The sequence below is a fragment of the Pelmatolapia mariae genome, linkage group LG10_11 (genome assembly GCF_036321145.2).
Source record: "Pelmatolapia mariae isolate MD_Pm_ZW linkage group LG10_11, Pm_UMD_F_2, whole genome shotgun sequence".
NCBI lineage: Eukaryota > Metazoa > Chordata > Actinopteri > Cichliformes > Cichlidae > Pelmatolapia > Pelmatolapia mariae.
This window is the reverse complement of record NC_086236.1, coordinates 20,593,987-20,865,314: the sequence shown is the minus strand read 5'-3', so window position 1 is coordinate 20,865,314 and position 271,328 is coordinate 20,593,987. Positions and strand designations below refer to the sequence as shown.

Genomic DNA, 271,328 nt, shown 5'->3' with positions numbered 1-271,328 from the left:
GCCATGCAACAGAGAAAAATTACTAATTAAGCTCCAAATAAATATTTTAAGAGTCTAATTCCATCAGACACAAGAACACTTGAATATAACCTCTGGCAAATGTGCATGTTCAGTGACAGAGTTTTTGTCAAGGGGAGGATTTTCTCAGAAACAGAGTTATTTCTCTCATATTTTAGCGATCCTCTTCTAGGCTGCCAGTCTTTCCGGTAGAGCTGACTATTATTCCACAGAGCAGCAGGGAGCAAAGTGGCAGTGTGATGGAGTTAAATGTCAAATGCCTCATTAACATTTGTTTCCCTTTAGTAATTGGTCTTGCTTCATGGACGATATAAGCCTTTATAGCAAAAAGAGCTTCTGGTTCACTTAACCCTCCTCTGTCATTTAAAAAGTCTGTACAGTAATGTGTGAAAGTCTTGAGTCACCACTCAATTCTTTATTTTTGTTACAAAAATGGAAAATAGGTACAGCTATTTATCAAAATGTGAAAACATACGGTACATGTAAATACAGACTATAAGGCTAAAACTGAGTTTGTTCCATTCTGATGAGCCCGAAAGTGAATGATTTGAAATGACCACCTTTATTCTTGAACCAAACATTTCACATTTGGATTCATCACTCAATAAGACCTGTAAGCCTTTTCTCCCTGTTTCCCTTCCTTAAGAATGGCTTCTTGACAGCCACCCTCCCACTGAGATCATTTCTGATGAGGCTTCAATGAAAAGTAGTTGAATCAACTGAAGGTCCAGATGCATTTCTTGGGTCCTGTGTTAGGTCTTTGCTGGACTTTTTGCTATTACTTAAGGACATGACTTTTAGATATTGTTCATCTGCTGTAGTTAGATTTTTTTTTAGGCCTGACAATTCTTCTTCTGTCCTTCACTTGTCCAGTTTCCTCAGTTTTTTAAGGGCACACTGAACACCATGCTCAATGATGCCAAGGTTATGGAATCACCCACCCTGGTGGAAAAATACAGTTTTAATTTTAACATAACTGTGTTATCTTTGGTATTTTTAAGATTCAGCTACAAAATTTGAATGTTTTTCAGAATGGAATAACATGAGAACTATCGTTTAAGACCACTTTAAAAAAAAATGATAAAAATTTGACTCTTTGTTGGCCAAATATAAATAAATGAGACGCCCAAGATGTTTGCATAGTACTGTAGTTTTGAAATGTAATCAGATTCTGTTGGGCAGCTAATCAGTGTTTGCTGGGCAGCAAGGTGGAGCAGTGGTTAGCAATGTTGCATCACAGAAAGAAGGTCCTGACTCCCTCACCTGGCCGTGGCCTTTCTGAGTGGAGCTTGCATGCTTTCTTGTTTGCGTGGGTTCTCTCTGGGCACTCCAGCTTCCTCCCACAGTCTAAACACATGCTGTAAATAGAGTTAGGTTCACTGGTGAATCTCAATTGCCCATAGGTGTGTTAGTCTCTGTGTTAGCCCTGCATCAGGCTGGATGCCACCAGCCCCCCCCCCCCCCCCCCCCCCAATATAGCAGCTGGGATAGGCTCCAGCCTCCCCTGCAACCCCGATAAGAACAAGTGGAAGAGAATGGATGGATGGACAGATTCTGTTGTCCTTCTTATGAATTCAGTGACAACATTTGTAAACTCAATCCATCTGTCCAGTCAACAAAACAACGTGTCTCTTCTGACATTCTGTTCATTCATAATAGATGCTACACCATAGGATGAATGAAACTAGAGAGGAGATCTATACACAGCTTCAACTAAGATGTTTTTAAACTCATCTAGAGTTAATGTTTATAATGTGTTTTGCCATAGAAATAAGAGCATGCATTGCCAGCTAACCAAACATAGCGAGTGTGCCATTTACTATACAAACAGTAATGAGTTTGGGCGTAGCTGCTGTTTTCTCCATATAAATTGTCTAAATTGTTGTCATAATGTCTGCTTGATTCTTGTAATCTCTGCTGATTGTCCACAGAGGTCCTCACGGTGACTTACGGTGCGCTGTAAACATAAACAGTTCTGTTACACATTCTCATTTTCTTTTGTAACCTTCATTAAGGTCAGTGTGGCTAGGAAACAAGACTGTAAAACATAGTCTTTACTAAGGCAAGAAGAAGATCCAGAAATGACCTATTTAGAAAATATGAGTACCTTGAATTCATGATGGTGGCTGTTGTAAACATATCTAAGCCAGACCAATTTATAAAAAGAGACCCAGTCCTCCTGGATGTCATGCACGATGTATTTTTTTGCCATATCATGCTGAAAACAAAACCGGTTTTTCAAGTTTGTGGCGCCGGTTGCATGTGTGACACACTCAACTGTAATGCAGGTAAAGGGCTACAAAAGATTCATAAACATCATTTTCAGGTTTGGAAATATTTGGAAACCAAATAGATTTTTCTTTTGTTCTCGTGTACTTGTTTTTATTATTATTTTCACAGAAAAAAGTTTAATTAAATAACAATAATAGAAAAAGGAACAACAGAAATTAATAAAATTGTGTGTGTGCGTGTGTGTGTGTGTGTGTGTGTGTGTGCGTGGGCGCTGGTCATTCACAATCCCTCCGTTTGTAGCATGTTGACATATATATGGCAGGTAGTCATGCCCCGTCTCCTGAGATGTTCAGCTTATAGAAATTTGGAATTACAGAACTGAAGTGGCTAAAGTAAGTGTTCCTTACTTCACTGAATGATTTACATTTTACGAGGCAATGTCTCACTTTCAACCTCACCTCTCAAACAGTGATCACATGTTCTTCTAATCTCTCGGTTGCCACAACCTTGTGTGTCTTCCTTGTTCAATTGCCAGTTTGTGGTCCTACATTTGGTTAGGATTTGACTCTGTTTTTCTGTTTCTGACACCTAAGAGACATTCTGCTAATTCATACCTGTTTTTAGGGCCAGATAAACTCTTCTTCCCAGAGATAGATTTCTTTTTATTTTGTTAGAATTTGGTTTACACTGATAGGTGTTTGGAAAGAAGTGTTGTGAGACATGTCAGATTATGATTGGCAGAATATCTCTTAGAGACAGACAGTCTCACTACCAACTGACATAGGTTGCTTGTTTCTGGCCTTATCTGTTAGGCTGGGAGAGCCTTGAATTAGAGGGATTCTTGGGGGCTGGATGCAAGATTATAAAAAATGTCCCAATTCTGTTCAGCAGGGGTTTGTTAGGATTTTCCTGTGTACATGTAAACTGTATCTGTAGACAGTCTGTTGGGCGTTTATCCCAACAGGTGTGGCTCTGATGACTCACTGCACCCCTTACTTCTCTACTCGCACAGTGGATAGGATGACACTATCAGATATTTTAAGCCAGATTTTAATTATAATTTAGAAGTTATCTTAATTGCATTTGGGGCTCTTAGGGCTTTTTGTTTTAGTTTTCTTTCACTTCCATGAAATTTCCTAATCTTGTTATGGTGCAGCTCATCTGTAAATTATTGTGAATAACTCACCCACCTAAGTGAAAAGTGAAAGTGAAGTAAAAAAGAAAAGGAAAAAGTGAAGTGCCGTATACTGCCAACCACAACCTAAATGGCAAAAATAAAGAGGACAAAGTAAGTCCACCAGAAATGAGGAGAAATTCTAAATGTCTTCACAGGATCTCCACAAATTCCTCTTGAATATACTGAAAAGGTATCTGTATGAGGGTTAAAGTTGAACCAGAAAATAAACTTTGGGGTAATTATGATTCTCATCACACTAAAAACATCTAACAAGATTTTTTTTTAGTGTGATGGCCACTTTTAATTTCATTACCAAACTCTCTCTCTCTCTCTCTCTCTCTCTCTATATATATATATATATATATATATATGTATGTATGTATGTATTACTTTTTATTAATTTTATGCAAACTTAATCTGATGGACCAAATGCCGCTCATCAGTGGACCCAGGTTTTGGGGAAACAATACTATATGGAAAGTGAGGGACACTTTCTTAAGCTTAAGCTAAAAACTATGGATTGGGGTGGTTTTCAATGTGCTTAACGCTTGTTTATACACTGACTGGTACAGCTTGGTAGTGCCGAGTTGAACACCATTTTGCCTTCCAAGCTGTCATACTTTGTGGCATAGATTCAACAGGGTGCTGGAAACATTCCTCATAGAGTATAGCTCATACTGTAATCAATGATTTCATTATTTAGGGGGAACTAGTATTTGGTTTCCTCATATCTAGGGCATTTTTGGGGAAAATAGTGATTTTATTATTATTATTGTTTAGTACAAGTGTCAAGTTCTGATATTATTTTCTACTGTATCTAGCTGTTAATGTAGTCCTTATTCAATAGGAGACAGCATAAAAGGCGTAAATTTCAACATTTTAACTCAGAGAGCTTTTTGGAAATCAGAGTTTACCATTATTTTTATTGACTGTGCGTGTTTGTTCATTAAAGTACACTCAAAAAATGATTCTTGGCAAGTCTGAGTATAATGAAACTGAGATATATCAAATTAAAATGTATTTGTTCAAATAATTAATAATATAGGAAAACATGCTTGGAAAGGACTGAATGTATACAAAACAAATACATTTTATTTGACTGGATTCCATTAAATTTAATTTTTGGCACAAATATTTTTGAAGTCTAATGTTATTTTAAGGTACATGAAACTGATAACAAATTAATAGAGAATTTAATATTATTATTTTTAGTATTAGTAGTAGTAGTAGCACATCTGCGCAGCATGCTACATATGAACCTAGCTAGTTGTGTGGCAAACAACTTGTGTACTAAACTTGTTGTTTGTGCTTAGTGCTTTTACCCAGTTATGTGGAAAAAAGAAGTGCTGGACTGACATTTATACATATAATTTTCTTTCTACTGACACAAGTTAAGTTCCATCTTTACATAAAAAACAAGCTATCCTGCTTAATTATGAAAACTCAGCCGCCTGCAGGGTGGTACATTATTATTACTGTGGTGGGCGTGTACAAACACTTCGCTGCTAGCTAGAATGAGAAATAAGGTTTATGGCTACAGTAAGCTAAATTTTTTTTCTTCGTCTGGCTGCCTGTCGCTTGGTAGCATAAACTCTTTCTAACGTAATTAGACCGGTTTGTGACTCTTTTACAGACGCAGTCTTTGCGTTCTAGCAAGCTGGTTAATCCTTAAATTACCAAAAGCTTTGGCATACCAGACTGAGACTAACGGGCAACAGCGGTGATTCAGCGTGCTAGCTAGTGAGAAAAATCTTGAGAGCCTCCACATCCAGCCTAACATCCATTGATGTTAGCCTATGAGTATCGCCTTCGCATATCGCCAGCGTTGTTAATCGCCGGGTTTCTATCTACCAAGATGTACGGGATGTTGGGATGACAGGAAGATGGCAAACGGGGCTGGAAGTGAGTAACGTTAGAAAATAGCAAATGTCATGACATGCTACCCGTTAGCGTGTGTGTGTGTTTGTGTGTGTCGTACTTGGATCTTATCGCTTCTAACTTCTCTTCGCTCCCTGCGTGGCAGCCTGCACGGATTATTGGTTGTCATCACGAGTTGACGGCTCTATTTACACTGGTGGTGGCTGCCGTTTGCTATCAGTTATATCAAAGACACTCTCTTTGTGTGTGCAGTTGCATGCTTAAAGTGCCGGTACTGGTGGTTAGCTCGATCATAATGGCAAAAAAAGAAAAAGAAGAAGAAGAAAAAAGATCCAGGCCGGAGAAGTCCAGCAGAACACAGTCTGTATTAAAAATATACTGCATAAAGTATATGTTATGTTTCGTCCACGTCTGCAGAACACAAGCTGCTTGTCATTGGACCAACAGAACCATGGTCAGTGAGGGAGAAGCTGTGTTTGGCCACATCTGTCATGAAGAGTGGGGACCAGAACTGGTAATGCATGCCTCTTTCACAGCTGGTTTCAGCGATTCTGTATTATGTGCTCAATAGTGTGAGTCATAATCTGGCACATTATATGTCGTTAGTTACACATGTATCCTTTCGCTTATGATTAGGTTTTAAGATAAGATGTTGTCACTTAGGGTGGTTCTGTTAGTATTCCTGTGCCTGAGTACTTAAAAGGGTTGCTGGTCTGCTTTCCTGTTACAGTACACAGTGACATACAAATAGGATGACTTAACCATGGTTAGCCATGTCGTTCTTTATCTGTTACACTGGCATACATGATGCAGCCCAGTGCTGGCTGGCTTTAATTTAGTACCAGGTTTGCATGAAGTAACAAATAAAAGAGTAATTATAAATGAAAAAAAAATAGATTTAATATAATTTTGTTCCTGAAATATAAAGATAATAAACCATTGCATAAATAGAACATTGTTTAAGTCTAATAATCTTTAGAACTGTATTTATCTTGGGATGTCTTATGCTTTTTTCATCAGGGTATCGGTCAGTCGTGCCATAAAACCATTTGCAGAACCTGGGCGACCACCTGACTGGTTCTCTCAAAAGGTATGACCAAAGCACCTTATCACAGGGTGAAAGGCAGAGAACACCCTGTACAGGTTGTCAGACTATCGCAGGGCTGCTTTCACAACATTAAAAACTTAATCCATGATCTCTGCAGTAGGTTTCACGCACTCTATTTGAGTGAAGTTGTTCTTGATACTCTTTTGGATCTTCACAGCACTGTGCCTCCAAATACTCAGAGCTCCTGGAAGCGACAGAGGCCCCAAAGTGAGCACATAAGTGACTTCAACTTCAAACATGCTTGTGTAGCTTTACCCTGTTTGATGAATGCATCTAGAGGATATGCAGCGTTACGAGCTGATGCCTTTGTTACCTTCAGGCGGAAGCGCGGCGAGAAAGGTGAGGTGGTGGAGACAGTGGAGGATGTGATAGTTCGCAGACTGACAGCTGAGAGGATCGAGGAACTAAAGAAGCTGATCAAAGAAACGCAGGAGAAGCACAGGTAAGCAGCATGAACACATTATTCGTCTAAAAAAGACACACACCTCAAACTGCGTCAGTGAGATGAGCTGACATACTGCTGTTTTCATAGGAAGCTGAAGAGAGAGGCTGAACTGATTCAAGCGGGACATCTGGATTCCAAACTGAAAGAGCTATGGGAGGAAATTCTGCTGTAAGAAGCAACAAATCTATCAACCCTGTTTGTACAATCATGCACGTCTTTTTCTCCTGCAAACCTTAAACATTGGACTCATTGGACTCTCTTTGTAACAACAAAGGAAATGATCTTTTGTTGTGCATCTGTTAGGAAGAAGAAACTGGAGGAGGAGGAAGCAGAGATGAAAAGAAAAAACACAGATGCTGCTTATCAAGGTATTTCTTTCAATTTCAGGGGTCTTTTTTGAGGAACACATCCATAAAGAATTATATTTCAGTAATTACACAGGTCATCCATAAATAATGAAAATAAAAAACAATGAGATTAAGTATAATTTTTCAGTTGCTTTAGACATGATTATTAAACTGAGATAACTTTGTGTAGCTAAGTTGGCCTGCTAGTAAAATACATGAAAAGTAACTTCTTAGATATATTTGTGCTTAGCGCCACTGAAACCAGAAGAGATTCTTCATATAACAGACATTGTGATACAAGTAACATATACTTCTGTGCAAAAGTCATGAGCCAACCCTCATTTCTATATGTTTTGCTAAGAAAATGGGAAAAAGGTGCAGTGATTTATTGAAACATGCAGCAGAGACATGGGAAAAACACGGTTTGTGCACTTCTATCAAGCTTGAAAGTCAATACTTGGAAATACCACCTTTATTCTTCATACCATGCTGAGATATGCAGGCTTTTTTTTAACCAACCAGCTCCCCTGGTTAGTTCAAAAGTACAATTTTATGCCTGTGCCTCAAACTATATTATCTGGTTGCCAGCTTAGCTCCGTGGGTGAGCAGGCGACCGGCCAGAAGGCAGTGGCCGTGTTTCGAATCCGACCTGTGGCCCTGTCTGTCTCCACTATCAAATAAAGGCAAATGACAAAAAAGTATATAAAAAAACTGTACTGTCTTTGTCATTTTTTTAAACTAAAGAAATGGGGATAATTTGGCTTTCATGATTTATTGGTCAGTTTTAAGTGGGTCAACAAACAAACAAAGTAAAAGTTGTCTAAAAATGGTCAGGTACTGAAAATGAGAGAAAAAGCAGGTGATGCCCAAAGAAAAACTTTGAAATTTATTAAACTGATGATATTGCTCAAGAAAACTTTTATAAATTAGAAGAAAGTCTGGATTCTTTTAAGGAAAATATGAAAAACTGAGACGTGTCTGACAATTAAACTGGGTTAAGAATGGTCTTACAGAAAGCTCATCAAGACTTGATTAGGTATTTTAGAAGTATTGCACTCTGCAGGGAACTGTTTGACCAGAAATTTTAAACTGCTGTTGGCACTAGAAAACATGGGAATAAACAAGGCAAATATCCTTCATTTCCAGGTGATCACCTGTCAAAGAGATGTCAGCATTTTTCATACTCAGGTTGAGCCAATTGGACAGCCCGTGTAGAGAGCACTGTTTTGAAAAGAAATTTGATCATCAGCTTTGCTTTTGTATGACTCACAAGAAAAGGCTCTCTATGCTGCCCGTCCCTCTTTCAGCCAGACAGGTGGCAAAGAACACACCCAAGCGGATACCCAGTGTCACCATGCATTCGCCCTCAGGCTGTAGCTCCCCAAGCCAGGAGTTCTCCCCAGGTGACCAACTCGAGTGCTTGACACTGGATCTTACACCTACAAAAAATGTAAGTCTCTGAAGACTCAGAGTTACTTATAACAATGCCTGACATTTCACTTATCCTGCCTCATTTTCAGACATGTAAAAGTGTTTATTAGTATTTAATAATGGTGTAATGATTCTATAAATATATTTTGTTTCTGTCATGTTCTTTTAGGGGGAATAAGAAAAAACATAATTGGTAAATTATTTTTACCCCTGGCATTATCACTTGATCATGATTGGGTTGTAGACTACAAATAAACTTTAGTATTCTATTTTATTTTCAATTCACTCTCCACATATAAAGTCTGTAAAAATTGCAGCTTTCATCAGACTAAAATAAATCTTAAAACCAGGCACTAACATCATAGCCAAAATGAACACATGGCTAGTTAGAATGCAAAATACTGAAGCTCTGTCTTAATCACTAATACCATTGATTGAAGTCGTTTTGCTTCCAGAGAGCTCAGATTCAATAGCCTTGAGTGACAGGCTGTTTAGGTGTCTTTGTGTTATCCTTAATTAGTTTATAACATCCTGAACATTGCAGTAGTAACAGACCCTTTGGCAGACACAGACAGGAAGTGTCAAATATGCTTAATAGAAGGAATGTAATCCACATTCAAGTACCTTTTTCCTTCAGAGGAAATGTCAGAGGCCATCAGCTTAGCATTGCACCTTGTCTGTTAGTGCTAGCGCGGCTGCTCCATCAATCGTTCCAAAGCTGCAGTCCAGGCACCAACAGCGTAGCCAAAATGAACACATGGCTAGTTAGAATGCAAATTACAAAAGCTCTTTCAAGCTTCAGTAATTAGCTGTGATAGCAGCATTAATGAAATTTCAAGTTTTTGTCAAAATTTTCAGGTCGCTCCAGGTTGCTCTCCAGTGCATCCATCGGAGTATAAATGTGTGTGAATGTTAGATAGAAGCAATGATATAGAAACAATAACAAAATTATTTCAGAAAACACAACAATTACCAGATTCAGTATTATTAAACTTTCATATTGAGCCATAGTGCAAACCACTGATGCGTAACAGACTTTGATGTGCTTCAGATTTGTGCTAAAGGTTTGTAAAATCAAGTAAAAACTGAGTGTTATCTTCTAATTAACACACACTATAAAAACTTCAGCAAGGGTTTGAGCTGTTACTGGAGAGAACATCATGCCAAAAAACCCCCAAAACAGTTTAGACTTGAGAAAAAGAATTGTTGTTGCTTCCAAAGCAGATGTATATACAAAGTTATCACAGCCTTTCCAAGTGTCAAGAACTGAAATGAGAGGGATCATCAAGAAATTCAAATAGAGCAACACAGTACCGAACAAGCCTAGCAGAGGTAGAAGCGAAAGATTTCAAAGACTAGGGAAAGAAAACTAGTCAGTGACGTGTCTAAAGACCTTAGAACAACTGCAAAAAGTTGGAAGTTGGAAATTGTAGTCTCAAAGAAGACGACCACCAGAACCTTGCATAGGACTGGACTGTGAGGCTGCAGACTAAGAAAACTTCTGCAAAAGAGACACCTTCAGGCCAGACTGAAGTATGCTAAGGGCAACCTGGAGAACCTGTTTCTTTAGTCAGATGAGATGAAAGTAGAGCTCTTTGGCCACAGAGATGTTGCTTATGTTTGGAAAAAAATGGGAGAAGCATACAAGCCAAAGAACACCGTCCCCACAGTGAAACGCTGTGGGGAGACTTCAGTGCATCTGGAGCTGGAAATCTTGTCAAGGTGGAAGGAATCATGAAGGAAGAAGGATATGTAAAGATTATGAAAGAAAACCTCCACCAGCAAGTCTGGGTCTTCGCTTTGCCTTCCAACACAACCTAAAACAATTCTTCTGAAGAACTACCTCCAGAAGACCAAAGCGAACATGCTGAACAACTGGCATGTCGAAGCCCTGACTTGAATCCTATTGGAAATCTGTGGGGTGAACTGAAGACCAAGGTCCATACCTGGAGAGCATCAAATCTGAAGGATCTTGAGAGATTCACCAAAGAAAATTGGGCTGAGATTGCTCAGGAGACGCATGCGAGACTTGCTGAAAACTACAACAGTTGACTGCAGGCTGTTATCTAGCAAAACGGATACACAATTGACCGTTAGCATCAGGGGAGCTAATAATTTTAACCCTGGTAGTTTCTGTTTTTATGAAATCATTTTGTTTCTGTGTTAAAGTAAAGTAATGTAATAAAACGTGGGTGTTTTATTCTTAAAAAGTCCTAAAAACTCTTTTCCAGGTGTAACAGCAATTGGGAAATACTTATTTACTAGTACTAATATATTTTTATTGGTGGGCTAATAATCCTGTCGATATCTGTAGATTAGAGGGTTACCTAGGCAGCCGGATCTAGGAATGTCTGCAGGCGTCCAGCCGTCAGCTTCAAAATGATGCAAGAGGAGCAAATCATTTCCAATGTAGATGTAGTTTTAGCATCCAGGTCTTCTACAGTAATCACGACTGTAGCACCAGGTTAGCTCCTGCCAGTTAACACTTTGCAAACTTGCTAACTGCGTCTTTTTCCCCCACGGACCGATTTCTCCTCATTAACCACCTAATTGACATTTGATTTGTCATTGTGACTTAATTGGCTAATTTACAAAACATTCCATCTATTTTATCATCATACTAGAATTTTAAAATCCCTTTTAAACAAAGTGTGACAAAGTGTGCTATTAAGAAAAATCACTAAATAGTCACAAATTTAAACGATCTATTTCACCACAACACTCAGCAGATATAATGTCCTTCATTATATGTCCAGTATATACCTAGTAGATGTAATGTAATGTGTTTCTTGTGTGCCACAAATTTAGATTTGGTAAAGTCAGGCTCATAATACCTAAAAAAAATCATTTTAGGTGTTTAGGTGTAACTTACCAGGAGTGCTATATGGGATGTAAGGCATAGAAAATGACTGTTTTTGTTTTGGAAATGAGTCTAATACTTTTGACCGTTCCCTTCAGAGACAAAAAAGAAAACATATTAGAGAACTGACAACAACTACATCTGTAAATCCTAATAAAACGTGATGTTTCCCTCTGTCTGTCTCTAGGCTTCTGGAACAGCCAGGCTAATGACATTTGCTGAGCCTTCTGGTAATGATGACAGCCACGGGTCCCTGCTAGACGACCCCACCCAAAAGAAGTTACTGTGTCAGAAAGCCACGCCACCACCATCTCCCCTCCTGTCAGAGTTACTGAAGAAAGGCAGTATATTGGCCACAAATTCCAGATTGGTTTGTTGAAGGGCTTTAATATATATGCCAATAATTAACTTGTATAAGACTGCAGGACCTTTATATGATCACGTGAAGAATTCCTGTGCTTTAGAGGTTGTCTAATAATTTGGCTATCCATTCTGTCTCCTTACAGTTCTCTGTTATCGTTTAAATTTGGATTCTGTTTAAAATCACTGTATATATAAAATTCACTTCACATATCCTGGACTGTGATGTGTGAAGAAGAAACCATTTTGCCTTCTCTCTTTATTGGCACTGGCATTAAAAATCCAGTATTGATCAGACACCACTGATGGGATAAAAAAAACACCAGCTATGCTGCCCTGCCTGTTAATGAGTAACAGATTTATTATTAAACAGCACTGCTTCATGTTTTAGATGTGTTTGATTTGTGTATGCATCTTTATCTCAGATTGGAGATGGTGACGTGTCCACAGGTAATGTGTCAGGAGCACATGACTTGCAGCTGGCTCCACCTTGTCAGCCTCTCTCTCAGGCAGCAGGTACAGATGCTGTGTTTGATCACTGTTGATCTCTGTTAAAATATCTGAGTTTTGTATGTCTTGTTACAAAAGCAAATCTTACTTTTCGGATTTTGATAAACAGAAATGTCTCACAAAGCAACAGATTACCATACCAGTAAAAAAAGCATTCAGTAGAACCTCCTTTGACACAGGAAAAAGCGTCCCATAGGTCTTCTTATCTTTAGCTCTTTGAACATGTTTTATAATTGTTAGTTTTACTCTTGAACTCTGAATGCATGGGTGCTATCTGGTGATGCCATTGCCACAAATGTTTGCTAATACTCTGACCATCTGATAGCCTGAGGTGCTTTGTCAGAGCTCTGCACTTCATGTGTTAATGCGTGCGTGAATACTTGCATGACAGGTGCCCCGATGTTGTCCCGTCTCCTGGAAGCAGGCCCCGCCCAGTTTTCCCCTCCATTAGGTTTTATGGTCAGTGTAGATTCTGCCTCCAGCGTTCCTCTCTCTGCCACCACTCCTGTTCCTGCTCAATCAAACATCTCAGCAAGTGCAGGTCTGTCCACTTTCTGATCCAACACCCTCACATTCTTAATGTCACAAACTTTGCATTGTATACAGAGGATTTAATTGTGACCTGTTGATCAGATCTGTTCTTGGCCACCTGTAATGTAATGCTATACCAAATAAGAATTTAGATTCATGGTGTTGAAATATTAAACAGATAGTAAATCAGTTGTTGCATTCATGCAGAGGTAAATGTGATGGTGCCATCTGTGGCCCCTGGATGCCAGCCTGTCTCCTCTATGGTAGAAGATAAGGTGTCAGAGCTCAGTGAGGACGATGTGACTGTGTCACTGTGTCATGAGCTGGACCTGAAGACAGTGGGGGACATCATCGCCATCATTGAAGAGAAGGTTCTAAAAGTCAACAAACCTTACTGTTTAGGTTACATTAAATAATTTATGAGACCTGTTTGGATTTTTTTTTTTTTTTATTTATTTTTTTACAATATGAGTATTCGTTGTATACTTCTTTTTGTAGGCTGATGAAGCTGCTGATGCTTTGGATGCAGCTGCAGTTGAGGCTGCTCTGTCCCTTTGTGAAGAAAATGGCCACGCTCTGTCTGCTGCCTGGGATTCTGGGCCTTTCCAGCCTCATGAGCCACACAACCCCACAGTGCCCACTGGGGCTGTACAGTCTTCATCTCTTCACTGTAGCTTGGAGGAGAGGACGGAAGCTTCACTCTCTTCTTTTTGCAACAGTCAAGATAACCATCTTGCAGGATTTCCTGTGGGACTGAGGAGCATTCCTCCCTCTTCCTCATCTGGATGCGACTCAAAGATTTTGGAGCACTACCGCAGTGGAACGCCTCCACAGTCTGCAGCAGTGAGAGAGACCGGAGAGGCGGTGCACTCAAAAACCCAAATGTCATCCATAAAATGTGAACGTGAGAAGTGGGCACAGCAAATCCCTGAAAAAATCCACGGAGGTACGAACATCCATGCTTAAGCATTTGTACTGCCTTGCCACGTAACATGCAGTTTGCGTCAGACTATGCATTTTGCAAACCTTATTATTCATTTCTACTATCTTGACAGACTCGGTATTAGAAGATAACCCACTGACAGAAAGGCATCCAAAGGTATAGCACTGTATGAGGACAAAGCGAGCATGATGCTTGTAATTGCTGTACTAAAATGTGCAGTGTGCTCCAAAGTAACCCGGCACTTTCAGTTTTGTCTGAATCTGTCTGTGCCTTTTTACATTTTTGCAGGAGACGAAGAGGGAGGACGCAATAACTATTGGGGGAGGAGAGAAGGCCTCGGGGACTAACCTGCAAAACAAAGTTAATGGGCCAGAGGTGTGTGGAGAAGAAGTGGGAGATGGAGTGGAAGAATTCCTATCAGAGCCAGACGGCGAAACTGAGCTAGAACCGGCGGCCAGTGAGAGTGAGGATGGATACAGCCTCCATACGGCTTCCTCTTCACTGCAGCTCCACACAACTGCAGACTCCATCCCCAGCAGCCCAGCTTCTTCGCAGTTGTAAGTGAAATGCATTTATACTCTAGATCAGGGGTCTCAAACTTAAATGAGCTGTGGGCCACTGCTGGCACTATCATCTCATTGGAGGACCACTTTAGTGTTCAAGTAGTACAAAACAAACAAACAAGAAAACACCCACAAATATTTCTGAAAATGTGGTGTTTTGTTTGTTTTTTAAAATGTCAAATATTGTATAACAAGAAAAAACTGCAAATGCGAATGAAGTTTTTTCTCACTGAAGCCTTTCGTTGAACTACCAAATAAACAAATTGGTACTCTCTTTCTGGCCAGACACGTGGCAGCACTTCTGCTATAACTTTGTTTGTATTTAACAAAATAAAAATGCAGACATAAGTGTACACATTAGTCAGTATACAGGCTGCAAGTAGGTAGGGGTGACACAAGTGGGGCAAGTGGCCCCCGGGCTGCGAGTTTGAGACGCCTGATCTAGATGGTGCTGATGGTGTAGGAATACTGACTTTGCAGCAGATCAGTTTCTGCATTCATATGACTTCCTTTTTTGACCTTCAACATGCAGTTCTGTGTGCAGTGAGGATCTGGAAGCTCTACAGGCTCACAAAATCTGGAAGAAAGCCATTATGCTTGTGTGGCGAGCAGCAGCCAATCACAGGTTAGAATCTGATTCATCACTTTAACACTAAAGGCACAGTCTCCGATATTTTTCTGTAACGCGTCGTGTAAACCTGTTGTAGGTATGCAAATGTCTTCCTTCAGCCAGTAACAGAAGAGATTGCGCCTGGATACCACAGTATTGTGCACAGGTAAGCAAAGAATATTTTTGTATCACTTTACTGGAGCTTTAGAAGAAAAACATCTCAGACAGAACTGTCTTCGCTTCTTGTTCTCCAGGCCCATGGACCTGGCAACCATAAAGAAGAACATCGAGAACGGTCTGATACGGACCACTGCCGAGTTCCAGAGGGACATCATGCTGATGTTTCAGAACGCAGTCATGTACAACAGCCTGGACCACGATGTGTACCACATGGCTCTGGAGATGCAGCGTGACGTCCTGGAGCAGATCCAACAGTTTCTAGCTACCCAGCTCATCATGGAGACGTCAGAATCTGGTATCAGCGCCAAGAGCCTGAGAGGCCGTGAGAGCACGCGCAAACAGGACTCCACTGACAAGGTGCTTCACTAGAGTTTTGACAAAAGCAGAGTACAGAAGAAGAGAAAAGGGTGAGACAACAAAGGTAGAAGAAAGTGATGCCAAACTATTTGATGGCCATTTTCCAAAGCATGACGTTTGATTTTAAATCAGTTCTTCTCAGGTAGCCATTGGCTTCGTATGCTATGAAAATCAGGTTGTTCTCCTTCAAACATTCGTTTCGGTGTCTCACTATGGGCGACGCTCTCTCAGCGTTGTCCTCAGAAGCCTCTATGTCATTACTCCAGCCAGCATTGGCTGGCAGTCGTGACGCTTGCGTCAGGGAGGGGCCACCCTCCTCCCTATCCAGTCTTTAAGTGATGACGTGATGAACCCTGCGTCCAGGCCCAAACTACTCTGCGTTTAATAAGGCTGCGGTGTTTTTAACATGTTTTAATGCTTTGTATCTTGTTCTATTTAATCTCAACAAGCCCCTAAAAACAGTCAGTGATCACTGTCGGCCTCTCTCGGTTTTTATTACCACTAATCATTTTAAAGCTCAGTTTTTAAAACCTTACATGTAACTACAGCTCAGCCCATGCAGTAGTATTTTAATGACTAATCTTGTATTGTGGATGGATTATCTCAGTTTTTCTCCTGACTGAAGTTTGGTCCGTTTACAGGATCCTGCCATGCAACTGCATTTGCCCCTAACCTTCAGGAACCCTCATGTTAACTTTTATCGAATGGAAAAAAGTCACCAGCTATGCTGCCCTGCCTGTTAATGAGTAACAGTAACATCCTCCAGCTTCACTGTTTATATTATGCTAACATAGCTGTGTCGCTAGCGATCACGCAGCACATCATTATATACCAGCAAGCCAAACTTCGGTAACTCTACAAACATCACTGCTGTTTACTTTCCTGTCTTCATTTATGTCAGAAGTGATAGCAGAGCTGTACATCTTAATTTGTTTCAGAAATCCCTCAGTCAGAACATGGTATGTTATATTTAGATGGAAACTAGTGAGCTAACTTCCTGCTAACTTCTAACTCCGTTAAATTTCATAAATTCTGTTTTCATGGATGCCTGGATGTTAAACTTAATTGTTACGCCTGGTATAGTATCCATACTAATCATTTTATTACAGATGAAAGAATTTAGACAGTTTTTCAACTCTCAGTAATGCTGGAGTGATCGTTTGACTTAGGGACCTGCAGCAGAGTTTGGGCCCAGGCACGGCTAATGACGTCAGACTTAAAGACCGGATAAAAGGGTGTGACACAGCGTCACCCGTCATTCAATTTCCTCTTCTCGCTTCTTCAGAATTTGCCCCTGCGGTTGCAAAATCTCAGGCTCAGATACACATGACGCTTCTGTGATGTGCCCCGGGCTGCAACACGCCCAAGCGGCTATTTCCACACCGGGTTCATGCGAACACTGTGCTCGCTTTACTCTGAAAAGCCTTCGTCAAAGGCTAGCCTGCCAGGCTAGCCTGTCGAAGAAGGACCCAATGCTGTCTCCAATTGGCGCACTGATGGAGCACACTGAGTCAGCCACACCAGGCGCCAGCTGGGGCGACGAGATGGATATCATCCTCCCGCTGGTGGACGATGCCGAGGTCAGCTGCGAAGCTATGTTGTCTGATTCCCTTGAGGCTAATGACGAGCTACTCAGCAAATCCTCTGAGGGACCGTCGGAACATCTCGTCTCGGGTGAGGATGATGACGTTTTCTTTGCCCCCTCTGGTCGGAATTCTGCGACTCAAGGGGCCGATTGTGATAACACCGGCACACAGTCCCGCGTCATGGAGCTATTTGACGTTGCAAAACGGGCAGCTGAAAAGCTGGCAGTCCCATGGCCCAACGTGACAACGGAGACCTCCACCTCACGATACGAGGGTAAAAGGCTCCCCAGAGCAAAGCGCACTACTAAGCAGGTATTGCCGCTTTTCCCCGATTGCGTGGACGAGGTCACATGCTGCTGGGCAAAGCCATTTTCGTCACCCAACCCTGTGCAGGGAGCGGCGGCATATGACTGCGCTGGAATGAAGGAGAAGGGCATCTACCAAATCCCCACAGTGGAGAATCTAGTGACTTCTCATCTCCACCCAAACCAGAAACTTTCCATGTCATCTGGTCCATCCCTGCCCTTCAAGGCCGAACGCCTGCAGCCCTCCCTGGCTGACAAAGCGTATAAATCAGTTGCCACCACTGTGAGGGCATTGAACGCCTCATCGCTCCTGCTAGCCTACTCGACGGAGCTCCAGGACCAGACTGCTGCGAAGCCTGATGCTAGCGAGCTGTGGGAAGAGCTGGGCATCGTTAAAGACCAGTGTCTCCACATCACTAGAGCAGCAGTACAAGCGGCGGGCAGAGCTCTCAGCATCATTGTCCTGCAGGAGAGGGCAAGATGGCTGAACTTGTCGGGGCTTTTGGACAGAGAAAAATGTGACATTCTGGATGAAAGCATCGACCCCGCTGGCCTTTTCGGGACTGCCGTTGCCACCATACAAAGACGGTGCGAGGAGAAAAAGAAAGAGGGAGAGGCCCTGCAGCTGTGTCTCACTAGGAAGACCCAGGCTGCGCCCCCGTCTCCACCCAGTTGCTGCAGGTTTGCTCAGATCACCAGCCGTCCACCCGGCGTGCCGACGTTTAAAATCCCTCGCCACCCAGCCCCGCAGGTCGCGGCCCAGGATCCCCTAGGATCGCAGAACCCTAAGACCCACTGGCCCAGGAAACATGTTCCGCCTGCTGCTGCTCAGGGTGCCCCACCACCAGCCAAGCAGTCGGACCGCAAGAAGAAGGACTGTCTAACATCCCCCACGCGGAGATCTGAGTGGGACCAGCCCGGCCTCCAAGTTCACTTCAGGGCTCAGTTCCGGAGCCCGTTCGGAGAAGTGTTCTGCCGCCATCTTTCAGCGCTTGGGACTCGAGTTGGATCCCACAGAGCGCATTCCAACAAAGAGACGACGAGACACTGTTCAGCTGAGTCAAACAGATATGTTGAGAAACATAATGCCCTCACAACCCTAGACACCACCGGGGCCGATTTCCTCAGTGGTGTCCGGCCCCATGAACGCTGGTCAAGCGCAGGTCCGCCCGCGCATGCGCAGTCGGGTCTGGCCCGCAGGACCAGTTTCCACCATAAGAGAGAGCCAAAGCCCCGTCTACTGTGGAGTGCCTGACTGGGGCCGCTGTCAGCAAGAATAGAGAGATGGCGAACTCTCGTTACGCCAGAATGGATTGTGAGGACATTAGTGCAAGGCTACCATTTGCAACCACCCCTCCCTGATTTCACAGAGTGATTTTCTCTCTTGCAAAAGGCGAATCAGCCAGGATTCTGCAAGAAGAAATATCTACCTTGCTATCAAAGGGAGCAGTATGAGAAATACCGCAGGAGCAGAGCCGATGCGACTTTTACTCAAAGTATTTTCTCGTGTCCAAGAATGGAGGGGGACTGCATCCGATACTGGACCTAAGGGCTCTAAATCAGCATCTGAGGTCATACAAATTCAGGATGTTGACAACCACCACTCTGCTGCATGTAGTTCGCCCAGGCGACTGGTTTACATCAATAGACCTGAAGGACGCATATTTTCACATCCCTATTTACCCGCCTCACAGAAACTTTCTGTGATTTGCGTTTCAGGGCAGAATGTACCAGTACCAGGTCCTGCCGTTTGGTCTCTCACTGAGCCCTCGGGTATTTGAAATACACAGAGGCAGCCATAGCCCCACTGAAGAGGCGGGGCATCCGCATAGCAACATACATAGACGATTGGCTGCTGCTATCAGAGTCAGAAATAATGGGAAGAGAGCACGCTAGGTTGACAGTGGATCACCTGATGGCTCTGGGTTTCACCATAAACTATGAAAAGAGTGTCCTGCAGCCAGCTCAGGCCATCTCTTTCATAGGAATAGCTCCAAACTCCACCTCGCACAGAGCGTGTCTCTCGGTGAATAGAGTCAAAAAATTCCAGTAGGCAGACTGCATATGAGGGAGTTTGAGCAATGGGTTGCATCACGGAGACTAAATCGAAAGCACCATACCCACCACCATATCATAGTGACAGCAGATTGCGTTGCGGCACTCCACTGTTGGAGAAATCCCACATTTCTCACTTTGGGGGTGTCACTGGGGCTTTCACAGCCAGAAAGGTGGTGACCACGGACGCGAGTCTCATGGGCTGGTGTGCCACTCATGAGGGCAGAGCAGTGAGCGGCAACTGGGACTCACGACAGAGGGGTGTTCACATAAACTGGCTACAATTGCTAGCAGCATTTCTAGCACTGAGACACTTCCTTCCACTGTTAAGAAACCACCATGTTCTGATCAGAACAGACAACACCACTGTTGTGGCGTACATCAACAGAGGGAAGGTTACAGTCCCGTCCTTTGCACATGCTGGCTCGCAAACTGATCATGTGGAGCAGCATCAATCTGTTGTCACTGAGAGCTGCTCACATTCCAGGAGCTCTTAACTTGGGAGCAGATTTAATGTCCAGGGGGACGATGGTCCCATTGGTTAGCGGAGATTATGCCCCTCTTGTGGAGCGAACCTTGGCCTCTCCTCTGCGACGAGACCTAGTCTCCCAGGCCAGGGGGGAGATTTTTTTTCACCCTCACCCTGAGCGCCTCGCCCTGTGGGCTTGGCCTGTGAGAGGTTGAATCTGAGTATGGCAGGACTCCCCCAGGGTGTTATAGCCACTATTCAGATTGCTAGAGCCCCCTCCACAAGATCATTGTAGGAGAACAAGTGGAGGGTATTTGAGGAGTGGTGTGGAAAGTCTCACACTCTCTACTTTCAGTGCTCTGTGACAACAATTCTCTCCTTTCTCCAGGAACTGTTAGATAAAGGAAAGGCCTTTTCCACAATTAAAGTATATCTAGCAGCCATTTCAGCCTGTCATGTGGGCTTCGTGGATGGCCCAGTGAGCCATCACCCGCTAGTCCGCTGTTTTATGAAAGGGGCACAACGACTCCACCCGGTTTCTAAACCTCTCGTCCCCACATGGGATTTATCCCTGGTGCTGGGGGCAGTTTCACAGCCACCATTTGAGCCACTAAGCCAGGTGGAAATAAAAATCCTGTCTTTGAAGACTGCATTGCTCCTGGCTCTTGCATCTGCGAAGCTTATCAGCGATATTCATGCACTGTCAATACACAAACAGTGCACCCGATTCACGCGGGATAACTCTAGAGTCACACTCAGGCCAAATCCGGCCTTTGTGCCCCAAAATCCTTATCTCCAATGCACCCCATTGGAGCTGGAAGCTTTTTGCCCTCCTCCTTTCTCCTCCCCTGAACAGGAGTGCCTAGATGCTGTCTGTCCAGTTAGGGTTTTATTATACCTATACGCATTTCCCACTGGATTGCTGAGGCAATCCAATTGGCTTATTCCAGCATAGCAACCTCTTGGGCCCTTTTTAGGGGTGTCTCTATAGAGGAGATATGTGCAGCAGCGAGCTGGGCTTCACCTTTGACCTTTGCAAGGTTTTACAGGTTGGATGTCACTGCACCATCTCTAGCCCACACTGTGTTAAGTGTGGGCTAGAGATGACCCCACGAGACCTCCTAAGTTGGCAGTCAGTCGTTCAGATGGGCTTATCTGGCAATATGGGAGTCTGCATATCTTTGATAACATGAGTGAGGTGTCTCACCAGATCACCCTCCTTGCACGAAGCGAGGAAGAGGTGAGCTTATCTTACCTCACTCATGTTATCAGAGAACAGAGGTTACAGAATAGAGTAACCTCAAGTTATTGTCTGAAGCCTTTATGTACTTATAGTTTATCCAAAGCATTCAATGAGTGTTTACTAAGAAAGCAGACTGCTGGATATTAGGTCTAATGAATTGAAGCTACTGTTCAATCAGCTTTAGTTTGATTTATAAAAGATGTTTCCGTGACAAAAGCACTGCATAAAGAACTGCTAAACTAACAATGATTTTAAAACACTTATGCTACAGACCATACTATATAAAATACATATTTTTTCATTTTTAACATTGGCTTTCAATATTACTTACACCCAAAGTATTTGGTGAAATAAAGTATTTTTCCTCCCGGTCATCTAGTCTGGCAGAATGTCTTTTTCTGTTTCTTTAGATATTCTGATTACAGATAACCCATTTGAACATAGGAAAGTTTAAAGAGTTAAATAATGATGGGTCATAGCATACTGATGTTAATGGGAACCTCTAAATCACTGAAAGGTAGGAGATGACTAAAATGTCCTGCAGTACCTTGAAAAGTGGCTTGACAACAGTATTCTGTATATCTGTAGCTTACATGATATAAAGATCCTGAGCTAAACATGTGGCATCGTCCTGTAACGTAATGGCAGGTCAGCAACAAAACATAGTAAATGTAGTACTAGTGTTATAGCAGTTAATGTGTGTTTTTAAAGCTTGTCTCCAGTTTTCCTCTATCTGAATGTACTGTGTTGTCTCTCTCTTTGTATTATTTTGCTCCTGTTTGAGATTTTCAGCACACTACTGAGTTGCAGCTCTTATCTGTCATGTTCCTCTTACAGGACACTGTGTCCATGTCTTCCCCTGCCTTCCTTCTTTCTCTTTTTGTAAGTACCCTCCTTACTACCTTTAAAACTGCAGTTACATATATTCAAACAAAGAAGACAAACAAACAAAGAAGGTTTTATTAAAATACTTCATTTAGTCTCTAAAGCTCAGACTAAATGTTTTTTTCCCCACTTCCACTGCAGGATGGAGGCACCAGAGGGCGCCGTAGTGCCATAGAAGCTGACCTCAAAATGAAGAAATGAAACCATCAGTATGATATTGTATCAGTATGGTGTCCCTGAGATAAAGTGAAAAGACTGATCTCATTGTCTCTCAGTTGCACAGATTGTGGCTCTGCGTATGGTGCAGTGTAACCTTTGCTTGCACTCTAGATTAAAAGGATAGACTGCAGTGTGGAGATGCTAATTTGTTCTGAGACAGCCATACAGTCGTGGATTACATAAAGTATAATCCCAGATTAGAGTGGGAGCATTCTGAAAGACCATGTCAGACCTTTCATAGATATAGCTGCACATCACTCAGACGTAACCTGCTCTGAAGTTCATGGGGATGTAGAGAGGTTTTAAAAAAAATGCTCCTATTATACAGTTGGGCTGAATATTGAATTAACTGGGCGTGAAGTTGATCCCCAGATTAGCGTCCAGAAGGCAAAAAGTCTGGCCAGAGGGGCAAGTTGATTTCAAACAGAAGCGTCTTCACTGCAGGTGTAAAACAAATTTTAAAGATCTAATTTTAAGACTTTGATATCCTTTTACTGTAATGTTTGTGTTGGATTTATTTTATCAATGTGACACTTTGGTGAAACAGTACCTACATGCTTATTCTACTACATACTCAGTGCTTTTGATTAAGTGTTACATTTCTAAACTGTTGTTTACTTTAAAGTCTGTAAAAAAAAAAAAAAAAAAAAAAAGCTGTTACGTTATACTTGAATTTGCACAAAACGTTTCCACTGTGCCAACCCAAAACTGATCACAGCGGTCACTGTTCGAGCCAATCACAAACTCTCATGCAAGCTATGTGCGCACAAATCAATGAGAACAGTTGGCTTTTTTTTGTTTTTGTTTTTGTCAGTGTGAAATTCCCCTTTTTTGTTGCGAGGCTGATGTTTCATGCACCGTAATTGATTTTGGAAGCTTTTAGTATTTTTCAGGACTGGCTTTAAGGAACACTCTAATACTAAACCCTGTGTGCACACCGAAGGAGATGCAACGTTTTTCGCAGCGTTCCCACTTGCTTTTCTTCAATCATGTTCAATATTAATGACCCAATGAATAAAGCTTGTAACTTTTATAAAACCCGAGCCAAGATATTTCCAGGTTAAGTAGCTTCATGATGCCTCTCTGTCCTCGCTCTTCCCTGTAAATATGCAAAAGCAAACAAATGTTTGTTTTTTATGTAATTCAAAGTACGAGACGTTCTCAGTTTGTACATTTGGTCTACTTAACAAACAAGTTGTCTTAGATAAGCGTTTACAGTTCTTTGAGAAGATTTTAAGACCCTGTCATTTTTTCCACACTTTTTAATTTTCAAGATTAAAAAAACAAAAACCCATCAATATACAATAAATCCAACCAAGCAAAAGCATGCCAGATTTTTTCCCCCCAAATTTGTCTAAAAGTCTAAATCACAAGTATTTGATTTACAAAAGCCTTTAGATCTTTTACTCAGTGCTCTGCAGAAGTTTTGTTGATAGCTTTAAAAGCTTTTTATCTGGTTGGCTAAGTCTACAGACTTTGCACACCTGGATAAAGGCAGGTTATCCCATTTTTCCAGGCAAATCCTTTCAGGCTTTATCAGATTGGATTACTGCCATCTCTAGCTCTCTCTACCAGTGTCATGAGCATCACATCTGGGTTCTGGCTCAGCCGCTCAAGGACAGTCAGTGGACTGAAGCCACTCTGGCTTTCCCATCTGTGAAGATTACGTCTGAAACTGTTGACCATTGGGCGCTTGGTCACGACCTGGATGAAGGCCCTTCTTGCTGGGCTTCTCTGTTTGGCTGTGGGGCGAACTCCAGGAAGAATCTTAGAGTTTCTACAATCTTTCTATTTCACAAGCGACAGCTCGAGAAACAGTTCTATACCTTTGTCACTATTTAAGCCTCGCCACAATTTTATCTAAAAAAATATAGAGTTCTTTGAATCCACTGGCTTGGTTTTCAGTCCTGACATGGAGTGAACTGTGGGACCTTTTCCTGTTTATGCTTCTGTATAAGGGTTAGAGTGAAGAATGATGGAGGAAAAATACAGAAATTCAAAGTTAAATTACAATGAAATAATTTGAAAAAAGTGAAAACATCTGAAGACTTTGGGTCCAGTTTGAACAGTTTGCATCACGGCTACAATGCAAATTCGGTTCAGACCCAGTAAACAGTGAAGCTGAAGCTCACTGTTTGATATTTTTTGTGTGATATAGTTTTTAAATCCATGATTATTAGTTAGAAATTAAGAGCTGGTTCTTAAATGGCAGCTTAACCTGAGCTTGAAATAAATTTAGGATGCGTTGTTGGCCTCGTCTATAGATATTATTCCCCTCTATCATTTTCTAGTTTAACAAGGTGACCAAACTAATTCATTCATTCATTCAAAGAGCCACCGTGAAAAAGAAACCAGACAGACCAAGAAGATTTTCTGATTATTCTTTAATTTTGTGGTATTTTTGGCTGAAAGCTTAACTTTGCAGTTCTAACTCAAGGGGTATGTCCGCACTGATTAATACCAAACCCTGACTCGTGTGTATCACAGTAAATATAATGTCATTTACATGTTTGTGACTTCCAGTGTGGATCTAAATATATTTTGACAGTTTACATTTATAATTTCAGCAGTCATGAAGATGTATTAGCCGAAAAAATTCATTTGCAACTAATTGAAAAAAAAAAAAAAAAAATCACAAAGATGCATGCAACAGTAACAATATGGAGTTAACATGAACTTAAAAAGTGCTTGAGGTGAACCTGAATATTTCACAAGTATGACAACAGCTAAGGCAGTCTGGCAGTCCTAGTGCGCAGCAACAAGTATTAATGTCTGTATAGGGTTTGTGTGAGCTGAGCTTTTTTATTTAAAAAAAATATATATATATTGAAGAAAAAAAAAAAAAAAAAGGGCTCCATAAGTTAGAATCCCATTAATGATGACGTGATCTGACCAGAACATGGGAAGTAAAAGTCCCAATTTTGGTTTCTGTCTGGATAAAATGATCATACCCACAAGTTAGTTGTGGAAAACAAAGTCTCCAAGGAGTTTAACAGTCTCCGTTATTTACAAAATGACACCGGGAGGCAGCAGTGCATCGGAGGACTACGACTGCTAGCACAAAGAGACATGCTTGTTTCTTTGAAAAACTCCCAGCCACTACTGACTGAAGTTACCACTATCGGATTAGGCTATCTAATCATAGCCATTCAATTCTTATATATTAAGTTTTTCAAAAACATTTTCCTGTTTTGTTTTGTTTTTTTTACATTTATTTTTAAATGATCATTATTGTTATAAAAGATCAGAAGAAATTACGGGTATCGGATTTATAAAATATCTAGATTTGAGCTGAAAACCCATTTTTCTGGAAGCATCTGAGCTTATGTAACTGTATTGCAAGCCAATTAAACTATACAAACTGCTTATAGTGAAGATTCCCCATATACAGCAGGAAACACTGTGAACTGCCTTTTCTTTCGGCTGAACTGCCATTCCTAAATGACCAACACAATAAACACCTATGCAAGCGCTGACGCAGGGAGCCTGAAGCTCTGCTGTAGGAAGCAGCTCCTTTTTTTGGCAGCACAAACAGAAAACAGCATATTCTGTAAAATGTTACTGTGCCTCCTATTGCTCGAGGTCCAAATGAGTGATTTGTCTATGTTTCAATCATAAATAAAATGTTGCAGACTAAAAATAAAAGACTACAGTACACTGTACTTCATTTCTAACAGGAAAGAAAAATGAATGTTTCCTCTATCATCTACTAAATAAATACACCTAAAATTTGAGCAAGGACACAGAAACATCCAAAATAAATACAGGTGAACTACAAAACCCAACCAGATAAAACATGTATGTGTGAACATACAACTGCCTTTGTAACCCCAAAGGGAGCCCCCTTATGTCATGCCATTTCTATAAGAAAGTTTAAAGGCTCTGAGACATCGTACACGCTTCCACAGTGACTGCGCACCTGTCACCGCTACCACCACAGCTAGGGCCGGCAGCTAACATGCAACTTCACTTTCTACCATCGACACGAGGAGAGAAGGCACATCGTTCCCAGCGGCATAATCTCCCACTGGCTGTGCTGTACCCAAAGAGATTTCTTCACAAAGTGGCCAGATTGGATAAATTACACACTTAGGTAAAATACATTATTGTAAAGTCTGTAAAGAAACACTTTCTCCTCTCCGACAGTCCTCATTTTCCTCTCTGACGCCCAACCAATCGATGCAGTTTCTCACAGTTTTCCAGCCTCATCGTCTCCGCCTTCTGCTTTAAGCGGTCGTCTCGGTACAGCTGTCCGAGGTTTGCCAAGTCTGATTCTGCAAAGGAAACAGAATGACAAATATGAAGCTGCAGCAGACTGGTAATGTAGCTTACTATAAACGGAGAAATAGATGGAAACAGTTGGTTTTATCCTGCAGTCAGAAACAGTACTAAAGATCGAGAGCAGGACCCCAAAACCCCCCCTAAAAAACTACAGTTCCTCAAATGGTCACTTGAGGCTGGCTACAAAAACGTTCTTTATTACAACTGTAAAGGAGATTCATTCCTATACCACCTGCTAAAGGCTTTCAGTTATGAATGTTGAGGGGTGTGGCTGCTTTAGTGACAGGGAAGTACAGACACAAGCAGCTAAATATGACTGATCAGCATCACCTAAGCTAATCTGATTCACTGCCCTGAACCCTCTTGACCATGTTTTTGCTGTTGGATCATTTTAATAGTCATCTGACAAAAAAAAACCAAAACATGGATTTGAATGTGGTTAAGCCTGCTCTCAATTTTTGTCTCTGTGAAATTTATCTTACATGTCAGCACTAATTAGCAGGACCCTATGTCTCTGTGAGGGATCCGCACCGTCTATAGATGCACCAAGCTAGCTAGCATTAGCTACGTCAATCTTTTATCTACAGCATGGGAGTGTGGCAGAAACTCTGGGAAGCAGGTACAATCCTCTACCAGCAAAAATCTCTGCAGCTGTTGAATCATCACACAGATATGAAAATTTAGTCCCATTTTCAATTTGACTTATATAGTTTCAAATCACAACAACAGTCGCCTCAAGGTGCTTTATATTGTAAGTTAAGACCCTACAATAATAGAGAAATAAAATGACACCCTTTGATTAAGCACTTGGCAACAGTGGGAAGGGAAAATTTCATTTTAACAGGAAGAAACCTCTAGCAGAACCAGGCTTAGAGAGGGGCAGCCATAAAAGACAAACTCTCCATTTACCTGGGCTTCAGATTGTTTTTACAGTTGAAACTGAATGCAATGTTGCACTGTTGAGGATGTTAAGGATCTGAACTTTAACAAATTAGCAGTAATGAACACTGCCCCTCCCTTACAAAAAAAGTAAGGGGGCCTTCCAGATAATTACTGCAGTGATTTGTATATTTGAGCTTGCAGTAGATTATTAAACAAACTATTGCACTGAGTATTTTCTTATTTCTTAAATAACAGCTTTGGAAGACATATCTTGAGGTAGTGGAGAAGATGATACTTAGTTTCAGAAGAGTCAAATTATGGCCCTGCATACTAATTTTATTTATTTATTTATTTATTTTAAAAAAACAACAACAACAACAATCTAAAATTGGGTCAAGAATTGTCCAAGACTACTAAACCCTGTAAGGATAGTGGTGAATCATCATCTTTAAGAAAGGAATGGGGTCAAAATAAAAAATAAATAAAATAAATGAATCTAATCAGAGATTACTTAAGTGTTAGGTGAAGTTATTAATAAAAAAAAATAACAACTCACTGCTCAAATAATTATTTAGCTGTGTAGCCTTATGAAAAACACTTATCCCCAATCAATAGACTTTTTTCCCCCCCATTTGCTGATGGCACAGGTATACTCCAAAATGGTAATACCAATGTTAGGCTCAAGGTTTGAAAGCATGGCTCAAGAAAGCCCACATAGTTGTCTGACTCTACCATCATCAATCCAAGATTTTGGGGAAAAAAAATTAATGCAACTCTGGATGGAAATAAATGTCTTAACACTGTAAAAGCTTATTGAAATTTATGCCACAGCAAATGTGGGCCATCACCAAAGCTAAAGGCAGTCTAATTAAATATTAAGAGAGTGGGGATTTTTTTTTTTGGCCCAGCAGTTTATACTCCCCATCCAAACAAAGAACCTGCTTGCTTACTTTGCTGTTTTTCTTTCCAGCAGCTGCTCTGCAGGTGTTCAATATAGTCGTTCTCGATGGTTTTCTCGAGCTCCTCCAGTGCAGCGCCACGGTATTCCTTCTCAAAACCCTTGTCTACATAGTATGGTACACCCATGTGCTGCGTTTCCCTGGACACCACTAGCCCCATGGCTCTGAAACCAAAACCAAACCAAATTAATTCAGTGGATTTACAGCGTCAAGCATGTCAGAACCCTTAGGATGGCTAAAAATCACAGTAGTGACACCCATATGTTGTCGAACAGACTCACGGCTTATAGAAGAGACTGTAGGGTGGGTTAGTGGCCATCATCTGAGTAAACACTGATATGAGGATTAGCACCAACACGGGGAGAAGCTGCAGAAGAGCTGTGAAGGTGTTCTGTGGGAAGATAGAAATCAGCGCAGTTTACAAAGCATGCAATACTGTATGTAGGCTGCAATGATTACGCCGCACTCATGCCAGCGCGGTATTTCTACGTCTTTGGAATATGAGCAGAAACAATCACTTAAGGGATACAGTCATGTTAAAAAGGAATTCCAGAACCTTTCAGTGCTTTTCTGTAGACTCATGATCAAAGAATTAAAGACGACAACAACATAATATTGAGGCTGTTTAACAGGGATTTCTCCTCATGCTTAGTGAGTCACTGACCTGACTCTGATTTTCCTCCACCACCTCCTCGCGCCTTTCATGAGCACGTCGACGACGAGGCTGATAAAACTGAGAGTAGGAGGCTCCCTGGTTGGTGTACACATGGATATTTCCTGTAGAGAAAAACAGTGCTATGGAATCTGCACTTAAACATAAAAAAGCATGTAATATACCTAAAATATAGCAGTCAAAATTAACCATAAATACTAATACTGCTGCTCACTGTGCTTTCATTTGTTGGAAGCTCTATTGGAAATATTTAAATTGCAAATTTATTACAAATTGCCCACTAAAAGCCACCTGGAATAGTGACCTTTTCAGTAACCTTCCTCCCGTCATACCTGTGGGAAACCTTCCTCCGAAGAACATGTTGAAGAGCTCCTCGGGGGAAATGTCAGCCTCGAAGTCCCTGTGGAAGCTGCGGTAGTGTCCGTGCCGACTGTGGGTGGATTGCTGGGGTGCGTTCATACTTGCAGACTGATCTCCATACTGATCATACTGCCGCCTCTTCTCTGGATTGCTCAGCACTGCATATGCATTACCTATTGCTGTAGGGAGAGAGGGGAAAAATTTGCGATGCATGAAGTCCAAAGCAAAAAAAAATAAGCAGCAACAGAGCTGGGAAAAGAGCAAAACAGTGGATTCAAATGAGCAGCTACTTATGTACTTATGGCCATACAGGCTGTTGTGACAGCCAGATTTAATAGTGAACAAAATCTGTGCTGATTCTCATGCAAAGAGTTACAAGAAACATTTTCTTGGATTTCCAAACAGATTTGACTGGACTTTAATGTTCATCTTTGGATCAATATCTGCAGTGTGTCTCATGTCTCTTCCTCTGCACCTCACAGTCATAAATGAATACAAACTGCCTAAAAAAATACCAAAAAACATTTAAAAGCTGCAAAAACTTAAAGCCCTGATAAAATCCATTTTAAATGAGACACTACCCGCACGAGGTTTCAGCTGCTGAGCGGACCACAGCCTCTAACTTTGGTGAGCCTTTATAAATTTCTGCATTTGGTAGAATACAATGAACTGGGCAATAAAAGCTCATTTTACTTTTTTATCGCCAAAACTCGTACCTTTGAAAGCATCTGTGGCTCCCGGAGCAAAGTTCTTGTCAGGGTGAAATTTCAGGGCCAACTTCCTGTAGGCCTTCTTCAAATCTTCATCGCTGGCACTTTTGTGCACACCGAGAATCTCATAAAAGTCCTTACAATTCTTTATCCTGCAAAGGGAGGGAAAAAATTGGAATGCATATCAAATATCTCCAGGCTTCTTATGACCTCTTCTTTCTGTTACTGCATATCTGTTCCGCTTTGAGTAAAACAGAATACTTAGTCAAGTGGCAAGTTCTGCTAACAGAGCATTGTTTTGTAGGATGGAGACCAATCAATAGCGCATGGTTAAGCTTTGATGAGGAGCATATAACCAAGAGCTCTGTTACTGGGAATCTCCGTAGAGTTTTAGAAGGAAAATACACTACATTGCCAAAAGTATTTGCTTCTCTGCCTTCACACGCTTATGAACTAGAGTGAAAAACCATTCTTAGTCCATAAAACTTAATATGTTGTAGGCACACCCCTTGCAATAGCTTCAACTCTTCTGGGAAGGCGTTCCACAAGGTTTATGAGTGTTTAAGGGAATTTTTGACCATTCTTCTAGAAGCACATTTGTTAGGTCAGACACTGATGTTGGACGAGAAGGCCTGGCTCAAAGTCTCCACTCTAATTCATCCCAGAGGTGTTCTAATGGGTTGAGGCCAGCACTCTCTCCAGGCCAGTCAAGTTCTTCCAAAACAAACTTGTTCATCCACGTCTTTATGGATCTTGCTTTTTTCGCACTGGTGCACAGTCATGGCGGAACAGGGAGGGATCATGCCCAAACTGTTCCCACAAAGCTGGGAGCATGAAATTGTCCAGAATGTGATGGAATACTGAAGTGTTAACAGTTCCTTTCACTGAAACTAAGGAGCCAAGCCCAACTCGTGAAAAGCAGTCCCTCACCATAATCCCCCCTTCAGCAAACTTTACACTTGGCACAATGTGTTTAGTCAAGTACTGTTGTCCTGGCAACCCCCAAACCCAGACTTGTCTTTTGGATTGCCAAAAGAAGAAGTGCAATTTGTCACTCCAGAGAACGCATCTCCACTGCTCTAGAGTCCAGTGGCAGCATGCTTTATGTCACTGCATCTGACGCTATGCATTGAGCTTAGTGATGTAATGCCTAGATGCAGCTGTTTCCATGGAAACTCATTCCATGAAGCTCTCCACACATTGTTATTGAGCTAATCTCAAGGCCACATGAAGTTTGGAGGTCTTTAGTGATCGACTCAGCAGATAGTTGTTGACCTTTGAGGACTCTTCGCCTCACGTTACATGGTCCCTATGTGGCCTTCCACTTCGTAGCTGATTAGCTGTCATTCCCAGTCACACAGTTGACTACTGAATATATAGTAAGGAGGAAATTTCATGACTGGGGTTGTTGCACAGGTGGCATCCTATCATGGTATCATGATAGGATTCACCGAGAAAAACCCATTTTTTCATAAATGTTTGGAGTAGTGAGTCTTTGATTTTATACACTTATGGCCATGGAAGTAACTGGAACACCTGAATTCAATGAGTGGAATGGGTGACTGAATCCATCCATCCATTCTCTTCTGCTTTTTCAATACAGGGTCGCTGGGAGGCTGGAACCTATCCCAGCCGCCATGGTTGTCCGTCTCTCTTTAGCTCTGCAGGAGACTAGTGACCTGTCCAGGGTGTACAGTGCCTCTCACCCTATGGCAGGCAGAATGGTGGTACAGTGGTTAGACTGTTGCTTCACAGTAAGAAAGTCATGGGTTTAAATCCAACATCTGGCTGGGGCCTTTCTGCATGTCTGCATGTACTCCCCGAGTTTGCGTAGGTTTTCTCCGAGTATTCCGGCTTCCTCACACAGCCCAAAGACATGCAGTTAGAGGGGTTAGGTTAACTGGTGATTCTAAATTGCCCATAGGTATGAATAGCTGAGTGAACACTTTTGGTAATCTAGTGTATAAACAAGAGCTCTGTTACCAGGAATCTCTATAGATTTCAAAATTAAAATATGCAGGATCTCGCTGCAAAGGGACAAGATTTTTGGTATTGGAAATGTTCTGTTTTCTGACTGACTAATCATACTTGAGAACACTTCACCTGCCTACAGGTAAACAATTTGAGTTGTAAGCCAAGGAGGATTTTATTTTCCAGAAATGCAACAATTTACTTAAATTCACGTGCGTTTGCAAATAAGACCAATTGATGGCAATTGAAATGAATATAGAAGTTTAAAATAGTAAACAGTCACCTGAGAACCCCTTGGCGCTGCTCCTCGGTGTAGCTCTTCTTCTCGTCACCACTTGCATTATTTGTTTCACTGGTTCCAATGTCCTCATCTCGCCATCCTGTCGGTGGGGGCACATGGTTTGTTTCTGAAGCGGCACCGCCTCCATTTCTCAGTATGGCATCTATCAGCACTACAAAACAGCAGCAACAGTTGACAATCAGCTGAAAATCCAGATAAAGGGAAAAAAAGGGAAGAAAGAAGATGACACATGTAATTAAGAGGTACATGTAAGGTAATTTATCTCTAAGACTCCAGGGGGAAGGAAGACCATCTTTCCTGTTGAAATTGATGCTTTAAAAATGAAGGTGCTGTTAGTGGAATCCCTTCAAAACCTGCCACAGGGTTTTAATTGGAGAACTTGAAGGTCATAGTGTTTGATTTACAGTGTTCCTTACCTTGTTGATCTTGGTCTTTTCTTTCGTCTGTATGTGAGTAGGGTGACATTACCTGCCTGCGCATCGTGCATAATGATGCAAGATGGGCTGTCGTACACGTTATGTTCAATGAGCTTAAAGTAATCTATGACAGCATAATCATTATATATATATATATATATATATATATATATATTCAGAGATTTTTTTTCCAAACACAACGCTGTCCCATAGTTTGAAGCCCCAAATCAGCATGTATCAATATATAAATAATATCAAAGCTAGGTGGCGAATCCTAATCTAAAATAGCCGTTCTGTGCATCCACCCATGCATCTTAATATAAATTTACTACAGTTTATTGGCTGGAATAAGTAAAGTATTGGGACGACGTTAGCAAATAATCTGGCCATGACTGCAGTATGCGCGTCAGCTAATTTTACCTCTGGCCCGGGTGCTGGGGTAAATGTTCTGCGCCTCATATAGCAGCTGCAACGCCCGATCTTTCCGTCCTGACCGTAAACACAGCTTGGCCTTCTCTATCAGCCGGTCTGCTTCTTCTTTGTCCATGTCAGCGGTATTGGGCTATTTAGCGGAGCAAGTCGCTGTCTGCCCAGGTTTGTCCCTGTACACTGAGCGTCAATATCATATGGCAAAGCGGAGCCGCTTCAGCTAACGTTAGATAGCCGACTAGCTTTGGTTACAGACAGCAGCTGCGTAACGTTAGCAAGGCGCAATCCTGCAGTCACTCAAAGTCCTTCTCTATCCGATTAGCAGACGGTGGCGGTGGTTGTGAGACTGCAAACAGGCCTGCAGCTTCGCCATCATTTAAGCTGAGAGTCTTGAAATTGACTGTTTTTCTGTTTTATTGGCGTTTAAAGAGCCACCTTATCAAATTAAAGGGATCTCTCCGTCCAGTGATGGACAAGCGACGGGGGCGAGACCGTGGTGGCGTCATATCCGGTGTAATAAGGTTTAAAATGTGCCTTTAAAAAAACATGTAAGTGTGTATATATACACACACAAGGAAAAGCATCTGAACAAATAACTTCTGGTAGTCGAGCTTTTTGATTAATCTGCATTCTGAGTAAAATCCCATCTCCCTCCCTTAGGCATGGTTAACAAATGGGACTTACTAAGTCCTGCTGTAAGTGTTAAAATTAGTGTACAATGAACTGTACGTTGTACTGAACAAAAAAAGGCTCAACACACAAAATTACATATAATTGTCTATATGTCTGTGACAATGGCTCAGTATCATGATTGCTTTTGTCTATGGCATAAAATAAGGCACATTTAATTAAATGTCAAGAAGCGTAATCAAATACTTTACTGTACATACAGTACATTTTTTTAATCTAGTTCATAAAGATAAATAAATTGACTTCAGCATTCTGGAGCATTGACATAAAAAGGCATACTGAGAATCTGCCTAACATTTGGAACAGCTTTACAGTACTTTAACACATTTTACAGTAATGAGCTGTTTTTGGCAATAGCAATGTCATGGCAACCAAATATTTGATATTATTATATAGTTTCTATAGTTTATATTATTCTACACTAGAGTAATGTAATATTTGTTCAGTAAAAACATGTTGCAGATAACAGTGGGCAAACTGTAAAATAACAGTCTTATATTGGAAAATTAAAGTTTTTACAGAAAGTCTTGATGGTAAATTACTGTTATGGTGATAAAGTATGCCTTCCTAATACAAGATTGGACCTCTGCTTGCTTTCATAACTGCTTTAATTCTATGTTGTACAGATTTCAACAAGGCGCTTGAAATATTCCTCAGAGATTTTGGTCCATGTTGACATGATACGATCACACAGTTCCTGCTGATTTGTCGGCTGCACATCTATGATGTGAATACATTACGGTTATCAAGGTATGGACATGGTCAGTAACAATTCTCAGGTAGGCTAGTGTATAAATGATGCTCAGTTGATATTTAGGGGCCCAGTGTGTGCAAAGAAAATATCCCCCACAACACTGCATCACCAGCAGGATTGAGCCTTGTTTTCATGATCATGCCAAATTCTGACCCTATCATCTGCATTTTGCAGCAGAAATTGAGATTCATCTGACAACATTTTGAACAGCAACATTTTTCCACTCTTCTGTTGTTCACTTTTGGGGAGTCTGCATGAATTGTATCTTCCAGATATACCTAATGAAACTTTTAAAAGATTTCACAGGTTAAAATGTACTTCCATGGGTGAGATGTAAAAAAAAAAAATGACATCACACATTTTGTTCATGCATATTTTATTCAAGAGTAAAAAAATGTGATTTGTCCCATAGGGCATGCTTACAATGTGTGTATTATTTAGGAGGTCAAATGCCCAAACATATTTTGATAGATAATAATAAAAAAATGCTGCAAGATAAAATCCATTATATTTGTTTGTTGAAATATGCATGTAGACCATACAAGACCCAGAAACGGAGGAAGGAAAGTAACCATAAGCTAAATTGTAACAATAATAATATCTGCAGTAAATATAACCAGAGTACAATGTTTCCTGTTAAATGTAAGTGTGACACATGATTTTCTTTGTGTCCAGTTCATTTACATCTGAAAACCATGCTATCATGCTTTGGCAGCCTGAAAGTTGCTTTTCACTGAGATTATATTCATTCACACTACTGAACATGTTCTGTGCATCAGTACAACAGAAAAAATTTAAAACACAATGCGTAACACCTTAGAAGGGCATCTCTGCATACAATAAAACTAATATAAAATTAAAAGCAGTGGTAATTAATAACAGAATGAAAAAAAAAATGGACCAAATCAACTAAAGGAAGCCTATTTATAAAATGTATAAAACAAGACAAATAAAACTAACAATAGAATTTCAAAATAAATAAATTCAAGTTTACTATTTGAAACACAACGATCACAATTATAATCTCACATAACAATTAGGAACTTAACTGCATGCATTGATGCGTTCCATACCATAGATGCTGTGTGTAAAAATCACTTTTTGTTCATCCTTAATTCACATACCTTTATCATTAAATAGAAAGATGGAATATAAAGTAGAAAAAATATTGATGTATGATAGGAATTTGTAGAAATGTATATAGTAGGTGTTGGGCGTGACTCTCCCAGATTTTGAAGTGTTTCTGCTTAAACGTATTTACTTATTTACTTATTGTTGGCCATGGGAATCCATTTCATTGAGATCACATTAAAGATTTTCTCAGCCTGCTTCCCTACTCTACTTAAATTAGAAAAAACGATTCAAAAATAAGGATTAACAGATTCATGTATATAATGTCCAACAATTTAATATCCGTTAACTAAATTCTGGTCAGGATTCGTCATCAAAGCAAATCATGTCAATATGTTTCAGTTTAGCTCCAAGCCTGCTTGTTTTAAGTGACACAATGGTGTGGCTTTTAGAGAAGCTTTCAACAACGCATTTGCAGAATTTCTTCATCGTATACAGTTCAGTGTGTGGCATGAAATCTCACTGAATTTGCACTCAAAGGGCACTGGTTTCATATTTGACTGCACCAACTATTTTATCTTTAGCAATAAGCAGGTGAGAAATGTCGGGTGGTGTCTGATAGCAGGGTATGTCCCACAATTTAAAAACCTTTCTTCTGAGGTCCAGAAATTAGTGTTAATTCCACAATGTTGGCAGTCATAGCGATGGAGAAGAGATGAAATACCCGTGACACTAAGCATCCTTCAGCAGAGGATGCTCAGGTGTAAAATGTCCCAAAAATTAACTGTATAATTTTTTGCCCTTTTCTCATGTGAAATGTGTAAACAGACAGTGAAGAGGAAGTAAATAACTCTGATATAAGCACATAAAATAAAACTCTCTGAGATTCACCTACAAATGTTGCACTTTCTGAACTTCTGGGGTAGTGTGACATTTTCGGACTGTATGTAATTTTTGATACTGGGATATCTACAGTAAGAGGTGGAATAAAAATTTCACAATGCTCTTTTCATCCCCCTCCCTTTTCTTCCCACATCCCCTCCAAGTTATACCTTGCTAGGAGACGGCTGACAATAAGGAAGGTGAGGAAAGGAGCAGTGCTGGAGATTACGGAGACATACGCAAAGTGGAGTTTGATCTTTGGTGGCCGGGCCAAAGCACCCTGTCCTCTTCCCCATGCAGGATAACAGCTTCTTACCACAAGGTAAATCAATAAATTAAAGTTCAACAGTAAGATTGCACTGCAGGTTTGAAGAGGTACGCATTTTGCTTTTTTATTCTTTCTTTCTTTCTGATGAAGTGGTGTGACCTAATACTAGCAAAACATGTAGGTAAACAAGATCGTTTCCTCATCAAGTGTATTTGTGAGTGATTCATAATAAACACCTTATAAAACAGTTAAAATGATTTGTGAGGCATGGATACTGCAATTATGTCTGCTGTTAGGCCCTGTGATGAAGGAGCAGACACGTGTCAGCGCTCAAAAAAAAACAATCCCCAACAATTCAGTCTGTAATTGAATTGAGAAAGGGAACAACAGGCAGACACAACTTTCAATCACTTGACTTTTTTTTTCAGTCGAGCTGAAGCCTGCTCATCTCTCCTTATGCCTGCCCTTTGCCGTGAACCCAACTCCCCCCTCCCCCAACCGTGCAATGACATAGTGTCATGAAAGAAATGACCTTTTTGCCATTTTAGATTTGCTGCAGATTTCATTTTCTATCTGAGGGCCTGTTTTATTTTATGTTCAGACGCCTGAATTCAGGATTTAGCAAAGTTCTTGCTGCGCAGCCACCGGCAGTTCTAAGGCTCAGACAGCACATCACTGGATGTTGCTGTTGTCTTCTGTGCCGTTTGCCTCTGACATATTCATCTTTCCGATGGAGTGACCCACATGGTTCACCCCATCTTTGCGAGGAGGCATACGCTCATTGATGCGGTCCAAGCCCTTAGCCTCCTCAAAGCTGGTGATCTTGTGCTGGGGGGAGAACCCACGGATAGCTGAAAAACACAAATAAAGGGATCAGGATCTTCACGTAACTCCGCAATTCCAGAGTGTTTTTAATATGATACGTACCCTCCCAAGACATGAAATGCTGCTGTGATTTCCCAGTGATTATAACTAATGAAGATGTGTAAATTCAGAATGTGAGTCGTATTAGGAATCAGTGAGCTTATTTCATTAAATGGCCTGTATTTGTATAGCGCTTTACTTAGTCCCTATGGACCCCAAAGTGCTTTACACTACATTCAGTCATTCACACACTGGTGATGGCAAGCTACATTGTAGCCACAGCTGCCCTGGGGCACACTGACAGAGGCGAGGCTGCTGGACACTGGCGCCACCGGGCCCTCTGACCACCACCAGTAGGCAACGGGTGAAGTGTCTTGCCCAAGGACACAACGACCGAGACTGTCCGAGCCAGGGCTCGAACCGGCAACCTTCCGATTACAAGACGAACTGCCAACTCTTGAGCCACAATCGCCCCTAATTAATGGATTAGTATACTCTTTTTTATTAATGTGCACATGGTCACATGGTGTTGATATAAACGAATCACTCATCTCTGCAACTAACAATAGTGACATGGCAAGCATTCCTCGTGACAGCCGCTTTCTTGTAGTTAAACTGCCCTTCCCTCAACTGATGTTCCTTAGACCTCAGTCACACAGGCTTAGAGACTGGTCAGCAACCCCCTGACAACCTCTGGTTACTAGGGAAAATCATGACTGGTGAGTGGGTGCCACTAGATGAAATCAGTCACAAAGATGGTCTCTGCACGAAAAACCATCTCACAATTGCTTTGGTTGCTATCAGATTGCCAGGGTTGTGTGTAGTTTGTATGGAAGGTGGCCACTTGCATGCAAACACTTGCTAACTAACCACCAAGCAGTAGTGAAAAGAAAAAGTGTAATGCAAACCAGAAAGTGTTTGCCTTAAAAGTGTGCCTTGCTGCTGAACCCAACATGTTTCCAAAGGTAAATTTTCACTTTGAAAGCAAACGGCCTACGTTTCCTGTTTGCATTACAGCAGTAAGTGAGTCTTTGCAGACAATTTAGCATCTTCCATGCAAAGTACATGTAACCGCAGCAGTCAGCTCGCAGCAAAATCAGTATAATACAAAGAAGGTTTTCTATGCAGCACTGTATACACCTTGGCAACCAATGTCACCTAGCGACAGCAAGTAGCTTCCTGCAACTACTTGTCAGCCATTCAGGGAATAGACATTTTTCACTAGCAACCAGTGGTTACCGTTGAGTCAGCTACTGGTCCTTAGGAAACCACCAGCAAACACTCACTGGTAGTTGTCAGGCAGTTTCCACCCAGTTTCGAGGCCTACAGACCTAGAGGATTAAAAAAAGGTCTACAAAGTCTACAAGTCTGCATGTTTGTTACTTCAAGCTGTGGTATACCTCTTTTTTTAAATAATCCAGTCATAAACTGCATGGTAGAGAAAGTGACATCAGTCAATGGTTTGTAATCTTGCCCTTTTTTCTCAATAAAATGAACACCACTTGCTACAATGTCCCTTGGCAGTCATCCTGCTACTTTAGTTTTGTTTAAAGTGCACAAATAATGTGTCGGATAAACAAAGCTGTAAATCTCTTACTCTTCGTTCATGAGTTAAGATTACCTCAGGAACTCAGACACAGGGATGCATATTTCATGTTGATGCGCTGGTCCGTTTCTTGTTTTTCTGCATGCAACACTTTTTAGTACCAGATGGAGGCCATTTACAAGCCAAACCCAAAATAATGGGCTTTAGTCATGCATCTCTTAGCAGCACTTGACTTTGCAGTGTTTTAATTTATCATGAATATATATCCCTTATATACCTTAAAAAGCAATTCCTCTCTTTTAAGTAGTGTTTTTCCCTTTCTTGCCCACTTTCTAATTACTAAATGCAAATGTATGCTGCAGTCACTGTGGATGCTTATCAGCGTCTTTTCATCTGTCCACAAGGAACAGGAATACTGCATTAGGTGTGAAACAGTTCCTTCCAACCTTAGTGCACTGACTCAAGAGTTACATGAACATGATACCACACCAGCCCCCCACCCAGCAAACACTGCCAGTATTTCCCTGCGATAAAAGAGTCTACATTACACACAACTGTGTTAAAATCCAGCTCACGGTCCTTTATAAAGTTCCATCTCTTCTAAAAGTTTAAATCTAATCATCTAGTTGGTTTTTCTGTTTAATCTAATCTCTGCAAAGTAAAGTGCCAGCCATACCAGATTAAAGAGTTATAAGAGTGGAGGAATTATTTTGCGGGCTGTTGTGCACATGAACGTGTTAGTGGCAGGTGGCCCCTACTCCAGGAGAACCTGATGATATACTGAGAGGGGTGGGAGATGGGTGGGGGTTTACCTTCTCCGTCCTCATCATGCGTCTCGATGGCTTCAATGGCTTCAATGGTGGCTGAGGGGGGAGGAGGGGATCGGGTTACTCCTGATTAAGCCATGCAAATGTAAAATGCAGCCCCAGCGAAAAAGGCAGCTCGTGTTAGGCCGGATGAGATATTGGCAATGCAGCCAAACTCAGAGGAGCGCCATGCATTAGTACTGAGAGAAATACTGTCAATCTGGGGTTAGAAAAATTGTATGAAAAATTATTAAGACAGAGGCATGAAGAAAGAAAATGTGAGGGACAATTAGATGGCAGAAGTAGTAGGCTGAGAAAAAAAAAAAAATATATATATACATATATTACATAAGATGACGGAAATAACTTGTAGTTGCTTAGCACTATATTCAATTCCTTTGTTTTTCCTGATTTAAAAAATGAATTTTAAAGTTTAAATCTTTATAATCTTATACAAAAAAAAGACCAGTAGGGTCATTTGTAATCGTACACCGTGAAATAAAAAAAAATTCAGAGACTGTGCCAGTTGTTAGTTTGGGAGTGACTTCAAAAAGTGAGACATTTGTTTCTGGAACTAATACCTTTGCTGTAACAGCTTGGCTGTGCCATATGACAATCTGAGCTCAAACACCACCTTTAGAAAGCCAAACTTTCAAAATAATGGATAAAAAGCCTGTTAGGTGGCATCATTGTCATATTTCTAAAAAATTATAATACTTAGTTTTGAGAGTTTCATCTCTGTTTTCTTAAATTAATAGTTAAATGTATAAACAGTCTGGCCCCAAAGTGTATTCCTACCAGGGGCGCAATTTCCAGGTGGGTTAGGGGGGTTATGACCCCCCCCCCCCCCCCCCCCACCCCACCCCCAATAATCAGACCCAACCAATATAACCCCCCCAATAAAATTATGAATTATCTTGCATAAATAGGCTACATTTAAAGGAAGGAAAGTAATTGCATTTCTAGGACTGATTATACTATAATTTCATAATTATTTATATTTTTGGAATTTATGTATTCATATATTTAAATTATTTATCTGTCTTACACTATATTTTTCTAGTACTGTACTGCCATTTAATTTAATTGCACGCTGTAAATCTTTTCAGTGCTTCATGGGCATAAAAGCCCAAAGAGGGACATTGTTTTGGAAATAAGCAATGTCTATAAACAGGGGTGCACCAGCGTTTGCGTACATAAGATTTTCTGGAGGAGGACAGACATTTGTTTAGAACTCTTAAAGATGTCGAAGAAGCAAGCTCCTTTAAGCAATAACTTTGGTGTTCCCCCACCTCCAAAGAAATGTCAGAAGGAGTCCGAACCGCAAAAGAAGCGTGTATTCTCGGAAAAGTGGTTGCAGGAGGTGAGCTGGCTTCAAACAAATGATGAACGCACAGTCTGTCTATAAACTTTATTTGCATCACATCAGTTTTGAACAAAATAAATAAATAAATAAAATAAAAGTGGTGTGCTGCTGTGAATTAGTTTTTCTGCCACCTATAAATAAGTCTCAAAAAAGCACAGCAGCTTAAATGTTAGGTCTGAACTTTGAATTCAAGACAACTTGTTCTGAGCACTGATGCAGTTGTCTTGCATATTTGTATGACTGTCATCATGTGAAACTATTAAAAAAAACTGGAAGACTGGACCTTTACGTTAACTTAGGCTCTTCAGTTAAGAACGTCAGTAAGAGGCTAAAAAAAAGCTAACTTAATTTAAGGTAGAGAAGAAAAAAAGACAGAAGAGAGACAGTTTGAGAGATAAGAGTCATGGAGGGGACTGATGTTGGTCATGAAGAAAATGATGGCGAACAGGCTTAGGCCCAGCCTTGTACTCACCACTCTGCAGTGTCTGTCTGCCTCCAGAAAGAACCCCGCTTGGCAGCATGCCAGTGGGCGTCAGGCCCTTAAGCGTCAACACATTTTCACTCTCCTCTCTGCAGGACCGACAGAGGCCAGCAAACAGATTAGAAAATGCAGCTGAACGATTTTACTGGATGCCCCCACTCTCATAACAGTAGATATACATACAGAGTGCACTCTAGATTGAAAAAAAAATCATACCTTTACACACGTGTAAATAATGTACCTGAGAACAGAGAACATTTTGGCCATCTTCCCGATAGCGCGGATCTTGTTTCTGATCACCTCCTTGCGTTGTGCAGCTGCGTTGGCTGCAAAGGAACATGTATACGGTCATTAAAGACTTTCTGAAGAAGATACGGTGTCATAAAGCTTTACAGTGCATGAAAAACCTGTTTGAAGCCTTTAGACTTAAAGAATGTTCTGTTAATTATCTGTCAACTGATAATAATGTGTGATATTATAATAGGTTCTAGGTCACTGTCATGCTTTACAGCGAGCTTTCTCAAGTTTTCAAAACAGAAAAAAATACACACTTTTTAGCGAGTGTTCATATAATTATGCTCAAACCATTTGAGTACATGTGATGGGTTCTTTTGCTGGCTAATAACTTTTAGCTGTGAATTTAAACAGCATAATGATGAGCTGTAAAGGAATGAAATATCCAGTAAATTCATTCCTTGCTAGAGTCGTGGGCTGCATAAAATGTCACTAAAGGCCAGCATTGACCGCCACTGTCCACATTTCACTGGGAGATTTACAAAAGGGCGACAAATCAAAGAAAGGCCTCAATCCTCGACCCCTACAACGAGAGGTTTTATTATGCTGTGAAGGTGCATTTTGCTGGCATGGTTTGGGTTCACTTGTCGCCTTCTAGAGAAGGGTTGCTGTAAATCAATACGCAGCTGCTCAGAGTCATTACCTTCATCGTATTGACAAGTTTAAAAATAGTGTAAAACTGCAATGGCCTTAACAGTCTCCACATCTTCAACCCTTTTCTGGAGATTTAAGATTGACGCATTACAGCATTTTCACACCTGGAATTTGTTTACTGTGGTCTAAATCAGTCGAAGAGTTTGTAAACTTGTAGCCCTTAACCTGCGCTTTGGTTTCTTTTAACACAGAGGAAACTAAAAGCGAACTGAATTACCTCAATACAAACCACGTGAGGACATTCAGTCCACTTATTGGCCAGATGTGTCTAGGGTGGGACTACGAAAAGTAAAAGCAGGAAAAAGCTGCTGTGTTCTGGACTTGTGGGTAACTCTGAGAATTTACCTTCGTTTCAAGGCTTGTTAATACACTTTGTGTGCACTGCACCTCTATGGCATTCTGCTGAAACACAGAACGCAAAGTTTACCTGGCTATAGGAAGTCTTTTGGCTCAGCACTCACCCGCTACAAGCAAGTATGTTTGAAATCAGACATACACTACCTCCTCCCCAGCGTCTCTGTGTGGTTGTTTTTGTCCACAAATCTGTGATTACTGTGTTCATCAATCAATGTTAATATTACCATAATGAGATACAATATGTTAGCCTTTCCTTCAATATTTCACACATCTGTAGTTTAGTGTATGAAAAGTTTAAATGAACAATAATAAATACTAAAAAATGAAAAATGGCATGTTTATTTACAAAACATCTTACCATCAAAAATCTCATCTTCATCATTCATGAGTTCATCATCAGAGCAAATGCTCAGCACATTCACCAGCATTTCTGTGACTGGGATAAAAAATAGAGAGTGCAACAAAGGTAAAGTCACTGAGCAATGAGCCGTGGAGAAAACTGACCCCCCCAAATAAACCCAGACAAATACAAATACCTTTTTCTCCAACAAACGGCAGAGACCAGGTGAAGACATCCATGAAGTTGGGCAGCCAGTAGGGATGGGGTGAGCAGTTGAACTGTCGGATGTTCATCACATTATTTTCATATTTCAGTACAGCAGCTGTTGGGGCAGGTGAGACACAGAAGAGGAAAACTTTCCATAAAGTCTCATAACATTTTATGGCATTAATATGTAGTTATAGATCTGATGAAGGCAACATAAAATTCCTTTTACATAGATCCATAGAGCAGATATGAAGTATTCATATAAAAGTGAATAGAGTTCATTAAATGATCTAATGAATAATTTGATAAAATTCCGTTCAAGTGTATTTATATGACATCAGATCACGTAAATGGTCGCCTCAAGGAGCTCAAGGAGTGCAAGGTAGGGAGAAAACCCCAATAATCAGATGAACCTCTGTGAGCACGCAGTGATTTAATGGCATGCTGCAGTGGTATATAAATGTGAGAAGAGGTGAGTAGATATGAAATGCTTAGTGTATCATAGGAAGTCCTGCAGCAGTCTGAACCTATAGCAGCATTACTAAGGGAGGGTTCAGGGTCACCTGATCCACCCTAACTGTAAGCTTGATCTAAAAGGAAAGTTTTAAGCCTAATGGGAAAATTAGAGAGTGCATCTGTCTCCCGAATCCAAACTGGGAGCTGGTTCCACTGAAGAAGGGACTAGAAGTTAAAGGCTCTGCCTCTCATTCTACTTTTAACTATCCTAGTACCACAAGTAAGCCAGAAGGCAAAGGGGGAAAGTGCTCTATTAGGATAGTGTAGTGATACGGGGTCTTTAAGGTATGAAAGGGCCTGATTATTTATAATCTTGAATGTGAGGATAAGGATTTCTAGATTAGGATAGCAAATTTATCCAGATTTCAGATTCAATAGTGCCACTGCTGCCCTGTGAAAGCATGATGTAGCGAGTAGAAAGCCAATATTTAACATATGGTATGTTAAAACTCTAGTGAGTGAGGTAATCATTTGTAAACATTCCAGCTACATACAAGCGAGTTAGAGTTAAGACACTACTTGGCACTCTGCCTCTGTCTGTTCAGCTGTGATACACTCTGCTACATGTGTTGCTCACAGCCCTGACAGTACTGTAAACAATGGAGTCGGAGCAGTTCTGCTGGACAGGGAAGTAACTTTATTTCTCTGCATCTCCGTTGATGCATAGCAACTACGGCATATCACAGTTGTGATTAAAATCGTTTAATGATAATAACTGTGACACATCTTCACCACGACTCAAGCAGTCATAGAATAGTTTTAATCTTGAGTATTATTTGATTTAAATAAGCCTATTGGAGATAAATTTACATACTTTTTTTGTGTTAAAATCCTGCTCCAGAATTATTAAGATTCAGTGTGAGATTCATTCTGACGTGTCCTCAGAGGAACCATAACATGTTTATACTCAGTGATGTTAAAGAGAGGGGAGAAAAATAAAAGAAAGTCAGCCACTAGATGGCCTAGTAGAGGCAGGGGACTGCTGACACTGTTATATCAGGAGGAATAAAGCCACATGGAGATAGTCAGCAATGCCGACAGTCCCTCCCACGTTCCCCATCTAACATAGCCTATGGCAACCAAGACACAGATCTGAGAACACAAACAAACGGGGCCTCCCTGATGCATTTTTATGCCTGCACACAGCTACATGCAGTTGCACTAACTCGTGCACTGCACTTTGTATTGTTAAAAACATTTTAATACATAAGTCTGAGGAGCCTATTGGCAATCTTTTTAATCAGATGTAGGGCCACTTTTTAAGGTTTATAAAATGCCAAAATGTGCTTCTGATGATCTACAAATCTGTTATTTTTCATCAGTTAGTTACAATCTAGATTCAGCTAAAATGCCGGGGGTGCAGGTGTTCCACTGGAGGAATCTCTCTCCTTTCCAGCAGCATACTTTACTATTCTCTGTTGCAACATTTAATAAACGAATGTGTTCATTCTACATAACGTAATATAATTCGGACCCATATTTGTCATTCTAAATAAAAACAGCAGCAAGAAAGCAACACAATATCGCACACAGGGAAAAAAAACCCCAACAGAACTGCACATGATGATGAAAAATGGGGCCGAAACAGATGAAGAGATATTCTGACCTTTGTTATTGTAAACATCCAGGTAGTTTGGCGCTGAGAAGATGGTAATGAGGGATGGGAATCCAGTTGTCTGACTTTTACGGTACATCCGGTAGCTTCAAGGCCATTACGTGGAGGTGAAGACAGAAGAAAAGCAGAGCATTGCTCTTAAATAGGTAAACATTCATTTATTTTTGTTTGTGTGCATAGGTGTGTCTTTCCGTGCTTTTTGTAGCGATTACATACCCAGCATCTTGTGCTTCGTGCGCTCGGATTATGGATAATAAGTTATTGCTCTGTAGGAACTCACATACAGCTGGATAACTGAAAGATAGTCAATGAAAACTGTTAAAAGGTGACAACACGAGGTAAAAATAACAGAGTGGTGCTAGCAACAGAGAATGGGAATGACTTGGTATAACTTTATTTAAGGTGTGACCTACTAATTTCATATCTGGTTTCACTCACCAGGTCTGTCACTTTCAGATTTCTAAGAATTTTGCACGGGTGATGCAAGTGTGTGAAAAAGCATCTGATATCTACCTGGTGTGATAAAATAAATATATAAAACCCAGTAAGCGGCAGTCAGACCTTCCTGCCTCTCAGCTCCGTCCTGACAGGAAATGTGCTGCTAAAGACTGTGGCTGCTTTGTTTGTCTATGTAGTGCTTCGCAAAAAAGGGCTGCTCCACCTCCGTATCTTTGTGTGCACTGTTCTGTATATCAAAGTTCAATTCTTTATAATCATCTCACTTTATTGAACTGGAAGTGTTTGAGGTGTTTCTGTCAACTAGAGTTGATATTTTCACTCTGCCATTACTCCAAACATCTCAGAAATGATAACAAATGAGGGGTCTCCCAGGCAGTGTTGGTGAGGGAAAAACTATAAATGGACTTAGAGCATCTGCTTCAAACATTTTGGTGCTGGGTAAGGTGTCCTCAGAGGTCTTGAAAGCAGGCCAGAGCACAAAAAAGACCGACAGCATATTAGGCAGGAGTGCTCATAATGTTCAGCCTATTAGTGTATGTGTTTCAGCTACAGCTATAAAAACAACAACAACAACAACAACAACAACAACAACAACAACAACAACAACAACAACAACAACAAAACATGTTAAATGAGTATAATCTGAAATGGAACCTACTTGATCCAATTCTTGATTTTACTGTCACACAACCTCTCTAGTTCTGCTTCAGACATGTTCATTTCCAAAAAACAAATTAAAATGTGGCTGTATGCCATTCCTTATTTGTTTATGTATTTTTTTCTAGCCAGATGGACAAGGATATGTCCCATGGAGACTAACAATGCTAACCAGTGTTACAGTTCAGGCCAGAGTTTCATAGCCATGAATCATGGAGCAATGCATCAGGCCTCCCTAACACAGGAGGGAGAAATAATGAGAAGTGGATCACCTTCAGCTACCAACCACAGTAGGGTACATTTAGCAGCTATCACCTGAGATTTGTAACATCTGAAAGGTTGTCATTCAAAAATCACATTATCTCTTCAAACTGAGTCTTGTAGATTTAAAAAAAAAAGAAAAAAGAAAAGAGGATTTTAGAGAACAGTTTAATTAGCCCTTTTAAATGCAGCAATTACTGTCCTCAATTCAACATCACCTCAATCTGTCACTTCTCTAAAAAGTTTTTTTAAAGTCCTTTGTGATCTCTTTATTTCAGCTGCTGCTTTCAAGAAGTTACAAGAATGATATATTTTAGTCCCTCAGTTCCAGCTACACACCTCGCACACATCGCCAACTGGGCTGTTTCCAGTTTAATTGATTGGCATACACTCTCTCTTACCCTGATGTTCTTCCACTGACCTATCACAGACAACAGCTGTAGATACCGAAGGGCCTAACATTGCAAAACAGCTCCAATATATGGACCCCAGATGTTGGTGATTTCAGCTTTTCACACACGAATGTTCACCAAATGCAGTTCTTTTTAACAACTACTAGGGGATGAGGGGTCTAGCTGAAAACGACATCCTGACCTATTGAGGTTTTGTAGACATGTGACCACTAACTTGTTGGCCATTTTGAACATGACAATCATGGCGACAATGTAGGCTGAATTGAATAAGGCATGTCTACAAACACAGCAGTTAAACTACGAGCTGAGCTGTATTAAAACTTGAATAAGTGTAACATTAAATGGAAACAATTTGCCTTTAAAGTAAAAGCTGTGCTTTTTAAAACGTTCACAAGCTCTGAAGCACAAATTTTACTTTGAAGGTTATCCTTCTCCACTTCCTTGCACTTTTTCAAGTTTTACTACTGCTCGGCTGATAGATAAAGTGTTTGCAGACAAACATGCAGGCAACCATGGCAATCTGCTGGGAGGTTTTTGGTTCACCGCCTTCTTTGCAACTGATTTCACCCAGTGAGAGCCAACAACCTCCGGGAACTACTGCAAACCAATTGGGGAATGTTTCCCTAGCAACCAGTGGTTGTACTGCATCTAATCTGGTGAACAAATCTCAAACAATGTGCACATAAAGTCATGGTATGAAACCTCAATAGAAGTCTAAACAGATTTCGACCTTAACTTATGAAAAAACTTTACTGGTGATTTTATGGTCTCAGTCACTCATTTTGGGGCCTGTTGAATAAAACATGAAGTCCAATATATAAAATCTCCTTACTCTAAATGTCAGAACAGGTGTGTTTATTGGCTAACAACTTGTGATCAACAAGTCATTAGCCAATGAACAGTAAGATCAAGCTCTCGCTCATCACATCCAGTTTCAGAACACAGAGACAGCGAAAAACGCTCATCTCAGGGACTTAAAATGGGACTTCATTTAATGTGACGTTGGCTACGTCCTTGTTGTACTGTGTAATATTTATATTGTTAGTTAATCTCTCCACTATGCTTTTATATATAACTAGTTAGCTAGTTTTGTCTAAAATAGAAATATTTTCACTTTACACTGACAATCGTCAGAAAAGTAGCTGCTTTGAAAAGCTTGATTGAAATTATTCAAAAAATGTAAACATAATCGCTTCAGCGCTTTCATCTTTCTCTGAATCTCTACAACATAACCCTCCCCAGCAACAATCCTCTCCTCCTGCACTTCCCTAAAGTCGCTGCCATCCTTGGACCCATCAAACTTTCAGAAGTGTTTAAAATATTTAAGCGCTCAAAGGTTTGTGCCGGAAGAAACAACAAGGAGACTGCTGTGCCCTGAGCACCTGGCGAAACTATGCCATCCACCATATGTAAGTAGGCCGCACGGGCAACCCTCCTTTAGTGGCCAATATACAAACCACAGGATTAGCTTGAATGTGTTGAAACCCTTTCCCTTATTGCTGCACCGTTACCAATCTGCAAAACGCTGTTCTCAAAAAATGTTATATAACAGATTCTATTAAAAAACACATCCACAATGCATTTCTGCAGTTTTGCATCACACATACTGAAGATTAAGCCTGTTACAGCTGCAAACAGCATTTTTCTATTTTGTTTTCTTTCCATGTCGTGTAACAAGATAAAAATGAAGAACTCATCATGCACTGATGTACTTTTTTTTCCTTTTCTTTTGTCCGCTCTGTCTATTGATTACTGCAAAGGAAAAGAATACCCACACAATGCCTGCCTGCAGCTCACATTCTTTTTCTTGCCTTTGTGAAAACACACAATAATGTGTCGGTGAGCCTGTGAGTGAGAGAGCGCGAGGAATCTGACAAGTGAGTATGAGCGAAAGAGACCGAGAGAGAGATGGAAGTGGCGTGTTGTGAGTGTGAAACAGAGTTTTTTTTCCTTTCACCTTAGAAAATCCATCTGCCAGGCTGGTGGTCATTAATCTCATTTCCCCCCACTATAAAAGCTATGAAATCATATAAACATATCCATAATCACTTAGCTGACTCACACTTTTCTGATTGCACCTTGGCGCATGAGAAATGTTTAGTTAGTGCTTTGATATCATAATAATAAGACTGACAAGAATAAAAGGCCAAGGTAAACAAACATATGATGTGATGTAGTGCCTATACTTTATGAGACAACAGATTTAATGCAGAACCTTAAATCATATGCAGCATTACTACATCACATTACTGAACAAGATAAGCCTGCACTTATGCATTTCATCCAAGGCTGAAAAATGAAGTCAATGTACAAGTGCCAAGAACTGCAATTCATCAAAGGTCACTTGAGGAACAAAAAAGGATCTGCCTGCAACAACAACAAAAACAACAGAAGAAAAAAAAGAAGCAAATCTCCCTGTATGTGATAACTGTATCACAGAAAAGCCAAAGGCAGGCATGCTGTTCCAAACTATGGGAAAAAACAATTTAATTGCTAACTGCATTCATGGAAGACACATTGGGGAAGTCTAATAATTATATGTGCAAAATTATTTGATCCCCCATGAAATTGAAAGATTTTGTCTACATTTTTAAGTATTTCTTTAAACAGAGAAATATATTTTTCTTGTTTTTTCTTACTAATTTTCTTTAGAAAGCATACATTATTTCTATTTGCAAAGAATAACAGAATGATTTCAGAAAAACAAAAATTACCTGGGTTAATCTTATTAGCCTCCCTGAAAAAACTGACCTTTTTATTGAGTAACTGCACAAACCACTGCTGTGCAATGATGTGCTTTAACTTTGTGATGCTCAAAAGCTTGTGAAATAAAACTGAGGGGTTATCTTCCAATTTATACAGAGTATAAAAACTTCAGCGAATGTTTGAGCTGTCACTTGAGAAAGCATCGTGCCACAAGTAAAATAAATCAGTTTTTACTTGAGAAAAAGAATTGTTGATGCTCACAAAGCAGGAGATGGTATCACAGATAACATCATCAAGAAATTCAGAGAGAGCAGGCCAAAAGAGCTCTTTGGTCACATCAACACTGCTTATGTTTAGAGAAAGAAGGGAGAGGTCAAAAGAAGACCGGCCCCACAGTGAAGCACGGTGGTGGGTGTATTATGCTGTGGGAATGCTTTAATGTGTCTAGAATACAAATTCTCATCAAAGCAGAAGTGATCTCGAAATAAGGAGGACATGTGAAGATTTTGAAAGAAAACATCAATCAGTCAGCAACAAAACTGGCTCTGGGTTATCGCTTTGTCTCCCAACATGACAATGCCCCAAAACAAATGTTGCTGTTGTTCAGAAGACCAAAGTCGATGTTAATGACGTGGTGATTCAAGCCCTCATTTGAATCCCATTGAACTGGCATGAACTGAAGACTAAGGTCCATGCCAGATAACCATCAAATATGGAGGAGCATGAAACAGGGATTGCTAAGGAGACATGTGTGGCAAATGATTGCAGGCTGTTATCCAGCAAAAAGGATACACAATTAACTGTCAGCATCAGGGGAGATAATAATTTTGAACCCTGGCAGTTTAAAAAAAATTTTTTTGTGTATGCAAAGTAACATAATGTAAAAAATGTGGGCTGATAATTCTCTGTCATCTGTACCCGACTACATCTTCGATACACTGCTTTTCTTAACCTGCTCGATTTCTATTACATTTTTTGTCATTTGTCAATAATACAGAATGAGGTTCTCTGTGTAGCATGCATCCTGTATGCTTAGCAAGAGTCATAATGATGGAGAGGTATGTTTGAGAGTGAAGGCAGGAACTAAGCCACGGGGAGATAGATGACTATTATAGCAGCAGCCTCCACACATCCACAGAATAATCCTCACTGAGCTCCCATCTCCTGGTGAACAGCTATCAGTGACCATTTAACAGGAGTGAAAGGAGAAGTTAAAACACTTTATTGGCTTCTGTTTGTTCATCTTCACTATTCTCAAGCACCTGCGTTGTGTTTTACTCTTTGTGGGGGGGGGGGGGGGGGGGTCTAAACTGCTATCCATTTTCCAAAGAATAATATATTGAAGTTCACCTCAGTTTTGTAATATAATCAACACCTTCAGACATCTGAAACTTGCTTTATAAGAGAATTCAACCACAGTAAACAAGTTTATCTTATTGCTGCAAAGAGATCTCATATGTTTAATTGGAGTTTGGTTTTATCCTGCAGGGAAACATTAATACAAAAATCTGAAAACCTCTGCTCCTGCAGCAAAGTGATCTCCGAAACAGAAATCAGTGTTCTTGAAGCTCAAACAAAAATAAAAATGAAAATGCTTTGGGAATGTTGTAAATGCTATGCAAATTGGACTCTAACACACTAATATACACAAAACTGTCAGAACGGTTTTAAGTTAGGCCTCAGAAGCAGATAACACTTCTTTAAAACTGTTACAACTGCACAAAAAAGGACACTTTCTTAGATATCAGTGTCGGTGCCTGAAAATACACAGGAATGAAATTAAAGATGGGTTATAATGGGAACTACAATTATCCTACACACCCTGTCCAGAATGCCATTTACTCTTTGGTAGAAGAGCAAGTCTTCATGACTTTCTGTGATTTGAGCAGATCTGCAGCTCCCACGCATGGCTCTGTGCTGTTCTGAACCTTCATTAAGAAAACTCTCACCATAACTGCCACCTAATCTCTTCTCCTCACCACCACCTACTTCCACGGCTCTCCTCCATCTCACAACAACATTCGGACAGCGCTCACTCTTCCTCTGCCTTCCTATCATCTTGTTACTAGGGCATCTTTTCTGCCTCAGTTTTTATTTGACATATTTACCACCCCTTTATCACCACGTTAACCTCAGGACAGGGGGCCCCCTCACTGATAGACACTGTAAGGGTCAGGGATACACTTATCTGTCTGAATCCTTCTGTGTTCATATTAGCTGTGTCCACATTTGATTTGTGCTCAGGTATAAAAAAAATGTTTGATATCTATTAATAGTTTATAATCCTAACATCTATTTTTGATATTAAGAGCTCATTTGCATGGGTTCTGTGCAACAGTCAAATTTCACCCAACATTATCCTCGAAAGATTAAATGAGATCATCAACACTGATAACTAAGGGTGTTAACTTTAAATGCATGTCATCCCTGTCCTCCCATCTTCTTCCATCTCTTAACTGTACTCCAAGTAGAAAGAGTGTGACATACACACAATTGATGAATAGCCACCTACTTCAAGATCAAAGCACATGTGTTTCTATCTTTCTTTTTTTTAAGCTTGCCCTATTTATATCAGCCTGGATTTATTGTAGACAGCTTCACAGTGTGAGCTGCAGTCTTTCCTTTAAAACTTACAATTAGAGACCGGGGAGTCATGTTCAACATACCAAGGATATATTTTTTATTATCTAATTTTGCTAAACCTCAACTGTGATCACGACTCTGTAAGCGGTTAAGAGACTTCTCCAAATAGGGAGATGGTGGCAGCAGATAACCAATCTAGAGCAATATAGATATATCCTGTTCTTCTAAGAACAATCTGTGACCCCAGTTTCAAAAATCTTGGGATGCTGTATAAAAAATAGTCTCATAGACCCACATTTTATTCACAATACAACACAGAAAACATCAAATGCTTAAGCAGAGGAAATGTAACATTTTAAAAAAAAATGTGTCATTTTGAATTTGATGGCAGCAGAATATCTCAAAAAACAAAGTTGGGGCAGGGGCATTTTTAGTACTGTTTAGCACCCTCCCCTCTTTAACAGTAAGCAAACATATGGGAACTGAGCTGCTGCATTTTGAGGAAGAGTGTATTCTCATTCTTGTCTGATAAAGCTTCAAATGTTTTCAGTTGGTGAAAGGTCTGGACTGCAGGCAGACCAGTTCAGCACCTGGATTCTTCTAATATGAAGCCATGCTGTTGTAATAGTTGCAGTATGTGGCTCAAATATCCACAGTCCTGTTTTTAACACAGTGCCACCTGAGGGCCCAAACATCACAGTATTCACAATTTCACATTGACAAATATTGACATAAAGTTGTTCCACAATTTGTAGACACAATTTTGTATAGATTGGTCCTCTTTCCATCTTTATATCTGAGAATCGTTGCCTCACTAAGATGCTCTAAATATTCCTTCACCTCTTTCTTTTTAGTAAAACTGTCCCAGCTTTCGAGATGAGAGTCACAATTTTGGAATTGCGGTTGTACAAGCCGAAACTAAGATTTAAGGAATGTAAAATATGTAAAAGAGATTAAGTGATACATTTGGTGCAGCCACAGTCAGTAAAGGCAAAAATACAGATGCTGTGCTAAGAGACTTATCATTATAACTGTCTCCACATTAAGACACAAGTAGATGTGACTATAATTACAACTACATATTCTCCTACATATTTATATGACTTAAATATTTTTCTATGGCATTTATGACCATTTTACTACAACTTTTTCAGCTTCAACCTTAACTGTATTAAAAGGTCTTCGGTGCAAGTAATGAACATGTATTAAATTGTATTAAACATTATTCAAACCAGCAGGCTGCTGGCAAATCTTGCATAAGGTCATTAAGTAGGCCATAAAGCTGAAGCGCTCTCTGTTTTAAGATTATGTTGCTTCACTGAGACCTAGAATAAAATAAAAATATTGCAGCAAGCGAGGAATAAAGTTCCCTCCACTATGAAACATGATCTGAAGTTGCTGCAGGTAGCAAAAGAAAAAGCTCACCTGTAGAAGTAAGAGCAGCCCCGCACTGTGTTGTGGCTGAAATATTCCTGGGTTTTCTCATTGCCAAAGTCTTCGAGAGGGTCGGACCACAGCAGGTCACACATGGGCCCAAAAGCCGGTGGCTCCTTGAACCGATCCAACTTTACACACGGATTCAGAAATTGATGTCAGGCACACACAAAGAAAGCAGAGTGGGATATGGTAGTGGTGAGGCCTGACTGGACTGTTACCTTTTTAATGTCATCTAAGGTGTGTATTTCAGGTGAGAGTCCACCGTGAACACACAGAAACTGTTGGTTCATGAGCGCAGCCAGGGGAAGGCAGTCAAACGCGTCCATACACGAGTCATACACCTGCTCTGAGTACTTGATTTTACCTGGCACAACACAAAAAGTAATGGTTTGGTTCAATGAGTCACCTTTTGAACACTGAAATGTTAGCAAGTGGTAATTATTTGGGTTTAACTTTGGCTGGTAGGCATGCTTTTAGTTCTTTCAGTTTTAATTTGTTTAACTTGTTGCATTTGTAGCTCTTCATTTTCGGCTTCTCACAGGCAATTCCAATTCAATTTTATTTATATAGCACCTAATCACAACAACAGTCACCTCAAGGTGCTTTATATTGTAAGGTAGCCTTACAGCAATACTGTGAAACCTCCAACAATGAGCGAGCACTCAGCAATAGTGGAAAGAAAAACTCCCTTTCAACAGGAAGAAACCGTCTGCCATGACCAGTTTGGGGTGAGGTGAATGCCATTCCCTTATATACCTTGATATAGCATTAACATTAGCTCCAGGCTACACAGGACCGTAGCAAGACAGAGAAAGAAGAACTGAGAGGTACTCACATTCTTGTTTGAAGGTGAAATATTCTGTCAAATGTCTACATTCATGATTTCCACGAAGTAAAAATAGTGTCTTTGGATAGAGGATTTTCAGCGACCAAAGGTATAAAACACACTGTTGAAACAAGCACAAGAAAATGTTACTTGTGATGTTTTTTTTTCCTATTTGGATTCCTGTGTGGCGTTCTTAATAATATTCTTTTGGATTTACCTCAATACTGAAGTAGCCACGGTCAACATAGTCACCAAGGAACAGGTACCGTGTTGTAGCTGGTGATCCTCCCACTTCAAACAGCTTCATAAGATCAAAGAATTGCCCATGGATGTCTCCACAGACTGAAAAACACCCCAAAAAGGCAGATGTTATGAAACCGAAAAGAAAAAAAACCCCCACTGAAAATCCTTTTCTCTTCTTTGCCAACATGTGCACGCATCTTTTTCCTGTCTGCTAGGATAAAAAAATGCAGTAAATTATCATTTCGGTCATACCTACTGTAGCCTGTAAAACCATTTGCAGCCATTGCAGTGCTTTCACGAAACAAAACATTCAAGATTCGACCGATACTTCTGACTTCATCACTGATGTCTTTTCACACGACAGTGATGAGTTGTGAGTTTCTATATGTATCGCCTGGATTTCCAGGCTTGATATTTATTGTTTTTGAAGGTTTAGAAGAACAGAAGATGAGAGACAGACAGTAGAGACCACTGTGACAGGAGCTCATGGCGTTACAGAATAGTACACTTTGTACCAGAGGTGTGTGTCTTCATTTTCTGCGTGCAGGTTAGCTGCATAAATAGACAGCCAGGCTGTGCAGCTGCATGGAGATGCTGCTGTTTGTATCGTGACTCTATTGATTATTTGCATCTGATAAAAATGTCTCGCGTTCGTTGTGTTGTGTAATACCTTTTGCAACAGTTAAGAATGTAGCTGTAGAACGGGCTCTCGTTAATAATGCAGTATTGCGTACAGGGAAATATGGATGTAATGTAACTATAAACAAAGGCATGAATAAAAATAACTACTTATGCCATAAGCATAAAGATCTGAGCATATTCTGTGCAAGGTGAAAAATATGGTTTCACTGAATGGGCATTTACACATTTCTTTATCAGCTCTCTGGATTACTCCATCTACTATGTGCACTTTTCTTCTCTCCTTCCATGGAGAACTCGGAGCACTTAATTATTCACATTGTCACTGGAAGTGTTCTTCATTCTTTTAACTCTTTAGTGCTCACATATAGAGAAAGCACGGCCTGTCAGCAGAGCGGCATGTTATGAGAATAATATTCTTGCGTGTGCATCTGGATCTGATGGATGCCATGTTAGAAAGTCTCCCCTCTTTAGGTGTCGCTGTATTGAGATATTTCTAAGGTCTCTAGCTGAAAGGCTTCTGTCCTCTGCTTCTGAGAAATGAGACGCTCACGCCTCCCAGAGTTAGAAAAATCTCGAGCCCCCGGGGAGATATATACTTTTTTGTAGTGAACACTGTGGCACTGGAGTGCAAACCTACATCTCATTTCCTCGCTGCCTTCAATTTTTCATTATCATCTTTCTCTGTCTCCTTCTCTCCTACTCACCCTCCATCTCCTCTCGCTTTTCCGTCTCCCCTATCAGCTCCACAGTGGCCTTCGCCCACTCAAAGCTTAGAGCAATGTGAGTGGGAGACTTCTTGTGTGACTAAAGCAATCAAAAGCACACATGCGCACATACATGCAAGCTCATGCGCAAACACCCGTAAAACATGCGTGCAAGTAAGGATTCACATGCATAATCGGCTGCAGAGACATTCAAACACTGCTCGCGCTCACACAGATATAAACAAATGTGCAGACATAATACTTAGTTTGTCATACATATTTCATACTTAATACATAAAGCCTTCATTTTGCTGATGCAGGTCAAGCTGAGGCCTTCTCCTGAAGTGCATTTGTCATCTTTGATGACATTAAGCTGATAGGAAGCTAGGTAAATGCATAATTACATGTGCATTCACATTTATGTTTAATATACACTCACCAACCACTTTATTAGGTACACCCTGCCCTCCTAGTACCAGGTTGGGCCCTGTTTTGCCTTCAGAACTGCCTCAATTATACCATAGCCATCGATTCAACAAGGTGCTGGACACATTCCTCAGAGATTTTGGTCCATATCGGCACGATAACATCACACAGTTGCTGCAGATTTGTCAGCTGCACATCCATAATGTCAATCTCCTGTTACACCACATCCCAAAGGTGCTATTGGGCTGAAATCATGTGACTGTGAAGGCCATTTGAGTACAGTGAACTTATTGTCATTTTCAAGAAACCAGTTTTGGCGATTTGAGCTTTGTGACATGGTAAGTTATCCTGCTGGAAGCAGCCAGAGGATGGGTACAACGTGCTCACAAATGGACATGAACACGGTCAGCATCAATACTCAGCTAGGTTGCTATGTTTAAACGATGTTCAGCTGTTACTAAGGGGCCCAAAGTAATCACTTAGACTATTAGATGAATCTGACAGAAGGTAGGACGTATGCATGCCCTACCATCTGAATATAGAAAACTGAGACTCATCAATCCAGCCAGTCTTTTCAGTCTTCTCTGTCCAATTTTGGTGTGCCAATGTGAATGTTAGCCTCAGTTTCCTGTTCTTAGCTGACAGGAGTGGTTTTCTGATGCTGTAGCTCACCTGATTCTGCAAATCTTGGTTGTCATGGCTGGTTTTTTGAGATACCTTCTTATTAGACCCCAATATTGCTGCTATTCTGGGCAAAATGAGCTATTTGTCAACATATCTGTCTCTGTATTTATAAAGGTTGGTAAATGAAAATTTAAAAAGGAAGAAAAAGATGAGAGAAACACCTTTTAACAATGCTATGAATGTTCATGCTATGCTTCCAGAGCTTTGAACGCCACGAACACAACAACCAGCTGATGTAAGCTGAATCAGCCAGAGCGTAAACGAGTACTCTGTGACTCGTTGTGGCAATAAAACAAGATTCTCTTAAAACTGCACTGTCACATTAGCTCAGTACGAACTAACAAATGACCACACATAACAAATGTGTTTGTGTCTTGTATGCCTGGGAAAAAAAGAATGACTATATTAGATTTTTTAAAATAACCAAACATGTGAATCAGTGTTAAAAATCCTATATAGGTTGGACTATGCTTCCTACCAACTCAAAGCAGTACGGCCATTCTCCTTTGACCTCCAGCATCAACAATGCATTTTCACTCAGACAACTCTTTCACTTTTTTGGACCATTTTCTGTTAACCCTATAAATGGCTTTTTCGAAAAACAGTGTTTGTTTGTTTTTAAACTAAAAAGTAAGAAAGCAACAGACAGAAAATAGGGAAAGTTAGAGAAATTACTTGCAACAAAGGTTGAAAGCTGAAGAGGTGGGTGTTGTAATTATACAGTATGTGTGGTAAGCAGTAGACCAGTGAGATCCCCAAATAACCCCTTTATCATATTGGCGACAGAATCATGTTAAATTTAGCTGAAACACAACCGGCTACAACAGAGTCTGACATTTCACTAGTACAAGAAACAATATTGAGTTTTAATTTGAAATGCATTTATATTCACAACTTTAGTATGATAAAATTGGATAAATAGATGATTCAAAAGAAAAAAAACAACTAAGTCTCTTAATTAAATTTTCTTGATGGGAAGCCACGGTTGAGTACACAGGATACTTTTTGTGTCGGGCTGAGGCATGTTAATATTTTAGAGCATAACTAGGACACACTGCAGGGTGTTCAGCAGAAAAAAGATTTTATCTGTTTATACATGAGAGATACTTCAGGCTTTTAGAAACTCAGCATTTGTTTTAACTTTTATACTATCTACTTACATCTAAAGTAAATATAGGTTTAAAGCTTTGACTTATATATTTTTATATATTTCAAACTAGTGTTTTCCAACCCGATTAACTGGCTGCGTGGCATTATGTAGACAAAGAAGGAAACATTACGGGATTAACATCTTCCTAACAGACTAGAAATTTGCGCAGAGATACAGTGCTTCTGAGATACCGCTGAACTACTTTACATCAACTTATTTAACAAGATAATGATGATTCTGCCTGGTAGTGACAGCTTCCTGCTGTATTCACACGAATTCTCCTTTATCTATTTTTAAAAATCACTTGTGCTCTCTGTTCTCTTTAAAAAATACTGATCATAAAGGAGCAGAAATTTGATCTAAGATCCCCCTTACAATTTATTAAAATGTCTTAACTTACCTGACAAATAAGGGTAATAGCATCAGCTGTCTTTTATGCTAACTAGCAAATGTTAGCATGTAACACGGTAGACGTACTTGGTTAAGCTAGCTCAAGTTTACTGTAACAGAGCTGCTGATGACTTTATCATCAGTTTAGGAAATTAAAGTTAGGAGCTGCATTTTTTTTTGTCAGCTCTCACTGTGTCTCACTGACAGTTACTTGTAGACAACTTTTAATTCAAAAAGCTTAAAGGTTTTTTTTAACATAATAATGTGGTACTACTATACAGAGTCAAGACAGTTTTAACTTAAACAGGACTCATTTTTATACGCTTCATTTGAACAGTTTCCCTGGCAAATATAGTCCAGATCAAAAATAGCCTGAGAAATGGAAAAAATAAAACAACAACAAGACGTTATATCCCTTGGTTTTGCTTTATTACTTCTGACTGCTTTCTTTAAATATTTTATGAATTAATTAAAAATGTAAAACTTTTGTCAATCACTAAATGATGGATGAACTGTGATGATGAAAGTTAAAAAGACATATTCAATTCTATTTATCTAACACTTGCTTCCGGTTCTTCTCTAATATCAGCTGTCCAATAAAATCAAGACAGAGCAGATCCTCTAACTTCCTAATATAAAGGATATTAAAACTAGAAAATTTCATATGCAAGCTCAAATGCCAGCCCCATGTCATATTATATCTAAGCAAACATTTTAGCTTGGCATCAAACTAAAGTAAACTAAATTAGCAATGACTGTGCTCTAGTCAAGTGAGCTTGCTCCTGGCTATTGTGCAGGCTGCCTCATTGTCATGGTTTACTGCAACACTCAGCAGAAATGAGCCAACATTAAAAACACCTGTTTCTTTTCCTAATCTACATCCAAACAGATCTACATCTTTAATCTGAACACTCAGTCGTTTCAAGTTCCAGGCTCGCCATGCTGCAGTTTGACTTTAAGTCTCAGGTAAGTGTCTGTGAAAGGTTTCATACCTGTGACCGGTGCCTCGATGTCTAAAATAGTTTTCTCCTGACGCAGGATAGCTGCTCCCTCATTGATGATTCGGAGCGCCACGGCCTCCTCCACACGACCTTCCTTGGTGAGATGGGCCTTCAGGAGATCCACGCGAGGTTTCCCTTCACAGTCAAACACTTCCTTCATCGTAAGGCGGTGGCTCAAGGGGAAGGGGACAGCTGAGGACAGAGCACAGGAACGCAGCGACATTTAAGCACAGGGACATCACGGTCACTATGGCTACTCTTAAAGAAATCGACACAATTCCCGACTGTTTTGTTGCCACTGTGCTGCATTATTATAGTAAACAGCACTCAGGAATGATACTGACAACATTTTATCAAGGAACTCATGCAGCAATCATAAAAGAGAAAACCCCGACCATGTTTTGCCTGCAAGCAATACTGCACAGCTGCTTCATTCCATCTTTGTTGATGGTGTGTGCACTTTGGCATGAAAAGCATTCTTAAGAGCACAGTTTTCCTTAAAACAGAAAGAATCTCCCATGAAAATGCCAGGACTTCTCTATATATCTATCTTAGCATACTGACAAACTGTCCTTTATGTGGTTACTTGTATTTTCTGAGTGCCAGATAAAATATCTAAGCCATCTACTCATCCAACACTCTCCCTGGATCGCTAAAGCCTTTGGCCATTAAAATGCATCAGTCACCTACCAACAGACAGCCTGTGAAACTGTGAAATCCAACCACAGATCATTACTTCAGTGGCAGCAAAGGTTATTTATTAGATCTGGTGCCGAGCTCTGTGTACTCTTAATGCAAGCTATCAGGACCTGTGTATTTACGTTAATCTACACCTCATCTAGCTTAACAAAAATCATATGAGGTCCAGTGGCAGAATTCATTTGAAAAGCTAGACACAAACAAACACGCAAACAGGTACACACAACATAAGCAGTCAGCCGTAGTACATGTACTAGTAAAGGTAAGCCTGCCAGATTTGTGCAGAGAATAGCAAACAGAGCCACTCAGCAGTGCCAAATAAAAAAAAGACAAAGGAAGAGTCTCAAATCTCAGGCTTAAACTGAACATGACCAACATGCTCTTCAATAATGAATGCTTGACTAGAGGAATCTCAAAGTCGCCGCTCGTGGTATAATGAGGCAAGCCCCAGCGAGTGTTTTTAATGGGACTCAAATTTTTCACAGTGTGCAGCGTGTATCTGTGACGGCAATGTGTACTTTGACACTTTACCAGCAAGTACAAACTCAGCACAGTCAGCACGGAGAGGAAGTGAAGAGAGCCTGTGGGGTATGTGGACAGTGCTCGCAAAGTATCTTTAAACACCCTACCTGTTTATCCACAGGCTTTCGAAATGTCTGCATCTCCTGAATGTACTGGAACTAAGTAGCACTTGTCTTGTGGTGAAAAACTCAGCAACAATGTCTCCTTCCAAAAGATAATGTCCCAGTTACTTAAAAAAAGAAAAATCCACAAACCTCAGCGTGAACAATTTCAAATACCAACTATTTACTTTTATACTGAGGTACACTGCATCACTGCAGTGATGCAGTGTACCTCTACCCATGATGAGGGGCTTGCGCTCGTGGCAGTATTTAAAAATTAACAGCCTGATATGCTACAAGTCAGTGCATGGGTCGACTGTGTAATAAGTTGCAACGATATTCTGAAGTCTTGGTCTGCAGTTTTCACAGACTGCACTTGGGTGAATCGGAATGCCGCAAGCTATGGCTGTGTGCACATGAAGTCAACCCAAACACCAGAAACCAACCAAAACAGACTTGTAATGTGTTAGTATGAAAGTACTATCTACTGCTGTCCCATCCACTGCCCCTTCAGAGGACCAGTTGATGGTTAGAAGTGCTTTGAGAATCACCAGTTGAGTTACATCCACTGCCTTATAAACAAGAAAAGGCAGACATTGCTACAGGCAGGCCAGATGAAAATATGTCATTTTGATTTAAAGCTGATAATCACCATAAGTCAGTGTAGCATATCTGACAGATGGAAAAGATTGAAAACATAACCTGTGTTGAAATACATTGGCGTAGGTGCTATTATGTACCTTACATAACCGTAAAAGGTAAATGTGATGCAGGAGCCCAGATCACTCAGGAACCGTTCTTATTTCATTTTAAACTTCAAACTAGCAGAGCAATTTGACTGTAAAATGAGCTGAAACGAGCCTCATGTGGATACTTTAAAAGGAACATTACGCTTTGTTTTTTTCTGTTTTGTTTCTTTTTTTTCTTTCTTTTTTGTGTTTTTTTTTAGCCGACTATCAGAAAAACCCAACAGAGATTATTTCGAGGTAATCCTCAACGGCACATTTTAAAGAAACACACATATGTTGACACAGACATGTGAGCGGTCTCCTGATATAGATGTATGGTGGAGAGATGAAAAGCTGACTTCTGCTCAGCACCCGAGCAGAGTTGAACTATGAAATACTGTACGTTGCCGGGCAACAGCAGCAGCAGCAGCTAACTGTTGGAGTACAGCCAGTAGCTGTGCTCCGCAGAAAACTGGGATTTGCATTGGGGGTTCACGTAGATACAGTGATGCAAATGCTCACACAGTGGTCAAACCTTAAGCTCACAGTTAAGAAGCCTCTGTGTGGAGTTAAAAGACATTCAGCTAAAGGCGGCTAAGAAGAGCTGCCTCTCTGCACTGTTCAATTAATAATAAATGTATGGTGGGTTTATGTGTTTGTTAACCATAGTTTGTCTTGTGAAGTGCAGGATGGTTTCACAAAAGTAAACAGTGCAATTAAAAGATCCATAAAATAAAATAAAACAATGACATAAGTATTCTGGTTTACTGCCCATATTCTCTGCTATAGCTTGCTTTGTATGATATTCAGTGTCTTACTGTATGTACCACCTGACTGATGTTTTTATTTAGATGCTATCAGAGCAGGTCTGTTCTGTCAAACCTAACTACTGCCGCATCATGGCCATTAATAAATTACTAATGCCAATACAAGTATTTGTATGGTGTTACCAAAGGCTGACATGAATGTGACAAAGTTTTACACTGACATATTATACCTCGGGGTGAAATATAAGAGTGCACCTGCACTAAACGGCCTGTGGTGACGGTACTGTAGCAAGCAAACTGCACAGCCCAGCAGTTACTGTTACTGTACCACTTTAAATATGCTCTGTCAGATTAAGACATGTAAGACTAAAAGAGAACCAGCGAGAAACTGGCTGTGGTTTAAGTTGAAGCTATGTACACAGCAGGGATAAAAATAGCTTCGAGTAGCTTGTAGTGTCAGTGCTCGGTAGTTCACTACAAGCAGCGCACACAAAAACAGCAGGAAATGTCAGTCTTCTGGCTCAACATTTTCACTACCTCAATAGCTTCCTTTGATCACCTGATGGATGCATGATTCAGTTTCTTCTTTGTATTTTTTTCTTCCAATTTTCAGTCTTTTGGGGATTGTAAAAATGGCTTTTACTTCTTTTTCAAAGTGGTGTGCAAGAATAGGAGAGCAGATACAAGTGACAAAAGACACATTCAGTGTCGGCCAAGCAATAACAAACCTTTATAGCACCTTGACAATTCAGAGCATGGAAAAAAAAGAGGATTTTGAAAAATTATAATTCTTTCTCTATGATCAGCCAAATTAATCTTTATTAGAAATCATAGGTGAGGCTATTTAACAAGTATCCAGGGCACACAGCCTGAAAATGAAAGAAAATACACAATACTTATCAACTCCTAAATCCTAAAGTGTTACATGACCATGTTACAAAAGCAGAAAACTGAGTCAGAATTCTTGGCTGTGTTACGTTCGCTGATATAAACCTTCTGTTTGACATATTTTTGAATTCCTGGGTGTCAGTGAAGCTGCGCCAGGAAATAACCACAATGGTTTTGTCACTGCTTTAAATTCGTGTTCAAATGTGCAGAAAACAGCACGGCAAATCAAAACCAACTTCTCCCTTTTATGATGGACGGCACGGAAACAGAATTCTGTTTGAAACCGAATATCCTGTGAAAAAGATGAAAGTACAGTAAAAGTATAATGAAACGAAAGTGTCCGCAGCATGAGACGGAAGCTATTCAGATGGCCTGTTAGATAAAGCTCCACTTAAAATAAAAACAATATTGTTCAGGCAGCTCAGGAAGAGTGTCTTTTTCCTTTTTTAAATTTTCTTCACGTGACACAGTTCACGTTCTGTAATCAATGACAATTTAAGGCTTGTTTGTAACTGCTAGTGCACGCAGTTCCTTTGTGCGCCTGCAGTCACTGTCATGTAAGTGCATCTCACAGTGCAGATTACTGTTTCTAAAACTCCGGAGGCTAAAGGACAAAGTTGTTAATGGTGACTGAGCTGCTCGGCCATTATGATAATATATGGAATGTGGATATATATATGTATATGTATATATATACATGTATTCAGGCAGAGTGCTGACTGTTGGCAGATCCACTGTAAAGAAGAGAGAGGGGGGACAAATGAGCAGGGCTAAGTGAGTTATGACAACCGTGGGCACTTTATCATCCTCCATTGATCCATCTACTGATTCAGCTTTTGGAATCCCCCCACACACCACCACCCTTTTTTTCCTAATCAAATTAAACCCTGACTTGAGCCCGGTAAAATAAACCCCCCAATAAATGTCCATTTCATGCCCTCTCCCTCTTTTTGCTGGCCCCCGTCTAAGCCCCTGAAATCCTGCTGCATCACTGCTCCAGCTTCTACCACAAGCTCGGCAATTCAGCTGTTTTTTCCTCCTTCTTCCTCCTCCTCCTCCTTCTCCCCCCCACACTCCCCCTCTCCTCCCGTCGTGAGCGAAAGCCAGCGTACAGTCAAATCATGACAGATACGATTAAACATAAATCAGCGGGCACAATTAAAAATGTATTACACTTCATATTTCCTGGTGCTGCCCGTGTGCTCTGCTCGCTCTCCGCGGGGGCTGTGCAGCAGAGGAACCCGGATTGTTTATCAACATCAAAGCTTCACTTGCCCACTACCAACACCAACACCACCACGAACACAACTTGATGGCCGCATATGCACCATTAATGCGCGACACGTTCATAAAGTCCGCGTCCTGCCGATCCGCAGAGAGCTAAACACCGGAGGTGTTATGTAATACAGCCATAAGCACGCAGAAAATATAGGCTAACTTACATTTCACCACACGATCCGTGGCGTTTAAGACGATGTCAGCGTTAGACATCTTCATGGGCAGTTGCTGTCTTCGAGGCTGAAGCTTTTTTATTTTATTTTATTTTATTTTATCTTCTGTTTCCTCCTCCTCCCTCTCCTTTAGGATGTACTCTCAGTATTTGTTGTCGAAATGCGGCTGATGCTGTGGCATCACTTAGATGATGCGCCCCCTCCGTGCGTCGGTGCTGCGCCGGGTAGGACTGCTGCTCCCCAGGCAGGGATGGATGCTGGGTGCTGGATGCTGTAGGAGCTGCTTCTGCTGTCCTAAGCTGTTAATGTGGGGGAGGATGCGCGGAGAAAGAGGGAGTGAGAGAGTGAGAGTGAGAGAGAGACGTGCACTATCCCGACATGGCGGTGAAGGGAACTCCCACGCAAATGTTTCACGGGACTGCCTGATGCTGCCATCAGATGGAGGCTGAGACGGGGTTGCCCCCACGCACGCACGACGCGCCATGTTTCGGTATTCTCGAAATTTATACGCCTGATAATGACAGCGCGTGGATCTCGGCTTAAACGTGTTAGACGTTCATCACAATCAGACGGGTTCGGTTTGATTCCTGCAGCGCGCACACGTGTGCGCCAAAAGCAGCAGTCGGGTGCATATGTTGGCGGAGACTTTTCACTTGGTGGCGACAAACCATCAGGTTTTATGCAAAGTAAGCAATCAAAGTAGCAACTTAGTCCACGGATCTTTCAAGGAAAATGTTTAATATGGTTAACTGTGGATCCTAATGATGAGATAATCACGTTTGGACACAGGAAAGGTAAATTAACGCGTTGTATGGTGATTACAATTTGCGCACTTTAAAATGAATGATATTTAATACTAGTCGTCTGATGCTCAGACTCATTTCCTTATTACGAATTGTAGTTCAGTTTTTAAGAAAAAAAAACATCAATCTATAAATATGAACTCTTCACATGAAAACTGTAAGGTCAAGTGTGTTGTTGCTCTCCCCACATCACCACACTCTTCATACTGTCAACCATGACACATATAATGGTTCTGTATTTTCATCTAATCTCGCAATTTAGTCTAGTTTCACATTTAACTCTGCACAAATTGTAGCCAGAACAGTTAGAGTTTAAAAAAAAAAAAAATCGAGTTAAAATTATTTTCTAGTTTGGTAACACTTAACACGGGTATTAGTAAGTGCATCATTTATGGCGCACATTAGCATGTACATTAGCATGCATGTAATTTATAAATATAGATATTTTTGTTCTTGATTGAGCAACTAATTGTTTGTGAGTGAGTTAATAAAGGTTTTATAAATACTTATTTCACATTTTAATTTATGGTTAATTCAGGCAGTTACTAGTTGTTAAGTGTTTTTGTGTGACCTCATTTAAAGTGAGGAGTATTTTTGCCTTTTAAAGTATTTAAAAATGAAAATTAAAGTACCCCAAGACTCGAGCAAGTCTCAGCTATCTTCACAACAGAAAAACGACTCACCCAAAGCACAGAGAGATACACAACACTCAAACATTTATTGCCACCGGAGGTTTGCACAATACTTAAATCTAGGTAGGACCAGAGTCCAAGTTTATAAGAGAGGTTTAAGAGAAAGAGATGCACTGAGCTTACAAACAAATCTCATATCTTAATCATTATATGTATATAAATGTAGATCTAAATAGTTTGTTAATCACTTACTCAGACTTTCGAAATGTTACCATGAGCACATTATATACAAGCTTATTAATCAAGAATAAACATTTATAAATGCATTTATAAATTACATACTAAATTGTATCACAATGAATCTGATAACATAGCAAAAAGAAAAAAAAACAACAACCCCCAAACAAACAAAAAGCAAATCAAAGATGGAAAGGGGCATCATTTTTACTTTACTTGTCAGCAAGCAATCTGATAGGGAATGTACAAACAAGCATACATACGCTATACGATCACTATAGTGTGATTAAAAATAAATGTTACTTATTTTCTTTATAGGAAATCAATTTAAAGGATTTCACTTGAGTGAATGAGGATTATTCCTTTAGTTGAATCCATTGTGTTAGGTCTCTGCTTTCTGAAACACAAGAGCAATTCAGTGTTTTATTTCATTGTTGATGTTGAAGTTCATGCTGTTTCTTCCTGGTTCACCTTAGTTTCTCGTTATGTGCCTTCTCTGTCTTTCTACTACATCTCTGATAGTTTCCACCTGTATTATGGTTTCTCCTGTGTGAGTTGTTTGCCCTGTCTTAAATATTTACCCCCTGTGCCCTCTTCCAGCCCGTGCCTCACTGGGCCATCAGCCCTCTGTGTGCATATAATCTTATCTGTGTCTTTGTCAGAGTGTCTGTTTGCACTTCACGTGTCTCCCAGTGTTCTTTTTGCTCCTGTTTTAGTTTCCTGTTTTGTTTCACCTTTTTCTTTTTTGGACTTTGTACTTCTCTGGATTTTTGCAACAGTCAGATACTTACTCTTCAGTTCACCTGATCTGGAATTTTGTCCTCTCTTGTGAATCTGTGACAAAGTGAGGGTCGTCTCTTTAGATTTTGAGTTATGGTTTCTTCCCATAATAATGTTACTATTTAATAGACTGTTGTTAGTCCTAGCTTATCCAGCTTATCCAGCTCACAGTCCACAATTCACAGATTATTATAATGTGTGAGGTCCGCAAAGAAAGTGATACGTTTTCATGTTATTGTTTGGCTACACTGCACAAACTAATTAGAACTAAAATCCAAACACTCCAATGAGTCAAAAAGGCTTGTGAACAATTTTGGCAGAAATTAGATGGTTTCATGTCAGGATTTCTATGATTCAGAGTTATTCTAGTTTTGTTTTTTCTAATCAGTTTTACTTTTGACTTTTAGTTTTCAGTTTAATTTTTATTTAGTTCCAGTTCCAGTTTTAGCCTTTTTAAGTGTTAGTGTATTTAGAAAAATCAGTACAAGTAAAAAAGAAAGAAAGAAAGAAAAAGAAAGAAAGAAAGAAAGGAAAACAGATTTTTTTCAAAGCAGCTGACTCACAATCTTGTAAGCATTTAAAGTGTCAATATACACGGAGATCTACGCCTCTTCAGGCAAGTTCTGATTTGATTAGTTTTAATAAATTAAAAAATACTAAACCTAAGGATGTTTCCTCTACATTTTTTGCTTTATTACCTCCAAGATGGATTATGTTTTTGGTGGCGTTTGCATGTGTGCCTGTCACTCTGTCTGTAAACATGAAATGTATGCATCCACCGAGGTCTTCAAGGTCTACTTAATGATTTAGTGGTTGAAAAGTGACAAAAAGCCTTATGACTTAGAAAAAAAGGGTAAATATATTAGTATAAAGATTTAAAATAACATGTCACATTTGACCTCTCTTTCAAGGTCAGTAGATTGAGCTGAAGGTCAAAGGGATAATGCTATACGGAGCTATTTAAACCTTTGTTTCTTACTGCCATTGTTTGAATTAACAACATATAGGCATATAATCAATGTAATAATGATGCATTATTTTGGACCTCTGACCTTTTCTTCAAGGTCAAATAAGGTCAAACTTTCCTAAAATATCTTTTATCTTTAAAATTATGGTTAAAATTCTACTACCTTTGTTTGTATTGGCAACATTTAGTGATACTGGGATATCTGCTTTTTAAATATCACATTGCCACATATCATATATCATGTCAGCTTTGACCTCTGACCTGACTTTTACATTTTATTTCTGACAGTTATGTCAGGCATATTAAAATAAGTTTCAAAAGGGCAAATAAGAAAAACCCACACTTTGCATTTGTTTCTAATGCACTACAAACATCTCAAAGTTCATTTAAAAAGAACAAAGAAAACAAAATACAATAGTATTCCGTTAAATGTAAACACTACCCAGGCAGCAGTACATGGCACTCTTGAAGTGGTTCTTGTTTTATTAGTTGTAGTATACTTTATTTTAGGTAGTTTTCCAAGTTTACAAAATCGTTTCAGGTAGTTTAAAGTAATTTCAAAAGTCTCGTTTTTTTTATTATAGTTAACTAAAATGTTTTTTTTTCAACTAGTTTTGGTTAACTGCAACCTGTAACTAACCTTGTTATGACAACATATAGCCTTAAAAAGCATGAAAATATGTGGTGCATTTCATAGCATTTCTTTGCAGTTATTTATTTGTAAAAAATGTTTGGAATCATGTATGATTTTCGTTCCACTTCTCACGTGTACACCACTTTGTATTGGTCTTTCACGTGGAATTCCAATAAAATTGATTCATGTTTGTGGCTGTAATGTGACAAAATGTGGAAAAGTTCAAGGGGGCCAAATACTTTTGCAAGCCACTGTATAATCTGTTGGTCCCATGATTCATGGTGACAGTGTCAGCATTATGTATCTTCTGCTATGTTAAGTGTATATTTTATATTATTGTGTACTTATTTTTTTTATTATTGTTTATATTTGTAAGTATTTTGCTGAACTTTTATCTGTAAAGGCTGAGGGTGAACTTGAAAGATTCACATCATATGGAACAAACAAACTGGAAGAAAGTCATGGGACACGAGAGGTAAAGAAATCTCAAGTGAAACAGAAACAGAGTTCACAGATGTCATTTTGTTTCATTACATTTTGAGCTGGATAGATGCCGATGCCAATCTCTGTCCAAGACAAGTTTTAATTGGTTTAGACGTGAAACTTTATGGTTGCTTATACAGTCGTCACTTTGAAGACTTACCACTAGATGGAGCTCTAACCTTTATTTTAACTGCAGCAGCAGCAGCAACAGCTGGTTCTCTGGTACTGTTACATGAGGGGCAGCATTTGCTGCTTTGCATTATGAGACGTGATAATTTGAGAAGGCAGTGACACCGCTTATTTAGTGGCACAAGCTAAACAGTTGTTGATGTGATTTTGTCATGCTTTTTTGTCCTAAAACTGTCAGTCAAGACAACAGAGGCACTTCCTCTCTGACAGATGAGGCAGAACATGTGATGAGTGGCAGGATGAGTAATAAATCTCTAGAAATGGAACAAGTGTTGCTCATCAGGCAGAAAGCCTTTGCAGCTGTCAGGCTCACACAAGGTGTGACTGATTTAGGCCTATTCAGTAGGACAGGAAAACACGGCACACAAAATCCATACCACATTAGAAACTGAATTTTTTTTTTCAAAAGTGGGTCCACTGCATGTTGGATTAGCACATGGTATGTCCTTGGAGTTGTCATTATTACCAGGACAGAAAAAAACAGAGTGGAGATGGTTTTCTGCCAATGTTCCTGTTTTTGCTTCACTTAAACACAAAAAACTAACAAATAAAAAAACACCAAAATGAAAAATATTTTTTCAGAAACTTAATGCCAATCCCGATTTACTGCCTAAAAACATTACATGGTCTTGTAATGACATATCCTTGGACGTGCAGAACCTAAATATTATTTTTACTGGCGTGCTGTCCTGGCACAACAGTAGGAGAAAACGGTACTGTGAAAGGAACTGCATTATGTCCTGGAGTTTATCCAGCTGTAAGCTCCCACATAACTTGCTCTAAGTCATTTTCTCACAATCACATCACTAGGACTTTCTGGCACTACTATCAAAATGCAGGGAGGAGAAGGGGAAATTACCAAAAGGGGGTCTATTTATCAATATCTCAGACATTATATATTCTAAAAGTACAATAAAGTTTTCAGTGTACTACAAATGTTGCTGGAGTTTAAGCATCTTTGGTCATGTCACCACACAGACAGTTCATCGAATCACAAGCCATGCTGCATGTGACTCATACAGATCATAAACTTGCCTTGCTTCATAAATACTATTGATTCCCAAGTTTAATAAAATGCTGATTATCCTGTCTCTGTCTCTCTCAGTGTCATCCCAAATAGTTTAAAGAAATACTTATGTAAATATATACATACATATACATATTGTTTTATTTCTGATAGAAAAGCTGTGTCATCCATATGTAATGCTCCAAAAACTGGCCTTTAATTTGGCTAAACTTCCTCACTTCCATTTTCTAAAACCACAGTACCACTATAAATACACCAAAAAATGTTTAATTATGCCTTAGGAGTACCTTAAAAAATCTCTGACCAATAGTCACTAGGGTTTTTTTTTTTTTTTTTTACCATGAATTACATGAGTATGTTGACACCACAGGCTCTGAGAGTTGTTTTGTGCGTCAGCTCTTGAGCCAGAGCCCGAAGGCACTTAGTTTAGTTCAACACAACGATCAGGAGCAAGAAGAAAGAGGGAAACCACCAACCTGTCTTTCTCCGAGCCCCCAAAATATGCCAACCTGCATCTGCGCGACTCACTAATTAAACATTTGTAACTGAAAAACAACAAGAAGAGTTGGCAGCGAGATCTGCTTCTCAACATGGCTGTAGTGACTTCTTGGAGTCTGTGATAGGACTCCAGGCCTGTTGAAGCTAGTGCATAGAGATAAGGGGCAGACTACAATTGACACATAGGAGTTTTTACTAAATAGATAAAGTAGTCTGTGACATTTTATAGCTGCTTGCATGTGTGAGAAAAACCAAACAACTGGAAAAAAACAACAATAATTCAAAGCATTTCCACTTCCTGGCAAGGGAAAAGAAAGAGCTATTGGAACACTCCGCTCTAACAACTGGTTAGTTCTGGTGACAGATGATCTGTGGTATTTTAAGTGACGTCACCTGGCACCAAAGACCAGCCAGTATGAGAGAGCTTTGTTTCCAGTGGGTCCCATGGAGACATAAAAGTGTGCTTTTACGACTAATGTGAATTGCGATTATTAGGTGGCATGATTACATGTATTGATGTGGATATAGGTGAGAGGTTAAAGAATCCATATCTGAGAGAAAAAAGAAAAACTTGTATATGGTAACATGGGAGAGACACTCGACACGAAGCCAGTCTTTCAGAAATACCGTAGGTGGCATGTGTGAAGTGTGTTACAATGATTATTTAGGCAGTTTACAGGGCTTGTAATTGGAAAAAGCTGATGTTCATGCTTTGCTTGCTCCCGTCATCACTTACGTACCTCTTTCTGGGCCATCACTGGGGGCTTTCCTACAGCGCTGGTCATGTGTGCAGCTGGAGATGGAGACCATGCAACGCTAATCCTCCACCCCAGCTCAGGAAAGTACCCGGCCTCCCTGTGCAGAGTGAAAACAACAAAGGGCTGAGTGTGGCTGCAGCCTCCGGGGTTCAGTGCACCCACCAGAACATGTCCAAGAGTCACAGCTTGCTGCTCACTCCTACCCATCTATCCATGCATGACTCTCCTAACCCATACTTTCTCTCTTTGATCCTCTTTTCAACCCGGGAAAAGCACGTATGATTGCGGGCTGCCGTGTAACGTTCCAGCTTTTTCCGGACACAAATAGAGGACTTTAGAAGGTTAAAAGGGAAGGACGTCTGCTACAAAAGAGTCAAAGAACATGGTCGCTTCATTTTATCCTACGTGAATGTAGAATAGCAGTGACATAGTCTGAAACCCTGAATGCAGAAAATGTAGAAAAGTGAAGGTCTAATCAATTGTTTTAAAATGGAACTGTAAATGTGGACATTAATGAACCATATCTGAGCCATCATAGCTAAGTTATCTGGAAAGTTAATTAGCCACACATTCATGTGGTCACATGTATATTCATCTAACATTTATATCTGCATTACATATTGTTAGTCATAAAAAAACACATGTCTGAGTAAGGAGTCATTAATGCTGTATACATAAACACTATAATTTATGAAGAGAGCAACGGCCTCTCTTTAATTTAATGTCTACTCCTCGAGTGTAGCTACAGTATAACTATCACGTGTTTAATCAAAGTGTAAGCAGGTTTATTGAAGCCAACTTTCATTCACTGTGAGTGCAATCATGATCATGTGGAACAGTGGATATTCAGTTCATTTTTGGGCAGCCTCAGAGAAGATAGACACCCAGATCTGGATTTTTTTTTTTTGCCACCATAGCTACAGCCTTGAGTTCTTGATCTGAACCATGTTGCTTGCTTTGATGAATTGTTCATACTCAAAAGAGGGGATAATCTTTCAATGACTAAACTCAAAAGCAATAAGAGGAGTAAAAAGGCAGAACATAAACAATATAGTGTAAATATATATTTTTATAATTTTATATATATTTGAATCCCCATGTCACCAGAAAACGTGTGTTGAAATTAAATTTGGTGAGTACTGGGCAAAATGATTACATGTGGCGTTTAAGTGCCGCTTCCAGGTGTCCACAGTAGATCCATTGTAGTTTTGAAAGTGACTAAAAGCGGAATGTATTAAAGATGCCTTTAATTATATTAATCCCAAGTCATCATTAGGGTGAATCCCCGCTGCATTAACATTTCTTTGCTGAAGTGGAGAAGCTGTTAATGTCAAAATAACACAGACACGCACACTTCACCCAACACTTCTTGAAGGGGATTTAATTTAATCTATGAGGAGTTAGAATGCAAAGTGAGACGCTCTTTTAAACAGATTTTCTTTTTTTAAAGGAGCCAATCAATTCCTGGCATTTTATTTCAAATGTTTCCTGCTCGGAGAAATGTGTTTCGGAAGTATTCACGTCAGAGTCATTTCATCACGAGGCAAGTACTGTGGAAAGAAGCGCAAAAACTTCAACAAAGTCCTTATTGTCAATGTTTTCGCACGCACAGAATATGGACTAGCCTGTGGGTGGACACCTTTATTGTGACCGAGTTTAGAGCACAAATACCGTGCGTAATTACGCATGTGTCGGCTTTTTGACTTCAGTGTTTACGAAGTGAGTGTCATGTTTATGAAAGCCGTAGCGTTATTTGTTTGCAGGGAGGTTGGCTGGCTACGGGCAGAGTTAGTCGAATACCCCCTCCTCTCCTCTCCCTCCCTCCCTCCCTCTCCCTCTCTTCAGCTGCCGCGATATTTTCCAGCTCTGGAGCCTCAACCGCAAAGCTCGATCGATTCGCATTGATTGTCCCTGACGAGCTGCTCCACTTTCTAGCCAATGTCAGCCAGTCTGCGATCGGGAAGGAGAGAAATGAAGGAAAATCTCTGCCGCCCTGGCGGTGTCATTTCCACACACTTGGGTTGGCCGCCTGCCAGCAGACAGGACAGTCGAAAAAGGCGGACTGGACTCTGGAGCTGAGGGAAAGGAAGAGCAACCGGGGATGAGACTGATTTATGTCAGCGTCATTTCTGCACAACCTCTGTGCTCCAAATAAACACACTGGTGAACTGAGGTTAACCCCGTTTATTTTCAGCTACCTGTTATCCTTCGTGATAACAGAGCTCACTCTTTAAATCACACAATTAAGCCCACGTGTCTCTGCTGTTTGGGCAAAAAGCAAATAATAATTGTTATAATGTCGGAATACTACTGTCATAGCCAATACCGAGTATCTGAAGACAGGATAAACACAAGTAATCAGTCGCGTAGATTGGTGCTGTCAGCTGTGATTATTTATTTTTGACACAGCTCTCTCTCCACAGTTGTCCTGAAATCACACCAAACCCTCGCTTTCGTTTTGTTGTTGCTTCGGCTGAAGTGCGCGCACCGCCGAAAAGTCCAGGTCGGTTTTTCCGCGAAGCTCCAAAAATCTATGAAATGTGTTTGCATGTTCCTCTCCGCAAGCGGGGATGTAGAGGTGGGATTGCAAGGACCGAGAAAGCTCTGGGAACCCACGCGTTCAGCCTCTGAGAAAGTACGCTTTTCCGAAATAACTGACGGTGAATATTTTTTTTTCTTTTCACATTTACCATTAACAGAGAGGCACTCTGTAGGATTGTGTTCTCGGAGAAGAAGCTTTTTTTCCTCCCCCTGCCCTCTTCTTTTTTTTTGTCACCATTCTGCACGGCAGGCTGAGAGACGGACCGCTCGGACTGTGGGAGCCCTCCCCTCTGCTCGGATCTGCTTTGGTAGGTGCGAATAAAATGGGCCCGTGTTTGCAAATATGCAGATACATAGAAAAGGAGGGAGGAGGGGTTGGATGGAGGGGGGAATCACACTTTGTTGAAGTGTGCTGAAAGTTGGGATGTCATCTTTGTATAGGATCAAGTTATAGCAGGGTGAACCTGGGAGCTTCTGTGTGACTGCAGAGCATATGCTGGTACCGCAGATAGGCTACTGTGCTCAAACAGAGTCCGGGAAGAAGCCAGTTATTTGGATCTGTTTAGTGATTAAATGATGAAGGGAAAAAAGCTGATGAGTTTAATGTGATAGGTTGAAGGAAATGTTTTACAAGCTTCTCCCAGAAGCCAGTGTCAACAGGATTCATCATTTGTCTTTATTTAACAAGTCGCCCTCAGCGCCGATACGGATCGCCACACCACCGGAGCAAAAAGTCCGCTGGTTTATTGTGAATCAGCTGTTAATGATGCGCGCCAAACTTGACGCTTACACTTAATGAAAGAAATGCCTGGAGTCAGGTCACGCTTATATTTGACATCAGACTGTCTGTTTATAACTGAAACTTTTATTCAGCAGTCACCTCAAACCATTAGCCGCAAAACGAATATCACAGTTTCTCACTGAGACCTGAAGAGACTATTGTTTCTTTTTAAACATATACTATTCTTATATCTCTTAACCCCCCCCCCCCCCCCCCCTTCTTCTCCGGGCATCATTAGAAAGTTCCCCGGCAGCGTTTCTCGAGCTACCTGCAGGTTTTACAGTCAACCCCCCTCCTCCTCTCTTCCTCACCGCCTGCAATCCGCCACCGATGATATCGCAGCTCCAAGTCCTCCATATGCTGGCGAATAATTTGAAGTCACAGTGTGCGCGGCGTGGTTGTTTTTCTCCTCTAACTTTTGTGTGCATTGCCTAATTAGGGAGAATAGAAACGCAGCAGGTTGTGGACAATGGATGAAGCCTTGAGTCTAATTATTGTCACCAGGCTTTTCTAACTCCCCCTGCCTTTTTGTGCGTGTGCGCCCGTGTGCGCGCGTCAGTCGATAGGAGGTAGGAGAAATAGAGTGTGTAGCTCACCGTGGACAAATAAAGAGTCCGCAGACAGCGCGTCTGAAAGGGGAGGTAAGGGAGGGAGGGAGTGCATTTGCGTCGCGCATCGCTTGAACGCATTAAGCATTCTCTCTGGAGGTCTGGAGGTGTAGTCAGCGGCTCCGGAGTTCGTGGGGGGACCAAATGATTCATAACCATGCAGGAAATCACACAATATCCCCCCACCTCTGTCAAAAAGCTCACCGCGATTACCTGACACGTGCGCAAGCAGTGACGTCAGTGACGGAAACTTACCTAGGAGTTAGCCCACTTCAGATCCCGTGATTTACACACGGACGTGTGCACCTGAATGTGTCACACAGCTTCGTTTTGTCATCTTTTTGTGATTTTTTTTTCCAGGTTAGTTGTTTTTTTACTTCAGTTTTTAAATGTGTAAATCAGGGATGATCACTGGATGACGCAAAGTGCCGTAGAGATTCACACCTGGATAATTTCACGGCGCAGCTCCAGAAATAGTGGAAAAGAGAGACGCACACTGGCCCTAAATGCTCTCTTCCTTTCCCCCATCACCTATTGATCCAACTGGTCAATGACTGAACCAGCCAACCATTCATCCATCAGTCAGCTGGCTGTCACTGTTTTGTGGGCTGGCTTTCATTTATATACACGGATCTCTTGGTATCCTCTCGCAACAGCTGGTGTGTAATCGGAGAAGAAAAAACAGTTTAAAATTGTGTCTTTGAGGTGACAAGCCAGTCAGGTTTTAAGCTGTAACAAGCTGAGAGCAGCATCTGAATGTTAAATGAGCTGTTTATGTTCATACAGCAGTGCTGACAACTAGTCTTCCCTTTTTTTTATGGCGCTGTTAAAGTGCTACTTCATTCACAAATGATTTTCAAGCCTGAAAGTTTTTTTTTTGAGGTTCCAAAAAAACCTGAAAAACTCCACTTGGTTTGTGTGCACCAGATTTCTGCTGATCAGTCATACACCTGACATCATGTGGGCTTTTGAATGGTTTTTACAACGCTTTGACACAGTGTTATGGGCAGCTGTGCCTCAGGTAAGATTGGATTGTACTGACCATGTGTGGCCTAGAAGAAAAAAAAAGTTTGACATTTCCAGAAATGTACTTGTTTGCTTTCTTGCCAAGAGTTATGGGAAGACTGATATCATTCACACACACACACACACACACACACACACACACACACACACACACACACACACACACACACACACACACACACACACACATGTCTGGTTTGCTATCCTCGTGGGGACATCCCATTGACATAATGCTTTCCCTAGCCCCTTACCCTAACCCTAACCATTAAAAATGAATGCCTAACCCTAACCCTTACCCTAAACCTAACCATAACCTAATTGTAACCCTGACAGTAAAACCGCATTTTGAGTGTGAAAATTGCTTTCAACCCCAAGGGGACCTGGATTTTGGTCCCCACGGTGCAGAAAGTCCCCACCAGGATAGTAAAAGTCAGATTTTGGTCCCCACCAGGATAGTACGAACCCGTACACACACACACACACACACACACACACACACACACACACACACACACACACACACACATTCCTAAATATGAAGCTACCTCTAGCAAAAAGTCACTTTGCCACTTACTGGTGAGAAGGAACCTGTGTTATTGATCTTTATTATTTCTTGGCTAGAAAATCATCCCGGTAGATAACATCCACTTTTTTTTGAAAAGAAGTAATGTTTTAAGTCATCAGCTTAAGGTGCAAGTAGGTCACTTTTTGAACCTTTGGACTAAGTTGCCCACTGTTTCCAGTCATTATGCTAAGCTAATAATTTCCTTGCCCTAGGTTCATAATTACCCAACCATGAGGGATATTTTTAGCTATTTCTCAGCAAGAAATACAGTTGATCTGGAACATGTTTAGTTTGACTGTGAATCTAAGGTCACTGATACTGAGCTGTGAATTTAATGAAGATTGTTAGATCAGGAATATCTGGATTAAGAAAAAAAATCATCTTTACATGACGCCCTGTGTGACAGTCCACAACAGCTTCTCAATGTATCACACTGTCATGTTTATTACAGTATAAAAGTATAGAGTTCAAATCAGTAGACTGGATCGGCCGCTGATGACGAAGCGTGCACATGGCTCTAATTAATGTCCAGATTTTTGCCGTCTTTTCTGATTAAACAGCAACCTTTATAATCACATTAAGCGCCCCGTGTCGTACCTTTACAGGCTAGTAAATATTTTGTCAGCTGCACTAAATGATTTACCGACCACTGAAACCAAAATTTATTCTACACTCATGTATGCTTCCCCAGTTGTGCAAGAAGAGCTTAAAAAGGTGATTCGGTTTTGACTATAACAGTGAGGGTGTATCAAAACCAGCTCAAAAACACACTGATGTACAGTGACGCTTGTCCTGTTGAAGTCTGAATGTATTTAAACACGGCCACCAATTATTTTTGTGGATGGTTTAAATGCAACTTCTCAGTATAAACATGTGCTCTAAAATCTCAAATCACCGGTTAATCTGAAAGGGGCGACACAGGTAGTTGTCGGACCTTATTGATCATTTTTATTCACACCTTTATCCGTAAATCCTGTGCAGAATGTCGCGTGAAGATAGATTAACAAAAAAAAAGGAGAAAGAGAGCGACTCGAGAAGACGACTAGCCACATTTTACTCCTCTTTTTTATTTTGAAGGAGCTGGAAAGGAAGAATCTGGCTCATGCTGGCGTTAATATGTCACTACCAGTTACAGTGTAGGGGTCATGCCAAGTCACAGAAACTTGTGGTGTAAAGTTTTAATTCATTCCCCCTTAAAGATAACATTTGACCTTAGTATATATCAATAAATCTGTGGTTTGATTTTCATTAGAGTGGGTTATCCCTACTAAGCTGTATAGTCAGAGATCAGCTTTACTAACTTCTGACACACACCCGGTCATTTTGTTCTGGAAACAGGCTTGAAACGTGCCAGAAACGTGTTCGCTTAGAAAAGAAAAACAGGGGCTATTCCTACTAGCCGTCCATAATGTAAATCACAGCAACAGGCCAATAAAATCACAGGAAGTTGAGCAGTATCATAGTTACTCAGTAGAAGATGCAGCTGTGGCTCAGCAGACAGTTCACATGAGGACATAAACCTTTTCTGTAAATGATGCGGTGAGGGGATCTGAAGAGCCATGATGCTGGAAGTGGAGGAGGATGATTAGCCAAAGACTATATGCCATGCTCAGGGTTTATGGTGATGGAAAGAGTGTGACTGATAGGGCAGTGAGATGGAAGGCAGATGTGTACACATATATACACACACATACACACGCACACACAGCAGAGGAGAATGAGTGTGAGTCTTTAGATAGGTGCCCTTGCTGTCATTTCTTAGACAATGTGGTTGACCAAAGTAATAAATGTGCCTTGGTGGGCAACACACATCCTTTAAACATGTGAAATATAAATCTACATACATGTGTTTGTCATTCTGGGTTGGTTTCCTTAACGTCATTGATTTTTTTCTCTTTTTTTTGCCATTGCACGCCATCATATCCGAATCGGTTAAAAATTAGTTGAATAATTGATTCCTGTGTTGCAAATCTTAGGACAGCTGTTGTCCATTATAATAATTTAACTCATATTTTACTGATTATTCTTCCATAGACATACCAAAAGTTTGCATCACCCAGAGCTAGAATTGTGGTTTTAACCATGCTTCATCGAGGGAGACGATTTAGCTCAAAGCCACGCTTGTCAAAGTGATGTTGAGCTAGAGTACGAAAAGAACTTATGCTTACCTACGAATCTCTCTTATTAAATATCATTAGCTGTTTCCTGAAAGGCGGCTCTGTAGTGTAGTGGTCTACACATTCACATAAAAAGTAAAAGATCCCTGGAGGAGACACAAATCCCTTGGAGGTTGAATCGGGAAGGGCGTCCAGCATAAAAAATTTGGCAAATCAAATATGTAGAGCGACACCTTGTGATAAAGGAGGATCTGAAAGTAGCTTATTGAGACTCTAGTATCAACATACTGTATGTAGGTGTTGGGGGATAAGCAAAGCAAGTCAGAAGTACTCGTGAAAGGTATTGTGGTATATCTAATACGACTGAGCTCCTGTTTGAAACAGCCAATGTGTTATCTGAAAAGACTTCCCTTTTCTTAAAAAACAAACAAACTAATGGTATCATTGACAGGCCAGTTACTGGAGCTGGTGTTCTGGTTGGGTTGCATCACGAGTGATCAGAAGCCATTTTCATGCGTAATGATTTTCAGCTTGAGGACTCATTTATTCCAGCAATTGAAAATGAGCCAGTTCATTAATTATGTGGGATACTCAAGTCGTTTAGCATATTTACTGTATTTAGAGCACTGTTGAAACAGATCAGCCCCGATTAACCAGGAAACTCTTCAGTTTTACAATAAGCTGTTCATATTTAATTCGGGATCATGCGTTTAAATTCTCGCTGAAGAGTCACAACTGACCTCTATCATAACTCTTCAGTGCCAGTATTTCATGCACTACTCTGATGAGTTCACGTGCTGTTCGCACACAGCTGAGCAGAGATAGCGGCGGTGAGGGGATGCTTCTGGGAAACTGGACCCCGGTCAGTGCTGTAGTGGGAGAAACTGAAACTATGGGGCTGAGGGGCTGCGGCGCTGGCTCTGGTTCGCTGGCGCCACATCCCCCTGAGCTGGTGAGAATGTGGGGGCTGTGCTCTTGCCTTTGAAGCTTTACCTCCCACTAATTCTGGCCTTCCAGTTTCCACACACTGCACAGACACCCCCCCCCCCCCCCCCCCCCCCCCCCCCAATCCTCTTCCCCTCCCTTTCCCTTTGTTTCCCTTATAAGGACTTGCCCGGCCATTTCCTCAGCTTTTCTGTGGGAGGTGGTGTACTTGTTTGTGAACACGGACAGGTCAGGAGAACAGCGGCATAGTTTTTTTTCTCTTTTTATAGCAGTCACAGGAGTCTTGCACTAAAAGCTTCTAGATGCATGTGTACTCATCCACTTTGTAGTCTGCTCTGAGTGACCCTTCTCATATCTCTTACCTGCCCATTTGATAATAACACTTTGCCAAATTTTACTGCTCCACAGTTTTGGTCTTTAACAACAAAAAAACCCCCAAAAATGAAGGGATGCTCCGATGAAAAGGACAGTCATGACAGAAGCCTGGACTTCTGGCTTATTTTTATCAGCAGAAACACCTGATATTGAGCTGTGTGAGAAAGTCTAATAACACAGATATTTATTTTCTTCCATATTTTGTACCAAATTGCTGTAACTGTCAATAAATCCAGTCTTTTCTTAAATGACTAAACTGCAATTGGGTCAATACATGCTATTTGACTTTCACTGCCAGGTTGGTCATTAAACGCACCTGTACTTACATAACAAAGGTAATGATCAATTCTGGAAAGACAACCATCACCTAGAAGTATAAAATAATTTGACAGAAGTCACAACAGTGTTGCACCCAATGCAGATCAACAAGTCGACTTCACCTGAGCACCGTTCCACTGTAGGCAATTATGACAACATGATGATGCTGAGTATATTTTCATATATTTTCAAAGGTCTTCAGAGTATTTAAGGTGAGAATAAAAAAACAAGAAGGTATAATGAACCTTTGAGTTGCAATTTGTGTTGTTTACCAAAGAAATTTCTGTTCTTAGCACAAGTTAATTGGACAATAATGAGATAACAATAAGATTTGGCTCCCTACCTTGTAATTTCTTTTTGTCGCTAACCAATCAGGGAATCTCCAGGGGAGCCGGTGTTTCTTCACCAGCCCAAAACTGCGAGGTTTGATTTTTGTAGTTTGTTAAGAAAAGAATCAGAATTAAAGCTGATTTACTGAGACGAAATTTTGGTCCCTCTCGATGGGTGCTTTCTTTCTTTTTTTTTCTGCCTCAACTAAAAATGAGTTGGCTCTTGTCATCCGAGTTTTAATCCCTGCAGGTATTCATTTATTTATATATTATTAGAAGTGTTATTTATTGTCTCATAAGCTAATTACTATGTATCAAAGCAGCAGTATTGGAAGACCAACAAAAATAGTTCACATTTCAATACTTAATTCAATTATTTGCACAATATTACACTATACAACATTAATAAAATATTTTTTCCTGTTAAACTTTGTGCATTTTTATCATGTTTTGCGAGGCCTGGAACAGGACGTGAGGTTTGTTAATTTACTAATTTATTGATCTTCACCTGATCTCGTGTGAACCTGATGTCTTTAATGTAACAATAACATTTTTTAATAAAAGCACAAATGATTAAATATAAAATTGTAACGTGAAAAGAGCAGAAGAATCTAAAAGTGTTCATGAGTAAGCCTGAACGAGAAGAGCCACTCAAATCTGTTGTTCTCCTTAAGGAGCTTTATGCTGAGTTTCATCTCATTTCTCTGCTGTGTGGCCTGCAATGTCGCCGTTTTGGTTTCTGTTAACATCATTTCGTCCACACAAGGAAGCTGGGTTTTTTTTTGTCTTTTAAAGCAGAAATTCTCTGTGCACTCCCAGTGCAGTACTGAGAAACACACTTAGCTTCTAGCTGGTGAGCAGTGCAACATCTAGGATTTGAAGAGATGCAAATGGTACAGACAAAAGGAAAAGCGCGCTGACTGAGCGGAGAGTAAACTTCTGTTCATCAAGTGGTCAGAAGCACGATCAAATGAACTGCAGTCTTACAGTGAAAAAGAAACAGTTGATATGAAATGAAGTGTAAGGTGCTGAATGTCAATATTGTTTCCCTCCCAACATACTGGTTCTTTGTACTTTTGAGTTGATTTGTGTTTCAGAGAAGTGATCATCAATGCATAATGTACACATTTCTCTCCCTGTCTAAAGTTTCCAGATGGCTCATGGAAGAGCGTGGATGAGGGCTGAGCTGTAGTGGGGACAGAGGGCTTCGAGGCCTGCCTGTCGTCGCCTGGCTGACTGCTCCATTGAGGTGAGGTACCGCTCTCACTGGGGCACAGAACGGACCGAGGAAAGGTCCCTCCTTACTCACCCCTGCCCCCTTTCCACCCTCACCCCCAACCCAGGCACATACGTTCTGGACCATGTCTAGCGGGCTGTCGGAGGGTGGCCAGACAGAGGACCTGGAGCGGAGTAGCTGCAAACAGGACTCTCCTGTTATAGAGCGTCGAAACCGCAGTGGCATCATCAGTGAGCCCCTCAGTAAGAGCCTTAAGAACTCCCGCACCCTCTCCCAGTATACAGCGGTCTCCTCTGCCACCACCAATGGACACACAGACAATAGTGAGACTAAGAGCCACCCGGCCAAACCTCAGCCCACCCCGCAGCCCCAACCCACTGTCTCTGCACTGACAGCAGCCAAGTTGGACCGAACCCTAGAACAGGTTCTGGAAGGACAGAATGGCCTGCTGCACTTTGCCCAGGCAGCAGCACTGTTAAAGCGAGCCGGTATGGAGCACATGCTCCTGCCTGGGGGAATGGGAGTGGGAGTTGGCAGTGGAGACGCAGGCTCGGGGGCTAGCGATTTGGAGGGTACGTCTGTCACGGACGCCGTAGGTGGTCCTGTTGACTTCCCATATGGAGTAGGGGGTGGCTTCCCCTTCAACCCGGGGCTTTTCATCATGACGCCGGCTGGAGTGTTTCTGGCGGACAGCGCGCTGCACATGGCCGGCCTGGCCGAGTACCCAGTGCAGAGCGAGCTGGCCTCTGCTATCAACTCCGGTAAAAAGAAGCGAAAACGTTGTGGGATGTGCCCACCTTGCCGACGGCGGATTAATTGTGAGCAGTGCAGCAGCTGCCGGAATCGAAAAACGGGCCACCAGATCTGCAAGTTTCGCAAATGTGAGGAACTGAAGAAGAAGCCCTCTGCTGCTCTGGAGGTAAGACAGTGTTTGTTATGACGTGCCATTGCTTTAGGAGACCATTCTGATGCAAAAGGTCTGATGCAAAAGGTCACTAAAAAGCTATTTGGATGCAATTTCCATTCATTATCTGTAAAGGTAAAGAAATATGAGCCACACAGTTGTAATTATTGGCTTTAAGATTTGTAGCTGGGAAGGTAGCAGAGAAACTCCCAAAACCTCTGTAAAAGTTGCCACAAAGGCTTTTAAACTTTACAAACAAATCTGAGAATCACACTGGAAGGCACAAATGAGATTCATACCTGAATGTCCTTGCCCTTTAATGTGGATAGTACAGGGAGGCTTTTTGGTGGGGTGATGGCTCCACAAGCAGGAAAATGACAGGTGGTGAAGAGTGCGGTGGGTAAGTTCATGCCATGGGGTCTCTTTAATCTGTTCACCATAACTAACAAGCGCCGTGTCCACATTTCTTTACTGGAAGACTGATTCACCGGCTAAAAAACAAGCATGTCATTTTAAAATGATGCTACTTAATGTAGTTCCCTTTACTAGAGCACTTTGGATTTGATCCCACATAAAACTGCCTTGTGTGTTCCTCTGTTTAACTGCCAGGAAATGCAAATAAAATGGTGTGTGTGGAGGCAGAGTGGAAGTAATTGTGAATATGTGTACAGTATGCATGTAAGCATACATGTGTGGGTATTTTTGTGTATGTGTACACATGTAACAAGGTCCATCTGGCTACAGAGCTGTCATCTGGAGCACCAGGTGTCAGTGTGGCACATGCACCCCCACCTAACCCCCATCTCCTCCCCCCGGCAGCCTTCGCCGCCACTGTCCTTCTCTCCTGTGACACTCCTGTTCATCTAAATGGCACTCTGAACTTCCTGTCTGTTTCCGCCGTCACACTCAGTGGCCTAACTAACTCTGGCTGCGGTGACAGAATGACCAATCATGAAATCCATCTCAGCAGATGTTCCATCTCAAAGGAAATAAACTTTTGTGATCAATGCCTAATAGTGTCGCTTTGCCGTTACATAATGAATTGACAGATATGTAACCCTGTGAACCAGCGGAGAGGCCGCTGGTGTAATTGACACAAACTGGATCTATGATTCCAACTGCTAATAGCTTTACCACTTTCGCTTTCTGATGTTGATTGAGGGTGACAGCTTGGCCTCATCCTAGCAGGCTAAAGGTGTTCAGTCTCCATGTCCTGACTTTGACCATCCAAAGTCAAACTTGATAGCATGTTCACTGGACACTTTGAGTAATGCAGACATTTTGTAGCTTTTGTGTACACTTTAATGTGACGTTAGAAAGCTTAGTTTAGCCTGATTAATGGAGGTTAATATAGCTCTTTAGCCCTTTAAGATTATGTCTTGTTAAGCAACCAACATTATAATATATAAGTAATATATAAAAAAATATATAAAAAAGTGCATAGAACCAAATTCTATTAACATCATCTTTACATTGTACTACATTTGTAAACTGTAAACTGTAAACTTTAGTATTCTTTAAAAATTTCTTTACTGACAAATAATTTAAAGTCTTGCACTACATTCATTGTTCCTATATGATGGATGTGAATTAAACTTTTGCATACAGTGCATTTATTACCACTTTGGAGAAATAATTGCACGATAGGATAATGTATCTTTTGTCCAGTATCTTGATCATTTCCTGGAAACAGTCGTTACTCACCGTGTTTAGTGGACACACATCTTTGGCCAAAGATAGATATTTGGGGATTTCAGTGCATCTCCGTGAACTGGATACGTTGACACGTCGTTGCGGTTGCCTTTCACAGACATCTGAGCTGATGCCGGACAATTTATGTTAGCAGCAACAATACCTTGTTTTTCTTGGCATTAATTATATGCATTAAACGCTACAGTTTGTGGTGGCTTCTCAGGCGGTTCAATAAGTTTGTTGTGTTTCTTTATGGGGCAGACACACAGAGCTCTGTGCATGTGATTTCTTCCTAGTTAACGTCACTTGTGCTAAACCCAAAAGCATTTCCAGAAAACGGCCTGCTGGACGTTTGAGGTTTTTTCCCTGTTGTTTATCTGTTTTCATGCACTGTTACTCGTCCAGACTAGTCCAGGTAACTTCAAGCGACGTGGTGCAGGGAACATCTGTGATTGGCACGTGTTGAGCGCTGATAATATTGCTCAGTCATGCTCATTGAATGGTGGGAAGCCAAAACTGTGATCAAGATTACAATTGGATTGATTGTATGGCCCTAATTTTGTCTGTCTAAAGCAAAGGATGAACTCAGGAATCTTTTTCTTCTTCATTCTTCCCCCTTAAGTCTGCACAGAGAGGTACTACTACTACTGCTCATTTCCTATTTTAGAGCATCACAGTCAGTAATGCTGTCTCTGTCCAATGATCTCAGTCTTTCCCAACCCTAACCAAGTGCTTTTTATTATAGCCATGATATAGAAATACCTAAAAAAAGAAAAGAAAAGAGATCAGAGTCCATCCATAACAAGGCGGAAACCTCCCCAAATCCTATCCATTGCAATGCTTGTCAGCATGTCAGACTGAAAAAGGGCTTCTACTGTATGTGTAATTTGAAAGAATAGTGACTCAGCATCGATTTGATCTTATTTATCCTTAGAGGACTAACTGATTCTGTCAGAGTGGAGATTGTGCCTGGTTTGACTGACTTGGAGCTGTAATTTGTACTTTGACAGCATCCTTGGCAATAGTTTTTATGCAGCGTGTAAATAAATGTAAAAAAGGAAATAACTGGCAACATTAAAAAGTTTACATAAATGCTAATGGGGTAAAAACCTTTTACAAACACGCCATAACTTATTACTGGCCCTTTCGTGAGCTGAAAGTGTGAAACTAACCTGGTCAGACACGACCATTGTTAGGGGAAAACAGCCAGATGTTCCCTGATGCTGAAAATCAGACTGATCTGTATGAATATTATCATTTTGCTTTTGCCTCTCGCATTGTTCAGATTCAAATTGATGAGAAGATCCATTTGTCTTTGTCGATGATTCACCGAAAATGGTGAAATGTGTCAGCTTGCTATGTAGGTGGTGCAGCTCAATGTCTCTTAGAGAAAAGGATTTAATTTTAATTTATGATTTGCAATTGATGTTGTCATGGCAGTTAGCCTAACACCAGTTGTTCACACCACGGATGCCAAACCCGGGGGGATTGGAATAATCACGGTAGTTGAAGGTAATACGGGTCATCATGTTGTTTGGAAGGGCGCAGCCTGCTGATGTTCCTAGTGACCACCTCATATGAAAGAAACACCAGCAAAAACCTGTCAAAGCTTTAAGTAGAATCGCAGTCTGATTACTGACTTTAGTAATTACTTGCAACTAATTTATTTAATAACCCTGTCAAACTGTTTCCTCTTTTTTTTTCTGACCAGATATGGGAAGGCTAATCTTTTATTGCCGCTTAATTAAATGTGAAAAATAATACAGCAATACAAGAATAATGAATATTGTCAGCGTCTCCTATTACATCATCTCGTGATAGCATCTGCAAAACAGCGTAGTTGACCAGAGCAAGCCGTGTGCTTTCAAAGTCAAGCATTGCCTGACCTAATCCATTAGTAGCTCGAGTAAACATGAAATGTTGTCACTTTTCACTTCACTGAATATGCCACAATAAAGTTGGCCGCTACATCAGATCTTAAATAGAACAACAAGTGCTTTGTTGTTGTGCAACAGATGAAGTCTGACTTCTGTTGAACAATGCTGCAGTGCCACCTTGGATGTGTGAGTATTCCTGCAGATCCACAGATGCAGCAAGGCTACATTTGGGAAAAGGTGGGAAACGTTTATGTTAAGGTGACTGGCAGTCTACCCACACAAGAAACAAACTCACGTTTTTTTTAGGTAATCCCTCTGATGCTGCTTTATAAACCTAGTGGTCTTATTAATTCAAAGAGGTCCGCGAGCTGTTATGCCTTTGCCCTGAATGTTATTTGATATCTTTTCCCTTGGAGCTGAGCTCTGCCAGTACTACAAAAGTTTCATTTTTGTCTGTCTTTGTTCTTAAGCCTGCAGATCTTGTTTAGCAGGTGATGAGATCACAGATTAAAGCCCGAACTGCACTGTCAGAGTGTGATGTCATCAGTACATCACACTCTGAGACTGAGATTCACGAGGGGGAAATCATGTCAGAAGAAAGAGCAGAGACTCAGCGTAATTCACTAATGTCTGTACCGACTAGATGCTGTGAAAATGTGTTTCACGCAGTATTTATTTATTTTTTAAACACGGGCTTTAGAAGAGAACTTCCTACTTTCCATTAATGCATATTCAGGGCAACTTGGGAAGCACCTGCGCCAGAACAGAAGATCCTCCTGGCTTTCACAGTCCACAGTGAGCTGCAGTGAGGCTCAGCTGTAGCTCAGACAGCCCCTAAGTGTCACATTTCCTTCCAATCAAAGATAGTGCAGCACATCCCCGTCTGCTGTGGCTTTAATACTCGGCGCACAGTTTCTAAAGGAGCATTATGTCTTATTTAACACGTTGCGCGGTCAGTTTATCAGATGGTTTTGACTGTTTTCTATGTGTGCGCGCAGCTGCAGCTAGAAAAGACTGGCAGAAATATCCTGGCTTCGCTTCCCTGAATTTGCATTGAAAGGTTTTTCTTCTCGTGTTTGTACCGAGCCTATGAGCGTATACACGTCGGTACACAAGTGCAGTCCAGCAGCAGTGTGCTTATTTTAAGGGTGTTGACGGTTTCCATTGAAAGCTCATGGCAGCTCAAAGAGGAGCGTAAAATTGGCAAGTGAGGGGGAGTCAGTATGCTGAGGCCTTTGCCACCTCATAGCTCACTGGCTGAAGGTGTCTGGATTTATTCTGGGAATGTTACATTTGATAGAAATAAGTGGGAAGGCAGTTCCTTTCTGTGCTATGTCTGAATACCCTCAAGTGATGTAAGTCTCAGCGATGCTGTTTGGCATAAAAAAAAGTAAAAGGAAAGCCGGGGTTAGGAAGTGTACCTTGTTTTTACTTGAATGTCATTGTGTGCTCGGGACGTACTGTACTGGAGTGTCGGGACTACTTAAAAGATAAGACCAGCTGTTTTTTTGTTGTTGTTTTTGTCTACTCATAGAAGAGCGTGTTCTGTTATGAAATTCAGTGGTTGTGTGCTTCAGATGCAGCTAACACCTAAACATACAAGTGTTTTCCATTGGGAGCCACTTTGCCAGTATCAGACGCTGATATGGGAGTAGCATATTCCCTCATGGTCTTTCCTGGCTCCCAGACACTGTACATCAGGCAGTCAGGACAGCAGCGACTCACACAAAGTGACAGGCATGCAGACTGACACAGAGACACATGGATGTGTGGGCAAGTTGCTGGGCGGGCAGAGGGACAAGTTAGAGTGGACAGTCAAGGGAGAGGTAGGTACAACGAGAGAGACGAGGTTTTCAGGCAGCCAAGGTGTCGTACTCACTGCTGCTATAAGCGAAAAGGACCCATGAGGCCCCGGGGGGCAAAAAAAAAAAATCTTGAATTTCACAGAATATCCCAGTTACTGCAACTTTAAGCCACATTTATTTTCCCTGAACTGCAGCATTCTCTTTCACTTTAACTTCACAATACAACTACCTGACTGACTAATGGGCAATAACCCAACCAATAGGCTGGCTTCTTTCATACTTAAAAAAGTATGAAAGAAGACATTTTATTAAGTCAATCTATAATAGTGCTTCTGCTGTAGCATTTCCCACTGAGTATTCTTTTAATATAAGATATAAAAGGTAGAACAGATTTAATCAATGCGGCATAGTATTGTGTGCATCCATTGCTATAATCAGTCTAAAAAAAAAAAATAGAGATGTCTGGTCGGGCTAGAGAGGACTGACGTCTAAATTGATGGTTTTGCAGTCAGATCTCTATAAATATTGTCGAAATTGTACACATCACATACAGAAAAAAATCGGAGACTTTATAACTTGATGTTGGTCTAATATTTTTTAACTCGTGATGAATGATCAGTACGTCTGTGGTTGTAGTCGGCTGTAAATGTGAATTATGCATGGCTGATATTTCTGAAGGGCCTGTAGTAATAGAGGTAATGTCGCCTTGCTTATACAAATGTCCAGCTCAAAAATTTAAATACAGTAGTGTTAAATATTTTTAAAATAAATGCTGGCTGGTTAAAACAATTTTAAGACATATATGTTATACACAACAACACAACAAAATCTTCAGGTGTCTTACAGATGAATATTATTGTTTAGAAACACTGTTGAAAGAGCCACAATACGTAGAGGCCTCTAAAAATCTTTCAGTTTGAACGCAGCTTTAAGATAGATGTCCATGTGTCTTCTGATCTGGGATTAATGGCCGTGGGTCTGAAGGGTTAAAGTTAAGATGATAAAGTGATACGTTAGATGATGAGTAGAAAAGTAATCTGCAACTATTTTGCAACAAAAGGCTATTTAACCACGGTACTTTGGACCGGGTAACATTTACATATCATTTTCAACAAACCACAGGTGTGAACTGCATTAAAGGATTCACGCACAAGATTAAGATATCAGTCGTGGTATCTGCAAATCTCTCCTGCGCCACCTCATGAGCTGTTCGGCTTACTACGAGACATGGTTGTTTTGGAGGATGCCCCAAGCGGCATACCTTCAGCTGGCATACATTACAACTATTTGAAGTTTGCCCCCCAGACGTTGTGCTTTAGTAGTTTCACATCTGTTAAAGTGACATATCTGTAAAACACAACCTTTAGGGTAACATCTTTACCAAAATGAAGACGGGACAGGAGACAGTCAGTTTGCGGGAGTCCCCTGGGCTTTTTTACATACTTGCAGGATCCAAACATGAGAGTAGTGCACATTTTCATATGTAGTACAAACCTGAGAAAATATTTGATAAATTAGTCTACCCCAGACATGGAGGCAGGATGGATGAGGATCTAATAACAAATATGACACTGTGTAGTCACAGAGCACACAGCTGTTAGCTACAGTTAAATTGCAGTCCTCAGTAAAGGTTTGATGTGTTTACTGAACTCTAGTAAAGTGTCTTTGTAGGCATAGCTAATAAAACAAAATTAACTATTAAAATGACAGAATAACAGTTTAACTGAAGTTAGCAACTCCATATTCCATGTCTGAAGAAGACTTTGGTCACATTATACAATTAATAAGTAACTGAGATGATAATCGGCAGACAAATCAATGAAGACAACAATTGATTATGTCAGTGCATGTGTATGGTTTAATAATAAATAATAAATTCAAGGCCTTTGGGTTGATAGATCAGATTGTGTTTGTGTTATTACTCCGGTCCTGGCTGTGAGATGTGTTTAGTGGTCAAGTAAGAGGAATCGTATCAAATGTATTTACAATCAATCACAATCGACTCTTGGAAGAGAGCGCTTGCTTAGGAAAATGCATCATCCCCTCAGCCAGACAAACAGTGAATCTTTATGCCAGCTGGAGGTCATTCGCGGTTTTTGACTCAGTTGTTTTAAAGGTTCTTTTCTTTTCTGGTCGTTGTGAGCTACAGACGCTGCAACATCCCACATGTGCAATTGTGTGCAGAGATGCTTTGTGTTTCATTCCTTTTTTTTGTGGGTGTCTATGAAAAAGTAGTGAAAACTGTTGATGATAAAGCAATGAAAACAATAGCCAGAACATTCACCGGTGCCCTGGGGCCAAAACATGATTTCATGATAGGTTAAACTGGTTTCCGGGGATCAGTAACAGATAACAATAAGCAGCGTAACCTGAGCTCGCTTAAAAAAAACATTAATTTCATTTGACTTTTGTGATATAGTCCACACCGGTAAGACAAATGTGCATGCATTGTTTGAAAAAACACATCCATCGATTTTTAGTGATTGGCCACTTCACACCCACAGATCCCATCTGTTTGAACCTTTGCAATCAGTGTTGGTGAAAAAGGGGGGTTCTATTCCTGAAACGCTGCCATTTTTCCATTGATTGCACATGTTTAATAATGAGGAAAAACGGCGTTTACAGTTCGGCCGAGGGATGTGTTGTTTTTCCCTCCACACACATTACGTCATGGTCAGTCTAGCCCCTACCAGATTTTTGACATCTGCGACAGTGCCAGATGTTGCTGTGTCCTCTGTCTGTCTTCTTAACAGCTGAGTACCACCACAGAAAGGTCATCACAGAGATGGATGAGAGGCTAGCACACTTTAACACACGGATCATCAAATCATCTTAGATGTACATTGGCTGTTAACCTCTGGGTTTGTGGATTGTATTAATATTCATCTGAGCCAAAAAGGATTTGCTGACAGGATCAACTGAAAGCTGTAGGGAAAATTTAGGCTATACTCAATTCAAACCTGCATCCGTAAACATGAGAAGTTGACGTTGAGAGGCAGGCGCGAGCTACGAGCAGCGCTGTGATATTCTGTCAGATTATTCCTGTTTGAGTCAACATCACAAATAAAGCACAGTGTGGGTTATATTTGGCTGAGACCACCAGAATAATTACCTTGTTTGAATTCTTTTTACCCAAGCAAAAGTGTTTTATTTTTGTCAGCGGGAGTTAACTTTCAAAATGAAAGTACACGAAACCTGTGGAGCACGAACCCTGCTGTCATTCAGTTTCATGTCCAGATATGAACAATAGCAGTCAAAAGAACACTGTACTGCTGATTCAAGGGTAGAGGAATGGTTTAAGTGGGCCTGAAAAGTAATTAGAGCTGGCATTGTTTCTGGTTTCAAACAACCTTCTTGAACTAATGGGCCATTTGCTGCCGAGCTGCCTTTGTTGAAAAACTTATAATTTCACTGCAGCTGTGAAAAAGAGCTGCACAACAGTTTACCGAAAAAAAAAAAAAAAAATCAAGTCTGATTATGTTCAGGTTACAAATAATTTTTTCATTTGAATTTCATTAGAATCGAAAAAAAAATGTTCTGAGGGGAACTATAAATATGAGGCCGGTACACACCTTTAGTGCATCTTTTGTTTACTTTTCCGTGTCATCACGAGCACGTGTGTTTTTGTGTTTGCACTCGCAGTATGCATGATTCCTTATGAAACCTTCTGCTGTTGAGTACTGATGAAGAAGTGGAAATGAATCCAGCGTTTATGAGAATTTTAGTTCAACGGTCTCGCTGTTTGGTGCGATTTCGGGGGTGTATTGTGAGTGTCGGTTAACGTGCCGCTGTGTGTGGAGGTGTGTGACTGTACTTGAATACATATTGGTTCGGTGCGAGAGTGTGTGTGGGTGCATAAATGTTTCCCGAGCTCCTCCTGCCTCGCTCCAGGCAGAGCCGGCCTAAAGGAAGAATCCGTGCTGCAGAATCGAGTTGCGCTTTACAGGACGCCAGCCGTGCTGCGGCTCCAGGGACCCGAGCTGCTCTCTATCTCCCGACTGGCAGGCTGCTGCTGAGCCCTGCAGCTGCATGCATGTGTGCCACTCCTGCTCAGTTCAATCAGGCACACAGATAACCACAGCGAGCGAGAGAGAGAGTGAAGGGGTGGGGGAGACGGGAAACGGCACCATCATTGATGATGGTGTGGGAGAGCAACGCGTGTGGTGGCTAAATAATAAATGTGGCATATTGGGTTTTGTGTGAAGCCAGGACTGAAGCCTGTTCCTGTGGTGCTGCCGAGGATAAAGATGTGAAGATTTCAGACCTAGTCATCTAGGGGTGGGGGATGGAAGTGGTGGACGACTGATTAGCTGCTAAACTTAATTTACATTAATCATTCCAGTCGATTGTCAATTGGAAATACTTCACCTTCATCTCAAGGTTTTTGTCCTCATCTTTTGTATGACTGGTGTGAGATTGCTAATTGAATCTCAACAAGTTGTCACACTATGGCCTCTGGTAGCAAACAATTTTACTTCATGCATTAAGCAATCACTGTTTCATTAACTAATCACTGGTTGGTGCCCAAAAATGAGGCAGAGGAACTCTCTGTTAACTGGAGGGAAACATTAGACACGCCTCGATTTTCAAGTTTCGAGAAATGTTTAGCAGTTAAGTGATGGATTTGACATTATCTTTGCAACGCCAAATAGAATGTGCTGCTTTTCATTAACAACTACACCCGCATCTTCTCTCTGCTCTTCCCCTCTCTGCTCCTCTCCTCTCCCATCCCCTTCCCCCCTTTTTCCTCCCTCTTTGTCTTCTGTTTCTCCAAGAAGGTGATGCTTCCTACAGGAGCGGCGTTCCGGTGGTTCCAGTAGGACTCCTCCTCCTCCTCCGCTCCCTACCCAAAGCTCTGCCATGAAGTGCAATGCCAACTCCTGGATTGTCTCCGGAACAGACACTGGCTAATAAACAAGCTAGCAACAAATAAAATTATAGAAAAAAACCCAACAAAAAACAAAAAAACTAAACTAATAAAAGCAGAAAAAAAGAGGAAAAAAATCAGCCGGATAATGGATGCACCTACTTATTCCTTGAACCAAAAATGAAAACGTAAAGAAAAGCATCTATGGCAACTTTCATTCCCTTTTCTATGTTTCCATTTTGGTACCTTTTGTCCTTATCCCAGCAGGTTTTTTCTGTCGCTTAAACATGGAACTGCTCATTGCCAGAAACAGAAATGACAGACTGAGTGTGGACAATCAACTAATTTCTGTGTTTGGTGTTAATGTTGTTCATGTGTGGAAAGATAAAGTACTTGTGTAGAGAATGTAAATTTACAGCTATATTTTAAAAACTAGTGGCTAATGGTAAACATTATTGTAATTCTTCACCATTATGTTACTCAAAGCCCTCGTCTTCTTTATGATTTCATTTTACTTTCCAGAAAGATTTAAGTGGTTGTCCTTTGACAGTCAAGAAAATGTTTCAAATTGTGGTGCTGTCCATTTTGGATTGTAATGAAACTTTAAAAAAAAAGAAAAAAAAGTCATGTTAATGGGCAGATCACCTGAGATTCTTCGCTGGCTTGAAGATGTTGTTCACCAGAGCCGTCACTACTGTAATCTCCTCAATCAGCCCTCCTCTGCATTTCCAAACTGTTCCTTTAGTGAAACTGGCAGCCTTGTTACTGTGGCCCTACTGAGCATGTGCCAATACTGCTCAGGGCAAAAGCACTAAGAGACAGCACTTGCTCTGAGTCTACCCTACTGAAAGCACTGGGACAAGCATTTTTTTAAATTTATTTGTTTATTTGTCATATTTTTATGATTTAGTTATGTTGCTGGGTAGCTACAGCTTTTAAAAATAACCAATCTTTGTATTTGTTTAGAAAATTGGACTGGTTTTGTGAATAAAAAGGAATGCATGTATTCGTGTCAAAATTTACAAATCTGATGTTTGTCTACTTGTCTATTTGCATGTTTTTTTAACAGCTGATTTTAAAAAAATGGTTGGACTGACAAAATAAATATTAAGCATACATTTTCCACAAATTAGAAGGAAAAAAAGTTTCCTTTTCTTTTACAATTGGACGCAGCAGCATAATTTTGACTCAAACACAGCTCATTAAAGTAAATCAGGTGGTGGTATGAATCGCTAAGATGTTCTTGGGTTGACTGAGATCTCTTTTTTACTGCCTATGTAATACACTATATGGACAAAAGTACTGGGAAATCTACACATGAATCCTACAGGAGCAGCTAGGCTGTGAAGGCGCATGCCATGAAGCTCCCGGCACAGTGTTTGTGCTGATGTTAAACCCAGAAGAGCTTTGGAGCTCTGAAGTTATTGAACCAGCAGATCATTGGTGACTTTTACCCACTTTACTTCTTACACTTTATACTTTTTATATCAATATTTTTGCCCATATAGTGTATCTCCCTACAGTGGAACAATGGACCCTTGCTATGCTAAAATGTAACCAAAATGATTTAAATGATGTTTGAATAAGATCTTTTTGTTTGCAGTTTTTCTTCAAATTGCATGAAACCTCTTGAAGCTCCACGTAAATGTTATTTTTTCTTTAATTCTACGAGGATTTTTCTTTCTCAACAAGATCTTTGTGACATTTGCCCAACGTCTTGACATTTATAGTCAGAAAACACAAGCAGAAGTTTTGAAAATTGTTGATATTTGTGGATGGATGATTGCAAGCTCTGTGTCCAGAGCTATTTAGGCTGTGGTGCTTAACGCTGATAGTATCATGTGTACACAGAATTTAAAAGTTTGGATCTCAGCACTTCCATGTAGTTCACTATGTACTCTGCATACATGCAGTATGTGAATTTAAACACACTAGTGTCATCTTAAATTGAATGCAGCAAGTTGTGCACTTTCTGGGAATTGTTGCGCTAGCATTTTCCTGTAATACATAAGTCACTGTCTGTTTGCTTGCCTGCCAACTCCTCTATACACAGTTGGAGTTGAGCAACCGAAATTGGCACACAGGTACATCTTAGGCCCGTGAAGGTTCTTATCTATATCAGATATTATGATGTCATCACATTGCCTAGCAACCACCTACCAATAGGCAAAATTGACCCATTTGTAGCATTTATTTGTAACACCATACAAAACCATCATATGGTTTTAATTTCTCTTCAGTAACATCTATCCACAAAACCTTTATTATGAAGGGTATATCATGATCACATGTTGCCTAGCAACAACCTGTCGCATGGACATAGACTGGAAAATTTACAAGTTGTCAAATATGTGTGTGTGTTTTAAATTAGATTAGAGGGTGTAGTGCTTTGATCAGGTAAGGCTAAAAGTGGTATCCAGAGACTGTCTGTCTGCAATGCACAGCTATCTACTAATTAATGTTAAATAACAATCCAATAAAATCCAAGCAGACTCTCCAAAACTGGAGCACAGATTTCTTGGATGGGCTGTACCTCACAGTGAGCCATATTATTTGGCAGATAATTCCTTTAAAACACCAAAAGTCACCAACACAACAAACCCGTTTGAGAGGTCTGGTTCTGCGACTCAAATTAGTGAAGTAGAAGCCCAGTGGAAAGCTCCCTGTGTCAACACCGGTCCCTCAGTCGACGTGGTCTAACTTTTAGGATAAAATAAGATGTAAACAGCTTACAGAGAATTTGTTTTATATCAGGCTGTGAAGATGGTGAACACAAAAATCTACGGGGATTGACTTGCATTTGGAGTAAGCCTCAAGTGGCCATTCCAGGAACTGCAAGATTATGAAGCTTCCACGCTGGCTTTCGTTTCCAGCCCCAGAGGCTGGCTCTTGGTGTGAACACACTTATGCACTAAAGATAGTGAGAATAACGATGGAAGCATGCGAGACTCTGAGACTCATCTACGGATAAGAGAAGACAGAGTTGATCACATTGGTCTTAGTGTAATTACTGAGTTGATTTCCATTCCCTGCTATGCAATGATTCTGTGATTAATTTAGCTTTACAGCTTCATACTCACTATCTCTTATCCAGGTGGGGAAGTAGATACAGACAGCCAAAGTGCGGAGTGTTTTTAATTAGCAAATATCCGTGGTGGAAGGCCCAGTATGGTGGGCTTGTGTACGAGCTTGTGATCAGCTTGGTGAGCAGAGACTTGGAGAGCATAGCTATATTCCCAGCTTCCCCCCCGGTGACAGTGCTGGGCTAGTGCCATCGCCATGGCGATGGGGGGAGTGTGTGTGTATGTGTGTGTGTGTGTGTGTGTGTGTGTCTGGGGGTGGTGGCTGAGGCCTTTCATTATTAATGTGCACCGCGGCGTCCTTACCTCCTCTGAGCCCGCACAGCTCACTGCCTGACCTGCCATCCAAGGGAGAGGGAGTGGGGAGGGGGGACTGAGAAGGCAGAGATAAAGAAAGAGAAGTGAGCCAGAGAGAAAGAAAGAGACAGCACGACTTGTGTACAGGGTGCAAGCGTCTGAGTGTAACGTAGAAACTGGATTTTACATTTAGCAGATTTCAGATTAACATCTTTTCACTGTGAGTGCTGAGGTTCTGGGTGTGGTTGCAGGTGACAGTGGCTCCTGCCTGCTGAGTTGTAGCAGCCCAAGGGCTGGGGTGAGAGGGTCGTGTGGTGGAGGTTGCGGTTGTCTCCATACAGAGGGGTGTACGGCTGGTGAGCAGGCCTGTCACATTGGGAAAATCCTGGAATCTTATCACCGCCTCACAGACACTGAGCCGCACTGATCTACTCACCCTTGTTGCCAGCAGACATGCCCTTCCCCCATCCAAATGCCCCTGCACAGGCTGGCCCCTTCTCAGCTCAGTCGCCACCTTCTTCGAACGGGGAGATAGCAGTGACTGATGCAGTCCAATTGTTGAGGAGGGGAGGAATGTTGCTTGTAAAATGTGACTAACAGGAAGAAAAACACAAGCTCCTCAAGTAAGTACAAGGCACAACCCTGGTTTTAGTAATTGACCGAATGTAAGTCAAGTCACGGTAAAAAGCAGAATGAGGTACAAGAGGCTATTTAAAGAGACATATGTCCTTAAAGTTTTTTTTTAAGCATAATCTCACCAAACAACATTGTTGTTTTAGAGCTGTGGTGTAAAAAAACAACGTTAGCCTTCATAAAAAAATAGTCAATATGATGCCCCATTAATTGGACTATTTCTATATTCTCTTTAGTAATGTAGGGGGACTGTAAACGGTTTTAATAAAGCGATTCTAACTATCTTAGGCTATTTATCTGTTTCGGTGTATTGCAGGAACGTGGATGAAAAATTGGTCTCATTAGGGTAGACCATTTCTTTGTCTCACTGCATGCTCTGCAGAACAGTTACAGCGGAAACAAAGGTCATTTATGATACAGCTGTGTTAGAACTTGTATCTCCAACCTTACAAAATGTTCAGTGACTTTTTACGTATTAATATTAAATTTGTTCTCTGGAAAAAAATGATCCCAGTGTTAGATGCTCCCAAAACATTTGTTTCCTCTTACTCGAACTGTTGATTGTTATTGAAAAAAATTGAATTAAATTCAGATGTAATTATATAGTGCCAGGTCACAACAACAACAACAACGACACTCCCTCAAGACCCTTTTTAATTGTAAAGGTAAAGAAAAAATAGTCTTCAGAGAGTTTTCTCTGTGATTCTTCTGCTTAGGACATACAATTTAAAGACTGTGCACGCCTTTTTGTAAAATCCTCAAAAAAAACTCCCCTCTGAGTCTTTTACTACACAACCATTTTTACTATAGTCATGATTAGGTTATATTAGTAAATAAACTAACTTACTAAGTTAAATCGATTCTTCACTTGTGTGAAAACAGGTACAATAATAAAAACCTTGTATAAAATACTACCTTTGCATTGATGCACCTGATTCAAGTAGAAAAACACAAGAAGTCTGATGAAGCTTATGTTTTTTTCTCCAGTGCTGCCTCATGAACTTAGTGATAATGCTAACGTATGTATGTGCTAATATATATCCCTACTCAAGGAACAAATTCATGATGAAGGAAGCAATGCATGATTACAGCTTAATCTTGAAACCCTTGGTCATAGATCAGAGCAGCTATAGTGAAATTAATCAAAGTGATATTATGTCAGCCAGCTGAAGCTCCAGTTGTTAAATGTGAGTCTGGATGTTTTCTAATTATCTTTCTCCACTGTCTTTTGCCCTATTATTATTTTTACTAGAGGTCTATTAAAGATATAACATACAGGCTTAATGGTAACACTGAAAGCTATGATATGACTCATAAAGAAACTATTTCAGGTATTTAGATGACATTTGTGTCTTAAGGCCCATCAACCACCATCCCATTTGAGCTGTTGCTCATATTTGTACTGAAGAAGAACAAAAACTGTCAACAAAAGAAGGAAAAGCACAGTTAATACATTTTATACTTAGTTTTTTTCTTCATCATGCTTCTTTTAAAAAAGATTATTATGTCCATGCAGTAGTAAGTAATAATCAAGTCACCAAAGACAATGAAGCAATAACACAGAAAAAACCTTCGTGAACCCCAAACAGTTTAGCAGCTTTCTGATATTTGGTGAAACCGAACTGCCTTAAAAGCGATTAGAAAGGATTTTAAAGTTAGTCCCATTTTTATTTTAATTTTTTTACAGAAAGCTGATGTGACGAAATCAACACTTTGTCACCAATGGAGTGCAGCTGAATCAATCTTTCGCAAACTACCTGTGTGTGTGAAATAATAACTCGCACAAATATACACATAAGATCAGAGAGGATTCATCTCATTTTGGGTATGAATGAGGAAAATAGTCACTTTCTCCTTTGCCACCGCAGCCCTGTCCTCTTGACACCTGTGGATGGAACAAAGTTACTTTGAGCTGCTTCGACAAGTATTGTAAAACTCACTCGCTCACTAAAGGCATTATGGCGCTTCCTGCTGAAGTCTAAGTAAACTAAATAAAAGCCAACAGCTGCGTCTTCATAAATAAAAATGATGCGTTAAGCAGAGTCTCAATTGTTGGAGTCAGACTGAAGATCCGTTGTAACTTTTTAACCTGAAACTCTACACAGATGGAATCAGGGAAAGTCTGTTTGTGGGTGTTTTAGCACAAATGTCGTTAAAATATGAGCTGGTGGCTGAATTTAATGGAGCACTGTGCAGTATTTTTAACTTCTTCTATTCTAAGTGGTGACCAAAAAAAAAAAAAACCCACCACGCTGAGCTCTAAATGAAACCTTTCTATTGAAATTATTACAATAAAAGCTGCTGCTGTAAGAAGCTGTAAGAATACTTCATGCTGCTCTGCTGTAATATATAATCAAACTTCATTCATAAACTACCTTTGAACAAATCACGACATTTCTATATAAGGCTTGAGACTTGTTATATGAGTCTGCGAATCCAATCCAATTTTTAGTAATTACAGAGAATGGATTGGATTATGAAAGTACGGTTCATTGTTATGTGCAATAAATGATCTAAAAGCAATTTTGATCATCAGATTTATGCTTTCATTTATCTAAAACTGGGAAGCAAAAGAACTGACTAACTAAAGTTCATCTGTCAAAATCTCAGCAGCAGTTTCTCGGATTTAAATATATTATTGATAAACAGAGGGCTGACTAAGGGCATGTTCATGACTGGGACAATTACAGAGGATCAGCACAATTTAAAGTGACCTTGCTCAGGGGTACCTCTAAGTCATTTTATACTTAAAAAAAAGAAAGAAGTTAAAACAGTTAAAAACAAAACAATTGAGGCTACAAATGTATGACATTCTTAAGATGACACACAGACCAATGACTCTGTGACACTGGCCAGACTGTGAGATTAAAAAGGTTGGGGGTGAATAGGATGTGAGTTGAACAACACTAGGCCAGATTTTTTACACATAAATGACTGTGAATGAGCACAGTGACACAATCTTGCGCAACCCATTACAATTTCTATCTAACTTTGAAAAAAAAAAAATCCTATTAAACAGGCCCTGAAAACATGTCCATGTCAACTCTGATAGGGACACTGCTCGGGACAAGCATGAGGATAAAGCCATCTCTGTGTAAAGCTTTAAAATGCAGTTTTTTGGTATGCTTGGGCAGATTGGGATGTACTCCTGCAGTGCACGCTGCTAAGATCATGCTCCAGCAATGATACAACAGCCACAGAGTCTGGGTCTGAGCCTCACAGGCCTTTTCTGGTTTTGGTGTTTTATCTGAAGATAGAATTGAATCCTAAATGGCAATAATAAAAATGGACTTGATATGTATTTATGATTTTTTTTATACCAACTTAGTATATTTAAAGATTTTATCTCATAACATGAAACAATTCAGTTCAATATAACAGGCCTATAATATACACCTGATGTATTATATATATATATGTATGTGTGTGTGTGTGTGTGTGTGTGTGTGTATAATTCTTTTGAGTGTGTACAACTACTAATATACAAACAGAAATATACACGTAAAAACACACAGTTTTGAGCAGACACAAAGACAGTCTTTCTTTCTATCTTACACACGCACACACGCGCGCGCGCGCGCGCGAACACGTAGGAACAGATTAAGTCCAAATCAATGGCTGTGGCTGGACTGGGAGAGAGATTTCACCCAGGGTTCTCGTTAAGGTCTGACACATGCGGCAAAGGCTCGAGGGAGTGTTATTACCAGGGTGATGGTTGATAAGACACTCGTTTCTCCACGGTGCGTCCTGCGGGAAAATGCATCGTGCAGCCATGGAAACCATAAGGCTAGGTGTTATGCTATAATTGGGGCAGCGTTTTTAACGGTGCAGCTGCACTGCCAGGTATGCCACTGTCTTCAAATGAGAAATTACAGTGGAGCCACAGCAGAGGAGATGCAACTGATTTTCAAGAACTCTTTGTTTTCTTCCCGTGTGATTTCTTTTTGATTTGTTTGATCAAACGCACTCCCACACAGAGACCGGGACAAAGATAATTCTATCAGACAAGTTGGAACATTTAAATAAAAAGCCTGCGTTAACCATACCTGCCTGCTCCTACGTGTTTTTATTATTTTTTTCCTTGGTGTTTACATTGTGCAACCTGTTTCAATCTGCTGACTAGCAATTATTCTTCAGTCTGGGTAAAACCGGCGTCAGGAACCACAGCATAAGATGGAGGAAGAAGAGGAGAGAAAAGAAAGGAGGAGGAGGGACTGTGGGGAGAAGAGGGGAAAGATGGTCGCCGGCCAATCCCTGCTCAGTCTCTGTAACTTGGTTGATTACAATCAATTTCCTTGGTATCGATGGCCTCCCTGGCCCCGAGCTGCACTCCCTCCTGCACTTTGCATGGTACGTGCTTTGTGTACCATGACATGACTCACACTCAACCACGTCCAACACCCCCACCCACTCCAACCCCGGGCTTTTACCACCTGCAGTCCTCCGATCCTGGCCTTGAGAAATGTCAACAGCTGGGTAACTGTGTTGTGGAGGAGGGGGTATAAGCAAGCATGTGAACGACCCAAATGTTTCCACACCATGCTCTCTTTTAGAGTTGGTTTAAACTCTGGGCTGTGCAGCATTTTTATTAGCTGACGAGCTCGCGAGCGTGATAGATGTGAAGCAAGCTTGGGTGGTGCTCTTGCTGCAGTGAGGAGGAACTCAGGAGAGACGAGGTGGAAATGATGGGATGAAGTTTGGTCGTGACGCGTTGGGCTGAAAGCCCCCCAAATCTGTATTTGTTCTGGGGAATGTGAAACTGTCCTCCCTCCGGCATGTGCGAGGGCGCATCCCGCTCGCTCTATCTCTGCACACTTGGCACGCTCCATCCGAATTAATTGCATCTCTGTGAGGGAGAGAGTGAGATGGATAGAGAGCGAGAGGGAGAGAGGTTTAGTCCTTCTGTTGGGCTAGTCTTGCTACAAGGGGAGTCATTTAAAATTCTGCCTCCCATGTGGCTCCTGGTTTTCACTTTAATGACCCCCCCTCCCCTCCACCTTTTCCCTTTTTTTTTTTTTTTTTTTTTTTACCCCATGACTTTCCTGAGTTTGGAGCCCCGAGCACAGAGTCCTATGCCTGCATGATGCTGATATCATCTTATTCATTCATGTATGCAAATTTAAAAAAAAAAAAAAATGTTGCGTTGACTGACATCACAGCCGACGGTGACAAAATGCACTTTTTCTTTGTCACCACAGGTCTCCACCCTCCTTCACCTCTGGAAGCATACATTGCTGAGATCAACAATGCTATAGCTTATGCTACAGGTTACCATGGGCGGTTTTGCCTGCCTGTTTGAGCACCACATTTTCCCAGTTACTGCTTCAACTGTGGCAAAGATAAGTGTTCTTTAAATTACTTGCATTTATATTTGACTAGAGACATTGCTTTGTTTTGTAACACATTAGAATAAAATCCACTGCCCCCCACCTTCTGTTTACAGTGTGAAAACTGTCTGCTACTAAGTAATGAACCATCAAATCAGGATCATAACAAATACTGTATATTGACCAATTTCAGTGATTTTTCAGAGGTCCAGCTCTACATATGGACACGTCTGGGTGTTTTTGTAGCAGAGGCAGCAGAAGAAGGCCCTTGCGGACTGTTATCTGCTGCAGTGTTTCCCGGCGTTACAGTGAAGATTCTTGAGAGACACGATAGGAAATGGCCTCAGTAAGATAAAGCCAAGCTTTCTGCATGGTTCTCTGCAGGGGCCACTGCCTCTCTCTCTCTCACACACAAACACACACACATGCACACACACATTTTCTGTTTGAGGTGGGGGTAGAGTGGTGTGGGCTGTAGGACAGCGACGGCCCACAAGGTCAGAGTAGGCAGTGTATATGGTTGTTTTTCTCTGTTTTTTTTCCTCTCTCTCTCTCTCTCAGCAGTGGAGCTGTGTGCTGCCTCCCCGGGTCTCTCCTCTATCTGGTCAATACCACCACGCAGCTTCTGACGATCAATGGAGGGTCAATACCTCTCAGACGCCTGCCTCTTTGTGCTCTCACTGATTTAGCAACCACCTACCCTGGCCATCTTTTTTTTTTTTTTTTAACTTTTTCTTTTTCACTCCCAGTTTTTTTTATGACCCCAGCTCTCACTTAAATACATGAACCTCCTAAAACTGGAGACACGCTGCAGTAAATCTGAAGGAAAGCGCGTACGCTTTCTGCCAGATAGCATAAACCTTTTCCCCTCATCACACATGCAGATGAACGTATAGTGGCCGATTGTCTGCGGAAACGTCTTGTCATCTTCACATTGTACAGAGACGCTATGAATCACAGTAGTATGAAGTACAACTAAAGCTAAACACAGTCTTTACTCAGTGATTATTGCATTTAATGGCTCTGGCTCAGGCCACCTACATAATGAACTTCGCTTCGCTTCACGTGTAGGTGGGGCCAGATTGAGTTTAAAAAGTCCACTCTTGAAAGCTCAAAGTCAAGCTTGAAGCAGTTCATATAGGACACTCAGTCATGCATGCTATCAGCTGACCCATGAGCAGCCAAGTTACAATCAGACTGACAATAAGTCGGTCTGTTTAAGCCAACGTGGCTCACACTCATTCCTGAAGCACATTCACGCTGCTGCTGCTCATGATCGGTTTTTGTGACTCTTTCCTGCACCATTCCACAAAAACAGTCTGTTGGTGGTATCTGGTGACTTTTGGACCAGTTTTGTCAATACAATGTATTTCGCATTGTTTGTAATCCTGGAAGGCTTTGAGCCCCTTGCAATTTCTTAAGGGATTGCACAAAAAATACTGCAGTGGGAAGAGGGACTGGGTTTTAGAGGAGGTCCTGGTCTTTAATACTCATTTCCAGCATCATGTTCTTATGCTTGATTGTTACTGGAGTAGCTTTTCTGGTCCAAAATAACTCTAATGTTCCCATTTCAGTCACTAAGATAAGAGATTTTAGCTCCCTTCCTCGTCATTTAAGGTCACTTTCCTTCGATTGGCCGCACTTCACAAGCAAAAAGATTTAAACAGCACATGAGTGGGGCTTCTGTACTCATAGCTAGGGGTTTGTGCCTCAGTTGGCAGTATTCGGAACATCCTAGCAGACATAAGAGAGCTAAGATGCTAAACATGGAGCTGCCAGGCAGGAGGAAACGAGGAAGACCACAAAGACGATTCATGGATGTAGTGTAGGAGGACATGCAGAGGGTGTGACAGAAGAAGATAGGGATAGGGTGAGATGGGGCAGATTGTCCACTGCATTGACCCCTAAAGGGAGCAACTGAGAGGAGAAGTCTGAAACTGAGCATTTAGAGCAGAGTTAAACATTAGCTTTTGCCTCACAGGGATTATTTTCTGCCCATTTTTAATATGAACATCTAACACTGTAAGAATACTTGTATCCATCCATCCATTCATTATCTTTCCAATTGAGGGTCTGTCCCAGCTCTCATAGGATGATACACCAGGATACAACAGTCCATAGATTGCCAATCCATCATGGGGCTAAAACAGAGAGACAGACAACACCTACGGCCAATTTAGAGAACATATAAACTCTACACATAAAGGCACTAGCAGCAAGACCTTGTTGCTGTGAGGCGACAGTGTTAACTACTGCAGTCTGTGCTGGCCAGACTTGTACACGAGTATTTCTATTTGAAATAAAATAAGGAAAAGCAAAATAGGCCCCACTTAAAATCACTTTATGGATCTCTTATTATGCATCATAACGTTGCAAAGAATCCAGGTATAATACACAGCGAAGGACATCTAAATCTCAAGAACGTGTCTTATACATATACTGTACATAAAAGATGTAGCTGCTGGTTTGTGAAGGTCCCACTCTAAAGCCTCACTGTTAGCACTGATATGTGCTGTGTCAGTTTTGTTGGAGCCAGAGGCTACCATATTTGGATGAGCATGTGGAGTGCTAAGTTATTACCCAAGATGGGTGCACAGACACATACACACAGACACAAACACATATGCAAATTCATGCTAAGTAATATTTATTAGATAGTGTGTGAGTAAAAATAACAACTCATCAAACCCTAGTTTTTGGCTGGTAAACTGCATTAAAATGTTGCTAAAGACAACAGCACAACAAATACAGTAGAATGGTCCAGTTTGAGGTTGGCTACAGCTGCCTGTGCTGGCATCCACCTTTCAGGTGATGCAGCCAGAAGCAAAACTTCAAGCCAAGACAAAATTTAAAGGGTGACTTATTGAAAACATCAATGCCTGATTAGCTTTTATTAAGGGGTTAAACATGAGATATTGGTGTTGAAGTGAGTGTAAAAGAGTCATTATAAAAAGGATGCTACCGCTGTTATGCTAACTATAGCTGCTGGATGGACTTGGTCAGCGAGCTAAGATTAAACTTGTGTTACAGTCTTAACTTTGGCCACTCTACTTATAAAAAAATCATATTATTAGCTGTAGCAGTTTTATTCCATTATAAGAGTAACAGTTTTTAGCACAATGCAACTCTTTTTGTAGAGGTAGGAAAAAATCTCAGCAGCAGGCGGCTCACACCTACCCACCAGATGTTAATCATATAGAAAGAAATAAAAGGAACACAAATATTAGAAAACAAAAGTTTATTCTTTGCATTTCTAATTAAAACAAACTGAATCACTGTAATGCACGACAGTACTCATGAGACGGGGAAAAGTAGAAGGAAGATTGATTTTTCAACACTGAACAGCAAACACAAGCCAAACACAGTAGGCTATTAAAAACACCCACAGAGCCATTTGGCATTGTTCTACTGGAAACCCAATATTCTGCAGAGAAAAATCAAGTGGGGATAAACAAACAAACTGTATTAAAACTGTATTTTGACCATATTTTGACCACTCAATGATAACGACACTAAGCGATCTGTGCTCTGTTTTTGTCACAGTCACCTTGCATTTTCAGACATGCAGATTTTCAGTAAGGTCAACAAGTTGTTGGACAATGACACACCTTTTATAATTTTCCCTCTCTGCACGATATATAATTAAAAAACAAAACAAAAAAACAACCAAGATGTGATTGAACTCCAGACTTTAACTTTTACTTCAAGGGACTTAACACAAGTTTTGAATTAAATGTTTAGGAATTACAGCCATTGTTATACACAGACACAAGTTTTCAGAGGCTTAGAAGTAATTGAACAAATTAGCATTGTTTTAAATATAAGAACAGTCAATGACTGAAGTCTCTCTCTGTCTTTATATTTCTCAGTAACTTCAGTAAACACGTTCTGTTGGGCTGAGATCAGGTGAATGGCTTAGCTATTGAAAAATATCTAATTTCTTTACCTCAAGAAACTCTTGGGTTGCTTTTACAGTAAGCTTTGGGTCATTATACATTCGGACTGTGAGCCACCATTTAATCAATTTTACCTCATTTGGCTGAATATGAGCACAGAGTCTTGCGCTGTACAATTCACAGTTCATCCTGCTACTTCTATCAGCAGTCACATCATTAATAAACACTAGTGAACCGGTTCCACTGGCAGCCATATATTCTCATGCCATAACACTGACTCCACCATGTCTGACAGATGAAGTGGTGTGCTTTGGATCATAAGCTGTTTCTCTCCTTCTCCATCCTTTTCTCTTCCCATCATTCTGGTAAAAGTTCAACTTGGTCTTTTTCAGATCTGTGCCGCTTCTTTGAGAAGTTTTCTGGCAAAGTGTAAGTGTGACCTTCTTTTTCTTGAGTGTAACCAGTGATTTGCACCTTGTTATAAATCACCTTTGTACTTCCATTCATGAAGGTGTTTATTGGTTGTAGATTGAGACAATGATACATCCACCTCCTCAAGAGTGTTTGAAACTTGGATAGATTTGTGAAGTTGTTTTCCTTAACCATGAAAATAATTCCATCATCATCCGCTTTAGAGGTCTTCTTTCAGGCCTTTTTGGTGTTACTGAGCTAGCCAGTGCATTCATTCTTTTTAAGAGCGCACTAGATTTTTCCTGTATCGAGAGTTCCAGTGAACAATTACCAACAAGATCAACACTTAGAATCAGCTCCACATGTTTTATCTGCTTAATAGCTTCATTTAATAAGGAGGAAACAGGCCTCACCTGACCATGAAACTGATTATCAATCAACTGTCCAATTGATTTTGAGCCTCTGAAAATGGGAGACTGTGTTTAGAAATTCTCGGTACAGGTCACAAGTCTGCACTTAAATCACACACTGAAACATTTTACATTAACTATGGTTGTGTCCAAAAAAAAAGTACACAAAAAAGTTTCATTGTCAAAAATCATATGGTCCTAACTGTAACTATTGAAGTTAATGCAATGAAAATTTGCAAAGAATACTCTTCAAATTCCAGCCTAATCATCAAAAACACATAAAAAAAAAGAATTTTTAAGTCAGACAAAGGTTTCATAAGGATTCGTACTGGGAAAGTGGATGACGTTTGCGGCCCTTTACCATCTGCGGTTTGGATTGTTTTGTAGGTTTTTGACACCTCCCCAAAGAAATCTCAGTAATAAATGTAGCAATTTCTTTTCTGATGTTTCAAGGTGACTTGTTTGGTAACATAGACCTCTTCAGCAGGGGTTAAAACATGCACCGAGCTTAGCTTATTGACGCATAGAGCATCCGCATGCTCTTAAGAGGTCATGCACGTCAACACTGATTGTTTTAACCCCCTTAACAATTGATCAGTGCTGTCATTTTTCTGATGAGTCTGGGCGATAAATACATATAAAATATAGTATAGTATAGTGTAGTATATAGTAAAATTGGGGTATTTTTCATGTAATAGAAGACGAGTATTTGGCTAGTTTGTGAGTCTTTAAGGTCTTTGAAGTCTCAAAGTCTTTGACATTGAGACAAACCATTTTCACCTCCAGAAAGAAAACAATTAAACAAACAAAGGAGAAGAACACAAACAATGCAGGACAAAAATAATTAGTAATAAGAAAAAATATCGATATCACTGGTGTCCTTCTTTCCCAGAGGCTGCACGTGGAAATGAGTTTGTAGCTAAATGTAGTGCAAGCCATTTATTTTTCTTGCGAGATTAATATATTTTTGGGTTTTTTAAGGCAGCACGCATGTGTGTGCATGGTCGGTATAAAATCTGGTGCACCCTGGTGATTAAGAAACAGGTTTCAGTGCGTGAAGGTATCATAATCAAATACACTGTTGCACCCTTTGAATCTCTGGCAGCAGCTGACTAACATCCCCTCTCCCAAAATGACAGATGATTGGAAGGCCCCCGCAGAGCCTGGTGACATTATGGTAATTGTCATTACTGGGGTTGGAGTGCGTGCGTGACTGACGCCATTAGAGAAAGTGCAATTACAGTAGGCTTTGGTGACCTTGCTGACTAGTGGAGGTCAGGGCTTCTCATTAGAGTGTAGTGGAAGGCAGCCCAGTGTCTCCACTGTGCCAATCAATAACAGCATAGCTTGGTCCGCGCTAATCATAGCATTGACGCAACCTCACGCCCTCCCACCCCCCTCCATCGCCACACATCTCCACCTAACCTTCCTCTGTCACACCTTTTAGCTCCTTAATTCCTTCCGAGCACTAAACACACATATAGAGAGCACATACAAAACATAATAGCATTTTTAAATCAGTTTTTGTGACATCTTAATCTTACACTGCAGTATTTTCTTTGGATTTTTAAAACAAATTTTAGGGCTTTTTATGCAGAATTATGGGTTTGTACCATAACTGTGCATTTTGGATGCATATTTAATCGGTCTGGAGGAGAAAAAAAGGACAAAATTTACCAAAGCTTTGGGTTTTGTAACTTCGCTGGGTCAGTTCAGGTGCAGTCTATCATTTCCTTCTATTCCTCAAGCTTTTATTCACTGGCCTAGACTTCATAACCTGTGGGTGTTTTTGAAAGTTCCTTTCAGATAAGACTGAGTGTGCAATGAATGATGTATGACCAGCAGTTTTGACCACAAGGTGCACTGAAACCAAAACTCTGACAAGGTAAGATTTTTGACGTGCTTCTCTGTTTCAGATGGTGAGGTTATGTAATGTATAGACATCCACGTTTAACCCCCTAAATGCTGACCACTTGTACTGTGGGAAATACCCGGTACATGGAATTTCCTCATTTAGATATAAGCTTTGAAATGTGAGGAAATGTGTGCATTGATTTGGGTTTATTTATATCTCCCCTGGAGCAGTTACCAGCAAATCTATCTATTTTTGACTACAGGGTCTGGTTGGAATTGTAAATGATTCTGTCCTTTTATCAGAGCTTTTAGCATTAGCTGTTCCTCAGTCCAAGGACGCTTCAGCGCGTTGCGGTACTGGGCATCGAACCTGTACCACGTGAGCCACAGCCAGAGGAGGTGGAATACATGTATGAGACCTGTGCAGGTTTGCACGCTCTATCTCTTGATTTACTACATGTATTTAGTTGAACTAAATGCATGTAGTAAATCAAGTAATAATAATCTACTTTTTTCAAGCCTGACATGTAAGGTCTATTTTAATGATGGCATGAATTAATTGAAAAAAATATTGTTTTTTTTCAGCTGGGTTAAATCTGCAACAGTTAGAAGCAATTATTTTGGGGATAATTTGGGGATAACACCCTTAAAATAAATTAATAAGGTGTGACTTCTTTTGTCATCACTTCTAATGCTGAATAGGTGAAAATTGCCCTCCAGCTGCTTATTTTTTTGTGGCCTTTGACTGTGCTAGACCAATGTCTAGCAAGTTGTATGTGATCCGGCAGTACTGTACATCATATGTAAACCTCACTACAGTATGCTCACTCTGTGCATTTGGCTAGCCTAAGGTAGCCCGCTGCAGCTCCATGTGCAGTGAAATCCAGCTTTTGTTACATATCAAGTCCATGATCTTCTATATTCTTCAAGTTAAAAGGTGCTTTGATGGGGAGTGAGCATACAGCTGCAAGTACATGGCCCCATATAGTTCTGCAATAGCTGGTATTATGCTGTAATGTACCTGATGAGGTTTCAGGAAGGAAGTTATATACGCTCCTTCATCTGTGCTGTGCTAAGTCTACTGTAAGGTTAGAGGGTATCACATCCCATTTGTAGACAGATTAAAGGCTGCTCTGTCACACGGTAAGACCACACTAAGGTGTACGCACCTGCTGCTGCTGCTGCACTGATCACATAAAACTTCTGGTCTGTAGTTCTCCCTCTTGTCAATGAAGGGATGAAATCTTAATATGGTGGGGAGCTGATAATGGTGCTGTGTTGTGAATGTGTGTAGCAGTGTGCACCGCACATGGTGGCAGGGTGAGATATGCAGTGTGGCTTGGGTGCAAGCAGTCAGGAAAACAGGCTGTGAGCTAGTTGCTTGGTTGTCTACAGAGACAGGGAGGGGGAGGGGGAGGGGAGGGGAGGGGAGGGGCAGCTGGTCAGGAAACTCCAGATCTGCCACAGCTTTTTCTTCACTGTTTGCACTCCAGTGGTTTAGTCACCAGACCTGCCTATTAAATCAAGGGCCTCCTTTGACAAAGACTGCCAATTATGCCCCGATGAAATGCCCCCTATCCTGTTCTTTTTTGTGTCCCCAACAGGGTTTTATCATTCTCTACTCCGTTTCAACTCGCTTCAATTCCTTTCTCGCTTGCTCTGTCTAACTTATTTTTCCATGTCTCGCTCCAGTGGGAAAACTGTGTGTTGCATCTCTGGCCTTTTCCCCGTGTCTGTGCAACTCTCACTAAGGCCCTGTGAAGAATGAAGAAAGACTTATGGAGGTTTTTAGTTTGGCAAAGGGAGCACTAATTGTACCTGAGGTGTAAAAATAACAGCCAGAGGCTGCTGGGAGGTTCTGCTGTTTTGTTTGCTAACAAACAGGTTCTGTCAATTTCAAGACAAGAATGAGATCAAGATCATGGCGGGGCTTTGGGGAGGGCAGTGTCCTTTCCACTATGCTGTTGAAAAATCTCAGACACATTTTTCATGCCCATAAACTTTAGTACAGACAGTTTGTATGCCTGACAAAATGAATTAGGCTCATATTTGTGTAAAAATACAACAATATACAAGCAAAAAATATAGTTACTACTACTACTATATGGCTAACTGGCCTTTATAGAGGTAGGCACTGATTATAAGAGGTTAGCTGTTTTTCCAGCGTGTGTTTTGCAGAATAGATAAATAATTTTTGAAGATATGATGTATTTATACACTCACAAATTGTGACTGACCAAGAAGAGAAATTACTGAAGCCTTTTCTTTCATGTAAGAGAAACATAAAATACATTTTATTTCTGCTATTATTATAAATATTATATTTTTCTGATGACTCTAACCCTTGGCCCTTTGGCAGACTTGGCCTGGTTCATTCCAGCATCAGGAGGAGAACTCATCATCGAACTATTTTTCATCTCTGTCACAGCAAAACGAATCACATGAGTCAGAAGTTTAAATTAGATAGCACAAAATTAAGTGTCGGCTTACTTTTAAAGTATAAAATCATTGTAAATTGATTTTTTTCAGACATTGTATTTATTATTTCCTCACACTAAAATGGTTTGGATTTTGATGTGGTTTTTGTGGTTGCAAATATATTGTAAAAAACAAAACAATCAGACATTTTATCATCTGTCTGTATCTTTGGACTTCCTACCTTGCCCGCCACACTGAAGCATGACACATATTACAGATAAACAATGGACTTTTCTAGATTGTTCTTTTTTGAGTATTTAAACTTATACTGCTCTAGGACTAGTAGCACTACATGACTTCACAAAAAAGCAATAAAGTGTGCTAAAATAAAAATTGTGAATATAAAGTCTTTTAATATGACAAATAACACACAATGTATCCATTCTAGTTTCTCTTGCGCATGCTGCACTTGTTGCTTTGAAGTGAGACGTGCATGAGTCAAAGTATCTTTTTAAAATAATGATGCAATATTCACAATCAATTTTATTAACAAGAAGAGCCCAGTAGGATTAAATAGTGCAGTGAAGTTCCCAGAGGGGTGAGGTATTATCTTATGATAAAACACTCAGATACAAAACAAACCCAAACGACTCCTTGTTACACTGTAGTAGCAACAATTCATGCCCTAATGATATACTCGCTAATATACTTTTAACTAGCCTGTGATAAATGTAATCTTCATGAACATTTATATGATCTAGTAAGGCTTTATGGGTATAAAATAATACTGTGTATTGAATAAATATCACATTTTACACTTTGTTTCAATCAGTTCCTGTGTGAACATGTAGAATTTTTTTAAAAAGTCCAAATTCATCAAATTTTATGCGCAGGGCTTTGCAGGACTAAACAAGCTTTGGCAATGAAGCAAATGAATGAAGAGCTTCTCAAGCAATCACATAGTACTTGGTGTCACATTGGGAAGTGGAGTACTGCTGAAACAAGATAGGAAATGTGTGATTTTGTGGGGGATCGTCATTCATTTGCTGGAGTATAGGACCTTAAGCAGTTTAAACCTTGTTTACAATACTCACCCAAATGAAGCTGAAAGCTGCAAATCAGATTTTTTTACATAAAAAATTTAACAAAAGGTCAATAATAAAAAAATTAGAGTAATTTTTTTGAGCAACACTACATGTTAAGAGGCCACTGTAGATCTTATGCCTAATGATGTTGTACATAGCAGAGATATAATCACATTTTTGGTGAAACGTAGACTGGCAGACCTCGCTGCTTCCTGTGATGTCGATTTCTGTGCATCACTCAATCCACTGGCTGCCTGTGGTTTGTTCGTAATGGATTGTAAACCCTGGTGCAGGCACATAGTGCTGCCGAGGCAGCCGCACCCCCCATACCTCCAGGCAATGCTCCAACACTGCACACTGCTCGTACTCCACGCTCTGCTTCCCTCTCTTGCCTGGCCCTTCCTTCTCTGGTCAGCACTCCACTGAGCCCTGGCTCTTCTATCCTGCTTCTCAAATGCTCAAATAACCTTCTCTCTACAGTCTGAACAGCAGCCACGACCTACGTTCGGTTCTTAGGGGGGGAAAAAGACATATTACGGAAGCAAGATTTACCCTTAACAGCTTTGATTTGTTCTACAGTATATTTTCTACTTTACACTTCACCATCATTTTTTTTTCTGTTGTTGAATGTCTAACCCTACATATCTCTAAAAATTAAGGAACTATAGATTTTACGCTTTAATCAAAACAAATTTGCACTCGTCTTGATACAAAGATACAATTACCTTGGAAACTATTTTTAAAAATCCATGAGGCAATTTCAAAGATGATAAAATGTGACATTCACCACTTCTTCAACAGCTATTAGCGGGGAACTTAGAAACCTCATGAATATCATGGATCAGGCGCTCAGGAGAGGATATAGTGAGAGCGCCACCATGCCAAAAGCGAGCTCAACAAGGCAATCAGACTGGAGAGTCAGGTTGCCAACAATGACTCATACTACAGGAAAAGACTCAACAGTTCTCCTTACCCGCACTCTCCAACAACCTCAACCCCCGTTACTGTCTTACGGAGCAATAAATCTCTCCTCTGCCTCATTCCAGTCCTTCTCTATGCAAATGCAGACAATGTAATTTGTATCATCGGTGGCAGCATGTTTACATGTGTATCACACGTATGCCTTCTTCATACAAAGTATGCAGGTGTAGCTGAAATGCAAACTCCAGTGCAGTTTACCACCACAGGACGCTGCCGGACATTTGCACTGACAGCACCTGCGCTGTAATATAACATGCTGTTATATACATGCTTTGGTAGCACTCCACAACAAACCAAAATGATTTATGTTGTGATTTAGGGAGTCATTTTCAGTACTTATAAAACCTTACCAGCCATTAAAATACAGTAAAGGCAAACTGTGGAAGAGCAATAAATGCAGCATTAAAGGAAGTCTAGTCTAGTCTTGCCACAGTTTTCACCAGCACTGACAGCATGGCTGATATTGTTTTCACCTCTTGAGTCTGTCTGTGTGCTATCACGGCACAATCGCGCATTAGAAAATGGATTAGTGTTTACTGATATATTCAAGCAAAATGATTTTACTCTGGTTTGACCAGAACCTTCAGAGATTTCCATGTCTCACTCATTAGACAGAGCGAGACCTGCGTGCACTTCTCGAGACTTGTGTTTAAATCTATCAAGTTTAAAGTTTAATAGTGTTCAGGAATATATATTGCTATATATCTTCATAGCGCTCGATGACGGTGACCTTGTGACTGAAGTAGGCGGCACTCAAGCGGTTCATTTTCAGTGGAAGGAGAGTAAAATGACTTGTAAAACACCCCCCTATTTATGTGAGCGTGCACAGAGTCTGAGGAAGAAAGCAGCCGTTAACAAAGAAAGTTTTCTCTGTCTGTAGTTTTAGGTTTTTTCGATAAAGGAAACCTGCTGATGAAGATTTTGATGACTTTGGTTATAAATTTTCACGATTCTTCCCCCCCTCCCTCTGGAGTATAAACACATGTAATTGTCAAAAATGGGTGTGGTCATTAGACCCCATTTAAGAGTAATATAAATATAGTCTGAGTTACTTGTTTTCTGTGGAATAGATGGGAAAAAGTATTAATGTTTGTCTCCTAATATGTTCTTAATTTTTTTTCCTTTTGTTTTATTTTCTTCATGAATTGTTAGGATAAGCTTTAATGCCGAATCTTGTATGTATTGTAGCCACTGCATCGTTGGGTATGTGGGTGGAGGTTTCCCAGCTGAGACAATGTGATTATGGAAATTAGCTTTAGTAAGTTGTCTTCCAAGTCATTCTAGATGCTATCTGGTGCATTGATGATACTGTTCTTTGTACTAATACTACAATGTTCCTAGTAGCTTATGGTTGCTGTTATTTGAGATGTCGGACCACGAGTGAAATAGTGAGAGCAGATTTAATAACCTTGATTTAATACAGAAAATAACATGTTTAAAAAAATCTGAAAGCCCCCATTTTATAGATATACAGATATGGGATTGCATTTTATGGCTATTACCAAAATAAACACTTTTACCTAAGCGTTTGCTGGCTTGTATCCTCTCAACTAATGGTTCCTTCCTTTACATTTAGTGTGTCTCACTGAACTCTAGGTCATGAAATGTTGACTTTACAATAGTCTGCTTTCGCTGTGAGTTTACATTCCTCACTGGTTCTCACTGGCCATAGTTAATATAGGAAGGAGGTTTGAAATCATATTCCAACAAGATAATCAGACTAAATAAGAAGGGAAGCGAACTCTGATACTTTTGAAGGACGGGAACTTTTTACATAGTAGAAACTTGGTACCACTGTACTTCTTGGAAACATTAATTTAGTACTTTCTTAAGCATCAGAGGGAGTTTGAGTTACATATGTGTGCTGTAACTGGTAAAGATATGAAAGTACATTGTTTGGACAAGCACATAAATACAGCACTGGCAATTTCCATTAATTAAATACTCAGACATCAATGTTGCAGTAGCTCATCCAGCTAACGAATCAGAATTCACAGGTTATTCCCTGTAAAACCACAAATGTGACCTTGACAATGAGCTTTGTTTGGGTAAAGAACCATTAGGTGATCACTTTGTGTAAGTTTCACTAAAATCTGACAAGCGCAGTTGGAGGAATAGTGATTCTCTTGAAGTGTGAATGGATAGAAGGAAGGCGGATGCCTCTCTGTGGCGTTAGCTCATCGGTCCTTCAGCCAGATGAGTTAAAAAGTGTAAACATTGGTAAAACATTAGCTGTGTAAGCAGCAGGCCATTAACCTCTGAAGATAAATGTCGGAGCTGGGAGTGACATCACTCCTGATTTGAGCACGGTGAAGAAGTAAAGACAAGAAAAATCAGGACTTATTTTGCTCTTTAGAAAGGTAGAGGCATTCATGTATTACTACCAATACAGTGCACTGCTTGCTTTTGTGCGGTAAAAAAACACAGAAGCGCATTCACGAATAGACCATGGTCAAATTTTTGCATATGGATCATTTTTCCAGTCACAAATACACAACAGTGCCTGATTTTACACTTTTACTAAGCTTTACCTGCTCTAATATTCTGAGCTGAAAGTCCATCTTCCAACAGGGCGTTTAAGTTGTACAATTCTGACTGGAAAATTGGAAAGTCGAACTTCCAGCTTCTAATGAATACACCACAAAAGCTGGTTGGAGTCTTAGCTCAGCTGGGCTTATATGCAGTTCTACCATTTTAACTCATTAGATTACAATATAAAACTCTTTACTAATTTTCCCCCAACTTGCTACAAGGCATCCAGCGCACAGCGATGAGATGAGAAACAAGCTGAAACAAGAAAATAAAGGAACACTAGCAGAGGTGAGATTTCACTTCAAAGTTCCTATTAGTGGTGTAAAAAGAAAATAGGGGAAAAAAGGGCTTGGAAATTATTTAGTTCATGAGGGACCTCCCGTGTGGGTACTTACTCCCAGGTAGTCCCCAGAACTGTTTGTTCCAAAGCACCTAAGAAGTGTATACTCCCTGAAAGCATATTACTCCAGATAAATTAATAACAATGGTAGTTTGTTCCTACTGTCTGAAACATCTTTGTAAGCACCACTAAAAGGACACATAGGAGTGTTTCCACTTTAAAAGGACAAAGCCAGCATCAAGCAGCAGGTAGTGTAGAAGCAGCACACCAACACACCCAACTTTTTACCAGGTTAGCATTTGTAAAAGATTGCTAACCAGGTTAGCAATGTTTGGTTTAAAACACAAATTTGTTATAACCTACACTGAAAAAAAGAAAAAAAAAGAATGTTAGATTTACTTAATTCATTAGTGGACAAATGTTTCGCTTTGGAAGCAATTTAAATAACTGAGTTAAATTAACACAAGTTATTCACATTCATGAACCTGTTCATTTTGTGTTGACATAAAACTTATCATGTGGATCTTTTTTCCCTCTAGAATTCACATAGTTGTCACTCCATCCATCTGCTTGTCACAAAAGCTGTCACAGGGTCAGAGGCAGGGTACACCCTGGACAGGTTGTCAGTTTATCACAGGGCTAACACAGAGAGGCACTCGCATTCATTAACCTAACCACGCTAACCGCATGTCTTTGGACTCTTGGAGGAAGCCAGAGAACCCATGCAAACACAGGGAGAACATGCAAACTCCACAGAGGCCCCGGCTAGTTGGTGGAGTTGAACTCTTGATTTGATCTTTCTTGCTGTGCGGAAGCAGTTCTAATCACTGCGACACTGAGATGTCAATCCATACTTTAAAAAAGTAGGAAAACGATGAATACCAGGGTTGATAGAGAATTCTCTTTATATTTTGTGACGACAGGTTAAATAACAATAACTTAACAGCGTGCACGTTGTGTGTGTGTATGCTTTTCTGCCTCTTATAACCCCAGTAAGTCCCCAGTGGTTTGAAATCTTGTGTGATCTTGTGATGTCGCGAGTCCAGCCAACTAACCACGCTTGCTAGATTGTATCACGTCATCGCAACAAGAATAAATTAAGCTGTTTAATTTTATACAGATCCTACATGATATAATTATGTTCACCATATAAAAATTAAAAATTTTTGTTCAAATTACAAGTTGGACTCTTGTAATTTCACTTTTTTTAAGTGTAAAAACATGGTCTAAGTTTTAAATTGTAACTAGTTCACCTTTACACAGACCTTACAAAATAAAACTGAATGTTTTCTAGATGAGGACAGCATCAGTCCTGTCCAGGCCTCTAAAAATCATCCTGGAAAACTTTACCAATAAACAACCAAAAACCACTAACTAACCAACGACAAATCAGGGGCAACCAATCAGACAGCAGTGCTACATGGCAGAAATGAACTGAATATAATTGAGTACACACAAATTAGATCATTACTGAAAAAAGAACATGCGTGAGTTGATAAATCATCTTAAATATTAGCATTTGTGTAACAGTAAGGAGAGGGGTTTAAATACTACTATGACCTCTCTCATCTCTACATTATAGCCATTATAGCCATAGGCTTATGGGAGATCCTATGTTTTTACTGTCTCCAGTTTGACCATTTGCAGAATCCCAGCTTAAAACTCACAATGAGAAAGAAGGGAAGAACATTGGCCTGGTCTGAGTGAGTTTGCCTTTCAGTGGGCGAGACAGATGCTTGTTTACTGGCCTCATTATGTCAGCAGCTGTCCTGAGCAGGTCACTCTGTGGTCCTCTGTCCACCTACTGAGACACAGAAGTCCAGCACCTGACAATGGACACACTGTAAAAGGTTTCAAATATGAGAAAAGCTTGAGAGGCTCTTATTAAATTTCTGTCACTTGGCATCTGTGTTTATATAATTGAATGTTTGGCTTCCACTATAAATGGAAGACACCTCTTTCAGTGGATTAAGAACTATAATTAAGAAGTTGTACCTATCATTAAAAATTTAATGTTTTCACACTGTGTGCATGCTCAAAAATAAATCCTGTTTTTAACAAAACTTTTTGTTATACAAAAGGTCCCTTGAAATTGATTCATTCGGTGCTGTTTCTAAAACTGTCCACAGATTTTTACATTCATATTGTAACTACAACAGCAGATTGAATGACTGATTCCAGGATCTTATATTGTTTTTTTGATGGCACTTTTAACCCAGATTGTTTTTTAAAATGAGACCATTCTCTATAAGTCTTAAAATTATTAAGCCAAAATGCTTTCTTGTGTGTACACTGCCTATTTGCAGCCATGTTTTTGCCCCAAATGTGTACATGAATGTGTTGTTTTTCCCTCTCTGCAGTCCCCACATCTATAATCCCTTTTATTGAAATCCGTGTCACCTGCCGCCTGCGCAGTCCAGCACCCTGAAGCATTAGACGGCTGGCATAGTGACGGGCACTGCAGTGAGAGGAGAGAAAGGGAGAAACATGCGAATAAAGTCTTTCATTTAGTTTCGTTGATCGGCTTTTAAAAATAATACAAATTACTGGTTCGTTTCATGTCTAAAATTAACCGGGAGGCAACAAGCGGCGCATCAGCAGGGTCTTCAAAACATACGAGGCAGTAAAAGCAAGTAAATTCTCACTGACAGTGCTACCAAAATCCACAGTGAGCTGGATGTGCCCCCGTTGTTATGGCAGCACACTGTCACCCGGACTGCCCACGACTTTGGTCAGAAAGATGGAGTCATGGTGGGCATCTTAGCTGGACGCTTGGTGCCTCTTTCCCCACGAGTGTATTAACATTTCATCTTCCCTTGAGGCACACAGCAACACCAGAGTGAGCATTGTGTTTGGAGAAAGATTGAGATGGAGAGGGTGAGGTAGCCAACGCCACAAGGGAGGTGGAGGAAGAAGACAGAGTGAAGGAGAGAAAGGAAAGCCAGAGGGAGAGAGGAAGAAGGGAGGATTGAGCAGAGGGAGCGTGAGGCAATTTTGCAAACCTGTGACACATTAATTATTAACAAACTCGGGCTAAATGCGTAAACTCTTCCTCCTTGTTCATTCTCTTTTCTCTTTGCTTCACTCTCACCTTCTGCGGAAAACAGTCGCACACTAAGTGTGTGCATACAGACACGCACACACACACAAAACCTAACAAGGTGGCATGTGACACTCATAATATGAAGTGGAGCATGTCAAAGGGCTGGGGAAGGTGTCAAGCATAAGACCCACAAAAGGTGGGAGACAGGAGGGAACATGCCAGTGAGGATGAGGTAGAGAAAAGACCGGGGACACGGATATAATATGAAAAAGAAGTACGAGGCACAATAAAGATAGAGCTGGAAAGTGAAAGTAAGACAAAGATATAAACAGCAGGGTAATGAGAGACTGCGGGGAAGAAGAGTAGAGCATTGTTCTTAAAGTAGGTGTGTGTGTGTGTGTGGAGGGGGGGCTGATAGGACTGATAGTTGTATAAAGCAAAGAATTACAGACAGGAACATGTGGTCTCACTTAAAAAAAGATAAAGGGTGGAAGAATAAGGGTGTTGCATTAAAATGCAAAAAAAAAAATAGAAGAAGAAGTGTGAGCACTCACAGCAGTCAAACTGAAATCACCCTTTGTTTGGAGAGCAGCATATCCTTCACACATATCTCAGTTTGCTGCTAATCATTAATAGGCAGTCAGTCCGTTAGGCATTCATTGTTGTCTAATCAATTGGCTAGGATGTTGCAACGGTCTAACATGAACATGCCTCTGTGTGTGTGTGTGTGTTTGTGTGTGTGCAAGTGTTGAGGCAGGCACTGCTTGAGCGGTCACTCTGCCCCTCAGGCGATGGTGTGTGTTTGGAAGGGAATGGATCCTCCCCCAGGAGTGCAGGGAGGAGATGCGTGTGAATGTCCCTACAATACTTTTGCTGCAGTCTGTCCTTCCTCACAACAGTCAGGCATCCATGAGTCCACAGTCAAACAAAGAATGGCTGGCAGCGAAAATCTCAAGGAATTGCCAAGTGAACAGCAACGCGTAATTATGGATTTGTACTTGATATGTCGGGTCGCCAATGATCACGTGGAATTTCTTGAATGACGCAACGAGACACAATTCAGAATTTGATTGTCTAAAAAGTGTTTCATTCATTTCATGATAGACAAAAAAAGAGCCAAAATCAAAATCATATTGCAGAGTGTCCTACTTAGTCTCTTTCACTTCAAAGACCTAAGGCCTACATTACCCACAATGCAACCTGACCACTGACAACTCAGTTGTTCTGTGATAGAAGCACCTAATGTAGCCTCTGGCCTCAAGCAGATAAGAGGAGCAGGCAACAGAGTTCTGATAAGCTCACACCTTTCTGACTCCTCTCCTTTTTCCATTTTAGACAAACGCTGAGTGAACTTAGTCAGCTGATCAGATTTGTTCAGCTCCTTCTGGAGCAACAACAGACAGAGCAGTACAACAATTTCCCATGTGGATCAATTTCAATTCAATTCAATTCATTTTTATTTATATAGCACCAAATCACAACAGCCGTCGCCTCAAGGTGCTTTGTATTGTAAGGTAATGATCCTATAATAATACAGAGAAAACCTCAACAATCAGTTGACTCCTTATGAATAAGCAGTTGGCAACATCATCCATCTATCTATCTATCATAATAGAAACATAAATACGGGGATAACATCGCCATGAATCATTTAGTGCTACAAATATATTTCTCAAAATCAGATACAGATGAGGCAATTGACTGCTTGATTTTTAATTAATTAATCATTAATTATCAGTGCAAATAAATCTAAATCTAAATATGATATCAAATTTTAAGAGGATATACTTTATACGTTTGCTTTGTTCAGGTCCTGTCCGGCAGCTTTAGCAAGCAGAAGCATGGTCTGTATGCTGCATGTATGTTTGTGCTAAATACATTTGCTTGCAAGAAGAGCTCTATAAAATCTCTATAGGCTCCTCTTGTTAGCCAGTTTGATTTTATTATTTTTATTTTCAGATATTTTTAATGTAACAATTCCAGAGCTGACAAGTGAAAGAAAAGAGAATTAAAAGAAGAACAAGGGGCATAATTAAATCTCACCATGAAGACAGAAAACAAGCAGTAGCAGCTAGCCAGTGAAAGAAATGATACATCAGGGAGTGACGTGTCACCCTCAAATGGCCAAGTTTGTGTTTATTCTACTCACAGATGTAAGAGTAGCATCAATCTTTTAAACTGTCTGCAATTAAACAAAATATAGCAAGTTTAAATGTTGTAAATCATTTTTTAAAGTTTACATGTTGTAAAATTGTATTAATAACCTTGATTTTGGCATGTGTTACGCTTGCATCCATCTGGCAAATTAATTGGAGACTATATATTTCACCCAGCTGTTTAACTCCAGTTCAACTGGTCTTGCTTTTGTTTGTTTTTTTCTTTTGTCATGACGGCCCCATTTCATTCTATCTGAAGACAAAAACAAAGAAATGTACTTGTTCTTGCATATTAATGTATGAGCAAATGGCCATACAAGATTGCATGCACACCTATATCACAATGGATAACTTTACATCACAATGGGCACCATTAAGAAGGTGGCTACTTTGATGCTTGAAGCAGAGTGTTTGACATTTCTGTGATTTCAAGAAAACAAGCACTTTGTTTCCAATTGAGATCAGCATAAAAACGATTTTGTCAGGTTGAATTAGTACTTGGCCTCATGCTGGGCTATGCATATGTTGGATCTCAACATTGCCCAGTTTGTGGAGTCTGCTTTCTGTTTCACTTATAATTTTGATTGTGTAGCCTTTCGACACTATATTAATAGGTTAAGTGGAATTGTATTCAGTATTACTCTGGAAAGTGTCTATGACCTTTGAAACCACTAAAAATACATGAAAAGCAACAGTCAGAACGATGGGACACAGATTTTCTCCACTTGCTTTTGTAAGCTCATGTCAAAGGCTGTTCCACATACAGTGCATCAGTAAAGTATTCACAGCGTTGTTTCACTTGTTCCACATTTTGTCACGTTATAGCTTTATTTAATCCAAAATGGATTAAAAGTTTAATCACAATACCCCATACTGACAAAGTGAAAAAAGACACAGCCATTGCTCAACATGTTTTTCAAGCACTTTTGGCAGCAATTACAGACTCAAGTGTTTTTGAATATGATGCTACAAGCTTGGCACACCATCTAGAGTGCTCCGCAGCAGGTTATCATCAAGGTTACCAGGTTCCTGAAGAGCCTGACTAGTCTTCCAGTTCCTGCTGCCAAAAAACATCCCCACAGCATGATGCTGTCACCACCATGCTTCACTGTTGGGATGGTATTGGTCAGGTGATGAGTGGTGCCTGGTTCCCTCCAGACATTCAGGCCAAAGAGTTTAATCTTTGTGTCATCAAGCCAGAGAACGTTGTTTCTCACAGTTTGGAAGTCCTTCAGGTGCCTTTTGGCAAACACCAGGTGGGCTGTCATGTGATTACTTTTACAGAAATGGTTGTTCTTTTGGGAGGTTCTCTCCACAGAGCAACACTGCAGCTTTGACTAAACCCCTTCTATTCCTTTCGTTCAGATTGGCTCTAGGAAGAGTCCAGGTGGTTGGAAATGTATTTCACTTACGGATGATGGAGGCCATTGTGCTCACTGGGGCCTTCAATACTGAAAACATTTCCTGTATTCTTCTTCAGATCTGTGCCGATATAATCCTGCCTTGGCGGTCTTTAGACAATCTCTTGGACTTCATGACTTGGTTTGAGCTCTGACCTGCACTGTCACCTATCAGACCTTATATAGACAGGTGTGTGCCTTCCCAAATCACAACTGTACAATTTCCACAGGTGGACTCCAATTAAGTTGTAGAAACATTGGACAGATGATCAGCGGAAACCAAATGCCCCTGATCTCATTTTTGAGTGTCAAGGCAAAAGCTGTAAATGATTATATTATATATGTTATATATTTGTTTCATGTTTCAAATAAATTTTCAGCGATTTCAAGTAAGGAATTTCAAGGTGAAACATTTTGGAATAAGGCTGTAACATAACAAAATGTGGAGCAAGGGAAGCACTTTGAATACTTTCTGGATGCACTGTATGCTTACAAAAGGGCTGATGCCTCAGTGAGTCACTGTTAACACTGTAACTTTATCATCACATTCTGTTATATTATGAGTCGTCTTCAAAAAAGCGAGGCTATCAAAAGATCTCTTGGAGTTTATTAAACTTGATTTTATAAAATTGGAAGACATGCCCAATCGTTATAGCTTCTTTTTTTTTCTTATGTGGCAAATAGAGATGATTAGTGAAGAACCTTCAGTCATTACTTGTTCCCAGTCCAGCTGCACTGCACTGCAAGATTTTGCACATGGTAGCAGTTGCCATGTTAATTTTTACGCATCAGAAAGCTTGGGTGGTAGCCAGTTGTTCAGGCACCTCACATCACCTGAGAGCTTCATATCACAGCTCAGCTAAGTGGAAGCAGAGGCAGAACACTTTGGACACTACAGGACACTGGTAACCAAAAACAAAAAGTGTGTGTGTGGGGTGTACAGTATATCAAGATTTTATATGCACTTAAAGGTCTGTGTGAAAGTTAGTAGTCCTACAAATGTCAAGTTTTGCCATATAAATGAATAAAAGGAAGACCACACATGCAAGGTTATGTGTAAGCAGTTATCCTTACAAACGTGTTCCAAAAAGTAAAACAGGAAGTATCTAAAGACCAAACAACAAACGGTGAAACATGGAGACAAACATGAAGAACATGTAGCACAGAAAACAGGAGAAACACAACAAATATAACCAAAAATTTAAAACCCAGGACCATGACAAATTCAGTCTTTATATAATTAATAAAAAAACAATACATTATATCACGGCACTGGCTTTTTTCTCTAACAGAGGCCTTTAGAAGATATTGTGCGACTCCACATTTGTGACAAACATGGCAAAGTGAATAAAAGGACAACGCAAACTTACACTGAGATGTTCTGATTTCTGAGAGGAGTTCTGCAGACACTGGGGCTACACCCTCTGCAGATCATGGCTGAATAAAGAGGCAAGAGGATGAGTCAGCATGAGTCATGTTTTAAAGTCTTGCCAGGACGGACAAATTTCACCTGAAATTGCGATAATGTCATGTACTGAGTTCTCGGCATCTTTGTCATAGCATGTCTAAATCTGACGCACAGGACACTGTGGCTTCTCACCAGTACAAAGAGTCTGATCTGACAAATCTTCATGCTGTTACACGGAAATACTGTGAGAGGGTGCATCAGCAGCAGCAGCTACAGCTTCAGACGCTTTGCACTCAGGCTGTGAAGTCTTAAATAATTTCCACACTAAGTGACAGGCTTTGTCTGATTGACGAGAAACAATGCAGTTCCATAATATCATGACAAGACCGCCAAAAGTTTCTGACTTCTGATTGAAAGCCGGTGAAAGTTTCAGTCTCACTTGCTGTTCATTTTATTTTTCAATCAGAGCCACAATAGTTGGGTGGTATGCGCTTAGCTCTTTTTTCAGAGGAAAGCAGATATGTCTAGAGAAATCTCAATCATCAAACTTCAGCAGAGCACAGCCTGTTCCACTGACCTGGCTACCGAGAGCCAGACTTGATATCTTTTATATATTTTATTTTATCTTCTGCATCTAAGGATTAGGACAGCATTTAAAAAGCAGTGTGCAAGGAAGTGTTTGAAATATTTTTCACCTTGTAACTAACATCAAGTTTGCTGTTCTACAGTAAAGTAAAGTACTTGAAACCTACAATACTGTGCAAAAGTCTTGAGCCCCATTTCATTTTCTTATATAAGCTAGGAAAGGTGCAACAACAAACCACAATTTGTACAATTCTTACAAGCTTGAAAGTCAATTCTTGGTATAACCACATTTATTCTTCGACACAGCCTAAACTCTCTTAGTCAAAAAAAAAAAATCTATTCAGGAAGAGCTCTTCAGACTTCTTGAAGGACATTCAAAGGTCTTCGTTGGATGTTAACACACTTCTTCAATAATTATGAAGTTCGGGCTCTGGGGAGGCTGATCCATAACTGATAGTGCTCCACTGTGTGTTTTTCTATTCAGGTATCCTTTAAATAATACGCTGACAGAACGTTTGTGGTTATTGTCATGTTGAAAAATGCAGCTATAACTAATCAGATGCTTTCTGGATGGTATTGCATGGTGGGTGAAAATTGGACGGTATTTTTCTGTATTCAAATAAGATTCCCAAACCAGTGGCTGAAATGGAGTCCCAAGCCATGACAGAGCCTCCACCGTGTTTTACAGATGGCTGTAGACACTCACTGTTGTACCTCTCTCCTCACCTGCTCTGTCCATATTGAAGACAATTGGGAAATTTGGATTCATCACTCAAATGGATTTTCTTTCTGTTTAAAGCCATGACTTTCAGTTACTGTTTATCTTCTGTAGATAGCCACTTCATCTTTTGTCCTCTACTTGTCCAGTTTCCTCTTTTTTTAACGGCACGCTGCCCATCATGCTGAGATACAGTAGACTAAGTTTTCAGCTAATAGGTCTCTGGGAATCACTTACTGGTGCAAAAATAATATTTTATGCCAATATTTGAGAATATTTTATTCTCAATATTTTTTTATTCCAGCTAAGCAAGAATTTGTCTATCAGCAAGATAATGGATACTGGAGCACTGTTTGTGGGCCTAAGTGGTCAGGGACCACCCGACAGGCCCATCCTGACTGCCCAATAGAAGCATTAGTAGTATTAGTAAGCAAAATACTAAATGTGTTTATCTTTCTAAATAAGTAAACAGCAAACCTATTAGGTTATCACAGGCAAATTCTGACCAATCGCAACAAGCCGTTTCACAGTGACCAACACCTGCTACATCTGAGCAAACACGCCATGGTTCAGAGGTGGCTGAGGATGAAAAGTTCCTTAGCTTAATTTGCACTGTATACAGATGTGATTTTTTTACTCAACCTGTGTGGCTTTCCCCAGTTTACACCATTTGTCATGAGAATTATTACCAAATAGCTCCCCTGTAATTATTATTATAATTTTGTTTTATAGTAGAAATATTCCTTCAGTTTCTGGCTGCACAGAAGGCGGGTAATGGGTTAATCAATGGGGATGAACTCACTGATTGCAGCAAATAGTCTTTTTTTTGTTCAAAGTAGAAGAACCTATACAACAGACAGGAGTCAATGCTGAAAATGTCTGCTTGTTTTACTTTCTCCTTGAAAGCACAGGTGGTTCCTATTGAGATAAGTTAATGAATTTACAGCACAGTGCATCACTCTCTCTCTCTGTGTTGATATGACACAGTGTCGCTCATCTAACAGGCTCTTTGTTTCTCTCATCTATGTGACAGTAATCCTGCGGATAAGATATCTACTTAATTACACGTTGCATTTCAGCATTTAAGTGAACAGATAGCATGTATTGGTCTGCACAATCCACAGCAAAAATGATTTATACATACACTTTTACCAGCAATAACATATAGAAGGTGTAGGATTAAAAGTATTAACGTCTGTAATTACAAGGCCTGGCCCAAATTATTCTGCCCTGTCCATAACATGAATCCTTGTGTGGATCATGCTGAAATTTAAAAAGCTGAATTTCATGAAATCGAGCAGAGACATGCAGCTGGGTGAATGAAAGAACCCATTAGATTTGAGTACAGATTACTTTCTGTAATAAAGGGTATTTATTACGCCTTGGTTAAACTACAAGCTCTGTCCCTCTTTTCTTTCTTTCTTTTCGATTTTTAGTCTTGTTTGTATCTATTTTCCTTTTTTAAAGCAGTGTTGTATTAGTATCCTGTGTAATGAATCTTTATCTTCCAGAAATACAACTTGCAGCCATTAAGTTAAGAGTTCAACATTTTGGCATATATACTTAAATGAAAATTTGTGATACCTCTCTAATGTTTATGTGTAGTAAAAATAAAGTTAGAACCTGCAGCCAAATGTTTTTTTTCTAATGTACAATGATCCGATTTGAGGGAAGAAACTGGCTGGAGAAAGCTGGCCGAAAGACAACACAACAACACCCACCCAACAGCAACAGATTTTCATATTTAACAAATTAGATGTTATTTATTCATTAGTCAGCTGTAAGATACTGCTAGATGAAGTTTGTTACCGTTGGACAAACCAGGCTATCTGGAGTCTTTTGTTATGCTAAGCTAACAGACTGCTAAGTCAAACTGCATAGTTAGCACACAGACATGAGTGGTGTCAATCTTCACATCTAGCTCTTCAGATAAAAGCAAATGAGGATATTCCCCAAATGTCCAACGAATCCTTCAAGTATTTGCTCATATTTGCTCACTACCCTACCTTCTTTGACAGCCCTCAGAGAAACAAACACCTCGTAAGATCCCTCTTCCTTAGCCTGTCACACATGGATGACTTTAGCAGACACATTGTTCTTGGACACTGTCACTGTGGCTCTCCATAGGCTCTGCCTCCACAGCACTGTTCCCAGTGGACATGATCCCTGTGGACGTCTCACTCTGTCAGCTGCTGTGTCTGAAGAAAGGAAAAAGGAGGAAGCACAGTTTGAAGTAGCTATTGGGTTTGAACATTACCGCTACGGCTGTTTCTCTGTTGCAAGGGTTTAAACCTCACTGACACATATTCACTATTTGTGAATATTTGTGTAGAATAATACACTAGCACAGACAGCATGCACACACCATTTGCATTACCAGTAAAGTCAGTTGCACTGACCATGAGGACTGTGTGGATGGTCTCTCTCAGGGCCCGATAACCCAGCTCACCATGGCAACACTTCCCACTGTGCAGGCCCTGCAGCTGCATTAGTCTTCTGCACACAGCATGCAAACCAGGTCTCCAGTATTCCTAAAGAGACCCTAAAGAGTACATACACCCACAAACACATCTTTTTCACAAGTATGCATGCACATACATAATTAGAACAAAAACAGCTGGCTACAGTGACATTTAGTTTTCTCAAAACTCCATACTTATCTCTGCTGTTGGCAGTTATTATGAGCGGGAGTTATTTCTGTGGAATTAATTTCAGAGTGAAGTTTTTTTTAAGCATCAAACAACAGGAATTCTTTTAAAGAGCTTTAGTTTTCAATCTTGTGAATCTCATGAATTTATCTTGTCAAAGATGAAGGATAAAGAGTTGAATCAGTGCTTTGTACTTTGTTCAAAGTGCTTGGGGTCTTTGGTCAGTGACACTGAACAAGCAGCTGCCTACAAGCCATACTACTGCCTCTGCAGTTCAGACCAGAGGGGCCACCTGCTGCTATCTGGCCAGAAAATCATTAAAAATCCGTTATACCTTTTCTCTAAAAATGTAACATTACGAATAAAGTCACCTTTAAGGTATTTGGCCTTGATTCTGCTTATTATTGTGGCATACTATGCTGTGGCAATATCTTAAAAATCTCATTTTTAAGCCTATACCAGCTCAATTATGTGCTATATCTTCTGTGGCTATAGATGTGTGTGCTCAGCAGTTCTTACACTCTTCTTCCATACATGAACTAAAATATGCACTACAGTATCTGCATGCACCAGTCTGGCTTTTTAACAGCAAGCTACTTCACTTTTCTTTCATAGCATTAATCAGTAATGTCATTGCAAGTACATGTTTGTGGCCTTTATAGGTAGAATTACAAAATGAGCACTATCTACTGGGTTTTGTCATATAAATGTATTGTTATAATGGCGCCTAAGCTGTTCAGAATCACACGGAGAACAACCTGGAGAGCAGAGCACATTGCACCGACATGAAGGCTTTGTAACATTTTGTGCAGCAAATGGCTCACAACATGTGTTCCTGACTTAAAGTCTATAATTTGTATCAAAGATATTTGACTTCTTTTTCCAAAGGAGATATTTTAGCAGTGAAAAAAAGGGGGAAAAAATACCAAAAATACATCTTGGGATCAAATTCTGAGTAAAAATGTGCAGTATTGTGCAAAGGTTTTAGGCGATCAAGATGCTTAGACTCTGCCAGTACAATCAGGGAGAAATCTGATTGATCGCAAATGAATTCTGCTGCATGAACGCGCAGCAAGTCACAGAAAACTATCTTCAGCAACAAGAAGAATAAGTTGTCCTCCGAACAGATGGTACGGATCCAAATAGACCCTTTGTCTACTCAGTGGGTGGGTCTAATTATGTGAAGAGGCAGAAGACAGCAAGAAACAGTAAGAAAGCTTACATTAAAAAAAGGACAGTTCTCCAACAAGCTTGGAACAATCTACTCGCTAAGTACAATGAAGAAATGTGCACTTGGAGAACTAATAGTAATGATCATGTAGTTTCTCTTGATTTACTGCACTCTGATTGGAGTTAACTGGTGAATACGTAAATAGGCACCTGATATTGAAACCTAATAAAACTTAGAGTTCTTAAAACCTTAACCTAAAGCACGTACACATCTGCTATGTCTTTATTTGCAAATTTATCTTACTGTTCATGCCTCTTTAACTCTCCTTTAGAGAAGAAAGGGAGTCATCAAGTAGTCATAAATGTCAGGCATGAAATCCAAAATTTTCACACTGAAAGAGTCAAAATGTCAACAGAAATTTTTCAAACAGCACCTTCAAACTAGCCACTCTCCTCCACAAATCTGTATGCTCAGCATGTTCCAGATGGAAAAAATGTGACACATTTATAGGACTGGTGTTTGAGATTTCAACAGAAGCAACACTTTTAGCAGGACAAAGAGTTCAACTTCTCTGCCTATTGATTAAAAGATGATGCTTTCATTCATCTCCCAAAATAATAACGCTGCCAATTCAGAGATGGCTCAGCAAAACAACACTCAGAAATAGTAAAGCGCATCTTACAATAACGCAGGAAGTAACAAATAACCAGCACAAAGAAGACTGTATATAGTGAACACTCCGAGAGCTCATACTACCACTGAAAACTGTATAAAACACATGATTCTGATTAACTACATGTGTGACACAGTGTCAGCTAAACTCAGCCAACCTATTTGTATGAATGCTTCTATAAAGCCTCTTTGAACTTCTTCAGATTCATTTTTTTTCTCTTGAAAACACATTGCTAATATTAGAAGCTATTCAAAGGAGACAGGTAGGGGACAAGGTCATTTTTCCAAATATATTGATCACGAGCCAAAGCTACAGTCTCTGCCAGGTGCACAGGGTTCAACAGTGGTTTGAATTGGTCTGTCTGTTTCATTCTATAACATATACAGTCACTTGAAAAATATGTGAACGTGTGCCTCAGTCAGAGTGGTCTACGCAGTCTTGTGTGTGATCAATTGCAAAAAAAAAAAGTCTGTCAATTTGTATACAGTCTTTATTGAAATACACAAAAAAGTCAAAAGAGATATTCTGTGTTTACTGAATCAAGTGAATACAAAATGCCACAAATACAAATAGTGCAAGGATTACAGAACTAAGAACCACCACCGCTGTCTGATCCAAATAGGCTCATTGTACACAATGACAACTGCAAGGAAAAGGCCCTAAAGGTCACATAAGGGTCAAAGTATAACTTTAAAGTGAAATTTAAATAAAGCTCAAATATATTCTTTTAAATATTCTAATTAATCCAGGCTTAAAGTTTGAAACTAAGTATTGATCGTGCTTTAAAGAGCTTATGAGAGACATTAAAGCATTATAGTACATTTACTGCCATTTCAACTATTTTTAACAAGCGTAAGAAACTGATCCTGGATGATTTTGTAGAACTGCAATACCATCAATAGAATCACGACCGTCAAAAAAAGACAGTCATCTGATCCCAACTTTTTTCTTTTTGAAGTCGACCAACACTCGTGTCCCTCCATTAAAATTAATTGGGCCATTTCCACACCCTGTTGGATTACACCTGAATGATGTGATTTTGTATGTCATCTTGAATTATCGATTCAGCAACATGTCCAGGATACAACATTAAGAAGGAAAGGTGCTTACAATAACAATGTTTAGCATAATAGCACAGTATATAAATGTACTTAATGTACTTTCATTAAGGATTCATTAAGTTGTTTTCAGTTTTAATGTCACGCAGCTGCAAGCTGACTTGCGATCCATTTTTCTTGCAAAGAGCCACAGTGAGCTGGAATAACATGGCTGCAGCATGGAGTGTGTAGCCTGCCTGATTAGTTGGATTTCTGCTCTTATGGTGCATCAGATGTAAATACATACATACATACATGAACAACTGCCAAGGTCCTCTTAAAGTAGCTCAGATACAAACACACGCACACACACACACACACACACACACACACACACTGAGCCCCTGGTTTGTCCCCCTGCCCACTTCCTCTGCAGCCTATGGTGTTTCCGCTGGGGTGAGACAGTGCCAGCTCCCTCCCTCTGCTTCCCAGTGGGGTCCTGCCTCCCGGCATCTGTCAGGGCAGCTGTCTCTCCTCTCCACTCTGCACTGCACCACACTATGCCAGGCCTCCACACAGGATCGTGAGCCACACATGCACGCTAGCATTAAAACACATCAAAACACGATGGGACGTGTCTTCATAGTTTTTAAACCAAAAGGTTTTCACGAATGGTTTAATCAGGTGATGCAGACCACCGAATTGCTCCGATGGCAAAAGACTGCAGTCAAATGAAACACATATGTGAAAGCGAGGGCTCATTAAATCTTTCTCATGTATATTTGGTGTTTCTTAAAAATATAAACAGCCCCCAGTGATAGCAGAGTCCGCTTATACATCCATCTTCGTAAACTGAGTCTGTCCTGTCTGTTCCAAGCCCTCTACAAGCATTTGTTTAACGGACGATTTTTAAAAAATGAATATGAAATCAAGTTGTTTTTTTTGTTTTTTTTTGTGGAAGCCTGCAAACACTGTCTGGCTTTATATTATTTTATTTGTTAGTCATATGAACAAACCTGGAAAGGGATTTGCAACATAACAGCCAAACACAGGGAGAAGAGAAAAAAAACACAGAGAGCAGAGATGAAAGAAGGAGGGGTAGCTCAGGTCCAGGTGTGCCAGAAGCTTCAGGAAATAAACATACAGACACTGAGCTACACAGGTGCTGAAAAATGACCCTTTTCCTTGTGAGGCACAGCAACCCAGGGAAGTGTGCATATGTGTGTGTGTGTGTGTGTGTGTCTGGGTATGCGTTGGGGGGAATGAGTGGGGATATAGCCGAAACTGAAACCGGATAAAGAGGACAGTGGACCGAAGAAGGTTACCCATGACTCTAGTTCTGACTGCAAGGCTAGAAGAAGCCTGGCATCAACAACCTCCTCCCATCTCTGCTGGTAAATACAAAACACACAAAACCCCCTTCGCTCCCATACAACATACACACTGTGCACTCTTACAGGTAGTATACACACACACACACACACACACACACACACGCACACAATGCATGTGCATTTACAGACAAAAATCACCAACGTCTCTGCTCCACCCCCTCCCCTTGGGGTAGAGGTCCATCCAACACAGATGTAGCCCTGATTAATTGGGCGCAACGCAGGGAAGTGGGTCTGGAAACTACCTGGCAATTTCCTGCAGCCTATCCTCCCCCACCACCTTCTCTCCCCAAAACACCCCCCCTCCTCCTCAAATTTGGATCACGTAAGTCAGCAGGTGGGCTGCTGGGAGGAGTGTCTGCCGTGTGGCGTTGATATTCTGCCTGCGTCCAGCTCGCTGGGCGCCCTACATTGCAGGCACTCCCTCTGGCAATGCTTGCCTTGGCTCTGGGCTGAGTGCTGGAAATGCTGAGAGTCTGACAGACTCCATGGGCGCACATACAGGTACACACACACACACACACACACATACACACACAGACATGCAGAGAATGGACCGCTCTCCACTGGCGAGCAAAGCACATCATAGAAAGAGTGAAAAAGGGAGCACCAAAGGGAAAGAAATGGCAAAATAGCGCAGTGGATAGACAAACAGAATTTACCGCACACTTTTTCAGTAAAGCATGTGGATTACCCCAGCGAAACACAGGGAGGCTTTTTAATGAAAGCACAGGAAGGGGGCAGCAGCTGGTGGCATGTGTTTGAGCCGGGAGGATAAGACCCTTGCGCCAGCTCCCCCTTCCTCTCTTGCTTTCCTCATCTCCTAACACCTCCTTCATCCTATAACCCCCCCTCATACACACACACGCACATCCAGTAGAGAATGAAGTCCTTTGTCCGCTTCACCACTGTCTGTCCTGGAGTTGGGCCTGAGCTGTGGGGGCCTGCTGGTCAGCCAGCACCAGAACCAGAGGAGAACCAAGTTGAGCCCCTCACAGTGCTGGCTACAGTCTGTCTCCACAGACCAACACAAGTCCCCAGTTACCCGGTGTTGGGAGAGGAAAATACAGAGAGAGACATCAACAGAATGGTTGGACAATGCCAATAACAGAGATGGACAGCAGAAAAGCATGGTCAAAAGTGTGGCCAAAATGACAAGGAAAACAGGATATTTTTCACAAAGTCACGCAGTGACAAGATGTCTCAGTTCTTTTTTTTTTTCTTCTTTTTTTTTTAAATAAACAGATAAAGTGTCTGAGGATGGGGAAAATAATTAGGAAATTGTTCAAAAATAAAGAGAATTGAAAGTAAACACAAAAACATAGATATTACAAATATTCATATGCTCAAAAATAAGTAGGTAAAGTTGTGCAACTTACTGTATTTCTGTACTGTGATTATTTCCTATTTCTGTAGTGCACGCATTTAGTCAACTTTATGTTAAATCTTGTTTTTTCAGCTCTGTTAAATTACTTTATTTTGTATTAATTCATACCTTTTTTTTTAACATTTTTTTTTAAATATTTTTTTTTTGCCTGTGCTGAGGGGTCTGTTGGCTGAGAAGATGTCCTCTTAAGAGAAGAAGTTGGGCCATTCAACACTACTCAAAACAGGAAGTGTTAATTGGGACATGCCAAATGTTGCTACACGACTGAGGGTAGTGGGGTAACTTATATACCTTAAATTATGTTGCTCATTTTCTTTGACTTTTAAGTTAGATATTTTCTTATTTTCTTGTATTTTATAGCTTTAAGGTTGTAAAGTAAGTATTTAACAGATAAATGTGATTGTTTGTAATTTGTTATCTACTTCAGTCTGATTCAAGCTTCTCTTTGACTATTGTTTGTCTGGTCTGTTGTTAGTTTTGTTTGAGCAGTTTATGATGAAACTTTTGTGTCCTGTGTTGCCATGACAACTTGAGTTTAGGGATGGGAACTGATACGAATTTAGTGATGGATATCAAATTGATATCACTTATCGATTTGATTCAATATCGTTTCTCTTATTGATTTTCATTATGTTCTAACATTATATTCATGCAAATTAACTTCATGCTGTGGGTGAAATGTTTGTCCGTCTTTGAGGTATTTTCCCGCTTTGTTGTGATCAGTGTTGGAGTCGTTACTCAACAAAAAACAATTATTACACATGTCACATTTACTTTCATGCTACTCTGTAAAGTAGCTGAAAGACATCAATATAACCCAAAGCTACTGCCGCACACACCAACATAATTCCCTATCCTAATGAGGACACACAAATAATTTTTCTCTTAGTATTTAGGTATGAACACAAAGCAAAAATGAAAACCAGCACAAAGACATATTAAAGTGATGCCCACAGTGATTCTACTGTAGAAACATGAACAGGTAGAAACAGAGGCAGCAGCCTGTCTGTTCATCAGGCTGGGCTGGGATCAGTATTCACTCATCTTTAACATCATTCTGGGTTCTTAGGTAGCTTAGCATTAGCATGCTGTCTGTGCAGATGCTTACAAGGAGCTGAAGTTGTGTTAGCAGCAGAATGCAGCTGTTTCTGTCTTGTATGCAGTTTCCACTTTACCATCATGCTCTTCTCCTTTTGTGCAATAAAAATAAAGGTTATGCCCATATCCACGCTGTAGACTGAAGACCTCCTCCTTCCACACACAACTGAAATCAGCTGATTGGAGCCCAAGTGCAAGTGGAACTGGTAAGTGGGATCGTTGTACATTTTTTCATGAAAAAAACGTAGTAATCTGTAAAGATATTAGTGTGTACAAGTGTATTAAAACGTGGGGGTATATTGGGGTTTGAGCCTACCTCAACTGGCAGTCTTTGATCCTTGGTTCATGGATTAAATTTAAAGGCCCAAGGTGGTCACTTGCTAAAACATGTTTCAGTGTTTGTAAGTTCAGTACATCGGGCTCTGAATTAACCCTTTTTCTACATTGTAACATTCCTTGCTTGTCTTGGTCTTGGCTTATTTATTTTTTCTCACTTTTACTCTGGTCTTCAGTGCCTGTTATTACCATTATAGAAACTATTGTTCATATTGTATTTTCAGTTTGTTTATGCCTGACAGAGATCCCAGTAATGTCATTATAGTTATATAAGTGCACTATGATGAAAGTCAGGGCTGGACTAGTAATCTGACATACCAGACATTTGCCCGGTGGGCCGGGGCACTTGTGGGCATTTATTTTCTTTGTCAATATATTATATAGCCTACAGGCTGGCTTGTAGGGCCACTATACACTGGCCCTACAAGCACTGACGAAAGCCCATTGGGTTATTGTCATTATTGACAATGGATTGCCCAATCAAATTTCAAATCTCTCCCCTCTCCTACCTTCCCTGTGTGCTCATACACCTTGTGGATGCCAGGACCAATTTTTGTCCCAGTCCAGGCCTAATGACAGTGCTTACAACATGTTAGTGATTATAGTTAGTACTGTCATTGTTCACGAGTGTCACGTTTGCTTCTTTATTCTGGATGCACATCTGCACACATATTTGTGGAAACTACTTCTTCAGATAATATTCCAGTAACAATGCATTTTTCCTGTCTACAATTACAGTCCAAGTTTTCAGTTCTTCAGACACAGCTAGTGTTATTTGCATTAGGCTACTTCTACAGTGTTATGTGCCTTCAGTAAGAGTAGATCATAAAAAATATTAGAAAAGGACTGAGTAGATAAAAGATCTTGTTAGTTTTTCATAAATGGATCTGCATGACCTTGTCACCCCATTGACCCACCAAATCCACGTTTGCCTCCCAACCCCTCTTATTTACCTCCTAGCATTTAATCTGCTAATGCAACACATTCGAGAATCAGTTTGGACAAGCAGGCCACAACTTTTCTCTCACTCATTGTTCCCTCAAAGCTTGCAAGGTTCTTGCCACTCAATGCATTTAAAGAATATCTTATTTGACCCATACTGACATTGTTTTTGTTGTATTGGGGCTGTTGAATCTTACCTTTCTGCAGGTAACCAGTCTGTTCATTTGCTTGCTCAAGGTGTCTATGAGTGTGCATGCTGAGGTCTTGTATTGATTTCAAACAAACAGCTGCTGTTTTTTCTTTTCTGGTAATGTAAGAGTTCTAGTGCAACAGAGAGGATCATTCCCAGAAATAAACATGAACTGTGTACTGGATATTAGTTGTTTGTTCAGAACAGCAAAAGACACAATGGTTAAAGCTTAGCCGAATGGGCTATTGTTGTGTTAAAATAAGCGGCCTTTAAAAACTGAAATGCAAAAATTTACAACAATTAGCCACAACTCTAACCCATCAGGGCTTGGACACAGAAAGCCAGTGGTGGTGTCTGGCACTGGGACTTTAGGAGATTGGGAGATTTCATTGCCGTGTTCCTTTAGCTGTCCCTGAGCAGTGTGGTGGCACACACTAGGGCCCTTGGGATGTTCTTGATTTGCAGCAGTCTTTAAAGTGGCTGGTATGTCAACATCACATTCACATGAATGCCTGAAAGAATTTCTAGATGTAACCTAGTGGTGAGAGGTGTTGAGGTTAGTGGCCTCAGGAGCTCAGCTCTGCTTTTTTGCAGATGATGTGATCCTGTTTGATTGATCATGATGACCTCCAGCTCTTATGCACCTGAGTTTGAAGCAGTGTGAGCTTGAGATGGGGAGAGGAGCTTGGTCATTCAGGAGGGTCTCAGAATAGAGCCTTTGTCCTCAACATCAAAAGGATCCATTTGAGGTAGTTTGGGCATCTGAACCAAATTCCGCTTGGACTCCTCCTAGGTGAGGTGTTTCAGGAATGTCCACCTGGGGAAAGACTGTGGACGAACCAAGAAACACTGGACAAATTGTGTCTCTCAGCTGGCTTGGGGACACCTCTATGTCCATTCATAAGAGCTTGTGGAGATTGTTGAGGAGAGGGAAGTCTGGGTGTCTTCACTTAAACTGGTCACCTAGATGGTGATAGATGGATGCATCCAAGATTTCCCAGAGTATTACTTTATTTAGAAAATGTGCATATTTTTTACATGGGAACTGTATATCAAACCCTTTACTTAAATAAAAAATGGACTGAGAAGTGAAATCCTTGTTGACGTTAAAGTTCGACTACAGGGTTAGCTGCAGTAGGCGGTCTGTTTGACAGCAGAAGGGCTTGAACCTGGCTGCTCTGGTTGAAAGACTTGCTTCACAACCAACTCTGTACACTGACTCTCCTGAAAACCTATTTACAGTAATGTGCAATATAATTTAGTTCCTGTGAGCCTGGGTGAGTGTAAATATCATTACAACCCATGGAATAATTATCTCTTCGGACAAAGAGACACCCCATCGTATCTGCATTGCTACGCTATGGTGCAGTGTTTTAGACTGATTATTATACACTCAGGTTGTTTGCTGCTGTAGAAACAAAGTAAAAGCTTTATATACCTTAAAAAATGATAAGAGCATGATAAACCACAAACCTCCAGAGATGGATGGGGTAAAAACAGACTCACAGCTCATTTTCATTTGACAAAAGCAATACAATCTTGATTAAAATGTAACGGAATTGACAATAACAACAATAAGCATAAGTCTAGTTTATCTTTACTACAGTCAAGTTGTTCACCCAAATGGTTTTTATCGCGTTTATCTGCTCTGTGTGAGGTTTATCCACAGGTACATGTTAAAACATAACGTAGGCTTCTAAATGTTCTAGTATTTGGTAACTTTCTATATTGTTGAGCCAGAACTTTTATACCTTGCTGTGTGTTTTATAACAGTCTAAAGCCAGAGCCAATGACTGGTGATAAACAAGCCCGGCTAGTTTTTCCTCTGTCATTGCCACTAATAGCAGCATAGCCCGTGCCCATTGGGCAATTTTCAAGCGACTTGAATTCATTCTTTCTTTGCACATTGACACCTCATCCTCCATCCATCTAATGAACCATACACTGGTCTAAGGAGGATGGACTGATCACCACCAATGATCATGTGCCTGTGACATCCATTTTTTTTTTTTTTTTGCAGCCACACATATTGGACTGGTCACATTTCCAAGGGGGGAAAAAATCTGGCTGAATTGGTCCTGTGACTCAGGTGGTGAGGGTGCCCCCTAGAGACAGGGGAAGTCAGTACTGCTCTTGGATGATGCCGATGGACCACAGGTTTTGTTTTGGGTTTTTTTCATGGCTCTTAAGGTCTTTTTGAGCATGCTGCCTGAAAGTGCACTGAATCCTTGTTCTCCTGTGCATTTGAATATGGCAGGCAACAGCCTCCACACATGGCAAAACACCAGCCCGAGAGCCATTTCCTAGCAACGTAGGTCTTCTGCCCCAGGAGGAATCTGGAGGCCTCTGCTGTAGTTGTACCATGCATTTCCTGGAGGGCAATCGGCTTTTTCCTCATCTCTTCACTGACTCTCTCACTCCTGGCCTATGTCTTTGTGTTTCTCTTGTGAATATTCTTCATTCTAACAATTTTTTTTGTTAGTTTCTCGTAAATAGCTTTGGAAAAGGGAAATATTAACAAAAAGCAAAGCTAAGAACATAACCAATACAAAGCCCAGGCTTTTCTGACCTAAAATCTCTTATTTTTGATCACAGGTGGCTGTTCTTGTCAACATTGCTTCACTTTTTTAATTTTTTTTAACCTGTACTTATACATTACTTTTGACTAGCACTTAATTAAATCCATTTCAGGTCAAAGGTAAGTAAGAACCTGGGGACAGCATCGACCTCAGAACCAGTGGGTTTTATTTGAAGTCTGTACCAAAAAACACAAACACTAGAGTAGAGCTCAGAACAGCAACCGTAAACGTCCCCCTGTGGCCTGTACACATGGCAAAGGTGTACACTGCATAGGAATATTATAACTATTTATTAAATTGGGTAAAGATGACATTTAGAACAAATCTTAACAAAATAAATAATCTTGCAATACTTTTGGCAATTACCAGAGACTCAGATTTAATGTATAAAACAGTGTTATGTATCCTGCCAAAAGTGAAGTTTCCCATGACCTTGCATGACCTTTTATATTCTGCTCTAAGAAGCAAACCGAAAAAACAGAACAAACTCCGCTGAGCTTTGGTGTGACAGAAGGTACTCAGTGAAAACAGCCTCTGCATGCAACTGCTAACATGCGTGTACTTTTCCTCTCCGTGCTAGTCTCCTTCTTCCCAGCTCCATCACCACAAACCACCGTTCCCACAGTATTCCCATGACTCTCTGCTGCTCCCCCTCTCTTCCCGCGAAGGGCCCAGACTTCACCAAAAGGCAGGAGGACTGCGTTGGCGAGCAGCAAGCTGCTCTAGCCCACCTTCCTCACATCTGAGAACCTCTGTGAAATCCTAATCCCCAGAGCAGGGTGAAGCGCAGGCCCAGCTTGCCTGACCTCTCTGGTTGCCATGGATACAGTGCACTATAAATAAAACAGAGGGGGCTTTTTTTTCAAGCAGTTTGGCAGGGCTGTGTGGCCTGCTCACTGGTGGGGCTTATTTTCTCTCTCCCTCCCGCGTTCTGTCTCTCTTCTCTCTCATTCTACTCCCCCCTTTCACTTACTCTCTCAATCACCGAGCGCCTGTCCTTTCTCTCTGTCTTGCGCTTCCTCCCTCTCTGTGTCTCTGCGGCTCATTCAGCACTTTCATACCTGTATTCAATGAATCCTTTGCAAAACACTTCAGCACTTTGAACGCGTCATTGTTCAAAGTAAAAGCGCAGGCAGGCTACTCATTTGGCTGGTAGCTGTTTACATCTGGCAAGTAAACACATGCACAGACCAAGTTGGCAAAAGGAAGACCTATTTTCTTCGTGGTGGCAGAGAGGCAACAAGAGACAAGGGAGGCTGAGTGTGCTCGCGCACCGATTTAGGACTGCGCTGCAGATTTTTGTCTGGCAAGGCGAATCTCGGGAGGCTGGAAAATAATTTGGTCATGGCTGTGGGAGGCTGTTGGGAGTGGGAGGCATGCGGGTGATGTGGGGGAGAAGGTTTGAGGGGTGACTGGTTGGTGGGAGGAGGAGGGGGTAGGGTTTTGACCGTCTCGCTGTGGTGAAAACATGCTTGACACTTCATTCCTTTCCAGTTAATGTGGAGCGTACTGCAGGATGTTAACCCTCTGCCTGCCTTTTGGTACTTGGTCTCCACTGTTGCACAATACCCGGTCCTCCCCAACACTTCCTGCTTTACAGCAGCCCAGGGCTTGAACATTCCTATGAAAGAAAGTGCTGCGTACCTCGGGAAGGACGGTTACAGTGTCTACATTAGCTGAAAGCGTGGTACTGAGAGACAACACAGACCTGCTGTACTGTCATGAAGAAGCTGTCACGGCTATTTGAAAATTTGACCACTTACACGCCAGATACTCTTAGGGAAAATTTTAAAGAGCAAGCCGCATTTCTTGGACCATCTGCTTCATGTGAATTACACAAAAAGACAAGACAGACACCAGGAAACATCCACAATGTTGCCTGGGAGACAGAGGTCACATGAGACTATGACTCACCGAAACCCAGAACTACCTAGAAACCAATGACCCTTGCATCATGGTGGTCTTTACAGTTTGGCAACATGCAGAAGGTTTAGTGTCGTGTCAGTGCATGAATAACATGTGAGACGCTGCCCCTTGGCCACAGACAAATATACAGTTCAACTTTCAGAATCAGATACCTCAACAGGAATCTGCTTCACTGCCACTCACTATTCTTCACACACACACATGCGTGCACACACACTGCATTGTGTGGTTAGCAACCTGTATCCTGCCATGGTTCTAAAGCTGGTGTGTGAGTTTGTGTGTGTGTGTGTTCGTGCAGACCTGGAGAGTAGGGAGTTAATGCAGGCAGGGCTGTGGCAGTCCTCCTGCCCCTCAGCCAGATTAATCATGCAGGAGAGACACAGCAGGCCCCCGTTCATTCTGCCTGGGGGTGAAGCTGTGCCCACATGCTCTCCATATCACATGGCCCTGGCCCCCCTCTCTTGTCTCACTCTCTCTCTCTCTCTCTCTCTACTAGGGTTGCTGTGGATGGGGCTGGTGCTGGAGGAGAGGGGGAGTTATTGGTGGTGTGGTGGAACGCCACAGCACGCAGTATAGCTTTCTTTCTTTCTTCCACATTGTTCGTTTTTTTTCCCCTCTCTTTCCTCTCCTCTCTTCACTTCCCCTTGTGTGAGCGTGAAACGAGTGAGGCAGAGAAAAAAAAAAGAGAAAGAGAGAGAGAGAGAAACAGGCGTCCATCTCTCCTGCAAGGAGACGACAACAGCTTCTTTTTTATCTCCCATCGGAGGGCCCTGACGACAGCAGTGGCCGCGCTCGGTGGATGAAGAGAAAAGTGTGTGTGCGCGTGTGTGTGTGTGGGGCCAAGGGGGGTGGGGGGCATACCAAGGGACTCGCCACAGATATCTCCTGGAAACTGCTCGACGATGTCTCTGCGCATCAGAGAACAGCCACAGCCATTGTTAGGCTCATTGAGGGACGGAGATCTATAGGCGGCATTGCACAGTTGCGTGCTTCAGCACTTTCACTGTGTTGCACAAGTACCTAGAGCGTGAACAATAGAACCTACTATGTATGCTACATGACGTGTTGTGCTGTAAATCCTAAAAGACGACTTCAGTGATGAGACCTGATTGAGGAGTACATTTGGATGTGGACTCGCAGGTCGTTTGTCAAGTTATAAAGCACTTTCCTGCAGGAGAGAACACTGTTGCCCTCTGTGTGGGCCTACGCAGATACAAGATCCACACCAGTCTAGACAGCAGTGTTTTGTTTGCAATGACTTTGCAGTGCCAGATGGGAATATTAGAGTAGCTCATCATATCATATGAAAATTATCCTACAGTCATAATCAGGAGAAAAAAAATTGTTTGGTTCAAAAGACATCAGGTGAGAACAGATGCATAAGCAAAGGCCTAAGGCTATATTTTATCTGGTTTCACAAAATAGTCACATTCTAATAAATATTAGCCCTTATCTGAATAAATGAGATGAGAGCCACAACTTAAATTTCAGTAGTCATCAGCCATAAAGACTATGTACAGAATGATCATCCGAAGGAAAAATGTGTTTCAGAAGTTTCCTTATTTTGCCCCATAATAAGGATTAAAAGGCAATTTTGTCTTACTACGTATCTGCAAAGAAAAATGAGAAGGAAACTTAGCTACTTCTTCACTACAGAAACAAGCAGATATGCTTGCCACTGCTTAGCTGAAACTGTCATTAACCTCTGCTGTGTGCATGTGTCAGCGCAACAACACAGCAGGCTTGCATGTTTATTGGTTCAGCTGTTGCATGCTTTTTGAGGGGAGGGCCATCTTTGCTGTCGCAGAGTTTTCCAAAAGATTTCCATTCAGGAATTCATGCTCATCTCCTAAAATATCCCAGGCGGATGCAAAAATCATTCTACAAACACAATGACATGAAATGCATTTGCCAATGGCTGACCAAGACTAGGTAAAAATGAACTTTATTATTATATCGTCTTAGCATATAAGTCATCACTCTATAAAATGTGTCTCCCAAGTAAATTTTTTAAAGTATCATCTTTAGTTTCAAATATTCTTTAAATACATATAAAGAATATTTTTTTTACTTTAATATTGTCACTTTTTCATAGACATACTATCTTAATTACCTGTGCTTATCTAATGTAATCATTCTCTACACCAATATTTTCTTATCTTCTGTCGATTACTGCATTGCTGTTCTTAGATTAAGTGATTAAAAGACCAAGCAGTGTTTACGGCAGAGTGAATGAAGTCTTCCTACATTATCCATTTTTGTAACAGTTTTAAATTCAAGTTAATAAAACCCACAGTACACACACACACCTACTATCTGAAGTCATCACAATCATTAAGGCAGAAGCTGGTCTCTCCAAGGTGTTCAGGGATCTGAGGCACATCTGGTTCCAGGTGAAAAACTCTGACGTATTCAGTGTAATTAATACAATAGCTTGTAATGAAACTTGTTAAAATGGTGCCAGTGTGCGCTTGTGTTTGAAAGGAGTCTCGATCAATGAGCAGCGTCATGACACTCTTACACTGTGTCTTTTGTAGAGTATAGAGCGAATGCTGAGTCATGGGCTCTGCTTTGTAGACCTGTGCATGCATGTTGCTGCCTATCCAGACATTACAAAAACATAAATTCTGTCACCCCAAACTAGCGTGCTATTTTACTTCCATTTCATGTGCTCCTGTGACTCCTGCCTTAAAATCCAGTATCAGACTTTGTCTGTGTTTTGTCCAGCAGAATAAAGACCACTTCCTGTCTAAATGTTGTTAATTATGGCACTGTAGGGCATCAGAGGGCAATTTGCAACTCACCATTAATAAGTGAGTGGTGCATTAACTTAAAAGGTGCTGGAGTGTTGCTGTTACTCACCCCCAGTTGGCTGATTTGTTACAGGGGATGTTCTTTAAACAGATTAGCCAGGTGCCAAACATTAGCCAAGGCAACTGCAATCTGCAATGGAAATCACAGGTACAAATGTGAAAATATGCCTCAATTTTTGCAAAGATTTGAATTTCATCTGCAGGCTTGGAGAGCATTACTGGAAATTAAGCAAGAAATGTCTGAGCACAGCGATAACAAGCGTGTGGGTGTATCTGTTGTGCTGCTGAAATTAAAATTTTACACTGACCCTGGTGAAGCATGCAAGTATATTTGCTGAGGCTGGACATCTAAAAAAGGCAGATATTCTCAGTTCACCAGCTGCAACCTACATGTTACAGAATTTTTTTTTAATTTTTTTTTTACAGGTTTTTTTTTTCCTTTTCTTTTTTTTTACAAGTAAATAATCAAATTATTTCAAATGTTTTGCCCTCTGAACGCCACATGAAACTTTTATTTCTTTTTATTGGGATTACAGTGATGAAAGTTAGCTAAACTATAAATTCTATGAACAGAATTATCCAGTATTTCAGAATTAGTAGGAAAGGGACAAGATTATTTGCTTCTTGATCTGACTGGTTACCTGTTGTAGCTAGTTTCTAGTTCAAGTTCAACTGACCAATCACATTGGAGCAGATTTAAAAAGAAAAGCTTACATCAAAAAGAGACTGAACACAAACTTTCATTAAAAGTGGTTGTTTTGTTTTTTTTAATCTTTGCAAACAATGACTAATGGACAGCATTCTTGGCTTGAATATCTGGTGGCTACATCAGAACCCCGAAAAATTGGCTGTTGCTCTCAGAGGCTAAGTCAGCAAATTAGCTGAAGGATTGCCAGACAGAATAAACAGAGACAGAGTGAGAGGGTTTTTTTAAGAGAGTAAACACACACACAAACTTTAAAAGACTCGGGTGTACAAGTTATGCAGCTTTATTGTTTCATTGACTGTACCACACAACCTTGACATCAAAAAAGAGAAAAAAAAATGTCCCTCATTTTATAAGTGAACATTGCTGTAATGTTAAATATCCCATCACAAAATCTCACTCCTCATATAGAAAAATTTAAAAAACAAACCAAAAAAACAATAAGCAAAAAGTACAGTCACACAGCTCAAAAACATGAAACGCTGGATTATTTGGCAGCAACTGTCTAACTTGCCAGGATTTGATCCACTGGGAGTGACAGATGAGTGCATTTGGCACTGTCATTGGTCCACAACAGGTCGCAGTGAGCCTCCTGCCAGGTGGCAGAGGGAGACATACATTGCATTATGACAAATAAACAACTCTACACTATTCCCAGGGAGGAGACAGCAAGATAAAGGAGGCCCCTACTGTGCCTTCTTTCACACCCTCATGCCCCCCATGCCCATTCTTTTGTTCAAGAAGACAGAAATAAGGAGGAAAAACAGAACCAGGCATGCGTGCACACCAGCGAATGTAAACTGTCTTATAAGCAATCAAAAGAAAAGGCAACTTGTCAGTAAATATCGTGTGCGCGGGCTTTGTGAATTAGGGTAAAAACTGTGTTTTAGAAAAATAGCACATTTTTTCATGCTTGTACGGAAGTGAAAAGCATCAGTAACAAGTAAATTCATTTGAAAATATGTGCGCCATCATTTTCCTGGCAAAATGTTTAAAAACTTTCAAATGCAATCCACTTCTTTGGAATTCTTTTGACTTAAAGAGTGTTTACAGTACTGCAGCATCAAAAAAAATAACAACAATAAAAGAAAACCATTACATTCAAGCATTTCCATCACTGTGCATTCAGAGTGACAGCAACAATGCAAACATTACCACTTCTAAACCACCTTTGGAGTCCATCCCATTAAGCCTCTGAATGAGGCATCACAGTAGGTGATCTGAATCACAGGGATGCATGAAGCTTGGGTGGGTGCCTGTTCACCAGTGTACGGATTACCTGACAGTAGGTGTGCTCGTTTGACGCAAGTGGCTAGGTTTTGTGGGAAGGGGTGGCTTAATCCCACGGGAAGGGGTCTGCGCGGGGTTTATATCGACACTGAAGGTTTTCATCAGCTGAGCCACGCGGCCACGCCCTGCGCACATTGGTGCACTCCCTGACGTCCTAGGCTCCTCTGAGCTAGCCTTTTGAAGCTTTTCTGATTCGCCGATATCTGGAAGAAAAAGAAAACAACACACAACAGTTTACGTTTTGCCTTTAAAACCACAGCAACATGATCTCTTTAGTTCCCTAATGCTTACAAAGCTTTGTTAAAGGAGAGGTGATGCAACATGGTGGTAAACATGTCACATGTTCCAGGTATCAAGTTTAGAATGAAAAAATATATCATATATAGAGGGATGTTTGTGTGTGTCTTCACAGTTTTCAATTAGATATAGGGGCTTAAATGCTTTGCAAATCACTTATTTATGATTTTATGTTCAGTAGCTGTTGGACAAGCAGGAATCAACCACTACCCTTCCCGCAATGCCATGTTAGCTCGCTCTTCACCCTTTTCTGCCTTTTTTTCTCCTTTTCATTCGCTTTCCTTTATCCCGCTACGGCTGAGCAGAGGTCATCCTCAGTGGAAGTGTAGTAGGGACACAGCTGGGTGTAGTTTGTGCTTTTGTGTGCGTGCGTGTGTGTTGCCGAGGTACTGTGTTTGGAAGAGGGTGTAATTGAGGGAGGAATGGAGGGAACAGGAGTAACGAACGAAGGGGAGGGAGGGCCGCAGGGACGGGAATGGAGAGCAGACAGACGCTGCTCAGACACCAGAAGGCTTGAGGAGCCACATATTTTTAGCGTCATCCCCGGGGGACAGAGATATGTGAGAGCACCCGTGTGCGTGACTACAGACACACACACACACACACACACACACACAAACGTGCGCACACGCAGAAACACACACAGGCGTGCACAGAGTTTCTAACAGCTGAATTTCAAAAGACACGCACATTCTCACGTTACGTTCAGGTCCGTGCATGCTCTCGCACACATAAACACGGATTCAGACCCCACCCCCCCACCCACCCACTGCACATGGATTCAGTCACGCATGCAGCCATCGCTGACTAACGCCACGGCATAGTGTGCACACACACAGACACACACAAAGAGGTGAGGTACAGCCAAAACCACATGGGCACTCCTGAGGCCAGGAAACCTTTAAAGCTCTTGATGTCTTGCAGGCATGAAAGGGAGAGACCTAAAGTAGCCTTTAAGGTTGTGTTATTGTTTATTGCTGTTTACTCTGCTTTCGCTCCTCTTTCTCATTCTCTCGTGCACCTCTCCCCGTGGCTCCAACACCTCCCCTCTACCTTCCTTTTGCCCTGCCTTCCTCTGCCCCCTGACCCATAGTTCCTGTGTTAATGTCCTCTCGCTGCGTTTCGTGGGCTTGCCTCTGATTGTCTCGTTGTGTTGTGTGGTCACCACGGAAACCTTGGATAGGCTCCAGCAATTGAGGCTGACACACATTCAGGCACGCACCAAACACACACAGATGCACACAAACACAGACGCGGGCACGCACACACACTCATGGCCAGAGAGTTTTTTGAGCTCAGAGCCTTCCTGCAGGTCTGGAGTGGAATGCTTAATAGAGACGGAGAGATAGAAAGGAGCAGGAGAGGGAGGATTGGTGTATGGGCAGGGACTAAATGAAACTCTCCTTAGCAGCTGCACCCTGAGCTCTGTCCGTCCGCCGAAACAAGTCATTAAAGCTACCTGCGAAAACACCTATTTAAATTAAAGAGAACCTCTGCAACGAATTGCTTGTTGAGATTGATTAATCTCCCAATCGAGCATTCAAGATGCCACCCATCACCTCCCGGGGCAGCTCGTAAATGTACAGAGAGGACAAAGAAGAGGGGCGGGAAGGAGTGTCAATGATCAGGCTAGCACAAAAATTAAAGACTAATCTATCTCTTTAAAGACGTCCACATGTCTCGCAGAGAAAGAGGAGGGGTGCGTGGGTGGAGGACTTGGGTGGGAGGTGGGGGGCAGAAGTGGGGCAGAGGGCAGAATTCCCCAGCAGCACGTCTGTGGACTGAAGGGTGGGGAGGAGGAGAGGTGTAGGTGCGCTTGTGTGTGTGTGTGGCGTGTGTGTAAGCGTTGGGGCAAGCTCCTGCATGGGGGCTGGGGCCCCTGTCACTTATCAGCTCTGGCTGAGCGTCGCCCAGGGCTAGAGTCGGAAAGCAGTGCTGGAATGCGTGTCCTTCCCTCTGAAGGTGAAGCCAGAGGAGAGCGGACGGAGACACAGGGAAGAGTTATAAACACAAAAACACGCGTGCATGTATTAGCTGCAGAAGACTTTGATGTTCTTGAAATTATCCTCAAATCATATAGACTGTCATATATAGGTTTATTTCTTGCACCGGCTCTGCCATCCTACCTTCATTATCTGAAGTGTTAACAGTTTTTATAACTTTAACTAAGAAATAAAAATCTCAAGATTCAGGATTTATTTTTGCTGCCAAAATGGGCCTAGCACATAAGAGGAGAAAACCCACGAGATCACAGGGTGAAGCTCCACACAGAAGGACAGGTCCAAACCCAAGGAACCTCTTTCTGTGAGGCAACAGTGCTATCCACTGAGCTCCCACAGGTTTCACTTTTTGTGCAGAGTCCCAGTTAACAGTAAGACTCATTTTCAGATTTACAGGCTTTCCGTGTTCACATTTTCAAGCATGAACTGATTTTTTTTTTTTTCCTCCACGCAGATGTTACACCTGTTTGTTTCCAAAAAAGTCTGAATCCTGCCAAAAGAAACTGAAGAGAAAACTGGTGAGAAATATGGATTTTTCTCACCACCATTAATTACCAGATTATTTGTTATAAATACATCAACACTGTGAAAAATACCAGGGTTTAATTGCCATTTTATTTGTTCACTCGCAATTTCTGCCAAGAAGGTTTAGTGGTTGGTTTGGTTTCATTGTTTCTCTGTTTATTAGCAGGATTACTCAAACATTTTAGCAGAGGTGGGACTTGGCCCAAAATTTCATGCCACATCTTCACAGATAGGTATCTAATTGAAATTTGGGGGGTGGGAAGGGGGGGGGGTTAAAGTCTTATTATTGTTTTCAAGAAAATATCACAAACTGATCTGCATTCATATCCTCCTGGATCCAGGAACTTGATCCATGTATAGCAAGACTTTCTTTTGCTTTTGTCGAGATATACAGACGAGATATACAGACTTGGATACTTGGATGTTCTTACCCAACCTCTTACCTGACTAATGTAAACCCTTTAATCTTTTTAAGCCATTTAAAATTTATCAAACATGGGATAACGGCATCCTGTCAATATCTAGAACCCGAGACTTTTAAATTGGATTTCGTCTTATCCTCCTGGGTTAGCCTAAACCATACTGGCTTGTCGTGACATCCAGTCTACCTGTGTAAAACATTTACAGCATGAATGCTCCAATGTTAGATTTCAGAGTTTTATGTTCCTCGTTGTAGCTGTAAATCCAAATTTACACTGTCACTAATACAAAGTTAGTTATTCTTTGGGAAAATGAGGCGTGAGCCACAGTAACTGCTCAGGATGCATGAACCCTTGTCATTACCCGCATTCAAATGAAAACAGCTGAGGCATGAGCCTCATCTTTGTTGGCCTCCTCCTCCTGTTGGAACAAGCTTCCTGTCATTGTCAAGGACAGACACTGTGTCAGTATTTTTGCTCCGGAGTCAAACACATTTATTCAGCACTGTGTTCAACCCACCTCATCTCCCACCACACCAGCTGTTCTTTTGGGTTTCCTTTCCCTTTCTTCCCTCTACATTTTGCTCTTATTCACTGTCGTGCTAGCGCCCAGTGAGCATAGATGTAGCCACTAATCTAACCACCAAAGTGGGTGAAGACGCACATGCCACCAAACTTACAATACATCTTTGCAGCCAGATCCACATTTAACTAAAAACAAACAAGAAAAAAAAAACAAAAAACAACAACAACACACTTTGTCTTTTTGCGACATTCTCATGAGTTGGTCAACCCATGTGTATGGGTTTGACCGCCAAAAATCTGTAATGAACTTGAATGTTTACAATAATCAGAAAAAAAGGGGCGGGGGGCAGGGGCAAGAAATATTTTCAGGATTTCTCCCCCCCCCCAACCCATTTTTTATGAAATGCTAAAAACATGTGGCTAAACCAATAGACAGTCACACAGCTATGAGGAAGCTCCTGTTAAGGTGCTGGGAACTTGGTTTTGTTGTATAGCTCTCTGAAGGAAACTGACACTGTCGACATCTGCCTGGTATAAACTTAAGTTGACCCAATAAAATTGCTGCAATCACAGTTGAAAGGAAAAACGGTTTCTTTGTTTCTTCCAAATTTAAAAATGGTTCTGGAGGAAGCCAGCCTTCAAGTTCATGTTGCAGTGAGCGTGTGGTGTAGGGAGGGCATTTTTCCAGCAGAGGGACCTTTATGGAGATGAGATTTTCTGCTCAACTGGACTTTTCTTTCCCTACAGTATCACTGATTTCCACTGGATGGTGCTAACTTCACCCTTACAATGACCATTTTTATACTTAACTGGGTCACTGTGTGGTACATGAGCTTCCAACAGGTATATTAGATATTACAACGATAACTCGAGCAAGATTCAAACAAGAAGTTGGTTCATCTCTACAACATAAAAAAACCTCCCCATTTTATTTAACACTGGCACAAAAGGAAAGTTGCACGAGAGGAGCAGACCCATAAAAGACTAAAAGAGAAACAAAAACACTGATACATTACCCTGACAGGAAGACCTCATCTCAGCCCAAATTGAAACAAAATTAATATAATATACAATACTGTGCAAAAGTCTCGTTTCACACCTTATTTCGTTCCATGTTGGTTTCAACAAGCCAGACTTCTCCATGCTTTCTGAAGGTCTTTCAAAGCTTTTATTTGAATGCTGAATTTGAATAATTTGCTGAACCCATTTCCCTTTTTCCTAGAAAAATATTAAGAAAGAGTGACTCAAGACTTTTGCACAGTATTGCAGCTTTGAAGAACAACCTTTGCCAAGATTGACACAGAAGGATAGATAAGGTTTTGTAAATAATGCCCTTTGTTTTAATTTTTTGACTGGTATCCTTTGTTATTACTAAATTACCACTTAACAAAGGCATATTTTTACACTTTTACGCACATTTATGTTGCCTCCATGAAATAACACAGAAGAACACATGGAGTAAAGTGTTTGAGTTTTGAGTAGTCATTCTAGGGAATTAATATTTTAGTTTAACTGCTGGCAGATAATTTGCCTTCACATTTTTCCTTGACCTCATGATATTTTCCATCAAGGTCAAAAAAAAAAAAATCTTTTTTCTTCTTCTTTTTTGTATTTGCTCACAAACTTAGCACGACGCTCTGAAGAAAAGACTGGAGAATAAAGGATCTGGAGAGGAAGGGCTAGGGAGAGGATGGAATGAGAGGCAAAAAAAAAAATGAGAGGAGAGAAGAGCAGAGCAAACACCCCTGCTGGCCACCAATTTCCATCAGGAAATTGGTTTTCACATTTAGATTTTTTTTGGGGGGGGAAAGGGGGAATTGGACCCTCAAATCCAGCAGATTTGGTCCCACCAAATGTCGACTGCATTGCCACGGCTGTTGACAAATTAATTGTTGACAGAAACTGATCACAATAGAGAAGCTATCAAAAGAGCAGGTGTGCACAAGCAACATGGTACAAGGGGACAAATCCCAGTCGCATACGTTTTTTTCCCCCCTTTTTTCCCCTCTAGGCAGGCCTCTTTTACTCTGCCAGTCCATAAAGATTCCAGGGGGCTGAGGCACTATTTGGCGAGCACATTGGGTTTCAGGAAATAAATCCTTCTTCCTTGCTGCAGCACAGAGAAATTTATCTAGTATGAACTTTGTTCAGACTGGTTCTGCTCAGCTCTCCAAAGCTATTATTACTCTTTGAGAAAAAGCTGCAGCTGGCTCAGAGAGCGGTGGTGATTGTCACGTAAGGCAGTAACCATGTTGTGAACTCAATTTTAAACCCATATGTTTAAACCTGGCGTCCAGGCTTTCCGCAACAAATGAAACTTAGCCAGAAATAAGAATCATGGACTTCCCACAAATCTAGATTAGTTTATCCACGGTGACACTGATCATAATCAATATGGCTGCTTTTGCTTATTGGATTACAGGAAAACCGAGAAAATAAAAAAAAACCACACAAAAAAGGTAGAAGGGGTCTAAAGTCCCTCCCACCTGATACTGTGAAAGATGGATGGCACACCATAGTTTTCCCAGTACATCACAGGGGTTAAAACAATACCATGTCATCAATTCACTAAAACATTAGATCTGACATGTACTTTTAACTCTGAGTTAAATTCACTCACCTTTACCACCCAGTGACTCCTGCGGCTTCTGGGGTTCTTTTGACTGCAGGCTCCCTTTGGTTGATGACGTCATGCCAGAGTCTATTTTGACAGCGCTGCCGGGAGAAGAGTATGGCACGGCGGTAGCCAGCCTCAGATTTGTGAGGCCAGGTCTCGTGTTGACATAGTCTGGTGCTGCATTTGCAGAAGCCGGTCTCGTCTTGACAGCGTTAGCTCTCATGGGAGGCCTGGAGCAGATGGAGGGCTGGGGAACTGACTTCTCCTCGGTTGCATTGGCTGACTTCAACTCGAGCTGCAGAGTGAGGAGTGACAAAAGAGAAGCGGGGAGTGCGATCGGTGTTGACAGCTAATTCACATACAGTGGAATTACTGTCATGTTTGATTAAATCATTGGATAAATGATTCACTAAATTAGAATCCTCCAGTGACAACATGGTGCCGTAATGAAACACGCAGAACTATGACCACTGATTAAGAGTTTAAGGATGTTTGGAGAGAAAATTATAAGGTGACTTGAAAATCAAGCAGCCTTGCTAATCTTGCCTCCTGATCTTACGCCTTCTTAATCAACAATCTCACTCTCTCCTCCTCCCTCACGACGACTCCTTCGCTCTCTAAATCAACTGGAGAAAAGCTGCAGCGGCGTTAGCAACAGCCACAGCCACAGCTACATCACCAAAGCGCCCCCGTTTCCTTTCTCCTCCAGGAACAAATCATTCAATCTATAAACAAGGCATTCAACCAAATTATGAATCCTATAAAGAAAGGCTTATGCTGTGAATTCTTGGCTGTCACACTTGCCAAACCTCCTAAGGTGTGAATGCTTTCTTGCCACATGCACATGGGGTGGGCCAAAGATGTGCTGGGGCCTGTAATGGAGAGAGGCTGGTATGGATATAAGATGTGAGGGAGAGAAATTTCTGTCTGTGGCAAAGAGGAGGGGAAAAAAGAAGAAGAGGAAAAAAAACGGAACAGAGGAGAGCTCACGCGCCCAAACCTCAGGAGACTATCCCACAATCCCATCCATCTGCGACTGACGCATTCTCTATCTCTGGCGTTTTAATTCCCTGATCAAGTTCATCAACCATCTGTTCTAGGGCAGTCCAGAAATCCTGCCTTGCCTCTGTGATTCAGCTGTTCTTGCAAAGCGTGTCACCTGCATACACACACACACACGCACGCACGCACGCACGCACATAAACGCAGAAGAAGAAAGCAAGGGGATATAGCAAGCCTACTCCCCAGACGACACAAGGCTGGAGCGGCGATGGAGCTAGTGGGAGGACAGGACAGTTCAGCTGTTCCCCGGAGAGAGAACTGTGAGGGGTGCGGCAGCTTAGACAAGCGGGAGCACAGAGAAGGAGAATGCTGGGAGAAAGATGATCTGCAGAGGGGCTGGGAGCAAGGGGACAGCTGGCCCCAACCACCATTTCCTGTGACTCAGAGGGTGGGACTGCCACAAAAAGTCATATAGGCACTCTGTGGTGGTTGTGCTTCAAAGAGCTAGAGATTTTACTGCACGTCGTATACAGCACCTCGCTGAAACATGTCTTTTAAAAAGTGTTTTTCTGCACAGGTATGCAAACATTTCTTTTCTTAAAAATATTTCAAAAAGCTAGAATGAGCTCAAAACACCTGCAATGACTTTAATTCACAGATACCTTTGCAGTTGCTGTAGGCGGTGAATGCTCGCTCACTGACACCTGTGGGTTTAACAAAGACATTACATGAGTGATCTGGGCCATGATGCAGTGTGAGAGCACACAGCTCTGTTAGTGCAGGCAGTTACTCCAACTCACCGGCAGAGGGAGTAAAGTGCTCGCCTCCTCACATTTCCCCTGCTGGGAGAGAAAGAGACATGGTAGTTAGTACTGATGGCAACACGTCATCTTCCTCAACTTTTAGAGTTCAGTGCTTGGAATAAGCTCTTAAATCTATACTTAAAGGAGTTTAAGAAATAGAGATGAGATAAATCGTGTGAATATATTTCAAATTAAAAGTTGCTTCTAAGAAAAAAACATATCTGTGCAGTGGTTTTGTTTCTGCGGGAAAAACAATGATGGGCTCTTATTTCCACTGAATGAGCAGCAAGCAGCTTTAGCTTTAGAGAAACATCATGGTCAGGCCAGATGAGACCATGTACGCTGGCTCGCTGTGGCTCAGTGTGTGCATGGTTGCCATGACAACACAGCAAATCTCTTTTTGAGATAGCATGAGAAAAAAAAAAAAAAAAAAAAGGAGGCACCCACCAGCACCCCCAAGACACACTCGTACACACACACACACACACACACACACACCAAAACTAATACACTGCTGTGCACATACACACACACACACCTAAAATATCACCAGGCCAGAAATCATCAGCACATTATTTTGACACAGAAACAGGGCAGCGATTGATTTTCACCAGCTATGCTCAAGAACCTAATGGAAAGTTTCCACAAACTGCTCGGCGGGTATGAGAAGTGAAAATGACTCCACCAGCGTTGAGATTGAGATGGAAATATTGAGTTGAATGGATAAGAGATAAAGAGCACCGTGAAACTTTATTTTATGTCGATCTGAAAGGCCACTCCATTTCAGTCATTTTTATTATACACGATGTTTTAATCAACTTTAACATATTTATTAGGTGTATGTTTTTATTTAAATCAAGAGGCGATAGCAGTGTTTAACATTAAAAAAAAAAAAAAAAAATTATGACTTTTTTTTTCTCCAACCAAAATGATTTGATTTTTAAGGATCACAGACAGCTACACACACCTTTAGATTCAGTGAGACGTCGGGTTGCGTTTTAGAAAGGAGGTTCTCTCTCTCAGTCTTGACAGGTTCCGTGTTTTTTCTGTCCTTCAGTATAGTTTGATGGCTGGAAAACATAAACAGAATGTGTCACGTATAAAACCCAACCAAATCTCCTTAAATGACAATCTGTTAGCAACACATGCACACAAAAAAAGAAAAACAAAACAAAACTGAAACACTGATTCTTCTGTTACACGTTGTTCTCTGACTTTAATCTTAGTTATTTAAAAAAAACAAACAAACCATCACTGTCTGTTTTGTATTACAAATGTGTATTACCTTGTGTTGTTCTGCAGGCTTGGAGTCTTCTTCTCTCCAAATCCTGAGCAGATGAATTTGGAGCTCAGCTCATCCACCTCCCCAATCACAACAACCGCCACGTCCCCATCCCGGCCGAGCTGCCAGCTGACACTTTTATTGTTGGCTGTTAAAAACACAAACACACTTAAACATTACAAGTCAACTAGCTACTGAAACAAAACTGAAAGTGCTTTTGAATTTCCCTCAGTGAACCTGTTACAAAAAAAATTATATTTAAAAAAAGGTGGGATATGCCTACAAATCTTATAAGGCTATATCAAAATAACACAACAGAATAAATGATAAAATATTGAATAGACTATTTAGAAGGCCCACCCCTGATTTTTCAAACGATTACTCTGAAATGTTTTATTAACACTGATAACTAGTGATCGACATAAGCATACTTTGACCCTCACATAACAACTTGTAGTGCTGGTTAAAGACATTCTTAATCACAGTCCAGTCTTGGTGATTCTCCTTGTGGTCTAAGGCCACAAGGAAAATAATTTATAGATTTATAAATGATGATTTATTCATTTATTTATTGATTTCTTATATTCACTCTGCTGTTTTGCTTTCTAGATGGGGTCAGCGGCTTCCAATCAAATGTAATATACGTCTGAAAAAAAAAAAAGTCTAAATAAAGGTGATTGTGTTGTATGGTAACGCGGCTCACTTAAAAGATCACTAGTGAAAGTTATTGTGATTATCTCGCGGTTTCTGAATTATCGCTTTGTCTTTCCTTTTACTCACTGATTTTACTGCAGCTCTCTGTTATTGCAGTGATCACAACATTTAACACACTTGTATCGTTTCCTTGGGATGGAGATACACATTTGTCTGTGTGTGTGTGTGTGTGTGTGTGTGTGTAAATGACAAGTCTTTCTCACACGATAAAAGGTTATTAAGCTGCAAACACTTACACTTGTTTTAGAACTGATGCTTTTCATCCTGTACATGAGCTCTTTAGGCAACATTATAAAATTCAGGTTGCCTTCTTAAAGACCTCATAGTTCATAGAGCCTGGTTCTGCTGGAGGTCTCTTCCTGTTAAGATGGTTCTTCTTCCCCACCATTGGCAAGCGCGTGCTCATAGTGGATAGTCTCATTTTAGGCCCTCTCTTTCTCTCTAATATTGTCTAAATTACAGTACAAGACTTGTTTGTGAACTGGTGTTATATAACTAGAGCTGAACTGAAACGCACATTATTCTCACACTCATCAACCCACTCAGTGATCCTTTATGCCCTGGGGCTGTCTTGTTATCCTGGGGTCGAGACTGCTATCAGAATATAAATGATATTCGTCACAGGCTAAATGTGATCACTCAAAACAACTTTGTATTGATTTGCAGTCACCCATCTGTGTAAGGGGAAAACATGGACCCACAGTGAGCCAACCAAGAAAACAAAGACACTGGATTTAAGTAGATGTCAAGAGTTGGGTTTTTCCTTTAATTTGTCATCTGTCCATATGTCACATCCTTGTAACTATGTTTGGAGCACTGAGAAGTTACTTTCATAGTGAACTGGTTTTGCCAGCCAACCCTGTGGATCACATTCCAGCGGGGCATACCAGCATGACGCAGCCGTCAGAACATACCTCTAAACACATTTCCAACAAAAACTGACAGCAAAAGCCACAAAACAATCGTCAGACGCACATGACATGAACCCTGTCATCTGAGTACAAGGATGCTACATTTTATGTGATGACAGAATGTACAAGAGGCATTTCCACTGTCGTCACTAAGAATGTGTTGCACTTTCTTATAAACAGAATATATCTGTATTTGAAATAACAATCTGTTGCTGAAGAACAAGATCATTGATTTTAATCACAGTTTTTCCCGCCTCGTGTAAATGTCACCAGTCTAAGTACAACATAAACAAAGGCACAGAAACAGGGCAGCATAAAGTCAAAGTCAGCACATAAACACTCATTACCACGAGGACAACCTTGTGGTAACCACAAAAGTACTTCCAGAAACAAAATTGTACTTAGAAAAGTAAAAAAATAGCAATGTCTTTAGTTTTAGTCTCTCTCAGTCTGATGTCAGAACAAACAGCCCAATAAGGCACTGCTGCGTGTGTATTATTTTGGACTAGGATTTATATGTGACTGTGAGTCATGTGTTTGTAATGTTGTATTGTGTTAATGTACTTCTGTGAGCTTCTTTAATCCTCCAGTCTGACAAGTGCGCTCCTTGTCACAATAAGACATTTCAAAAGTGCCACCAAACCTAATTAGACCTACGACAACAACAAAATCAAAACGAGCACATCCTGCACTGGAAACTAACCAAAACTAACCTGAATCGACAGGCAAAACGGGAAAACTAAAGAAAAACCAAAACTAATGGAAAACACAAAAGTGCAGGAGCAACTGCTGAGTGGGATATGAGCTTCATTTTGGGGCTAAAAACCCGTTTGGCATTTCAGCTCTCCCACAAGGCCATCCAGATAAAAATCAAAGTCTCCATTTTTTTTTCAAACACATACAATTCCTGCTAACTTCCCCTTTCAGACTCTGCTAATTGTTTAAAGGCCTGAGTCTTGACTCATGTCCTATTTTTACACAGAAATATCAACTATCCACCATTTCCTCTACACGCAAGAAAGAAAAAAAAAGCCGTGTTTGTGGAGAAGAGCTGTAACCATGTGTTCTCAACCTACAGCCTCCTAGAGATGGCTGCACTGGTCATTAAGACACAGTGCATTGTTCTCTCGCTCTGTACCACAGTTGATAGAAAGTGCTTTGATTAACCAAGACCAGACAGAACACATCACTGTGTCAATCATCAACTGGCTTTAAGTCATGCTGTGATATCATTGTGGTTTAAGTAACTGCTGCACTCATCCAAATAAATTAACTTTGCCCCTGTTGTTTGGATTAAGGTGATAGAGCAATTTATTATGTTCGCGTCGTTACGCAACGCCTTTCTTCCAGAAGTCCTTAATACAAAAGACGTACAAGAGAAAATGCAGACAAGATTTTGTCAAACCAGTTTCACGACAGGCTTGCAGCTTCCTGAGTTTCTGCTTGTTTTGTTTTTCCCATGCATACTCTCTCACCACCTAGGTTGAGCAAAAGAATTTACCAAATATGGGGAAAAAGACAGTATTTGTTATCATATCTTATGTCAGCACCTGATAAACACATGTACTCTTCGTTTAACTTGTAAATTTCCCTGCAGGGGTGTTATTTTGCCATCTCCTCCTGTCCTGTGGATGTTTTCTTCTGACATTTATTTGCCATCAAACACAGAACTCCAGATATGAGCAACATCTGGGGCCTCACATTGCAATGTTTCAATTGGAAATAAAATGATCTAATTTAGAGTTTCTGTCTGTGTGAATGAGGCTCAGAAGACAAGGAAATTAGACTATACGGTCAAACTATTTTCACCTTGTGGAGGGTGAAGCATTTAATAAAAAGTGCAGTTATAACAGATCTTTAAATAAAGATCTGCAATAGTTTAGGACCTGAGCTGTAGAAAAACAAAACAACCCCCCCCCCCCAAAAAAAACAAACAAACAAACTTATTTTGATGCTCACTTCATGTTTTGACAAACAGCTGTTCAGATAATTGGGAGCATGCAAACTCCAGCAGCTTAGGATATCTGTCACAGCCAACGTACACATGCTTCAGTGGTTCCCTTATCAAGCTTTGTAACGCTCTATCGGGTAATTCTCAGCACACTACGCAAATATCTCGACTCCAAGGACTCCGAAAGCGCTTGCTCAGAAGAGAACAGATGGTTTTCTGTGGAACCTTTGTGAAAACGTGACAGTCGGAGTGCCTGAAAAACCTGAAGCTGCACCCTGCAGCTTCAGGTTTGAGATAAACAGGAAGAGGGAAGGTTAAAAAAGGTGAGGTGGTGGCTGTGGTGGTGATGAAGTCTTGACTCAGTGTGGTTACCTTTTCTTGGCTTTGCTCTCTTGGACTCTGCGTCGCCCCCCTCTCTCTCCAGTTTCTCCTCCCGCTCTTTCCAGCGCCGCACCTGCTCTTGGCGCATTTTCAGGAACAGTGTCTTTTTCTGCTCTTCGTTGAGGGCTTCCAGCACCTCAGGGTCAATGTACATGTCCTTTAAGATCTGCTGCAGCATGCTGGCGGCCAAATGATTGGTGGGTTAACTTGGTACCACTTGGCAAGCAGTTGAAGCTTGCTTCTCGTAGTGTACAGTGTGTAAGGATGATTTATGGTCTCATGTCAGCAGAGGACTTTTGTAGCTTCTTCTTTGTCCCTACAGTCACTCTTGAAGTCATGAATTAAGGTTCTTGCTCTTTCTACACATTCTTTTGTACAAGCTGTACTATCTCACTCATACAAACTTCTTTCTCTCTCTCATACACACACAAATCCTGCTTCCTTTCTATATTGTGCTCAGTTTCCCCATCAAGATGTCAGATTTCTTTGGAGGTCATCTTTGGCACAATCTATGAGAAAAACAAAACAAAACACACAGTAAAGATAATCTTGCATGATTTTCAAAGCTGCAGTGTCTTACATATTTTCTTAAGAAACTTTTTTTCTCATTTACTAGAAATATCTGTTTAAAGCAGTTGTCTTGTCCTTCCCTGCATGAATACGGAAGAGCCCAAAGCCAATTTCAACACTTTACAGAAAGTCTGCTACCCAGAATGGGAGGAGATTCCAAAGGAATGGGACTGCTTCTGACATCAGTGTCCCACCCTGCTCCTTCCTCTCCCCAAAACCATGTTCGTTTCTCTCTAAAATGCCCACAAGATAGCGGCCCCCCGCCTCTTTTTTTTCTCTTTTTTTTTTTAAACATGGCCAGTGTCTGGCTGTAATGAGGGATAAAAATCTGGGTCATAGCACTGGACAGCGAGAGCCAGGTTGTCTAACAAGAGGATTGAAATGGACTCCTCCAGTCACAGTGGGTAGTTAAACAATGGCTACCACATAGGCAGCACTTGGAGGGAAAGAAAGCTCGTCTCAGACTGAAAACTATCACACTGGTGGAATACAGATTGGTGTCTGCTAAACACACCGCAGGGTGCAGAGAAGGAAACCAAAGAAAACAGGGGGGAGGGGGTGAAGTGGAGAAAATGAGTGCTACAAAACAAAAAGGGAGTTGTAAGAGAAGGTTAGAATTTGCTGAAGTACTCACAGTGGGATGTAGACAGCCGCTCCACAGCAGAGTATGCTAACTGAGCTGAGGGAGTCACAGCGCCTGTGGGTCCTCCTCGTCTTTGTGTGTATGACTGAGCTGATGACATCACAGCATTCCATAATCTCTTTACCTCCCTCTCCCTTCCTCTCGCTCTCTCTCTCTCTCTCTCTCTCACACACACACACTAAAGCTACATTTAAGGCTACATTTCAACTTCCTGAGTTGGTCTCAGGAAGTTGAACTCACACTTTAAATAGCTAGAAAGAAAGGCATGCGTTCATGTTCATAACACACGTATTTTCCATATCCTCAAAACATTTTCGCTTACACATATAATTCTACACAAATAATATTTAAAAAATACAGCAAAGAAAAATTAGCTCTCTTCCTCCTGTATTTTCTTCCCTTTTAACGACGCCTTTTAATCAAGAAATGCTATTTGCTAACGTTCGCGTTTAGCATTACCCAAAACTTTAGCACAGCTTCTAGCATTATGTGAAACAACCGATGTGCCTTCTAGCATTATGCAAGTAACTGTTTGCTGTTTAATTTACCATGTCTGCTGATAGTTTGCACATTCAAGCCAGAGGAAATTTTCTCAGCTAACTGTCCTCCTCTGCTTATGAGCCACTCATTTTTAGGTAAAGAGCGGCCTCTACTGGTTAAAGCAATTGCTGTGATTTAAAAAAAAGGAGCCTGCCATGGATTACGTCACCACCCAAGCCAGTGCTCAACTACCTTAGACTACAGCACTAAACGAAAGCTGAATAAAAACTGTGCATAAGCACTTATGCACACTGACCGCATGGCTCCATAAATTTCGACTGCAAAACAGCGTAAATATACAATGCATGCAGACACCTGCGCCTAAAAGGTAACGAGGGGCAGGATGCTTTTGTAGCAAGCCATTTGTTATAGTCAGCGGTGGCAAAGTGCTCATGTGATAATGGTCATGCTTCAAAATTAATAAAATGTAAGTTCTCTCATAGATTCAAAGTGTGGCACCTTGGATCAGACTAAACACCATCAGAACACATTACAATGTGTTTTATGTTTAATAAGGGAATTTTTGTTTGATTAAATGGGGTTTATCCTTTTTTGGATGCTTTAATCATGCTGTGACGACAGAGACCAGTTCTCTGTGTAGATTCTGGGATGAGGAGCAAAGTCGGAGTGTAAGCTGGCATCTGGGCTGGAGTCCATCTCGGTATAGCACATCCACTTCAGTTTTTTCACCCTCCATCCCATCTAGCAGGCTGGGACTATCAACTAACAACAAAGCACAAACATACATATGTCCTGGAGAAATACCTTTGGGCATGTCTAGAGAATGGACCTTCCAGCTCGTTATGCTGTATTTACTCTTATGTGGGTTCTTCTGATAGGAGGAGAATGGTTGAAGCAATACAAGGGTACTCCGTGTGGATGGCCCAGAAATAAATCTGCCTCTATGCTCCATGATTTAGGACCTAGAAGCAACCCAAAGGGTGCTGCTGATATCACTTGGCCAATTTTCAGAATTTACATAATGATAATTAACATTTTCTATGTCATTTCATTTTATTAACAGAATTAAACCAAGACTTCAACTTGTTACAGGGAATCAGTTTTACTTATAAATAGCTATAAACTCAAGAATAGTGAGACGCATCCTAAAAACATTTGGAAGCAACTTTTTTAAGCTCTTTTTTAAACTTTGATTTTTAGCTTAAATCCGACACCAAACGTATTAAAAAAGAAAAAAAAATAAGAAAGAAAAACAATCATTAAAAAAATGTAACTTAAAACATGTGCAGGTTCTGTTGGGTCACGATCAATAAAGTCTAATTTCTTTAGTTTTTAGATTAACAGAAAGACTCACAGAAGAGCAATTGTTGCATACAGATGATCACAAATTGCATAGTCGGGATAGTCAGAGAACAAAGTAACGCTTTATTTTACAGCCTGGTTTTACACATACAGTACTATTGTAGAAATCTCTAAGAAGACATGAGTCATCAGGTACTCGCCATTGCAAAATTTGCATTTTATAGGCTGTAAAATTAAGCTTTAGCAATTAGTATCATTGCAAATGTATAATCAGACATTGTAGACAGCACTACATAAAAATTAAACAGACTTTTCAGTGATTTCCCCCACCCCCATCCCACAACAAGAAATGAAACATGAAAAACACATACATTTTGAATATAGATTTTTTTCCCCCTCATGGGTAAATTAAATTTATTCTTTTTTTTAATAATTTGTCAAATGTACATAAATTATATTTAATGCATCAAAAACCAAATGAGCAAATCAAATAACCTCATTTTTTAAATAAAAAGAGGTAACAGAAAAGAGAACAACATTCTTTGTTGAGATCATTTTTAAACAAGTATTGGTCAGGCATTTCATTAACCTGGGAAAGCAAAGTGCTACACACAACAACCACTGAAGACAGTTCACCATACACCTTAATGAGGATTGGACTGAAGCACCTTTTCTTAGCTTAAAGCTAAAATGGAGATTCCAGGGATTTTTTTTTCTTCTTTTTAAATTTTCCTTTTCACAAAAAAAAAGAAAGAAAAAACAAAGAAACAACAAAAAAAAACAACTCCATTGTATGTTTACAGTCTACCTTGAACAAACCATTAGCCAAGTTTACCCTTTTCCTTGAGAGGGGCATACTTGCAGGGACAATGTTCGATTTCAAGTTAAAGTAAGTACGTGAACTGCTTGACTCAACAGGCTGCTAAGACCTTGGTTTACTATATTTTCCTCCAGGATGGAGCTTTGTGTGCAAATAAAGGCGTACAATTCCTTCATGAGAAATAAACATGGAATTCAGCCATATGCTTTCAAATAGTAATCATATATTTAATTGATATACATATATTGCCACCATTGGCACATATGATATTGCACACAGTGATGAAATGTTGCACAGAAAGGAAAAAAAAACAAAACGATATTTTTGTGGGCAAAAACATTCCAAAATTACAAATAATGTGGAATAATGCTGAAAAGGTAAAACTACATAAAAACAAAAACAAACAAAACAACAAAAAAAACCCACAAAACAAAACAAGACATGCTTGCTACTCCCCATTAATTGAGCAACTTACAACTTACACATAACTAACCCAAGCCATAAAACAAGCATTTTAAGGGGTGGGTGGGGCTTTCCCGTAACAACTGATACCATTTCAGGCCACTACTGATGTTCCCAATCAGCCCCTGCTCTCCCTGCTAATGCACATGGCTGGTGAAGAGCCATCTCTTCTGCATCATCTTGCATCTAGGTGACCACCCCCTTCCATGTTTACATGTAGGCCGATACCTGGATGGCTAGGCAATGGGGATGGCAATAAAGTCGGGGGGGGGGAGCTGAAAGGTAGCAGAAAAAAGTTCAGAATTCTGCTCCTATTTTTCTAAAGAGTTTGTAACAAACCCTTTTAGCACCACGAGTCGTGCGCTAGCACACAAGGGGGCTGAGACACAAGAAACAGAAGAAAGAGGAGATTTGAAAAAAAGAAGTAGAAGAAGAAGAAGAAGAAGAAGAAGAAGAAAACAAAAAGAAGCCATAACTGCGATCCAAAGCACCAGGCCAGCGTGTAAGCATGCGGAGTGTGTAAGGCACCAGGTTGTTTATATGCTGAAGAGGATGCTCCCAATCAGGTATCATTTAGGCTATACCAAAGGCTCCAAAAATAGGTGGTCAAGGACAGTCTAGTTTGCTGGTTTCCAGTCAATCTAAACATGGGAGCAATCATTTAATTCAATGCTGAGGTAAATCTGACAGTATCTGATTGTTGCCAGTTTCTCTGGAGTTTACTGACAGAGTTTATAAAACTGCTATCACACATCTATGAGATGCGACTGAACTGGATTAGAACCAGTTGTTTTCCGTGTGGCAGCCCAAATATTTACAATTAGACCAGAACAGAATCTCATCACCCCAGGTGGGTATTTGGGCTTACAAATCTAAAGCAGAGCTATGAGAATGTATCCAAAGTAGCCCCACACTGAACTTCACACCCTCAGATCTTAAAACGCAAGAAAGGAATGTGCACATCCAATGACATAACAGACATTCACCAACAGGTGAACCAGGCCGTCTTCACCTCGGCTAAGCCAGGCAAGCGCCTCAGTGGCCGTCCTCATAGTGTGATGGTGACATTTCGATTACTGTTCACAAGGTCGCTGCTTTTACAATCATGCTTTGAAACAACTTCCACTAGAACTACACCGAGCCTTTTGGATGGTAATCCCCCCCCCAGTCCTCGAACTTGAGATTCATACAACATAGGCAGATAAAGATACGTATGGAAGGGTCTTTGAGCCAATATTTTGGGAGACCAACGAAATCGTAGTGCAGATAAACATGCAGCAACAGCACTCCTTGGCACCATTTAGACTTTTATGACTAAACAAGATCACAAAAAGTTTGTTTCATATGTACTAACCGATTGCGCTCTTCCGGTTTTTACTATGCCAATCAACACAGTATATTCAGGGTCTTTTGCCTTGTTAAATAATCTGCAGTTCAGGCCATTTGCTACATGTTGTCTCTGCATTTCCTCTATCAAATACACATTTAGTACCTTTAAACTGAACACATTGCATTAACAACGAGACACAAAGGTAGTCTATTATATATCCATCTGCATGGCAACAATTTCAACTGAAACAAAAGTTACAATATTAATATATCTTTGAATGCCTCTGGCAAATGTCAAGATCCAATGACCAGTTCCTTATATGCAATGCATATTGCACAATAAATAGAGCACTTATTTCATTTCATGAAAATGCCTACACGTTCCTTTGTTTTGTTTTTTTTTAATATATATATATATGTACTGCATGAAATCTTATCAGTTTCCGAAGCAGGCCTAGCCCTCATATGATTTATGTGTAAACACCTCTCTACTCACAGGTAAAGGTAAATAGGATGGCAAGTACATGTGACAACCTTTTACAAAGTTTTGGAATTTTGGTTTAAAAATTAAAACATCTGATTTGTGCTGAAGTCATTTAACTCACATGAGAAGGAAACTTTTTTTTGTCTCTCCTTTGAACTCGGCAATAATTCAATTTGAACATTGCAAACACTTTTTTTTTCCTCTCCTCTTTACAATAGCTTTAACTGGTACAAAAGTTTTCTGTTAATAAGGGAAATAAACAGTTCAATATCGTTTGTCAAGTAGGAAACAATGTTCAAATATAATGTTATTACTTTGTTTAGCAGCCTGTTACTGTATTAATGGTGGTTAAGTGGGGTAACATCCAGCGATGAGTGACAACATGTCATAACTGTCAGGTCGTGGAGGTTTCTTATATTGTGGGTGATGCTCCCTTGGTTAAACCAATACAGTTAAATCTTTAGATTTCTTTCATTATACAGTAGAGTGTTTTCTTTTTAATTATAATTCTCTTGTTATTTTCATTACTCTGGCATGTTTTTCCTCTCTCTCTCTCTTTTTTCTTTTTTTGTTTGCTGTCTATATCAATCCTCGTCTCCATCGTCCTGCTGCATCTCCTCTTGTTGCTGCAGCTCGCATGCCCTTTTCTCCCGCTGTTTCTCCTGGATCTTCTTCATCTCCTCGGCATATTTACAGAAAGTATTCCCAAATTTGGACCACACTTTGTAGGGCACTGTAATTGAGTTGCGGTACGTTGGCTTCACCTCGCTTACCCTCATAAACACACCGTACTTATTGGATCCGACGTCGAAGAAAAACCGTTTGTTGTCCACAGTCAACGATGACCCTTCGGGCAACTCTGCAGGTTCGTCCTCTACACCATAATCGTCAATAAGTTTAGCCAAAGCGTCACGAAACTCAATAAGTCCCTGGGCAGGCAGAGCAATCGTCTGGCCTTGCGTGAATCCCAAACCGGGCCCCCGGTTAACGGTCTGTCGAATCCTCAGAAACCGTCCCCGCTGGTTCTCTTTCAGATCCATATAGTATTTCCGATTTTCTCGGACCAAGAACTCGCTTTTGAGGGCTCGCCTGGGCTCGTCTTGTACCATCCCCGGGTTGCTCGGACCCAGCTGGGCATAATGTTCGATGAAGTCCCCCAAGTAGTCACGGAACTCAACCGCCACGGACATGGAGAGAGTGAGGCGGCTCTTGTTTCCACCGGCCCCGACTTCTGCTATCTTTAAGAAGCGGCCTTTCGCGTTCTGCTTAACGTCCAAATAGAAACGTTTGTTTTGGATGTCAACCCTCTTCGACGCCAGCTCTTGGGTCTCATGCTGGAGCCCGGAGGCCGAGCCCGCCCCTCCTGTCGCTAGGTGCATGGAACCGAAGCCTGGGCCCGTAGCTGCTCCTCCCTGCTCACTTCCACTGTCTCTGTCCGCCATGATGCTGCCTGCCTGCCTTCTCCCTCTGTCTGCTGCACAGCCACAGCGAGCCGGAGCTCTCGCGAGATCTACACAAGAGTATAAAAAATAAAACGAGAAGGGCGCTTAACGCAGAGCGATTGTCATGTGTTTTAATGCCCTTTATGCCACACCGCACGACTAATGTCATAAGCTGTCACTAACATTGAAAGCGAAACCTACGGTTGTTGGAGGAAATGCGTCTACCAGCCCACTTAAGTTTCGTTTCGTCTGTACAGCTCCCGAAAAGCCAGGTGCTTTTCCAACCTGGAAAGACCCAGGCTTGCCCTCAAGTTTTTATCGAAGAAAATAGCCTTCTAAAGCATCACCGACTTCACATCACAAGTGTATCTGTTTACGTGGGATGTGCTAACGAGTTTACAGATCACCGTTTGTGCTCAAAGAGTTGAAAAAAAAAAAAAAAAATAAAAAAATCTTGATTTACAAGTCACAAGAAAATCGGTCTATACATATTATTTAACAGGACCGCATTAGCAGCAATACAAATAATAGCGGGACTGATAAAACGAATAGCCTGTAACGAATAATTAGTTTTCACTCTTGGCGCCAGTCAATTCCACATAATTTATAATACATCTTACCTTTTATACATTGTATTGGACTTTACCATCTCTAGGCTACTAAACACTGATATCAGCATTAGAATTAGAAATTATTTTAAAGGAAGTTTAGTTTAAAATATATACTATGTATAGCTAATAATACAAATAAAAAAAATTATATATATTAATTTTTAGTTTCCGATTCCCGTTTTATTTTATGAATGAGCAGTTTTGTTCTATAACGCCAAATCATGTCAGAAAGGGAGAGAGAGCCGCCATGTTAACTGTGTGGGAATAATATGAGCAGAGGTGGGTCTCACAACATTGTTTCAGCAACTCAGCTAAGTTTCCCCACCCTGGAGGCTACTTACCTCTGCTTAGATAAAAGACGGAACAACTAGGCTAGTTTTAATACCACCAGTCATTCCTCAGTTTGAAATCTGTAAAGGTGCAAAATTTTTTACAAAGGTTACATTTTTTTATGTAGCAAAACATCCAATGAGCGTGCTCGGTATGCCTACGGGACATGCAAAACAGCTGCCAACATCAAGACACACACAGAAGGCGTGAAAGTGTAGCAAACCCTCCTGCAGCTTACGTTCATGAAAGAAAGGTTCTGTTTCTAAACTCTGACTTTGTGGCGACTATTTCTAAGGTAATCTTACCCACTTGTTCACGCCTTAAGATAGAATTGTGTCACCCAGGTGTCCAAGCAAGGTCTGAACGCTGTCTCAGCGGAGCGCCCTGCAGCTCGCAGGCCTGCCTCATTAGTACTCGGGCCTCCTTCTCTTCAGCTGTTCAGCGGCGGCATTGTCTGCTCCGGGTCAAAGCTCTTTCTTTCATTTTATTTTTTCTTACTTGCGCAAATATGAAATATGATGGGCAGACCTGGGCTAAGATAGTCCAGCTCATTTGCTCTGGTATTATTTTTGCGCATTTCAAGTAATGCCACTGCATGGATTGATAATGGGAAAAGATCAAGGCATGCCCATCTGGGCCTACACAGATTATTACTGACTAGACCATATAGATGACGATCTACTGAGGTTCGATTAGAGCATAAAAATAAGCAGCAATAAAGCCCCAAATAAATAAATAATAAAACCATCTTAACTTAAATTCTGCACAAAAAATAAAATACAATAATCAATGCTGGCGATACTTTTTTTTTTTTATACGAAGGACCTTTTTTTTAAAGTCTTACTTCCGAGTTACCTGGAAAACGATTTCTTTTTCTTTTTTTTTAAAAAAAAGAGTGCCAAGACCTTTCACTCGAGGCATCTATAAGCCTGTATAGGGTATCTATATTTTTAATTTAGCATAAATCTTCTGCCCTTCTTCCGCCTTTTCTAATTCCCGCATAAAATATCTGACGACTACTTTAGATTGCCTCCAAATCATTTTTACGACCAAAGATAAACAGCGCAAATAGTTTTTAAATGTAAAAATCGCTTAAATGGTGATTCCAGAGTTTTATTCAAATGCACTACAAAGAGTTAGTATAAATACAAGAAAAATATTTTTTAGTATTCAGTCAGGGACTGTGAGACAGCTGTCCTAGGCCTCGTCTATATGATTACACTGCAGAAAGCCCAGAATTTAAAACATAATTATTTCCCCCCGCCGCTCATTCTTGCAGACTCGTTTATGTGTCGCTGCCGAGTCCAAATAAGGGAAAATGGTAAGATGTTTAACTGTGGGTATCCTTTAGGCACTATTCGTTCTTCACTTCACAAACAAGACCGAGCATTGAACCTCAAACTTTTATTTAGAATAGAAAATATCAACTGCATCGATGGAAACGTTGAGATTGTATACGTGACTAATTTACCTCTCAAAGTTGACATTTCTTCTGTACCTTTCCACAAGACTGTTAGAAGGCCTGACTGAAGCCAGTCATACAAACAAACTCAACTTAGAAACTTAAAAATAAAGTAAAATAAAATAAAAATAAACATGTATGCATCTTGACTTATAGATACTACTTGATTTCTCAGGCGTTAAATATTAAAGCAGTAATTTGAAATGTTTTACATTTAAAATGCTGTATGCATTCTGTATGTTTATAGTAATCATTTCAAATGCTTATTGTTTTTTAAAAAAAATTCCGGGCTGTGAAAAAAATATTGGGTAATTGAAAAAGTTACAAATATTAAAAATTATAATTTATTTAAACAAATAATGAATAATAAAATGTGAAGCAGGAGGACGCTGAAATATCCTGAAGATGCTAAGAGAGAAGTCGCATTCAAGAAAATTATTCCCTCTAAAATTCCCTGAAAAAGAATTTAGGTCGCTCTTCTACTCTGTCCATCACTAGTGTAAATCAGAGCTGCAGGTGAGGAGACAGAAGCATTTGGGCCTTAAGAGGAAACAATACTCTTGACTAATTTTCTCCTTCTTTTAAACGTTCTCTTAATCTTTATCCACCTTTTATATTTTTTATACACATAAACATTCAAATATGACCTATTCTGCGTCTCAAAGGGTGATTCATTCCCCAGTAATTCCCACTTTGATTAAAAAATAAATGAATAAATTGTGATTAAAAACCTAACAACTGCGCGAGGATTAAACCAATGAAAATTTTAGAATCTAAACGTGTAACGTGTATCACTGTGATGTTCAGCGTGAGGTTGGCCTGTTGGTTTTCTATGCAAAAACAAAATCAACTAAGTTTGTCCGCACCTGCTCACAGTGAACCTCTCTCATTATTTCATTGCCACTCCCCAGGAAACTCTGAGTACAAGCTTATATTCTTTTCATTAAGTATTTCTGCTGAAGAGAAGTCAACTCTATGCTGTCTTTAAAAAAAATGATGTGCCCTTTCTTTTTATTATTATTTTTTCTAAATAGATGAGTGCAACAAACACCGCTGTGGATGCACGCGAAATGGGTAAGTCATTCCTATTGCACTGAATGAATGAACAGCACTGCAAACTTACAGGCCTCGTTTGTGTATAATGTGTCGGATTTAAAATGGCCTTACCTCTCTGGGCCTCAGATTGCAATGGAACCACTCATTTAGAATTTCATCAGACTTTCTAATCAAAGCGTTTACTGTGACAAGCTCATCTTTGTCTGAACAAAGTTACACCTAAAACACTATATACGCCTCTATATACGCAGATTTATGAAGACCCACTAGACAGATGAATAACTTATCAGTTAAGCCATAAATTCATCATCAGTCGGTACTTGGCCTATTTTCTTTCTGACAATTTTAAATTATGGACGTGGGGTCATACATGCAGGTCTTTTTCGGATCCCGAGATCGCATCCAACGCAGTTTTCAGCCTCAGAAGGTGTTGTCGCAGTTGGTAAAAGACAGCCGCTGTGATCACCTCCCAAAGTTTCTCCCTACATCCCAGCATAGGAAAGCGGTGGCATCGCTCCAAATGCAGCTCCATTTTTTTTTCATTTTTTGTTTTTTGTATCAGATCAGACAGATCGGTCGTACAGTGAAGTATTCATGCTTCTGTAAACTCTCCTAAGCAATGTCATATGCTTGGCTGCACGTCAGGACACTTACAGCACAGCAACAATCCGAATGACTTGTAAATAAAGCGTCATTCCACCGAGCGAGACTCCATAACCTACCTTTACCCCGCTCAGTCTGCAGGCGCAGCGCCTTAAAACCTCGACGGCCTGCCGCAGATGGCGAGACGAGGCAAAAGACACATGTGAATGCGCTCGGACTCCTGCGTGACAGCGACACGGACTGCTCCTGCTTGCTTCACAAGATGGACAAGAAACGGAGAGTCGTGGCACGAAGAGCGACACACGCACAATTCAACGCCGCTGCACGTTGCATGATGTCAACACGCAAATGTTGGAAACTCGGTTCAAGGGCGCCACTTCTCGGCGACACTGGGGAATTACAGTATTGTCTTTTTGACTGTAACAGGTATAGGGCAACATTTCTGGGAACTGTAATGCAGGGTAGCGTCTAAAGAAGTGAAATCCGAGCGTAGTTTTTGCGTTAATGTTGTGAACTTGTGTGTCCCACTTTGCCAGTGGCAAAATGAATGAATGAATGATCTCCAAAAGTTGATTCTGTTCATCTGGACGTAGCGTTTTCAGTGGGAGAAACCTTTAATCACTCTAATTATTGGTTTTCCTATCAAAAATATATTCAAAAACATATGACCCCTGTACAAAGTCCTATGTCCTGGCTCTTTGAGCTGCCACTGAAAAACTAAAGTAACTATTTATAGTAATTCCCAGCCAAGAATTGATTAAGTAACTCTTAAAGGGGAAATCTAGCACTACTATTACCTATTATGTGATTGCTCCTTAAATGCTTGTTCCACCAATTCCTACATCATCGCATCTATCCCGCACTGGTCTGCAGAGTGCTGTTTAAAAAGCGCATTCTCAATTATAGGTGCTGACAGGAGGACTTTAGTCCACACAGTAATGTCTTGTCTATTGTGAGCGTGTTTGACATTAACACTCTACAGGCCTAATTCAAATTTCAGCACCACGGAGAGCAGCCAGGTCTGTTTCAAGCTGGCAGGTGGTGCACTTAAATGAAAACGCAAGTAACTCCATTGTGTTGTTTTAAGTTACAGTATCGTTTTGAGAGTCTTTGGCTTCCTGGTTTTAGACTGATTTAATATAGAATTTATACCCTGACCTTTTTACCTTTTAAAGGTTATTTCACTTAATCTTGTGCACCTTTCATTTTGAGCCAAATTCAAATCTAGCACCCTGCTTTGTCGCTTTTTTGATGAACATCAGCAGTTATGTAGGGTATGTTACTGACTCCCAACTACTCTCTGGTCAGCAGATGTCGCTCTTTGTGATGCGGTTACTTTAACATCATGTATCCGCATTCAGGCTAAAAAAATAAATTTCAACTTTAGTTATATTTGGTATGACGATAATCAGTATTCCTATGTTAATTTGTGTAGTTATGTAACGTGACGTTTGTCAAAGTGCTCTGTCAGAACTACCCTAAATGAACACGTTTAACTATATATTTTTTTAAAAAACACTTTAACAATTTTCCTTCTTGTAGAGTAAAATAGTTCATCTGCGGTTTGGACCCCGGTGTTGCAGCTCTATAGATTTAATGCGGTCTTCCTTCAACAGCGTTTTTTTCTTCTTCTTCTTTTTCTTTTTCTTCTTCTTTTTTTTTTTTTAGAGGCAGAGCAGTGAATGTGACCTGAATGCAGGGCATGACTTAATGGGATGAGACGCAAAACTCATTCAAAACAGTCTCTTGAAGACTCCGAAATGCTTTCGCAGCCTTAGTCATCGCAGCCATAGGATTTTTCTGGGCTCAGCGGGTTTCCGTGTGAACCTGTTTCGGTTTTTGGAGCGATGCCTTGGCTACAGTGAAATGCGATTTTGAGGAGGGACAGTCATGGATTTTGGATTTCGTTTGTTTCGTTATAACGTGAGGTCGCCACCGATAAAAGACCATGGAGTGATCGGCATACAGTAGCGGGGTTTGGGGAGTGAGGAGAACGACCCTTCGGTGCGTCGGTTGCCCGTGTCAGAGCTCCAGTTCTGCGTTTTTTTCTGTTGACGGAGCCTCTTGGCAATCGGCATTATTTTCTGTCCGTCTGTGGCTCGTAGGGGAGGCGGAGAGAGAGCCGCGGTGGAAGGCGGCGTATTAGCGCTATAGCTGCCGAGCAGAAATAATTGTTTTATTTTAATTTTAAATTTTTTTTATTTTTCTTTTCTTTTCTTTTCTTTTCTTTCCTTTTTTTTTTTTTGAAGGGGTGGGGGGAATGAAACGTGGCTTTTGTTTTGCGAGCGGACTACCAAACTTGTGGTTCACTGCAGCATTTTGCGTCTTTTCTCTCCGCTGCAGATGATACAGAAAACCATCATAGCGGTACCCCACCACTGCAATTTTTGGGCAAAGATAAGAGTGGCGTCGTCTTGCAGTTAAGGCTACTATGGCAGCATAGGAAGCATCTGCTGGAGAGAGTGAAACCGCCGATTCCTTGCTTAGCATGTCTACGATGCCTTATTATTAGTAGAAATCAGTGACTGGATTTGAAACCCAGCGTCATCCCGCGGTTCCAGAGCTACTGTTTACCCACTGAAAATCACCCGAAAACGCAGCGGATCCCGATGGCATGGACACTTATGCAAGGTCTGCCGCGCTGTCGTGCTACTGGAGCCTACTTGCTGTCTCTTCATTCAACCCAGCTCCATCGCCATCGCCCCGCAGCCGAGAGAGCCCTGCCGCAACGCGACCAGCGACCACCGAGCCAAAGCAGGCGGCATGAGGCTTGATTCAGTACATTTATCCATGCTGGTCATCGGGGTCTCATTCGCCTGCTACTCCCCGAGTTTGAATTCCCTGCAGGACCAGGCTTACAAATCCGCCGTGGTGATCGAGGGCAAGGTGCAGTCTACGCCTGTGAACGTCTCTGCGGAGCCGTACCGTGTGAATGTCAAAGTGCTGGATGTTTGGCCCCTAAACAGCGGGGGTCTGGAGCGAGAACAGCTCGTCACCGTGGGGGAATTTGGATCTGAGGCTCCGTGCACCAAAGTGAAGAAAAACCACAAGTACATTTTTTTCATGGACCCCACTGACGAGCCCTTGGTTTTTAAGGCATCGTTCGCGCCTCTTGACACCAGTGGAAAGAACCTAAAAAAGGATGTTGGAAGGATCTTGTGTGAGGACTGCGGTAAGTCAATGTAGCCCTATTGTGGAATACCGGTGAAGTCCAACCCGGAAGAATCAACGTTGTGTTAACAGCCCCGGGCTTGGGGCTTTTGTTAACAGGCACTCTGGTGAATTGTGGTTATTGTGGCCACAGCATGGCTTGGAGTCACTGGGTACCAAATAGGTGCCTAAGGGGCGTCTATGCAGCAATTTTCGACAACTCTCGCAGGCTCCCATAGCCCACATGATCAATCAAACTCTCTTTCTCTCTCCCATTCTCCCTGAACTGCAATAGACAAGCGCCTCGCACTGTTGCTAGTGAGGAATTGCAGTTTATGTGTACTTTACTATCTGCAGCCAGGAAAGCTGCTTTATTCTTTCAGACACATTGCAGTGCACGTTTTACTTGTCGTTAGTCATACAATCATTGCAGTTTTCCAAATATCCTCGTGGCTTCTTTTATGAAACGTCAAACGCTTACATTTAAAGGAGCGAGCACAATTTCAGGACCAGGGACAGCGGCCTGTATCACCGGTATCACGTGTTGAAAATCACGCTGCCCTAGGCAAATTGGCTCCTAGGCTATATTTAGGCTACCGCCCTGCTTTAATGCCTTAATGCCACACTTTGGCGTAGCAGCAGCAGAGCATGTCTGTCTGTTTGCAGACAGACCTGCTCACATGCTAAGGGCTAGCAGTGTGCTGTAGCTGAATCCTGAAACGTGATGCTGGGATTGAAAATGTCGAATTAACAACTTTCCCACGCCACACTCAAGCCTTTTCCTTTTCTTGTTGGTAGTTTAAGAAATAACTTTGGTCTGTAGATGTTGTCCTTAGAGAGTAACTTTAAAACAATATCCAGGACATTATGTTTGCAGTGAGGCATCATGACCCTGTTAATCACCATTGAGAAAATCAGGTTTATTGACAGCAGATATTTCAAAGGAAAAATAACTTTGCTCTTTTCTTCTTTTGTTAGATTATTTTCTTGAGGATGTGGAAATTATGGAGTACAAAAAATAAAGGAAACTGTGGTGCAACAGGCTGCACTCAAATCCTGAATTATTGTACATATGTAGATGGACACAGATTTTTGCTTTTTCACTTGATTTGCATAAGCAAAGCTGTTTTCAGTGCCCTTTACTAGGCTAAAATGAGCCCCTACTACTTTAATTAGAAAGTAGTGCAAGTGTCTGTAACGTGAACTTAAAGGCCACATAGTTCCTTCATTGTGTCTAGGCTATGGTGTTTGCTACTCAGCTGTAAAATCTTACTTGCCAGTCTTCCACACTTCTTCCACAATGTTTAGGAGACACATTTGCACTTCCATTGAAGCACTGCGGCCTAAAATGTGATGTGTGTCCTGTACTGCTGCTGTCTTAAATCCACTTAGTCTGTACTCATGAGACACAAATTCTCCCCTCTCCTCTTGATTGTGCCACTCTCACTGTGGCTTTTAAACTCATCATCTTGTTAGAGAGGTAACAGAAAATAGACCCTATTCCCTTTTGGATTCCCTGAACAGCCCAAACAGCCCTTGTCAATTTTTCTGGCACTTATCAAAGCTTGTCAGTGATGTGATCAAACTGGCACGGCCACCTATTGTGTCACTTTGAGTTACCACACCCAGTTCCCGGGCCTTTTATTTACTTCAAAGAACCCATCAAAGTATGTGGTTATACATGGATATTAAAGATGATGGACTTCCTATTAACAGATCTCCCCAGAGTTTCTTTTCTGACCCCCCCTCTCCTCCCCATTTATGGCTTGTCATGCAAACAGTAACAATATCCTCGTGACACTTTCAGTTCCTTTCTTTGTTCAGCACTAACCAAAGATCACCAACTTTATGGTGACTTTTTTTTGTCATTTAACTATCGCTTAATATTTGCTCATAATTTTTTGGCTTAAAAAATCTTGTCTAGGCCCAGAGACTGATTCCAGGTCTTCTTAGCACACCCCCCAAACTTGCCTTTAATCCCTCTTTTGGCACCATACAGATGCTGTCTAGTGTGTTAAACATATATACTGTGCAACTCTCAAAATTATGCGGTTGTGTGACTTCCACTTCCTGTGAGGTGCCTTAAACTCAGGCTACCTACAGCAGTTAACACAGGGGTTAAAGTGGGCTGGAGAAAACCCAGAACTGCACTATTGCACCTTTAGTAAAAGAGTAAATCTGATAGGCAGAATAATACATATTACTATTGAGTAAGTTTTTTTTTTCTACCTGTACTTGCTTATAGCCAAAAGGATGGAGTAATAAGAAAATAATGGCATGATATCCCACAACCTCATTGTGGGATTTCGTGTCACATCCCCTTGTCCGTCTCATCCCTACTGAGTGTTAATGGTGCAGATGTAAATGAAGCTGCTGTGGTGGAAATTTAGCATCTAGCTGACTCCTCTTCAAAAGAGGAGTGAGCATAAATGTTGTTTATACTTTTGCTCATAAACATTATTTTTTGGTGGGCAGTAATTTTAAATGTATAGAATCTTGTTTCTGCCACTGAAAAAATGCTTCCTTCAATTCATCCGTTCTATTCTGCTTATCCAATTTTAGGGTTGCCAATGACAGCTGTTGTAGGGCGAGAGGCAGGGTACACGCTGGACAGATCGCCAGTCTATCACAGGGCCAACACATTGACACAGACAACCATTCACACTCACATTCAGACCTATGGGCAATTTAGAAATGCCAATTAACGTAACCCCACTAACATGTCTTTGGACTGTGGGAGGAAGCCAGAGGAATGGGAGAGTACCCACGCAAACATAAGGAGAACATGGAAACTCCATGCAGAAACGCCCTGGCCACTTGGCCGGGGCTGTCTTGCTGTGAGGTAACAACGCTAACCACTGTACCACCAAATAAAAATAACAACACTAAAATAAAACCAAACCAAAAAAGGCAAATTTCTTTGCCATCGATAAATCAGAACTTCAGGTTATTATCTTAAAATTTAAAGTTATTATATCTCAAGAAACCCCAAATTCGGAGATATTTAACTTGAAGTTTTGGATTAATGGATGTCATTTTTTTTCAGTGGCAAAACAAGCTTCTGTACGTTTTGAAATTATTTCCCACTTAAAAATAAGTGGAAACAAGCTTAATAAATTCAACAAATATGATCACACACAAACTGTTTATATGCAGTTTATATTGCAGTGTGTCATGCTAGCTAAATATACATGTGCTGCATATTTACAATAGAGAAATGTGTTAGGCAAAGGAGGAAGATGAAAAATAATTTTAGTTAAAGTTAACCGGTTATTTGCTGAGCAGATATTTGATAAACTGGAAATTTACAGTTTACTTGTAATGCCTTAACTTTGGAGATTTTAATCAGACATGCATGACATGCTGTAGTTGTGTTTTTTCATATTGTGAAACATCTTGCAAAGGAAATGAAAGCATCATAATTTTGTGGTACTGTATTCAAAGTTTGCAATGAAATACTAGGTAGTTCAGTACAGTTTGATACAGGCTGGTTAGCTGGCAGTACTGTGGTGAAGTCTACAGTCATGTGCTATGTTGGACAGGTGCAGAGCAGATTGTGGTATTTATGGTCAATGTAAGTTTACATCAAGGGTAGCAGATCTTAATTCAAAAGTAAGCTGATGATGCCGATAAGCTTCACTCAGTGGAATTTACCTTTTATCTTCACTTTATATCATCTAGTGGTTTCAGATCAGGGATGATAGCTCATACAACATCTGCGTCTATCTTGTTGAAAGTTAAGTGGCAAAAATCCACAAAGAGCAGGGACTCTCGCAGCAGCAACAGACCACAGCCTGTACACAAAGGAAAATTTTACAGGATCTCACAATGCAAAATATAATTGCTTATTTCAAAGTGGTTCTTATGCCCACGTTGCACTGCTACACCCGTTTCCTCACATGCAAAATCCCACTGTAACTCCCTGTTAACACCTGCACTATGGCTGCAGGACTCAGTCAGCTGGGTGCTCTGGTTTTCTGTCAAAGCAGAGATGAAATCAACAACAATTACGCTTCTTATGCTACAGGTTACAGAAAGCATGCACAAACACAGGTTCATGTTAGCTATGAAAATGCTGCCCTCGCACTGGTTGTCCATGTCTCAACTGGATTATAGTTTATGTGGCTGAATCAGTAGCATTATCTGTGACATTATTGTATATAAAAAAGTTATACAGTCATCTAGCAGACATATAAACGTCTCACTCAAGTATACATTTCAGTATCATTGCATGACAGCCAGTATTTCCTTGGAGTTTAGTGCTGCTCTGCAACAGGTCACTGTTGATGCTATCACTTTTAAAAAGGAAGTTCGCTTATTATACAAAGCAGGCACAAGCATGTCAGATATACTGGTATTCCAGAATAAGGAAATCTACACAGTGGACCATAGTCCGTATTAGTGCATCATAAGGCCCAGTGACCTACTCCTCAGTACACAATTGGTGTTTACATCTCTCTTTAAGCTTGTTGAACATATGTCAGTTGGCTTGGCGTGCAAGGAGGCAGACTGCTCTACACACACACACACACACACACACACACACACATTGTCATCCATTTGTCTATTCAGAACCTTTTTCAGAGATCACATCTCAGGATTGTTTCATTATTTTATGTATTTATTTATTTATTTATTTTAGCCTAAATCAAAAGTGTGCGACTGAAACAAATGTGGTAGGTGTGCCCCCCCCCCGCCCCCCCCCCCGGCTTTTTGTCTACCCATAGACTCATTGAGGAGACCTACATAGCTGTATTTTGCGTGTGCATGTGTGTGGGTGTATTCAGGCTGGTGGGAGCACTGTATGAGTAAAATGAAGTACAAATCAGTGCAATGTCTATGACAAAAAGCTCTCATTTTAAAAGCTCTACATTGTACTGCAAAATGCATCAAACATGCAAATCACTGTCACTTGTGTGTATTTATATAGTGCTCATTCTGGCCATTTACTTTTTTTGAGCTTGATCAATGTAAACCTGTTGCAGTGAATGCACACCCTGTTACTAATCTGTCACTGCAAAGTCCAACTGTATGCAGGTCACAGCTGCTGCATTGAGGTGGTAGACAGGCAGAATTTTGCCTGCAAGCTATATCTTTCTGTGAATTGGAAGAGGTCCTTAGAAGAGCCAGACATAGAACAAGAATGACAGCTGCTGATGGCTACTGGGCTCTGCTTCTACCCCACAATTTAGTCTTGTGGCAGCATTAATCAGCATGCATCTACAGGTTGGTCATTACACCCCAATGACACTCTCAGGGGCCATTTAGCAAAAAGTTGTGACAAAGGTGCTCATTTACTGTATTTCACCAGCAAAAATTATTGCCATGCAAAGGATGTGTGCTTGTTTAGGTCACAATGACTGAAGCGTTTTCGATGGTCAGTGTTGTGGCCTTCCAACTGAACGTGACTGAGATTACACTTTGTATTATGCGATTGTGTGAGGATTGTTTTCTATGTCCACATGGTGGTCATTTATGAAGAATTTCTGCCCCATTCAATCTCATCTTGGCTACTTTACAGTGACAAGATTGCTTGATGTATAGTCACAAGATCTGTGGGAAAAAAAGGCATGACCATTTTCAGTAATCGGGCGCCCATTTTCTTGTCCATTAGGTACTTTCTCACAATCACTCAGACTTGTGCTCCACGTTTCTAGAGACAGATTTTTAAAAGCTATTATTGTGACAGGGTAAGCATTTAGGATATCTATCTTTTGCGTCTCCATAAGTCACACTGCCCCAGTAACAGAGCAGCTGTCATGGCACAGTTGAGGTTTTCTGATTTGGGTCATGGTTGTACCTGTTTGTACAGCAGAGCTATTGCAAGTGAGCAAGCGGTGTGCTTCGAGCCTTTCCTCTACACTCCTAAAATTTCAAATCAGATTCTTCTCAGCTCGTGTTTTGTAATTGTTGCTCTTCTGCGTTACGTAATGAGCTCTATAGAGCCATGATATGAAAAAAAGAAAGAACAGTCATAACAGAAATAAGAGTTAGAAAAAGATTATGATTTAGAGCAGAATTCATTCCTTTTTTAAAGGTGAGACACATATTTGGTTATTACTGTTACTGAGTAAGCCAGTACTTTAACTACAGTGTTAGTTGATCCATTTATTGTTTAAAACAGTGTGAAACTCTTCACACTGATGCATGTTTGTGAAAGTTACACAATTATCTCACCAGTGAGGAATGTCACTGGTGAGATAATTGTCAGTCAGTCCTTTCTGCTCTAGTTGTGGCATTCACCAGATATACAATGTCATTTGAAATACTCAGAATCACAGTGGATGAAGATGGAACATATTAACTTTAGTTACTACCACCTGATAACTTTCTGTTATTATGTAAATGTACTGTGTTACTCCTTGCCTTCCTATTTTGGGGTAGTACCCATGATTTAGAACATCAATACGCTTACTGTACAATACTGTGCAGAAGTCTTGAGCCACTTATCATTTCTTTATATTTTGCTGGGAAAATGGGAAATGTGTGCCGCGATTTTCTGAAATATGTGCAAACACGCATGGAAATACAGTACATGAGGCAAAAACAGAGTATGTACATTTATAAGGCGCTTGAAAGTCAATATTTGGTATGGCCACCTTTATTCTTCAACACAGCATGAACTCTCTTAGGCAGACTTTCTTGTACTCTCTTTAAGGATTATTCAGGATTAGTTCTCCAGGCTTCTTTAAGGATATTCAGAGTTTTTCTTTGGATGCTGGTTGCTTCTTGTTCTGCTCTCTCAAGATGATCCCACACTTATTCAATAATGTTGAGCTTCTGGTTCGAAGGAGGCCAATCAATGACTGATAGTGTTCTTCTGTGTGGTTTTCTATGCAGGTATGCTTTTAATGCACTGACAGTGTGTTTGGGGTGTTTGTCATGCTAAAATTGAAGCTATTGCCAATTAGATGCTTTCCGTATTGCATATTTCCATATTGCGTGATAGACCTGATGATACTTTTCTGTTTTTTGGCAAGCTCTCCAACACCACAGGCTGAAGCGCAGTCCCAAACCAAACAGGGCCTCCACCACAGTGTTTTACAGATGGCTGTAGACACTCACTGTTGTACCTCTCTCCAGTCTTCCTCTGTACACGTTGATGGATTATCGGTCAAGTTCTTGTGTAATTTGGCATACCTTAGTCTTTTCTCCTTGTTTTCCCATCCTTAAGAATGGCTTCTTGACAACGCCCCTCCACTGAGACCAATGATGAGGCTCCAGTAGACCTGCCACTTTTTATTGTCCTCTACTTGTCCAGGTTCCTCAAATTTGTTTAAGGACACACTGCATACCATACCAAGTTTTCAACTAATAGATCTTTGAAAATTACCTTGTTAGTGGAAAAATACTAGCTTGCGTTTGTATAAGTATACCAACTGGAGCATTTTTCACAGATTTACATAAAGAAATGAAAATGTGTTTTTTGCAACAGGATGGTAGTAACAAAGTGCAATGCAAAGGTGCAATTTAAAATTGGTTCTTTGCTAAGCTGTCTGTTATGTGCAGACACAACACTGGTTGAGTTAGGTGTATCACTGAATGAGTCACAGGTCAGTGTTAAGTGGCTTAACAAACAATAAATATTCCACTAAAAATGGTCAGGTACAAGGACTGGACTGAAAATGAGTGAAAAAGCAGCCAATGTCCAAAGAAAAACTATTCTTCAAGGCCACATAAAAGTGGTGGCTTAAGATTCTTGCACACTAATATTTGTGTATACATACATATATATATATATATATATATATATATTTTTTTTTTTTTTATTTTTTTTTTTTGACTACAGTAAACATAAATATATAACAATTTTGGTATATGAAAGATACAAAACGGAGCAAAATTATCTATCAGCTGCAAACACAATATTTGATTTACAAATTATATTTATATCAGTAATTTAGAATGGGCACCGATTGGTAGCAGGTACTTGAGAAATAAGATTCAGGTTTTCAGCTTGCTTAATGGTTCTTGCTGGTTAGACAACAAATGCTAGAGAATGTCATGTACCTAACGGATTTCAAACAGTATTAAGGTTATTAAGGTTAAGCACCATTTGTGATGCAAGGAAAGCTCTGGACAAAGCACAAAATGGAGTTATCACTTCCTAATTCTTCCCGATCCACAAAATGCTGACAGTTTACTTATGTGCAATTTAACATATCCAGTGTAAGAGATACTTGCTATAGTTTAAATGTCTGTTAACATAAGCTTTTGATTTCACACACACACACTAAAGCAATGCTTTGGACGATTATAAATTTCCATGTAATACAGAATTATGTCTGGGCTCATGGAGAATAATGGGCTTACTCCAAGTTCAGCTGGATAAGAACTATGAAAACAAGTCTGCAATGCCATGCAGTTTAAAGCTTTCAATTTTATATCTGGTTTATTATTTGCTTCCATAAGTGCAAACTGCTTAAGTGAGAGTTTAAAAGTATTTCGTAAGATCACGAGACTGGGGAAATAACAGCCTGCACAATGCCATATTGGTAGATATGATAGTAGACAAACATGAATGTGATATCATTGGCAAAAATGTGGATTTAAAAAAAATTGCAGTAATTTAATAGCTATGTCTGCTTTTATTTATATTCATGTATTTGTAATTTTATGGAAAAGGGTTTTTTGTAATTAGATCAATACTGCATGCATCTTCTGCTGCAGGTAAACTGCACCTTTCCACCAGCTTTTATCAAACATTGCATTGCAAGTCTCTGATAAACAGGTCAATATTTTTTGTGTATAATTAGAGAAACAGTCATGTTTTATCCAGAGCAGTTACCTTAACTGTAAAGCCACAGATCTTGTGTCATGGCTGTTATACTGCAACACTGCAGCTTGCAAACAGCTGGCTGAAATCTACCATCAGACAGAGAAGCAGATTTGGATTGGTTAGTGGTGTGAATGGAGATTAGTCTTACAGTTGGAACCTAATCTCGCAAACAATAATCTCCATTAATCTCCGGCCTGCTTGAATTCACAAACTGGAATGAAGGCTGCGTTTGAAATGGCAAAACTATTTAGAGCAGGACACGAGGATAGTCTGTCTGATACTTGCGACAGGAGGAAACCCTGTCACAGAAAGGGTTTCCACCTGTGTTTTATATACTTAACAGTCAGAAATATCCAGTGTCAGTTTCCAGTTTCCCTCGGGATGAATAAAGTATAAAGTATGATCAATCAATCAATGGTTAGAAGTTGCAGCAAAATGTGGACCAGCACATGAAATCAGCTCTCACTCAACCTATCTCTATCACACAAGAATCTTGCATAACCCCAAACCCTATTGCCCCAATTTTGCCCGCTGGCTGCTGCCAGGAAGATCTGAAGGAAGACAAAAAGATAAAAATAATATTTAAAAAATAATAATAAAAAAAAACGCTATCAGAATATCAAAAAGAGAAAAAAAGGTCACCCTTGCCTCCACATAACCCAGATTTGTGTGTTCTGATAAAATGATCCAGGTTCAGTCTAAATACTTAATTTATTCTTCAACTTTATTAGATCTCATGACATACCTCAGAGGAAAACATCCACGTCCATGTTATCAGCTATTCAGTTAAACAGCTCATTCAGCCTGGAAGACACTATTATTTTTTATAAACCTCCCTGTAAAATACTAGCACAGGATTTAATGTACAGTGTCAGCGCCAAAGGACATTTTAAAGGATGGTTGAACCTTTAATTATAGTTTATCAGTGAGGCATTGTAACATGGCATGGAAGCCTCCTGCACCTGATGCATTGCCTTTTAATACAAAGAACCTTCCACTAATATGCCCCATTTCCTTCTCTTTACCTGTTTTACAGTACAGCGGGATCTCATGGGCCTTGACGTCTCAGACACTACAGTGTAGTGCTGGACTGTGACTATGTAGTGGACCGAGCTGGGCTTTTAGATTAGCTTACAGCCCCCCAACCACTGCCAACATTTATAGAAGTCAAATCTATTTATTCTTTAACATATTTAAAAATGACAAGGGATAACCAAAGTGCTGTACAACTAAAAGCAGTATAACCGAGCTGGGAAGACAAACAATAACTCAGTCACATTTAGGTGTTTTAATCTGCTTCTCGAAACTACCAGAAGCATCTGATTAGCTGACTTTAAAGACATATCAGGAATATGCATAGTTAAAAGTTCAAAAACGTAAAAGGATTCTAATCTGTTTAAAACCATTTATTTAAAAAAAACAACCAATAAAATCTTAAAATCAATTCTGTAACCGGGCATCAGTGTAAAGAAGCCAAAAACAGGGGAAATATGGTCTCATTTACGTGTGCCTGTCAGCAGTCGAGCTGCTGCATTCTGAACAAGTTGTAGACAACAAAGCAGAGCCTGGCTGATTACAAAATAAAGGCTATTGCAATAATCAAGCCCGGATGAAATGAAGGCATGAATTACTTTCTCAAAGTCAACAGATGAGAGAACGTTCTTAATCTTCGCGAGGGCTCTCATCTGGAAGAAATTGGTTTTAACAACAGAATTTATTTCTTTATTAAATGACGCTACCATCAAAGATCACCTCCAGTTTTGTTTTGTTTTGTTTTGTTTTGTTTTGCTTTGTTTTTGTTTTTGCAAAGGCTGTTTTGGAATTTTCCAAAGGGCCAAGGTCACCTTTAAATGAGGAATGTGAGTCACCAAGGTTCAAAATGTAAGCACGTCATCTTGACCTCACTATTGTAAATCTTTCCTTAAAGCTTCCCATTTCCATTTAATCACCTTAAGCAATGGCGTCATTAACAGATTAAATATTATTGTCTGTGGCATTTATGGAGACTCCTTCCACCCAAACAGGGAAACAAACAATCCTCAATCCATCCATCTTTACAACCGCTTATCCGATTCAGGGTCAGTTCAAGGCACCCTAACGCAGGGCTAATATATGATTCCTATTATATTTTTGTATGGTAGTCTTTACTGTGTTTTTCTGTGATTTTCAGTCACTACTTTCTTGTTTCCTATTGTACAATACAGCTGAAGCTTCAGGGCCCCAAAGTCACAAGTACTGTAGTACTGCAGTGGTAGTGGAGATCACAATATTTGACTATGTCCACTAGATAGTCACAGTGTTCAGTGCACTATTTATTAGACTAAAAGCTGGGCCTACAGCTGAAAATTTTAGCAAAGGTTAAGCAGTGTATCTCAACCTCACTGTTCTCTCACTAAATCTTTTGTTAAAGCTTCCCATTTCTGTTTAATCACCTTAAGTGATGGCGTCATAAATAGATTAATTATTACTGTCTTTGGCATTTATTGAGAATGCGTATCCCACCCCACCAGAGAAACAAATGGAATAAAAGCCATGGATCTCTTCAGTACCAGACGCTGAGCAGTTTCTTTTCCTTGTAAAATAATTTTGCTAATAATGCACATTGCACGATTTGAACAGCATTCTTTGAGCATCCAGACAGCCAGCCATTCTCTTAACTGCTTAACTGCTTATTCTTTTCAGGGTCAGTTCGGGACAGTCTATCACAGGACTAATATATTATTTTCATTGTATATTTGTGTGACAGCGATTTGCAGTCCTTACTTTCATTTACAGTTTTTCCTCATGTGTTCTGTTTCACTTTATGTGTCTTTTCTGTGTGTGTGTGTTTTGGAACTGGGAAGATGTGCTTAGTTTCTTTAAACGACGACAACACAATGAAAATCTGCTCAAAGTTTTTTTTATATTGTTGGGATGTGTCAGTTCATTCATAAACAGATGTCCTAAACCTCTTAGAGCCACATAAAAGGATCTGCATTTAAAAAATATATATATCTACTGACTACATCGTCAGTAATAAACCTGACAAGTTAAAAGTTTGTAGGTTGGTATTTGTTTGTGATTCCTTTGCAGCATCTTTTAAGTGTAAATTAAGAATATGCATTAGAAAAAATTAAGTAGGTCAATATTTATAAAACGGCCAGTGGCTTATTCTTTGGACTACCTTGAGAGATGGTATAAGAGGGGAACTTTGATAAGCATAGGGAAACTGTAAACAGTTTTAGGTGTTATCATATTTTACCAGTTTTATAAATTCAGTTATTTTTGCTGAATACCTAGTATTGCTGGCCAGCAGTTTAGTAACAACATGTGTATATAACACTTGCTAGGGAAATTTTAGATAAAAAAAGAAGAAATCAAAGAATATCTGGCACTAAAGGGAACATTAGTCTAACACAAATGTTGGAAATATTGTAGTTCTTTGACTTTACACCCTGCAAGTGGATTTTTTAGCAGTTAGACAGAGTTTTTTTTAACCCACTGAAGAATGTTGCCTTCACCACAATGAGGCAGTATATGATCAGGATCAGGACGAGGAAGTGGGAGAAACACCAAAAAGTTGAAAGGGATGAGTCCGTTGGGAATGTCCCAGCAGTTGTTAGGCTCCTTGCCTGTACAGCTGGAGCAGTGTCAGCAGCACTCAAATGGCCACAATCGCTGTACAGTCCGGAAGATATCAACAGCACAACAACTGTGAAACTCACAGCCATTTGGATTTTACTTTGATGACAAAGGCAATCTGTTTTTCCTGTCGCTGGAACTATGCTGTTACTTCTGCAGTCAGCTATAGGCGGATGTTTTTCTTTGACTAAACTAACTGTAATGGAGTCCCTCAGGGAGAGACAATCATGTGCAGTGTTAGGCTGGACAAAAAGATGCCCTCTTGTAATTCTGCGCAGACAGTTGTGTAGAAAAACATACCCCTGAATGCCCTGGGGTGGATATTCCTAAAATACAAAGAATCGACTCTTTCAAATACTACAGTATTACTACAGGAATACTTCAGAGCTAGCACTGAATAACATAAGACGTGTACTGAAATTTAAAAAGAAAAAAACTTACTATAGATGAATGACTAAGAAACAAACACAAAATTGCCAATGAAATGGAAAAACACACACACAAAAAGCACACATACCTGGTTTGCAGCGCATGTTTCCACACCTTATACCCCTATTTAGTGTGTTTACGTTGGCCGAATCATTATGACTTGTATCCTCCTTCTTTGTGAAGGCAGTTCAAGTTTACTCAGCCTTTTGAATTATTCAGTAATTTGCAGCTATCTTGGGCTGCAATACGCTTCCTTCACAGGCTGCAGCTAGTGCATGTATTTAAATATTTAAAACTTTTTTTTTCTTTATATCATGAAAGGCTGTCGCCAAAAATAACCTCTTAAACTCACTTGGTATTATCATTAAATAAGAAATCAGTAAATAAAAAGAGACAAGATCCTATTTTTAAACGTGAAGTCTAAATATGAGACATATACAGTGCTGTGGGTTACCACCCCTTGTTTCTCTCAGAAAATGTGAAATAGGTGCAGAATTTATTGAAACATATGCAAACGCACACAGAAATGCAGCACATAAGGCAAAAACAGAATTTGCACAATTCTAACAAGCCTGAATGTGAGTATTTGATATGACCACATTTATTCTTCAACACAGCCTGAACGCCTTAGGGAAGTTTCCTTGTAGTTCCTTTAAGTAGTCTTCAGGACTAGTTCTCCAGGCTTCTTGAAGGACATGCAAAGCTCTTCTTTGGATGTTATCTGTTTTGGAGTTTCTTTCTGTTCACTGTCAAGATGATCCTACACTGCTTCAAAAATGTTGAAATCCTGGATCTGGGGGGCCAATCCATGACTGATACGAGTTTTTACTGAACTGGCACTGTGTTCTGGCTCCAAACCACGATGGAGCCTCTACCATGTTTTATAGATGGCTGTAGATACTCACTGTTTTAGCTCCCTCCTGACCTCCTCAGTACATATTGATGATTTGAAACACAAATTTCAAATATGGATTAATACCTCTTGCCAGATTTTTGGTCCAGTTGTGTAATTTGGCATACATCAGCCATTTTTCCTTGAGACTGTTTTTTTCGACAGCTACCCTTCCACTGTGACCATTTCTAATGAGACATCATTGAACAGTAGATGGATCAGCTGAAGGGACCAATGCATCTCTCAGGTCCTATGTCCTTCTTTCCTAAGCATGTTACATTCAGACACTCGTCATCTGTTGTGTATCATTTTTTAGGCCTCCCACTTCTTCTTTTGTTCTCTACTTTGCTCAAATCTTGTAAGGACACGCACGTTTTCAGCTAATAGCTCTTTGGGAATCACTTTGTTAGTGCAAAAATCCAGTTTTATGCCTGTCAAACTGTGTTATTTTTGGAATGTTTCATAGATTAAAGTAAAGAAATGAGAACAAATTATGTGTTTTTGAAACAGGCTGTTGGCAACAAAGTGCCTAACTTGTCTCTTACGCGTCAACACAACACTGGTTCATCCCTTGAGTTATGTGCCTTTTGCATGCTTGAATGAGTCACAGGTCAGTGTTAAGTGGCTTAACAAACAATAAACATTCCTCTGAAAATGGTCAGGTACAAGGACTGGAAATGAGTGAAAAAGCAGCCAATGTACAAAGAAAAACTTTGAAAGACCTTCAGAAAGTCTGGAGAACTATTGCTCAAGACCACTTTTAAAGACAAATAAGAAAGTCTGGCTCCTTGGAAGTTAAATATAGAGAAATGTCGAATGAGTAAAGACTTTTGCACATGCATAAATGTAAAACAAACATGATTTTTTTTTTAACTTACGCTGTATTTCAGTATGAAAAAGATTAGACTGCAGACTAGTCTTTTTGTTTGGAGCAAAGAACAACAGAACATTAGAAGTTAATTATTCACTGACACTAAAAAAATACAATGTGGCCCATCTGTATTAATGGCATAGAGTGTAAATCAATGTTGGAAATCTGCACTGCATACAGTTTATCCATCATTCCAACTAAATTGGGGGAAATATTTCTGGGCTATTAACTTTGTTATATACAGATTTTGCATTCTTTACATCGATCAACAGGTTAATCATATCACATATTAATTAATATCACTTTGGATTAATACATGTGAACGGCATAACTCACAAACTACTCAGGTAACCTCTTTTTTTTTTTTTTTTTTTTTTTTTTTGATCGGAAGCCTCGTGAAGCTTCTTGGTTTGCCCCAATACTAAACTGGTTACTCTTTTCCCTGCATCTGATACTTGTTGTTTCTGCAGCCCGACAGAGCACTAGGTTCACTTTTGGTTGATAATTCTTATGAACAGAATAATTGCTTAAAGCTGGAGGCCTGTGGTCATGATTGTGCTCACACAAATTACTCTTGAGATCAACACTGTTTTGGCATGTTGCAGAAGTAGTCTACTATTGCTCAGTCCAAGGAGGGAGGGCATAGCTGGCAGGCACACATTTCGCTTGTCGATCTTCGTAGCTGCAGGCGTATCATGGAAGAAAACACATTCCATAAACATTCCATAAACTGGTTTATAGGCGAGAATGGAGCTCCTCAATCACAAGGTATAAAAGGTTTGTGTAAACAGCTTAACGTCTTCAGCGGCATCTTTAGCTTTGGCTCTAGCTTCGGTTACTGTAGAGCACCACACAAGTTTTTAAGTATAAATACATGCGCACTGTGTTTGTAATGTCAATGACACTGTGGTGGAGAACGGGAGTTAACACAGTCTTACTTAATCCCTAAAATAAAACACAAACACTATAATCAAAACACAAATGCAACACTCGCTGTTTTGTTGGAAATTATGACTCGATGTACCCAAAGCCGTGTAGCTTGTTTTGGCTGGAGAAGGAGAGGAACAGTATCAACTGACAGTGTAAAATGTCAAGAAAGTGCCAAGTCTTTGGAAGAATTATAGTACAGCTTATTATTGCTTCTTATTATTGGGCAACAGTAAGAAGCAGGTTGCATTAAGCAGTGGCAAACATGACTTCATTTGTGATTTGTGTATTTTAGTATTCACAGCCTTAATTTGATTTATTGCAGCAGCTTTTTTTTTTTTTAACCTACTCATCAGTTAACCATTTGTAGCTCTGGGCGATTCTTCATTACACTGTCACCTCAACAAATTGTCCGGTAGATTCACAGGAAACAACGTGGCAGTAAAGAACAGTACGGATGATAGCCTTTCACTGAGGCTCTCCCTCTCTCTCTCTCTCTTTAGCCTTCAATTACTATAGGCCCCGGGCTACTGCTTCACTCTCATCAAGCATCAGTTTCTTGTAGTCTGCTGGTTTTATCAGTAGATTCGGGCAGGTTTTATTTAGTCACTACTTGATGACAGACGTACCAGCGTTTTGTACTTCTTTTTAGGTCATGTCACGGTAGTAAAATTTGTTCAGTCACTGGGAACAGAGTGTTGCTTAGAACGTGGAGCACATCACTCTCAGAGTAGTTTATTTGTTTTGTTAATTTGGATATCTCACATTTCAGTCCACCTTCTTAAAAGGTACATACAGAAATAGTTCATCCGTTCCCCATCTGAATCTGAACACTGACTGTTTTTTGTTTTGTTTTTTTTATGGGGAATGCATGCAGATTGAGGAAAAAAGACATTCCCAGCTCGATGTTGTTGCTTGCCAGTGCTTGTGCATGTTATCCTTTTGGATAATTGGCTGAATTTCTCTAAATACATTTGCTATAATTCTGAGTCTGCAAGCATATGCACGCTTTCCTACGTCAGCTGGTTGTAGGATGGCTAGTTTCAAAACTTGCCTGCATTTGCGCCGTGATTCAAGCATGAACACTGACATGCAGCCTCTGTAAAATTTAATAGACTGAAATAAACATTTGTCTGAAAACTGTGTAATATGACAGCCAATTATGCATTTTAGCAAAGAAAGCTGATGGTGTCCATGACAGGAACTTCAACCAAAAATAAACAAACAAAAAAAAAATGATAGGGAACAAAAGGACCATGGGAAGGGCAACGGTGTTTGTGTGCAGCGTGTCGAAGTGTTGAAAAGAGGGGCTGCTGGCACTCCTGCTGGGCGCCTCCCGGTGTGTTTAAGGGACGTGTCCGGCCATGTTCACCCCACACACACAGTACATATCCTGAGAGAAGGTTTGTTTCCTCAGGTATGTTGTAGGTGTGGATTGATGTGTGTCTTAACATGAAACAACTTTACACAGAATGGAATGGCTTGTTAGCGGTGTTTGGAAGTGGACCAAGATAAAATCCTGTCTCCCTCAACAGGGGTCTCCGACCTTGGGACAGAGGTTTACTTTACAACAGAACTAACGAAAATATGCATCATTAGCAGATTGGAGATAAATTGCCTAATTCTGTGGTCTATGACTGAACGTAATACCGAGGAGGAGCTGATTGAAGATTATGACGCTGCTGACTCACCCAGCAATAACGTGTCAACAACTCAACCGTTGTATTCCTCAGTATTTACAATATATATACGGATATTTCATTCTTCATCATCACACCATAAGATGACTAGATACTTGACGCCCACGCTCAAAGCAATCCTTGTGTGCCGTCCGAGAACTGGTCTACAAACTGTGACGCCATCAAGTTGTAAACTGTGGACATTTTCCAGTGGAATGATTTGGGAAGTATGACGTAGGATAGTAAACCCCCCGCCCCAACCCCCAAGGTAATTCAGAAAATTTAGGCAATCATTAAAAATTTCTGAAATTCTAAAAAGGTAAAAAGCAAGCACATCTGTGTGTGATTACTCCTGCGTGTGTGATGCATGCCAGGGTGTGTGTTTTCGTAGTTGGTTGCTCCTCTGTCCTTTAGCCTTGCTTTCTTCTGACCTTCCACCAGTGCTCCTGCTCATTATTGTGTTGCTCTAATCTGGAGGGGACAGGACTGGGTGCAGAAGTGTATTTATCTTCCTGCACAAATAGGACCTCTTTCCGTCTGGTCGTTGCTCAGCTTGTTGTTGAAAGATAGCGAGCAGCGTAGAGCAAGCTTCAGTGTGTGTGTGTGTGCAGAAGGAAACTGAGATGTGTCCCAGCTGGCCCACAGACCAGCACACTACCATCACCTCGCTGCAGCAAATGCAGACAAAAGAGGAAATATCTCCCTTGTGATACTGATACCCCTTAACTCTGGGGGTGTTTTACCCTAAATGAGAACGCAGCATTCCTCACAGTGGTCTGCTGTACTTGTAAAAGCCAGTAAGATCACTGTTACAGAAAGTCCCTGCAGTGTGAGCCCCGTAGCCTTGTTTCCGCTTTTTCCCCATCACATCTGTTGGGATGTGTACTTTTACTACACATTGTCTAGGCATGTTTCTTTTCATTCCCTTGTTGTCTTCATGACATTAGGCTTAGAAGCGAGGAGTTATCATACTGCAAATGGCCATGGGCCAGGAAACCACTGTAGGCAAGCCAGCAATACAAAACAACACAAAACATACCTTGAAAAATATCACGGTAGATGACTTCTCTGTTTGCCCTGTTAAAACTGTGAAAGGTCATTCTGGTTGAAATACTGGGTAATTATTTGACCTTAGTTTTGCACTGCAGTCAGTGAAACTCTGACCCTGTCTCCAGTGTCTTAGCATTTCATTTTTATCCATCTAAACCTGGTATAGCATGATATTATTATTATTACTTGGCTTTTTGAGCAATAATAAATACTCTTGGCTGAAATTCAACTATTAGAATTTAAGCTAAAGCTTTGGTACCGCACCTCCATCACTAAGCTGGTGGTGGCTTGCCTTGAGCTTGAGCTTTAGCTAGCTTTGACCTCCTTCTTAGTGCTGCTGTGCTCGGCATTGGATTTAACTGCTTGTAGAGAGTTAGAGAGAGGGTTTTTTTTCTGTGTGTGTGTGTGTGTGTGTGTGTGTGTGTGTGTGTGTGTGTGTGTGTGTGTGTGTGTGTGTGTGTGTGTGTGTGTGTGTGTGTGTGTGTGTGTGTGTGTGTGCCTTTGCAGTCATCTTGTCGCTTCGAGATGACCCAACCACAGCCTTGGCTTCCTGTCAGCTACATCTGGCTTGCCAGAGCTCAGTGTGAGGCCATACTGGCACCATCAGCTGGGCCAGCTCTCTTGCCCACTTATCAAATTCACTCAATTTGAGACCACCTTGGTCTGGGCTTATGCCGCCAAAGCATGATCTAAGCTTACACATGCGTAATGGCCTGTTTTCCAGGAAAAGCCTAGATTGGTGAAAAACAAACAAAGAGATAAGACAGAGTCTCGATAAGCCCAAGCTCAGCCACGAGGCAAAAAACAGAATTGCAAATGACTTGACCAAGGAGCTGTATTCAGTGTGTGTGAAACACTTCACAGTGTCCTCATTGTGACATGTTTGTGCTTCTCTAAAAGCACATTCTGGAGATAAAGAAAAGTGCAGAGCACAAAAGGAATTTGATTTGATGTGAAGAATGCAAAGCAGAGAACGGATGAGCGTATGTTTTTCAAGGGGGGGGGTTGCTGATAAGAAAACAACCTTCCCGTGTTTTCTCACGTGTACATTTACATTTCGGTTTTAAACCATGTATGAAAACGTCATTGGTGGATTCACTTAAAAAAAAAAAAAGTTCAGATATGTTTACACATGATTTATTTAAATCCGCAATGTAAATGTTTGTCAGTCATGGAAATTTGGGGGTATTGGTGTTATTATTGTGTGGTTATAGAAACAGATTGGTATACTATTAATAGCTCTATATGTATTTCATAATTCTATGTAAGATGGGGAATTTTTTTTTGTCAGTTTAAGAGCTAAAACGTGCGCAATGGAAAAACCCCACTATCTTGTGATTCAGATGTGGCAAATTAAAGGTCCGTTTTAGTAAACTACATGCAAGTGGTTTGTATTTACTACACTACGAGTGGAAAAAGGTCAATTTGAAATGCATCAGTGACCCACGTGCATCTTTTATTTACATGCGGATGCACCTGTGTGTTTGCATGCGTATGCGTACGAGCGTGTTTGAGGGGGTCTGTTTGTATTTGAGTGTGACAGTGTATACTTTGTCAGCCTGAGGACACTTAGATTGAGTGTGTGTTGTTCTCTCTGGCGAGAGCGCACATATGTGTTTGCGTGAAGACCTCGTTCTATGTGGGTGTGTGTTTGATAAACTGTGAGAGCATGTGGGAGACTGTTTGTCTATTCATCTGGGTGAGAGCAGGAGAGATAGAGCAGAATGAGGAGGTGGAAGAGCAGATCTGCTTCCAGCCTCTATCTTCAAGTCAATCTGCTCCGTCACACAAACCTCTTTATGTCTCCTTTGGCAGAAGGGAGGGAGACAGGCAGAGAGAAAGAGAGAGCGAGACAGACAAAGAGACTCAGAAAATAAATATGTTTAAATGGTGGATGAATACAAGAGGAGAAGAGAGGGAGAGAGATTCAATCAGGCAACCTTAAGAAGATAGAGCGGATTTTTTTGTTTAAGAGGATCAAAGTCATACTCAGCTACTCAGACAGCATCTGTCATTTAAAATATTTGTTCTATTTTAATCTTAGCAATGAGCTATTCTTATCCAGCTGAAAGGATATGGCTAGCGAACGTGAAATTCAATGACTTTAATATTTATTTTCATCATCAGGGAGCAGAAAATTGTTTTACAGAGTTTGCCAGTTTAGCCCCACTGGAAGTCGAGAGGCAATTGACATCCTCTACAGCTTTCTGTACAGTTTCCTGCACACACACGCAACACGTTCAATGCACGCACAATTTTTGTCTCTCTCTTGCTCTCAAGCACACATAACCCCACACTTCATCACATTACCATGAGCAAGGCCAAAAGAAAAAGGAATCAGTTTTCAGTTGTGAAACAAAGGAAAAGCACACACAACAGTACATCTGTGTGAGTAGGTGTTTGTCTGCCTGCAGTACAGGCATTAAGAGCAAAACGTAACATAAATCAAAATCTGCTTAATGGTAGGTCTGTCACTAATGTATGGCTGCCATTCTCTCTCCTCTTCCGTTCTGGCAGCCATCCAGATTAGGAAGACAGTCGGTTAGAGTTGGGAGACACAGAGATCAAATCTGGTGGCAGGGTTGGACTGTTATTGCAGTATCATGCCCCACCGGCTGATGAGTTGCTGTGCTCGTCTCTTGTTCCTCTCAGCCGCAATCAAACCTGTCACAGTGTGAGTCAGTGTGGCCGTAAGTAGGGAAGATGCCTCTTGCCATTAAATCAATCAGTTATCAGGCACACCAGTCACATTTTGTCCACTGTGGAGCCACATCTAAAGCTGTGAGAGGCGTTGGTGATGTCACGTGTCTGTCAGAGCGAGCTAGTGAAGGATGGAGACTGGTACAGAGCGGGAGAACTGAACAAACTGGGAGGCTAAAGAGCTGAAATCTCATTTTCTCAGTGGCCTTGAGAGTGGAGCATGCTCAGTGCTGATGTTTGTCATCTCTCCCTCTCTGAGATGCTACTGCAGTGCTTCCCAGCAGGCTTGGCACAGGCTTACTCATGGACATCTCTCTTATGGAGCGATACAGTCGCCAGGCTGCAGCTGCTCGGAAGATGCTTCCCTCTGCGTTTCTTTGTTTCGCGGTGTTGCTCCGTCCCCCCACGCCCTCTTATCTTACCTGTCTTTCAGTTCAGCCTCCCTCACTCTTCCTCCCATTGTATTTCTCGCACATTATCTCCTACTTTCTCACTAGCATCCTCTCTGCTTTCGCTCTCCCGGTCTCTCATCCTCTCTCCGCCCCTCCACATCCCTCTCTCACATACTCTAGTTGCTACCTTTAAGACTGCGGTTGCCATGGTGACAGCTATGTGCTGCAGAAACGTCAAAGAGCTGAATCCACACAGGATCACTTCCTTGTTTTAACACTTATGTTCTTTGCTGTTGTTTCCCTCTGGTTTCTGGCAGCTCCCCTTAAATAACAGACGGTCACGCTTGATTTGAATGCATCCAACCATTTTGCCATGCTGTAAATGAGGCAGCAGAAGCAACTTGTGGCTTCTTTTCTGTGATCCCGATCCCAGCTGTTGCTGAGCACACTCATTAGTAACACTCAGATTTGGAATCTCCGTTGACCTTGGCGCAGCTGACCTTGAGAAAACAGCCCCTTTCTCGGAACTCCAGATGTCACCGACATTGATTTGTGTCACGTCTCCACTCCACTCAGCAGCTCGCAAGGTGACATTAATCGATGGCGTCTCGACCCTCATTGGCTTTTGCTGGCCACACGTTGTCTGCTTGTGCAGGCATTTGTAGCACATGCACATGAGCAAACAGCAGCTGTCAAATTCATGCAGACAAATCTGGGTTTGCTGCAAACTCTTTGGTTACTACCACACAGCATGTCTTTATTTCAGGCACAATGTGTTTTTTATTCCAGCAGCACAGCTCAGCATGTGGTCAGCTGAGGAACAGATGCCTTGTTAAAAAGGTGAATGCAGCAGGTGGGGCTGTTTTCTGTCATCTGTTGAAAGGGACGTTAGTTTCACTCACAAATTCCCTCTTTCATGCTTTTTTTTTTTTTTAACCCTGTCTTTCCCTTCTCTTCCTCCATTACTGCTGTTTTTTTTTCATGCTTTCTATTTATTCTAGCTCTTTTTTACTTCTGCTTCTCGTAGAAGGTTTTGTCCTCTTTCTTCTCCCCCTTGCCTTTGCCTCACCTCTGTCAATCAAAAATATAGATGTTTGTTAAAAGCAGGCACTTTACCTTGCTTTAAGTCCTGAGTATACACTTTGCTGGAAAAAAATAGCAGACAGATGTAAAAAGTAAAACCTAATGGCTGTTTATCTCTTTAGACATAATGGCTTTACTAACTCTTGTGCTTATGAAAGGGTTTTTTTAAGGAGTATCAGAATGATGATGTGCAGGTATGTTGCTGTTAGGAGGCTGGAGCTCAGCTCCATCATGCAGGGAAGCTATCTTCCCTTTTCTGGAAGAAGCAATAAAGGGGTTAGGAGACAACCAGAGATGGGATCTATGAAGCATTTATGGGTAGGGCATATATCTATGGAGGATCTATGTATGAAGTTACAGGGGTTGGCTCCTTTTTTCTTTGATTTCTTAAAGTTTTGCCACTCCCACACTGGTCTATTGTGCCTCTCCACCTACAGACCCTGATCCAAGGACAGCCCACGGCTGCTGAAAAACAGCAGATGCTTTAGAGTAGTGTAGAAAAAATGAAAAGAAAAGAGAAGAGATCTACATGTTCATGACCATATTTGAGTTTGGGTGTGTAAAATGTGAGTTTATTTCAGACTTCCATTGTACTCCACAAGGTCATATACAAAACGCTAGACCTTGTTCAGAGCTTAGGTTTTGGACTTAAAAACATAATTTTCTCACAGTGTGTTGTCTACTACAAGTCCGCCTCCCCTCACTTTCATGTGCATGCTCATGCAGTTCTTGCATATTTTATGTAACCGTCCCAATGGGAGACACTTGTGGCAAGCAGGCGATTGTAAAGCTCATTCGTTTGCATCCACACTCTACGCTGCAGATTTTAGCACGCGTTAAAAGAAATGTTTACAGAACCTAAAGGTACATGTTGCTGTCCAAGATCAACATCACACAAATGCCCCTATAGCTAAATACAGTACACCCTCATAGGTGATGTCATCCTGTGTCATTTACATCTCGTGGCTCCGTTTGAAGAGATTTTGAGATCTTAGAAGAGCATGATGAGCGATGCCCTGAGAGACTAATCTTCTCCCAAATGTGCATCACGTCATCCTAAAAGGCACACTTTTTTTTTGTTCCGACGTCACAAATACTCACGTACATGACAGATGCATAAATCGCAATCCCACCCACACTCAAGCAGTTCTTTGAGCAAGTCTCATCTTGTAGAATAGAGGTGGAGGAAGTGCGAGACGGGGGGGGGGGGGGGGGGGGGGGGGGGGTAAAAGGTGGTAAAGGGGCAGTTTTCTGTGATACTGCATCCCCTTAACAGTCCACAGCTTCAACTGCTGATTTGTTATATCACTGAGAACAAGAGAGGGAAAGCAGAAAGAGCCATTTGTTTTTGAACTAGAAAAATCTCCACCTTGAACCTTACTGGCATGTCAAACACTGGCCTTGAATCGACCCCTCCAGGTTCCTTGCCCACCGCTTATGCCACTGAGTGAGCTGACCTGTTAAGACATGACCCTTCGGCTGCCCCTTTCAATCCCTGCTGCCGCCGCCTACTCCCAAGCGGCGTCAAGAATCCTCTGAGGGCTTGACTGAGACAAACCCCGGGATGGTCTCACATGTGACTCATCTACGGATTTTTTTTTTTTTAAAACATGAGTTTCATTGAGTCATTGTGCTCTTGTTTCGATGGCACATTCCTTTTTTTTTTCTTTTTTTTTTTCACATAGTCACATCTTGAGCTATGTCAACTAAAGATAACAGATTAACTGATGTTGTAGTTATGTTTGCATTAAATGCTGTTTCACACAAATACAAAGAGAAAAATTATCCTTTTTATATTAGAGTCAGGCAGGACGGTGATTGCCTATTTAATATGTAAGTTTCTGCCACTTTTGGAGCCACACATGTACCTCTACTGACTTTCAACTTTCTCCATTTTCCTAAATTCCTCTAAATTATGAATCCCTAAATTCTTTGAATACACAGAATGCAACAGAGGCATGAAAAACTGAAATGCACATTCGACTTTCAGAGATAAGGAAATATCAGACATTTTATTTTGACGTTCTAGCATTTTTGCGGTGACGCACTTTGTGATATTTATCTTGAAAGGCGCTGTGCGAATAAAATTTTACTTTTACTGTAAAAACTGGCATTATAATACTTATTGCTGCATGGACATTGATGACACCGGGCTAACAGCGGCAGTGAAAGACAGAAAGACACCCAGAGACAAGCTCAAACTTGCCTGTAATACTTAGAGGTACTAACAGACAGAGAGAGGAGAGGAAGGGGAGCAGACCGGCAGAGCCGATTTTTGTGTAGTTCTGCAAGAAGCAGTCTGTCGCCGATTGGGATCTGACATTTTGGCACCTCGCGCACACACCGCTCTCTTACACGCATCCACTGAATCTGTTTTCAACAAATGTTAAACAGATGTGAAGTGTTTTGGGACCCCAAACATCAACCTGGTAAGGGGCAAGTCTCCGCCTGAATTATGTGGCTGAGGTCAGCAGTGCAAAGTGGACAGCTTAACTTATCTCACTTCACTTTCTGCACGCTTCATTACAAATGAGAGGATGCTGCTGGGACAGGAGAAACAGAGCCATGGAGCTTGAATGGGCTGACTTCAGATTTTCACGTGTACTCCCTGGATCTCTCACTTTGTCCTCAGCTTTGGCTTCTGGGCCTGGAAGACGCTGTACTTATCTGATAGATCCAGTAAGACAACAGTTGATTGCCTTAAAGCAATGGGAAATGCTTTCTTTGCCTCCCCCACCTTTTTTCTTCCCTCCTCCTTCTACAGTATTGCCCCTTCCTGCTCCTCTCTCTCCCTCCTCTTATTGGAGCCAGTTTATATAGGAGGAGAGACGCTCTAACAGGCTCAGAGTCTGGTGGTGCCCACTTGCCACACGTTCCCAAAAAGGACTACCTGTTTTTTTTCCTAAGGATTTACTAACATCTGACAGCATGACAGAGAACGGAAAGAGGAAAGATAAAAAAGGGAGAAAGAGGGTGGGTAAGAAAGGACAAAAGGAGACAGAAGGTGATCCCACTAAAGGTAAAATTAAATGACAGATGATTTCTGTGTAACGTGTGTTCCACTTTGTGTGTGTGTGTGAGACAGAGAGAGAGAGAGAGAGAGAGAGAGTGACAAAGAGAAAGATTTGGAGAACGGGAACAAGTGAGATTAAGTTTGCGTTCTGCAGCTTTATTACGAAAGTGTGGGAAAGTAAGTATTCCCTTGGCTTGTCAAAGCTTGCTGCTAGGTTGTCACATGGAAAAGACTTCTCAGGTGGTCAGCTTGAAAGAGAAACATCTGGTTTTGGCAGCACTTTGGGATTGCATGGAAGTCAAATGAAAGGACTTGTGTATAGAATAAGCTTTCAATTAATCCCTGCACCTCACACGACCAAAGTGTCGTTTTATTAAAAGGTCTCTGAAAACTGGTGACTGGCTACAACACGCTTTAAAGGTTTGTGTTAGTTCACAGTTCTGTTCCCGTATCACAGTGCTTTATACTTTTAAAAGCAGTGTGTGTAGCTGTAAATCATGTTTCATTACACAGTCTTTAACGGGGTTAATAATTTAAGGGTTTAGCCGTGTTTTCAGTGCTCATCAGAATTTTAGTCCGTGGTGAGTCATTCAGTGTGAAAGTGTCTCCGTATTTTTGCTCGAAGCCACTTATGAAATTTGAATAAAATGGAAGCTGTTTGTCTTTCAGAGTCACTAAGGTGGCGACGTGCTTGCTCAGTAGAGGATCCTACAAGCTGCAGCATGTCACTGTAGGTTGACCTCAGGTCATGGGGAAGCACAATCCCTATTTTAGTGGCATCCAAAAACAAAACTTTGTTTATTACTGTAGCCACTATGTGTCATCTTCCGTTTGATCAGATACTCTATTTTAGGCTCAGTCTCTTCATTTTTATAGTCATTTTGATGCCACTGATCTCAGTTCTGTCAGCTTCCAACAGATAACCATCAAGACTAGTCATATGATTTCCAAAAAAACCCCAACAACCCCAAAACAGTGTGTTTACACCACTTAATTCTTTAAATTGCACTCCTTTCATCCTAAATATGCTATCGTAGCTATTTTTGTCCTATTTACTTTATATAATCGTTCTATTACACATGCAGATCTGATCATATAAATAATTACCAGTCGTCATTCCAAGTGTGATTATGATCTATAAACATGTCAGGTAAACAGCTCCCCAAACGAAAGTGGACTCCGAGTACTTGCAGATTATTTTTGTGTGTGTGAGAGAGAATTTGCCGCACAGCTGCTGTGCACACAGAAAACAGCTGCATGTAATGTGTATCTTCTAGTTTATTTTCTCTGCTTGTCACAAAATGAATGGAAACAAACTGCGTTTGCCTGTTGTGGTATTTTGCACAAAGCATTTAATGTTACTGTAAATGTCTTTTTGCAGCTGTCGCGTGTTGATACATGTCTTATGTCAGTTTTATATGAATCCCCCAGAGCACAATCATTTGATTTTTGAATCATCATTTTCTTGGTAAAAATTGGATTCATTCATCACAGAGACGGGTAAATGGGTAACCTGTGAGAGGCGACGCGTTCACCTGTTTTAAAACTGAGCTTTCAAAGTAGGTCAAAATGAATACATTCTCGTGGGTGATGATTACTGTATACATACTAAAGGTACTAGCACAACATCAGACGTGTTTTATGAGCCTTGGCTCCAAAATGAAAAACACACTCCTTTCTGTTGTACTTGGAGAGAATCAGCTTCTATAAATTTCCTCAGTCTGATCTGATTCCTTATGAAATTTTGCCAGCATTTAATAACCATTTTATTATCAGACCTATATGTTGTCATCTGTTCTACTTTATTTGTCTTTGTTTAGTTCAGGACAGAATACAGTATACAGATATTCCAGCTTGCTAACTTACAGCGCACTTGCAGCATACTTGTAATGTAACGCTAAGACTGCCTTGTAGATTACCTGTCTGCTGCCTATGCACTCACTGGAATATGGTCACGTATTGCTGGATAACGGCTGGTCTTGGTGTAACTGTCCTCAATCAATCACATATATTACACGGTTAAAAAAATAAGACAGAATTCTCCCGGGTTCCTCAGCTTCCCTGAAAATGAAATTTTACATTTTATTTTAAGCATATCATCTCACAGTAGGTACTTGTCAGCTATAATTACTTTTTTCAGCAATTGGACTATAAAATATTTCAGTTTTGATTTTAGGGAATACTCCTGCTACAGTGTTACATGATGACTTCCTTTCACATCTCTGCCTTTGAGGGCTATGTATATTGTGTCTGTAAGTTGACACTCTTTGGAGAAAATTGCACAAGTTTTCTAATGAGGCAGGTCTAGGGTGGGAAAGGCAGAACTTCTACAGGTCCCAACAAAGACATTTCTGCTAAAGCGTTGGTCCTCGTTGGCAAGTAAGACACCAGAGCAAGGGGAAAACTGGAAAAGTATTTTATTTTTCACAAACTTCCTCCTACTTCTAATACCAAGACAGAACAAGGCATGCTCTTTTTTTTCTTTTTCTTTTTTTTTTTGGCTTGCGTGCATAGTGAGGGTGGTAATAATTAGTTATGGAAGTGAAGAGCTTATTCCTTCATTTTGTGCCAAATGTTTTTTGCCATGTGCTAACACCCACCACACCTTTAAATTGAAGAATTCCAGAGTTTACGTCAAGTAATCTAATTTATGGGAACCAATAGTCAGAGGAGTTACTAGTGAAAGATCAGACAGACTCAGCTTCTGATTCAGGTGTGATCTTGCTTCTTACAGCTCTTACAGGATATATTTGTTTTAATGTGTTATTACAAGCTCCTGCTGGAAACAGGAAAGGGATTGAGAAAATAAGTAAGACGATATCGATTCTAGATGATAGAATACAATAAATTCTCAATAACTGTTCCTGTGTTTATGTTAGGTTCGCTGCCATTCTGCAAACGTCTTATGGAAAAGTTGTCTGAAAGAAAATGCCTTAAAAATAACTTATGATAAAGTTTAAGTTTGTGGGATATCAGAACTGTCTTCCCATAAAAGTAGACCTCTGCATCCCATCTTTCTGTCCCTCTCTGTCTTTACAATGTTTGTTCACCAATCTCAGTAGCTGGGGTTAGGAGACCAGCAGCTGTAGTAATGGCTGTAGTCAAATCCCTACAGCCATTTGAAAGTGTATTACACATCTAGCAGAAACAGAGTATCAGGGGCATCCTGCTGGAATCTCTTTCCAGCTGCTGCCCTTGTTTGATCTACCAACACACGAGAAGCTTTTCTTTCTTCCGTCTTGCTTTCTTTTTATTGCTGTTTGGCTTTCATCAGTTACCCCCCAGACCTTCTTTTCCCCCTTTTTAAAAAAAAACAAAATTCCTCACCCTTTCAGGCAAAGCTATAGATAGAGACTCAAGAACCAAAAATACCCTTAAAGCGTCGAATGGAGGGCCGGAAGTAGTCGAAAGCTTCGTGGGGCCATGTAGGGAGGTGTTGATGCTAGCATCCCTTTCGCATTCATTCCCATGTCGATGTAAAAATACTTCTTGGTAGAATAAACAAATGTGTTATTTAAATTTGTTATGCCATGTCATATTTAAATTACACAGAAGGCGGCAGCTTCTGGGTATCAAATAGCAAGGAATTCTGATTTGTGTAAAGCATTTGCATGGCGCTTATCGTGGCACAGTTGGGGCATTGAACATAACAGTAACGACTATGGTTATATTAATGGAAACTTCCTGAACATAAATGTCACTTACAGCTAAATAAGCACAGGGTAAGGCCCTAACATGGAATTATAATTTAGTTTATTTATTTTTTCAAATTTCTATGCTAATAGTGTAGTGGTTTACACATGACAAGCGGAAGATTCCCAGGATCCCAGGAGGAAACACTATTGCCTTTGGGGCTCTGTCAGGAAGGGCACCTGGGGTAAAAACTTTGCCAAGTCACACATGCGTCACTACCCACTGTAGCTTTTATGATGTTAGCTTACAAAAGAATGATTTTTGTGATTAATAAATAAAATAAATAAATTACTTTACTACTCTTTAATTAGCGGTAACCAAAATGTATAAAACCTCAGCAGTACAAAACAACTAAACAACAATTATACATCAATAAAACATTAATGCAAAATTGTACGGTGGTCCCAGTGGCAGGTGGGTCACACATTGGCTTTAACATTTTGCACATGACTAGGTAGCATTAGCAATTTATGGCCAACAGCCTCTGTGGTTTGTTTTTTTAATAAAAATTTTAACGATATACATCAGTTTTTTCTTATTAGATTAGGGGTGCCCAATGGGATATCCTGGTTTTTAAGGTGGCCTGCAGCACTCTTGACCATTCAAGACCTGAACCATAATGAAGCGATGATTCTGGACTGTGCTATAGACATGATAGATAGATAAAGTTTTAATTTTTTATATACACATATATTTTAATGTTGCAAACACAATTCTACAGTACTTGGACTCTGAAACAAACATGGTTTTGCAAGCACTGCACTGGCAGGCATGGAGGAAACATTGTGAAACATGGACTGGTAAAAGTTTGCCTTTTGTGTGTTCAACAAACTTTAAATAGAAGCCAGTTCTGCTGCTTGTAAGCAAATCTAAAATTAAGAACCTCTTTTGGTCCTAAGTGAACCAGTGCGATAATCCAAAATACAGATGGGGTGAGATAAGACCTTTTGAATTCACAATTGCATCTTCAATGTTTAGTCTATTTTTGTGCCCTGCTTTGGAGTCTTGATGACTACTGACTGACTACTATATTTAACTCAAGTGCCAGCATTGAATTCATAGGAAAATTACTAGAAAAGAGAAGTGATTAAAACCAGGATTCATTTACTCAAAAGAGTTTTGAATTGCAGTCATTATCACTTCTGTCAAAGGTTCATTATTCAGAACAGTAGTCACAATTAAAATCTGACATGCAGTGTTGGTAAGAGAGAGGTCACATATAAACAATGTCCCAGATAATTATTTGGTGAAAGTGCACTAGATGTGCTGGGAGGCTGTTGAAATGATCTCTTTGAACAGATGTTGAGTTACAGTGACTAGTGTGAGGTGCTTGAAGACCATTCCCACATGCAAAACCCATTTCTCTGGCTGTCTCACCATGTAATTTGTCTTTTGACAACGTGCAGTGAAGTGACATAACACCAGAGTAATCAGGGATACTTTGTCTAGAAAGGAAAACACAAAGGCATGCCTCAGATTCCTTGTCTAAGCTCCTGGAAGTAAAACAGAATCGTTCACTCAATAAGAGCACTGTATTGTTAATTCATCAAGTAACTTTGTTTCTGAACAACTCTCTGGGCTGAGGTTTCCAACTGTTACCCAAGACATGAGCTGTTGACACACCGGATAGGCTTCTATTCTCAAATTGGGTTTTTATAGTCCATATCTGCAGCTGCCCCTGTGCTTCAAATAGAGAAAATCAGGCTGTTGTTGAGGCGAGGGTTTATCATTACTCCCTGAAACTTTTTCCACTGCTGTAATGGAAAATGAGACAACTGCTTGTCCCCAAGAAATTATTTTATTTGCAAGGATAGCGTGTCTTTATTATCTTGTTGGAAAACATTAATTGCACTTGGTAAAATGAACATGCTCTCTAAAATAAATGTATGTTGGGCTTTACTTTGTTGCACAGCCAGCACAATAATGTCCATCAAACTGTTGATTGAATAGTGCTTTTTTTTTTTTCATGTGTCGTTCCAGAACTGAGCTACTACATCACAAAGTACATGGATTTTAAATCCTTCTTTGTGCTAATGTATACATGGTTTAATGTTACCATTAAATGTATATCAAAGATTCCTTGCGTCTTCATTAGCACGGTATACTGGAGTACTCCCTCTCACACATCTGGCTTATTGTTTGATGAAAAGTGCAGCTCTGTTTTCCTGGAAGTTTTCCAGTCAAGGACGAAACTTGTTTAATTTGCTTGGCAAGGACAGACCTGTGTCCAGACAAAGCACTAAACATTCTATACGTTTCAGCCTCATTCCCGCTCCGCACTATGACTGACAAGGCTGTCCCCAGGCAATGTGCTGGGCCTGGCAGAGTTGAGTGTGTAGGGAAATAATGCACAGTATTTTCATTTATGTAGAATTGGGACCCATGTAAATTCTGTAAGCTTTGTAAGTCACTGAATAGAAAAGAAGAGAATAACATCCTAATTAAATTGAAATAAAAGTCCTTGAGAATGTCTGAGTAAGCTGCTTATTAAACATGACACATGTGTACTCTATTTTACTGTCTTCATCAATGCAGTTACAGCACAGCTGATTCAGTTTTGGTAATTTTCCATTAACTCCGCAATGTGAAGAGTACCAGGAGGCTACATTGTGAAGTCTTATCTCCATTGAGTTTCCAGTCCTGCGTAATATATCATATTTAATAAATAAATGCTTAATGAAGTACATCTGGAGCATCAGGAGTCTTGCACTCACTATATGGTCTTGCTGCAGGCTGTCAATAAACCAGCCCGACAAGTTGATTTTGAATGGTAATATACAATATGTGAAGCCTATATAACGTTATGACTCTCTGCAAAGCCACATTTATGTCTTGCTGCATAAATGAGGTTTTATTGTCCCAAACCACTGTCGCGCCAAGTGCTTTCTCAAAGGGGATCTTTGGGTTTTCTCTATAATACTGTAAGGTCTTTACTTTGCAGTGTTAAGTGCCCTGAGATGACTGTGGTTGTGAGATGGAGTTATGTGAATATAACTGAACTGAACTGGATGAAATTGAACTGAACTGAACCGAATGTGTCAAGCAGTTGCAGCGCACAAATCCATATTGAGACCGTAAGCTCATTAAAGTTAGTACGTGCCACCTTACAGTGGCACATCTGCGACTCTCCACTGTGTAGGAGTCTTTTCCAGCAGGATGTTGTTCACAGATAAAAGTTCCTTGTTTTTCTCCAGTAATTTTAGTATCAAATGCCAGCTATTGAACTAAAAATACCAGCTTTTCCATTGATCTCTGTTGGTTGGGATCTATTTTAAATCTGACATTTTTCTCTCTTTGATCCCAGAAAACAGCAGTGTGTGCAACACAAGCACAACTTTCTAATTATAGTATTCACTATTGTAGAGTAATCATGGTTTTTACATTCTTTTGTGTTTAAAACTGGTTTCTGAGGCCTAACTTGAGCTATCTAACAATTACCTTCAGCAATTAAGATGACTTCACTAAATATCAGTAATGTTTTTGGCAAAACGTGAGTAACAACTGTTACTCAAAAAAGTAATTTATTATACATTGCTTGTTACTTTTCTCAAAAGCAGTTAAATTCAGTAAGTTACTTAATTACTCACTAATCACTCAGTAATTTGTCAAACTACTTATTAGATTACTTTCACATTACTCTGTTAAATGAGTTGAAAAGCATAGTCTCATAATTACCAGGTAACATATAAACCTGAGGATATAGTCCCACACACCAACACAAATCTCTATACTAATGAGGACCAACACAGGATCTTTCATTTTAGCATTTACATATGAACATGAAGTAAAGATATAGCTAGCCAAAAAAGACCTTAAAGCGGTTGTCACAGTGACTCTACTGTAGGAACATTTACAGGTAGAAATGGAGGCTACAATGCTCAAAATATGAGCAACAAGTTCAGGGTCTGGCTGCTGGGCTGGAGTCGGCATACACTCACTTGTCATCACTTTTATTTATTTTTTTGCTAGCTTTGCATTAGCATGCTATCTGTGCAGATGCTTGCAAGTTGTGTTATGTAAGTATAATGCAGCTATTTCTGTCCTGGGGGCGGTTTTCAGTATTTCAGCATTCTTGTCCTTTCGTGCAAGAAAAATAAAAAAATGTCCATATCTTTACTCCTTAAAAGTTGTACACCTCCTGCAGGCAAACTGAATTCAGCTGATTGTATCAGGAGTGCAGGGGAAGAAAAAGGCACGTTTGTATTTGTTGTTGTTCTTGGGTGGTTTTTAACTGCCAGGTGAACAGGTAACTGAAAAACCTTTTGAAGTGCAAGTATAATAATTAATTATAAAGTAATAACTGTATAATAATTATTATTATTATAGTAATAATTATATAATAATATAATTATAAATAATAATTATAATGTAATCAATTGGTTTAGTGCAGTAAAGCATTACATTACTTCCTTACTGAAAAATGTCATTACAGTAAGATGTTACTTTGGAACCCTGAACATTGCTGTTAAATGATCTGAGGTGAAGGATGTATCGTTTAGCCTAGTGTTAGCTGGAATTTTGCAAATCGAGCCCAGTGTGTTCTTAGCAAAATTCTATTTACAAGAATGAATGGTTTGTCTACATCATACTTTTGCTTCAGCTGAGGAATCATTTCATGTCCGTTACTGAGAGATCCATGACTGGGACCATGAGCACTGACCTCCGGCTCCTGTCAGGAGAATTAGCGCCAAGTGGCCCGGGAGATCGAGCACAGGTCTGTGTCAGGATGTAGAGTGGAGGACACGCTGTCAGTTGTAGGACACACTGACAAGCTTGGCTGCAACAGAGTTCCTAAATGTCACATCTGCTTGGCTTACATGGCACCGGGAAGTGCTTGCATTTCTGTTCTTGTGAATAATAGAGTATATTGAGTTAGGATCAGTAATAAGCAACAGTGACCTCTGCAGAACTGACAAGGAACATTACCTTCAAAAGTAGCGCACAAACTTGTGATGGTTATTGTTTAACAATGCTTAAGGTATACGTTTGGAATGCCACATTTTAAAATGTGAAAATGCTGTTATGTAGACATAATCAATCTACAGATATACCTGTAGCTGCGTCAAAACCCACCACTGTCACCCGCTGCCCACTTAAACACACACAGAACATAAAAACTGCAGCATCATTAGACTTTTTCTCTCTGTGCAGACATGTCGCTTAACCAGGTCAGTGAAGTGGGACAGTCTCTTTAAAAAAAGAGGACAACAAGGGATAATTTCAGTACACTGCTATTTCAGTGTTTAATTGAAGTCATTACCTGTGTGTACTTCATTTTGCTTGTCATGCTTTGTCTTCATTCAGCTGTCATCCTTTGATGCACCACAAATAGCTGCAATTTGTAGGACCACTCAACTCAGCAAATGCATGAAATTTTAAATGTTACACATGGACCAGGAAATTGTGTGTGTGTGTGTGTGTGTGTGTGTGTGTGTGTGTATGTGTGTGTGTGTGTGTGTGTGTGTGTGTGTATTAGGGTTTGGAGGGGGCTCTCGGCCAGCCCCTGGCTGACCCTTGTTCACCTCTTTCCTCTCGCTCCGCCCTGGATGAGTTTTCTCCTAAACATGTGTGCAGCTGTCAGCTGGCAAGTGTTTGTGTGAATGAGTGAGTGTGTCTGTGTTGTGTGTTTTGTGTGTGCTTTGGATGCAGATCATTTTCATATTTCAATTAAAATCTTTTTCTCTTCTGGGGACAAAAGAAAGGGGAAAAAAAAAAGTTGCAAGAATTTACAGTGTACTGCCGAGGCACTGATCATTGATATGAGCATACAGAGAAAGAAATGAACACACAAGAAATTCACTCAAAGTTTAACATTTCTGGGCAAAACAAGGGTTTTGTGCTCTTGCAAAGCACAATACTGTAACAAACAAAAGAGCTATAATCAAATCCCTTTTTTTGTTTTTGTTGTTCCCATCATCACAACAGACTAGTTGTTATGCAGTCATAATGTTATTGGCTTTTCTTGCGTACAGATTGGCTTTAAAGTTTGTGGTTGCAGATTTTCTAGATCAGCCAATGGATGTTTGCTAAATATTGCTTCAGGTGTTTTTATAAAAGCGATGCCAGATTGAAAATCAGCCTGTTTATTAGTCTGAGGTAAAGCTGATCATGTCTCTGGTGACAACATCTGGAGGTTACATGAGAGAGCTGTTGGCTCAGTCCGTAGAGACAATCACCGCTCTGTTGCAGTCTCTTTGTCTCCTCCTAAAACACACAATTACACACAAACCAAACCATAATCAAGTCCATGTCTATATATTAACACTGACTTGTTTTTTTGTTTTTTTTTGTCTTTCTCTATTTTTAGCTGCGGCTCCAAAGTTAAAACCGATGAAAAATCCAATGATAGTGGACGAGGGAAGCAAGCTCACAGTTAGGTGCGAGGCCACAGGAAACCCTGCCCCTACCTACAGATGGTTCAAAGATGGCAACGAGCTGAAGAAAAGCAAAAAAGTCAAAATAAAGAGCGGCAAGTGAGTATAAAATCAAAAACCGAGTCCTGTAAACCCAACATAGGCGGTACGGTAAAAGGTTCTCCGTGGGTGACGTTACTGTCAGCAGGCAGGGCTGATGCAGTTTTCCTCCTCTTTTCTTTTTTGTAATAGTATTTGGGATTATAAAGGATAATTCCTTCATTGAAGTGCACTGTAATGACTCAGTGATCCAGTTAGTGTTTGATCCCTCCTTTTATTTAACTTTGTCATTCAAATAAAAAGTTGCATTTCAAAGCAATAGATCATATATGTAAGCACTCAATGTGGCAGAAGTGCAAGTTAGCACTAGTCAAGTTGGTTTGGAGGAGTGCAACCGGGGGCTAATGTTTTATGTAAAGCTGAAACATACAGGATGATGTCGCTGACTTGTTCTCAGCTAAACCAGCTAAACCTGATAAAACTGAGGGTGAGCTACGTCTGCAGTAGCTGTTTTCTGTTTCGGCCCTCTTCAAAGAATATATTATTATTAGCAATACAAGACTATGAGATAGTGCCCCTCATATATATATCTTATTTTGAAAACCCTACAAATTATAATTTTCTTTGTTTCTGATTTTCTTTTGCACGCTGTGCAGCCACAGCTTTGTTACTGCCAGCCATTAGACTATTTTTGGGGATCACACATAAATTAGCTTTTGAACAGATCAAAGGTGTGGAGCACTCAGAGTTAAAACTAGCTCTGTGGTTCAGGTCGCCCTGTGGAAAGCTTTACAAATGCCTCTTTCATAACAGCAGTGTGGGGGTTGGGGGAGAATGCTTTATTACCTTGTTGTAAATTAACATCAAAAATACCTGATGGTCTGGGGTTTTTTTGTAATTATGTTTTTTTTATTGATTTAAAACATCATTAGAAAATAAGAAATACCCAAGGGAAGAAAGGAAATATGACAGTTTTCTGTGTCCTTGTCCTGTAATTACTCACCGTGGCTACTGTTGAGCAAAGGTTAAAACTTAAGGAGGCCGCGATATAACAATATCGACGTGAAACAAAGCTACAAAACAACACAGCAGCTAGTTCTAACATATTGTTCCACGGTTTCTTATTAAAAACAGTCATCCCACTCTCCAGAGCAAGTAATCATGAATCCTTATTACAGAAGAGCTGGTGCCATGCCCTGTCATGCACCGGCACCCCTCCCTCAGTGTTTCCACTTGTTGCCTTCACTTGCTATTTCCTCCCTGCCCTGATTCCCCTGACTCAGCTATGTGAGTGTTGTCACCCACAGGAAAAACTCCAGAGTCCAGATCAGCAGAGCAAAACTGGAGGATTCTGGGAATTACACATGTGTGGTGGAGAACCCGCTGGGAAAGGACAACTCCACTGGCACTGTTAACGTCCAAAGCAGTGAGTACTGACTCCTAAGCAACAGGCAAAGCGGCACAGATGTACTGGCGTTGTTGTTGTTATAACTGTTCTCCTGCCAATTGAGAGATCCAAAGGAGCCATTACAAACAGGCATGCAAGAAGAGTAACACGCATGAAGAACAACTGTCCACACATGTGGTTTTGGCCTATTAATCAGTGGAAAACAGAATTGCACTTTGGGGTGAATGGAATTTAAATGCAACGTATGGTGTGTTATCTCCTTTCATTCACCATTCTTCACTTGCAATGCAAAACCCCACAAAACTGTACTGCACAGTGTCTTTGACCATCACCGACACGCAGCAAAAGCAGCAGACTACAGATTTAGATCTGAAACATAGCTTGACAGAATATGAGAGTTGTAAAAAGTATCTTCAGTGTGCGTGATAGAATCTAACAGGCTTGTTTAGTAGTGGTAGTGGTGTGTGTGCATTGCAGATTTTTGCAAAGTATTGTATCAGATGAAAGAGTTTTGATAACAGCTGCTTCCATTCAGTGGGTTAGTGAGCTTATGTTTGTTCCTCACAGTACGGGTAGCGAATTTTTGGCTGCTGTGGGGAGCTTGTTTTTTGAGTAGATGAATCGAATACATTTATATATCAAAATATAAGAAAGAAAGAAAGAGTTTTAAGAACCTTATGTTGCTCTGCATCCTTTCAAGAAAGGACTTGATGTTATCTGGTGCTGGACTGTCAGAGATCTATATGGTTGTGTGGCATACAAGAGTCAGAAACTGCTGGACGTGCTTGAGGAAATCCAACTTCCTCCACTGAGATCACCCAGCTTTTCTGTTTGTAGACCGCTGAGTAATGGCGCAAGACATTGATACTGTGCAGGCATGAGCATGCGACGTTAGTGAATCAAGTCAGCGCAGATAGTGATTGTTTAATCAAACCTATCGTGCGTGACGGCATATTTTTATTCACGCTATTCCGAGTGAGAGAATTCCTAGTTGACAACATCCACATATTCACTATTTTTGAAGAATGAGTGACTTAAAAAGTAAGGTTCCTCGTGCCACACCAGTGGAGATGTTCTCTTTATTGCTGACCTTACAACTGGGTGATTTCTGTACTCATCCCACACTGATGGCGGTGTAAATGGTGGGGAAAAGGAGGGGGATTGGAGTTTATCCATCACACCCTGTCCTTGGGCGCACTCAGGGCACAATAATCACCTCCACCTTCTTGTTTTGCATTTGTCAAGGCCACCTTTTAGAGCTATTGTTTACAGTTAACAGACTTAAGCTGAGCTTCATTATTAGAGCCTTTTCAGATAAAGAAAGGACCCATTGTGTTTGGAAACACGGAGATTCTCAGGGGTTTCAGCATGCAAGTTTGATTTCCAGCAAACAATTGAGCTGAAAAGAAGTCCTCCATATTGTGTTTTAAATGGGGCTTAATATTGCATCTTTCGTTTTTAAAAATTTCCTGACATATAAAAGGCTTCATTTGAGATTCACAGCCAGATTGTGTGACTCTCACTATATTGCTTGTCATGAGATTTGGCTCTTCTCCAGCGCAGTGATATATTCCTTTTCACTTATGTGTATTTAATATTTAAAGGGTATGCAATACATACTGCGCTAACATTTATGAAAAATTAATTCGATAAACAGTAGTCAGTGAGTTTCATCATGTTTAATGGCAAGTAAATAAGAAAGGTCAGATCGTGCTTGAGACCCTAGGGAACCCCTGGTGGTAGCACCTGTTTGATCGAGCTTGCGAACATGTGACTGGCGGCACATGAAACTGTATATGATGATCTTAGCAGACGAAAAGAGCTGGTAATGCAGCAATATCAAAGGTAATATAATATCACAAAGCAATGAACAAGTGGGCTGAGATGTACAGTAGCTACAATGGATGAAACATGACTGAACACCCGACAGTTCCAACTTTAAGCTAAGCACGATAGTATCTGCATGTGTCAAAGCTGAGGTTAAAGCATACTTCTTCATTGAATCTCAAGTCATCCTTTTCACAGTTTTGTCCCTCTTTTGTCTTTGTGTAAAAGCATCTTTGTGTTCTCTTTGTGTTGTTATCTGTCGACGCTTTGTCATTTCCTTAAATCACTCCTGGATATTCCAACAATGGCATCACTGTATGTCCTTTCATGTGCCACGATCACTAGATGTCTGTCTCTGTGTGTTTTGTTTTTGTGTGTGATTGTGAGTGTGTGTGTGAATGTGAATGTGTTTGTTCATGGTTCAATTTTTAAAAAAAAGTCCCATTGTGTTACAGCAGCACGTCTCGTTCTGTCATGCTTCAGGGGAGAAGGCAAGACAGGGCGAATCAGGGGTGATATGTCCATAGGCAGTGGGAGTGCTTAACTGAAAATACATATGGTATTAAAAGGAATTGGAAGCAAGCAAGGCATGTTGCTTTGATTAACATGCTGGTCTAGTGAAAGGCTGAAATTAGCAGATGCAGAAAAAAAAATGATGCATTGCATGTTGCAGGGAGTCTCTGTGAAATGTATTTCCCTCCCCCCCAAAAAATGTACTGTGTGATTTTGATTCAGATGCAGAGAACATGCAATCTGTTTAGACCGAGAGCTGTTTTCATTGTGAGGTCATAAGAGAAATGGCCATTGTGTTAAAGGGCTGCAGTGGAGTATGCTCGCCTGCTGCAGTATGTTGCAGAAGCAGCATGTAGCCGCAGTATTATCTGTGTATGTGTGCCTTCCAGGGAGGGAGAGCGAGGGGAGGGGGTGCAGATGTAGATGGACAGAGTGAGCTAAAGAAGAAGATAGCGTGGATAAAGGAAGGAGGGCGGGTTGTGGGGAGGGGGAGCAAAATGAGGGAATGCATGACAGAAAGCAGACAAAGACATTAGGGTAGAGGGCAAGAGGGAGATACAGCCAGTGGAAAAGAGAGGCAGACAGTGAGGGAGAGAAAAGTATAAAGAGGAAGACATGAGTCCGCTCTGTTGCAGAGGAGGGTTTCACACCCATTTTAGAATGCAGTTACTGCTCTCCAGCTTTTGTCCTGAGCACCTCCGTACTGTACCTGACATCTAGATTCAGGGTGTCTTTCCTCCTTGCCTGTGGTGTGTCTCTAACAGTGTCTGGCATGCAAACAAGCCAACACTGCTTGAACTTATTAAGGAGAAGACAGAAAGTGAAATCCGTAGAGCATAGATAATAAAGTCAAATAGCAGCTCAGCACGAGAGCATCATTCGAGCGCTCGCACTTGGATACAGTGTGCGCCGGGCTTTGCCTGCCTGCTTGTCTTTTCTGGTGAACAGACACTTTGGGAAACCAGCACTCAGCTCCACCACATGGTGAACACAGGCCACCACAACCCATCTTTATCTCAGCGGCTCACAGTAACTCCTGCACCTTATTCTTTGCCAGTTGTGCGTTATACATTAATATGTTTTAAAGTAAATGAAAGGACCTTTTCAAACGTTTTCAAAAAGCTTTTGTGGATCACCATAAAGGTTTTAATCGGAAGACGCTATGGTACCACACTTAACAAAACATTTTTTTCAACCCGTCTTTATTGGTACAGTGTTTGACTTGATATGCTAAGTAGCAGTTACAGAAGGAGTGCCAGGATATGACGCATTCCCCTGAGGTGTTGCCAAAGTTAAAAGCTATTGTTCTGTTCAGTTAAAATTATTCTTAGGAGAACCGCTTCCACTTGCCATAGAAGGAAAAAGGAGTCTGTATATATTCCCATATTACACAGAACAGCTGGTCATGACTCATCACAAACCATATCAATATAAGACAAATGTAAGACCCGTGTAATCTCGAGTCGAGATGTGGACCATGGCGTAGAAACTGCTGTGAGCAGAACCTTCCCTCAAACTGAACCCCTTTATGCATTTGGACGCATGCAGCACATTGTGGCTTCACGCCAGCCTTGCAGTTTGCCAATAATATTGATTGATTGGACTTGTGTGGGGATTTTAGTCATGTCTTTTTGTTAGGGCAGCAGAAGAGAAACACACACCGATTAAGTGCCAGTTACTGTACAGTTATTCAGCACAGATGGTTGGAGGTTCTGCTGAGTTGAGTGTTTAAGTTGCTCGTTATCAATGTTTCGGTCTTAAGACCCATTTAATACTTTCTCCTTCTCTTTGGCTCCATTTTAGCTTCCTGGGAATTTTGAAACATTAGTTTAATCTGCGGACCAGTTTTTACATAGTTTTGTGAGGCCACATGTTTTATTATTTGTGTTTGCGCCAACTTTGGCTTTCTGACAAAATGCACAACAGTGTGCAGCATATGAGCAACTGTGCACTTCCTGGTGGTTTGGAATATCATGTATCCTTTAAACAGTCTCTGTGACAATTGCTGTCTTTTTGAGCATGATGCTTTCCGCCTTATGCCCAACCCCCAGTGCCAGGGACCATTTGTTGTCCATGTGGTCTGACCTCTACCCTGTAATCAGTTTGGCATGGTGAAACCTGCTGGCATACTGCCGAACAGTGTTGTATATCATCCGCTGTTTTCCATAGGGCCAGCATGAAGGAGCAACACTAGTCAAAGTTTGCTCAGCTCCACGTGGCTTCAGATTAAGGCCTCCCATTATCCTACAGGCTGCTGTGTTGTGATAAGCGCTTGTGAGACAGCCATTTGTGTCTGCAGGCTGCAGGTCACATCCTTGGGGGGTGCTGTGCGCAGCTCCGCTGAGAGAGTGTGTGAGCGTCCAGGAATGTGTTGATGGAAATCACAGCTGAACGTACGATTCCTCCAACCTCAACAGTCCTGCTGAGGCCCACCAGCAACAATTTCGCGCATGCATGCACGCACGCATGCACAATGCCCCTCAGCCCCTACCCCTTCCTCAACTCCACACACATATAAACGTGCGTAAATTTTTTGCGTGTTTTTGCTCCTCATTTTGAAATCAAATACTTGCGTTCCTGCTGCCAAAAAGAGGGGAAAAAAGCTGTTTGGCAATCTCAAATACTCTTAATAACTTAAACAATTGAGCAAGCAAACGAGAACTGGAGCATCTCTGCAGCCCCGCGTTAAGCTTAATTTACAATTTGTTGCATTGTTAAAGGCTCAAGAACTCAAGCAATTACACCCCAGTCATCCTGCATCTGACCTCAAGTCAGTACAGAAGGCTAAATTTACTCTGTCACATTTGCTGTTGCACATAATTCACCTGCAGAAAATGTGCTAATATATAAATTATAAATATGTTGTGATTATATGAGAAAACTCCTGATTGGCTGTTATTTAAACTTAGCTAAAACGGACAACAAGACCAAATACGGAAAATAAACCGATAGCCCTTATTCACATTCAGTGTTAAAGCTTGGTGATGATACAAAACATTGATCAAAGTGTATCAAAGACAAAGGTTTACGATTCGTTTAGAGAGCCATTCCTTGGAACCGAAGGCCAAAATTTTCCCGAGTTGTAAAACAACTTTATATGTTACAGAAGACATGATTAACACAAAGCAATAAACACGAAACCGAAAAAAAAAGCTTTTTCTGTTTTCTTCCAGTAAGTTAATATGTGTTCTACGTAAGTGAATCATTACAGTAAGTACCTCTTTGCACTGGATAAACAACAACTTCCTTCACTCCTTCCATGTCTTTCGATGGTCAACTGAGTAAAAGCAAAACTTACTCAATCCTACTACGCAAGTGAAAAGATAAACTCATCTCTAGTGACGCTAAAGGATGTTAGTTGTGGCCTCGGATGAATGTGGAGTATCTGTAAGCCGGTCAATTGTATTGATTGCTGTGGGTAAAGCTACAGCCCATGTCTGCAGGAAACAGGCCTTCACATCTGCCAAGCTCTCTGTATTTACAGGCCACTGGAGAACAGCTTGTCAGGTTCTGTGGATCAAGCTGCTCGGCTATTAGTCATACCCACTTTTTTAAAACTATCCAGGAGTCGGGGGGTCTGGACAGGCATGTCTCTGAGGTGGCCATCTGATTGCGCCAGAATCTCCACAAAATCAAGATCAGGTCCAGGGCTCTGTACAGCAAAGAGCATGTTGTAATCTAACATATAGCGGCAAACACACTGCCTTATAGAAGACTGCTGTGGTTTTAAAACGCTGCTGAATGTTTGATTTCTTCGATGAACACAAACGGAAGGAAACGATCCTGATCTTGACCATTTGGAAGTAAAACAACAAACTTTCTGAAGTCGTGCTTGCCATTGTCTATAGTTTTGCGTGCAGCAGCCTGCAGGCAAATTTACAAAAGCCGTTAATCCAGACATATAAATAGAATCGGGATCTGTATTTCCTCTCTTTCACGTGTTAAGAAACCTGTTTTATCAAATGAAACCAGATTGTTTGTTTTGCTGTCTGACATTACGACTTGACTTATGACAGCTCGAGTGAGTCTCTTGTTTTCTTATTGCACTCACAGAATCATCATTTCATCTACGCTGCGGTTTGTTTTTGTTTATTGTTAAAGACTTTTTGTATTAGTGGACAGCATCCGGTGTGGTGAGAAGTTCCAGACTAAGCGGAAGCGTCTACGTCACGAGAGGATGAACACCCTCTGCATCACCTAGTGATCAGAACACAGCTCATGTTATAAATGGATGAGTGCATACGTACAGCAGTGGAGGACTCGAACGCTGCTTCCAGTAACATCCAAATGAATATATATATATATATATATATATATATATATATATATATATATATATATATCGATTTTAACCAATGTTTGGGGGCTTCTCCTTCAGCTCTAACAACCTGAAGTTAATCTGACAGAAGACAAGTTACGTTTCGCTCCTAAAACATAAATCAGCTCCCTAATCTGTCAGTAATTCATCGCTTTTTGACAGGGACTGTGAGTTATTGGCTTTCATATGTACTGCGTGCTAATATCATGGAGAAGAAGCAGCTGTTGGATCCTATCATCAGAATCTGTGAAAAATGAGTAAAATATGTTAAAGAAAACTCTTTCTAAAAGTCCCTCAATGGATTTTTATATTTTGCTTGATCTGTCACTTCACTTTAATCCCCTCCGATCCAGGACGGTAAGTGGACGTCCTCACTCAGATCTTTGAAAAAACAACTAAGTTATTAAAAATCAAAACACATCAGACTTCTGAGAATGTCCGGTAATGTCACTGTGTTATGCGGGACAGTTAAGCCGTTAGTGTGAATGAGTGAGGATATTGCTATGTGTGAGGAAGGAAGCAGCTGTTACACTTGAAAAGCTGAGTGATGTGAGCAGGTGACACAAGGTTTTCGCTGTGTGCAGGGCTTTGTTAACTCTTCCAGTACCCTGGGAGCAAACCTATCTGAGCCTTAATTTGATAGCATAATAAAAGAATCTCTTTCAGCCCTCCTCAGCTGTGCTGGTGGTCTTTTTTCCCCCTGATGGAGACCCCAACTGTGCAGGGTGACTGGGTGCCGTCTTCTTCTTTCTTGACAAATCACTAAGAAGCACCTCGGAGGAGAAGTGATTGTCTAAAAATGATGAATTTCATCATAAGGGTCTGGATGTGCCGACAGAGTAATGACGTTAAGTTGCCTTAAGAGTCCGTTGCGCAGATGTGTTCATTCGCATTAAAACAAAGTCCCTGCTCCTACTCTTACCTGGCATTTTTCAGAATGGGGTCAGACTAATTCAGGGGTGTCTTCTGTTCTTTTTAAAGTTCTCTTTGAGTACAAGAGGAACATATATTTACCATTCCATTGCGTAAAGCTCAGAGTAACAGTACTATAGTTTAGTTGCCACAGCCGTCTTTCATCTTAAACCTCCCATTACTCCATCGTGCTGCTTCCTTTTGTTGGACACTCGGCAACTGTATTCATCGTGTGTGTGTCGGGGTGAGTAAGTTCTTTTCCCGGGCACTCTGTATGAGTAGTGGGTACAGCAATAGTGTCATCAGCGTTGAAGCCATTTCCTCCTAAGTGTGTAGGTGTAAACAGAAAATGCCTCTCTTTAGTCAATGACACACTCACAGTGAACTCATCTTTAGTATACAGAGGGCAGCCTAAAACAAAACACACTTGCTGCGTTGCCTGTTTTCAGGACATACAGCAGGTGTGGGTGGTGTGTGTGCATGTGTGTTTATGACCGAAGGAGGGCTGCTGTGTGCTTTCAGGCTTTCGGGGAATAACCGAGGGAAAACCTTTAGTCCTAACAGCTGGCCACTACTGTAGTTGTGAGTACAAGACCCAAATATGGAGCTGTGGTATATGTCTTCTATATCTGGTACAAGGTCGCAAAGACAGGCCTACCTTGGAAATGAGGGCCAGCTGTTGAAGGTGAAGGCAAAGGAGCATATGGATACCTCACACTGTGTCCTTTTAAAGCTTTACCTAATGTATTTTTTATAGTTTACATCAAATTGATCATCTGAAATTGTGGCCACTCCCAGCATTTATGACTCCTAATAAATATTAGATAGAATTTCTGTTTGTGGAACACGTTTAAGTATATCGATTTGATCGGTGATTATTTTTCATCGAGCGCCTTTCAATCCGCTACTTAAAACTTTATAAACACTTGACAGCGAAATCAGTCTCGCTTCATTACAGATAATTTCATTTGTTTTGTTCTCACATGTTACCTTCGAGTTGTAAATCTGCTTTTTTCCCCCCCAACTTAGCTATCGGAGTTGCTGCCTGTCGGGTCTAAATAAAAGATGTCACCAGATTGAGTGACTCTAAAGTGGATATACTGTGGTGTTTTCTTGTTTGTTCGGTTGGTTTTTTTGTTACCACAGTTTTTTTTCCCCGATTTGAATCTTTGTCCACCGAGTCCTCGCTGCAGTAAATTCACAGTGACGCTGAAAGCTTTCTGAAGAGTTAGCCCGTTGCTCTTCCTCACCTTTTGATGCTCATTTGTGACCTCTGTAGCCATGGCTACAGGCTGGAAAACTCAAGGATGTGGTAAACAACAGCTTCTCAGGCCAGAGTGGAAAAAGTGAAAGCCACTGGCATCCCCACACTTGGATTGTGAAAGTGCCTCGAACGCCACCCTGACTCTGATCTGAGCTGCCCATGAGAGAATACCTTTGTCCTTAACCGCGGCGCGGAAAACCCCTCGTGCTGCCCTGTTGCCAGCTGCACACATACTGGTGGCCGCCAGTGACCATAACAGCGCCCGTTTGTACACGCGCACCATACCCTGTCTTTCCTAAGAGCTCTTCGCTCCCTCGCAGTGCGTGAGCAGCTGTTGTGCAATCACATACTAGGTTGCGCTTTGATTTGACTTCAGCACTGAGATGATTGAGGCAGGCAAGACCAGGCAAATCAGCTATGTGACTGAAAAATGGTAATAGGAGACAAGAATATAAAAGAAGACACACTGGTTGTGGCAGTGGCAGTCTTGCTGAGAGTGGGTGGTAGATTAATGTTCCTGGCAGGCTCCATTTTGTTCATTTCTAAACATTCCTGTTTCGTACTGAAGGAGTTTGAATTGTGGATAAATTTCCTTTGAAAAAAAAGCTTTAAGTGCATCGCCATTCATAATGGGCTCTTTCGTGAATCTTTCCTACAGTAAATAGTAATTTAATTCCTCTTTGGACCTTTGACATGAAATCTCTTGCTTATTTTATACTTTGTGCAAAATGCTGGAAGGCACAGATGCTTGATATTGCCACTGACTGGGTGTGGCCATATTGTATGTGTGGAAGTAGCATGCTTGGTTTTTGTTGGTTTTGGCAAGCTGAAATATTTTCCACCTAATGATCCTGTCAACAAGCCCTCTTTTCTCGTTCTCTGTTCTCATCTTCCCTGCACTACTTCAGTATCCATCGCTCTTTGTCCTTCTCATGTGTCTCTTGTTTTCTTTCATTGCTCCTACATTTGTCTGGGCTTGAGCTCCTGTCAAAATATGTTGTGGCTCCAAAGCTGAGCGTGAAAACACGTATTGTATGCATTTTTTTTATTATTATTATTTAAATAGACACTTCTTTTTTTTTTAATTTTTAATTGATATCTTTTATAAATATTTGTTCAAGTAGCAGATCTTTATTGTAGCATTTGTGAGGTACAGACATTTATCTTACTTTCTAGGCTCATTTGTCTGCGGCCGCACCTTCTTTAAAAGTGTAATACTGCTATTCAGTACAGCCCACAATATAAATAGCTAAACTCTGCAAATAATTTTTTTCTTCTCCTCATTCATTTTGTTAAACCTCACTGGACATTCTCTGTTGCCACATCAGACACAGCTGTCAGCAGCTTTATATTGAACCAAAGCCACACTTCCCAGTTTGGTCCTTTGAACCTCTCCTTATCTGTTTATCTTATTTATCCGTTCTCTTTGGATGGGATCGTCTTTGCAGAATAGCAGAAAGGAACAAAATGCAGTGCACACATGTGTAGCAAGAATGCTCACAAAATGAACAGGTCTCGAGTATTAAGATAAAAGATCTCGGTTCCAGCTGTAACAGGAGACACGTCAGGCATTCCCTGCCAAGAGTTGGGAGGTGAGGGAAGTTGGGGGCACTCAGTACTTTTTTTTTTTGGTACATAAAACTGAGTTGTGGAAAAGCCTGTCTGGGTGGCAGAGCTATTGCAGATACCACCCTCTTTACGTCTCTGCTGAAGGGTCTGTACATTTACATTTACCACTCTCTCTTCTGATTTTTATGGTCTGGCTCGAAGGTTTCCTCCCTCTTTAGATTGTGATGAAGATTTACATTATTTGGATTCATATTTAGGTTGTCACGTTTGCAATGATAACACCCTCGTCCATTGTAATGGTTGTTAAGCTGTTGAAAATGAGTGGTTTTTGCACCTTCACCTCCTTTATTTGCGTTGCTTTGCTGCAGAAATGTCAGAGATGAATGTCCGCACCTGTTCTTGCTCACTGACATATTTCCAAATAGGCTAGATAATTTATACTGCTTATCTTGATAACACTGTTTTTAAGAGTGAAAACAAGAAATTCATAACCAAGTCCAGATGGATCTGGTCCACCGATGGTTAAATAACTGCCTTGTCTTTTTCCCTGCCCTGAATCTGATTCTGTCTCGCATTTTTAGAGGCCTTACTGTTCATCTACCGTGCTGAGGTGAAAAAGATTAGGCTAAGCTGAAGTAAATTATCAGCATTCGTCATAAATTGCGGGGACGTGTGTGTAACTTCACCGCGGGCCTGTTGAAAATGTATTTCATTACACAATTCAGTGTTTTGGGGCCGGGCTGTGAGGTGCAGCGCAGGGCTAGGATTCAGTATGAGCGCATTTCTGCTTGCTGCATATGCACAGGGTGCCTCGAGAGGACAAAACTGTGCAAAAGGGACCTCTCTTTTCATTTTTACGATTTTCCTAGAATCCTTTGGAGAGCGTGGAAAGACAGGCATGTTTATGAAGGTTTCCAGATGGTCCGCCTTGCACCCCCAGCTTTTCTTTTCAGTTCTTGAGCCATGAAGGATTAATCAAAGTCAGTGGTAAGGGCTGATGGCTAAACACTGTGGCTCTCACTAACCCAGAGGAAACCTCTGTTCAACTTACTTCAAGTCAAATTCAGCCCCTGGGCTACAGTACTGAGGAAAGTTGAAACCCAAGGTTAAAAACCAAGCACGCTTAACGAAACCTTGCCTACACAAGTGCAGATAAACAAACTCTGCCCCCAATTCTGTTTAGCGGAGCAGCTGATGTCCTCCTCAGGTTAAAGGAATTTGTAGTTGCGTCCAGCAAGGAGTCAGCCTTAATGAATACACCTGAACTCTGGTCCCCTTTGAGAGGCGGGGAGGGGGATTGTGTAGCGTGACTGGAGACAGACAACACCATATGGCACGAAAGGCAGGAAAATGCAGCAGAACAAACTGATGAACTTTGAGTCATTTGGACTTTGGTATTTGTGGATTCTCTGTAGAGATTAATTATCCGAGTTCCCTTTTGTTCTGTTTTTAGTCAAATGCATTTCAGCGATTCAGTGCGTTATCCTGTAACACAAGAAGACTAAAAAGGATTTCTGATTGCTGTGATCAGACAAAGTTTTTGCCTTTTTAGAAACCATTTTTAGCTTCATCACTACCGCCCCGCCTTCTCCTGACAGATGCAGATGAAAGCGCCGAGCTGAAAAAGAGGATGACAGCTCGAAACAAGAAAAGCCAAAAAAAATAAATAAAATAAAATCACAAAATCTGAGTTATAACAAAACTGTTCATTTCTGGATAAGACAACTCTATTTTTGTTAATAGTGCTACCCGCTGTTGTGCTTCTGTTAATTATCACTTCAGACACTGGAGAAAACAACCCTTCAGTTGACAGGAATAACTGGAGCTTGTGGAACAGAGGGGCTTTTTATTTTTTTATTTTTTTGTTAGTAGTTAATGAAACAGATTGCTTGAGTAACACCGTGCCTTTCTATAAAAAAAATACAAAAATATATTACTGATGTCAATTTTCTTTAATAAGCACATGCAAAAGCACTAGCACTCTAACCCAGCTGAACAGCTGCGCTGCATGGCAGTGATGAACACATACAGCCTTCGTGACACATGTTATTATTCCAACTGTCAACAAAAATTGCTGTGGTTTGTTCACCGCAGCCGCGCTCGATGATTAGAGGTGAGTCCACCTCAGATCATCCTTTGTCATTCAGTGCTGTTCGCACACCATAAAACTGTAACCTGAACCCATGTAATTATTTTATCACTGAATATGTGCAAGATTGTGAGGATCATTTTTAGTCCACACAAACAGGACGCTCTTCAGAGGTCAGAGAGATGAATGATGCAAAACTGATGTGATTTATTGCAACTAAACAATGAAACCCTCAGGAAAAAAAGGAGAAGAAAAAGAGGCAGTGAGGATTATGAAGCATTTCAGTCCTTTTAGACACAGACTGAGATAAGACTGTACTCCATACGTCTTATCTCAGGATGACTGTACTGCAACAGTAATTAAATCTGTTATGAGTCCATAAACATAAAGATCAAGCTTTGAATTATTACTTTCTAGTTGGTGGTCTGACCAGTTATCCAGTCCATTCATCTTTTCTGCTTATCCCATTCTGGGTCACAGTGGGTTTAGAGCCTATTCCAGCTGTCACAGGGTGAGAGGTGGGGTACACCCTGTACGGGTTGCCAGTCTGTTGCAGAGCTGTCGTATAGAGACAGACAGCAATTCACATTCAGATTTACACCAGCAGTCATTTTGCAATCCCCAATTAACGTTTTGATGCATGCTCGATTGGAATCACCAATCAACCTAACTGCGTGCATGTCTTGGGACTGTTTGAGCAAGCCAGAGTATGCGGAGAGAAACCGTGCGAGCACAGGGAGAACATGGAAACTCGGATTCAAACCAGGACCACTGCTCCACTGTGCTGGCCCCAACTGACTCTGGAAAAAAAAGGCTTTTCTGTGTGATATTGTTAAGTAGTAAAAGAAAAAGATTATCTTCTCATATCAAAGGAAACCATTTGGAGCGTTTGCAGTTGTATTGCAGTTCTTTGAAGAATAACTCAGTCTGTTACCATACCAGTTATCTCCTCTCATTTACAGAAATGTATTCCTAAAAAGTAAAAAACGTTGTACTTATACTAACTATATTTCAGTAGTACAGCGATTTCAAACACTTTTTTTTTCTTTAATCTGCATCACACACCCTTAAATGAGATGTTCTCTGTTGTTTAAATGTGTATCTCTAACCAAGTCAATAAATTGTTAGGTCTTGTCATGAGTTTTAATCTCATGTAAACATGTGGTGCAGCCTGAGTAAACACTCTATTGGCTGAAGTAGATCTTAGAAAGAAAACATTGCTCTTGTTTCATCTCTGGAACCGAGTCTGCATGTACCATTTCCTTGTATGGGTTTCCCATTAAGTCAGATAACCATCACCTGCAATATTTTTGTGGTAGTCTTTTTATTTTTTTTCCCCCCTCATTTTATTTTCCCTGCTGCACTTGATGTACGTCCTTCCTGAAATTGTGGCGTTGGCGTGACGTGACCCAAGCCTTTTCTTGTAAACATATCAAGGTGGAGCAGACAACGAGACTGCTTCAAAGGCATGTGTGCGCGTGTGTGTGTGTGACTGGATGGTCGTTTGCTGTATTAATGCAATGTTTCTTCATAGTAGAGTGCCGAAAATTTTATTTGTTATAGGAACATTTAAATCATGTGTTCCCAACTCTGGGAGGAAGGTCAAAAACATTTCGACTGCAGCACATTTAAGTCTTCACCCTTATCTGTACCATACCTTAAATGTTCTGAATATGAATATAGATATTGCAGGAATATAAATATATATACAATTTTATATATGTTATATAAACTAAGGAGCTTGGAAAGAAAAAGTGACTGGGCTTCTTTAAGTTTCTTGAAGACGTTTCACCTCTCATCTGAAAGGCTTCTTCAGTTCTAAAGCTAAATATTGGAGAGTCCCAAGTATTTAAGCCCTAGTGGGAGTTGTCACTTAAGAGGGTCGTTATCCACTATTGTTCATGTTCCTCATCACATGAGCCAAGGTGTGAAAAAGGGAGTGGGTCATTATCATCAGAGGTTTCGGGTGAAACCATGGAGAGACTTTGCCTTACCCTGACCTACTGAGATCAACTGACACAAGATGTGAGTGGGTGTTAAAAACTGGATTGTGAGCGGCAGACAGTGTTGTAAACCTCCACCTCTGTTCAAAGATGGCAGTTCACAGTGGCCATAGATGGCTTCTTTCACTTCTCTTTCAAACCGCCCATCTTCTCTGTCCAAAATGTAAACATTGGTATCCTCGAAAGAGTAACCTTTATCCTTTAGATGCAGGTGTACAGCTGAGTCTTGTCCCATGGAGGTGGCTCTTCTATGTTGTGCCATGCATTTATTACGTGGCTCTTTGGTCTCTCCAATGTAGAGGTCTGAGCATTTCTCACTGCACTTCACAGCATATAGTATGTTGTTTAGTTTGTGTTTGGGAGTTTTGTCTTTGGGATGAACCCGTTTTTGTCTGAGCTGTGGCTGGTTGTTTCTCTGATAAACCTGCTATATAAGGGATGACAAGTTGGTGTCTGACCTTCTTTACTGTGCATCTCTGCAAATTTGATGAAAGCCCAGTTGGGATAACTACATGTTTTAAGTCTCCAAAAGTTGATTCTGTTCATCTGGAATCAACTTTTGGAGATTTACTTTCCTGGATGATTGAGAATGCATCAAGACGATACATGTTTTAAGAGCTTTCTTTACATGTGTGTGTTCCTTTTCTTGATTACTCCAAGTTTTTGTTCCAGAGGGTGATTGGAGTCAAAGAGTAGGTACTGGTCCATGTGTGTGGGCTTCTGGTAAACCTCAGTGTTGAGGTTTCCATTTTCCTCAATGCTCACAGCACAGTCCAGAAATGGCTGTTATCCTTTGTATCCTCTCTGGTGAACTTTATGTTTCTATCCACTGATTTGATGTGAAGACTTTCCACTTCCTCCATGTAAAGGCTGGCTACAATTGGTGACACTGGGGAGTCCATAGCGCATTCATGTTTTTGTCTGTAGAAACCCTCTTTGTATTTAAAATATGTGGTGGTAAGGCAGAGATTGCTATCTACAAGTGACCACATCAAAGGACACAATGGTTTCATCTGGATCCAGTGTACTGTTCTGAACCTTGTTGGCGAAGTAGGGGGAGTTTTTGATGTGATGGGGGGGTGTTCCCCACAAGAGGAGACAGGATGGTGGCGAGGTGCTTGGAAATGTCGTAGGTGGCTGGGTGGGACTCCAGGGTATAACAGGGTATAGCACCCCTGGGTACAGACAGTGGTATGTAGAGTGGTCAATGGCTTTATCCTTTTTTCAAGTTGTATTGGCAACTGATGAATTTCTTTTTGTAGTTACTTGTGGGGTCTCATCTTAAGGCTTCATTGGTGTTGTTGTCACGCCTTGGCTCATGTGATGAGACACATGATCAATAGTGGGTCAACAACCCTCCTAAGGGACAACACCCACTAGGACTAAAACCCGTGACTCTCGACCATTTGGTCTTAAAACTGAAGAAGCTTCTCGGATGAGAGTGAAGCATCTTTAAGAAACTTAAAGAGGTTCAGTAGCTGTTTTTCCAAGCTCCTTAGATTACCATGGCCTGGATGACTGCGAACCTACACAGACATATCTTATATAAAATGTTTTACTCCAGGTGCATTCAATTTCTCTTAAAATATAAATATCTATTTTATTGACAGAAGGCATGATGATGGGACTAAAGGTAAAATCTATCTAATGATAGAAATGCGGGAAAACCAAACAGTTTGGTTTTGCAAAAAAAAAAAAAAAAGTGATATTTGAGGAGATCTGTGTCGAGCCCGGCACTATAGCTTGCTGGGCGCAAAGGAAGCCTTCAGCATTTCAGGGTTTTTAGATATTTTACTGCTGCTCAGCAGGGTTTTTACACATGCTTTTGTCAAGTTTACAAGTTCATCATAAACCCTAAAGTGCATGAACCTATGATTTATAGATGCATCAGTTCAGGTCCTGTGCATTGGCCTTTAACTGCAGTAAACTTTTAAATCTGACACGATCTAAAACACTGAGTCTCCTATTGGTGTTTTCAAGATTTTAGTCTGCCTCTGAAATTAATTGTATGTTTCCTATTTAGGCCGTCCTGCTCACAAGCTTAAGCCATAACTGTTATGAAAATAATACGGATAGTGAGGTTTTTTTTAATTTTACACATTATCATTTTACTTTGTATCTCGAATGCCGTAAATATCAACAACTGTTTTATTATACGCTTCTGCTGACGGTGTATATGTGTATGCTTTTTTAGTAAGAATTCCTAAGCTTTCTGTACACAGAGTGCAAAAACTAGAACTTTTTCTTCACTTTTCTTACAGCAGAGGGTCTGCTATGTGGGAGTAACTGGAAGACACAAAGGAAAGAAAGGAGGACAGCAGGGAAAAGGAGTAGGGGAGGATACTGGGACACTGTGCTACATCATAGATTAGATGTTGATGACTGAAAACCAATAGTAATGTTAATGTTAGGATAACTGCAATCTTTGAAGCCCACTGAAAGCAGTGCTTGAATCCTGTTAAAAATATGTAAAGTGACCTTTTTCTTAAGAAATCATCAATTCCTGAGTATGTTTATATAGATCATTTATTAAAGTTATGCAAATAATACTTTTATATGATTCATTTTAAACATTTGGTAGAGAATAGATTCAGTAAAATAGAAGTGGATAGTTTTCTGAAAGTGGGATCAACTCCAGGAATAAATTTTTTGCCAAATTGTTAAGTCATCATTAAACACTTTCATTGTTTTGGTATATGTAATGAATCGTTGCAGCGATATTAGCATGTGATTTCCTTCAGTCAGTTGGATTTGCTGTTCTTCTCACTGTATGGAGTGTAAATCGTGGTCTGCAGGAATTTTTCTGCTCCTCTAGGAAACCCCTGAATATTGCAGGTGGTGTTTGTTGTTTAGGTAAATGAACCTTGTCGGCTGAGGAGAGATGTGTGGTCTCCACCTGCAAGCATTCAGCTGTATGGCAATAAAAATATAAGCCCCATGCTACAGCTGTCCAGATTTAAAGCCTCTTCACAAACTGTAGCTGTTTATCAAGTTTAATCCAAAACAGGGATTTTGGATGAAAGGTATATTGTTTATATGCCCTCATTCCAGTTAGCTTACACTGGGCTGATCTTCACTTTGAACATTTTATAACAAGGAGTACAGCTGAGAAAAGAGCGTCCTTACCCTTACCAATATATCTTATTTGGGTTTATTTGGGGGGGTTAAGTCATTTATTCCTGTAGAAAAATAATGTGATCTTAACAAACATAGGTTTCAGTCAGTTAAAATGTATCTAGCAGCCCTAAAAGACAAAGAATATGTGTAATTTAGAGCTTTTGCTAACTCTTTTTATGTGAAACAGTTAGCTCAACTAAGTGCAGGAAGAAACACTTAGTTGTTTTTTTACTTTTCACTTTTTCGATGAAAATGATGACAAAGAGGGAAAAAAGGTGACTACTGTGAAACTAATTTGGTATGACCAGTAGCAAAATAAACATTGACAGCAGAACTTGTCCACGGTTCAGATATAGGCCTTGATCTTTCCTATGTGAAGTCTGCATGTTCTCCACCTCCCCGTGTGGGTCATCTGTTTTCCACCCGCAGTCCACCCACATGCACGCCAGGTGGACCGTAGATTATGTGTGAGTACGAGTATCGTGCCGTCCACTCGTCCTGTGGAGACTGATGATCTGTCTACGACGCTCCTCTGATTTCCACTGGTGCATTCTGGGAAAGGTTGCAGCCCTGTGCAGCTTGTTTGTCCACATGTTCCTGCACAGGTTTTGCACTTGAATCCTGCACTAAGTTTCCATTTTGAGCGTGGGAGGTTTTTTTTGGTTTTTTTTAAACAGGGTTTGCCCGACAGCTTTGTCTGATTTTTTTTTTTCCTTTTTTTTAATGAAGTGTTTTACGCACCAGTACTCCAAGTGAGACATCAGGTGATGAAGTGGTTCTGATCAATGGATAAACCTGGAAATATTTTAGGAATATTTGGACCTATGATAAGGTGTGGTGTTGTCTTGGGAGCATTACTTTTTTTTTTTTTTTTTAAAGGAATTTTGGCAGAACAGCATGACATCGTAAATGTACCATAATAAAATTTGACCTCTAAAATGAAATGCTAGGTATAAATAACAGCTTTTATCGACTCATCTCATCGCAATGTAACCAAGTGGATTTATGTCTTGGTTTGTTCATCGAATGGATGGATGTTATAGTAAACCTGTGTCTCCATCAAAACTTTCTGGACTTTATTAACAAAGTAATTTTTGCCCAGCAATGACACGCTGTTTGATATATTTTGGTATACTGCATTTGTAAAACACAAAACATTTTTTGGTTATATAGTGTTCTGATTTATTCGTGCTGTTCACTCATGCTGGCAATGACGCACAGACTGATATCATTTGTTTGCTTCTCTATCCTAATAAGCATGGGAATTAACCTCTATTGTAGTAGCCAAACCAGAGGTGAGCTTCTGAAGTAAGCAACACACTTCTCCAGCCGGAGGGTATAGTATGTCTGTACGGAAAACAGCCAATCTGGCATGTGAAGAAGAACGTTTTCACGGGACTCTATGTACTATGTACGCCCTATTGCTTTGTTCAGCATTAAGAGGATATATAGCAGCCAGGTGCTGCTAGTCAATTGAACATGATTAATTGATGTTCAGTTAATGTGTGAGCACCTGTATAAAAGCAGATGTTTTGGCAGTTTGCTAGTTGCTAATGTTAACAGTAAGCCATAATCTTCCTAGAAGTAAATGTCCCAGCAAATACTTCACAAGAACAGACTGTGCAATGTTTAGAGAGACTGCAAAAATCCAAAGCTAGATCTCAGACTCCACAAGCCTGAGTTGGCATGTTAACTGTTAAAGTTCATGGAAGTACAATACACACACACACACCTCATACTCACTGTCACTGGTGGACCATGACCACCTTTATGTATCGGTGTCCTAGACTAAACGTGAAGCCATCTGTCTGACAGCTAAAGCTTGGCAGAAAGTGGGTCTTGCAACAAGACAATAATCCCAAGCACAGCAGCAATTCTGCAACAGAACGGCTAAAAAAGGACAAGAATCAAGATGCTACAGTGACCTAGTCAGACCAAGTTCAGACCTTAAAGCGATTGAGATGCTGGTAGGAAAGTAAGAATGCTGTGCTCAAACAAATATGTGAAAACCTCAATGAACTGAAGCAATGTAGTAAAGACAAGTTGGGCAAAAGTCCTCCAGAATGATATGAGAGACTGATAGAGTCTGCGATGAAAAGTATAAAAGTATAGGATGCAATTAATTCAAGGTATTGCTGCTAAAGATGTTTCTGCAAGCTTCTGAATCAGGGAGTGTACTTAGTTTTCACAGGACTCACATTACTTACAGTAAAGCCAGTGGCTATGCTTGATAAAATGAGTGTCAGGCTGCTGAAGCCGATATGTTGTCAGTGTAAAACTCTTACCAGCCGAAGGCTTCTCTATGCCTAACAGCCACATTCTCCCAAGGTGCTAACATCGTCTGACAGCAGGTACACAATTTCAATCACGTGTCAGTATCTGACATGTGAGGTGCACTCCACCCTTCTCAAGCCCAATCCTGCCACAGTGCACCTTTCTCAGCACTCTCATTCCTCTAAACATCCCTATTTTGATTCCGATGAGCAGACTTCATCCCAAACAGATATCTGTTCAATGGGGGGGATTAAGTGCAGATACATGACATTTCAGGCCATTCCAAGGACCTAAGTTGAGGCATAAACAACTCCTACGCTATGTCAGGGAAATATTTATCTTTGCTCATAGAACTTGTTGAGATAATGTCAACACTCCTTTTGAAAAACAATTACATTTGTACATGAAAGACTAAGAGTCCTTGTGGAATTACAAGTGTGGCATTTAAGTAACTCTTTAAGAAAAACTAGAGATACACACATAAAAGTCATATTAGTCTTGCAGAGATACAAGAAAAACGAACAAGTTTTTATTAAATGAAAATCCTGTTCATGTTCATTTATCATGACGTTTCCTTGTTTTGACTGCAAATTATTGTTTATTCATCTGGCTGTGGCTATAAAGGAAATAAAGCTGACGTTATGAAGGATCCACTGGGTCAGCTGGAGGTAATTTGTCATTTTCTTCTCTGTGTTTTTTCTCAGTGACCACAACGCTATCTCCAGGCTCAGGCCATGCCAGAAAATGCAACGACACAGAGAGAGCCTACTGTGTGAATGGCGGCGACTGTTACTTCTTCCATGGTATAAATCAGCTTTCCTGCAAGTGAGTAATCTCTTCTATTCTTTTCTTTTCAAGTATTTTTCTTCTTGGCCGTTGTTGTTTGACAGATGTTTTGTCCCACAGTCCAAATTAGAGCCTCTTTTACGGCATCTTGACTTTGATAATCATCTTCAGCTATCTAACTACAAGTTTTTACCTTGCTGTTTGTTTTCGTGGTATAGCTCGATTCCCCTTCCTTCTTTCAGCAGCAGCAGCAGCGACACATCACAGGAATATGCTGCCAGTTTGTCTAACTACCCACCTGTTGTGTATTTTAACACTAATAATGGAGTGAGACGGTGGTGTGCTCATCCTTTTAAGTCATGTTTAGTGTACAGGAGGGCCGCACATTAAAAGGCTTTTCAAAATGTCATGAGTCACTGGTTTAGTCGTGAGCAAATATTTATGCCTGTTAGAGGCCCCCAATGAGGTAAATAGAATCATTGCTTACATTTGGCAAAGGGGATCAAGACCTGTGTGTAAAGTGCGTTGGAGGAACCATGCATCTTAGCTTTTCAGGAGGAAAACAGGTTGACATTATCACAGAAACAACCTTTTTTTTCTTTGACATTTACATGTGAGTTTGTGTTAGCCTCGAACTCAAATAACATGATTTGGGACCATGTGCACGAGAGGTTAAGCTAAACAACTGGTTTTCTTTGTAGAGGACTAACAGTTTTTGGGTTTTTAAATTTATTTTAAGAGATGAAACAGCCACTTTCTCGATTAGTCATTTAGTAATCAGAAAAACGCCCTGCAACTACTTGCATGAACTATTACTCATTTTTAGTCATAAAAGCCAAATGTTCACTGGTTTTAGATTTGGGAATGACTATTGGCTGGTTATCTGCTGCTATTTTAAAATAAAATCATTGACTTTGGGCTGTAGATCAGACAAAACAAGCAATTTCAAAACCGTTCCTTTGGAAACTGTAACTGTTATTTAGATTTTCTAACATTTATTGGGCCCAAATACAGTTGTATTCAGAATTTTATTTACACTCAATTTGGGCATGAATGTCATGGTAATTTTGGCTTTTAATGACTTACCTGAACAGTTCTTTTTCCAGGGTGGAATGATTGCACAACATACATCTTTCATGACTTTAAAAACAACTATTGGGTGCACAAGTTTAAATTTATGTAGGATTTTCACTACTTTTCCTACGTACATTTGGTAAAATGTACATTAGAAAGCTACACCTCAATCAGACACTTTTGGTAGCAGTTAACAACCTGGATTAATTCTGTCTGGATATTTGACCACTATTCTTGGCAAAATTGGTAGAGTTTGTTTAAAGTGGTTGGTTTCCTGGCAGGGGCCCAACTTTTAACTTTGCTTTTTGATGTGTCTGTGAGATCATTTTCTTGTTGGAACGTGCAACTGTCTACACGTTTCAACTGCTGTTGATCTGATCTGTTGATCTAGCTTTTGATCTGAGGTGAAGTTGGAGAATTTGCAGGTAGTCCTACTTCTATATTATTCCATTCACTTTGTGTAATGTACCACTGCCACTGGCAGTGAAACAGCCCCAAAGCATGATACTAACACCTCCATGCTTGACCTTTGGTACAGTGTTCTCAGCTTTCAAAGCCTCACCTCTACTCCTGTGTACATACCTCTTATCATTGTGGGCAAAAAACTTTTGGCTGGTCCACGTGGGCAACTGCAAATTTTACTTGAGCTTGAAGGTGTTGATTTGAGAGCAGAAGGTTCTTTCTTCTGCCCCCTCTTAGTCCATAGTGATGTAAAACTGGCTTCATTGTGGACAGTGATGCTGGTGTTCCAGCAGTTTCCAGTTCATGGGAGGCTTGAGTCTTGTGCATCCACTTCATGCCCATGATGAGTACATGTAAACCTTTGACCACAGCTGTATGTATTAGTTAATCAAAAGGAAAAAAAATAGGTTGCCTTAGTTGTAAAAATCAGTTAAACCTTATTGTGTAGTTACAATACAAATGACATCTGCTTGCATGGTTGTCAGATATTTTGATGTATTTTCTCTTCAACCATATGCTAACATAATCCTTTGGCTGATTTGATATAGAGCTGAAACACTGTCAAGGCTTTCTGTGCCCAGTTGGCCACAGGAAGAATGCTCGACGAGCAAGCAGGACATGGCTGCAACAGCCGTTCAATACGCTGTGTACAAATTGGAGGCAGCAATAACTCAATTGCTGCAGCTAATTCACTCACGGCTGGGGCATGGGTCCAGAAAAGTTGGATAATGCAGTGAAGGCCTGCAGGGATTTGTTGCCCCACAGCCATCTCATTCAATATAGGCCAGGCTTCAGTGGGTATTACTCTCTGGCTAAACAAGTCCTGCAGACAGCTAGTCCTACTTTTATTCCCAGCTCCTTCACTTTCAGATAAACTTTTAGGTGGAGGTAAGGTGATGTGATAAGGTGAAATGATGTAAAGAGTATTGAAAATTGAAACCTGCTGTTATTTTCATGCAAAGCATACATAATGTGCAGAAAAGAAGAACTGTATTTGTTAATTGTGTCCATTCAGTCAGGACCACTGCAACCAAAAAGGGAAAATAATTATTTCCATCTGCAGAACTCTGGTGTGCAGAGGATTATTAGTATGGCTCTAATCTGGGACTTTTCTACACTTTTAGTTGCTTACAAGGAAGGTAAAAGCAACTTGAATAGGTACCTAATATGAAATTTGATGATTGAACATGCAAGAATATCAGCTTAGGCATCAGGTGAAAAAGGCTGGCAGTGAGATAATCTGATGTGCTTGGATTGCAAGCCAAACTTGACATTGTGGCTTCCCTCAACTAATTATGTGCTTGTTATACTTTTGAATCAGCTGAAACGGCTCGAACAAAGGTGCTCAAAATTTGACTGAGATGGTTTTAAATCGGGCATATACTCCACAGATCTCACAGATCTCCTGGGCAATGCTCATTACAGATACCTGATTTTTTTTCTGTCTTTCAGTTTGCTTCATATTGTCTGACCAGCAGTCCAAATCCAACAAAATTAAGTTTATAATGATTCAAAACGAGGAAAAGCAGCAAACCATCAGAGACACAGTGATTAATAGTTTTACTATTATGTAATAAATTGACTGTTTCAGTTCTATACATGATGATACAAGTACAATGAAAGTTGTTGAACAGAAATGTCTTCCTAAAAGAAAGATAGTTATCACTTCTTTATGGAACTTATTAGAAGGGTAATGAGTTGAGAAAGTTCATTGTATCTACAGTTTGTAGAACATTTTCATAAACATTGCAAAGTGTTTGTTTTCCTCCTGAAAGTTACATGTTTATTTTCTGCACCTCTGTGGTCATTTGCACCCCGTGACAGTTTATTTCTTTCATCTTTCAGCCAAGTTTCCTCGACCTAGGTGGCGCAATCTCCACCCCCCCCCCCCAGTTAAACACCATCACTCAGGATGAGTAACTCATTGCCGGATATTTATGGCGCTCCCAGGAGGCACTGTGTGAACCCAGTAAATCACATTTGTTGAATCGGTGGTCTAGTTGTGGCTACGGGTGGAATGTTGGTGGCCCTGAAAGGACCAGCTTCTCATCCAAATTGAGATTATAATGAGGAAATATGGTCTAACCCAACACTCCTGATGGTGATGATAGTCTGTCTTCAGTAACAAAAAAATAACGCAGCCACACATTCGAAACTTTGGTCTTGACTCTGACTTCAAAGCACAGCTGAACACATCCTCGCGTGTTTACCAAGAAACATTTACATATTCATTTTTTTCCTTTTGTTTTTCTTTCCAAGCTAGAAATTAAAATTTGGGATTTTATTTCCTTATTTCCTGATCTGACTGCTTTAACGCTCTGTGCTCTGGTATCAGTTATAAAACAGTCACGTTTGCAGGTTATGGATACATCCACAAGGATTCCAACAGGCTCCAAGAGAAAGAGAAACATTTCCCAACTTTCAGCTCTGTTTCACTGCCTTCCAAGGAATGATTTATTGATTACCTATAAAACATTGCCTGGTTTATCCCGAGCTACGTTCTTATTACTCCATACACTCATGAAAATTGCTCTTCTCTCATCCCATAGACCGAGTTCAGAAAGCCATGGGACTGTCAGTATCCTGAATCACATTTATCTCTTTTTATAAAAGCCCATATTATTGTTATTATATGTCATTATATATGTTTTTTTTGTTCTTTCGCTTTTCTTCTTCTTTTTTTATTCCTCTGCCAAGATGAGAGTCCAGGCTGAAGTATATTTTCACCTTTTTTTGTTTGTCAGTCTGTCTGTAAGGGGGGGGAAAGCTGCTAGCTTATCAGAGAGATGCAGCATCTGCTAAGCATTACATTTTTGTGCAGATTGAGATCAATTTAAAACTGCGAAATAGGGCACGTTCATCAACAGAGGATGCCCTCCTTGCTTTGTTTGCACTTTACTGTGAGTTTGGTAGCAGTTTTTTTGTTGTTGCTGTTACTTGTTTTGTTGTGTGTTTAAACATGCTGTGACATTTTGCAGAAATGTGTGCGAAGGGATTCAACGTCACTCTCTCTCTCTGTGTTTTTTTTTTTTTCCCTTTTCCATAACACTTGTCTGCTCCTTCCCAGATGTCCGGATGGATACTTCGGCCCTCGATGCTTACAGACTGAGCCACTGCGGGTGTACATGCCCAATCCTTTCAAAAGTATGTTCAAATGATATGAGCAGCTGACAACAGAGACACAGTTGTCACTGGATTACCTCTGTGGACTCTTGCTGCCCTCCTCATCCCCCCACTCCCCACCCCACCCCCACCAGATCTCTTCCTCTTTCTCCTCCTCTTCCTCCTTCTCAGGTCAACACGCATTGAGCTGTGCACTACACCATGCACACGATGGTGTCATCCAAAGGGACCACTCTGCTTCTGCTGTCTGTAGATGTTCTGTTGTTCTAATTCTGTGTCTCTCTTCCTCTCTCCCTCTCTCTCTCCCCCCTCTTCTCCCCCCCCTTTCCCTTCTTTCTCACTTTTTCTTACTCATACTGTCCTTTTCACTCCACCCTCTCTCCCTCTATTTTCTTCCTTTCTCTCACTCTTTCACCACCCTCCTCCTCTTCCTCCTTCTCTCTTTCTTCGGCTTTGTTTCTTTCCATCAGGTGTCCAAATGACTTTACTGGTGATCGCTGTCAAACCTACGTTATGGCCAGTTTCTACCGTATGTCAATTTCCTCTTCTGTCACTGTCAGTCTGTCCTCGTGTCACGCGTGCATGCTGGGTGTAGAGACCGCATTAATTTCCTGTTATTACCTAATAGTTTTGTCTGTGTCTGCTCTGGTGACTCATTCACAAGCTGGCATAGATTAGTGGAGTCTGTTACTGTGTTTGGTCTGCATGTAATATTGTGTGCCCTTTAACTCAGTGCAGTGCGTTGCATGTGCATTCTCAGAATAAGAGTTCGTAGCGAGGCCGATAGCAGCGAGTCAGGGTGTGAGTTTGCTTTGTGCAAGTTGATTTGCACATCGCAAGTTGCATGTAACGACACAGTCTAATGGCAAAATAATTACAAAAGGACTTTGTTTAGCCCACTTACTAATGATGCCTGTTCTCGCAATCAGCTTGAAACATGCAAGCACGTTGGACCCTAAGTAGAGCTTGTATGGAAAGCCAGGCCCAAACAATTAGTCGCAACTAACAAGCATGACGAATGACTGACTCTATCAGGTGGAGCACTAACTGATAACAGCAAGCTTGTGAAGAGCCCTTATTTGAGAGGCTGCAACCAGCTGAAGCTGAAATGATGGTGCATTTCTTTCTACTAGGATTTATTAGATATTGATAAATTGGTGTGAAACCGTAACCATTATCATCAATATAAAGATCAAATATGAAAATGAAAAAACAAAATCACACTGATTTGATTTGATGTCGGAGATAATCAGGGATTCCAAAAGAAAAGGCCCACTTACCGCAAAACTTTACAGCACCTGCCTCACATTAGTTCAAAATCAGCCAAGATGGTAAATGTGAAGCACTATTTGTTTAACTTTGAGACCAGTTGATAACTTGCGGAGGACCTAAATCACAGCCAGCCTGTAGAAAACACTAAGCTTTGTTAGGTCCACACAAGGACATTTAGCAAATTACATCTGCTGCTATAACACGTTAATTCAGAAGAAGAAAAAAATGGTGTTCTCACGGCAGATAGTCCAAACACTGTACTGGAGTGCCATGTCAAACAGCTTTAGTAGCCTGGGGTCAGAGAGCTAAACCCTGCACCATCCCACAAGGCAACATCTGCAAACACATCTATCAACTGCGTTGTTATAGTAAGATTAGAGGACGTTTTGTGGATGACTATGGCCTGATTGATATTGCCCTTAAGGGTTTTAGCTTTAAAAACCAACCACATGGTGGAGATTCTTGTTAATGTAGTCTTGTGGAGTGTTTAAACGTCAGTATTACTCGATTGGTGATTACTTGTACAGCAAGAGACCTGACATTAATGAAACGTAACAACTGAAATTTCAAAAAGTCTGGACTCGATTCTTTAGGGAAAGCACTGCATGCACAGGGTTCAAGTATAAAAATGATATAGAATTAAATCCAAAGCCTGTCATTTATGCTGGATAATGGCAGCATCATGCCTTTGCAAGCCCATATGGTTGCAATTTAATGTAACATTGCATTCAGAAAATAACAAACTGCATCTGCGTTTGGAGTTTCCTAATGCTCATCCCTGTAGTCTGACTTTTCAAGCTTACACATTCTGTTTGTTGTATATTGGCACAGAGTACAATACCCCCAAAAAACCCCTTCTTAAGTACAAGTAATTTCATCTCACATTAAGTCGTAATGCACTGTGCTGAAATTGCTTGTTTTTCTGGCAGAGCAGACAGTGTTGTGTGGGAGCTTTTTTTTCTCCCCCCTACACTCACACACTTTTTCTACATTCTGTTTAACTTCAGCGCAGCTGTGCATCAAGGACAGCGTTTATTTCCTGTTCTCATCCAGCTACACAAGTACAGACCAGCCTTGTATTATTTGCTTTGCATGGTTATACAACCAAGTAATCATTTTAAAAAAAGGCTTAAAAAACAGACAGAAGATGATAAAAACAAATAGTAAAACAATGAGAGAAAGAAAAAGCGTGCACCCTCTTTCCGTTACAACACTATCATGGGAACAGCTTGGCTTTGAGTCTTTACAATCAAGTAGAACTGCTAAAATTTTAGTTTAAAGGGCAGACCCTTGTGCTCACGCACATCCGTTTCATAGTTAAAAACCTGCCTCCCGAAAGGGGCACCTCCCATCCCCAGGAGATAAAAAAGAGAAGGAGGATGGCTTTTTTTCTCCTCAGCCATAAGTGCTTGGATTAAATAAGAGCATGTTGTCATAAGAACAGCTGGGAATTGCTTTAGCCCAAGTAAAGCAAGTGAGGAGCCAGAAATATGGACTTGCTAGCTGGTACGACGTCCCTATGGCCTCTATCTGCCATACAATATAAAGTCAAGCCATAATTCTTCTTATTCTTCATGATTATTCCAACACAGTGCACATACACTCCTTTTAACTTGCCTGTTCATGTGATGGGTGTGTCCTGGAATTGACAGTGTTGCATTTTTAGAAAGCAGAAAACTGAAAGCACAGGTAATCTCGGTAGATGACGCATATTTTCCCAAACAGTTGCTATGCACCTAATATCCCATTCCCTTTTAGGAGATTTTGTTTGGTTATGCAATGATATGGCGCTTCATAAAACATAAACCTCAAGACTTACTTGTAAAACATAAAACCGTGGCGCAAGATAAACACAGTCACAGTCCCTCAGAAGTGGCTGCATGCTTGGGCAAAATTCTGCATCATTGCATTTGGAAAGAAAATAAGAGGGGTTAATTCAGCTCCCTCACGTGCCGCCGGAGACGCTACGTGTGATTATAAATGGAGACTAAGGATGACAAAGCCGACAGCGGTAGTGACTCCAGGCAATCTTTGGCTGTTAAGATTACGAGTATGTCCTGTTTGTTTTTAGAGAGCCGCAACTATTGGTAACAGATCCGCCACGAAAGCAGAACAGGCTTAAATAACCCTACACCTACCACAGTGGGTGCCTCTATAGGATGTGCTCACCACTAGCACCTGGTTGCTGTCAGGGATCAGCCTTTTATAGGAGTAATAAACACTAAGTGACTCACACAGGGCCACATCATCTCTCCTTTGATCATATCTGGAAACTTTCCCTTTACTTGGCACTGCATTATTACTGAATTGGACCAACACAGCAACTTGTAATATGTATCAAAAAAAGAGCGAAAACTTATTACTTATTGTAAACTTACTGTGAGTCAGCTTTTCCAGCTAACTCAAAAAAATTACTAAAAAGGAAATGATCTTGTTGAGGCCCCGTATGCTGAGATATAGAGTAGATATAATTTTCAAGCAAGAGCAGAATATTGTAGTTTTATTAAGAGTATATTAGTAAAAAGAAATCAAAAATCCCTTTATTAGAATTAGTAGTAGTGATATGTGGTAGTGATACTGATATGTAGTGTGGTTTGAAGTGTGTTGCATGCTTGTGTCTCGTCTTAGATAGTACTGACCATGTCGTTCTGACAATAACCGACAAGTGTTGTGAATGCCAATTTGTACTTGCTCCACTTCTATATTAGAAGGTGCCGCTCTTAATCTGGTCTTTTGTTTCTTGTCCACCCCTCCCCCACCCACCTTCCAACTCTCTGCAATGGCAGAGCATCTTGGGATTGAATTTATGGGTATGGAACAATCCATTTTGATTCTCAGTGCTAGCATAGTTACTAAGATGTCGTTCATTTTGACATTGCTCGTGTTCCGTCTGTGGTGCGACCTGTAAAACCATATCGTCCCCCGATTAACAAGTCGATCTCTCAAACAATCATGCCATGACTTATTACAATGACGAACCCTCAGTCAATGCAACTGATCCTTCATCAAACATCATTAACATGGATGTAATCGCCTCCACCTCTCATTCGCGTGCAATGGAAAAGTACCATTAACTCAGTTTCCGTCTCACTTACAAGAGCATATTTTCCCCTTGGACTTTAGTTCCTCATTCCATCTGTAACAAGCATGATCTGTCACGTTTGGAGCTATACCCAAGGATTTGCTCAATATTAGGATCTATCTTTCCAACCTTCTTGGTCTCATTTCTAGCGTCTGTTTTTTTTTTTTTCTTTGATATGCCACCTCAGTCTTTCTTTTTATGTGTGATCCTGACCATGCCTCTTACATCATTTCGTCATTAGTGTAGCTGAAATGTAATGTCGGAGTATAAAACATGATGCGTTTCTGGTTTGAATCATCCTTCAGGGATGCTGTAAAATGCTGTGATGTGAGCATGCCATGCTATATTTAGAACCTACACTTTCTCCTCTATCAGCCACTCTTTCTGTCCTCTTTCATCGTCAGCCTTTGTTTCCTGCTACCTTTTCCAGAAAAGTCCTCTTGTGGTTGGGAGTATAAAATTAATAGTAGATCTGGCTGCTTCAACTACACAAGTGCACTCTAGTAGTAGACCATAAGTGTTATTAAACTAACACAAGTATCGTTTCCTCTGTTTCAAATTCAATATCAGTGGCTAAAGGCAATATTGTTGAAATATCACCGAGTTTGCAGCTAAAAATAAACTGAGTTCAGTGATTTATTTATGGCGTCAGAAGCTTGACACAAATTGGTATGCTGATGTAAAATGGCTACTGGTGAATGAAAGGAGGAAACCTGAGATGGAAGGAGTTGCACAGATTCAATTCATTCTTATTACATTATTTATTGGGGATTACACTGCCTCCATTATTTCCCCCCAGGGGAAACAAAGAATCTACGTCAACCTTTTACAAGCTCTTCTCTGGAAAAGCAAAAGCATCAGTCAAATTTCATCTTCATTTCATTTCAAATTTCTCTTGTTTTACAAATTTTTTTGCAAAATTGTTGTGATCTCGTCGTTGTGTTTCACTGAATGCCTGAGCAGATGATTGCTTCTGTAAGTGAGTGAGATAATAGACCACCAAAGACACCAAGACTAAGACTTGTTATTGAATCCTTCTCATTTTATCATGCATGGTGCAATTTAAAATAGCTGGTTTTTAGAGTTGTTTGATCGAACAGTCTAACTCTCCAACAGTCCAATGCCCTTCCCCCACCTACGCCGCCTTACTGCAGCGCAGGGAGCAGCAGCAGCATCTGCTGCATTTGTGATTATGTGAAAGAAGAGGTTTAAGTGTGAAGGGAAGGGAGGATGATGCTTCATACTGCTCAGGATTTAGTAAAAAAAAATAGATGTGTAGATGTACAGTGACACCATAACCACCTTGAAGAAGCTAATTTTTTCCCCTGTCATTTCTGTGTGTGTGTGTGTGCGTGTGTGTGCGCGTGTGTGCGTGATGTTGACAGAGGCAGAGGAACTCTACCAGAAAAGAGTCCTGACAATCACGGGTATTTGTGTGGCTCTCTTGGTCGTGGGCATCGTGTGTGTGGTTGCCTACTGTAAAACCAAGTAAGTCCAGATGATGAATGATTTCTGAAAATGTACTCATGCTCTTTATTTAATAAATATACAAAACCATAAATATTAGTGTACTGCCCAGTCCTTGTGACATTCAGCAGGTGGAAATGATAGATTGTCTTCAAATATACCCTTACTTTATTAGGCATGTTTAAATAGTTAGTGTAGGTGTTACAATAAATCAAAAAGACTTAATAAAAGGTGATTATACAAAAAAAGGGAATGACCAAGATGTTCTCAACAGGAAACAAAGAAACAGGATGCACAATCATCTGCGACAAAACATGTGTCCAGAACATCCCAATCGTAACTTAGCTAATGGACCCAATCACCCAGGACCCGGCCCGGAGGATATCCCTATGGTAGATGTATGTTTCCAAGGATTCCTTATATTCTTACAGCACACACAGACTAATGTACACCAAATGGATGTTGTTCTTTACAATTTTTTTTTTTGTTTTCACCTTGTTCCACCTGCCAAAAAACAGTACATATCAAAGAATGTCCCTGCGACTGAACGTGTTATACGGCCTGCTACAGAGGGCTCATTTCCTGCCAGTCATGCCTCTTCCAGATCTCACAACTCTTCCACACGAGCTCATTCATCAACTCACAGGTGAGCATCCAGCACATGCGTCATCATAACTGCCTCTTGCAAATAGAGAATCAATCACAAAGTGATAGAAGAGTTTGATTCATCGAGACAAGTTCCTTTATTTAAAGGGCACACTCGGTTTTAGTTGGTCATTACAATCAGATGTAAGTAAATTGTTAACAGTGCAGAGTATCTGAATAGAATCGTTAAAAAACACACACCAGGAGTCTCGCTGCTGAAGCGTGAACCAATTGCTGGTGAGGTAAGACAGTCTGTCTGATTTCTGCTGAAAAAGGCAAGCTTTGTTATCTGTAACAGACACGATTTTAATTTTGTAAGTGATCTAAGATGGGGAAAAAGTAGTGCTGACAGAGGAGTCACAGCTGAAAGTATTACCAGGATTTCTCACATGGGAATTTGCAAAGAGACAGAGGCCAGCGAGTGCTGAATGTATTAGTCTGCACTACTGAAGATTTGGTTTTCTTCTGTTGTTTCTATTGGAAAGCTCTTGTGGACTTCTCTTCAGAAGCAACTTAATCAAAGGGTTTATGACTGACCTGTTGCTGTGAGGGACTAAGTTTTCATATGCAGGTTAGAGAGGAACAGGATCAAAAGAGATAAGAGCTGAATATCTGGGTACTTTTGCTAACGGATCATGGAATTGCAGTTGAATTGTGGGAATGTTCTTCCTCCAGAGACAGCCGCAGATTTGTTATCAAGCACTCTTTAAAAAAACACATGACAAAAAAGTGAAACTTGGACATATTGTGGGGTGTGTGCATGTTAACACCTATTTTTTTTTTTTTTTTTTTTCTTGTCAGACATGAGGAACGGACATGGAGCCTGGAACATTCTGACAGTATCCTCTCTGACTCGCCGGGAATGATGTCATCATCCGTGGGGACCAGTAAATGCAGCAGCCCTGCGTGCATGGAGGCTCGAGCACGGCGCGCTGCACACTGTGGTTACTCTGACCCCCATCGGCCGAGGCTGCAGTACGGGGACTCCTTCGACTCGCTGGGAGACTCTCCGCACAGCGACAGGTGGGGACCAGACCTGTGTGGCTGATATGGCGCTGGGTTTGTCATGAATATTTTGAGAAGTTTCCTCTCTCTGCTGGTTCTCTCTCAGCCTCGAGAGGCCAGTCAGGGCACTCTGAGAGACTCAGTGGAAACTGACACACAGCAGGCATGATGATGAAATACGCTAAGGTAGGCAAGAGTGAGAAACAGTGCTCATTTCAATGGGAAGAGTATTCCCTGGCCAGTATGCAATTCTAATTGGCTAGTGTTCCCTTTTAATGTTATTTTATTTTATTTAAGGGATGGTGTGACATTTTGTTAAATACACTTGTCTGCCATTTTGCACAGTCAGATTTAAACTCACTTACGTCAGAAATAGGACAGGTTTAGTGAAAGGTAGCACAAAGAGGAGATTCAGAAACAGTCTGGCAGATGCAAAGAAACACGCCTTTCATCACCTCCACAGCTGTATCATTTTTATTTCCTGTACTTCATGTAAATATGTCTGTACCAGAGGCACAGAGAAATTAAAGTTCTCACATAACAAATAAGATCAGACCTAAACTTAGATCTAAATAGTGTGCATCTAGGTCTTTCTCTTTATGTGAGTATTGTAATTCAATAGTAGTCAGCGTTACATTATTCTGTTGCCTGATTGTGGTATCCAAAATCCCCAAATGCCCTCCTCGGTCTCTGCTGATGTCTTGAATTCCAGCACTGTTCACAGCTGACAATCCATCGCTCAGCAAGCCTAGATTAGCAGTGAGCTGAGAGGAAATTTGGGAATTTGGGAGCATGGTTGGTTTCTACTGCTTCAACACAACTCCTACAACGACTTTTAAAAACACTTAGGGTTAAGGTCTCTCTCTTCTTCTTTTTTTAAGCAAATTATTTCTTAGTATGAAGACCTGCTTTAAAAGGGTGCTCTGTGTGAGAATGTCCTGCTTTGCAGTTGCTTAAACACTTTATTTAACATCACACTCTCAAACATTTTTTATTCAAATGAAAGTCATTAACAGCGTGGTAACATAATGGTGATTTGAGCCTATGGTCTGCTGTAAAGGTATTGCAATATTTATACAGTGTTACGCACAGGGTAGCTGTATTATTCCCAGGAAAAAAATACTGTATTAACTGAATTAGTTCTAGCCATTACTACTACATTACAGCTTCACATTACTGTAAAAACGGACTTTTACTATAGTGTAGATTGTATTAGTGAGCTTTAATACTCCTAAACATTGTTGTTCAACAAAGCAGCTCTACAGTAAGCCATTAGGAGTTTTAGAGATCATTTCTTCAGCGGCGATTATTGTCTGTCTGTTTTATTAAAACAGCAACAGATTGTTTTGCTGCCGCAGATCATTTGTGACCTGTCAATATGAATTGCATTTTCTGTGACCAACAGCAACTGTGAGTGCTGCCAAGCTGAAACTGAACTGATCAGGCAGATTTAGTCTTCAGGATCTACATCAGTTCTAGTATCTTGTTTCATGCATGCTTGATAACACTTATCATCGCCTAATCCATTTCAGATGGAAAACAGTACTGTGTAGTGATAGCTCAAACTGACAAGCTGATCCTAAAGGAAACATAAGATTCCAATGGAAACGCAGCTGTTTAACTATGTTTAAGTGTTATTTTTTTAAGACTACTTCTCAAAAGTTACTTTGTCCAATATATGCACTTAACCCCTAAGTGAAATGCTTCATACGAAATGGCACAGTCTAGAAGCATCCAGCAGAACTGTCTGCTCGGTGGGATTCATTATATTGAAAGGTACAATTGGATTTACTTTAGCATGGTTTTCTTACCTTTCCAAACTTAAAATGCATAACAGTCAGACCAAATTATAATCACATTTTAATTCATTAATATATTAACCAGTACTAACATTCTGTGCTGTACCTTTGGCTTTAGTACTGAGCCAAAATGGAAGTATGAAATGGATGTATCAAGGAGGCTGGAGCTCCTATACAGAATCCAAGTCAACTATCAGTACCTAAGAAAACCTAACCGAACAAGACATGTGCTGCCTTTTATCTGCTTGAGTTCTTAACTTAACTGACAATACCCGCATGCAGCATCTGTGCATGACCGCTAGGAAGTGATGCAGCGACAGATTACATGTCCTCAGAGTCATTCCAGGTTGCACGTACGTCTTTGATCATGGTGGCAGTTTCTGCCTCAGCTGAATGAGTGGTGTTCTGGGGATATCTGAGGCTTGTGTCCCATATAGCAGGTTTCCTAGTTTCCTAAAGGAAATAAAAGTAAATAAATAAAACACTCTGTACACACAGGTCCAAAGTGAGTCACCGTCAGCCATCCATAAATTCTAACCTGTCTTTCAGGAATGTTTTGAATTGTTGTTGCTTTTTTTTAATTGTAATATTACAAATGATGGGAAAACTCTGCATCTGTAGCGTATGCGCTTCTGATGTCTAAATATAGATTCTCAACATGAACTTCAGCAATCAGGCACGATGTTAGTATGCTCATTGAATGGCTAAACGTGGGTTTGTTTTGAAGAGTTTTGTAAAGTATAGCTACAGACTTGACTCGTTGATCTTGTTGGGCAGGTTGATCCAGAGCCTACGGTTATTAAAGAAGAGAGTTAAGTCCTCGTCCTTCTTCCTCGCCAGGACTGCAACCTGGCTGCTCATAGTAGATCATCAAAGAACTGATGTAAATGTTAGCTATTCAAGCTCTGCTGGGGAAAAACATTGAATGTCTGTGTACTAAATCCTGAGCCATGTTGTTATGAAAGATTTCTGTACCAACATTAATAGACATAGTAATGATGATTTTACTTTTGTCAGTCTTGAACATTAAGCAGTATTGTGCCTGTGTTGGGTTATGCAATACAGAGCAGATCACAGAGGAGACTCCACGGTGCTTTTACAAGTGGAGATATTATTATATATTATATTTCTCATTAGAGATGTTGAAGTTCTGCACACAAAAGCAAAAGCAGTCTGAGCAGTAATCGAGTAGCAAATATAACAGTAATATAGTTATCCAGACTGCAGAGGATTGCTGGAAGTAAACTACACTTTGGGGCAACCTGTAGCCAACGCCCAGTGCTCCACCTACAGCAGGGAGCGGTGCTGCTCAGGTGAAACTCTAAGCTAAACGTCTCTATCGAAAAGTAATCACTTTGACTGAATATTTAAGTGTACGTGCAGCTTCAGGGTGTAATGTTCATTAGTTTAGAGAATACCTTTGAAACATTCACACTTGGTTACTGTATGTGCAGCTGTCTTTGTCAGCACTATTCTTTGTTCTTCTCCAATTAACTATGACCTCCTCCTCTCTGTATTTACCACAGATACGTATCAGCCCTGACAACACCAGCCCGCCTATCCCCAGTGGATTTCCATTACTCATTGCCCCCGCAGGTGCCTACCTTCCAGATCACATCCCCCAATGCCAGCCACGCCATGTCGCTCCCTCCTGCTGTTCACAATCCGTACCCCCTGGAGGATGACCAGCCTCTGCTGCGCCGCTACCAGGTGCCCCTACACGATGCTCATTGCCAGGAGCCTTACCGGCAGCAGCGTCGAACCTATCTAAATGACAGCAGGGGAAGCCTTCCCTCCAGCCCCTACCGGCTGGCTGAGGATGAAGACTATGAGACCACCCAGGAGTATCTGTCCTCTCGGGAGCAACCAAAGAGAAGTGGGTCCAGTGGAACTGGAAGCCGGCGCTGGCGGAGATCCAGACTGAATGGCCACGTGGCCCCACGAGGATACGAGGCATCTCGGGACTATGGGTCTCGAAGCTGTCTAACAGATAGTGAGTCCGAGGAGGACGGCGAGAGCACGCCCTTCCTCAGTATGCAGAACATGAACGCCGAGCCTTCCACCATCTACAGGCCGGCGGACAGTCGGACTTCTAACTCGTCAGGGCGACACAGTGGGCACGGGAACACGCATACGAGACTCACACAGTCACGCTCCAAACCGGACAATACACCGCATTAAAGAGTGATAATGAACCGACAAAAATCAATATAGTATAGACCTGCATCTATAAGAAATATTTTTATTTTATATAACTGACAGATATTCTAAACAAATGAAATATTTATTTTCATTTTAGCAAAAGTTGTCTACTAGTTAACAGCAAAGACTTTTTTATAGGGAAAACTCTATTTATATGTACATTTTGATTTACAGCATAAAAAGATGTGCCAGTTTTTTCACAATGTTAAAAAATAGAGTAATATTGTGGTGCCTTTTGCTGTATGCCGATGCCAGAGGGCCAGTGGAGGTTTTTGTAGCCTTTCTTATATGGACGCCTCATTTTTTTATACACATTTATTTTGTTGTTTTTCCTCTCTGGTTTCCTGTTTACTTTCTTTCCAAATTGCATTCTTCGAGAAGTCTAACCCCTTCCATATCACACGATATAAACCACTTCAACATAAAGTGTATGTTTACATATGATAATATGATTCGCCTGTAGGGTTTTCTTTTATGATTTGGGATTTATTAGAACGCCTCATAAATGCGATGTAGATTCTTTTCTTTTTTCTTTTTTTTTTTGCCCGCTAACTAATGTCTACCAAGAGAAAGAGAGTCACAGAGAGTGAGAAATTGTGTTGCGTGTGCATAAATGTCTGCGAGTGTGTGTGCGCGCGTGCTCGTGCGCACCTGTGTGTGTGTGTGTGTGTGTGTGTTGCTTGCATGCGTTTGTGACTGTTAGATGAACTTCACTGTTTGTTGTGGTAACATCAAATGTGTGGGTCTACTGGTGTCTCAGGAGAGTGAGAGTAAAGAGTCTCGGAGGTTCACAGAAAAGTGGTTAATCAGAACAGTGACCCCAGTGTAGGTGAGCAGACAAGGCTGCTGTAGGGTTGTATGTTATGCAGGTCATTGCTTGATGTGTTTACAGCTATTCTGCCCTTCCCCAGCCCGCCCCATTTACGTCCTTTTATTTTATTATTTTTTTTGAAAATTATTATTTCCCAGCAGGTTTTCCTTGCTTTAGCCTAGTATGTGGCCAACAAACACTGAGCCGCTTGGCACAGGGTGACCCCTGCTGTCAGAGGCAGTGGCAAAACAAAAAGATTGCATCTGTTTTCACTCGAACCCCTAAATCCCGCGCCTAATCATTCTTCTGTGTCCATTCTGTTTTCGTGGCTCACGTTTAAGGCCACCAGCGTCTCAGGATTTCCACATTGCCCACCCCACCCCCCCGGCCTCCAAAACGAATCCGCCTCCCCTTCACCTCAAGCCCTGCTCAACCTCTTCCTCAAGTTTAGGTCTACCTAAGATTCAAGTTCTCAGATGCTGAGGACCTATATGTTAACAGGCAGTTACTAGTTCCCCGATCATTCCCATGCAGAGAAAAGTTGAGTCAGGTGGAAGCAGCTCAGTGGATCACAGTACAGAGCATACTAGACAATATTAACGAAATAGCTGTGAAACTTTGGAGGATCATATGATGCAAAAATATGCAAACTTTCTATTTTGCTGTTTGATTACATCATTTTCTAAGAGGTGACTGTAGTGTGTTGTGTGGAAAAAAAAATGTGATGCCTATAGTGTAGAATGAAATAACATGATACAAATGCATATTTACCTGAGTTATTTTTTTAAAGCCATTATGCAGCCGTCTATCATGTTTTCAGCCTTTCTTGTTCACTTAACGTCACGTCCATTGAATGACTGTGTCTGTGAATTATTTTATCACTCGGCTTAGATCCCTCCATCTTACGTGCATACTTCCCAGTAATAGCCGATAGAATCCAAATAGTTCCTCCTCTGATAGTAATGTGTACTGCTTTGTCTTGTTTACTGATGGAGTCATTTAAAATTTAGCCTGTAAATGATGATTTTGAAAGTGAATAAATTCATTTTAAGCCCTTTGTCCTCCACTGAGGGAGAAGTAAATATTTGAAAGATACCTCAAAGTCACAGCCGTCAGTGTGGCTGGCAGAGAAAGGACAGCTGATGTTTCATCTCTGTCGGTACATTTCTGCTCCTCCTTATTAAAAATAATGGAATGCTGCAATTAGGGGGGAAAAATGCCTTTTAAACACTGATCTGCAATTCTGACTGGTATATGGTAAATGCACAGCGGCACTGCAATAGAGGATGGTCACACATCGGTCACAACATGCAGATGTTTTCATTGAGTTTCTCACCTCTGGGTCTAATTTTGTATGTCAGAAAAGTGCAAAAGAAGACTTCACCTCCAGTTTAAATGTGACAGCCCCTTCACCCTGCCAGTCCTCTCACCCACTCGAGATACTACCGGGCACGTCCAATCAGCCTCTTCTGTTGAAATTTATGACCCCCCACCCCCACCCGACCCCACCCTCGCTTGAAATGTTTGAACACCTCTCCTCTGCATGTCCTTGTGGTCAAGGTTAGATGGGTGCATGGTTTAAAAAAAAAGAGATTAAAAAAAAAATCACACAAAAAAAGCAGCAGACAATTCTTTTCCAGTCAGTGAAAGTGTATTTCATTTAACATTCAGCAATAAAAAAGAACCTTTCCCCCATGTCATTCCTGAAATATGCTAGAAAAAAGAAAAAACTTGCGAGATTGTCATAGATTGTAAAATACAATGAAAAATGAATCCACCTGTTCATATGAGAAAATAAATCTTTATTCATATCATTTTATGTTGTAGTCATTTCTGTAGACCGCCTTGCTCTGTATTTTGATTCATCTCTCTCTCTCTCTCTCTCTCTCTCTCTCTCTCTCTCTCTCTCTCTCTCTCTCTTTTTTCTTGGCTTGGGGTTGGACTCGTCTGGCGTGCGCAAGGTACACACTGTGTCTCAGGAGAACACGCATAAAACCTGACAGTGAAATAAAATCTATTTAATACGGTGATCGAGGGTTTATATGTTGTAACCAAACTGTTTTAGATAGCAGTTTCACTCTCTAAAGTGATGGCTCATACAGTTAGTGCCAGACATGCATAAAAACGCATTTGTTGCGTGAGAGCTAGAGCATTGGCGAACTTTAACTATTTGAAAGAGGAAAGTACGAGCTGATTCTTAAATTGAAAACATACATGTTGATATGAGGATATAAGTATGAGTCTCTTTATTGTAAATCCTAGTTTGTTTGGGTTTTTTTCTCCAGACGGATCTTTTAAGGAACAAGAACCAAAGCATACTAGCATTGTGAGGCTGCCTGTTTTGTTAATCATAGATGACAATATGGCCAAAATATTAACTGTTCTGATAAATGAGAGCAGCTACAATATGTGAAATTTTAAACCTTGAGAGACAAAAGCCTCAATATGGTCAAGATTTCATTTTAGATTTAGTTTTCCACCTTTTGTTTTTTTCCCTCACATGGATATGGTCCCGTTATGGGAAGTTCAGCTCCTGCATTGGCATATATGCACCACTAGATGGTGTCACAAGCAGCAAGATGCGGAAGTCTTCAAATCACAAGAGTTCACACTATGCAGGTGTGAGGTGAGTGGTGCTCTGCATCAGCACCGTTTCCTCCTTTACCAGTAACATCCCCCCTCACATCCGTGTAACTGAGAGAAAAGCGGCAAATCAGCTGAACCGATTCAAGGAAAAGGACAAGACCAAGTAATGTTTTCATAATATTCACTCTTATCATTCTTTCCACTGACCACCATCCGTTTAATAACTACTGTGCAATACATTTTTGCTTGTGTGATGACACTGATGGGAAAAGACTCATTTTCCGGGTGGTAACTGTGAGAACTCTAGAGAGCGGTGTTAAATCCAGAGCGTGCAGCATGCTGAGAACAAAAGTGGTTGGATAAATTAAATGGACTCTGAAATCATTTTTCAAAATTTGACAAACTACAACATTTCTTATGAAAAACACAAACAAAATCCTCTGACCCATCCAAGCTACCTGCTTCAGCCGCAAAACACTGATCTGTCAGATTCCTGCTGTGAAGCACTTTCTATTTATTTATGCATCTATTTATTTAGTTTTTATACTTTGTGCCTTCTGTTGTGTGGCTCATCTGCTGCTTTTATTTAAATCTAAATCCTTGATTTCTTGTTCTGTCTTGTTTTAGTTAATTCAGCTCAAAATGACTCATGCCAGATGAAGTAGACTGAAAAGGGTTTTACTAGTATTTGTGTTCATAAAAAAAGACAGACTTTGAAGATTTAAAAAGGATTATGAGAAGTCTTGATTTAAAAGAAAATATGACAATTGTTTGCCAATACGGGCAAATGTTCTATACACATTTGCCAATGTGTATAGAACAATAAAGATACCAGTGGAAGCCGTCTTTAACCTGTGAAAGGCTCAAATAAAGAAATCGCTCTACACATTCAAAATACAAATAAAAATAATAATAATGACATGTACAAAGTAAGATTAAGATCCTGAAATCTACTGATTGTCAGATAAACAGGTCTGATTGTCCACAGTGTTCTTTTCATGGTGGTGTTCTCTTCGGATTTAACACATTTGTTCACAAAAAGAAAGAAAAAACATTCATCCAGCAATCATAAGGTGAACCAACTACTTTGTGGAAATCAAATGAACAGAGAAGAGATAAAAGTAGCACTCACTCTACTTTCATTAACATGTGGAGTACAAAAACATCAGAAATACAACACAAATGCCCTCAGGCAACAGGCTTTAGGAGGTTTGCCCCGGTGTCTTCCAAGATTATTGTTTCCTTTGGTGACATTTTGGAGCGTTTCCCAGATCCCCTGTGTGCAAAATAGAAAATGCAAATGTGGATATATCTTTTTTTTCCTCCCTTCTCTCTCTCTCTCTTTCTCTCTTCTAGCTTTATGTGCTTTTTTTGGCCTTGAGTAAACCATGATGATTTGCTATTTGCTGTATACGTTTCCCTCGAGTCCTCCTGAGTTCTGTTTCTAAAATTAATGTTTTGATTCTGGGACATGCAGAGATAAAATAAAAGGAACACATGCTGCGTCCTGGAACTCAATCTTACCTCTCCTCCACATCTTGTATTGTGTCGGGAAGGGGTGTGCCAAGCGTTTCTGGAAGAAAGATAGCAGCAACCCCACTGAGGATTGGCGCCCCTCCATAGATTAAACCTGGTAGCCAAGGTATGTAGTCTCCCATGAGGCGCACCAAGGGGGCCACCATAGCTCCTACACGTGCCATACTGGACACCAATCCCATGCCATTCTGACTAAGAGAGAAGACGTAAAGCCATAAAACAGCTGCAAACAGTCATAACTACACACCAATAAAGTCAGAGATTGTGTCAACAGAGGGTCAGTAAATATGTAAATTATTTTAGTGATAGTAAAGAAGTGCATGTGCAGTCTTGGACTATTAAAATGTCATGAAACCATATATTAGAGCAGAGACGTCATTATGGGCCACATCCAGCACACTTTCAACTAAAGTGGGCCAGACCAGTGAAACTCCTCTTTATATCAGTGTAAAGAAGTTTGTCTACACATTTAATACCTTAGATTTCTTAATATAAGAAAAATCAGCACAATTTCAACGGTACAGTTCAGGTTTTCTACGTGACAAAGACATTTGGAACTCATTGCTTAGACTGTCCTTCAGTTATAAAACATAAAAAGTTTGGTAACACTTTATAACACAACCTGCGAATAAGGCGGAAGTACCCTGTACTTACGTGCAATTTGCAGGCAACAAGTTAGATTTTTGCAAAAACATTCAAACAAGTACACTGTATGTACCCTGTACTTGTTTCACTTGTGGTCCACAAAATGCATGTAAGTACAGGGTACTTGCGCCTTGTTGCCCACAAATTGCAGGCAAGTGCAGGGTACTTGCCTGCAATTTGCAGTTCATGTTATAAAGTGTTACCAATAGATTTTCCAGTTCACAGAATTTTTAAATCTACTACTGTATAAAAAACGAAAAAGCAGCAGGGGTTTGCCACCCCTGGATTAGCGATTATCCTTAGTTGTTGCTCTTCAGCGAAACCTAGATTTCATTGTTAAACCAAAGTCATCTAGATTCCTTACTGATAGTTTTATGGTTTTGCCAGATGAGACTTACCGAATAATGGTTGGGTACAGTTCTCCAGTGTAAAGGTAACAGCAGATGAAAGATGCAGCAAGACAACCTTTACCCACAACAGCCAGAGAGGTCCGCAGAGTTTGTTGATCTGCAAAAAAGTGGAACATCCATCAGGTCACTCACTTGTTTCTCCTCAGCCTTATCTTGTGCACATGTCTGTGTTCTGACATACCATAAGGTACCAGCAGGTTGATCAAGATAGTGACCCCAGCGATGATGAGAGCACCACACTGCGACGGCCGGCGCCCTATATAACTCATAGTCACAGTGATGATGATTTTAGCTGGTATGTCAACAGCTCCAAAGATCACTTGTATCAGGTAAATATCCACTCCAAACTTTTGCAGATCCATGGAAAGGGCGTAGTAGGCAAGGCTGGTGGATAACCTAAATATAAAAATACACTGGGTGTCATTGCAGTTTCACAGAAGGTGCTGTAAATCTGTCACTGAGTGTTTCTACAAGAGCAGCACACACACACCAGACAGCTGCCAGACAGACTGTGCTAATCCTCATGTAGGGTGTGCGGAGCAGATCCAAGGCAGTGTAGGAGCCCTTTGACATGGACAGCTCATTCTTCATGGACTCCTGGAGCATCTGTGCACAAAGAGAAAACATTGTTAATATACAGTCTGTTTATGTGTAACACAGATTTGCGTGCCAAAGCATAAATATTCCCTTACCTTAATGTCAATTTTGTCTCCCTCATCACACCGTCCGTTAAACTTAGCCACACTTTTAAGTCCCTTGATCGCCTGATCAGGCTTATTCTTTAAGGCCAGCCATCTTGCGGATTCATGAAACCACCTATAAGGAATATTGGTTAGGTTTGCTACATTTTTTAAAAATGTTTTAGCTTTAACATTGGTGACTATAGTTGAACTCTTCAGTTCAATGATTGCCATCTCACCATGCGTAGAGGAAGAACACATAGAAAGGCAAAGACACAGCCAGGGTTAACCACCTCCAGTCCCGGATATAGTAGGCCATCAATGCCAGGATCAGCTGGCCCAGTGTGTAACAGTAGCCAGTTATCGTGCCCACCACAGTTCTCACACGAGTGGGGATCCACTCAACAACTTGAAACAGATGAAAGACATTTTCATAAGATTGGGAGCTCGTGTCATCAACATCCCTTTAGTTAAGCAAAATAAAGGAACTAAAGATCATACTGAGGGACAAGCTGTTGAGTGCTATGCCAGATAGAGCCATGCCACAACCAAACCGGAAAAAGGAGAACAGAGGGAAGGAAGGAGAAAATGCAGCACATGTTCCAAAGACCGCCATCAGAAGGTAAGACATAAGCAGGAGGATACGTCGACCATATCTAGAAGACAAGAGGGCCATTGGTGAAACATTATTTGACTTGCCAAACTGTTTGTTACTCATGCCACTGGTCAAGGAAGATTTTTCTTTTCTTTTCAAAGACGAGTCAAAATAGTATACATTCAACTTATTGTATGTTATTGGTGTTACTTGTCTGCAAGGGTTCCAAAGAGAACCGCTCCCACAAGCACGCCTCCCATGTAGATGGTTTGTCCCATTTGCTTCAAAGAGTGCAGGTCACACACTAAATGCCACTAGCAAAAAATGCACATTACAACATATGAACATCTGCACTGTGATGATAAGATGACTGAAACAGTGTCATAAAAATGCAGTTTTACATCAGATATGATTGTGGAGCTCCTGTCAGTCATGTTGTACGTCCAGCCATCTATGCATCCTTGCAGGTCAGCATCCAGATCATCCACACTGTTTCCCTTCTTCCTTAGATTGGAGGTCCCATTTTTATCCAGGAGGTGCCACTGTGGAACAACGTAACGCTGGCACCTGTGCGGTTTCCCTCTGTGGTCTTGTGGTACTGTGATCCGCAAAGCTTCCTCTGGGCTCAGCTGGGACTGTGAGAGATTTGAGTGAGCGCTACAGTAGTGAGAAGGCACCACAGCCACAAAGTTTTGCAGCAGGTTGTGGCTGGCCATCATCAGGACGGGTGTGCAGAGGAGGGTTACATGCAGGATTTGGAAGCGGCCTGTGCTGCCCACCTGCTCAAGGAGGTCACTGAACCCCATGCTTTTGTACAACTAGAACACTACAATGTGACTTTAATGTTAATGGCACTAAATTATGCTGTTGTTTCCCAAAGAACTTGGTTCCGGCACCTGTGACAACATTAAAAAAAAAACACTAGTTGTGAAAAACAACCACTGAATGTTGTGAAACTGTTAAATATTAGAGAGTTTAACAGACTTACCTGCCGAGTTAGTCTTCTCTAATTAGATAAACTTGAAAAAGAATGCACAGTGACTATGTTGGTTACTGTAGCATCGCCATTAAAACAATTAATGCAGCTCAAATGAATGCTGGCAAAGTGGTCCACAGAGAGTCCTTAAAAAAACAAAGCTATATAAAGCTAAATAAAGTTAAAGTCGTCTTGTTGCTGCACCATGGAAAAGTGAGCAATCGGCTCACAAATTCCAAAAGCTTTCCTGAAGTTTGGATTACTCGAAGTACACTGTGAATTCTTGAGGTATTATCAGCTTGTTCTGCGAAAGCTGAGGTAGAGTACCCTTTGTTGTATAGTGGCAGCGTCAAGTCCTTCACTGCAAGTAAGCTTCAGCATCAAGAGTGAGCACATAACTATGCTCAGCTCGCTGCTCTGAGGTGCACTCCCTGCCCTTTAGTGACTACATAACGCGAAGGGCAGTGTGTGAGCACAAGTGTGTGTGTGTGTGTGTGTGTGTGTGTGTGTGTGTGTGTGTGTGTGTGTGTGTGTGTGTGTGTGTGTGTGTGTGTGTGCGTGTGTGTGTGTGTGTTCATACATGTCAGGCCGGCTGAATTAGATTCTCTTTGTCATTTTCGTTCGTGTTCTTTGAAATATTTTTTTCTTTCTTCTTGAATTCGTAAATGAAGCCAGAGCCGGTTTGCTGGATTTAATATATGTACAAAACAGGTATACAACACCTTCAAACAACAAAACTGAAAAACAGCTAGTAAGTGTTTGACTTGTTGCATCATGCTGATAAATATTCAACTATAAGAAAAATCTGTAACAACCTGTTGTTACACAACAGAATTAGCAGTCAATCAGTGACCGCGTATGGCTATGAAATCAGCAGCAGTTGCAGGTGTCCTTCCACTTATGCAATGCAGACGAAAGGCTGTAAGACAGACATTTATAAAGGGCAAAAGAAAAAAAATAATCTTTTTCCAGTTATTTGTTTTTCATATTTGTATTGCACTTATGGAGTAGATGTTGCTATCTGAGACTGCCTGGTGTGTGTCTTGGTGATTAGTTATGAGGAATGTGTGCTCTTGTGTAAGGATCAGCATGAGATGTCAAGACGAATGAAGCTGCAGGTGCACCAAAGCAAAACAATAAACTTTGCATTTTTTCAGCTGTGAGTGTGTTCAGGAAAAGATTTGTCCTTAGATTCCGTTTTATTTGATGTATCTGCTGTTTGAGCCTTAAGAGTCTTGTTTTTTCACAGCAGCTGAAAATAAAAATGAGAAAAAGATTCAAATTACGTCTTGAACACTCTCTGCATGACCTGTGAAATTTCAAGAATGTGAAGTGCTGTTTTACATCCTGTCTTAATGTTTTACAGAGACGGGCTGTTCTGTCAGTCTGGGTTTAAATTAACAATCAACAATAACACAGACAGAAAGCTGCTCGGGACATGTGGACGGACAACAGAGTAACCAGAAAGGAACCAAACTGAGGGAAACACTGTCATTTATTAAGCGTTATGTAAATTTGGTTTGAGCACTACGGACATGCACCACTCAGAATATCAATGAAGAAGCTCTAGGGAGACGGCGTGTGCTTTTACTTAAGTTTATGGCTCAATAAACAGCCAGTCATGGACAAAACAAAGGCAGGAGGAACATTTCAGAAGAAGAAGAAGAAGAATTCCTATCATATGCTTAGATTTTATTAATTTGTTCCAAGTTCCAAAAAAGCTGAGACACTATATAAAATAAAAATAAAAATGAAACATAGTGATGTGCAAATCTCAAAAGCTCCTATTTTATGTACAATAAAACAGAAAAAAAAACATCAAATAGTTAAAAAGAAGAGATACAGCTGCTGAACAGTCCTGGGTGAAATGTCTGGACTCCAGGCAGGCCAATTCGTACCAGGACACTTCTGCTATGAAGCCATGCTGTTATAATAGCATGTAGTGCTGATTTTGAAAGGGCCTCCCTGAAAAGGATGGAAGCATATCATCCACTAAATCCTTTACATACCTTTCACCATTAATGTGCATGATCCCAATTCCAACAGAGACCAATACACCCCTACACCAAGATACAGGCTTTTGAACCGAGCACTGATAACAAACCAGATGCTGCCTATCTGTTTCAAACCTGTATTAATTTGACCTCCAAAGAGGTTTTCAGTTTTCCTTAGTTCATTTTAATTGAGCTTTAGTGCAGAAAGGAAGGTAGTGTTTCTGGCTCATGTTCACATATGGCTTCTTTTTTGTTTGAAATCCATAAAAGCAGCATGGATGCATGTGTGCCAAATGTCAGCTAGATGCGACCCTAGAAAAACAAATTTAAAAAATGAATATGGATAACAATATTAATATGCATTCATGGGGAAATGAACTAAATATCACACTGAATGCCAAACTGTCAACTATGGCTCTGACCTGGAGATCACTGTGACATCAGTGTCACTTGCTGAGTTGGTTCTTTAATGCAGGGCTCAGTTTAATTAATTCACTTTCATCTTGGTTTCAGACCTGCCAACTGGAAGGACACTTTGAAACAGAGGTCAGTGCAATAACATGTTGAGACTCGAGAGGTGTGAGTGTCAGCCTCAGAGCCTCTGCAGCATACAGTCACCCATATTTACCTTTCTCTGCTGAGGTTCACAAAGACATTAGGAATTTCAAATGCAGCTGGATTCCAGCTTAAAGAGGACCTATTATGCTCATTTCCAGCTCCGCATTTTTATTCTTGGACTCTACTACAGTAGCGTTGCGTGATTCACAGCTCCAAATAATCCTTTATAAATGATCCATTTATCCTTCACTGGGTTTTGGTGCAGTCATTTAGTTCATCCACTGGATTTATGACAGAAAATAGGCAAAGTGCATTTAGGTAATACTATTTAGCTTTTTAATAAGAAGAAAAAAATTGTAAAAATAACAGCTGTAGTAACTAATTTCAGACCAATAGAAATGACACCCCGATTTGCAGCAGCGGAGAACAAATGAAAAATTTGCTCTGGTCACTTCATGGAAGATGAGGGGATAACCTGATGATTGCAATTAAAGTGGCACACAGACCTACGCATACATTTTCATGACAGTTCAGAGGAGAAACAAAGTAAGGAGTCATCATCAACAGATACAGCAATCAAGAGAAAGAAAAATAAAACAGCAACACCATCTTTATTTCAGTTTATCCTGATAAAATCGAGTTGTAGGGTTTACTTACAAGCAATGAAAAAACTTTCAATATTGAAATGCTCAAACCTCACACCTGGAGAGACAGATACAGCCTGAAGGAAACATCTATCGCAGGTTTTATTCTTTAATTGCCAGATTAAAAAATGCAATCAAATAAAGTAGTAAAAGTAATCAAAAAGTAATCAGAGGTAGAAAGCTAACAACGTGCAAAAAAATTGCAGATGTGTCATCAAATTACAGATCACAGGGGACTAAATCCACAAAGTCTGAAAGAACAGGAAATTGCCATTTGAACAGTGAAGAAAAAGTTTCTTTTGTGGTTTTCTGAAGATGGTGCATTTTATGATATGCACTTGCTAAAAAGATAGACAAGCTCTAAAGGTTAGGGATTTATCAAATTTATTACATCAGTAAAATGTGACAAAACATGTGCATCTTCTCACTGTTTACCTCTTCCTCAGTTAAAACCTGTTAAACATAAGTGGATATGTAACACTTTAACTTTCAGTTAAGTTACAGCACAAAGAATATAAAAACAGTTTAACAGAAGTCTGACCCCACGAACCGTTTCAACATTAAATAGAACAAAAGTTACACAAACTGTCTTTGTCTTTTCCCACTGACAATCTGTGTATCTTTAATGAACTGCAGTCATCACTGAGCACTTCTTCTGAATTTTAGTTTTATTATCAGAAGCTGTTATTGCCTGGTTCCTACACTTTTTCTGCAACAATTTTTTTACCCAGCTCCTTGTTGCTTTAGCCTCCTATGCTGTAGTTATTCATTTTCATTCCTGGCCACCCAGTGATTGGTTGAGGTAATATTCAATGTTTGCTGTTTAATACAGAGAGATTTCTTTTCATGCTGATCAGTGTAGATATAGTTCTGCTGACGTATATGTCATATAAGATCAGTTTTACAAGGTATGCCAAGAAAAGAGCATCCATACTCACCATAAAACCATGTTACAGTAAAACTCAACCTACAGTAACCCTGATAGTACTGGGGGTGGGGGGTGGGGGGCGCTGTTCTTTCTTTTCATTTATAAATACTATAATGAGTTCACAAGGCCCATTTATGTTTGTATTCTTCACTGTAACAGATTGAATTTTATGGGGTAAATGCATTTCACCCAGTGAAAAACATGCCTATGCAGCTGCCCAGGCAATGTGTGCATATTCTCGCCACATGAACCTGCTCTCATCTGTGAAAAGCACAGGTCGTCATTGGTGGACCTGCCAATTGTGGTATACTAAGGCAAATGCCAGTTGGGCTCCATGGTGTTGGGCAGTGAGCACAGGGCACAATAGAGGATTTCGGGCCCTCAGGCGACCGTCACAAAGTCTGTTTCTGATTGTTTGGTCTGAGACATTCACACCAGTGGCCTGCTGGAGGTCCTTTCGCAGCTCTGGCTCATCCTGTTCTTCCTTGCACGAACAATCAGATACGGTCCTGCTGATAGGTTAAGGATCTTCTATGGCCCTGCCCAGCTCTCCTAGAGTAACTGCCTGTTTCCTGGAATCTCCTCCATGCTCCTAATTTTGTACTGGTAGATACAGTAAACCTTCTGACAATGGCACATATTGATGCTCTGGTCCAGGTGTCATCGCATGCTACAAGCAGTTACACTGACCCTAGCCAAATGCAAAACTACTGAAAAAAATAATAACAAAGCAGCTGAAACTGATTAACAACTCCCTCTGCTGGTTTCCTGATCAGACCAATATCCTAGAAGTTTAATGACTGATGCTATACCCTGATTAAAACGTTTTCCTTTAAATTCTTTGAGTATTATATATCACTTGGTGCAATAACAATGTCTTATGTTAATTTCTGCTTTTTATAACCTTGATCGCTGAGTGAAAGATACGCCTACCCCTGTAGCATGTACGTATGTACTGAGCCAAATTAGATTTGGAGATTTATCTGTAAAATTATTAAGAACTGAAGGACTGAATGTAACAAACCCAGAAACAGGCAGAATGAACAGTCACAGCAGATTTATTGTAGAACTCCAGTGATAACAAGGGTAGGAGTTAACTGCTCAGAGATGCAGCTGGCAGTGTTTGGATTCAGCTGGTGGATGTGAAAAAGAGAGATGGACAGGCAGGCGTGGTAGCTGATGATGTGAAGCTCTGGTACCAGACAAAGGATTTGATGCACAGGAACTAACAAAGACTCTTAGGAGGTCAGACAACAAAGGGACAACATTATAGAACTACAACTTGGCCGCTGTGTTGGTACCATATTGACAAACTGAACAACGGAGTCAAGAGCAGGAGCTTGATTGGTGGATTAGTCTCATGTAATCAAGTGAATTGGCAGCAGGTGTACGCCACATCCAGAAAACACACACACACACACACAAACAGAATGCTCCACTCACATCTTGCTTCCTGGCACCTGAGCTGCAAGCAGTAGAGGTAAGGAGACCTGAGAAGAGAGGCAACCGGCATTTAACAAAATGAGGTGTCTTTGCGTCAGAGCTATCATTTTAAAGCAGCGTCAGTTCATTAGAAACACATGCTGCACAGCTGCAGAATCTCTCCATTCTCTCGTGTCCATGTATCTTTGTGCTACAACAATATGAAGTCACTCAGTTTTACTGGACATGTTTGAGGAAGGCAGGATTTGGGTTTTTCAAGGTCAAATTTCTTTTATTCTTGTTAGGTTTGGAAAATTCATTCCTAAACATCACACCTGGAGAGACACCTGTGCCTAAACACCTGTGCCATTTGGTAGATACTGTATTACCCTTTTTTTTATGCACTTGGCTGATAGATATAGGTTTGTCAGCCAGGATGTCAAGCTGACATTCACACTTTAACACAGTCTCTGCGTTTATGTGCAGAGAAATTGTTAACATAATCTAAAAAAGCAGCAAAAGGTTTCTCAGAAACAGTAGCTGAAGAGCTGCTGTTTTTAATGATGATGCTTTGATTTATTGTTTTGGAATAAAGGCTGTGAATGGATTTATTCACTACAACAAGTGTCGTCAGTAAAAGCGCATGATAACAGCTTGTGCTGATAATTTACAGCCTCTAAATGCATCCTATCACCAGAGAGCTGTCCTCACTGATATAGTGCCTGTGGGTCTCGTGCTGGTATTGTCTAGCCTGGGGCTCGGGACCTTGGGCTTATCAGGCACTCTGATCCCGCTCTTTTTTTGTCTATTTGCGTTACCCTACTTATCTGTGTACTACATTGCTATCATTAGTTGATTTAACCTACATACAGGAAACCTGTTGGACTCCATCCAGTAAACAGTGCCATTGCAAACACGCTCCCATCATGAATTTGAGTAGTTCAAACATTAAATAAAAACTACAAATAATTGGTGTAACACCTACATGAGTAGTAAAACTTCTGTTACTTTTACATCGGAAAATGGTGCTGAGAAGAGTTTGAGGCTTGAATTTGTGCAGTCTCTAAACCCAGACAGCAAACAACACACATAGATGTGCTTATCTGCGCTCACGTCAGTGTTCAAATTACATATTAGACATGTAGGCCTTGTGGAAGATTGAGCGTGCACTATTATTCACAAGTATCTAATTACACTTCTGTCCCTTGTGTTTTTCAGTGGATGCCGTTGTTATTAATCAGACTTTATCCTCCCCATTCACTCTCATAAACACAATTATACTCCCTTTCCTTTTAGCAGCTCAAAGTGTACAATCACAGCTGTCACTTTAAGCTGTAAAATTGTGGTGATGGCATGACTATAGACTGGAGGCATATCATCATTTCCTTTTTGTTGTTTATGTTGTTGTTATGATTGGATGAGCTGAAGTTTTTATTTTCCGGCGTACAGCTGGTGCAGTCAGTGTCCATCAACACCGATTCTGGGATTTTTGTCGAGTCGCAATTCTGACGATAACTGTTTCTGCAGGTCAAGGTAAAGTCCATAGTCTGCCTTTTTTCACCAACTCACTGTAAGTTGAATTGCCTAAAAAAAACAAAAAACAAACCCAACCCCTTCACCTCACCCCCACCCCGTCCAAAAAAGAAAGTGTTGTTTGATATTTATTGTGGTACATTTAATCTACAAATGAAACAAACACTGCATGAATAGGAAGTGCCACACAGTAATAATTATCTTTGCAGCTAAATGTACGTGCATGTTTATTCTATATTTTACAATTATGAATCATGCCTGAAACAGCTAAAAAAATAAATAAGTCAGATTTTATTTATGGCTTTTAAGACAGTTTTTTTTTTTTATTCAGAATGGGTCTGAAATGGAAATACAAGACTTTATATTTCGGAATACAAAGATACCACTTTTAAATCTACAAGCCCCAACAAAAATCTCTTTTGTCCTTTTTCCAGCAGCTAAACAGCAGTTTCTGCTTCACTGATGACAGCTGCGATGGATTTACTTCACTAGCCTGTAACCTGGATGCTGCGAATATGCAGGTATGAAAAATGTAAACTTGAGCTTATATGTGACACTGATTAATGGCTGTGGACAAAGGTTTGTGGGGGACTTTTGCAAGACATACAGTATCTTCCATGTGAGTTCTGAAGACAGTTGAACCAACGAGGGAAACTGCGGTGTTGGCTGTCATGTAGACATTTTAGTGTTTGTCATCCGGGGCGGGAATTTTCTCAAGTGTGGGCTCCACGCCCCAGATCTCACGAGCATACTGGGCAATGGTGCGGTCACTGGAGAACTTGCCACACCCAGCAATGTTGTAGATCACCTTCTTGGTCCATTCCTTGGGATTCTAGGGGAGAATAAAATATTTTGATAAGCCAACAATAACTAGACTGTTACACTATGAATGAGACAACTATCTATAACATACTATGAATACATAAGAAGCATTTTTTTTCCCCCAGCTTTTGCATTTAATTCCTACCTTATAAAGAGCATTGACTTTCTCCTGGCATTTAATGTAGTCTTCATAGTCAGCAAAGACCTTAAACCTATGCAGAGAATAATGCCATTAACCAAATGATAACATAACAGGCGAATAACAAAGTTCACCTGTTGCATATGAATAAATGCATATGTGTGAATGAACATGTGCACTGAATATTGCTTTGCATGCAGCAACACCAGGATGTTCAGCAAGTTCATACACAATATTTGTATGTGTGCATGCAGGTCTGAGCCTCAGGCATCTAATGTTAGATGTGTCTCTACCTGTCATGATGCATCAGCATGTTGACAATTTCTTTAAACAGGTCAGGCTGCTTTGGGCTAAAGAAGCCTCCAGCAATCTGGTCAATAGCCTGTTTCAGCTCAGGCAGACGGTTGTAGTACTCTTCGGCGTGGTATCTAAGCAGGAAAGAAAAATAAATAACAAACACATTCAGAAACCCAGAAGGACCAGCTTGTCGCCGTAGTAACTGGATCATTCACAATGGAAAAGCAGATAGTGCCTATACAAAATATGAGCCCAAGGCCACACCTTTTTAGTGTGGAAAATCTCAGTTTGTGTGGACATAACATTTGAGTCTCTGTTTGGATTGTCAGAGCATGTGCACACTCGTTTTAATATCAGAAAATCTTGATAGTTGATCTTTTGTTTGTCTGACAGATATGGAAATGTATTACGTACAGTAGTTATAGAAATTACAAAGACATGGATGAACATTTTAGAGGCAGACACAAATACGAGGCTAGGAGTAATAAATGTTCTCTCCTTACCCTCTCTTGTCAAGGGCCTCGACATCGTCCACCCTCATGCCGAAGATAAAGAAGTTTTCTTCACCGGCCTCCTCTGCCATCTCCACATTGGCCCCGTCCATGGTGCCAATGGTCAGGGCGCCGTTCAGCATGAACTTCATGTTGCCGGTGCCAGAGGCCTCAGTTCCAGCTGTAGAGATCTGCTCTGACAGGTCAGCAGCAGGGATGGCTGGGAAAGAGCAGAAGTAGGGGTGTGAGAAATTTTAGAATAAATATTAATAAACATTTGCAGTGATTTGGTAATTACCTTTTTCTGCCAGTGTGACTCTGTAGTTCTCCAAAAAGATTACTTTCAGACGGTCTCCAACCACAGGATCATTGTTGACCACCTCACCGATAGCCGTGATCAGGCGGATAATCATTTTGGCAGTGTGGTATCCAGGAGCAGCCTGCAAGAGAGCCACAGTTAGAGACACGACATTAAATAGCCTTAACACTTCATATCGAATGGTGCTGAAATGTGACATAAATTTAAAGTTACTAGCTGTTAAATTAAAATACAAACCTTTCCTCCAATCATGATAGTTCTTGGGGTCCACTGCTTGTTGGGATCCTTCTTGATGCCTGGTGGAGATATAAAGAGACAAAACTGAGGCGAGCAGCAAAATCCTTTTTGTAGGCTCTGACACACAGTCTGTAAAGATCTGGAGCAACATGTTATTTGGATTTGAGAAAATGTCAAATCAAATGAAAATGGCAGAGGCTTTTAAATGCATCCTTACGGTTGTAATAAGCGATGATGTGCAGGCAGTTGAGCAGCTGTCTCTTGTATTCATGGATTCTCTTGACTTGAATGTCAAACATGGAGTTGGGGTTTATCTTCACCTTGTAGTGCTCCTCCAGGTGCACAGCGAATTTCATTTTGTTTTCCTACATGATCAAAACATTTATTTACTCCAAAAAAAAGAAAACGAGTCATAGTCAAAGTATGGTAACCCAAGAACATGAGAAAAGAAAAGCACAGTACTGACTGTCAGAAATGCCTCTTTGGCCATATGCGTATATTACTGTCTGCCTTGGGGAGGTTTCAGGGCTAATGATGTATTCATTTTATTTGCTTGTCAGTTGCAGAGACAGAAAAGAGCTACATGACTGTCACGTGTCAGAGATGAGAGGTGGATCTCTGGAATGTCTTCATTAACCGAGTCAGTGCTTGCTTCCCAGAACACCTTCCCCTTTCTGGAACTGTTTGCTGTAAAATATTGTCTTTGTTGTGCAACTAAATGAACCAAAGTCACAGTCCAGTGGTCCAGTATTGTAAGCTCAAACACAAGGCGAGTGTCACGTGTTGAATATCGCATGTGTCAGAAGCCATGGAGCAATGTGCCTAAGGCCTTAAGGTAAGCCCACTGACTCATGCTCAACTGACAGTCAGGGCCCACCTCTATCCTGATGCTATTACTGTTCATGTGCAGCAATGTACTCTGAAAGCCCCAAGGACAACAGCCATCTATGCTTGCGAAGTATTCATAAAATGGCATTTTTCCCAGATTGAAGTGGTAAACCACAATATGTGCTGGCTACAGGTGTAGATGCTGCAGTTATTAACTGTTAATGCGGGCTTTGACACTGATCTTAGAGGAACAAATAGGTCAGCAGGTTGGGTCTCTGGAAAAAAACGATATTTCATCAGATATTTTACAGAACAGTTTGTGTGTGCAGTCTGAAAACAGGCACAGGTTGCTTAATGTGAAATATATGTGCCGCTTCTCTGTAGGATTTTGACATCCAGCCATCTTCAGACACAATTATACATATTCACAAGCATTCTTGTATCTTTTTGAGCATAATGCTGGATAGATATTAGACAAAATAACACATTACTTGCCTGTTTCACTTTGGCAATATCACGAATGAAAGCCTCATCATTCACAAACTTGACGAGGTTCCTCAGCTGGTCAAGGTCACGAATGAAGTCCTCCCCAATTCTCTGATGAGAAAAAGATAAGTGAAAAAATAAATGAGTGAATAAATTGACTGATCATGGTCCTTTGTGAAGTATAACCTAAATTTAAGCATTGTGTCCCTTGTATATTTGAAACACAGCTAACCTCGGCAATGACCTCGGCCAGCCCGGGGTTGCACATAACCAGCCAGCGGCGAGGAGTAATGCCGTTGGTCTTGTTTTGGAACTTATGTGGCTCCATTTCATAGAAGTCCTTGAAGCTGCGGGAGAGCATAGCATATATCAGAACACACAGATGATGTGCAGTCCTTGAAATGACAGAGGATGAGGATTTATGAAACAGATAGCAATACACTTACTACACACACTCGTGCATCTGTGTGCGACGTTAATTATGATTTACCACTACAAAGGATGATTAGTTTTTGTTTAGAGACATACACTGTAGCTTTGAGGATGTCCGAGTGGATCTGAGCCACGCCATTGACGGCATGGGAACCCACAATGCACAGATGGGCCATGTTAATCCTCTTCTGTCCGCCTTCTTCAATGAGGGACATGCGGCGAAGGCGATCCACATCGCCGGGGTACTTAGCAGCAACTCTCTGCAAAATTCAAAGTGTGATGAGAAGCAAAAATAAACTAAGTCAGAGGTTATATTTCTTTATTTCATTTGCTGAATATGATTTTACTTGTCACATTTGTCACTGTAGGGTCAATACAGCTATTCTAAAATTATACCAGACCACCAGTAGGACAGTTTCAGTCAGGATTTAAGTAGATGAAAGTCAGTGTGTTATCTGGTTGAGCAACAGCTCATAAAAACCTGCCCACCACTTTATGTCAGAAACAAGTCTCTCTCTGTTCACAAAGAATGTGGGAGTCTATTCTGACAGATGTTGCAATTAAAAGCCCATCAGGACCATTTTGTCCTTTGACTTTTACATTACAGCATTTTGGTTCTCCTGCCAATCTTTGAAGTCTGTCCTTGCATTTTAATAAGGTTTCCTGTTGTCTCGTTCCACAGTAGCAATCTAAAATCCATGAAGGAACAATATTATTAAAAAAGTAAGAATAAGTATTTTGTTTTTCTGCTTCTTTACCTTTCAGGTTTTTCAGTTTCATGCTGTATTTATGCTAGAAGGTTAATATATGTCTTTCTTAACTTATCTTACCTATGAAGCAGATTAAAATCATTAATTATAACATTAACTATATTTACATTTAGCCACAGGACAACGTCAATATGTCCTTCCTGTGCTATATATAGTAATTAGGAGCCATAGGGGCCTATGCATCCAGCACACCCCAGATTATGACATGCTGCAATGTGCAGAACTAACCTCCAGGTGGCGGCGGTTGATCTCATAGACTATTTCCAGATGACGGGGCAGCAGATGAGCAAACAGTTCGACTGGCCAGCGCTCCAGAGCTTCAGGGAGAACCGTGTGATTGGTGTAGGCACAGGTTCTCACACAGATGTCCCAGGCCTCACCATCAGCAGCAGGACATTAGGTTTAGTGAACAGAAAAAAAACAGTTCTGAGCTGATTTCCACCCTGCATCCCTCCATTATCATCATCAAGGTAATGACAGACATTAAGCGTCAAACACTGCGGTGACAGTAGGCAAGTTTTTAACTCCATCTCCTTGCTGAAAGAACAGGTCGCTTCTCTTTTTAAAAATCCGGGTTTTGTGACCTAATAGATCAACAGTTGCTTCTGAACTCTCTCATCTGTAGTTCACTTTTTGTTTTGTTCGCCCTTCCAACAGCTGAACTCTGTTTCTTTTGCTTGGTAGTGTGTCCACATTTACTCCAGTTATACTAGTGTCAACCATTTCAACTGCCTGGGGAAAACTACTGGTAAAAACAAATGGGCCAGCTTGCGCAGTTGTGCATTCAAACCTTTAGCCTGGTAGCACACAGAAAGTGAGGCCTACTGGGAAATGTTTGCACCAATTTAAAGCCAGATGTGTCATTATTCTATTACTGTTATACTGTGCAACAAACTGACCTCACTGTGATCATTTAAAGCAGTGAATCAACATAAAGCAAACATAACCTTTTAAGACCCTTTTAGGGGTCGTATTAATCTACTACTCACCATTTCCCAGTTCAGCTTCTCTTCATCAACAAGAACCCTCATCAGCTCAGGAATAGCCATGGCTGGGTGAGTGTCATTCAGCTGGATGGCAACCTGAATATGCAAAACATTAAAGAAAGTCAAAACCGAATTCGAATGGGTCACAGAGCGCTTTGTAGATACTATTCTTTTCAACTATTCTCCTAAGGTACAATAAAACCCACCTACAACCTGTTCAAAAAACTGACAGAGGCAATTTAATGAAGACCCAGGGAGAACATCATGAGGAAATCTTTTCATTTTTGACAGAAACTATTTTGTTGAGTTTTTCACTTCACCTTGTCAGGCAGTTTGCTGAAGTCTGTGCGAGCAATCTCCCTGGAGCCAAACTTAGAGACCTTGAAACGGCGGATGATGTCTTGCAGGGTGGCAGACACCACAAAGTATTCCTGCTTCAGACGGAGCTCCTTTCCTTCAAAGAACTGCGGGTAAAGACACATATTTGTCTTTTTCTGTTCTGCAGTCAAAGATGAATTTTCTTTTATTATTCATTAAGCATAGCCTTTTGTATATCAGTGGCTGCTTTTTTTTTCGTGGACCCCTAAAATATTTTAATATCACAATTACATATTAGCCTTGTGAGAAAAGATTTAGTGAAGCTTTAATAGATCTATGTCTAATCTCTTAAGCAGAGACATTATGCTAACACCCATTAAGGATATACTGGCAAAGTGTACTACATGTGTATAAGCGTGGATTTGCATTTGTCCACTGTGC

At 40.6% G+C, this 271,328-nt stretch overlaps 9 protein-coding genes across 20 annotated transcripts in view; 3 read left to right on the top strand and 6 right to left on the bottom strand.

Annotated features, from left to right (window-relative positions):
- The first annotated feature begins 4,935 nt into the window (after window positions 1-4,935).
- On the top strand, window positions 4,936-24,951 carry brd8a (bromodomain containing 8a). Of its 3 annotated transcripts, none has more exons than XR_010094962.1 (20): window positions 4,936-5,329; window positions 5,723-5,819; window positions 6,326-6,395; window positions 6,571-6,620; window positions 6,733-6,855; window positions 6,946-7,026; window positions 7,162-7,226; window positions 8,513-8,655; window positions 11,684-11,866; window positions 12,282-12,372; window positions 12,758-12,907; window positions 13,105-13,268; window positions 13,396-13,843; window positions 13,953-13,996; window positions 14,129-14,397; window positions 14,936-15,028; window positions 15,111-15,179; window positions 15,268-15,600; window positions 22,046-22,090; window positions 22,235-22,295. XR_010094962.1 is itself a non-coding variant. In XM_063484973.1 (20 exons), exons 1-20 carry the CDS (start codon window positions 5,311-5,313, stop codon window positions 22,292-22,294), a joined length of 2,547 nt encoding a protein of 848 aa, XP_063341043.1. In that variant the 5' UTR covers window positions 4,936-5,310; the 3' UTR covers window positions 22,295-24,951. The 3 variants fall into 3 exon arrangements, 2 of the variants coding, with proteins under 2 accessions (XP_063341043.1, XP_063341044.1); XM_063484973.1 differs by having other exon boundaries at window positions 15,268-15,550; window positions 22,235-24,951; XM_063484974.1 differs by lacking the exons at window positions 4,936-5,329; window positions 5,723-5,819; window positions 6,326-6,395; window positions 6,571-6,620 and having other exon boundaries at window positions 6,746-6,855; window positions 8,517-8,655; window positions 15,268-15,550; window positions 22,235-24,951.
- On the bottom strand, window positions 22,235-33,776 carry dnajc18 (DnaJ (Hsp40) homolog, subfamily C, member 18). Its single transcript, XM_063484975.1, has 8 exons — window positions 33,286-33,776; window positions 32,432-32,600; window positions 30,184-30,329; window positions 29,440-29,646; window positions 29,099-29,211; window positions 28,716-28,825; window positions 28,426-28,598; window positions 22,235-26,586 (listed from the first exon to the last, which is right to left on the bottom strand). Exons 1-8 carry the CDS (start codon window positions 33,410-33,412, stop codon window positions 26,462-26,464), a joined length of 1,170 nt encoding a protein of 389 aa, XP_063341045.1. The 5' UTR covers window positions 33,413-33,776; the 3' UTR covers window positions 22,235-26,461.
- A 1,332-nt stretch (window positions 33,777-35,108) lies between these two features.
- Window positions 35,109-66,177, bottom strand: ppp3ca (protein phosphatase 3, catalytic subunit, alpha isozyme). Its single transcript, XM_063485765.1, has 14 exons — window positions 65,735-66,177; window positions 60,579-60,779; window positions 55,565-55,689; window positions 55,357-55,468; window positions 54,740-54,885; window positions 54,510-54,649; window positions 46,222-46,299; window positions 45,997-46,091; window positions 43,864-43,989; window positions 43,686-43,763; window positions 42,264-42,348; window positions 42,014-42,111; window positions 40,182-40,232; window positions 35,109-37,810 (listed from the first exon to the last, which is right to left on the bottom strand). The coding sequence occupies exons 1-14, from the start codon at window positions 65,787-65,789 to the stop codon at window positions 37,632-37,634; spliced, it is 1,569 nt and encodes a 522-aa protein (XP_063341835.1). The 5' UTR covers window positions 65,790-66,177; the 3' UTR covers window positions 35,109-37,631.
- A 9,096-nt stretch (window positions 66,178-75,273) lies between these two features.
- Window positions 75,274-96,550, top strand: cxxc5a (CXXC finger protein 5a). Of its 5 annotated transcripts, XM_063486033.1 has the most exons (4): window positions 75,274-75,600; window positions 83,503-83,605; window positions 83,700-84,512; window positions 94,647-96,550. In XM_063486033.1, exons 3-4 carry the CDS (start codon window positions 83,718-83,720, stop codon window positions 94,689-94,691), a joined length of 840 nt encoding a protein of 279 aa, XP_063342103.1. In that variant the 5' UTR covers window positions 75,274-75,600; window positions 83,503-83,605; window positions 83,700-83,717; the 3' UTR covers window positions 94,692-96,550. The 5 variants fall into 5 exon arrangements, with proteins under 5 accessions (XP_063342103.1, XP_063342105.1, XP_063342102.1 ...); XM_063486035.1 differs by having other exon boundaries at window positions 75,274-75,411; window positions 83,503-84,512; XM_063486032.1 differs by having other exon boundaries at window positions 83,503-84,512.
- A 49,918-nt stretch (window positions 96,551-146,468) lies between these two features.
- Window positions 146,469-162,238, bottom strand: zgc:100829 (uncharacterized protein LOC445149 homolog). Of its 2 annotated transcripts, none has more exons than XM_063487623.1 (8): window positions 162,131-162,238; window positions 160,918-161,435; window positions 156,973-157,117; window positions 156,655-156,757; window positions 155,685-155,726; window positions 155,547-155,588; window positions 153,886-154,177; window positions 146,469-147,702 (listed from the first exon to the last, which is right to left on the bottom strand). In XM_063487623.1, exons 2-8 carry the CDS (start codon window positions 161,102-161,104, stop codon window positions 147,485-147,487), a joined length of 1,029 nt encoding a protein of 342 aa, XP_063343693.1. In that variant the 5' UTR covers window positions 161,105-161,435; window positions 162,131-162,238; the 3' UTR covers window positions 146,469-147,484. The 2 variants fall into 2 exon arrangements, with proteins under 2 accessions (XP_063343693.1, XP_063343694.1); XM_063487624.1 differs by having other exon boundaries at window positions 155,685-155,723.
- Window positions 162,239-163,735: 1,497 nt separating this feature from the next.
- Window positions 163,736-172,871, bottom strand: puraa (purine-rich element binding protein Aa). 2 transcript variants are annotated; one of them, XM_063486267.1, is made up of 2 exons: window positions 172,661-172,871; window positions 163,736-168,547 (listed from the first exon to the last, which is right to left on the bottom strand). In XM_063486267.1, the coding sequence occupies exon 2, from the start codon at window positions 168,477-168,479 to the stop codon at window positions 167,622-167,624; it is 858 nt and encodes a 285-aa protein (XP_063342337.1). In that variant the 5' UTR covers window positions 168,480-168,547; window positions 172,661-172,871; the 3' UTR covers window positions 163,736-167,621. The 2 variants fall into 2 exon arrangements, with proteins under 2 accessions (XP_063342337.1, XP_063342338.1); XM_063486268.1 differs by lacking the exon at window positions 172,661-172,871 and adding an exon at window positions 172,309-172,635.
- Window positions 172,872-175,076: 2,205 nt separating this feature from the next.
- Window positions 175,077-252,103, top strand: nrg2a (neuregulin 2a). 4 transcript variants are annotated; one of them, XM_063485207.2, is made up of 11 exons: window positions 175,077-175,713; window positions 211,128-211,293; window positions 212,541-212,659; window positions 233,232-233,352; window positions 238,443-238,501; window positions 242,031-242,054; window positions 243,712-243,814; window positions 244,068-244,191; window positions 244,312-244,439; window positions 245,240-245,461; window positions 248,769-252,103. In XM_063485207.2, the coding sequence occupies exons 1-11, from the start codon at window positions 175,305-175,307 to the stop codon at window positions 249,421-249,423; spliced, it is 2,130 nt and encodes a 709-aa protein (XP_063341277.1). In that variant the 5' UTR covers window positions 175,077-175,304; the 3' UTR covers window positions 249,424-252,103. The 4 variants fall into 4 exon arrangements, with proteins under 4 accessions (XP_063341277.1, XP_063341278.1, XP_063341281.1 ...); XM_063485209.1 differs by lacking the exon at window positions 175,077-175,713 and adding an exon at window positions 201,013-201,133; XM_063485208.2 differs by lacking the exon at window positions 242,031-242,054 and having other exon boundaries at window positions 175,197-175,713.
- Window positions 252,104-253,532: 1,429 nt separating this feature from the next.
- On the bottom strand, window positions 253,533-258,076 carry slc22a6l (solute carrier family 22 member 6, like). The gene is made up of 11 exons (XM_063485212.1): window positions 257,696-258,076; window positions 257,109-257,603; window positions 256,918-257,021; window positions 256,614-256,768; window positions 256,352-256,520; window positions 256,125-256,248; window positions 255,923-256,038; window positions 255,614-255,828; window positions 255,421-255,529; window positions 254,366-254,569; window positions 253,533-254,117 (listed from the first exon to the last, which is right to left on the bottom strand). The coding sequence occupies exons 2-11, from the start codon at window positions 257,511-257,513 to the stop codon at window positions 254,030-254,032; spliced, it is 1,689 nt and encodes a 562-aa protein (XP_063341282.1). The 5' UTR covers window positions 257,514-257,603; window positions 257,696-258,076; the 3' UTR covers window positions 253,533-254,029.
- An 8,443-nt stretch (window positions 258,077-266,519) lies between these two features.
- LOC134636041 (glycogen phosphorylase, muscle form) overlaps window positions 266,520-271,328 on the bottom strand; it is a 9,306-nt gene continuing 4,497 nt past the window's right edge. The window contains exons 8-17 of the mRNA XM_063485800.1: window positions 270,890-271,033; window positions 270,573-270,665; window positions 269,812-269,958; window positions 268,910-269,073; window positions 268,614-268,728; window positions 268,391-268,492; window positions 267,285-267,432; window positions 267,068-267,126; window positions 266,810-266,951; window positions 266,520-266,731 (exon numbers count right to left, since the gene is read on the bottom strand). Coding sequence (XP_063341870.1) covers window positions 266,520-266,731; window positions 266,810-266,951; window positions 267,068-267,126; window positions 267,285-267,432; window positions 268,391-268,492; window positions 268,614-268,728; window positions 268,910-269,073; window positions 269,812-269,958; window positions 270,573-270,665; window positions 270,890-271,033 — 1,326 coding nt within the window. The remainder of the gene's footprint in view (window positions 266,732-266,809; window positions 266,952-267,067; window positions 267,127-267,284; window positions 267,433-268,390; window positions 268,493-268,613; window positions 268,729-268,909; window positions 269,074-269,811; window positions 269,959-270,572; window positions 270,666-270,889; window positions 271,034-271,328) is intronic.

Excerpts from the sequence above, each read along its gene's own strand:
- brd8a (XM_063484973.1), top strand. Across the intron at positions 8,656-11,683 it reads ATCTTACACCTACAAAAAAT|GCTTCTGGAACAGCCAGGCT; the intron begins GTAAGTCTCTGA and ends GTCTGTCTCTAG. Across the intron at positions 12,373-12,757 it reads GCCTCTCTCTCAGGCAGCAG|GTGCCCCGATGTTGTCCCGT; the intron begins GTACAGATGCTG and ends CTTGCATGACAG.
- dnajc18 (XM_063484975.1), bottom strand. The coding sequence starts at position 33,412 with ATGGACAAAGAAGAAGCAGACCGGCTGATAGAGAAGGCCAAGCTGTGT. Across the intron at positions 28,599-28,715 it reads TACAGTCTCTTCTATAAGCC|AGCCATGGGGCTAGTGGTGT; the intron begins GTGAGTCTGTTC and ends TTTTGGTTTCAG. Across the intron at positions 26,587-28,425 it reads CTGGAAAGAAAAACAGCAAA|AATCAGACTTGGCAAACCTC; the intron begins GTAAGCAAGCAG and ends TTTCCTTTGCAG.
- ppp3ca (XM_063485765.1), bottom strand. The coding sequence starts at position 65,789 with ATGAAGATGTCTAACGCTGACATCGTCTTAAACGCCACGGATCGTGTG. Across the intron at positions 42,112-42,263 it reads AAAATGTTCTCTGTTCTCAG|AGAGGAGAGTGAAAATGTGT; the intron begins GTACATTATTTA and ends TCGGTCCTGCAG. Across the intron at positions 37,811-40,181 it reads GCATGATGAGGACGGAGAAG|CTATCCGTGGGTTCTCCCCC; the intron begins GTAAACCCCCAC and ends TGTGTTTTTCAG.
- cxxc5a (XM_063486035.1), top strand. The coding sequence starts at position 83,718 with ATGTCTAGCGGGCTGTCGGAGGGTGGCCAGACAGAGGACCTGGAGCGG. Across the intron at positions 84,513-94,646 it reads AGCCCTCTGCTGCTCTGGAG|AAGGTGATGCTTCCTACAGG; the intron begins GTAAGACAGTGT and ends TGTTTCTCCAAG.
- zgc:100829 (XM_063487623.1), bottom strand. The coding sequence starts at position 161,104 with ATGCTGCAGCAGATCTTAAAGGACATGTACATTGACCCTGAGGTGCTG. Across the intron at positions 156,758-156,972 it reads AGCCTGCAGAACAACACAAG|CCATCAAACTATACTGAAGG; the intron begins GTAATACACATT and ends TATGTTTTCCAG. Across the intron at positions 154,178-155,546 it reads CGCCTACAGCAACTGCAAAG|CTCGAGTTGAAGTCAGCCAA; the intron begins GTATCTGTGAAT and ends CTCACTCTGCAG.
- puraa (XM_063486267.1), bottom strand. The coding sequence starts at position 168,479 with ATGGCGGACAGAGACAGTGGAAGTGAGCAGGGAGGAGCAGCTACGGGC.
- nrg2a (XM_063485207.2), top strand. The coding sequence starts at position 175,305 with ATGAGGCTTGATTCAGTACATTTATCCATGCTGGTCATCGGGGTCTCA. Across the intron at positions 233,353-238,442 it reads ATAAATCAGCTTTCCTGCAA|GTGTCCAAATGACTTTACTG; the intron begins GTGAGTAATCTC and ends TCTTTCCATCAG. Across the intron at positions 244,440-245,239 it reads GCTCATTCATCAACTCACAG|ACATGAGGAACGGACATGGA; the intron begins GTGAGCATCCAG and ends TTTTCTTGTCAG.
- slc22a6l (XM_063485212.1), bottom strand. The coding sequence starts at position 257,513 with ATGGGGTTCAGTGACCTCCTTGAGCAGGTGGGCAGCACAGGCCGCTTC. Across the intron at positions 256,039-256,124 it reads GAGACAAAATTGACATTAAG|ATGCTCCAGGAGTCCATGAA; the intron begins GTAAGGGAATAT and ends CTTTGTGCACAG. Across the intron at positions 254,118-254,365 it reads ATACAAGATGTGGAGGAGAG|GGGATCTGGGAAACGCTCCA; the intron begins GTAAGATTGAGT and ends TTTTGCACACAG.